At 42.1% G+C, this 288,358-nt stretch overlaps 3 protein-coding genes and 1 pseudogene across 3 annotated transcripts; 2 read left to right on the top strand and 2 right to left on the bottom strand.

Annotated features, from left to right (window-relative positions):
* Window positions 1–1,069: 1,069 nt before the first annotated feature.
* Window positions 1,070–79,773, top strand: LOC126354779 (kelch-like protein 12). The gene is made up of 12 exons (XM_050004676.1): window positions 1,070–1,551; window positions 1,637–1,759; window positions 7,090–7,391; window positions 19,020–19,191; window positions 35,212–35,409; window positions 36,069–36,181; window positions 39,851–40,005; window positions 43,959–44,135; window positions 46,989–47,135; window positions 61,280–61,387; window positions 67,105–67,265; window positions 79,052–79,773. Exons 1-12 carry the CDS (start codon window positions 1,366–1,368, stop codon window positions 79,085–79,087), a joined length of 1,878 nt encoding a protein of 625 aa, XP_049860633.1. The 5' UTR covers window positions 1,070–1,365; the 3' UTR covers window positions 79,088–79,773.
* Window positions 79,774–93,895: 14,122 nt separating this feature from the next.
* On the bottom strand, window positions 93,896–132,748 carry LOC126354784 (palmitoyl-protein thioesterase 1). The gene is made up of 6 exons (XM_050004691.1): window positions 132,286–132,748; window positions 132,087–132,196; window positions 131,874–132,001; window positions 117,981–118,139; window positions 100,028–100,304; window positions 93,896–94,801 (listed from the first exon to the last, which is right to left on the bottom strand). Exons 1-6 carry the CDS (start codon window positions 132,413–132,415, stop codon window positions 94,676–94,678), a joined length of 930 nt encoding a protein of 309 aa, XP_049860648.1. The 5' UTR covers window positions 132,416–132,748; the 3' UTR covers window positions 93,896–94,675.
* On the top strand, window positions 128,997–129,114 carry LOC126356708 (5S ribosomal RNA; annotated as a pseudogene).
* A 17,938-nt stretch (window positions 132,749–150,686) lies between the features above and the next one.
* Window positions 150,687–266,199, bottom strand: LOC126355789 (galactoside alpha-(1,2)-fucosyltransferase 2-like). The gene is made up of 7 exons (XM_050006197.1): window positions 266,121–266,199; window positions 227,594–227,744; window positions 227,085–227,183; window positions 223,416–223,744; window positions 207,369–207,522; window positions 188,463–188,687; window positions 150,687–152,407 (listed from the first exon to the last, which is right to left on the bottom strand). Exons 2-7 carry the CDS (start codon window positions 227,741–227,743, stop codon window positions 152,171–152,173), a joined length of 1,194 nt encoding a protein of 397 aa, XP_049862154.1. The 5' UTR covers window position 227,744; window positions 266,121–266,199; the 3' UTR covers window positions 150,687–152,170.
* Between the last annotated feature and the right edge of the window lie 22,159 nt (window positions 266,200–288,358).

Raw genomic sequence — 288,358 nt, forward strand, 5'->3', positions numbered from 1 at the left:
ATAGAGGGAGGGGTGGACTAGATGGACAGAGAGTGGGAGGGATGGAGGAGGCAGATAGAGGAAAATGGAGAGAAGGGGGTGGACAGAGAGGGGCTGGAGAAGTTGGACAGAGAGTGGAAACGAAGAGATGGACTAATAAAATTGAAATAAATACATACCAGGGGAACATCAGGTATTACCTAAGTCGAAAAAAGGACCACCATTATTGTGATTCAATTTTTCTTTGGTCTACGAGCGATAATTACCATGTATAATTGTTTCTCCAGCTTCCCCGTTTTGTGAAGTACTTGGTAGAAATTACTTTATTATTACTTTCCAGAGAAAATTTTTCTTCTCCCAACTTCTTCTGTTATTGACTAATTTCAACTTGGTAACTTGTAGCACTTATTTATAACAAACGAATATACGCACTCACATATAAAAACGAATTATCCCATTACCATAATAGCATGATCATCGACTCGACGATAATGTCTCACATACATGAGTTAGGTACTTCAGTAGATAGTTACAGTATTTTTCCTATGTGGACAACAGGAGAAGAAAAACTGCGTGGACGAATATATACAAGGTTACAACTAAATTGTTGGACGTAGTTACCGAAAGCAGACATATAGACAACCTATTGTTCACAAAAGAAACCCAGGAACAGTATAACAGTCTATGCTGTTGCTTAAAGAACTGCTGAGATTACTCTTACAGTGTAAAATTTTGCACACTACCATTTTTATTTACTTAATGGCTGTAGAATATCTAGACATTTTCTACAATTTGCTATTTATGATTGATACAATATAGAAAATAATCTTTTTTAATGTATTTTACCGGTACTTGCAAAGTATAGACTGTATTTGCTGTAATTAGGACCTTCTTGTGTGACGCTTTATTGTGGTTTCTGCGCTATCGTAATTATGCACGAGAGCTGGATGTTTAAGTATAATAAATTCTGCTCATTCCTCTGATTTGGATATTCGATATAACATACTGTGAGTCACAGAATGTGATTTTCCCTTATCATTGAGCCACGGTCGCCTGTAATAGAGGTGGCCATGATTGAACGCAGAGAGATAGTTGATGTAAAGTCTCTGAGAAGTCCGTGTTTTCACCGTTTTGTTGTAACCCGTATACCTTATATCTTTGAGCGTAAGTGGAGGGTGGGACATGCATTGAATAAAATGGGAGGAGTTGTGTTGATGTAATTTTTTTTTTAATGCTGCAGGGTGCTTTCTGCCAGACACAAGTGATGAATTAAGCTCACATTCTTAATCGATATCAACAATCTATATTTGATGTCACTTTTATATAAAGACAATGGTTACAGTGACAGCAGTAGGACTCAGACAACGAATGTAGGCGTTCCACAGCATGTTATTAGTACCAATAGGCCAACCAGCCGTAGGAGGCGACGGTACTATTCCGACAAATCGTTTGCCTTATAATAATAGACAAAGGAAGCCTAGTTCTGACAGTGACAGTACGTCAACAGCTGACAATTCTGACGGACCAGGAGCAGACGAATATAAGTTCGTGGAAACCTCTCATTCTCAAGAGGTATAACCATTTGATTATACTTATTTATGGAAAGCATGCAGCGATTTTGTTTCTGTGCTGGAGTGACGTTTGTAATTGTGTCTAGGTCCTCCTTGGTTTAAATGATTTGAGGAATGAGGGATATTTCTGCGACGTTAGCCTTTCAGTTGATGGTGTAAAGTTCCCAGCGCACAGAAATGTTTTGGCGTCGTTCAGTCCATACTTTAAGGTAAGCCGGCATAACTTGTTTGTATAAATAAGGTTCGAAAATTTTATAATAACCTACAGTAGTGTCTGTACATGTTGTTTGTTACTAGTTTGCAGTCGTATTGCAAGCTTCTTGTTCCTGAGATGACAACGCCTTCCTTCTTTTCTCCCTTTAAACTTGCGCAGTTGTTTAATGGGCGGAATTGGCAGCCACTGATAACTATTATCAATGGATTCGATGTTAAGAAAATAAAAATCGTTTTCCATAGATTAGATTAATTTTAATGGTGAAGGTAATTGCGTAGTACCCAAATGGTACATTGTGATACAGGGTAAGTAAGTGTATAATAAAATTCAACGTTGCGCTAGGTAGTTGTACATAGAGTTTACATTGCACATCAGGAAAGAGAATATATTGCAAAAGCAGAAAGAGCATAAAGGCTTATGCACAAGTGGATTGATATTTATATGACAGTAACATTTACGTGGTAAATCATTTAAGCTACCTAAGAGCCAGTAATGTTTATATAGCATGTCACCAAGGTACAGATACAAATAGCTAGTGTACTTTCTGAAGGAACTTATGCATGCTATAAAAGCAGTGGAGAGTCAAATATCCCTCAGAAGATGGCTTGAGGCTTGGCAAGTCATTTATTGATTTAATTTCTAGGAGAGCTTAATATAAATAATGTTCTCGTAATCTAGGGTCCCTTTCTTTTTAAATTTAGGTTAGAGTTCAGTGCCTATGTATGAAAATATTATTTTTGCTTGTTGTTGTCGTTTTAGTAGTTTACACAGAAGGATATGTCTCAACCCAGACCTCAAAAGCTTTCTTTTTCTCTCATTGATTACAAGACCCATAATATAGCCTACATGTTTTGACATGTAGTTGGAATGTAATCGTAAAACCTTTTTAGTAGCACTAGAGTGACTGTTTGCCAGGGTTTATTCATTACTAAGTGTTTGGCACAAGATTAAGCTATATGGCTCAGATTTATATGTGCCAAAAAAGGTCAAAATACTTAATTGCTTATGTGCATAACTGGGCAGTTCATGCACAAGAAAGAAAAGCTGAGGGACTGGATCACTAGTTGTGTATTGTTCAATTTTTTAAAATTCCTTTATTGTGCACGCTTTTCTTATTCAGGAGCTGTTAATATGAAGTAGGAAAATTTGGATTTCAGCTATTTACAGGATCTTCTGAAAATGTTCTGTAAATTTAGTTATCCCCTGAGCATCTGTTGCACTGCAGTGTGTTTGTGCTGTTTTTATGTTATCTAAATCAACTGGTACATTTAATAACAACTGTGTCTAAGAACCAGTGTTTTGGAACATGGGAGCTAAAATCCTTTGTTATCAATTTGAACATCCCATGGCTCAGATTTATATGTGCCAAAAAAGGTCAAAATACTTAATTGCTTATGTGCATAACTGGGCAGTTCATGCACAAGAAAGAAAAGCTGAGGGACTGGATCACTAGTTGTGTATTGTTCAATTTTTTAAAATTCCTTTATTGTGCACGCTTTTCTTATTCAGGAGCTGTTAATATGAAGTAGGAAAATTTGGATTTCAGCTATTTACAGGATCTTCTGAAAATGTTCTGTAAATTTAGTTATCCCCTGAGCATCTGTTGCACTGCAGTGTGTTTGTGCTGTTTTTATGTTATCTAAATCAACTGGTACATTTAATAACAACTGTGTCTAAGAACCAGTGTTTTGGAACATGGGAGCTAAAATCCTTTGTTATCAATTTGAACATCCCATTTATTGAGTATCAACTTTGAAGCCCCCGATAAGCGAGACTGTGAATCAGCAAGTTTCAATTTACAGGGGAGATACATTGTATTGTATTGTATTGATATAATGGTAAGACAGAGATTTAGGAACCAGGTTTTAAATTGTAAGACATTTCCAGGAACAGATGTGGACTCCCACCACAATCTGTTGGTTATGACCTGTAGATTAAAACTGAAGAAACTGCAAAAAGGTGGGAATTTAAGGAGATGGAACATGGATAAACTGAAAGAATCAGAGGTTGTACAGAGTTTCAGGGAGAGCATAAGGGAACAATTCGCAGGAATGGGGGACAGAAATACAGTAGAAGAAGAATGGGTAGGTTTGAGGGGTGAAGTAGTGAAGGCAGCAGAGGATTAAGTAGGTAAAAAGACGAGGGCTAGTAGAAATCCTTGGGTAACAGAAGAAATATTGAATTTAATTGATGAAAGGGGAAAATATAAAAATGAAGCAAATGGAGCAGCCAAAAAGAAAACAAACATCTCAAAAATGAGATCGACAGTAAGTGCAAAATGGCTAAGCAGGGATGGCTAGAGGACAAATGTAAGGATTTAGAGGCACACATCACTAGGGGTAAGATAGATGCTGCCTACAGGAAAATTAGAGAGACCTTTGGAGGTAAGAGAACCGTATGAACATGAAGAGCTCAGATGGAAACCCAGTTCTAAGCAAAGAAGGGAAAGCAGAAAGGGGAAGGAATATATAGAGGGTCTCTACAAGGGTGATGTACTTGAGGACAATATTATGGAAATGGAAGAGGATGTAGATGAAGATGAAATGGGAGACACAATACTGCGTGAAGAGTTCGACAGAGCACTGAAAGACCTGAGTCGATACAAGGCCCCCGGAGTAGACAACATTCCATTGTAACTACTGACGGCCTTGGGAGAGCCAGTCCTGAGAAAACTCTACCATCTGGTGAGCAAGATGTATGAAACAGGCGAAATACCCTCAGACTTCAAGAAGAATATAATAATTCCAATCCCAAAGACAGCAGGTGTTGACAGATGTGAAAATTACCGAACAATCAGTTTAATAAGCCACAGCTACAGAATATTAACACGAATTCTTTACAGACGAATGGAAAAACTAGTAGAAGCCGACTTATCTTAGAAGAAAGATTAAGGAAAGGCAAACCTATGTTTCTAGCATTTGTAGACTTAGAGAAAGCTTTTGACAATGTTGACTGGAATACTCTTTTTCAAATTCTAAAGGTGGCAGGGGTAAAATACAGGGAGCGAAAGGCTATTTACAATTTGTACCGAAACCAGGTGGCAGTTATAAGAGTCGAGGGACATGAAAGGGATGCAGTTGTTGGGAAGGGAGTAAGACAGGGTTGTAGCCTCTCCCAGATGTTATTCAATCTGTATATTGAGCAAGCAGTAAAGGAAACAAAAGAAAAATTCAGAGTAGGTTTTAAAATCCATGGAGAAGAGATAAAAACTTTGAGGTTTGTCGATGATATTGTAGTTCTGTTAGAGACAGCAAAGGACTTCGAAGAGCAGTTGAATGGAATGGACAGTGTCTTGAAAGGAGGATATAAGATGAACATCAACAAAAGCAAAAAGAGGATAATGGAATGTAGTCAAATTAAATCGGGTGATGCTGAGGGAATTAGATTAGGAAGTGAGACACTTAAAGTAGTAAAGGAGTTTTGCTATTTGGGGAGCAAAATAACTGATGATGGTCGAAGTAGAGAGTATATAAAATGTAGACTGGCAATGGCAAGGAAAGCGTTTCTGAAGAAGAGAAATTTGTTAACATCGAGTATAGATTTAAGTGTCAGGAAGTCATTTCTGAAAGTATTTGTATGGAGTGAAGCCATGTATGGAAGTGGAACATGGACGATAAATAGTTTGGACAAGAAGGGAATAGAAGCTTTCGAAATGTGGTACTACAGAAGAATGCTGAAGATTAGATGGGTAGATCACATAACTAATGAGGAAGTATTGAATAGGATTGGGGAGAAGAGAAGTTTGTGGTACAACTTGACCAGAAGAAGGAATCGGTTGGTAGGACATGTTCTGAGGCATCAAGGGATCACCAATTTAGTATTGGAGGGCAGCGTGGAGGGTAAAAATTGTAGAGGGAGACTAAGAGTTGAATACACTTAGCAGATTCAGAAGGATGTAGGTTGCAGTAGGTACTGGGAGATGTAGCAGCTTGCACAGGATAGAGTAGCATGGGGAGCTGCATCAAACCAGTCTCAGGACTGAAGACAACAACAACAACAACCTATCCTTCAAAGGAGTGGTAGTTAGGTTGTAGGGTGGAGTTAGCTAGGTATATGAGATAGTGGGTTTAGAGTTTGAAAGATTATGTCAGGGGCAGTGGTGTTTGATAGCACAAAGATCATAGACGTGAGGAATGTTGCTATATGGGAAAGTGGTGTCAACAGTGATGAGTAGGGATCCAGGAGGTGAAAGAATGAGGATGGTGGAGAGTCAGTGAAGGATGTGGTTGGTATATTTGATGTGGAAGGCTAGATTTTGAGCAACTGCTTGGAAGTGATGGCCAGAGTGCATTTTTTTGTGTGGTCTGCAGTGGAGTATCCAGGATTGTTGGGAGGATGTAGAAGGTTGGTGAGCAGAGTGTCATAGGGGTGAGGAGGAAGCAGATTCAGGGGGGGGGGGGGGGCACTAGGGTTTTCAGCTGGGAGTGGAGGCTATGTTGGACTTCTGGGATGGGATCACTCTGGCAAAGTTTGTAGGTGGAGTCAAACAATTGGCAGAGGCCTTTCTCCAGGTAGTCACTGAGATTCAGCACAACATTTGGGGAACCTTTGTCTGCAGGTTCGATCATTAGGTCACGATCCGTTTTGAGGCTGTGTGTGGCTGTCCTTTCTTCTAGTGAAAGGTTGGTGTTCTTGGAAGGGATCTGAGGAAGGATGGTGAGACCAATTTGAAGGCATGGAATTCCTGGAAGGTGACCAGGGTTTGGTTAGGTGGACACTCTCCCCCCTTCCCCCCCTTCCCCCCCTTCCCCCCTTCCCCCCCCTTCCCCCCACTCCCCCTCCCCAACTACACACACACACACACACACACACACACACACACACACACACACACACACACACACACACACACACACACACACACACACACACACACACAATGTGCTAGAGATCATTACGTGTCTTGCTGCTAATGTATTGGAGTTTGACTAAATTAGAAACTTTGTTGAGCAACTCTTACTCCGTTAAGAGTATCTTCACAAAAACTCTTAAAATTGTTTAGGATTATTTTACAATTAATATTAGTACTGTGACATAATAATATTTCTTAATTTTAAGCCATTTCGTTGTATTGTGCTAAAGTAATCCTAAGTTTTCTTTCCACATCCCGGAAACTACTCTGTGCCGGACCCATGGAACACGATTCATGTTGTGTAATGCTAAGGTAGACCCATTGCAATAGATGGTATTGATTCCATTTTAATAAGTGGAAGATGAACTAGTTTGGTGAATAAATTAAGTTTTGCATTTAGTCCACATACAATGTGTGATTATATTTTTCCTTCTTGGATTGTTGATGTACTATTGAGAGATTTATTTATGTAGGCTATGTTTACCACAACACTGGCAGAGTCAAAGCAGTCTGTTGTGGTGGTGAATGGTGTGGAGCCATCCACAATGGCACTCCTGCTGGACTACGCATACACTAGCTCTGTCACAGTCACACGCAACAACGTCCAGTCTCTGCTTGCCGCTGCCAACTTGCTCCAGGTTCTCCCAGTCCGTGACGCTGCATGTCAGTATCTTGAAAGCCATATGGACACCACAAACTGTGTAGGAATACACTGCTTTGCAGAAACTCACGCATGCACAGAGCTGCAGGAAAAAGCTTACAACTATACGCTCAAGTAAGTGCTGTGGATTCCCTCAAAGCCAGTTTCACGTTTCAGGGGGAAACGTGAAAATTAAATTGCATGTCAGAGATATTAAATTATATGCTGCCATTTGTTCTACTGCTCTCCTCCACGAATTGCTGTGAAGTGTGCAGTGGATTCTTTTTTTATTGTACCATGTATTAAATTGTTTTTCTGATTTTGTTCATGGATGGAGTTGGGGGCAGACTGACTGCTTTTGTGATTCTACAAACTGGATTAAGTCCAATTCAGATGGTATATAGCATCCCCTTTCGATGCAGTCCCAAAATGATTTCCATGGCAGTAGTGTTTATTGTAATTAAATTGCATATTATTAATTCATATCCTATTTTGCTGGTGCTAATAAGCTCTCTCTCTCTCTCTCTCTCTCTCTCTCTCTCTCTCTCTCTCTCTCTCTCTCTGCCCCTCCCCTCCATCCCTTTTCTTTCTCTTTATTTTAACTTTAACAAGTTCCCAGGCAGAACAGTACATAAAATAAGGGAAAGGCAACAACTTGCCTACAGAAGATCAATGCATGTTGCACGTTAACATGTAACAGAAAACAGCATTCACACTAGCTCTTTTTCCATCACACACACACACACACACACACACACACACACACACACACACACAGTGGCCTTGCTGTGTTTGCTGTTACATGTTACCATGCAGCAGGCATTGATATGCTTTAGGTATGTGTTACCTTTCCCTTATTTTATGTAATCTTTTTCACTTTGTGATACAGCTATGTTCACTGTGCTTCATTTGTCACTATTTATTTTGTATTCATTTTCACTATTGGTTTAGTATTTCAGAGGAATGACAGCTCATCCTTCTTACTGGACTTCATTACCTTCATTAATATTTCATAGTTTCTAACGAATAACTTTCTATTCTTTCATGTATGAGCCTCTTCACAAAACTACTCCCATTGTTTGTGCTTATGACTCATTATTTTTCAGCTATTTTGAGAGGAATAGTTGTGATGTAGTATTCATTGTAATTTTGTGTATGCCAATATACTTATCCTGTCATGTTATTTGTGAGAAATCAGTTGGTTACAAATTAACTGTTGTACACAAGCCAACAATAAAAGATATAAAAATAAATTTCTTTGTTAATGAACTGCTGTATTTCCGTTGTTAATGGTGAAAAGTTCATAGACAGGGATTGTTTTTGTAGTACTTATTTAGTTATAAACTGATTTTACTCATAAGAAATAACTGTCAGGCACATCTAACATACTTTTGCAAATATCGTAGTATGTAAGTGGTGGTGTTTTCATTTCTCTTTATCCAGCTTTTCAATAAAGAGGGAGGAGGTTGTGGAATAATATGTGGACACTATAATTCTTTCCTCCTCCACTCCTTGATTCGGTATTTTTGTGTATTTACACCATTCCACTATAATTCAATTATGAGCTGCTAATAAGTAAGTAAAAATTTAGTTGCAATGTACTTTGAAACATAATGCTAATTGATACGCTGAAGAGCTGTCAGTGTGACACTGCTTGACAACTGTTGGGCTCTGTGCAGTTTGTTTTGGGTTTTTTAGGTTTGATGATTTCATAAGCCAAAAACTGACTTTCAACAAAATATGCATTGGTGGAATAATGAAAGTCTATATTTTCTACCTTAACTCTTTTGCTGTTTCATGTATTGCACGCCAATTATTACCAGATTCTTTTTCTTTTATCACTGTCATTTGCCAGCATGAGATGCAGGGCAGCATTCCCACAGGCTTTATTGTTTCAAGGGAGTATTATTTTTCATAAAGTGACTACTTGGCGATAAGTGTGCCCTTATTATTGATTTTGTGTGAAATATTTGAAATCGAGAAGAAACTTGAATAGTAATGCCATAGTCTTTTATATTCCCATAGAGAATTTTGTTATCAAAGTTTATGGAATGGCATTGGAGGTTTCCGCAATCTTTAGAGAGATCATCTTCTTTGCTTGTGTGGTCACCACCACTCTAGATTAACTTTAACTAACTTCAGTTTCAGTTGGAAATTGGTTCTGGGAATTTTGTTGCCAAAAGTTGATCTATAAAATAATTATTTCTTCAGGGGCAGATAGATCCATCTCTTCTTGTTATTCTTCCATGAAGTCCTATGTAGTGCCATGGATTGCATTTTCTTCTACTACCAAAACCCCTTGTTATCCTTTCTACTCCTCCCCCCCCCCCTCCCGCCTCTCCCTCTTTGCCTATATCTTTTCTGTTGTTAAGTAACCTATTTCTTGGTGTCTACTTGCTTCTCGTTTTCCATCCCTTGCGCACTGATAGCTAATTCTGATGAATCCTCCATGAGTTCAACGTTTTTAGTTCGTGTGTTTCCTCTTGATCTACCCATTGTTTACCACACACTTTCAGTTACTCCATCCATATTCAGCCCCATAACAAATCCTACATATCTTTCCCTGTTCAGTCTGATTTCTCCTAGTGTTGTCCTCGTGCTCCTGTACAGTTCTTCCATAGGTCTTTGCATCCATCTGTCACTACCTGTTGCAGGGCACAGTATTTTTCTCAGAATTTTCGTAGGTGTTCTGCAACATGTCATCCTATTGTTGTAGGCCCGGCCACACACAACACTATGTTCCTCACCTTTGGCTTGCAATATTGAATATCTGTGTGAGTAGATACTGTATATTCATTTTACTTTATAAATCACTGTTGACTTGATTTTGGTCCTTTGTATTAATCACTAATTGTCTTTTTACCGGTTATTTATTCTCACAGGCATTCAAATTTATCTACTTTTGCAGTGTGCCATGTGGTGCTTATCAATCCACAGTAGTATTCTGTCTTTGCCTTCTGTAGGCAATCCTCGGTCTCACCCTTTTGGCAATCTTTCTTAGGTTGTAGAGTTGTTTGTTTGTGTCTTGTGCTGTCTCACTGTTATTTTGTCCACTAAGGTTAGGCAGCCCACTTTGGAGCCCTGTTGTCCATATTTTGTCCCCACATCTCTCTTTTTGGTATTCTCATTCCCTCGTTTGTTGCTCTCCACCCTCGGGCAGTTTTTATGAATTACCCTTGTCTTTATATCTGTCAAGATTTTTGTTATTAGTTTTCAAGTAGTGCTGTGTAGCCTTGTGTCATTCAGGGTCATCCCAAGAGCGTCTTGACAGTGATGTATGCCGTCATGTAGTGCGTGAAGCTTACTATTTGTTGTCTTTCCTGTCTTAAAGCCTGTGTGTTTCGAGTTGTTTCGGGGTAAAGCTCCATTCTATGCATCTTCTTCTATTCCTAAAGTTGGCTTGATAGTCTCTAACTGTACTTTGATTGTTCTTCTTCTCTTTGTCAGGAGGAGATGTCACAGCACCTTGTAGCTGGTCTCTAGTAGCGATATTCTTCTGTAGTTGTTGTCCCTCTTGAAACCTCCTGGCAGATTAAAACTGTGTGCCCGACCGAGACTCGAACCGGACGTGAGTCGTGCTTCGGTAGCTCAGTTGGTAGAGCACTTGCCCGCGAAAGGCAAAGGTCCCGAGTTCGAGTCTCGGTCGGGCACACAGTTTTAATCTGCCAGGAGGTTTCATATCAGCGCACACTCCGCTGCAGAGTGAAAATCTCATTCTGGAAACATCCCCCAGGCTGTGGCTAAGCCATGTCTCCGCAGTATCCTTTCTTTCAGGAGTGCTAGTTCTGCTAGGTTCGCAGAAGAGCTTCTGTAAAGTTTGGAAGGTAGGAGACGGATACTGGCAGAAGTAAAGCTGTGAGTACCGGACGTGAGTCGTGCTTCGGTAGCTCAGTTGGTAGAGCACTTGCCCGCGAAAGGCAAAGGTCCCGAGTTCGAGTCTCGGTCGGGCACACAGTTTTAATCTGCCAGGAGGTTTCATATCAGCGCACACTCCGCTGCAGAGTGAAAATCTCATTCTGGTTGTCCCTCTTGTCCACCTTGAATGCACTTGCACTGTCGTTGCTTCTTTGGATCATGCTACCAACTTTGTCCTCCAAATTGGACAAATAACCTCATCTCGGATGTCATTCCGTGGCCTTATTACTCTTTAGGTCTATTATGGCCTATACGACTTCATCCCAGATTAGATGATATATCTCTCTCTCTCTCTCTCTCTCTCTCTCTCTCTCTCTCTCTCTCTCTCTCTCTCTCTCTCTCTCTCTCTCTCTTCCCCCCCCCCCTCTCCCCCACCCCCTGTATCTAGCTCCAGTTCCAGTAGTCTCTAGGTGGTTCACAGTTCAACAGTACGTGAAAGTGTGCTGCAAGTCTACAGTTCTCCTATTCACATTTCGTACAAATAGTTCTCTGTCCTGTATCCTGTCTTTTTTTTTTTTTTTTTTTTTTAAGATTCCTCCCAAAAATTGTTACTTTTTAAAAGTTTTCTTCAATCTTGTCCATTTCCTGCTTCATCCACTTTATTCTGGTCCATCTTATTGTTGTCACTGCATCCTTCCTCACTCCTAGGAAAATGCCTATTTTTTCCAGACTTTCCTGTTATTTGCACATGTTTCCTTGCAATCCTTGTTAAGTTTTTCTTTGGCTATTGAATTTAAAATTTTAAGAGGTTTGTCACTTAATTTCAAGAATTTGTTGTATTTGGTGCCGCAATTTGGTTTCTAATATAACTTTATATCTAAATTTATGTATACACTCTGCAAACAACTGTGAAGTGTATGTCTGAGGGTATGTTCCATTGTCACACTGAGGTGACAAAAGTCATGGGACACCTTTTCGTGTGGCATAATGCAGCAGTTCGACGTGGTGTCAACTCGACAAGTTGTTGGAAGTCCCCTTCAGAAATATTGAGCCATGCTGCCTCTATTGCCATCTGTAATTGCGAATACGTTGCCGGTGCAGAATGTTGTGCATGAACTGACCTCAGTGGTGTCCCATAAATATTTGATACGATTCTTGTTGTGCGATCTGGGTGGCCAGATCATTTGCTCAAATTGTTCAGAATGTTCTTCAAACCAATCGCAAACAATTGTGTTCTCATAAAAATTCGAGTATTGTGCGAGAACATGAAGTCCATGAATGGCTGAAAATGGTCTCCATGTAGCCAAACATAATGATTTCCAGTCAGTTGGACCAGGAGACCCAGTCCATCCCATACAAACACAGCCTCCATCATTATGAAGCCACCACCAGCATGCACAGTGCCTTGTTGACAACTTAATAGGGTTCAAATGTGGCAAGGGCCCATCAGCTGTTACCAACTGAAAATGGGACTCATCTGACCAGGCTACAGTTTCCCAATCATCTAATGTCCAACTGATATGGTCACAAACTCGGGAGAGGCACTGCAGGCAATCTCGTGCTGTTAGCAGAGGCAGTTGTGTTGGTCGTCATGTTACCACAGCCGAGTGATGCCAAATTTCACTGCACTGTCTTAACAGATATGTTAGTGTGTCCCACATTGATTTCTGTGGTTGGTTCACACTGTGTTGGTTGTCTGTCAGCATTGAGAGCTCTCTGCAAATGCCACTGCTTTGGTCTTTGTCAGCCACTGCATTGTCCGTAGTGAGTGGTAATGCCTGAAATTTGTTATTCTGGGCACACACTTAACTATGTGAATCATGAAATATTGAATTCCCTAATGATTTTTGAAACAGAATGTCGCAAGTTTCTAGCCCCAACTACAATTCTGTGTTCAGAATCTGTTAATTCTCATCATGTGTCCATGATCATGTTGAACACCTTTTGATATGAATCTCCTGAGTACAAATGACAGCTTCGCCAATGCACTGCTCTTTTATACCTGTGGTACATGTACTACCACCGTTTGTGTATGTGCATATCACTATCCCATGATTTTTGCCACGTCCGTTCAGATTCATAGACTAATCACTTAAAAATATATGTAGTTCCAACATTTTGATGGGAAAGCACCATCAACTTAGATTTCATAATATCTTACTTAAAATTTTTGTTAAAGTTGCGTGGTGACTAGTTTATAATGTAGCCGTTCATTTTCAAATCAGATCTGCACTGAAGTGCCTGTCAAAGTAAAACCTTGCTAACATACTTGGGTAACATAACACAGTCTTATGACAGATAATGTGGTAATCACACTGCAGCTCGATACTTTGTGCACTGTTTCATCTGTTGAAAGTATCATGTTGTAATATGTTTACCACAATATCTGTTGTAAGACTGCGTTGTTACTAAAGTATGACAGTGAGGTTTTACTTAGATAAGAATTTCAGTGCAGGTCTTATTTAAAAAGGAATGGCTACATTCAAAACTAATTACCAGTATAAAGTAGTACACACAACTGCGACAGAAATTTTAAATAAAGAGTTACCATCACTTAAAGTTGGTTCTAGAAACTTTCGTAGTAGGTTTTCACAGGATAGTTTATGTGGTGTCACTGCCAGACACCACACTTGCTAGGTGGTAGCCTTTAAATCGCCCGCGGTCCGTTAGTTTACGTCGGACCTGCGTGTCACCACTATCAGTGATTGCAGACCGAGTGCCACCACACAGCAGGTGTAGTCTAGAGATTCCCTAGCACTCGCACCATTTGTACAGCCGACTTTGCTAGCGATGGTTCACTGCCTACATATGCTCTCATTTGTAGAGACGATAGTCTAGCATAGCCTTCAGCTACGTCATTTGCCACGACGTAGCAAGGCGCCATATTCAGTAATTAGAATGAATTCTGAACAGACAATATTGTGAATCGTGTACCATCAAGAGCGACGTTCATCATTAATGGATTAAAGTTAAGTATCAAACTAATTACGTCCGCTTTCTGTATTCTAATTCCTTGTCATGTTCCAGACCTCACGTCAGTATAGTTCTTCCCTCCTCAAGCCAGCCTGCGTGAGCTAAAACGCGTGCATTTCGGCCTCTACTAGTAAAACGGTGTTGGCTCTTCTGCCAACACAATAGTTTACATCTATCTTCAAGTTTCTGCCAGTTCAGTTCTTTTAGCAGCTTCATGATACACTCTCACAAGTCAAACCAACCTATGACCATTTGTGCCACTGCTCTTTGTATATGCTCAATATCCCCTGTTAGTCCTATTTGGTATAGGTCCCTGGATCTAGGATGGGTCGCACAAGTTCTTTGTGTGCAGTCTGCTTTGTAGATTCATTGCATTTTCCTAGCATTCTACCAATAAACCAGTCTGCCACCTTCCTTACCTATGTCTGAGGCTATATGATCGTCCCATTTCATAACCCCCCAAATTGTTACACACAGGTATTTATATCAGTTAACCGATTCAAACAGTAATTCTTTGATGATATAGGATACGACATTCTTTTTTCATTTTGTGAACTGTACAGTTTTACATTTCCGAACATTTAAAGTAAGTTGTCTGTCTTGGCATCACTTTGAGAAGCCACAGAAATATTCAGTCAGATCATAAGATTTCACAGACAATACTCAGTTGTAGATAACTGAATTATATGTGAAAAGTCTGAGGTTACTGTTAATATTGCAAGTGAGGTCATAAATATACAACACTGCCAGGAAGGGTCCCCACGCAGTTCCCTGGGGTGCACCTAAAATTGCTTCAACACCTGCAAATTTTTCTCCATTCAAGATGACATGCTGAATCCTCTGCACCAAAAATGATCATGTGTACAGTCCCGAATCTGAGTTGATACCCCCATATGAACTCGTACCCAGTAATACTGAGTCAAATGTACTATGGAAATCAAGCACTGCGTCTGTCTGACTGCCTTGATCCAGTATGTCATGCGAAAAAAGTACAAGTTGGGTTTATATGATCTGTGTTCCCAGAATCCATGCTGGTTAGTGTAGAGGAGATAACTTTGTCCAAGATTATACAACAGATGAAAATCAGTGAGATAGGCATGTAGTTTTGTGGATCACTTCTGCTACCCTTCTTGTAGACGGGTGTGACCTGTGCTTTTTCCAACTGGGTGCAGTCCTTTGTTTGAAGGATCTGTGAAAGGTTATAATTAGAGTGGCTAATTCAGCTGCAGATTTATAGAATCTGAAAAGGATCCCATCAGACCATGAAGCTTCATTCAATTTTAACGATTTCAGCTGTTTCCCAATGCCCACTGTCGCTAATATCTATTTCACTCATTTCTTCTGAGGTATGAGAATTAAATTGGAACAGTTCTCTTGGGTTTTCCTTTGTAAAGAACCATTTAAAAACAGAGTTAAGCATATTTGCTTTTGCTTTGCTCCCACAATTTCAGTTCCTATCTACTCTGTGACTGCGCACTAACTTTGATACCATAACAGCCTTTACAAATGACCGGAATTTCTTTAGGCTGTAACTGAATTATCTGTCTTTGTGTTTTGTGAGAGATCCTTAGATAATATCTTACTATGGTAGTCACTGAAAGCTTCATGCATTGCTCTATTGGTAGCTAAACTTGTTTCATTCAACATATCTCTTTCTACAGTCTTCTGCTATGCATAGCTAAAAGCACTTCTCATGGATTTGGTACTTTAGGAAGGAGACTGAGAAAGGAGAAGGAATATTTTATATTTAGTTAATATTGATGAACAAGTTTTCAAGGGACTGACACACAGTTTCTATGCGACATGGCCTTTATTTTACATTGTCAGTGTCATAATAAAGGATGTTGTTTGCTATGCTACCTTTTTACTATTTTTTTTCTACTCATAGTTGGGCTAGTTTTGCTTTGGTTGAGCCTTTGTGTATGTGATTTTTTACTCTGGTAAGAAACAAGGTAATTGAAACATCTATATTCATTGAATAGTAGATTGCACAGACATAACCTGTTAATGTAGTCATTTACAGACTCTAGCTGTAGCTTAAGTTATATAAGATGAGTTTATGCATAGGCTTCAGCTGCAACCTGGGCCTCCCCTACTGTGTGGTGGCTGTTCTCAGAGACATCCCCCACCATTACCATTGTTCCTTCTCCTGCTGCATTGTCTGTGCAAGAATGCACCAAGTTATTCTGTGCACATTCTAACAGAAGTAACTGATATGATCCAGTGACAAGTTATCTCGACTTTAGCACCAGTGGCACATTTTGGTTGAGACAGATGGTCTCACACATAGCAGCAAAAGAGTTCAATAAATTTCTGTACAGATTCTGCATATATATATATATCTAGCATAAAAAATTGAATTGTTTGTTACATGGCAGAGATGCTGACTCTGTGTGGCCTAGGCAGCTAGAGACTGTGTGTGTGTGTGTGTGTGTGTGTGTGTGTGTGTGTGTGTGTGTGTGTTTCACTAAATTTCCATCAATTGAATTTTGAGTGTGGCATACATTCCATGGGATGGTATTCCTTGTCTTGTTTTGTAATAAGAAGAGAAGTAATTGTGTGTCATAGATTCAGCATCTAGGGCTCAGTTGTTCTCTTCCTTTTTGTCCATTTCTGATGAAAAAATATTTGTGCTGTGTTGTTGAAAAACTCAACATTTAAAAATAGAAGTTAGGAAGTAGCAGAGAGTTACTAGCAGACTGGAACTTTTAGCTGTACAATCAAATGGGTATGACCCCCAGTTATTTTCATGGGAAAAGTAGGAGGAGTCTGTGTACAAGTCTACCTCTACAAAAATATTCTGCTAATCACTGTGAAGTCAGGTCATAATCAGGTGGTAAGTTTTAATCTCTGTGCCAAGTATCATATATTATCTCGATGTACTCCACTAGTAGTGTGCTCACAGATCTCTACAAAATTTTGTGTATCTGTACGGGTGATGCTGCATAACAGAAAACTGAAAGAGAGGCAGTATTACCTCTAATCAATGTTGATGCTGATCTCTGCTTACTCTTGACTATCAATGCAGTGGCAAAAGATTGTAACAACAGTCACGTCCCCTATTACTCAGGAAAGCCAACAGAGGTGGTACGAGGAGGGGAGGAATATTGTGGACGTTGGTATTCTACGTAAACATTCATTTATTTGGCATGAATAATCTTTTCTGAAAAATACTTGATACAGTCTTCTTAGTTGGACTTTTAAGAATGGTAGAGTACTTGATCTCATTAAAATGGGGTATGGGCTATATCTTACCAGTACGAATATTGTTTGAAAAAGTACTTGTGCCACTTTTTCATGAGAGGAATCCCTTATGCCATCTTAGCGTATCATTCAGTGTGGAAATTGTGATTTATAAGGGTCACGACTACAAAACAGTTTCATATCTGTTAGTAGCATGTTCAGATCGTGCCCTACGTGAATGGTGAACTGTGGGGAGTTGACAGTGGAGTTCGGTATTGTGGCGTGGCAGACTTCATTTGTAAATGATTGGCTCTGTTCTTTCCCCGTGGTGCATGGCTCTAGTACTAACAAGGGAACCTCCCCATCACCCCCCCCCCCCCCCCTCAGATTTAGTTATAAGTTGTCACAGTGTATAGGCCTTGAAAAACTGAACACAGATCAATCAAGAAAACCGGAAGAAGTTGTGTTGAACTATGAAAAAAATAAGCAAAATATACAAACTGAGTAGTCCTCTCATTCCGCAGCTGCTCACGCTAACCATGGGACCATGGCACTCCTCAGCTTACACTATCCTTGATGTTGCCTATATTGCACATGGACTACTCAGTTTGTATATTTTGCTTATTTTTTCATAGTTCCATACAACTTCTTCCTGTTTTCTCGAGTGATCTGTGTTCAGTTTTTCAAGGCCTATCCACTGTGCCAACTTATAACTAAATCTGAGAGGGGTGCAATGGAGAGGTTCCCTTGTAAGTAAACTTTTCAGCCCTTTGTTGATTTTACATTCCTTTGTGTATTATATTTTCCTGTGTTTGATCATAAGTCCAAAATCTCTTCCTAGTGGAGGAAATGGTTTACAGCAATACTTTGTTGTACATCATGATCATACTGGTACAGAAGAGAAATAGGTACAGGTGGACTCATCCTTCCTATAGGTGTCTAGGCAGAGCAACTACATGTTATCTTTGTCTCCAGTGTTTATCATTTCACAAGGGTCCGGCAGAAAAAGGTCCAATATGCCAAGCTCTCCTCCAGATTGCCACATTGTCCCTTTGTTCAATAAGTCCATCCTTCCAAATTGGACAATGAAAGTTTGTCAATGGGTTTTATCCATCAACATGGTTATTTTTGTGAGGATCTCAATTAACCTTTCATGTGAGCTTCATATTTTAATCACTCGTCTTTTAACGTATAGGGCTCCAAGGTTAACTACATAAGTGTTCGACTAAACATAGAGATTTGATGCTCAGTCAATCCTAGTAATTTTTTCTGGCTTGTATCATTCAACTGTGGCAGTGATTTGTTAATGTGATAAAGGCCAAATAGCATCAGGGTTTAGAATCCGTGCTGAACAGTATGTAAACTTAGAATGGGCTGTGTCAGTCAATTCAAAGTTCAGCTGAAGACAAAAGTATACCACCTCCTCCAAAAGGATCATGCTTAGCAAAGGACCATAATGTTCAAACCAACCTCTGGATTGAGGACAGCATTATTTTGTATAGGTTAAAGGTAATCACAGTTTGAGTTTAAATATGGATGTTAGATAGGTTTGATGCACACTACAGAGTGTATGATTAATTCTGAGTGTAACAACACAGCTATATTTGAGAAAAGTTGTCTGAATGTTTTTACTCCTGTAGAATGAATATGTGACTTTGCTGGGCTTCATGGTAAAACATTGTCGAGTTTGGTGTTAAGACTTCAAGAAAATGTGAATACTGTAGTAATAATTTAATATGTTCTTCCTGACAGAAATTTTCGTGAGGTCAGTCGTAGTGAAGAATTTCTAAACCTCTCTGCAGCAAAGCTGGTGGAATTTGTGAGCAGTGACAACCTTGAAGTGGAGGGAGAAGACACTGTGTTCCAGGCGATCATGCGGTGGTTCAACCATAGTCCAGAGCTCAGGAGGCAGGAGTTTCATAAGGTCTGTAGTGCTCTGAAATATTTATCCAGAAATTATATAATTCTGTTTGCAAAACAAATAACTCTGCGACATAGCACTTGCGTGTGATCCATGAAACTTGTGCTATTTACTTTCACAGAACATTTGTAATATGCTTTGGGTCTTCATAAAGCTGTAATGGCTTTTATTGGCAATTGGTAGACAGTGGAGTTAAAGGTCTGTCTTGTAACTTGTGCTGTACAGTTTTAAGAGTGCAGCTCCATTTGGTTCTATGATAATTTATTAGACAAGAGCATGCATACCCACCCACACCCACACCCACCCTTTGTTAAATGTAATATGTGAGTCTTCCTTTCCTGTGCCAAACTCCTTGTTTCAGAGAAGCCCTTACATCCAGTGCCATCATTTATTTGTTGGAGATATTCCAGTCTCTGTTACACTCTGCAGCTTATTTGATAACTGTGGAACATACCTCGATGTAAGACATGTCTCATTATTCCATCCCTTCTTGTCAATGTTATTGACACGCTTCTCCTCTTGTCGATCTGCAGAGAACCACCTCATGCTTATCAGCCCACCTAATTTTGAATATCCTTCTGTAACACCATATCTCAATCACTTAGATTCTCTTTTCCAGTGTCCTGTACATAAACATGTTAAGACAGTTACTAAGATGTTCTGTTTGCCAAGTGATCCAAGGATAAAACAAACTGTTCTGTCCTGTTTCAGCATGTCAGCTTGAACAGTAAATTATTGGCCCTATTACCATATACAGTATGTCCCAAACCCGTAGAGTCAAAATTATCTAGATTATAGAGGATCCTAAACAGAGTGCTTTGAGATAAGAGGCTAATGGTCAAAAATGAATATTTAGTTTCTTAGTGACATAAACAGCAGCTCATACCCATTGTTAGCAGTGATGACAATCAGTTTTAAGTATGTATTACTACATAGTCCATCAGCGGGACTGGACACTGGATTTAAAATGATTTGGTTCCATTGCTAGTAAATATTGTACATGAGAAGGTTGTAATTGCTACTCCACCAGCAATCTCTGTACTGCACCCTAGAAAGTGTGTATTTCAAGGACAAGTTGACAGTTGTGTATTGATGAATATTGCCCCACACAGTACTATACTACTTCTCAAATTTTACTGTTTGAATAGCTCCGTGTTGACAACTTTCTCATAAGTCTCTAATTTCGATGATAAATTTCTTACAATTTGGATAACTCTTGTTACAAAACATTTCTCTGTTAAAAATTGATTAGATGCCTGTGTGCTGCATACACTGCACAACACATTGTGTGTCTAAAAGTCCCTGTGCCAAATAACACCCTATCTTTGATAAGCAGTCACGAAATATAAACAATGGTAAACTCTATTGTGGACACATTAGATGGACATGTAATTTGTTTTAAATGGCACTTGCTTTTTAATAAGCATTTGATAAACACACAACTTAATCACTAAAGATGTTGTAGTACCTCCAGCATTAAGCTGAGCATATTACATTGCATGTGTCTTCTGTGATGTATGTTGAAGTAAAGGAATGGTATCTGTATAGACATTGATGCTTACTGTTTATTCACCATATGGTGGAAATGTTGACTTGCAGACACACAACAAAAGGACTGCTGCACAAGTAAACTTTTGGCCAGAAGGTCTTCTTCTGAATTAGATACACACACACACACACACACACACACACACACACACACACACACACACACACACACGAGATGGCTGCTGAGGCCAGACTGGGAGCAGCTGCGCGTAATGGGAGAAGCAATCTGGATGGGGGACAGTAAGTGCTGCTTGTGGGGAAAATACAGGTACAAGGTGGTGAGAGGGTGGGGCAGCTAGGTGCAGTCGGGAAGATATATGGATGGCAGAGGGAAGTGGGGAGGGGGGGGGGGGGGAGTGGAAAAGGAGATAAGTAAAAAAGACTTACCTCCATCATCATGATTGCTTCTTCCACCCTGCACAGGTGTTTGCAATCTGGCCTTGGTAGCCAGATATAGTGGTTTTTGTGTTTTGTGTGTGTGGTTTTTTTCTCCCTAAAGCCTTTTGGCTTAAAGCTACTAATTCAGCAGTCTTGTCGTCGCACCTGTCTGCGAACTCGACTTCTCCACTTGGTGGCGAGTAGCATTCTACCCTTTTCATAATTTGTCCTTATTCCATCGTATTTGTTTACATTGTTTGGTGCTTACTGGAATATTTGAAATTGATAATCACTTTTCATTTGGCAGTGTAGTGGACCAAGGAACAGCTGCTGAAAATCCAGAGTGAAACACAAGCAGTTATTGCTTGTTAGGAGGGGTTAGTCTTCCTGTGGATATGGTAACGTCTGTAGATGTTTTGGGAGACGGGAGGGTCATGGAGAAGTAGCAATCTGACCAGTAGAGAACATATACACAGTCCTTTATTCGATTGTTCTACTTAATTTCTCCATGAAAATGAAAAAGTCTTTAATTATCCCATCCATCTACACTCCTGGAAATTGAAATAAGAACACCGTGAATTCATTGTCCCAGGAAGGGGAAACTTTATTGACACATTCCTGGGGTCAGATACATCACATGATCACACTGACAGAACCACAGGCACATAGACAATGTCGGCACTAGTACAGTGTATACCCACCTTTCGCAGCAATGCAGGCTGCTATTCTCCCATGGAGACGATCGTAGAGATGCTGGATGTAGTCCTGTGGAACGGCTTGCCATGCCATTTCCACCTGGCGCCTTAGTTGGACCAGTGTTCGTGCTGGACGTGCAGACCGCGTGAGACGACGTTTCATCCAGTCCCAAACATGCTCAATGGGGGACAGATCCGGAGATCTTGCTGGCCAGGGTAGTTGACTTATACCTTCTAGAGCACGTTGGGTGGCACGGGATACATGCGGACGTGCATTATCCTGTTGGAACAGCAAGTTCCCTTGCCGGTCTAGGAATGGTAGAACAATGGGTTCGATGACGGTTTGGATGTACCGTGCACTATTCAGTGTCCCCTCGACGATCACCAGAGGTGTACGGCCAGTGTAGGAGATCGCTCCCCACACCATGATGCCGGGTGTTGGCCCTGTGTGCCTCGGTCATATGCAGTCCTGGTTGTGGCGCTCGCCTGCACGGCGCCAAACACGCATACGACCATCATTGGCACCAAGGCAGAAGCGACTCTCATCGCTGAAGACGACACGTCTCCATTCGTCCCTCCATTCACGCCTGTCGCGACACCACTGGAGGCGGGCTGCACGATGTTGGGGCGTGAGCGGAAGATGGCCTAATGGTGTGCGGGACCGTAGCCCAGCTTCATGGAGACGGTTGCGAATGGTCCTCGCCGATACCCCAGGAGCAACAGTGTCCCTAATTTGCTGGGAAATGGCGGTGCGGTCCCCTACGGCACTGCGTAGGATCCTACGGTCTTGGCGTGCATCCGTGCGTCGCTGCGGTCCGGTCCCAGGTCGACGGGCACGTGCACCTTCCGCCGACCACTGGCGACAACATCGATGTACTGTGGAGACCTCACGCCCCACGTGTTGAGCAATTCGGCAGTACGTCCACCCGGCCTCCCGCATGCCCACTATACGCCCTCGCTCAAAGTCCGTCAACTGCACATACGGTTCACGTCCACACTGTCGCGGCATGCTACCAGTGTTAAAGACTGCGATGGAGCTCCGTATGCCACGGCAAACTGGCTGAGACTGACGGCGGCGGTGCACAAATGCTGCGCAGCTAGCGCCATTCGACGGCCAACACCGCGGTTCCTGTTGTGTCTGCTGTGCCGTGCGTGTGATCATTGCTTGTACAGCCCTCTCGCAAGATTGCCCCCTCTGGAGCAAGTATGGTAGGTCTGACACACCGGTGTCAATGTGTTCTTTTTTCCATTTCCAGGAGTGTAGTACAGTCATTCATTGCTTGAGCCACAGTGTGGTTGTAGCGTGGAGCGAGGCCAGGCAGCCGTCTTCGGCTTCGGCTTCTACGGCTGGCTGCAGCATTCCCAGTGGCATGGAGATGGCATTGCCTGGATTCAAAGTGTGGATTGACACTGAAGAGCAAGGGCTGGGGGCCAATCCGGTGTTGGGTATCGAGGCTGAGTAGACAGGCAGAGATCCTTTTTTCATTATCTGGTGGTGGCAGAGTTCACTATGGAGACTCCCAACCAACGAACAGCAAGTGTTATGCGTGGTCCTGCCGTGCCAAATGTGGTGTAGTCACCTGGGCCGGCGTTTAAATGCTGATGCTCTGCACTGAATTTGCAAAGGGGCTGCATTTGTGGGCCACTGTGAACCATCTGGATCAGAGTAATGCCCATGGTCTGCCCGCTGAGGACGCATAAGTCAGTTGAGCCGAAGTGGCTTCTCAAAAGCTGGTCCCAAGGCACTGGCACCTGCTCAATCTTCTGTTCAAAATTCATCTATAGTTTTGTCCCATTATAACAGTATAGCATTTAAATAGTTTAATGTTGCAGACATTGAAGCAGTTGTCATTGTTAGGCTATATACATTTACTATCACATCATCTAATAAACTACATACCATCAAGTGACTTACAAATACAATGAAATTAAATATTCTTTCCTCAAATATCAGTGCTGACAATTTACAGGAGGAGGCAGCCTTTCACAGCAGGTATTTGCAATACGTGTACTGGGTAGTGCAGTGCGCACTGTATATATCTCAGGATGCTGAAACATCATGGATGTGTTTATTAATCAGTGCACTCAGAGTAGCCTTCAGTTTCTGCCACCAGGTGAAAATATGATGCTGTAACCAGTCAAAATGTAATGTGTTTCCTGTTTTGATGTCCATATGCTGTTCGTCACTTGACTTCTTTTGTGAAGTGACTATTGGTGTAAAGGGTTAAGAAGGTTGAGGTGTTTTGTATGAAATGCAGTAGCTATTGAGAAGGCAGTGCACTGCTGGTAAAGTTCTTTTATCAGAATGTCAGCAATAGCAGTCAGAATTGGAGCAATAGTAGCACTGAATTGCAGGAATATTGCATATTGCCAACAGGAACAGCTGTGGACAAGACCCATGTCAATAAATGAGCAACAGAATAGGAAGAAGAAAGTTGAAGAAACAGGTGAATTACATGGTGCAGTAGAGAGGAACTTTAGCACATTTTCCATGGCAGTTATTGATGAAGCTGCTGTAGCTATAGTCACTGAGCAGCAGACGTTTGAAATCCTGCAGTCGGTGCTAGAGATGTCATGAGAATTCTCTCTTTTTCAGTTAACAGTTAAAAAGATATTGTGACACATTTTACACTGTTATCTCTACACAAGATTCAAAATGTCCACTAAATGAAGCCCCAAATAGGCTGTCATGCTGTGACTTTGCTTTTCATTTTTTGACATGCATGTAAATGGAGAACATGAGGCTGAGGAATATTCGGTGGGCAGAAGAGTCACATTTTACTCTCGATGAGGCTGTGAAAGGGGTTCCACTCTGCCCCATGTTGTGCAGGAACATCCACTGCACTCAGCTTATGTGAATATGTGGTATGTTTTCACAAGCGCTCTCATTCTCGGAGATGACACATCACTGGTCTGTTAGGAGTACAGTGACATCTGCATGATATAAGGACTGTCTTGTCCAGCATACAATTCCAGCTTTGCAAGAATGCAACTGTGTCTACACCACTATTTTCATGCAAGATTGGGTGACGCCACATGTCGCTTGCGAGGTGAAAGATTTGCTTCTAGAAAGCTTTCGTAATGTTTGTGTCATATCTAGGCAATTTGAAGATGTGTGACCTTCCAGATCCTGTGACCTAAATTAAAGTAACTTATGGTTGTGGGGGTACCTGACAGATTGTGTCTACCAGGGATGTATCCCACTTCTTGTTCTGAAGGCTATCGTACGACAACATATCACTCTGATGACAGTGGATATGCTGTGCACAACTGTCAACAATGCCGTGTTGTGGGCACAGCATGTTGGTGAGACAGGAGACACGTAACTTGTGACCAAAAAAATGCCGTAACCACCATTATCAAGTGCTTGATTGTTCCTCCCCTTTTCCTGCACCCACACCACCTGTCTGCTTACCGTGCCATATCCTCACCTGGTGGCAGAAAGTAGAATCTTGTTTTTCCCATCCCAGGATATCATTGAGCGCACCGATTAATGGACCTAACAACAATGTTTCAGTACCCCGCACTGCAGCACTCTGAATACTATTGTTGTTGTTGTGGTCTTCAGTCCTGAGACTGGTTTGATGCAGCTCTCCATGCTACTCTATCCTGTGCAAGCTTCTTTATCTCCCAGTATCTACTGCAACCTACATCCTTCTGAATCTGCTTAGTGTATTCATCTCTTGGTCTCCCTCTACGATTTTTACCCTTCACGCTGCCCTCCAATAGTAAATTGGTGATCCCTTAGAACATGTCCTACAACCGATCCCTTCTTCTTGGCAAGCTGGCCACAAACTTCTCTTCTTCCCAATCCTATTCAATACTTCCTCATTAGTTATGTGATCTACCCATCTAATCTTCAGCATTCTTCTGTAGCACCACATTTCGAAAGCTTCTATTCTCTTCTTGTCCGAACTAGTTATCGTCCATGTTTCACTTCCATACATGGCTACACTCCATACAAATACTTTCAGAAAAGACTTCCTGACACTTAAATCTATACACTATGTTAACAAATTTCTCTTCTTCAGAAACGCTTTCCTTGCCATTGCCAGTCTACATTTTATATCATCTCTACTTCGACCATCATCAGTTATTTTGCTACCTAAATAGCAAAACTCCTTAACCTAACTCGACTACATTCCATTATCCTCGTTTTGCTTTTCTTGATGTTCATCTTATACCCTCCTTTCAAGACACTGTCCATTCCGTTCAACTGCTCTTCCAAGTCCTTTGCCGTCTCTGACAGAATTACAATGTCATCGGCTAACCTCAAAGTTTTTATTTCTTCTCCATGAATTTTAATACCTACTCCAAATTTTTCTTTTGTTTCCTTTACTGCTTGCTCAATACTCCGATTGAATAACATCGGGGAGAGGCTACAACCCTGCCTCACTCCCTTCCCAACCACTGCCTCCCTTTCATGCCCCTCAACTCTTATAACTGCCACCTGGTTTCTGTACAAATTGTAAATAGCCTTTTGCTCCCTTTTTTTTTACCCCTGCCACCTTTAGAATTTGAAAGAGAGTATTCCAGTCAACATTGTCAAAAGCTTTCTCTAAGTCTACAAATGCTAGAAATGTAGGATTGCCTTTCCTTAATCTTTCTTCTTAGAAATCTGAATACTGTCAGTTTAAATATAACCACCAGTATTATTAGCATTTGGCCATGGTCCAAAGCATAGCTTTATGCTTAATGTTTCATCCTCCAATGCCAGAGGCGTCATCAGAGGCTTGAACAACTCAGAAAGCAAAGTCAAACTGTAAATGTCCACACAACGGTCAGTTCGTGATATCAACTGCTGCCTAAGACCACAGAGTTGTCCTGACGTACTTTGAAGCTTGTTGTGGGGGAGAGTCAGTGCTGTTTGTTTTCTTTGGCACTAAGGCCCACAACTAGTCTAATTTCAGTCCTCCTTCTTTGCTGTTGAAATTGTTTTTAAGGTTCATGTTTCTGTGGCCCCTCTGTACATCTTAGTGTAGTGATTATTCGATCTCGCTGAAACCAGTGTGTGTGAGAAACGAATTTGACAGTTTTCCATGCTAGTGCGTGATCTGCTACTGCTGATTTATCCATCTTGCCCAAGCAACTATTGCTCTCATGTTTCTAAAGGCAGCTGTTAACAGTTCTTTTAGTCCATCTGTATACTTGGCCACAAGTGCAAAGGACTCTGTATACTGCTAATGTGGCAAGCAACGGGTTTAGGTCCTTTGCAGTGTTCAAATGTTCGTGGACCTTTCTTACTGGTTTAAGCATTGTATCAATACTTTGTGTTCTTGATTCTTTGCTGATGCTATCTGTGACAGTTTTTACAAATTGAAGAAAATTTTTTCTTTAGTTGGTTCCTTTTTGTTAGAAGCTCTAGACCCTTTAGGGTGTAGTGCCTTATTTAATCTTTGTCAGACTTTTCATTTTTTTGGAATGCTGTTTGTAAGTGATCGAGCTCATCTTCCAAGTACCATGGTTCACAGATTCATTTGGCCCAGTCTATCATTGTTTTGGTGACTCCTGTTCTCTGCTTGGTATGTTAATTGGAATTTCTGTGAAGGGATCTCTGTGTATGAGTGATCTTCCTGTAAACATTATGTCCTGAAGTTGCAGCACATTTTCTAGGTATCTGTATATCAAAACACCAAATTGCCCTATTTTCTCTCTTTCTCTGCCGAACTTAATTTTAATATAAATATTATATAGAATGGTCCCATGGAAGGAAAAACACTCTAAATTTCTAAATCTCATACAAACAGTTCTGCTTGCTGAGCTTGTTTGAATCTGTAACTGCTTTCTGTGTCATTAAAGCATCCAGTGATATCTCCAGGACTGGAATATGAAATGTTTGGTAGAGAACTATGTCTTGGACAACAGCCTAATGTCCATAATACAAATGTCTGAAATTTACAGGACTTCTCTTTCATATGATCCCCTCTCTGTTTTAGTCTTCCTCCCATATACAGCATCAGTTGAATTATCTGCACCAGTAACCTGCAGTGTGCAGAGCCAGCTTGTCTCGCCCTGGACTGCCATGCAAGGTACACTCCACTTTCATGTTTTAAATAGCTTGCTACTAATTAGTAAGTAGTACTTGAATGAACACTGTGTTGGACATTGCCTGGCTCAGCCACTGCATACCTCCAGAATTGGAGATACTGCATGGGGTGACACAAACACTGGTTAGGTGGCAGTATGCTGCCCCCTTTTGATGCCTAAAGGAGACCCTGTGGTTTGAAGTTTGAATATTGTTATTGATTTTTTTTTTCTATTCCCTATACTAGGAGCCATGCCTCCTGAAGGTAAATCATAACCTGTTTGTCTCTCTCTTTGTGAATTTCTCAGTTTACACCACTTTAGCAGCTACTGTCCCTCTCTTTGAATGTTTCGTGTTGAAGTAGTTGAAGATAAACACATGCATTTACATTGAGATTCTCTGCAGAAAGTAAGTTAAATGTCCATTTACAGGTTCCTTTGAACATACAATAAATGGCTGTGTAATTGCATGAATTGTCTAAAATTTATATCTCCACTCTGGCTCTGCCTGTTGCACGAAACCGAAGGTGATTCTGTACCTCATAAGGAAATGCATCCAATAATACATGAATGTTGTTGAAGAAACTAAAATATTCAGTCACATCCACATCTACATACATACATACATACATACTCCGCAAACCTCCGTTTAGTTCATGGCAGAGGGTACCCTGTACCTCTACTAGTCATCTCCTTTCCTTTTCCACTTGCAAAGAAGCCAAAATTTCTCTTATGTTGGTGGTGGTAGTTATTTTGCAGTTAGCTGCAAATATCTGTTCTCCAAATATTTTCAATAGTGTTTCACAAAAAGATCGTCTTCCCTCCAGGGATTCTCATTTGAAGTTGTGAAGCATCTGTGTAACACTTGCTTGTCAATTAAACCCACTAGTAACAAATCTAGTGGCATGCCTCTTAATTGCTTCAACATATTTCATTAATCTGACTTGGTGTGGATTCTAAACACTTAAGCAGTACTCAACTAGGGGTTTTGGGTGTATTCTTTACGTGGTATTCTTTACAGATGAGCTAGAAATTCTAAAAATCTCCCAATAAACTGTAGCCAACCATTTGCCTTCCCTACTCCTATCTTCGCATGCCCATTCCATTTGATATTGGTTTGCAACATCATGGGTAGATATCTAACTGATCAGACTGTCGAGCAGCATACCACTAATATTGTATTCTAACATACAGGGTTGTTTTCCCTACTCACCTGCATTAACTGGTATTATTATTATTATTATTATTTATTTATTTATTTATTTATTTTTACATTGAGAGCAAGCTGCCATTCATCACACCAATTATAAATCTTTCATCCAGTACCCTATAGTCACTCAATGATGAGGCTTTCCTGTCATCGGCAACCACTTGCTGGTTGTTACTTGCCCCATCCATCAAAGTGATTACGTTCATAGAAAACAACAGCAGTTCTGTCACACATTGCTGGGGCACTTGTGACAATACCCTTGTCTTTGACAGACACTTGCCATTCAGGAAAATGTATTGTGTTCTATTACGTAATAAGTCTTTGAGCCATTCGAGTACCTGGGAACCTATTCTGTATGCCCAGATTTTCATTAAGTAAGCAGTGGGGTACCATGTCAGATGCTTTCCAGAAATCTAGAAATATGGAATCTGCCTGTTGCCCTTCACTCATGTTTCCCAGGATATGGTATGCTTCCAAGCAGAATGGTAAGTTAGGACAGTTTGCATTTATTTCACAGCTTCTCTGCTGTGCTAATCAAGTGATTTTGTGAAAAACAAAGATAGAATATGACAACTTGATACAAAGACCATGTGAGTGTCTTAATTGAACTTGTATGAACAGAACTTCTCTCTCTTTGAAAACAGTAGCAAATATAAACTAGAACTAAATGTACATTGTATAAAGAGTATAGGCCATAAAATACGTGTGTGTGTGTGTGTGTGTGTGTGTGTGTGTGTACTAGCCATGCCTTTTAAATAAATGTGTCGTACTTCATGGGGAATAGCTGTTGTAGACAAATACGGGACTCCAATACTGCTGCCCTGGACAAGGTCCTTGTAGAACTGGTTTGACATTGCTGTCCTCCAATCTGTTCTGAAGTGTGGATGACTGGCATGCTTCGCTTGCCATGCATGAGGTGAACAGAGAGAGTGAATTTCAGCTCCCTTACTGCCTGCTCTTCTCGAATAGCACAAAGGTGTTGCCGGGCTTAACGTCACACTACAATAGATGGATTGGGGTCACATTCTCTCATATTGTAAGGCACATGAGAGGATTGGAAATTAATCAGAGAAATGGCTCAAAGTGGGGCCATTGGGAACTTTCTCTTGCTGGTCATCTTCCAGTATCAGTACTTCATCTGGCTTTCCTCAGTCAAATGCCAATGACCCAATGTGTGAAAGCAACTTTGGCTATGAATATTTGTTTTACATCATGTATCAGTAAACATTTGCCGTCTTAAGTTACACAAAACGTGACTTGATTTATATAAAAAGGGAATAGTTTGAATCAGAGTAGTTGGCACTTGATGTTTCTCAGGCTGAACTACTGCCGTTACTGTCCCCCACTGTACTGCCACTTCCATCATGCAGAAGGTGGTACCTGCCAGTTCACAAGTAGCATTCTCAGATGTGAAAATTTCACATGTATAAGGAAAGTGTGTACCTCCATTTTTAATTAAAACTAAGAAGAGATTTTTGATGTGCCTAGAAAAACTCGAGATCTATGCTACACATGAATTTCAAATGATAGGAACTCCTGGTTGGAAGATCAACAATATTAGGAAAATAATAGACAGTTGTGAAGCAGCCATTGAAATTAAGCATGTTATTTTCAGCTGCATGTTGTGCCACGTGTGGGCTACTTTGCTCTTGGTCACAGTTTGGCAGTGGTCGTCCATCTCATTGGATGGTTGGTTGGTAGTTACACTGTGCCTAAACCATTCAATCTCTCCCAATGGCCGAACCATAAAAATTTCTTTCTCTAGTTCCCACCCTTCCCCTCATAATGACCTTCACCTTTTTTGATTCCACCAGTCCCTGTCCCTCTTAAACCTGACATTGCAGAAACACATTTTCATAGCACAAGCATCTCAGAACCATATCTCCCTCCACGAGATACTACTACTCTGCAATCTGTACTACCTACATCACATCTACGAAATTGAATCCTTCACTCTCCAGCACTTGGAAGAGTATCTCAGTCACCATCTCTGTAAGTTATTGAAACTGCTGACATTCTGCTGCTGCCTTGGGGCACAACTATCCATCCCCTGTCCTACCCAGTGTGTTCCTCCTCGTGAATGTGAACCTTTCCACCAAAATCCTCAACACCACAGAAGTTTCAGTCCTATCCACAAGGCACACCTTTAGCCCTACACTCAAACTTAACAATATTTGAGTTGTCAAAGACCTACTCTCCTCCTGAACTCTGAAATGGAAATACTTCTTTGTCACCAGTCCCTCCAGCTCAAGCCAATCTATTTCCGACATTGAATCCTGCCTATCCCAGTTCATAGTACCATCCAGCTGTGGTCTGAGGTCCTCCCCTTCCTCCCACATAACCACCCCAGTGTCACCTTCCATGATTTCCTTACCTCCAACTTGGCCTCACCATCATTACCCAGGTTCTTTCCTAAGAACGCTAACTTTCATCAGAGGGAAGGACAGCGATACAGTCTCAAAACCAATCCTCACATAATCATCCTCCCTGCAGACAAAGGCTCCACAACTGTTGTGATGAATCACAGTGACTACCTGGCAAAAGCTGTCTGCCAATTCTGTGACCTGTCCACATCTAAACTGTACCAGTTATCCCATCCCAGAGGTCCAACACAACCTCCAATCCGTGCGTAAAAGCCTTAGGCCCTGCCCAGAACCTCTCCCCTGAATCAGTTTCCCTCCTCACCTTTACAACACCCTTCCTACCCACCTTCTACATGTTCCCCAAAACTCACACAACAGTCCTGGACACCCCATTGTGTTGGTTATTGTGTACTCACTGAAAAACACCTCCAACATACACCCGCGCACCCGCACACCCGCACCTCAGACTGGCAGACTGGAACATTTGAACCACATCCTTAATCAGAGATTTGATTATCTATCATGATGCCCTGAAATGAGGGACATCCTACCAGGATCCTTTCAATACCTCCTAAAGTGATGTTCTGTCACCTACCCAAACTCCACATCATCTTAGTCCATTTGTATGTTATCCCCAATCCCAACCACTTGCTACAGGGATCATATCCCTGTGGATGACAGGTGCAAAACTTGCCCAATCCACCCACCCAGCATTTCCTATCCCAGTTCTGTCACAGGCTTATCTTACCTCCATTGAAGGCTGGGCCACCTGTGAAAGGAGCCATGTTGTGTACCAGCCCTGATGATGCAACCATTGCAAGACACAAAATGCAGCTGGATATAACATGCTTGATTTCAATGGCCACTTCAAAACTCTGACACTCTGACCCTCTAGATTCTCCCCCCCCCCCCCCTCCTCCACCACCAGTTTTTCCTTACGCTGCAGATGGGAGCTATCCTTAAAACACATTCTCCACTCCTGAAATTATCATGGCCTTGGCCTACAGCAACTTACCCATCCCACACCCTCCACACAGCAATTTCCATCCCTTTGTCCAATCGCCTCCTCCCTTTTCACATTCCATCACACTCTTTGTGTGCCACTCTCTGCCAGTGTACCCACCTGTCCTGTCTCCTTCCCTTCTCCACCTTCCCCTTCCCCCCTCCATCCCCCCCAACTCCTTCAAGTACTGCAATTGGTGGTAATCTCTAGTCCCTGCATACCTCCCTATACAGCACTCTTCTCTCCTGCCATCTGTACCCTACTTTCCCTCCCCCTTCCCTGCCCCATTCCAGACTGTTATCTACGTGACAGTCGCAATCTGGTCAGAGCTGGTGGTGGTAGCAGTAGTGCGTATATGTGCTGCATGAAATTTCATTTATTTTTTTTCGTTTGCTGGAAAAGGCTTTGGTGACAGACCTATTAATGTGCAGCAGTCTTTTCATTGTGCTTTTCTGCAACTCAGTACTGAGTGGCAATCAGTCCTCTTCATAGTACATGAATTTGAGCTTTTTGTGTGACTCTTCTGCCCATCAAACCACAGGTTAGGTAGGTTAGAAAATAAAAAGTAAAATCAATAAGTTGCATATTGTGAGGGTTAGTGAAGCTTGGTGAAAGGATGAATAAGATTTCTGGTCAGGTGAATACAGGGTTACAAATACAAAATCATATAGAGGTAATGCAGGGGTTGGTCTAATAATGAATAAGAAAATAAGTGGGTAAGATACTATAGGAAGTGTAGTGAATGAAGCCAGCACCCACAATAGTAGTAAAAGATTACATGCCAACTAGCTCCATTAATGATGAAGAGATTGAAAGAATGTATGATGAGATAAAATTAATTATTCAGATTGTTAAGGGAGAGCAAAATGTAACTGTGATGGGGGACTGGGATTTGGTTGTAGGAAGAGGAAGAGAAGGAAAAATGATTGGAGAATATGGAATTGGGAGGGAAGGAATGGAAGAGGAAGCTGCCTGGTAGAATTTTGCACAGAGCATAATTTGATTATCACTGACTCTTGGTTTAAACATCCTGAAGAAGACAGTAGACCTGGAGAGACTAGAAGGTTTCAGTTTTATTATATGAAGGTATGGTAAAGATTACGGAAACAGATATTAATTTTTAAGACATTTCCAAAGACAGATGCGGTCTCTGACAATTTGTTGGTTATTAACTCAAGAATAAAACTGAAGAAATTGTGGAGAGGTAGCAAATTAAGGAGATGGGACCTGGATAAACTGACCATTTGAGAGGAATCATTAGGGAACAATTGACAAGAGGAGGGGGAACAAATACAGTACAAGAAGAATGCGTAGCTTTGAGAGATGAAATAGTGAATGTGGCAGAGTATCAAGTAAGTAAAAAGACAAGGTCTGTAGAAATCCTTGGATGTCACAGGAAACATTGAATTTAATTCGTGAAAGGAGAAAATATAAAAATGCAGCAAATGAGGCAGGTGAAAGGAAATACAAACTTCCAAAAAATAAGATTAACTGGAAGTGCAAAATGCTTAAGCAAGAAGCTGTATGAATGTCAAGAGCTTACATGGAAAATCACTACTAAGCAAAGCAGGGGAAAAGTGAAAGGAATGTATAGAGGGACTATACAAGGGAGATGAAGTGAAGGCAGATTTATTGATATGGAAGAGAAAGTAAATGAAGATGAGATTGGAAATGTAATACTAGAGTAGAATTTGGCAGAGCACTGAAAGACCTAAGTCGAAACAAGGCCCCTGGAGTTCATAACATTCTCTGAGAACTCCTGGTATCCTTGTGAGTGTAAACCATGGGCAAAACTATTTCATTTGATGTACTAGATGTATGAGACGGAAATGCCTGCAGACTTCAGAATGAATGTAATAATTCTAATTCCAAAGAAAGCAGATGTGATATTACTGAACTATTAGTTTAACAGATCATGGTTGTAAAATACTGGCATGAATTATGTTGATAAGAATGGAAAAACTGGAAGAAGGAGGAAGATCAGTTAAAATTCCAGGGAAATGGTGGAACATGAGCGGCAATTATGACCCTATGACTTACCTTAGAATGGATGTTAAATTATGGCTTTTGACAGTGTTGACTAGGACGCTATTTGAAATTGTGAAGGAAACAGGAGTAAAATACTGTGAGTGAAAGGCAATTTACAACTTGTGCAGAAATCATATGGCTGTAATAAGAGTCGAGGGGCATGAAAGTGAACCAGTAGTTGAGAAGGGAGTGAGACAGGGTTGTAGCCTATCCTGATACTGTTCAATCTGTGCGTTAAGAAGGCAGTACAGGAAATCAAGGAGAAATTTGGAAGGGGAATTAGAGCTCAGAGAGAACAAGTAAAACCTTTGAGGTTTGCTGATTACTCTGTAATTCTGTCAGAGACAGCAAAGGACTTGGAAGTGGTGTTGATCAGAATAGTTTGTGTATTGAAAGGATGTTATAAGATTAATGTAAACAAAAACAAAACAATGATAATGGAATGTAGCTAAATTAAATCTGGCAATGCTGAGGGAATTAAATTAGGAAACAAGACACTAAAAGTGGTAAATGAGTTTTGCTATTTTGACAGTAAAATAACTTGTGGCTGAAGTGGCAAGGAAAGTGTTTCTTAGAAAGAGAAATTTGGTAACATTTAATACAAGTTTCAATTAATATAAAAAGTATAAATTAATATATGTTTAAGTGCTATGAAATCTTTTCTGAAGGCATAATTGTGTGACATGATTAATAATTATTTCGTAGATATAATAAGCTGTAAGACTGAAGTTCAGTGGACACTAAGACTGTAGGTTTTCGCTATTCCTCTTATAGGTTCTGGAACACGTTAGACTACCCCTCTTGAGCCCCTACTTCCTACATGACTGTGTGGAAAGCCAGCCAGTGGTGCGGCAGTCTCCAGAGTGCAGAGCACTGGTCGAAGAAGCCAAAATGTTCCATCTCTTACCTGACCGCCGCTCCGAGCTGCAGACACCTCGCACACGACACCGCTCTTGTGCCGGCACAGTACAGGTAGGAGGTGTAACGTGTTCAGCAGATGCAGTTTTGGTACTGTGGAAGGACTAAAATTGTAAATGAATGCAACTCGGGCTCTCTTATTCCTCAGATTTGAAAGATCTGCTTAATGGAGAAGTTGAGTCACTGATCTTACAGAACTAGATGTATAAAATAAAATGATTTTTGTGACATTTACAAGAAGAATGTTGTACAAAATCTAAATGACCTTCTTTTATAAGAATCTGTTGTATATATGGTAATAAATTAATCGAGAAGTTTATTGTCATAGCAACTTGGTTAGTGCGAGTCATAATTTTTTGTTAGTGTACTCTTCAGAAGTTGCCAGAAGTAGCTACTTGTGCATATTTATTAATAATTTGACCTTGTCCACATAGCTAAAGTCTTTTTTTTTCATAATTGGGTTTGTGGAATATGATGTGTAAATGAATAAATATGCTGAAAGGTCTATTTTAATTTCTCTCTCTCTCTCTCTCTCTCTCTCTCTCTCTCTCTCTCTGTGTGTGTGTGTGTGTGTGTGTGTGTGTGTGTGTGTGTGTGTGTGTGTGTTACTAGCACATTTTCCTCTGTTTCCCATCTTTACCTTACCTAATTTTGCTGTAGAATATTCAAGAAGTGGCATGCTGCTGCCCTACATTGTCAAATATTTGCTTCAGGTGATTGTCGCAGTTGGTGGTGAGGACGACAAGGTTGTCCTGAGGTCAGTGGAATGCTACAACCCGGCATCACACGAGTGGCGCACACTGGCGTGCTTGCCTTTTGCTGTCAGGTATATTCCTCCCACTGCTGTCATTCCTCCTAGTGAAAACAAAAGTGGATACCCACTGTCAATTTCTAAAACAGGATTTCTAGAGACATTCTAAAGCCAACAAATAAAAAATACAATTTCATTTCTAGTTTGCACTAATTTTATAAAATTACTTCATCAGCATAAAAATGAAGCTGCGCAAAAATGAAATGGTGTGTGCACAGTTGTTGAAGGAAAGGAAAAGCATTCCCAAGCCCTGTATGGCAATAGACACGAACCATAGCAAGCTGTTTGGAAATATCAATTGATCAACAACAGAGGTCATTACCTTACATTTCAGAATATGGGCATTTGACAAGCAACCCAATAGCATAAAGTTTTTTCTTGTGGTCTTGAGATCAAAAGAGTGGTTTGATGCCACTCACCATGCTAGTCTGTCCTGTAAAAGTCTTGATCATCTTCGTCTGACTGCTGCAACCTACGTCTTACTGTAGACAAGCAGTCAGCCATTTCTTGAATTAAAATGAAATGCACGTACTCTCAGTATGTCAATACTGGTGGTGAAGTTTATTAGAATGGGTCAGATGAACTTAATTTTTTTTTTAATGCAGTTTAATGGGTGTAAATTTTCTGCCATTGTATATTTATTTTTATGTATATTGTCTGGAGATGATTTGTCACCAAACATTTTGTGAATAGTGATATATTCATCACATAGCATACATTTTCCTGTAATTTGATTAGGGTACAGGAGATTAAAAAAAATTTTGGTATAACTTCATAGACATAAAAATAAAATTTATAACAGATGGAAGTTCTATCATTGATAAGAATTTTTACTTTGCTAATGATAAACAACACTGTTTCTTATCAGTTTTACACTTCATGAAGTCTTGTAAAGAGCAATAACATTACTATAGTGAAGTATCACATGGCCCTAATCTAGTTACAGATCCACTTCATATCAGTGAACATGAATATTGAGTACTGTTTGAAAATTAAATGCACATCTCTCATGGATATTAATTTAGAATGTTTGTCTCTATTTGCAGAGTGATGGTAGATTGAAACACGTCAAATACATCAAAATGTTTATTGTTATTTGTTTGAACTCTTTACTCATGAGTGAGTGAAAGAGATCAGTTTGTCCAGTGATGTTTCATTAGATTTTTCAATGTTTAAGTGAGTTGTGTTGGGAAAACATTAAATGCATATGTAGTTGTGAATATGGACAACCATCAGTTGTATGCTTTAATAATGGCAATGAAAATTTGTACCACACCGGGACTCGAACCTGGATTTACCATTAGGCTATCTGAGCACACCTAATGGCCAGAGCCAAACCTTCATATGTCATCAACCATGTGTGTACAGCCTGCACTTTGTTTACCATTAGGCTATCTGAGCACACCTAATGGCCAGAGCCAAACCTTCATATGATATCAACCATGTGTCTACAGCCTGCACTTTGTACATTCTTGCATGCATCTCCAAAGGTGCATTTCATCGTAATTCTGAACAGAGGCTCTGCAATACCATATTCTTTTGGCAGGTTTGTGGTTTAATGACTTACATACACTTTCCATAGTAAATTTTTCCATTTACAATTAGCACCTTTTTTGCCCAAAATGCTGCACCATTTTAGTGACATTTTACATCTAAAAATCTAGACCTACTAAGGAATGAATTAAAAAACAGAGACCTTTGGAGAAAAGAGAACCTCCTGTATGACTATTAAGAGCTCAGATGGAAAACCAGTCCTAAGCAAAGAAGGGAAAGCAGAAAGCTGGAAGGAGAATATAGAGGGTCTATACAAGGGCATTGTACTTGAGGGCAATATTATGGAAATGGAAGAGGACACAGATGAAGATGAAAAGTAAGATATGTTACTGCGTGAAGAATTTGACAAAGAACTGGAAGACCTAAGTCGAAACATGGCTCCGGGAGTAGACAACATGCCGTTAGAGCTACTGATAGCCTTGGGAGAGCCAGCCGTGACAAAACTCTACCATCTGGTGAGCAAGATGTATGAGACAGGCACAGGCGAGATACCCTTAGACTTAAAGAAGAATATAATAATTCCAATTCCAAAGAAAGCAGGTTCTGACAGGTGTGAAACTTACCAGACTATCAGTGTAATGAGCTACAGCAGCATAATACAAACACACATCCTTTACAGAAGAATGAAGAAACTGGCAGAAGCCGATCTTTGGGTGGATGAGTTTGGGTTCAGGAGAAATAAAGGGACATGCGAGGTAATAGTAACCCTCTGACTTCTCATAAAAGATAGGTTAAGGAAAGACAAACCTACATTTCTAGCATTTGTAGACTTAAGAGAAAGCTTTTGACAATGTTGACTGAAGTCTTTGAAGAGAATACTCTTTCAAATTCTGAAGGTGGCAGGGATAAAATACAGCGAGCAAAAGGCTATATATAATTTGTACAGAAATCAGATGGCACAGGGAGTTAGTTGAGAAGGGAGTGAGACAGAGTTGTAACCTATCCCTGGAGTTATTTAATCTGTGTATTGAGCAAGCAGTACAGGAAGTGAAAGAAAAATGTGGAGTGGGGATTAAAATTCAGGGAAAAGCAATAAAAACTTTGAGGTTTGCTGATGACGTTGCAATTCTGTCAGATTTACAAGGACTTGGAAGAGCAGGTGAATGGACTGGACAGTGCCTTGAAAAGAGGATATAAGATGACCACCAACAAAAGCAAATTGAGGATAATGGAATATAGTCAAATTAAATCAGGTTATGCTGAGGGAATTAGATGAGTTTTGCTATTTGGGAAGCAAAATAACTGATGACAACTGATGACACTCAAAGTAGGGAGGATATAGAATGTAGACTGGCAATGGTAAGAAAAACTTTCCTGAAGAAGAGAAATTTGTTAACATAGAGTATTGATTAAGTGTCAGGAAGACCTTTCTGAAAGTGTCTGTATGGAGTGTAGTCGTGTATGGACGTGAAACATTGACAATAAACAGTTTAGAAAATAAGAGAATAGACGCTTTTGAAATGTGGTGGTGCAGAAGAATGCTCAAGATAAGATGTGTAGATATGTAACTAACAAGGAGGCACTGATTATAATTGGAGAGAAGAGAAATTTGTGGCACAGCCTAAGTAGAAGAAGGGATTGGTTGGTAGGACACATGCTGAGGCATCAAGCAATCACCAATTTAGTACTGGAGGGAAGTTTGTGTGTGTGTGTGTGTGGGGGGGGGGGGGGGGGTTAAAAATTGTAGGGGAAGACCAAGTGATGAATGCAATAAGAATATAGGTTGCAGTAGTTATTTGGAGATGGTGGCTTGCACAGAACAGAGTAGGTAGCATGGAGAGCTGCATCAGTAGAATCTTTGGAAAGAAGAAGAAGAAGAAAATGACGATGCCACAGCAGAAGCAGAAACAACAACATTAATCTACATTTATACTGTAAACCTGATTCAATGTCAGTGAGGATGTTCAGTTGTTATGAAGATTACTGTAAAGATTCTGAGTTCGTTGTTTCTTCATCTATGTTCTGCATGGTTTTGCATTTACTGAGTTACAACATTTTCCCCCTTCATCTTATGCCAGTGTGAGTTGACAATTCCTCATAATTTAATAGAACTGTTCATCTAATTAAACAGACTTAACTACCAAATTTATATTGTTATCTATGGTGTGTGTGTTATTGAATGTGTTTCAGTAAGCATGGTTTGGTAGCATCTGGCAAGAACACTCTCTACCTGGCTGGTGGAGAATTCCCTGATGGCAATGCCTCTCGTTCTGTGTGGAGATATGACCCAATTCTCGACCACTGGCAAGAAATGGCACCGATGCTCGTGCCACGTTCAGAGTTAGGTATGTCATAAACTAAAATAATGATGACAGTTAGCAGAACAAATTTGTTACATGTGGGCACATTTTTAATGGTGATCAGTGAGCATGCTGATGATTGTTGACATGAACGTGGAATTACGTGAGATAGTGTGTGTGTGTGTGTGTGTGTGTGTGTGTGTGTGTGTGTGTGTGTGTGTAAAAATTAAACGTGTGCAGAGCTACTGAGTAACACAGGGGTTCCTAACACACAGAGCGTCGTAGGGTGCCCCAAGGAGCTATACCACGAAGAAGCATTGCTTCTTGGCTTTTGGCAAGATCATATTTTATTATTATTATTTCTTTCTTATCTCAGACGTTATGTCTGGTCAAAAGTAGAAAGTGACGCGGACCTTGATTAAGCGTGACTTCCTTTTAACTGTACGGTATATGTTGCATTGCATTTAGGAACTTTCGGGTAATTGAACATTTCTGTAGTTGTATATATAAGTTTGGATGTAGCTGTATTGCATTGATGTACTGGTGGATATTATGTGGTATGACTCCTGTAGTTGATAGTATAATTGGTATAATGTCAACTTTATCCTGATGCCACATATCCTTGACTTCCTCAGCCAGTTGGATGTATTTTTTCAATTTTTTCTCCTGTTTTCTTTTGTATATTTGCTGTATTGGGTATGGATATTTTGATTAGTTGTGTTAATTTCTTCTTTTTAATGGTGAGTGTGATGTCAGGTTTGTTGTGTGGTGTTGTTTTATCTGTTATAATGGTTCTGCTCCAGTATAATTTTCATTCATCATTCTCCAGTACATTTTGTGGTGCATACTTGTATGTGGGAACGTGTTGTTTTATAAGTTTATGTTGTAAGGCAAGCTGTTGGTGTATTATTTTTGCTACATTGTCATGTCTTCTGGGGTATTCTGTATTTGCTAGTATTGTACATCGGCTTGTGATGTGATCTACTGTTTCTATTTGTTGTTTGCAAAGTCTGCATTTATCTGTTGTGGTATTGGGATCTTTAATAATATGGTTGCTGTAATATCTGGTGTTTATTGTTTGATCCTGTATTGCAATCATGAATCCTTCCGTCTCACTGTATATATTGCCTTTTCTTAGCCACGTGTTGGATGCGTCTTGATCGATGTGTGACTGTGTTAGATGATAAGGGTGCTTGCCATGTAGTGTTTTCTTTTTACAATTTACTTTCTTCGTATCTGTTGATGTTACGTGATCTAAAGGGTTGTAGAAGTGGTTATGAAATTTCAATGGTGTAGCCAATGTATTTATATGAGTAATTGCTTTGTGTATTTTGCTAGTTTCTGCTCCTTCTAGAAAGAATTTTCTTAAATTGTCTACCTGTCCATAATGTAGGTTTTTATGTCGATAAATTCCCTTCCTCCTTCCTTTCTGCTTAATGTGAATCTTTCTGTTTGCTGAATGTATGTGATGTATTCTATATTTGTGGCATTGTGATCGTGTAAGTGTATTGAGTGCTTCTAGGTCTGTGTTACTCCATTTCACTACTCCAAATGAGTAGGTCAATATTGGTATAGCATAAGTATTTATAGCTTTTGTTTTGTTTCTTGCTGTCAATTCTGTTTTCAGTATTTGTATTAGTCTTTGTCTATATTTTTCTTTTAGTTCTTCTTTAATATTTGTATTATCTATTCCTATTTTTTGTCTGTATCCTAGATATTTATAGGCATCTGTTTTTTCCATCGCTTCTATGCAGTCGCTGTGGGTATCCAATATGTAATCTTCTTGTTTAGTGTGTTTTCCCTTGACTATGCTATTTTTCTTACATTTGTCTGTTCCAAAAGCCATATTTATATCATTGCTGAATACTTCTATTATCTTTAGTAATTGGTTGAGTTGTTGTTTTGTTGCTGCTAGTAGTTTTAGATCATCCATGTATAGCAAATGTGTGATTTTATGTGGGTATGTTCCAGTAATATTGTATCCATAATTTGTATTATTCAGCATGTTGGATAGTGGGTTCAGAGCAAGGCAGAACCAGAAAGGACTTAATGCGTCTCCTTGGTATATTCCACACTTAATCTGTATTGGCTGTGATGTGATATTATTTGAATTTGTTTGGATATTGTGGTTTTCCAATTTTTCATTACTATGTTTAGGAACTGTATCAATTTAGGATCTACTTTGTATATTTCCAATATTTGTAGTAACCATGAGTGGGGTACACTATCAAAAACTTTTCGGTAATCAATGTATGCATAGTGTAGCGACCTTTGTTTAGTTGTAGCTTGATATGTCACCTCTGCATCTATTATCAGTTGCTCTTTACATCCTCATGCTCCTTTGCAACAGCCTTTTTGTTCCTCATTTATAATTTTGTTCTGTGTTGTATGTGTCATTAATTTCTGTGTAATGACTGAAGTTACAATTTTGTATATTGTTGGTAGGCACGTTATGAGGTGGTATTTAGCTGGGTTTGCTGTGTCTGCTTGATCTTTACGTTTCATGTATGTTACTCCATGTGTAAGTGTATCAGGGAATGTGTATGGGTCTGCAATGTAACTGTTAAATAATTTAGTTAGATGTGAATGTGTTGAGGTGAACTTCTTTAACAAGAAATTTGCTATTTTATCTTTTCCAGGGGCTTTCCAATTGTGAGTAGAATTAATTGCTTTGGTGACTTCATGTTGCAAAATTATAACTTCAGGCATTTGTGGTATCATCTTGTATGTGTCTGATTCTGCTTCTATCCACTGTGCATGCCTGTTATGTTGTACCGGGTTTGACCATATGTTGCTCCAGAAGTGTTCCATGTCTGTTATCCACTGGACTCGCATTCGGGAGGACGATGGTTCAATCCCGTCTCCGGCCATCCCGATTTAGGTTTTCCATGATTTCCCTAAATCGCTTCAGGCAAATGCCGGGATGGTTCCTTTTAAAGGGCACGGCCGATTTCCTTCCCCATCTTTCCCTCACCCGAGCTTGCGCTCTGTCTCTAATGACCTCGTTGTCAACGGGATGTTAAACACTAATCTCCTCCTCCATGTCTGTTATGTTTGGTGGATTGTCTATTTTAATGTGTGTGTTATCTATTGTCTGGTAAAATTTCTTTTGGTTTGTGTTGAATGTTAGGTTTTGTTTCCTTCTATTTTCACTTTTTTTTGTATCTTCTAAGTAGTTTGGCCAATGCTTGTAATTTCTGCTTCTTTTCATCTAATTGCTCTATTGCTTCTTGTTGTGAGATTTTACCTAACCTTTTTCGTTTTTTGTCCGATATTTCTTTTCTTATAAATTGTGTTAGCTGTCCAATGTCTTTTCTCAGTTTTTCTATTCTGATCTGTAGCCTGTGTTGCCATGCTGGTTTTGTGGGTTTCTTCTGTGTGTTGGTTGGTTCTGATCTCTGCCTAGTGTGTATATTTAGTGTAGTGAGTGCTCCTATATTATTATTATTATTATTATTATTATTATTATTATTATTATTATTATTATTTAAATTGTGGGATACCGTAAGGTTTCGGAATCATCTGATACAATAAAATTTTCACATCCACACCCCTTAAACCACAGATTAAAACATGAATTACCCTCCAATCTATGTTTATTATGCGCACTATAGATTATGGTTATTGCACTGAAAATTGTTATATTTTTCAACAAACTTAGATATAAATATTTAATACAAGTGCTAAATAAAAAGATGGCAAGTGCCCATAAAATCATGTCTACAGGTTAATGATCTTTACTTTTCATGTCGACCTCTTCGTATGTGGAGGACATTGTTTATTTATATACTTACTGTCATGTTGAGGACAGCAGTAAACTGGTAGCAGTATGTAAATTGTGTCCTCAAAAGATTAGTTGTCGCCATTCAGCAAACATAATGTAATCAATGTGATCACTTGTCAGTTATGATGAACTGGTTTGAACTAATATATCCCATATTGTTGATGTGGTCAAGGTGTTGACAAGAGAATGTATCAGTACTTTAAATGCATTACAGGGTTAGCTATGCTTGATGGATGTGTGTATGCTGTTGGTGGATGGGAGGGTTCCTTCCGCCTCGATTCCGTAGAACGGTATGATCCGGAAAGCAATTCCTGGCAGATGATAGCGCCTATGAAGATGGCTGCTACAAGTCCAGCTGTTGTAGCGCACGAAGGCATGCTGTATGTCACAGGTAAATGTATTATTTTATTTGACACGGGCTCTGTTTCATTCACTTTTTGGGGCAGTGTGGGCTGTTGTGGCATGACTTTTTACTTGGCAGTAGAAAACCTGTGGATGGGTTAGCAGGAAATGTTGTAAGAGGGTGATGCAAGAATTGTCAGAGTTGGTGCAGATGGAATCCAGCAAGGCATACTTCTATAAAAAGCTACGGGCAGATTCTGATGATGCCGCCAGAATTGGGGTGGGGTGAAGAAGAAGAAGAAGAAGAAGAAGAAAACTGCTAGATCCAAGCATCCTGTGCAGACATTGTATCATATGCCATGTGATTGACAGCTGTTGTGAGTAGTACTAGAATTGTATTATATTGGATTCTCATTTTTTTTAGTAGCCCATTAAAAGGACATAGCTGCATTAGTGACAGATACTGTGCTGTGGTGACAGGGTATTACAGTCAGAGTGTGTGATGATGATGATACTTCATCAACTGTTGAATTAGAACCATGTAATAAATTTGATTATTTATCGTTGAATAGTTTGGGATACTGTCAGTTTGGAATCTAGTCAACAAGGAATTTAAGTGTTAATGAAATCATGATAGAAAGTAAAAACAGTGAAGTCAGTAGTTGTTGCTGATGCTTAAACCAGCATCATAATGGAACTCCCTAAACATAATTGTTTCAAATTACAGTTGATTCCAGTTTCATGTTAAAATATACAGTTCTGTTTATAAGCATAATCATAAGCATTTGAATTGGAGAAAGCTGATTTGTTAGACAGAGAGGAGAGGTTTGTTGCCACAGATATTGGATATATATCTGTGTGTGTGTGTGTGTGTGTGTGTGTGTGTGTGTGTGTGTGTGTGTGTGTGTGTGTGTGTGTGAGAGAGAGAGAGAGAGAGAGAGAGAGAGAGAGAGAGAGAGAGAGAGAGAGAGAGAGAGAGAGACTGACTTGGGATGCCACCAGATCTTGTACTGGCCATTGTACAATGTGACAGAGCAAAAGAGTGGGAAGTTGCTTGATGAAAGTGCATTTGATCACAGTAATATCATTAATAGCTGGCACATGGGATACTCCATGTCATTGATCATGCTAGCTCTGTTTTTCACTGCACCCATGTCAAGGATATAAGTGTCTCAGCTGGAAGAAAACCACCACTGTCAGTCACCTGCTGAGGTTGATGCATTGATGACAGTGGTTATTGGTAGGTGTCGTGGAATTTAAGACCAAATTCACCAGCCACACAAAGTGCAGCAGAGTACTTTTTGATTCAAAGCTGAATGAAAATAATTGCTGAATAGATGTACTATCCGGTACCACCACCCTGCTAAAGCATACAAAGGCCACCACCCACATGCATCATCCCTCTGTGCATTACGCATCATGAGGCAAATATTAGGATAGGTGTAGACATCACAATGCAGTACTTGCAGTGTGGGAAAACTCTCTTGAATGAATGGTTGAGTCATGTCACATGTTGGTATCTTGACAATATCACCAATTTGGAAAAACAAACTCATACCTTGAGCTTTCAAAAAGTACATTTGCTTTGTTGACAGACAGTGGCTGTTAGAGGGAAAAAAATGTGAATAGGAAAATGCAAAAAAAAGCATTACTTAGTTCAGGATTGTATGACTGGTAGTGCTGAGCTTTTTATGTATTTGCACGGTTGATGGTTATCACCTCTCACTGTGATGGGGAATATGTCAACATGTTTACAGTAGTAACACTTTCTCAACAAAAAATTATCTTAAGTTATCTTTTTTTCTTTAAAAATTCTGCTAAGATCTTCAAAGCAAAAACATGATTATAGTAGTGGAGCCTTTGTCTGTAGGGAGGTTAAAAATTTCTGGGTTAGTTTTCAGAGTATGGATAACTGTGTGTTCCATAGGCCTGATGTTGGACTCTCTGGAGAAGGGTTTAGGGAAGGAATGTGAGGCCAGGTTAGAAGTGAGGAATTCTTGAAAGATTATCAGGGGATGATTTGGTGGAAAGGGAGGAAGATCACAGTTTGTGGGGAGCTTGGAAGTGTTTTAAACGAGGTTTGATGTGAGATTTTGGTTGGCTGTTTTCAGTGGGGTGTGTGTCAAAGAAATGTCTCCACTGATGAGAATGAACAAAGAAAATCCTTTACGAGTCGAGCATGGCTGGACTTGAGTTTTGGGCTAAAGGTGAGGCTTCTACAGCGCTTAAAGTTTTGGCAGAAAGGTTGGCAACTCTGTTACAGGATGGGTGTTCATGAGCAGCGTGTTTCACAGAGGGTGAGGTAGGTTTTTGGAACCTGGAAGACGGACTAAGTCATAAAAACATGCTCGGGGAGTTATGAGGGGTTGGATCAGAGTGGTAGGCTCATGTTCCACTCTGTGTATCTATGTGCAACCCATAAGTCTGTTAAAAGTGAGTTAATAGCTGTGTTTGATAGTTGCAGACTTCATTTGGCAAGCGTACGCTCTTCGTCCGTGCTGATGTTATTTAATGTCCTCCTCGCATTTGCCAGTAATTTACTATTTGCCTTCTAAGGCAGCAGAAATCTTTCACTTTATTTACTAGTAGCCCCCAATAATTTGTTGCTAATTTCATTTTTGCTACTTCTCAATACTTCAATCTTTTTTTTTATTTTTCAGATCTTTTTTTACTTCCTTAATTACTTTGTGATCAACCGATTTAACAGTAGAGATAAAAGATTGTGTAGGTTGCTTACAGAGAGTGAAACCTGGTAACATTCGTGCTTCTGTGACAATTTGGTCAGTGATGGTGTTGAAAATTAATTAGTTGCATTGTGAGAAACAGAATAGATTTATACTTTTGTTACACTTTTAGGTGTATTCCTGTTGCTCTAGACCTTGTTTATATTTTACTTTGCTAGGTGGAGCTGTATTGGAAGATGGTGATGGAATTGAGTTAGTCCAGAGATACGACCCAAGGACAAACACCTGGACAGAGCTTGCACCTATGTTAATTCCTCGCAGTGGGTCGGCTGCTTGTGTTCTCGATGGTCACATATATGTTGTTGGTATGTCAAATTTATTCTTTTTCTTTTCTCCTTAATAATAATTAACATATTTTCATATAATTTTGCAGTGTGTGATTCCTGTATATCTTTAAGGTTTCCTAGATCATTGAAATTCCATTTAAATAATCCATTTAAGAATTGTTACCAGATAATGTTGACTGTGTGTCTTGATATATTTGCTGATAACCAGGCAGCCATCTTCAGTTGAATTTAAAGAAGGGTGGGCGATGGGGGACAATATGCAGTGGCAAGGAGCAGTGTACCATGGAATATTTCAGCCAATAGCATCTCTTAGCTGTGTCTGATTTTAGCTGGTTCTCCGTGGTGCACATGGAGAATTTAGCATTGGTTTTCATGGTAGTTTAAGCATGCTGAGGTTACATAGCCCGTAGATTGTTAATTATGTGTGGTGTAATACACACAAAACATTAAGAAGTGACAGTAATAGTTTTCTGGGCTTATAAATTCCACTAGAGGGAGAGAGAGAAGCAGAAACAGTGGCCCATCGTAGTGCTTACCCCGGCATGGCCACTTGCAGGGTAGAGAGCGGCTGGAGCTTTAGACATGGGACAGGTGCAGAGGACACTTGTGCTGCTACCAAGTAGTCTCTCTCTCTCTCTCTCTCTCTCTCTCTCTCTCTCTCTCTCTCTCTCTCTCTCTCGGCAGTGTGTACCATGTTGCCTTATTCTTTCTTGCACACCACTATAGTGTGCATCGCAGAGTTTATATAAAAAAACAAAACTTGTGGTTTCAGTGAGATCCTGTTGGGATCAGTGGAAATATATTTGGCAGACCACCACCTTAAACCAGATGGCAGCTTTCAGCTATATAACTTCATCACTCTTTAATTTTTCAACAAAGGCAAAATTATGTGCCTAGTGTTCCATCCAGCTACAGTATCTGGGAATAACTGCCCCGAGAGATCAAATTGGAATAACCTCGTAAAACTAGCAAATGGCAAGTCTTCTGTGGAAGAATCTTAAGGAAATGTGATTTTTCCACAAAATAAGTGACTTGCAAAACCCACAATTGATCAATTGAGAGAGAGAGAGAGAGGGGGAGAGAAATCCAAACAATAGCACTATGTTGTATCATGGGTTCATTTAATAAGCAGTAGAGTCCCTCAGGGGGCTCAGCATTCGTTTTATGGGTACGGGCTTGGCGAACCCGGGGCCCTCGAGCTGTGGACTGGTGTGCGCCGCCAGTCTGCTGATACCATAAGCTCTGGGCATGCTTCAGCGACCACCGTGTGGCGCAACAGCGGAACATTGTGTGTCTTAGGGACCGGGGATCTTGGCTTGGTTGCCTGGGTCGCGAGGACGGTACATACCTCTATAAAAAAAACCTTCAATCTTAAGGTGTGCTGCGCGCCGATAAGATGCATGGCTGTTGAGGTGGAACAGTCGCTAGCGGGCAACCTCTGGGGAACCTGCCGCACCTCAGTTGTACAAGGCTTATCCAGGCATGTGGGGCTCTGTCTGGATGGACGTAAGTTTCCCTAGCTGCTCGTGGGACGACCATGAATACCACGAATTCTTCCTCTTTTCCTCATTCTAATTTTTCACTGGCCAGTGGGATGGGTGGACCGCTGGTAGGCACTACCGCCCAATCCAACAAGAGGGCTAGGTTAGCCAGTCCTCCTGACTCCGGCGTCAGCAAACATACAGCAGTTCAGAGTAACAGAGCACATACTAAAAACCAGAATGTGTTTTTAATTATAAAAAGGAAAGAGGGTTCCTTTGAAAAGGTTTCGCCATTCTATATCCAAAAGGGTCTAGAAGGAATAGCTGGAACTTTAAAATCAGTGAAGTGTTTACGGAATGGGACACTACTTGTTGAAACATCAACTGCTCAGCAAGCAGTTAGCCTTCAAACAGCTAAAAGCTTGGGGGAATACACTATCGATACAGAGCTTCACAGCACCCTGAACTCCAGTAAGGGTGTTGTTACCTGTAGGGATCTCGTTGACATTTCTGTAGAAGAATTCGAGTGAGTGGGCTCAGGAGGGAATTGTTGACGTTCAGAACATCATGAAAAGGGTGGATGGGAACCTGGTGAAATCAGACTCCTTCATTCTTACTTTCAATACCCCCAAACTCCCAGAACATGTCAAGGCAGGATTTCTTCGACTAAACGTCCAGTCGTATGTCCCAAACCCAATGGGCTGTTTTAAGTGCCAGCGTTTTGGGCATACAACTCTAGGGTGTAAGGGAGAAGCGATGTGTGGCAACTGTAGTAAGGCTGCCCATGACGGAATTGACTGTACGTCGCCTGTCAGATGTATAAACTGTTCTGAAAGCCACCGTGTTTGGAGTAGGGACTGTAGAATCTTCCTAGAGGAACGTAAAATACAAGAAATAAAAACAACTAAGCGTATCCCCTACAGTGAAGCCAAAAAGATCTTTAAGGCCATGCAGCCCCCCACATTCGTTATGTCTTTTGCTTCCATTGTTCAGAAGCCACCTCCGAAGGTCGATGCATCTACACAGACTGAGATTGTTAGTGTTGGCACTAACACGTGCACATGTCAGTGCACTTGCAACTGTATCAGAGCCTGTAGCCCCTCCTAGAACAGCAAAGAAAGGTACAGTAGCTAACATTGAAGAGCCCCAGGCATCTCCGATTGCTGAGGCTGTTCCAAAGCCCAGCATGGTCATAAACAACCCAGCTCTGGTTCCAGCAAAGCCCTCTAAACAAAGGAAAGCACATGTGAAGCAGCACCAACAGATTAAATCAGCTGGTAAACCCTCGGATCATGTTAATGTGGTCCCGCTAGATGCTTCATCAGACTCTTCCCCAGAGCTGATGGAGTCTGAGAATATGGGGCAATCATCTCGCCCCAAGACTGAGCCTCCAGCCGCTGCAGTCTCCCCACCTCGGGGGAAAGAGAGGCAGAAAATACAACCACCGTGATGGCTCCCATACTACAATGGAACTTGCAAGGGTTCAGGACACATGTGGAGGAACTACGTTCATTGATTCAGAATAGACCTATGTGTGTATGTCTGCAAGAGACAAATTTCAGTGAAACATACACCCCAGAGCTACGTGGTTATGTCCTCCACAAAAAGGACGACCTGAGTGGACAGAGAGCTCGAGGAGGAGTAGGTATCTTCGTCAGTACGTTCGCTTTACCTACCCCCACATGATGTGCTTGGCGAAGAGGCTCTCAGTGATCTTCTTACACAGATCCCCCACCCCTTCATCCTCTGTGGTGACTTTAATGCACACAATATGCTTTGGGGCTCTGTGAGTACTTGCCCCCAGGGGCTCAGCATTCATTTGCTGGGTACGGGCTTGGCGACCCCGGGGTTCCTGAGCTGGGGACTGGTAAGCACCGCCAGTCCCCTGTCACCGTAAGCTCTGGGCATGCTTAAACGACCACTGTGCGGCGCGGCGGTGGAATGTTGTGTGTCTCAGGGAGTGGGGAGCTTGGCTTGGCCGCCCGGATCGCGAGGATGGAATAAACCTCTATAAACAACCCCTCAATCTCAAGGTGTGCTGCGTGCCGATGAGATGCATGGCTGTTGAGGTGGAACAGTCATTAGCGGGCAACCTCTGGGGAACCTGCCGCACCTCAGTTGTATAAGGCTTACCTAGGCATGTGGGGCTCTGTCTAGGTGGACTTCTAGTTCCCTAGCTGCTCGTGGGACCGAGATGGATCCTTCGAAATCCTCTTTTCCCCTTCCGAGCGGAAAGGGTGGGCCGCTGGAGGGTTCTAACACCCAGTCTCTGAAGAGGGCTTGTGCAGTCAGTCCCCCTGACTGCAGCACATCTTTGACAAGTGAAGTCTTTAATAACAGGATGCATTCTGATGCTCAGAATCCGTTTCTCATTGTGAAACAGGAGGAGGGTAGTTTCAAGAAGGTTTCGCCCTTCTATATACAAAAGGGATTGGAGGGCATCTGTGGCTCCTTGAAATCGGTGAAGCGCTTACGTAATGGGACCTTGCTAGTGGAAACTTCCACTTCCCAGCAAGCAACTAACCCCCAATCTGCTAAATGTCTTGGAGAGTATGCCATAGACACTGTATTGCACAGCACCTTGAACTACAGCAAAGGTGTTGTGACATGCCGGGATCTAGTTGACATTCCCAAGTATGAACTGCAACGTGAGTGGGCTCCGGAAGGTATCGCTGATGTCCAACACATCATGAAGAGGGTTGATGGCAATCTTGTCAAATCCGACTCCTTTATTCTGACCTTCAGTAGCACAAAACTTCCTGAACATGTTAAAGCTGGCTTCCTTCGCCTTAGTGTGAGGCCTTATTTCCCGACCCCAATGCGCTGTTTTAAATGCCAGCGTTTTGGGCATACCACCTTAGGGTGTAAAGGCGAAGCGACTTGTGGCAACAGTGGTAAGGCTGCTCATGAAGGAGTTGGTTGCTCGTCTCCGGCTAAATGTATTAATTGCTCTGGGAACCACCCTGTTTGGAGTAGGGACTGCCGAATATTTTTAGAGGAACGCAAAGTCCAGGAAATCAAAACAACCAAGCGAATCCCCTATGGTGAGGCCAAGAAGATCTATAGGTTGATGCAACCTCCCACATTTGCTACATCTTTCGCATCCCTGGTTCAGAAGCCTACTCCAAAAGTCGATGCCTCAATGCAGACCGAGGTGGTGAGTGTTGGCACTAACACCTGCAGTTATCAGTGCACTTGCAACACAGCCAGTGTTTCAGACCCGGTAGCCCCTACTCGAACGGCAGACAAGGGTACAGTGGCGAACTTGGGCCAGCCCCTGTCGCCTCCAACAGCTGAGGCTGTTCCCAAGCCCAGTGCGCCAATTACCACTCCCACATCAGCTCCCCCAAAACGCCCACCAAACCACAGAAAGCTCCTGTACCGCAGCAACACCGGGTCAAATCCTGTGGTAAACCGTCTGACCATGCGGCTGTTGTTTTACGTGAGGCTTCATCTGACTCTTCCCCAGAGTTGATGGAATACGACATATGTGTGGGGCAATCAGCTCACCCCACACCTGCCCCTCCACCTGCTGCGGTCTCCCCGCCCCGTCGGAGAGACAGGATGAAGGTGCTATCCCCAACATAGATGCCTCCCATACTTCAGTGGAACTTGCAAGGGTTCAGGACGCATGTGGAGGAACTTCGTCTACTCTCTCAGGGTCGACCACTGTGTCTCTGTCTCCAGGAGACTTATTTCCATCCCTCATACTCCCCTGAGCTGCGAGGCTATACACTCCACAAAAAGGACGACCTGCGTGGAGAGAGAGCTAGAGGAGGTGTAGGTATTTTCGTCAGGACGGACTACCACTCCTCACCTCTCTCGCTTATGACGACTTTACAGGCTGTCGCTGTGTCTGTGCAAGTACGTCATCCATTGACTGTCTGTTCACTTTACTTGCCCCCACATGAGGCACTTGATGAAGTGGCCCTCACCGACCTTCTTACACAGCTCCCCCAACCATTCATTATTTGTGGTGATTTTAATGCCCACAATGTGCTTTGGGGCTCTGCAATTACCTGCCCCAGGGGTAGAGCAATTGAGAGGCTTCTCCTGTCATCCTGTGCCTACTTGCTCAATGGAGGACAGAGTACTCATTTCTGCACAGCGACTGGGTCGTTCTCACCACTGGGAAGTGGTCGCTGACTTGCATGGCAGTGATCATTTCCCCATCTGGATTCACCTGCCAGATGGCGTGGGCCCCGAAAGGAGACCACCACTATGGGTGCTCAGTGCAGCTGACTGGACACTTTATAGCCAGTTGGCCCAATTCGAACACTGTGCGACTGTTGAGGTGTGGGTGGATCATATTACAGAAACGGTCCACCACGCCGCTGCAGCATCCATTCCACAGTCCATGGGCCCCCGGAAGAGGCCACCTGTGCCTTGGTGGAGTGCCGACTGCCGCTCTGCCATCAGTACCAGGCGTGCGGCTCTGCGTCGGTTCAAGTCTCAGCCGACTGCTGAGAATCTTGCAGTATTTCGGGTGGCGAGGGCAAGGTGTCGCCGCATTATTCGTGAGAGCAAGAAGAGGTCATGGCAACAGTTCCTGAACACCATTAATCGTTCCACCAAAAGTTCCATTGTGTGGGAGACCATCAGGAGAATTTCTGGCAGAGGAGGGAGGTGTCCCATAGCTGCTGTAATGAATAACGGCACTCTCCACACGGATCCGCGAAACATTGCCCAGACTATGGCAGCGTATTTTGCCACAGTTACTGCAACAACCAGTCGGGATCCAGATTTCCAGCGCCATAGGGCCGTTGCTGAGGGATGTAGTCTGAACTTCCAGTCCACATCTCATGAAGTTTAAAACTGCCCATTTTCTATGTGGGAGCTGGATTCTGCATTGTCTGGAGCTCGTGACACCTCCCCTGGTCACAACAGGGTCCATTACAGTATGCTATGGCACCTCACAATGCGCAACAAAGAAATCCTCCTCGCACTTTTTAATGGAATTTGGGCATCGGGTCACTTTGCTGATGCGTGGCGTGAGGCAGTTTTAATCCCTTTTTAAAACCTGGGAAAGACTGCACGAGCCCGAGTAGCTACCGTAGTGTTGCCCTCACTAGTTGCATAGGGAAGACCTTGGAGCGGATGGTCAACCGCCGCCTTGTCTGGATGTTAGAATCCCGGCAACTCCTTAGTCGCTTTCAGTGTGGGTTCAGGAGGTTTCGTTCCACCTTCGATAACCTGGCCCATCTGGAGGCGGCTATACAACAAGCTTTCCTACGCCATCGTCACCTCCTAGGTGTATTTTTTGACATTGAGAAGGCCTACGATAAGACTTGGAGGCATCTCATCGTGGAGCAACTTCACGAATGGGGTTTTCGGGGTTGTCTCCCTTTTTTTATTCAGTCTTTCCTCTCACCACGATATTTTAGACACCGAATTGGTGACGTCCTGTCTGATCGCTTTGAGCAGGAGAACGGTGTCCCTCAGGGTAGCGTTTTAAGTGTGACACTCTTTGCCATCGCTATTAATAGCATTACGTCCATAGTGAAAAGTCCTGTCCAGTGTTCTTTGTTTGTGGATGATTTCTCTTTGTTTTGCTCTTCTTCAAGCCTTGCAACGACAACTCGTCAGTTGCAACTTACAATTAGACATTTGGCTGACTGGGCACGGAAGAGTGGTTTTAAGTTTTCCACTGAGAAGTCTGTATGTGTTATTTTTAACCGTACTCATTCGATTTTAGCCTTTCCTGAGTTGCGGATGAGGGACACTATTCTCACTTTTAAAGACACGGTGAGGTTTCTGGGGCTCATTTTTTACTCGAAGCTCACGTGGTTACCTCATCTTAAAGACCTGAAATGGCGGCCGCTTAAGGCTTTAAGCATTTTAAAATGTCTTAGCCACAGTACATGGGGAGCTGACAGGACTTGTCTGCTCCAGTTTTACAGGGCGTTTGTGCGATCTCGGCTCGATTATGGGTGCACAGTGTATGGGTCTGCGAGGCCTTGTTACTTGAAGATGTTGGACATTGTGCAACCTGAAGGGCTTCGGTTGGCCACTGGGGCATTCTGAACTAGCCCCATACCAAGCCTCTGTGCAGAGGCTGGTGAACCGCCACTTCCTATGCGGCGACAGCTACTTACAGTGCACCAGGCGTATAAAACTTTGTCCACACCATACACCCCTGCATACCCTGCCATTGCTCAGCCTCCTGTGGCACAGTTATTTCATAACCGGCAATGTGCGACGCAGCCCTATGGGATTCGCGCACAGGATTGCCTCGCTGCAATGTCTATGGCTGGTCTTCGTGTTTTGCGTCGCGGATCAGATCCCTCCTTGGCTCCTCCGGAGACCCAAACTTATTTTAGATTTGACTAATTTTAAGAAAGATCGCACACCAGATTTTACATTCCAATGTCTGTTTTTTAACATTGTAGATGTGCATCACGGTTTCACTGTCGTGTACACTGATGGCTCCAATCATGAGAATTTCCTTGGCTGTTCTGTAGTGTTCCCTGATAAAGTTACCCGGATTTGCCTCCCTGCTGAATATACCGTTTTCGCAGCGGGGCTCCACGCTATCCTGAAGGCACTGGAGCAGATGAATCGTGTTCGGGGCGATCGATTTCTTCTCTGCTCCGATTCTCTTAGTGCCTTACAATCACTGCAGAACCTGTATCCGACTGAGGCGATGGTCCAGCTGATACATGACCAATTGTACTTGCTCCAACGGCGGGGTACAGAAGTATCCTTCTGCTGGGTGCCTGGTCATGTTGGCATCTGGGGCAATGAACAGGCCGATCGGGCTGCCAAGGAGGCCTGCAGAGAGCAGGATGTGGTCCAGTGTCCTATTCCCTTGCATTCAGTCATCGCTGCACTCCACAGGAAGTGCATGGAGTTGTGGGAGGACGAATGGCTGGCGGTGACGGCCAATAAACTGCGGTTGATAAAGTCGACCACTCGGCCGTGGCGTTCCTCCTGCCAGTTGCTCAGGCGGGAGGAGGTGGCCCTCACACGTCTTCGGATCGGGCACTGTCCTCTCACACATAGCTTTTTATTACGGCGGGAGGATCCACCGTTTTGTGATGCTTCTGGTGTGCACATCTCTGTCCGGCACATTTTAACAGACTGCATTTTATACCGTGATACACGGGCAGAAGCACAAGTTGCTGGGGATCTGCCTTCTGTTTTAGCTAATGATGAGACGTGTGTGTCTAGGGTTTTTAAGTTTTGTGATGTGTCTGGACTCTGGCCTCAAATTTTAGGCTGGAGGTTTTAGTGTATTGCAGAGTGGCTGACTCCTCCCCTTTTTTCCTTGCGGTCAGCCAGCCACTTCCATCTGCTACATTGTTTTAGCTTCTTCTATCATTTTCTTCCTGTGGTGTCCATGTTTTACTGCTGACGCTATGCTTCATCCCACGCTTTGGTGTGGGTGAGCACATGTTTTTTGACGATTATTACCCATGTTTTCTGTTCCGTTTTATATTCCTGTTCTGGGATTTTTCTTGACACACGTCTCACTAAGTTACTGAATGGGCGCTGAAGACCTTGCTGTCGTGTGCCCAAAACCCCTCTACTACTACTACTACTACTACTACTACTGTCTGTGAGTACTTGCCCCAGGGGTAGAGCAATTGAGAGGCTTCTTCTGTCTACCAGTGCCTATTTGCTAAATTCAGGTCAAAGCACACATTTTTGCATTGCAACTGGGTCGTTCTCTGCCATTGATCTATCGCTTTGCTCTCCAGCCATCGCCCACACTGCTGCATGGGAAGTGGTTGATGACTTACATGGCAGCGATCACTTCCCCATCCGGATTCACCTGCCACATGCAGTGGAACTGGAAAGGAAACCGCCTCGATGGGTGCTCGGTAGAGCCAACTGGGCACTGTATAGTCAACTTGCCCAGTTTGAACATCGGGTCAGTGTGCAGGAATGGGTGGATCATATTACTGAAGTGATGCACCGTGCCAGTGAAGCGCCCATCCTACAGTCCACGGGACAACCGAAGCGGCAGCCTGTCCCTTGGTGGAGCGACGAATGCTGCTGTGCAATCAGGGCTAGGCGGGCAGCTCTGCGTAGGTTCAAATGCCGGCCAACTGTAGAGAACCTTGCAGCTTTTCGGGTGGCGAGGGCAAAGTGTCATCGGATTATATGAGAGAGCAAGAAGAGGTCATGGCAGCAGTTCCTTAACACCATTGATCGTTCTACACGAAGTTCCATTGTATGGGAGACAATCAGGAGGATTTCTGGGAGAGGTGGGAGGTGCCCTATGGCTGCTATAATGTGGAATGGTACTCTCCACATGACCCCAAAAGATATTGCACAGGCTATGGCAGCTCATTTTGCAGCTATTACTGCAACTGCCAGTCAGAATCCAGCTTTCAAGCCCCACAGAGTGGCTGCTGAGAGCAGTTTTGACTTCCGCTCACCCAATACAGAAGAGTACAACTGCCTGTTTTCCATGTGGGAACTGGATTCTGCATTGTGTGGGGCTCGTGATACATCCCCTGGTCAGGATAGAATCCACTATAGCATGCTGCGGCACCTCACAGGGAGAAATAAAGAAATCCTCCTCAGACTTTTTAATCTAGTTTGGATGTCCGGTCACTTCTCCGACTCGTGGCATGAAGCAATTTTAATTCCTCTTTTAAAACCTGAGAAAGATCGCATGTGCCCGGGTAGTTAACGTAGTGTTGCCCTCACTAGCTGCGTGGGAAAGACCTTGTAGCGGATGGTCAACTGCCGCCTTGTCTGGATGTTAGAATCCAGACAACTCCTTAGTTGCTTTCAGTGTGGGTTCAGGAGGTATCGCTCCACCTTTGATGACCTGGCTCTCCTGGAGGCGGCCATACAACAGGCTTTCCTGTGCCAGCATCACCTGTTGGGAATATTTTTTGACATTGAAAAGACATACGACACTACTTGGAGGCATCTTATCATCAGGCAGCTCCACGAATGGGGTTTTCGTGGATGTCTTCCGAATTTTATTTGGTCCTTCCTGTCGCCACATTATTTTCGGTACCGTGTCGGAGACGTACTGTCTAGTCGCTTTGAACAAGAGAACAGTGTCCCTCAAGGTAGTGTTTTAAGTGTGATGGTCTTTGCTATTGCTATTAATAGTATTACGTCTGTTGTGAAAAGTCCTGTGCAGTGTTCCTTGTTTGTGGACGATTTCTCCGTATTTTGCTCTTCTTCAAGCCTTGTAACGACAACTCGTCAGTTGCAACTCACTCTCCGACGTTTGGATGAATGGGCACAGAAGAGTGGTTTTCAGTTTTCAACTGATAAGTCGGTGTGTGTTCTTTTTAACCGTTCTCGTTCCATTTTTGACTTGCCTGAGCTGAGGATGAGGGAGACCATTCTGAATTTTAAAGACACGGTGAAGTTTCTGGGCCTCACTTTTGATTCTAAGCTTACATGGCTGCCACACATTAAGGAACTGAAAAAACGGTCTCTTAAGGCGCTGTCTATTTTAAAATGTCTTAGTCACGTCACATGGGGTTCAGACAGGACTTGTCTGCTCCGGTTTTACAGAGCCTTCGTGCGGTCCCAGCTTGATTTTGGATGCACGGTGTATGACCCACTTATTTGAAGCTGTTGGATGTGGTGCATCATGAGGGGATTCGGTTGGCCACTGGGGCGTTCAGAACGAGCCCCATACCGAGCCTGTGTGCAGAGGCAAGTGAACCGCCACTTCACCTCCGGTGGCGTCTACTAATGGTGTGCCAGGCCTATCAAACATTATCCACACCATACACGCCTGCATACCACACTGTTGCTCGGCCTCCACTGGCTTTTTCGCAACCGACAACGAGCAACAAGGCCCTATGGGATTTGTGCAAAGGATTGCATTTTAGAAATGGGTGTGGCCGGTTTTAATGTTTCACGTCAAGGTTGGAGCAGATACCCACCTTGGCTCCTCCAGAGGCCCAGACTAATTTTAGATTTGGTAAATTTTAAGAAAGACGGTTCATCAGATTTTGCTTTCAAATCTTTATTTTTTAACATTTTAGATAGGCATCATGATTTTACAGTAATACACACTGATGGATCCCAACAGGGAGATTTTCTTGGCTGCTCAGTAGTGTTCCCCGAACGTGTCATCAGGATTTGCCTTCCCCAGGAATACACTGTTTTTTCTGCAGAACTTCACGTGATCCTGAAGGCATTGGAGCAGATACGGTGTACTCAGGGCAAAAACTTCCTAATTTGCTCTGACTCAATGAGCGCATTAGTCACTGCAGAACCTGTACCCAGCGGAGAAGTTGAAAGAGCTGATTTACGACAAACTGTACATCCTCCAACGACAGGGCAAGCAAGTGTCCTTTTGCTGGGTGCCAGGGCATGTGGGCATACGGGGAAATGAACAAGCTGATAGAGCTGCTAAGGACGCCTGCAGATTACCGGAGGTGACACAATGTTCTATTCCTTTGCAAGGTGTTGTTTCTGTGCTGCGGTGGAAGTATATGCAATTGTGGGAGGAGGAATGGCTGGCGGTGAGGGAAAATAAGCTGCGGTTGGTGAAACCCACCATCCAGCAGTGGTGTTCCTCCTGCCGGTCACCTAGGCGTGACGAAGTGACCCTTACATGTCTTCACATAGGGCACTGTCCTCTTACGCATGCCTTCTTACTACGGCGAGAGGAACCCCCGCTGTGTGATGCCTGTGGCGTACGAATCACTGTACGCCACATTTTAGTTGAGTGTGATTTATATCGTTCTGTCAGGGCGGAAGTTAATATTAGTGGGGATCTGCCCTCGATTTTAGCCGATGACGAGGCGAGTGTCAAGAAAGTTTTAAGCTACTGTGATGTTTCTGGGCTTCAGCCTAAAATTTTAGGTTGGAATTTTTAGTGTGTTGCCGAGTGGATTACCACTCCTTTTTATACTTGTAATAGGCCAGTTCCAAACATGTGCTATGTGTTTAATTTTAACCCCTTCCCCTACGTTCTCTTGCAGTTATCCTCTTTATGTGCTGCATTCCACTTTGCAACTGTTGACGTGCAAATTGCCTGTGTAGCCTTTCACCTTTAATTTTAGTCCTATTTTTGCACTTGCTGCATTTTAGTGACACTCGTCCATTGTTGTTCCGTTCGGGCGCTAAAAACTACACTATTGAGCGCCCATAACACCATATCCACCACAGTACAGCATTACAGAGATGTTTGTCAAATTCCAGTGGCAGATGCTTCAAGAGGGGGAAGAAACAAACAAACAAATAAATAATAATTCCTTGAAACCTCCAGCAGATTAAAACAGTGTGGTGGACAAGACTTGAACTCGGGACCTTTTCCTTTTGTGGTCAAATGCTCTATCACCGAGCTACCCAAGCATGACTCGCAGCATGACTAGCAGCCTTACTTCTTCCAGTACCTTGTCTCCTACCTTCCAAACTCCACAGAAGTTCTCCTGTCAAGTTTGAAAGGTAGGAGACGAGGCACTGGCGGAAGTAAAGCTGTGAAGATGGGTTGTGAGTCATACACGGGTAGCTCGTTGATAGAGCACTTGCTCACGAAAGGCAAAGGTCCCAAGTTCGAGTCTCAGTCTGGCACATAGTTTTAATCTGCCAGGAAGTTTCATATCAGTGCTCACTCTGCTGCAGAGTTAAAATTTCATTCTGAAAGCATATTCCTTCTTGCCACACAGGTTTTGTGAAGTGATCACAATAGGAAAATTGGAATTACATGTTCTTCCCCACTTTCATGTTCCATTAATGGATGGTGTTGGGAATTATAGTGCTACAGAGAACACCCTTTGCCACTGAGCAGGCTTGTGGAGTATGTATGTAGTTACAGAATTCCTGTCCTCTTACTCACTGAATAAAACCTGTATGTGATATCCATTGCATTATAATTTTTGTGTGTTCCAGATTTCAAGATGATTTATTAAACTTCACATTTCAGCAATCCACAGTGTGTCAATCTGAAATCTTAATCCATTTTCAGTTGACGTTGAAACTACATGATTGGAGACTAAATCATATTAACTTCCATTGAGAGATGTACTTTGACAATAATTAAAGCATCCCTAGTTAAACACTGTGTGACATCCAAAAATAGAATGGGAAGGAGATACACTTTGCCGTACATTGTGGGTTGCTTCTGCAGTAGGAATGTAGAGAAGTGTAACTTGGATACTTTTTGAGAGGTGCTCTGGTATTTCAGTAATAAACTTAGATTTCAAAATGTGTTGGAGTACAGCTACCCAACCATGTTTCAGATTTTTTGTGTTGGTAATGAACCATAATCAAATAAAGTTGTGTAAATTTTAACTCTCTTAATATGCTCAGATTTTTATTTAATATGAGCAGATGGCATTTATTATAATAAATGGGCAAAGCTTGTACTTCATACAGTAACTGCTCCAGTAACAAATTTTCATTGATAAAATACTACACAATTTTCAAGAAGAAATTCCGATTGTAGACTGGAATAGAACTCTGAGTACACAAAATTACAAATTCTATTACTGTAGTGTAGAGTGTAAACTACACATTTGTACATTGTTAACAAAGTGAATTGGTTTCTATTTCTGGTATGTGGAGGACGTTGTGTCACCTGTAACTCAGTATACCCTGTTTCTGTGGTGATGGTAACAGGAAACGTTTGTCCACAATAATGAGTGTGTGTGTGTGTGTGTGTGTGTGTGTGTGTGTGTGTGTGTGTGTGACTTACTTTGTAGTGTTTATATTGTGATTGCCAATATATAGTCACGTTGATCTATACAGGAGGGTGGCATGCATCTACAGAGAACACCAACAAGGTCGAGCGGTATGATGTTCAAGCAAACTGCTGGGAATTTAAGGCATCGATGATTGAAAAAAGATATAGACCAGGTAAGTGCTCAGCTTGTTTTATTTTTCTTTGCTTTTTGCATGCTTTTTGTTATATTATTTTATGAAAATGTTACGAAACAACTCAACCATGCAATGAATCACTCTGCAGCAGAATATGTGCTGTCTTGAAACTGACTGATGAATCGAAACTTTGTACTGGACTAGGACTCAAACCCAGAACCTCGCTTTTTAGAGACATTGCCTTACTTACTGAGTTCATCTATATCTACATCTACATGATTACTCTGCAATTCACATTTAAGTGCTTAGAAGAGGGTTCATCGAACCACAATCATACTCTCTCTGTACCATTCTCTCCCGAACAGCGCGCGGGAAAAAAGAACACCTAAACCTTTCTGTTCGAGCTCTGATTTCTCCTATTTTATTTTGATGATCATTCCTACCTATGTAGTTTGGGCTCAACAAAATATTTTCGAATTCCGAAGGAAAAGTTGGTGACTGAAATTTCGTAAATAGATCTCGCCGCGACGAAAAAGGTCTTTGCTTTAATGACTTCCATCCCAACTCGCATATCATATCTGCCACACTCTCTCCACTATTACGTGATAATACAAAACGAGCTGCCCTTTTTTGCACCCTTTCGATGTCCTCCGTCAATCCCACCTGGTAAGGATCCCACACTGTGCAGGAATATTCTAACAGAGGACGAACGAGTGTAGTGTAAGCTGTCTCTTTAGTGGACTTGTTGCATCTTCTAAGTGTCCTGCCAATGAAACGCAACTGTTGGCTCGCCTTCCCCACAATATTATCTATGTGGTATTTCCAACTGAAGTTGTTCGTAATTTCAACACCCAGGTACTTAGTTGAATTGACAGCTTTGAGAATTGTACTATTTATCGAGTAATTGAATTCCAACGGATTTCTTTTGGAGCTCATGTGGATCACCTCACACTTTACGTTATTTAGCGTCAATTGCCACCTGCCACACCATACAGCAATCTTTTCTAAATCACTTTGCAACTGATACTGGTCTTCGGATTACCTTACTAGATGGTAAATTACAACATCTTCTGCGAACAACCTAAGAGAACTGCTCCGATTGTCACCCAGGTCATTTATATAGAACAGGAACAGCAGAGGTCCCAGGACGCTTCTCTGGGGAACACCTGATATCACTTCAGTTTTACTCGATGATTTGCCGTCTATTACTACAAACTGCGACCTTCCTGACAGGAAATCACGAATCCAGTCGCACAACTGAGACGATACCCCATAGGCCCGCAGCTTGATTAGAAGTCGCTTGTGAGGAACGGTGTCGAAAGCTTTCTGGAAATCTAGAAATACGGAATCAACTTGAGATCCCCTGTCGATAGCGGCCATTACTTCGTGCAAATAAAGAGCTAGCTGCGTTGCACAAGAACAATATTTTCTGAAACCATGCTGATTACGTATCAATAGATCGTTCCCTTCAGGTGATTCATAATGTTTGAATACAATATATGCTCCAAAACCTACTGCAAACAGACATCAATGATATAGGTCTGTAGTTCGATGGATTACTCCTACTACCCTTCTTAAACACTGGTGCAAACTGCGCAATTTTCCAATCTGTAGGTACCGATCTATCGGTGAGTGAACGGTTGTGTATGATTGCTAAGTAGGGAGATCTATACACCACACATATTCCTTTAGGATGACCACAGCAGCACTTTTTATTCATTAAGGTAGACAAAGACTATAGCAATGACCATCAACAGGAAATGAACAAGTCTGAACTTATATTTGAAAGAAACAAAATTAGAATCAGTTTCCCATTTCAAATGCCTCAGATGCACAACATCCAAAGATACCACTGTTAATCAGGAAATACTCAGCAGGACAGAGAAAGCATTCAGGCAGTGCTTACAAAGTATTTGGTTGATCATTATGGGCGACATACATTGGAATGCCAGCCAATATTTCCTTTGATAGTGCAGATGAAATGAGAGGTAAAGTGCTTTAAAAGTCTAGCTAGCGACTTACGTTGAGAATGTGAGAATGATAAAAGGTTGTTAGCCAAAATATTAATTAATAACATCTTGGAGCATTCCTGAAAAAAGACGGAATATTTGATCTCTCATGAAAACTTAAGAAACAGTAGCAGTAACCATTTTTTGCCTCCTGATACCTACCAATTACAGATGTGGCCGTTGTGGCTATTGAAACGGTGTTTCTGCCTCAAGTAATTTGTAAACCAAGCAGCATTTACTCCTCTTCCTTCTCCTCTTTATCACCATCATCATCATCATCATATCCTCCTCCAGTAACATTATCAGTGATGTGGAGAAATCAACTGTGGGACTTTAATAAAAATTGTGGTATATTTAGAAACAAAACAATACACTAGAATGTTGACCAAATTCAGAACATGGAGCAAAAAGTGCTTCTTAGAAATTAATGTTATTGTTAACATATTAGCAGATTGGGTATAACCTTTTAGTCTTTTGGTGCTTCTGGCTGCTTCTTCTTACCTGCTCACATGGAAAAAGTTGGTAACTGCTAAAATTAAGGATTCATATTATGCTATCAAATATGTATTTCTTTCTCATTAATTTATACATGCAGTAATGTACAATAACCAGTATTTCCGTACTGCTGTTAGCAAATAATGGTGTAGCAGCATAACATATCAGAACTTACATAAGGAGAGGGAGTATTGCTCCCACCAAATTTGGTAAGATTTAGTTGGCCATTGTAAGGAGAACAGTGAAATGTTTGATCAGCATGCAAGTATTAAAGTAACTATGGACTCAAATGGAAATTCCTGGAGGGAAGATGACTTTTTTGCGTAATGTTATTGCAAAGTTTAGAGAACCACTATTTGCAATTGACCTCAGTAAGATTCTACTGCCGACAGTGTTCGTCTCTTGTAAAGAACACGAAGATGAGAGAGGTTAGGGATTGTATGGAGACATGTAGACAGTTGCTCTCTTCCCTCCCCCCCCCCCCCCCCCCCCCTCCCTCCTTTTGCTAGTGGTACAGCGAAGTGAAAGGCAGGCAGTGGTAGAAGGTACCTCCCTCCATGCACTGTATGATAGCTTGCAGAGTGTGTATATAGATCTACATCTGCAGGACTACTCTGCAATTCACAATTAAGTGTTTGCATCTTCTAAATGTTCTGCCAATAAAATGCATTCTAAGGTTTGTCTTCCCCATAAAAGTGTATGTGTGATTGTTCCAGTGTAAGTTTATTGTAATTGTAATCCATACATATTTAGTTGAATTGACAGCTTTATATTGGTGTGATTTCTCATGTAATCAAAATTAAGATTCCTTTTAGTACTTGTGTGGATGTCCTCACGCATTTCGTCAGTTGCCACTTTTCACAACATACAGGTAACTTGCCTAAATTGTTTTGCAGTTGATTTAGATCATCTGATGGTTTTATTAAAAGATAAACAACATAATTTGCAAATGTTATAAGAGGGTTGCTCAGAGAGTCTCCTGAATCGTTGCTATAATTTATAGCAATGTTGTTGTTGTTGTTGTTGTGGTCTTCAGTCCTGAGACTGGTTTGATGCAGCTCTCCATGCTACTCTATCCTGTGCAAGCTGCTTCATGTCCTAGTACCCACTGCAACCCACATCCTTCTGAATCTGCTAAGTGTAGTCATCTCTTGGTCTCCCTCTGCGCTGCCCTCCAATACTAAATTGGTGATCCCTTGATGCCTCAGAACATGTCCTACCAACCGATCCCTTCTTCTGGTCAAGTTGTGCCACAAACTCCTCTTCTCCCATATCCTATTCAACACTTTCTCATTAGTTATGTGATCTACCCATCTAATCTTCAGCATTCTTCTGTAGCACCACATTTCGAAAGCTTCTGTTCTCTTCTTGTCCAAACTATTTATCGTCCATGTTTCACTTCCATACATGGCTTCACTCCATACAAATACTTTCAGAAATGACTTCCTGACACTTAAATCTATACTCGATGTTAACAAATTTCTCTTCTTCAGAAACGCTTTCCTTGCCATTGCCAGTCTACATTTTATATCCTCTCTACTTCGACCATCATCAGTTATTTTGTTCCCCAAATAGCAAAACTCCTTTACTCATTTCCTAATCTAATTCCCTCAGCATCACCCAACTTAATTCGACTACATTCCATTATCCTCGTATTGCTGTTGTTGATGTTCATCTTATACCCTCCTTTCAAGACACTGTCCATTCCGTTCAGTTGCTCTCCCAAGTCCTTTGCAGTCTTGGCAGAATTACAACGTCATCGGCAAACCTCAACATTTTTATTTCTTCTCCATGGAATTTAATATCTACTCCAAATTTTTCTTTTGTTTCCTTTACTGCTTGCTCAATATACAGATTGAATAACATTGGGGATAGGCTACAACCCTGTCTCACTCCCTTCCCAACCACTGCTTCCCTTTCATGTCCCTCGACTCTTATAACTGCTATCTGGTTTCTGTACAAATTATAAATAGCCTTTTGCTCCCTGTATTTTACCCCTGCCACCTTCAGAATTTGAAAGAGAGTATTCCAGTCAACATTGTCAAAAGCTTTCTCTAAGTCTACAAATGCTAGAAACGTAGGTTTGCCCTTCCTTAATCTAGCTTCTAAGATAAGTCGTAGGGACAGTATTGCCTCACGTGTTCCAATATTTCTACGGAATCCAAACTGATCTTCCCCGAGGTCGGCTTCTACTAGTTTTTCCATTTGTCTGTAAAGAATTCGTAATGATGATAATCAATTTTTGAAAATATAAATTGGATGGACAAAAAAAATCTACTCACCATGCGGTGGTAGGATACACACATACACTGATCAGTCAGAACATTAGGACCAACAACTTACTGTCAATATAACCCTGTCCAGGCGATTGCAGCATTACCTGATGAGGAATGGCTGCTGGTCAGATACACACACGATGCATGTAGTATCAGTGAGTATGCTGTCCATGTGTAGACAGGGGAAGACGCATGATCTATCAGAGTTAGACAGAGGGCAGATTGTGATGGCCTGGAAGCTCGGCATGAGCATATCAGAAACTGCATGACCTGTTGGGTGTTAGTGCTATGGTGAGTGTCTTCAACAGGTGATGAAACCACATCCAGACATCGTTGGGTTGGGCAGCCACCCCTCATTACAGGTGTTGGATGTTGTAGGCTGGGCATACTGGTAAAACAGGACAGGCGGTGAACTGTGGCAGAACTAACATCAGACTTCAATACTGGGCAGAATAAAAGTGTATCTGAGCACACAGTGCACCAAACACTTGAACTTGTAACAAGCGGACGACCGATACATGTTCCAACATTAACACCGCGATATTGGCATTATCCTTATTACTCATTTCTGTAAATTGTATAAGAAATTGAGGAGGCTCCAGCACATAAGTTTATCAAAAAGCTCATTTCTGTGTAGTTTGCCCTAGGTAACGTCCCTTGCTTAAGTCGGGTACAATGCTACTTAGCTTAAAAAAAAAAAAAAGAAAAAAAGGCAACTCCAAAGTCTGCTATTAATTTCAGTGCACAAGCTGCAGAGTTTAAACATGTAAGACGATCTGTAACACGTGACTTCAAGTTCAGATTTTAATAAATATAAACATCTAAGAACTTACAGCTTTGTATCATTTGTGGATTTACCTAGTGATGTGTCATTTGTTGATTTACCTAGTGCTTTATTTCTGATGGTGCGACCAGGCATTGTGCAGTGCAGAATTGCATGTGTTGTGTTTTATCTAATGTCACAATTTTGTCAAAGGTATTGCTGTAATTGATGAGCACATATACGTCCTGGGTGGCGAAGAGGGCTGGGACCGCTACCATGACACGATAGAATGCTACTCAGCTGTGACTGACACGTGGCAGCTGACTGGTGACATGCCAACCTCTCGCTCCTGGCTCAGCTGTGTGTCTCTGCAGGTTAGTGCCAGATACCGTGTGTCGTGCAAGCTGTTAGCCACATGCCTTGATGTAGCTGGGTGTTCTCATTCATATTGGAAGGAAAAATTGTCACACTACCTTATATGTAACAGTGAGACTCAAATGTTAATCAGTGACTTTTTCCCACTTTCCAAAGAGTAAAATACAGTTTGTTGATCTACCTTGTTTTATTTATTATCACTTTCAATGCATTGTTTTCTTGGTAGTTGATGGGTAGAAAAGTTCTTTTAGTGTCATGCTACTTGAAGGCCATTTATGATTTTATCTGTGGGAAGCAGTTATATGATCAAATAAGAACACCTACTTATTAACATGAACTTGGCAGTGAGAACATTGCACTTGATGCCATCTTGGCAGCCAGAGATGGTAGGTAGGGGTGTGTGTGTGTGTGTGTGTGTGTGTGTGTGTGTGTGTGTGTGTGTGTGTCCTGATGAAGGCCTCTTTGGCTGACAGCTTTGTTTGATGGTCTTTGTTGTGACTACGTTCAACTCCATATTTCTGCTATATGGTGAGTAACAATTATCCTTTTTCATAATATTGTCGGAGATGAACATGTCATTTTTTGTGCAGAACACGTGACAGGATGAAAGTACAACACCAACTGGAAGAATAAGATTGGGTATTTGATGAAAAGTGCGGATACTGGAAAATGTTGTAATGTGACAGGATGACAAACTTTCTGGGGATCATATAACATCAATAATTAATAAGAAAGTAAAATTGACATGTATATTACTTATACATTTCCACAGAATCAAAATTTTAATCTTTCCACATTGCGGAGGTCATCCTTCAGAGTTGGCAGATCTAAACCACATAGTGGCGAGGTCCTTCTGATGTCAGATAGCCAGTCAAACTCAATAAAACCATCGTCACATTGGTCTACCCAAAAGAGTCATAAACATTAGTTTGACAGCTGAAAGTCTATGTCCACAGAGCAAGATATTTTCAAGAAATTAACACTAGTCCATAACTTCCAAGAAAGGAAGACACTGAGCCACAACAGTTGCATTATGATTAATTATTTTAATGGCTCCAAAATAAGTGCTTGTCAGGCAACTAATAAAATATCTGCAGTAACTTACTCATTATATGATTATTTATGTTAGTGTTAATCTTTCATTTCAGAATAAAACTCAGTTGTCAGTTTGCAAATATATTCTTTTTTTTCTTTGGTTTATCAATTTCGATGAATTAATTTGTCATCTTCATAAGCCTAAAAAATTAGGTATATTTTACATATTTAGACCTTGGCTATACATTTATGTGAAGCATAAGTAGTATATTACAGAAACTTATGACCGAATTTTACTCTGATATATATACTGCAGTTGCTGAAAATTAAAACTATGAATAAAGTAATTAATCTTTGTCTTTCTTATTTATTTCCAATGATGAACCCAATAATACTTATGAGTCATACATGATTGTCAGTTATCAACAGTTTCAGAACATCATTCATTTTTCATCGTGCTGTTTTTAAGAACGAGAAAACATTGTATTGAAAACTTGATGTAACCAGTGAAAATAACTATCCAGTGTTAGAACGTATTAAGCTACAATTTCTGCAAATCCTGAGTGAAACAATGGTGGAGAAAATGGCTGCTAACACTTAGTATTCAGATTGAGTATTCACTGTTCACAGTAATCATATTTTGCAAAATTTGTAGTTAAAACTGAAAATAAAATCAATTTGTAGATAGAAACTGAAAGTAAACAAAGAAAATCTGTTTTTATTAAACTTGCTGAAACTAGTCTAGCCTTGTGTATTAATGGAAATATTGTTAGTGTGACAGTCTGCTGGTTCTTTACTGTGATATTGGGTGGCGGAGTAAAGTATGTTAGAGAGCCAAGACTTCATATTATTTAATTTTGCTCACTTTATTATTTGAGCACACTCTCCAACCTCTTCTGCTCGAACTTCTTTTCTTGAAGTGCTACAGTTACTGCTGGAAGTTAATAGCACAAATCCATCATGCAGCTCTTAAAATAAATCAGAGATTTCGCATTAACGGCCTCTCATATATTGTACTCTTGTTTACAATAACTGTGCTTTACAAAGTTGTTGCATTATGCTGAACATCACAAAAACATTGATACGAACAGTCCAAAAATATTTCTGTGTTATAGGTATTTTCTTGAACCTGAGAAGTCACAGGCATTGCCACGACCAATCTTCTTCTGTGGCATGCACCATATCTCCAAGGCAGGAACTCACGACATGAAATAATTGCCTGACCAGCAGATATTGTGAACATTATACAATGTTCATCGTCGCCTCAGCATACAGATAGGCTGTGTTCATCTATCTCACGATACATGTGCACAAATAAAACATACATCCAAACAATATATTATCTAATACATTATGAAAATCAACTTTTTATAGTGGCGGCATCATTCATTGGTTCGAGAAATGTGTGTGCAACACATCATGTCATCAAAGTGGTAAATTGCACTACGAAATCCCCCCCTATATGGATGATGTCATCACTACATTGACCCATTAACCAAACAATAAATAATTAGTTACAACTTCACTACAAATGTTAAAAATTATTATAGTTGTAATTATATCTCATTTACAATTAATTTATTTATTCATGTTTATTAACTATGCAACACTCCACAGTAGTGTGGAACTACTAATCGTAGGTACATGGTTCACTTTGACTAAGTTCCGTAACTTTTCTACCGGATAATCAGGTTGTTGTTGTTGTTATTGTTGTTGTTGTTGTTGTCTTCAGTCTTGAGACTGGTTTGATGCAGCTCTCCATGCTACTCCATCCTGTGCAAGCTTCATCTCCCAGTACCTACTACAACCTACATCCTTCTGAATCTGCTTAGTGTAGTCATCTCTTGGTCTCCCTCTACGATTTTTACCCTCCACGCTGCCCTCCAATGCTAAATTTGTGATCCCTTGATGCCTCAGAACATGTCCTACCAATCGGTCCCTTCTTCTTGTCAAGTTGTGCCACAAACTCCTCTTCTCTCCAATGCCGCCTCATTAGTTATGTGATCTCCCCAGCTAATCTTCAGCATTCTTCTGTAGCACCACATTTTGAAAGCTTCTATTCTCTTCTTGTCCAAACTATTTATCATCCATGTTTCACTTCCATACATGGCTACACTCCATACAAATACTTTCAGAAATGACTTCCTGACACTTAAATCTATACTCGATGTTAACAAATTTCTCGTCTTTAGAAACGCTTTCCTTGCCATTGCCAGTCTACATTTTATACACTCTCTACTTCGACCATCATCAGTTATTTTTCTCCCCAAATAGCAAAACTCCTTTACTACCTTAAGTGTCTCATTTCCTTATCTAATTCCCTCAGCATCACCCAACTTAATTCGACTACATTCCATTATCCTCGTTTTGCTTTTGTTGATGTTCATCTTATACCTTCCTTTCAAGACACTGTCCATTCCGTTCAACTGCTCTTCCAAGTCCTTTGCTGTCTCTGACAGAATTACAATGTCATTGGCGAACCTCAAAGTTTTTATTTCTTCTCCATGGATTTTAATACTTACTCCAAATTTTTCTTTTGTTTTCTTTACTGCTTGCTCAATATACAGATTGAATAACATCGGGGACAAGCTACAACCCTGTCTCACTCCCTTCCCAACCGCTACTTCCCTTTCATGCCCCTCGACTCTTATAACTGCCATCTGGTTTCTGTGCAAATTGTAAATAGCCTTTTGCTCCCTGTATTTTACCCCTGCCACCTTCAGAATTTGAAAGAGAGTATTCCAGTCAACATTGTCAAAAGCTTTCTCTAAGTCTACAAATGCTAGAACTGTAGGTTTGCCTCTCCTTAATCTATTTTCTGAGAAAAGTCGTAGGGTCAGTATTGTCTCACGTGTTCCATCATTTCTGCGGAATCCAATCTGATCTTCGTCGAGGTCGACTTCTACCGGTTTTTCCATTCATCTGTAAAGAATACGTGTTAGTATTTTGCAGCTGTGACTTATTAAACTAATAGTTCGGTAATTTTCACATCTGTCAACACCTGCTTTCTTTGGGATTGGAATTATTCTATTCTTCTTGAAGTCTGAGGGAATTTTGCCTGTCTCATACATCTTGCTCACCAGATGGTAGAGTTTTGTCAGGACTGTCTCTCCCAAGGCCGTCAGTAGTTCCAATGGAATGTTGTCTACTCCAGGGGCCTTGTATCGACTCAGGTCTTTCAGTGCTCTGTCAAACTCTTCATGCAGTATATCTCCCATTTCATCTACATCCTCTTCCATTTCCATTTCCATAATATTGTCCTCAAGTACATCGCCCTTGTATAGACCCTCTATATACTCCTTCCACCTTTATGCTTTCCCTTCTTTGCTTAGAACTGGGTTTTCATCTGAGCTCTTGATACTCATACAAGTGGCTCTCTTTTCTCCAAAATAATTGGGTAACAAATATTTATTACCCATAAGGGTCAATAACAGGTTTTTTTTTCTACAACGTGTTGTGGTTTCTGCTCTTGCACCACTCATTACTAGGATGTACAGTCCAGAAGCCGTTTAGTCGAATTGTTCATTTTTCATGTGATTGAGTATGTTTATTCCAGAATCCAGGCTTTTCTAGCCCAGCTTATAAAACTATTGGAAATCATTGGGTATGTACTATCTAAACAGAGATAAGAAGGGTTCCATAGCAGAGACTATTGGATATGGTAAAGAGGAGAACCGCAAAGATTGATACCCACCCAAGGATTCCTTTCCTGGCAGGTTCTGTGCCAGGGAGCAAGATGATGATGATCATCATAATATCCTACAGAACAGACTTCCCAGGTTTCACCATAATGGGACCTGAAATGTGGTCCTAAGACATCACTGTTGACGCCAAGTGGAGAAGTTAACATAACAGAATAATAACCTTTGTGTGTTGCAAATTCCTCCCACAGAAAATTCTTATAAACCCAACCATATTACTTACCTCCCACAAAAATTTTAAAAAATAAAGGTCCCTCCAGAACCATTTACACCCTTTATAAACTGCCACCGAATCAGAACAGTTACATGTCTTGAACAGTTAAAGATTTGTCAGCAGATATTCTGTAGTTGGTTTCCTATTTATCCGAACATGGCGAATAGCATACAAAACTGGGACATTTGTCTCTTTATTATGTCATCTTTAAATTCGCTTGTGGAACAGACCAATTCTGGTAAATTCACCTATTTTGCTACTTTGGAAAAACTTTGAAACTGATGCTACCAGCATGTGCAGCAAGTGTGAAGATACACCTCTTTCCACAGATACTACTCTCATGTAAATATCCACAGTGATACTGTCCCTTTTATGCATCTTTCTTTTCTCTCAGGAAAAGGTCATCGTTTTCATAGTTCTACCTATCTTTCGATCACACCATAAATACAGATTAGGGTACAATATCGTGTTAATAACATTTATAACTCTACCTCCTCCTTTTATACATGTGTGTTCAGGTAACACACTCATGTCATAACCCTTATTCACACCAGTTTATTAATAGTCTTTTGGTGCTATATTTGTCTTATACCTCTTTACATACTCACTACTGTAACTCTTGAATGTCCTCATGTGCTAGAATGAATGTACTCCTACTAGATGGTGCAACAATCACTATCTGAATGTTTGCCTGTTGTGTCTACACTTCATATTTAAGGGCATATCCTCCTTCATTTCCTCTATTCAGAAGTGGTGGATCTAAAATCCAGCTCGATGTAGAAAAAGAAAGAACTCCTCTAGGCTCTGCAGTCTCTTTGCTGTTTAAAGTTTGTTAATTTTGTTGTACTAGATGTTTCTTAAGACACATTCTTTAATCATATCTATATTATGGAAGCCTTTTTCTTTACCATTCACTGGGTCTACTAGGAAAGCAGCTTTCTGATGTGGAAACCCTATAATTTTGTATGGACCCTCATAACAATGGAAAAACTTGCTCGTTTCTTTTCTTTAATTCTGAACTGTGATGACGACCTTTACTAGCCTCATATCGTAGTTTAAAATTAGGGGCACTTGCTTTTAAATTATATTGTACTTGACATTGGGTGTGTCTACTTAATCTCATTTTTATATTAAAAACAAAGATTCCAAGACTTACCAAGCGGGAAAATGCTGATAGACAGGCACAATAAAAAAAAAACCACTCAAACACACACACAAAATTTTGAGCTTTCGCAACCAGCAGTTGCTTCATCAGGAAAGAGGGAAGGAGAAGATGAAAGGATGTGGGTTTTAAGGGAGAGGGTAAGGAGTCATTCCAATCCCGGGAGCAGAAAGACTTACCTGAGGGGGAAAAAAGGATAGGTATATTACACGCGCATCGCGCACACGTCTGCTTGTGTCTGTATATGTATGGATGGAGGTGTGCGCGTGTGTGCGCGAGTATATACCTATCCTTTTTTACCCCTAAGGTAAGTCTTTCAGCTCCCGGGATTGGAATGACTCCTTACCCTCTCCCTTAAAACCCACATCCTTTCATCTTTCCGTCTCCATCCCTCTTTCCTGACAAAGCAACCGCCGGTTGCAAAAGCTCAAAATTTTGTGTGTGTGTTTGTGTGTTTTTTTTATTGTGCCTGTCTACCGGCGCTTTCCCGCTTGGTAAGTCTAGGAATCTTTGTTTTTAATATATTTTTCCCATGTGGAAGTTTCTTTCTATTTTATTTACATCATTAATCTCATTTTTATCTGTCCTTGTATCTTGATAGTTGGTATTCTTCTGTTCGAGGCCAAGAAAAAAGTTTTAGCAATGGTTCTCTTATGAACTTTGTATTCAGAATTTCTACCAGGTAAAGTCCAATTGACATGTAGCATAATTCATTAAGGATAACATGAAACGCCGAAATCATCTATGCCCAAGTTTGTATTTCTTGGAACACACAGATCATGCGCAATTCTTTTAGAGGGATTGGATTTCACATGATATTTTGAAATGATTACATGTTTTACTTTTTCCATGCCAAAAACCCTTCAAAATTGCTACTTACAAATTGAGTTCCATTATCTGTAAGTAAGAGATTTGGTTTGCTTACATCCACAAAATAATCTCAAATAATCTCATAAGCAACTGGTTACCGTTGTCATCTTCAGTCCAGAGACTGGTTTGTTGCAGCTCTCCATGCTACTCTATCCTGTGCAAGCTTCTTTATCTCCCAGTAACTACTGCAACCTACATCCTTCTGAATCTGTTTAGTGTACTCATCCCTTGGTCTCCCTCTATGATTTTTACCCTCCACACTGCCCTCCAATACTAAATTGGTGATTCCTTGGTGCCTCAGAACATGTCCTACCAACCAATCCCTTCTTCTAGTCAAGTTGTGGCACAAATTCCTCTTCTCTCCAGTTCTGTTAAGTATCTCCTCATTAGTTACATTATCTAGCTATCTAATCTTAAGCATTCTTCTGTAGCACCACATTTTGAAAGGTCTCTTGGGGAATGGCAGCCCATTCTTCATGGAGTGCTGCGCTGAGGAGGGGTATCGATGTCGGTGGGGGAGGCGTGGCACGAAGTTGGTGTTCAAAAACTTCCCAAGATGTTCTTTAGGATTCAGGTCAGGACTCTGTGTAGGCAGTCCATTACAGGGATGTTATTGTCCTGTAACCACTCTGCCACAGGCTGTGCGTTGTGAGCAGGCACTTGATCTCCACCCACAAATTGCTCTTCAACAGTGGGAAACAGGAAGGTGCTTAAGGTATCAACGTAGACCTGTGCTGTGATAATGCCATGCAAAACAAAAAGGGGTGCAAGCCCCCTCCATGAGAAATAAGAGCGCACCATAACACGACCACCTCCGAATTATACTGTTGTCACTACACCCACTGGCAGATGATGTCACCGGGCATTCACCCTCCTATTGGGTCTCCACATTGTGTACCGTGATTCTTCACTCCATGCAACATTTTTGCATTGTTCAATCATCTAATGTTTATGCTTCTTAAACCAAGCGAGGCATTGTTTGGCATTTACCGGCATGATGTGTGGCTTCTGAGCAGCTGCTCGACCATGAAATCCAAGTTTTCTCACCTCCAGAGCCTAACTGCCATAGTACTTGCAGTGGATCCTGGTGCAATTTGGAATTCCTGTGTGATGGTCTAGATAGATGTCTGCCTATTACACAACAAGACCCTCTTCAACTGTCGGCAGTCTCTGTCAGTCAACAGACAGAGGTCGGCCTGTACGCTTTTGTGCTGTGTGTGTCCCTTCACATTTCCATTCACATTGAAAACAATGGACCTAGGGATGATTAGGAGTGTGAAAATCTTGTGTACAAACGTACGACACAAGCGTCACCCAGTCACCTGACCATGTTCGAAGTTTCCGAGTTCTTCGGAGCACCCCATTCTGCTCTCTCACGATGTCTAATGACCACTGAGGTTACTGATACTGAGTACCTGGCGGCATAATATACCTAATATGAAAAACATAATTTATAGGGGTGTCCGGAAACTTTTGATCACATAGTGTACTTTCAGAAACAACTTCCTGACACTTAAATCTATACTCGATGTCAACAAATTTCTCTTCTTCAGAAATGCTTTCCTTGCCATTGTCAGTCTACATTTTATACCCTCTTTACTTTGACCGTCATCAGTAATTTTGTTCCCCAAGTAGAAAAACTCATCTACTACTATAAATGTCTCATTTCGTAATCTAATGCCCTCAGCATCGCCTGATTTAATTTAACTGCATTCCATTATTCTCGTTTTGCTTTTGTTGGTTTTCTTCTTGTATCCTCCTTTCAATACAATGTCTGTTCTGTTCAGCTGCTCTTCCAAGTCCTTTGCTGTCTCTGACAGAATTACAAGGACATCGGCAAACCTCAAGGTTTTTATTTCTTCTCCATGGATTTATATTGGATAGTTTAATGGGATATAGCTTTATATATTTAGGCCAGCATGCTATCAAAACAAAAATATAAGAAAAATCACCTCTGCCCTTTGGCAGAGAACTGAAAAAAGTCATATGAATATCTTATTTGTCCATTATTTTCTTTAACTTTCTGATTAAGATCACAACCACAGATCATCCTTTTTATTTCTCTGCTACTCAAATATGTTGGACACACTTTCGTAGACCAAAATATCCATATCCCTTGTGTATGAACCAAATAAAATCCTAGACTAGTAGTTTAGGTATACACAACTTCCAATTCTATGATTACGTTATTTTGAAGACAACATACATACCACTGTTGAAAAACGTTTCATTCTACTCCCTGCCCCTCTTAAAATATCCATCTTCAGCTCATTTTGTATTTTCTTAGCTGATATCCTTAGTTGATATCCTTAGTTGGTTGTTCATGTAACTTATAGCTAACAATTTACTCTAAATATAATCCCAGGGCCTCCCGTATTCATCCCCACAGGTAGTCATTACAGCATATTGGCCACTACAGTTTACGAACCCTTCACATAATTCAACTTAAATTTTAAATGAGACAGGCAAAATTCCTTCAGACTTCAAGAATAATATTATTCCAATCCCAAAGAAAGCAGGTGTTGACAGATGTTAAAATTACCGAACTATCAGTTTAATAAGCCACTGCTGCAAAATACTAACACTAATTCTTTACAAACAAATGGAAAAGCCGACCTCGGGGATGATCAATTTGGATTTCCTTAGAAATGTTGGAACACGTGAGGCAATACTGACCCTACGACCTACCTTAGAAGAACGATTAAGGAAAGGCAAACCTACTTTTCTAGTATTTGTAGACTAAGAGAGAGCTTTTGACAATGTTGACTGGAATACTCTCTTTCAAATTCTGAAGGTGGCAGGGGTAAAATACAGGGAGCGAAAGGCTATTTACAATTTGTACAGAAACCAGATGGCAGGTATAAGAGTCTAGGGGTATGAAATGGAAGCAGTGGTCGGGAAGGGAGTGAGACAGGGTTGTAGCCTATCCTCAATGCTATTCAATCTGTATATTGCGCAAGTCGTGAAGGAAACAAAAGGAAAAATTCGGGGTAGGTATTAAAATCCATGGAGAAGAAATAAACTTTCAGGCTCGCTGATGGCATTGTAATTCTGTCGGAGACAGCAAAGGACCTGGAAGAGCAGCTGGACAGTGTCTTGAAAGGAGGATATAAGATGAACATCAACAAAAGCAAACAAAACGAGGATAATGGAATGTAGTCTAATTAAGTCGGGTGATGGTGAGGAATTAGATTAGGAAATGAGACACTTAAAGTAGTAAAGGAGTTTTGCTATTTGGGGAGCAAAATAACTGATGATGGTCGAAGTAGAGAGGATATAAAATGTAGACTGGCAATGGCAAGGGAAGCGTTTGTAAAGAAGAGAAATTTGTTAACATCGAGTATAGATTTAAGTGTCAGGAAGTCGTTTCTGAAAGTATTTGTATGGAGTGTAGCCATGTATGGAAGTGAAACATGGACGATAAATAGTTTGGACAAGAAGAGAATAGAAGCTTTTGAAATGTGGTGCTACAGAAGAATGCTGAAGATTAGATGGGTAGATCACTATAACTAATGAGGAAGTATTGAATAGAATTGGAGAGAAGAGAAATTTGTGGCACAACTTGTCTATAAGAAGGGATTAGTTGGTAGGGCATATTCTGAGGCATCAAGGGATCACCAGTTTAGTACTGGAGGGCAGCGTGGAGGCTAAAAATCATAGAGGGAGACCAAGAGATGAATACAGTAAAAAGATTCAGAAGGATGTATGTTGCGGTAGGTACTTGGAGATGAAGGAGCTTGCATGGGATAGAGTAGCACGGAGAGCTACATCAAACCAGTCTCTGGACTGAAGACCACAACAACAATTTTGTTTAACACTTCCATTGACCCATCATCCCAGATCCATTGAGATTGCTTCAAAAGTCATTGGTTGTTCATAGTTGAATTCATTTCTAGGATTAGCTGGCTTCTATAACCACTTTACAAAAGATCAATGTGGTTTCTATTTTGAGGAACTGGACAACCTTTTATTGCCTGAATTCATTCTGGCTCAGGTTGTGCGTCTTTTATTTCTACAAAACTTTAATTCCTCTCTTCTAAAAATGAGAGTTACTTAGTCTTATTGTTAGCCCACTCTCCAGCAATCTTTTTAATGTTTAATAGGCTGAGTGCAGTGTTCTTTCTGTGTTCTAGAAACTGGGAGTATATTGTCCACTTACATGATTATCAAATAAGTCATTGCCCATAGCTTTATCTGAGCCCCATTTGAAAACTTCTGCAGATATATTTAAACCAAAGGGAAGTAATCTGCACTGGTAAGACTTTCCATCAAACAGGAATGTTGTGAGGCCCTAGAACCCTTGTGGAGGGGCACCTGCCTTGTATCTAGCTGTAAAATCCACTGAACTAAAAAACTTTGCTTATTCAAACTTGGACAGTACTTCTTATGTACTGACAGGTCTATCCCATCTCAGATTGTTTATTCAAAATCATAGTGTCTAAAACCAAATGAGTGTCTCCATTCTGTTTTCTAACTACTAATAAGGAGCCATTATATGCATTTAGGCTACATTCTATAATACAGTTTTCTGTATTGCTTCTTGTACCGCTATGTGTAGACTCACAAGAATAACATATTGTTTGGAAAAAAAGAAAAAAATCGAGAGGCCTTATTTTCTATTAGCCAGTCAAAGCAATAATCAGTTAAAAAGTATTGTTAAGGAAAGCAAAATTGGGACAGCCTAATTGTTTGACATTGTAGACAGCATCTTCTGGGCAATCAATGAGCAAGCTTAAGAACATTAGTCATGTTGACACAGATCTGTTACATTACTTGATGACTGTGCATTATTATTGTTTGCAGGTGAAGAAGTATAATCCGGTTAAAGATGGATCCTGACAGGTGTTGAAGAGGAAGACTAGTATAAGACTGAAGAGTGAATGAAGGTCCTTGGGTCTTGTCTCCCAAGTGCTTGTACTCTGCTGCCTAAGTACAGGTGTAAAATTGACCGTGATGACTTGAAATGCTTTCAATACAGTATTGCTGAATTTATTTCATTGTAATCTGTATACAATCTACTAACGTTTTTCATCATATTGATTGAATATTAGTTACCAAAGTGAAATCGAGTATGTATCCACAGTAGAATAAATGAATCTGTAATGGTAAGAATGGAAAAAGTGCATGCGCACATTGCTCTATTTATTCTTTCTATATTTGTTATGTGTTCTTGTCTGTTGTGGAAAATTGTATTAATAAATGCAAAAGCTACAATGTGTTGTTTGCAATGTGCAAGCAATCAGGTTGTTACATACTTTTTTATGTAAACATTTGTACCATGTGGTATACATAATTGATGTTACTTTTCACATGGCTCTCTCTCTCAGGAAATAAATTGTTGGAGCCAAAATATGAAATCTGTACTGGAAATTTTGCCCATCTTTTACAAATTAAAAATTGAAGAGATGGCAGTGGTTTGGTCCTGGAAGGTTGTAATGCTGAATGAGTCAAGCGAGATATTTAGATCTATTTACCTCAATCATTTTTTATGGAGATAAATATTATGCAGAATTTTTAACATCAAAGATTTCCACTTTTGTATATATCAAATGCAGCCCCCCCCCCCCCCCCCCCCCCATGTTTGTTCCTTCCCATTGTACAGAGAAATTACGAGATTGGATTTTGATATTATCTGCACGTGAACAAAGGGCTTACTGCACGTTCTCTCCACAAAGACTTGGTGTGGAGGGGCTAATGGAAACAGCAGAAGCACCAGAACAGTGTAGAACTCTGCACTGATTTTCCCTTGTTTCTTGTTGCTACAAACCTTAGCTTAACACACACAACTTTGTACGCTGGCCTACTTGTCACCATTTGAACTTTCGTTTCATATTTTGTGGTTGTTTGTGTACCTTTTTTGAGTCATTCAAAAATAAGTAATGCCATATTCTGCACACTCCCACAGGTAGCACTTTCCCCACACGTATCCTGCTGTCCCTCCCACCTTGCCTCAACTATCCACCCCCAACTGAGATCACTACTCACTGCGGTCATGCCTCAGTGCACAAAGAAGACAGAGGTTCTCTCTCTCTCTCTCTCTCTCTCTCTCTCTCTCTCTCTCTCTCTCTCTGTGTGTGTGTGTGTGTGTGTGTGTGTGTGTGTGTGTGTGTGTGTGTGTGTTTTCTAAATCTGAAGGAAAACTTAGCCTACTTTTAAAAATGCCTGTCTGTTGTTCAATCTCTCATCTGTGTGGTGAGTAGCCATCTATCCTAATCCATATTGCTTTGCTTTAAATGTGTTACCTCAAATTCTCTTCCACAGCAGTCATTAGATTTTGGTAGAACCCTTCATTCTTCTGAAGCACAAGGAAGGAGCCTCCACACGTGCACTACCTGAGATAAGAGACCGAGAATCATCTGTCAGATAATGCCGGCATCCCCCAGAAACGTTGCAATAAAAGACAATGGCCAATCCTTTCAACACCGGAAAAGCAAAAAGAATGGGCCCTTCTCAGAGTCAACTCTGATGATTGCAAGCCTAAACGTACAGGGTATCACCAAAAACAAACAACAAATCATATCACAACTTTGCCGCACACACAAATGGGACATACTGTGTATACAAGAAAGAAGGGGCAATACGACCAGAAATAGAAGGGATGAAATTAGCCATAGAAAATCCACATCCTAAGTATGGCAGCACTGTCTTCACCGTAACGTAAGTATACAAGCCGCCTGGAGAGAAGTTCAACTTGACTTTGCCACCAAACTTCAACAACCAGAAAAACACAGTGCATCTTACGAGACTTTAACTGCCACAGCACATCATGAGGCTACAAGCATACAGACAACAACGGACATAAAGTAGAGCAGGGGGCGGAAATAAACGACTTATCCATGATCCCAAGCTACCATGCTCGTTCAGCAGCAAAATCTGGAAGCGCGAATAAAACCCTGATATTTGTTTTGTAAGCGCAAATGTGGAAGACCGATGCTTAAAAACTGCATACGCACCTCTTCCTAAAACACAACACCAACCTATCGGAATCCAAATATACGCTGCTTTGAGAACAACAAAAATACCATTCCGCAGAGGCTTCAACTTTAAAAAAGCTAAATGGACAGAATATGCTGTGGAACTGGATGCAGAAATAAAAAATCTACACCCAATTCCAGAAAATTATCAAACTTACGTAGAGACCCTCCAAAAGATTTCTCGAAGACACATACCCCGAGGCTGCAGAGAGCATTTCAGCCCAGGTCTCTCTGACGGATCAAAGAACATCCTGAGGGAGTACAAAATGCTTTACAAACAGGACTCCTTTAGTGAAGTAGTAATCCGATGTGGAGAAACACTAATGGAAATGATTAGTGAATCAAGATGAAGGAAATGGGTCGAAACTCTGGAAAGAATGCATATGAGCCACAGTAGCAAAGTAGCTTGGAACTTAATAAAAAAAACTTAATTGTGACTTTGGGACAGTTAAACAATGCTCTTCAGTAACACCCAATCAAATTGCCCATCACCCCCTACTAAATGGAAAACCCAACAAGAAATGTCAGAAAATAAAAATCATCAGAATTCAGAGTCAAGCACGTTCGAAATACCATTTACTGTGAAAGATCTTCATCGTGGAATGAACTCAATGAAAAACGGGAAAGCAGCGGGAGTCGACGATATATGCGTGGAACAGATCAAACAGCTCGGACCTAGTGCCAAGCAATGGATCCTGCAGCTTTTTAATCATTGCTTAAAAACATGTAAGATCCCAAAGATGTGGAGGAAATCAAAGGTAGTGGCGCTACTAAAACCGAAGAAGTACTGCCCAATAGCACTCCTGTGCCATCTGTATGAACGAATAATCCTAAACCGCATAGCAAATATCGCAGACCAAAAGCTCATTCCCCAAACAGGCTGGATTCAGACCTGGGAAATCAGGCACCAGTCAAATACTAGAACACACAGAGAAAGGGTTTGAAAACAAATAAATAACAGGTGTAGCATTGGTGCACTTAAGTTCTGCATACGACACTGTCAACCACATGGAAAAACTGTACTGTACATTTAAAGATCATCAGCTCACAAAAATCATTGAATCTCTGCTGCAAAACAGACAGTTCTATGTAATGCTGGACAGAAAAAAAAGCCGATGGCGTCGACAAAAGAACGGTCTCGCCCAGGGCAGTGTGCTGGCCCCCCCTACTATTTAACCTATACACCAATGATCAACCAACACCGGAACGTACTACCCATTTCCTGTATGCCGATGATCTGGCCATTACAGCACAAGGAAATAGCTTCGAGGAAGTAGAAGGGAAATTAGAAAGCTCATTACACGTAATGTCTGAATACTACAGGGTTACTACAAATGATTGAAGCGATTTCACAGCTCTACAATAACTTTATTATTTGAGATATTTTCACAATGCTTTGCACACACATACAAAAACTCAAAGTTTTTTTAGGCGTTCACAAATGTTCGATGTGTGTCCCTTTAGTGATCTGGCAGACATAAAGCAGATAATCAAGTTCCTCCCACACTCGGTGCAGCATGTCCCCATCAATGAGTTCGAAAGCATTGTTGATGCGAGCTCGCAGTTCTGGCACATTTCTTGGTAGAGGAGGTTTAAACACTGAATCTTTCACATAACCCCACAGAAAGAAATCGCATGGGGTTAAGTCGGGAGAGTGTGGAGGCCATGACACGAATTGCTGATCATTATCTCCACCATGACCAATCCATCGGTTTTCCAATCTCCTGTTTAAGAAATGCCAAACATCATGATGGAAGTGGAGCACCATCCTGTTGAAAGATGAAGTCGGCGCTGTCGGTCTCCAGTTGTGGCATGAGCCAATTTTCCAGCATGTCCAGATACACGTGTCCTGTAATGTTTTTTTCGCAGAAGAAAAAGGGGCCGTAAACTTTAAACTGTGAGATTGCACAAAACACGTTAACTTTTGGTGAATTGCAAATTTGCTGCACAAATGCGTGAGGATTCTCTATCGCCCAGATTCGCATATTGTGTCTGTTCACTTCACCATTAAGAAAAAATGTTGCTTCATCACTGAAAACAAGTTTCGCACTGAACGCATCCTCTTCCATGAGCTGTTGCAACCGCGCTAAAAGTTCAAAGCGTTTGACTTTGTCATCGGGTGTCAGGGCTTGTAGCAATTGTAAACGGTAAGGCTTCTGCTTTAGCCTTTTCCGCAAGATTTTCCAAACCGTCGGCTGTGGTACGTTTAGCTCCCTGCTTGCTTTATTCGTCGACTTCCGCGGGCTACGCGTGAAACTTGCCCGCACGCGTTCAACTGATTCTTCGCTCACTGCAGACCGACCCGCTGATTTCCACTTACACAGGCATCCAGAAGCTTTAAACTGCGCATACTATCGCCGAATGGAGTTAGCAGTTGGTGGATCTCTGTTGAACTTCGTCCTGAAGTGTCGTTGCACTGTTATGCCTGACTGATGTGAGTGCATTTCAAGCACGACATACGCTTTCTCGGCTCCTGTCGCCATTTTGTCTCACTGCGCTCTTGATCCCTCTGGCGGTAGAAACCTGAAGTGCGGCTTCATCCGAACAAAACTTTCGAGTTTTTCTACGTATCTGTAGTGTGTTGTGACCCTATGTCAATGAATGGAGCTACAGTGAATTTATGAAATCACTTCAATCGTTTGTAATAGCCCTGTATAAAGAGAACTCTCTGTAACCAAATGCATCTAAGACACAGGTTAGTGCTTTCCACCTCCGCACAAAACAGGCAAACAGGAAGCTGAACGTCATCTGGAATGGCAACAAACTGGGCCATACGGACAAACCAACACACCTTGGTGTCGTGCTGGATAGAGCACTGACATACAGATATCACGGTGAAAAAATCTGCCAAATAGTTGCTGCCAGGAACAATATTTTAAGAAAACTGACGAACAGTAAATGGGGAGCTAGTCCGACTGTATTAAGAACAACTGCTCAAGCACTTTGCTTCTCCATGGCAGAATATGCATGGGCAGTGAATGGATACACATGATGATCTGCTATAGGGTCAGTTACTCACCAGAATAATTTTAACAGATAACAGGAATTTACTTCATATCACAGACGAGGGTAAGAGTCCAGGTCAGAGGCAGTGCCATTGGTCCAGAAAAAATGTACACACTCTTTTGTAGTTAATATCTTTGGAACAAATTGACATTGTTGCAATTTTGCACAGTAGCATAGTCCAATGTTTTCTCAACAGATCTTGGCGCGCATTTTCCAGTGGATGACAATGCAGCAATGAATTAAGTGTAAGTGTTGTTTGAGCAACACAAGGCCATATTGGAGTGATACTGGAGGTATGAAAACATGATGGAGGTACTACGGCAGTGATGTAATTTGTATGGAACTAACCCACCAACATGTACAACAATTAATCATATTTGGGATAAATTTGAAGCTGGCTGTACTGTTCAGGAGGTGCATAAGGAGAGGTCTGGCCAACCAAAAATCTCAATAAGTTCAGCTTCCAATGCTGCTGTGTTGCAACATTTTATTAGGCCACTTCAAAAATCTGTGATGCAGGGTACATATAAAGCATGGTAAGCTGATCAAGGGTATGACAAATTCTGAAGGCCGCAAAGTATGAAGTTTACATTCAAAGACTGCTGCACACTATGAATGAAGATGACCTGGATCGAAGGATGGAATACTGGGAGTTGTTTGAAGACATTCTTCACAAGGATGTATGGTTTGCAGGGATGGTTATCCGGTCTGACGATATGCAATTCAAACTAAACGGTACTGTAAACATCCACACCTGCATATACTGGGCTTCTGAAAATCCTCACATTCACATGGACAAACATGTAAATATACCAGTTGTTAATGTGTTGAGTGGTCTGTCATATGCTACAAACATAGATTTTACCTGCCACTTGATTAAAATGAAAGATTTTACTTACAAGATGATGGCACTTCTCACTACCACAGAGATGTCAGAGCTTGCTTGGATGGATGATGGACAGGTCGAGGAGGAGCTGTTGGGTACCTACCACAGTCTCCAGACCTTACACCTCTTGACTTCTACCCATGGAGGATCTTGAAAAATAGTTTATCAACAGAAGCCAGCTACGCTGAACAAGCTACGAGAAACCACAAAGGCGCCTTGTGCTGCTATTGCACCAGCCACACTGACAATTGTAGCTTGGTCAGCAGTTCAGCTGCATCAACATTGTTTAGCTGCTGATGGGGGGTGACTTTGAACACACAAAATAATCTTCTGTCCATGCAAGAATTGTAATGGTATGTCACTTTGTTCCATCAATATTGACTATCAAAGAGTTTCCATATTTTGTGTACTCCTCTGTATATTTTGCCGAGGCAATAAAAATAATGATAATCAGCCAAAATCACTACTTGAACTGTTCAGTAACAATAGCAGATTTTTCCCGTGGAATAACTAACAGCTGAACTTTTTCATATGACACCACATCTATTGGCTTCCTCAACTCGCAACTCTCATCATCTGACCTAGCGTTGACCTTGTGCAGATCAGTGTTTTACCTCAAACTTCATTTACATAAATTAGAAGAATCATGGAAGCTGTGGCAGTGGAAAGTTGAGCCAAACTTTCATGCTCCAGGATTGTTAACAAAAACAGTGAAAGATAATCTCTCTTTTGTACAAACATTTTACTGTTTCTCAAAATATTTGTGTCTCAAATTTATGCACATTTGCATGTGTTAGAGACAATTTTGGAAACTTTTTCCTCTTCAATGTTAGTATCTCAAAAACATAGATTTGGTAGGGTTCGACAGGTCCTTTATGTGACGAAAATCACTCAAGGGAACAGAAAAGTTATTCGGCAATAGATACATATATTCATTGTTTTCTGTGTCAATTAATCAATTGTTCAACGTGTTTAGACAACTTGCATTGTGAAAATAAAGAACGGTATGATTTTTGGTTACCTTTTCCTGACTTCACTAATGACTTGGGCAAACAGGTTGCTTTAGTTCACAAAAGCACATGGTTGGAGTACCAAAGAAACAAGCCACTGTCTTCTTGGAAGTGCTTTGGGAATGAAACATTTTTGATGGTTTTGCTTCTTCTTGTAACATTCAAAACAGAGTTACCTCTCAGTTTCCAGCTTGTATCTTTCTCCATTGAAATTTTTTTTAGTATCTCCATAGACCAGGGGTGCTCAACCCATGATCGTGGTCAACTGGTCGATTGCCAAGGCTTTGAGTCAATCTTTCAAAACTTATTCCCAAAATCTGTTTAAATGAACTGTTTTCGGACATACCAGTTTGTTGACAATGAGTGATTCGCATGGTATTTGTAGGTGGTAAATCTGACAACACATTCAGCTAATAGTCCCACTCAAACAAACTTAAGGAGTCCACTCACCAAGTTACAGTTCTCACTCAGTGTTTGTGAAATGTGAATGTAGCTAAACACAGGAAAACATGCCACTTCTGTGGTGAGTGGGAAGAACAGTTTTATATACACTGCATACAGACAGGTGTATGTGTTTGATATGTAATATCTGAAAAGGGAAATAATGAATGTCAATTTCAAACAGTTCACAAAGACTTCAAATTGAAAGCAGCTGCTGGTAGTTAGCTGAGAAGGTAGACACTTTCTAACCTTAAAAGTAAATTACAATTTCAGCCCTATTTTTGTAAAGCCTGTATATAAAAAGTCTCTCATCAAACATAGGATCATTTCGTGTATCAGAAGTACTGATGAAAATGTTCAAAACCATTTGACAATGGCACAGCTGAAAAACAAATTGGAGATAGTATTGGCAAACAGAGACCTGTCTGTCAAGACCTACTGTGACAATAAAAGTAGAATTAATGGCAGAAAATAAAATAAAGTCAACTGATATAAGATTTTCCGCTCTGCTTGTGTTTCAGATTGTAGTTAGATAAATCAGTAGATAGTCAATTCACCTGAAGTTATGATTTCTGTAAGGTTGATTTTTTGGTTTTCAGTGTAAAAGACGTGCTTACAGTTTGACCTCCAAAGATGCTACACGAGGAGGGAATGTTTACAATGCATTCAAATCCTTCATTTATAAATATGATTTGTCTATTCAGAAACTTGCATCTATTACTACTGATGGCAAACACGAAGGATTTGTCACATTGTGTGCGAATGACGTACCTTTATTGCCTTTAAGTTTCATTGTATCATGCATAAGCAAATACTTTGTGGACATATTCTGTAACACAGCTTATGAGTATTGTTACAAAAATTGTGAATTCAAAATTCTTGCAATCACTACAGAGAAGAAAGTTTAGAGTGCTATTAGAAGAAATGGATAGCCAGTCTGGAGACCTGCAATTGCACACCGCAGTTCAATGGCACACACACGGAGGTGTTGGTTGTGACAGCGGGGGAGGCAGTGTTCCGCCTTGGCCCCCGATAGCTGAAAGGGGCGCCCACAGCAGAGGAAACAATTGTGAAAGTGGCAGCAGAAAAGGCGAGGGCGCCAGTCACGATGTAGGGAGACTGTCAGGTGGACAGAGGATGCCAGGACAGTGCGAATGACACAGAGGCATCACCAATGGTGACTCTCAGTGACCGCAGGAATTCAGTCTTCCAGTTGGGTGTCAGAACTGTGAGCCCACAAAGCTGTCCTAGGACAGAAGTGTTGCGATACCAGTATAGGCGGATATTTTGGCATTGGTTGAAGCAGATGTAGTAGAGTACGGGGCTAATGGCTACGCAACAACCCTGCTGGATTCTTTATCTCCAACAGGAGTAAACTGAGGAACTGGTCAAGAGCCATTTCCGGTGACACACACGAAACATATTTTTTCATCTGAGTCTTCAATGTTTGTACTAGTCATTCTGCTTCCCCAGTCGATTGGGGGTGGAAAGGAGGAGCTGTGACATGGTGAACAGCACTTTTTTTTTTTTTTTACACAAATCTGTGAATTTCTGAGGTATAAACTGGGGGCTGTTGCCTGTAACTATAATATACAAAAGACCTTCCATTTCAAAGATTGTTGACACAGCTGAAATTGTTGTCACCACAGAAGTAGGCATAAAATGCACCGCATACAGGAACCTAGAATATGCATCAATCGCAGGGAGCCCGGTTATATTCAAAAAAGTCCTGTAAAGTTTACATGAATTATTTCCCAAACCGATGGGGAGCTGGCCATGGCTACAAAGATGCACGTTGTGGACAGGCTGGAACTACTCTCACTATTTCCCCAACAATGTCTGGCAAAAGAAAAGGGTGTGGCAATGCTGCCGTAGATTCAGTATGCTGGTGTATGGGTTTAATGGCAGCACACAACACTTCAAATCCCAAATAAATAATAGACGGTTGGAAAAAGTTGTGTCTCGTCCAAATTGCACTTTAACCTTGCAGACTGTGAAACAGAGCATGGAGTTTCTGCTAATATTTTTCTGTAAAGGCACCAGAAACGACTATGTCATCCAAATAATTGATGCAGCCTGGAACTGATGCAATAAGTTGTTCTAAAAAGCGTTGAAAAATAGCTGGTGTGATTGCTACACCAAAAGACAGATGCTAGCATTGATAAAGCCCAAATGGTGTATTGATAACTAGAAGGCATTTAATTTCTCGTCTAGTGGCAGTTGTAAATGTGCGTTTGCTAATGTCAGTCTGAAAAATAATGGTCCCCCAATAATTTTTATAACATCCCATAAGGGTGTGGTAGAGAATTGGTATCAATGATTGTGCATGAATTGCTTTTTTAAAATCATTGCAGAGGCAGAATTGACCTTTATGTTTTTTTACTATCAAAAGTGGTGATGACCATTCTTTGGAAGAAATAGGTCGAATGAGATCAACGGATTAAAGATATCTAATTCTGCTTTTACTTGATCCTGTAAAGTTACTAGTACTGGGCAGGCCCAGAAAAAAATAGGGACAGGCAGATTGTTTTAATGATAATATGGGCATTAAATTCTGCTGCACAACTCAGTCCTGGAGAAGATAAAAGAGGAAAATTCAGCAGAGAGAGCATCTAACTGTTGATATGGACCTTGATCAGAAACGAAATGCACTTCTTCATAGATAGAGACCACAAAAAGATTAAAAGCATCCAAACCAAATGGATTTTCAGTGTAAGTATTGTCCACAACTCTGCATGTTAATGAACAAACCACAGCCTTGTAAAGTCACAGGTGCAAAAAACTGTGCAAGAATGGGAATCTGTTATTTGTTATAACTTACCAGCCTCCCTGGCACTGGGGAGAGGGGGAGACCCAAACCCACACAAGTCTGAGAATTCACCAATGTTGCTGCTGCACCTGGTCCACCTGCATTCTCAATGGTTTGCTAAATACACATGCTTCAGTGTATAATTTGTTCTGAAAACTGTCACTGCTGACATAGTGTTGACATCCATGTTTGTTTCATCCCCACTGTTTCAGAAGAGTGTTACACAGAGAAAAGATGTCTTTTTTTATGACACCTATTGCACATTGGAGCACACGTCCATTCATGCTGAATTAAGCAGTATGGGCATGAAGGTAGTGCGGATCCCAAGGCTCTTCCTGTTGTCATGTGGACTTGTTGTCGTGAACGACGATTATCTGTATGACGCTGAGATGCCTGTTGGACTGATGCATCTTCTCCATTCCCTTGTGAACTGACTGAAGGCTGGGAGGGGTGAGAGGAATGATGTATGAAACTTTGGATCAGGATTCTATCGGACTACCTGCAGTCCGTGAAGCTTCAAATGACTGAGCTATGTTTAATACTTCTGTAAGCATAGGATTTTCATACTTGTAGAGCTTCCCTATCAGGAGTGACACATATAATTGAATCTCAAACCATTTGATCTACTTAGCGAAAGACTTGAAGGTTCATGTAAGGGGCAAGCTGACACAATTGATACTCACAAGGTGAGATCCATGATGAAAAAGAGCCTCACACAAGTTTACCACTGTTACTCCAAATTCCTGGAAATGATGTTGCAGGCATTTTTCTCAGCCATCCCAGTCTTCTGCTTCATCATCATACGCAGGGAACGGCGGCAAGTATGTCGTCGCTGAGGTTGCATGTTCTGCTAATGTGGTCATTAAGAGGGAAATAGTAATTGTCAGTGCCTGCTGTTGCTTAAGAGATTTAAGCAGTGCCTCCATGGAAATTAAACTCAAAGGACCAATGACTGAAGTGGAGCACATGAAACCAAATACCATACTTATTGCCAAAGTGTTCTACTCCAAGAACACTGTAATTTTTACATGAAGTAAGCATTTATAGATGAGGAAGAAAGTACATACAACAAACAACACACAAGTGGCCAGCAGAGCCTTGCGCTCCGTCCCGTATAGTAATTGGTTCTAACAGGGGACACAGGCAGCAGGCTGCACAAGCAACTGTTATTGTACTAGCCGGCCGATTGGCCTCTAGTTGCTGAATCGAGTACAAATTTCACACACGAAGTATGAAACGGCACACACACCAATTTGGTAGTTACAGCACCTACTTCTTCTATAACATGTTTCACGCAAAACTTGACCTTTGACTAGCAAAGTTACAGAAATTAAATTTGGAACAGTTTCCTTGAATACAGTCTGATCAAAAAACAGCAATGGGTCAAGAAGCTGCAAAGGAGTAAGCGGTCAGCTTTACAACAATCAAGACAGTTTGAAAATGGATTTTCAAATTTCAGGGCAATGGAACCTATTCTAGGTTTCATATCACCATCTTTCCAAAAAGTGGATGTGGAAACTATTTCAAGTAAAATGAGTAGTACTCTTTTTTTGTGTGGTGAGAATGAACCTGACGAGGAAATAAATTGATTTAAAAATGACATTTCCCAGCCCTAAAAGTGTAAAAGTGGTGTCATATGTTGAATCTTTTTTTAAAATCAACTTATCGGTATGTGTGTGTTTTCAATGATGAACTTAGCATAAAAATAAATAAATTGATTGATCCTCATCTTTGAACATTATACAAAGCTATCTCATTAGAATTTTTCAGTATTTATTATGGTGTATTCTTTACATCTACATCATACTCTGCAAGCCACCTAATGGTGTGTGGTGGGGAGTACTTTCAATACCACTATCTGATCCCTCCAACCCTGTTCCACTTGCGAATAGTCCGTGGGAAGAATGATTGTTGATAAGCCTCCGTATTGGCTCTAATTTCTCAAATTTTGCAGCCCAAATTGCAAAACTCATTTACTCCTTTTAGTGTCATGTCCTAATCTAATTCCCTTGATATTGCCTGATGTAATTGGACTACATTCCATTGGCACTGTTTTGCTTTCGTTGATGTTCATCTTATATCCTCCTTTCAAGACACTGTCCATTCCTTTCAACTGCTCTTTCAATTCCTTCGTTGTCTCAGACAGTATTATAATGTCATCTGCAAACATCAAAGTTTTTATTGCTTCTTCCTGAACTTCAATTCCTTCTCAAAATTATTCTTTGGTTTCTTTACACTGTGTATAGATTTAACAACACTGAGGATTGGCTTTGGCCATATCTAACACTCTTCTCAACCATTGCTTCCCTTTCATGCCCATAGAGTCTTATAATTGCTGTCTGGGTTGTGTACAAGTCATGTACAGCCTTTTGCTCCCTGTATTTTACCCCTGCTACCTTCAGAATTGCAACATTGTCGAAAGCTTTCTCTAAATGTACAAAAGCTGTAAACTCATATTTCCCTTTCTTTGAGCAATCTTCAAAGTTAAGCCATAGAGTCAGTATTGTTTCAAGTGTTCCAACATTTCTCCATAATCCAAACTGATCATCCCTGAGGCCGGCCTCTAACAGTTCTTTTATTTTTCTGTAAATAATTCATATCTGTATCTTGTAATCATGACTCAGATGGAAGAGTTTTGTCATGGCTGGCTCTCACAAGAACATCAGCAGTTCTGAGGGAATGTCAATCTACTCTAGGGACAGTAATACGGCTTAGGTCTTTCAGTGCCCTATCAAATTCTTCTTACAGATCTTATTTCTTATCTCATCTTTACTTCCTCTTCCATCTGCCTTCAAGTTCATTTCACTTGTACAGTCCATTTATAAATTCCTTCTATCTTTCAGCTTTCTATTTATTGCCTATTTTAGCTCTGAGATGGGGTAGCAATATGTATAAATAGGGATGGTGGCAGTATCACCTAGACAAGATATAAGAGGGCAGTGCATTGGTCGAGCTGTCACTTGTACTCAGGTGATTTATGTGAAAAGCGCACGATGGGAATTAGCAGACTTTAAACGCAGAATGGTAGTTGGAGCTAGAAACATGGGATATTTCATTTAGGAAATTCAATATTCCGAGGTCCACAGCATCAAGAGTGTGCCGAGGATACCAAATTTAAGGCATTAGCTCTCACGGCAGACGATACAGTGGCTGATCTCCTAAATTTAACAATTGAGAGCAGAGGTGTTAGTGTAGTTATCAGTGCTAACAGACAAGCAGCACTGCATGAAATAACTGCAAAAATCAATGTGAGATGTATGATGAACATATCCATTTGGACAGTGTAGCAAAATTTGACGTTTTTGGGATATGGCTGCAAATGACTGATGTGAGTGGCTCTGTACCCTTGACAACTGGAAAACAGTTGGTAAGAGCTGACAATAGGGTAAGAGTGTGGCGCAGGCACCATGTAGCCATGGATCCAAATTGTGATTTTCAAACTACAGCTCTTTAGTCAGTGAATAATAATGTAAAATGTACGAAGGCTGGCCTAAGACATGGGTTACTTTATGCCCCGACTGTTCAAAAGTACATTATAAATGCCAGGCTCCTAAATTGTTTTGCAAGTACAGAAGCGAATAATTTGAGGAAGCTATCAGAGTTCGACATTTCTGTTTCCACGTGATCTCATATACATCAGGAAATTATGCTTGTCTTGGAAAAAGCACACTACGAAGTGGAGTATGAAGATGTACAGTAAAATAGTGTAAGAACTGCTATAAAAATGTGTATCCAGGAATAGTGAACTAAGACATTACACCTAAATGTTTGCATGCAAATGTAAGATAGACTGGCAGTACCAAAAATGAGAAAAAAATACTTGAAAAATAAGTAGCAAAAGTTATTTCTCAAATAAGATCACTCTTAAATCATATCTTTACACAATGACTGAGAATACACAAATCCTCCTATGTCTCTCTCAATAGATGTCACAAATTAGGGAAATTAAGATGGTCTAGAAAGACGTTTTTAAGTCTAGTTATCTCACATTACTTTGTAACATGCACAGAAAAATTCAGAATGGAAGTTCAGTTGTGCTTCTAGGACCAGCAGATAGTATGTATGGCCTATTTTACAATAGAAAAAAATAATGCAGTAAATCACCTGCTGTACATCCTTAAATAATCACTTTATGTATGTAATTTGTAGTTACTAAAGAGTAATAATTATTATCTACACTTTTATTACAAGCAAAAACACAGGTTTCAAAGCCTTTTACAGCTTCTTAGATAGTGGTTTGCAATTGTTAATAAATGAATAAAATAAATAATACATAAATAAACCAATAAATAGTAATTTCTATACCAGCCTGTTACATCATATGTATAGAATATTCAACCATGTATATACTCATCAGTGACATGAAACTTATCTAAAGATGTTAATTTTTTTTTCTGCTGCCATATTACAAAATTACAAAGCAGAAACAGTTCAGTCTGTGGCTACTCTGTCACTAATTAGTCTTCATTTCTTCCATTTCACTCAGGCTTTAATGTCCGAAACAAAGGCATAAAACAGTGCTTTTTCATATTTGCCATTACATTATTTTTATTTTCACCAAATTACAAAAAGAGTATTGACACAGAAGTACAAAAAAATCTGATATCAGAACAACATATATCACAGCCACTAAGGAATCCAGAAGGGCCAATAATAAAATTACAGAGGATTACAAAAATCTTGAGATTAGACCTCATAATGTCTACACTGAATTAAGATGCATACAAAGTGAGCATTTAGCTGCCAAGATTAACGCACAAAAATTGTCCAGGATTCAGAAAACAAGTCTTATAAATAATGGGGATTGATGTGTTCCCAAAAACAGTGAGGGTGATTCTCTGGATTGAAGCAGACAGTATTTGGGCATAGTTAAATATGATAATAAATACAGACAACATTCAATATGCTTATCAGAAGTGAAAAGTGAGAATAAGAAGTTAAGGTACTTTGGAGCACTAGAACAAACACACACACACACACACACACACACACACACACACACACACACACACACACACACGCTATCCAAGATTGCACAATTATTCCTGTTTTTAAAATAAAGTATACCAAACAGTTAACTAGTTTGTTAGAAAATGATATGCATATGTGTTGAGTTTTTTGTCTGCTATTTCTCACATTCATCATTCTAGCACTCATTGGCAGTTAAAAATAATTATACTTTTTCCTGCTGGAAACAATGTTGGTAACCAAAAACAAATATTTTTAGTCTACTGTACTTTTTCAGAAACTTGCAGGAAATATATCCTATGCTCAGCAATATTTCCCAGTAATGATAAAGTATCATTCCAGAAAACCATGAAGAATTGTATTAACAAACCATTCTTCACTAAACTGCAGATGATTACCATCAATTGCAATCAGTTTTAGGCGGCCCTCTTTATCCATCTGTTTTAGGCCTATACGGTCCTGTAACAATTTAAAAACAAGTGATTACATCCCACACACTACCCCAAGTAAATGTTATCAATCAGGGAAAGTTCTTAGTGGAATATACATAATGAAACGAGTAAAGGCGACAGCTCACTGTATAGTTAGAATAGCTACATTGTCCCACATGACTATATTGTACCAGCCGCGAAGCTTGAATAGGATGAGGGCTTTTATCAGGCGAACTGGCTCAGGGGATAAAGGGGGTGGAGAGAGGTACAAAAAGATTGGAGGGAGGAGTGGCTAACGTCTGGGAGGATAAGGCAAGTGCACAGGACTGGACTCCAGCACTGGAGAGTTTGCTCATGTGTAGGCTGTGGAAGTTCCATGTGATGTAAAATGGATGGAGGAGTGGACAAGGAGGGTGAAATGGCAAACAAAGCAGTAGTTTCTTTAGAGGAAAAAGTGAGCTGAGCAGAGTGGGGTATTGTTCATGGGGATGGGAGTGGAATTGGATGTGGGACAGGAGCTAACAGGGATCAAGACCAGGAGGATTCTGGGATCAAAAGATGTGTTGTAAAGGCAATTCCCATACACACTGTTCAGAGACACTAGTATGAAGGGTGAGGATGCAAATGTTAAAGGTTTTGAAGCAGGCATTGTCAAGCATGCTGCGCACAACAGTATTTTCTATCACTGAGTGGTTAACACTAGTCTTGGCCGCAGCACATCATATTAGAGTTCTATCACATGAATATCCTATTCCAGGCGTGGCTCATTGTTTTCATACTGGGGAAGGTTGCAACGTTTATCGACTGGAGCTAACATAGATGTTGGGCTATGCTACAAATCAGTCTGTCACCACAACCAAAAGTACAGGAGGTATGGGAGCAACATCATACTCTAGCCAAGCATTTACATACTGTATGTATTTTCCATTTCATAACGAACTACTAAATAACATGAAAAACTAAATGAAAGATAAAATATATAGAAAGCTAACTTATCCCCCAACTTTACATTTCCCAACAAATCAAACTACAAGACGCGTTTTGGAGAGATCTTTAATGCAGTGTATATTAGCTTTGCTGCATGCTTGATGTTTCTTGTATTTTCATTTCTAAACTTCAATACTTTGTGTGGTCAAATCGTGGTGTTTTGATTTCGTATGATGAAACAGGGATGTTGCTATGACATCGCAGATCTTGTGCTGTGACTGGCTGACATGAGCTACTGGAGCATTTGCCATTGTAATTTACACACCGTATTTGTCGTATTTATACTTGTGTATTACAAAAACATTCATTTTAAGTGGCATAGCACATGCAACACTGCATTGTACACTGCTGTGTTAAAATTGAATGTATACCGTAGCCCGGATTTACACTAGTTTGGTCCTTGGTTCATGTTTACATTAGGTCTGGGCAAACCAAGTTTCTTCACTTTCTTCCTAATTACAAGTTTCAAAATTTTACCTGATACCTTGCACAATGGATTCATATCGGATTGTTTCCGAACTCATGGTATGCTGCTGTTATTAGCAAGAAAGTAAAACTGACTAAAATCGTGTATAATACACTCTCAAAAAGAATCTTGCTAATAATGCATATTACCTGCCTAACGAAACCTGTGTAACCAGTCATATCATATACCATACAGCAATTCAGCTGTAACTTGTGCTTTTTGCACAATCAGATGTTCATCTGAATTAAGGACGAGATCCAAATTATGGCCAAGACCAGAGTTGATCACTCAGTGGTAGAATACGCTGCTAAGCACAGCACATGATACGAAGATTACAGCATTGCATTGATACCAATGGTCATCACTTCAAACACCTTCTGTAAATGGATGTTCATGCCACCTTTTTTACCTTTGTTGACCTTCAAATACCTTACTGTTACACATCATTGGAGTCTTCTCAATAGCCGCTATCAGAAAATAAGTACCAAACTGTAGCATCCCATTAAAAAAAAAAACTAAAACAAAGTTGACCTTCATATCTCTGAAGTGAACCCACCTAGCAACAAAAAAAACCAATGTCATATTATGGCCCCCGTTGTTCCATGCAACTTCTGTCCCACAAACTTTTCAGCTCCTATCATATGTTTGGAGTTATTTTTTGTGACAATAGTTAGTGACTCACCTTGTATATTAAAATGAAGGCAGATTCTTGGTCTCAGATATTTTACATATTTTTCCTGGTTTTTTAAAGTATGTAAACAACAAAAATGTATGATGCACAGGGTGCTGTCAGTATGTTTATAACTTTTTTTAAATGTATTAAAGTATGATGCATAGCTTATGCTGAAATGTACTAAATTAATGTCTCCTGTAAGTCTGAATTTTTATTAATTTTTTTATTTAATTATACATGAAGATATAGTTTTATACTGTTTTACATGCTCCTGTACGACTTATGTCATGTAACTATAAAAAAAATTTTTCACAGTGACATTTTTTTAATGTTAGTTTCAAACAGCTGTTGACAAAACTGCACTTTGTGGTGCCACTTGTGTGTGAGTTCATAATATTTTGGTGTTATTTCTACTATCTATGAGACAAGTGTTCATAATATTGCACTTCTGTAAAATCATTGAAACTTCCTTTTTGTTCCAACCGAGGCCTGAAGATGATCTGCAGCACAGATTGATACCGGTAGTCAGTAAATAAAGTTGTTATCCAGATGGTATGTGTGTATTTATTATAACAAAAGGGCCACTGTTCCTAAGACATTGTGCCAACTATGAGGTACCCCGTATCACATGGATGAACACAGCAAGCCAGGTTTCACAAGATCGCTCTCTATAGAATCGATGTTGATATCTATAGAGTTGACTTACATTCTCTAACAAGACCACAACACATAAACAAAAAATGTGGTGTGCAATTCTACAACAGACAGATGTCAGTGATATAGGCCTATAATTGTGTGTACCTGTCCTACGATCATTCCTGAAAATGGGAATGAATCACCTTTCTAATTGCTTAGTATTGTTTGTTGCTCCAGCAACCTAAAATAAACTGTTGCTATAACATTAGAAAGTTCTTATGCATAATTTGTGTAGAATATCACAGGTGTACAATCAGGTCCAGCTGCCTTTCCATTGCTAAGGAATAACAGTTGATTTTCCAACACACAGATAACTGCTTCTAATCGCCAGAGATTTGTGAAACTTGCAACAACAGATTAAAATGAAATGCAACACCAGTTTTCTTTAATGCAAGTACACCAATGGACCAGAACAGTGTCATTCTTTCAAAATGACCCATGACTTCCCGATATTCTAGTGAAGTTAGTTGGTTCTATAAACCTATATATGGCACAAATAATAACTTTACAACATATCACAGTGGTGTAGGGGATACTGAGATGAACAATTAAATATAAGACACTTGTGGTCTAATAAGTTGGAGAAACATCCTTAAATTGAACAGAAAAAAAAACACCTAAGGGAGAAATTTTACACAGTCTTCTCACCCTTTTATGTCTCTGGCTTGGTTGTGCATTTAAAATTGTAAAACTGGTGTTCGTGTAACTTTGTATCTCGCAATTTTGTGAATTTTAAGCACATAAAATTAATAGTTACATCTTTTGTTTCTCTTGCTTCTTACTATGAGACTACTGTGCTTGTAAGGGTTAAGTTTAGATGGAATTTGAAACCTAATTAGTTTTTGCATAACATGTTCAAAAGTATTCTACTTTTATTACCCTCACAGGAAAGATTAACTTATTTACGTTAACAAAAGCTGGCAGCTGGTAGGGTGAGAAGTTGATTTTGATTTTTGGGACACTCAACAGTGTGGTTATCGGTGCCCTTACAAATTTCCAATCTTTTCGCTGCCCAGCCTCACCATTTTTCTGAATGATGAGGACAGCACAAACATCCAGTTCCCAGGTAGAGAAAATCCCTGACCTGGCCGGGAATCAAACCTGAGACCCCTGATCCAGAGGCTGCAATGCTAACCACTAGACCATGAGCTGCAGAAAAGAGGGTAAGATGATATTAACAACATTGAGTGGCATATGGGCACTGTAAATTAGGTAGCTTTCTACGTCTGAAGCTGTTTCCCAGCTTGACAGACCACAGATGCCTTACATCAAATTGTTCATCTCCGCTTCTCCTAACACCTCTGTGGTACATTGTAAACAGTTACTGTTTACAACCTCTAGGTGTGTAGCTCTCTCTCTCTCTCTCTCTCTATCTCTGTGTGTGTGTGTGTGTGTGTGTGTGTGTGTGTGTGTGTGTGTGTGTGAGTTTTCGTCTACACTGAATACTTCTCTGATCTACATTGAAATGGTTGTAGTATTGCTCACCAATAATTTCTTTTTATTCTAGGATTATTAGTCTGTCATGGTTTACATCACAAGAAATCCTTGCCAAACATATTATGTCAACCTGGTGGGAATGTCTTCACCGTCTCTGGAGCAGATTCACCATACACAATCCATTGACTTGATTGCTGGTTGGTTTGTGGGGTATAATGATGAATTCAGGTATCATAAACAGTGACAACTTGACACAAAAAGTCCTTTGCATTGAAAGCCATATCTGTTGTTCAGTCAACAACAGTAGTACATATCGGGCTCATAATTTTTTCTAGACCAACTACCATGTAAATTATTAACTGACATTCCTGGCAACAAATCTGTGACTTTCGCTACTTTGTGCACCCTTGTTCAATAATTACGAAAAATCATGTAATGGACTACATCAATTATTTCTCAGTTCATATGTTCAACATTCTGTGTGATTCTCATCAAAAGCTGATGTTCGATTCTGTTTAAATTTGTTGAACCATTATGTAACCGTTGTCACTGATGATAAAGTATCACCATGAACAGCCTCCAATTTTCCCTTCATCTTGTCATGTTTTCCCATGCAAAAACAAAACACAAATCATTTAATGATACTGCTCTTCTTTTGTCTCAGCAAAAATCATGATAAACGTTTTGCTAAAATGGCTGCCAAATCCAAACTCACTTATGAATTTTGTAATTTTTATTTTAGCGCTATATTCCAGATGGTGGCACACAGTAACAACACCAAGTTGGTTTAGCAATAACTTCTGTCTTTAAACACTTGAGTTTTATGAACCGCTCTCATATGCTTCAGGGGAAGGGCTTAATAAGAACTACAGCATGTAAGACCTAAAGTATTATGAAATTCAGAAACTATTTAGTTGAAACTGTGTACCTGTTACAAGTGAAATTAAATTCTTACTCTTTGTAATATCCTGCAACAGTGCATGTATCAGGCTTACCTCAATGTACAGTGGGCTCTCCCTCAACGGGTACACTTCTTTGGCCTGTCCTGGACGATAGAAGCCAAACCATTCTGTCTCTCGGGGTTCCACAATTGTGTCATTGTTAAAGCGCACCAGGATAAGGTTCTTTAGCTTCAGTAAATTAGTTCTGTAGGTCTCATTCAGTTGCCGTTCATTGTTTATGTCAGCCAGGAAGATACTTCTCTGGCGATACTCTTCTTCGTTCAGTGGATCATGCCAGTATTCTGCCTGTACTAATTCACGCTGCACCCAACTGTGAAAACATTTAATTTTTCAGTAACTCATCAACATTGTAAATATTTCTGACAACAATAATTATTAACAACATAAAAAATGTAAGACATTATGAAAGTGCTGACCTAATGCATAATTACCAAAACATTCTCTGAAAACACAAGTTTTGCAATATTAACATTTGTAATACCAATTTACTGTTCGAATACAATGATATTCAAAAGATGGTCTTTGCAACACTCCATTGTGACAAACATCTGGTGCCCATCTCTTACAATGAAAATGTCAGTGGTCCATAACATCAATGGATCTAATTAGCCACTCTGCTGCCTATAAAAAATAATTAAAATATATTTGTACTCTGTGATGAAACACATTAATGCCTAATTAGGATACCTGTTATATTTGAGTACTAGAATACCCAGTAATCTATTGTTTACCAGAAAATTACAAGTCGGCAACATTTTTTGCTCTGAATGCATGCAAATGATTACTGAAAAGACTGATAGTGCATAAGACACTCCAAATCTGCACAGTATTGTCATCCTGCTCTACATGGCATTTTACTCCATCATCAATGCCAAATTTTTAATTAGCCCAACCAACAGTTCAATTCCCTAACATTAATGATAATGGTTAATACTTTGTAACCACTAATTGTCTGGATGGAAATATGTTTAACCAGTGCCAGAAGGAAAAAGACACTACAAACATCCTGAACTAATTAACAAAAGCATTGAGCGCCAAATGGAATGATCCAATGTAGACACATACATACCATCAGCAGATATATGGATAATTAGAGATGGATTGATCTATGACAACTATAACAGCCACCAGAGTGCACCGTTGTTGTACCATGTCATCACCCCAACAGGGTATATAATGGGCATTCACTGCATCAGACACATAGTAAGTAATACTAAGAATCATTGAGGATACCACATGGGCCAGTGAGTCAATCTTACAAGAACTGGACAGGAAATGGAAAGGACATCATAGTGTGTGTGCATACAGTCAGTCGATCAAATTAAACAAAATCCAGGAGTGTGGCACATGCAGAGGTCTCATATTGGACTGAATGGAGTTGTGGTGAATATCGCAGGCATTGTCATGACTAGTTGATCCAAGTCTGACCCCGTCAAAGGAGGATTGCTGTATTGTTTGTACCCCACAGCCCCTTCATATCTGCACCGGCCATCCAGGTACGTGTAATCGAATTTCTATAACAATTCCATGACATCCTGCAGCAGGAGCCAAGGGGTCATTTAAAGTGATGCTTTATCTGGGAAACATGAAAAGCTGAAAAGTGGTGTCACACCATTTCCCATGATGATATTTGGTTTGGTACTGAACTACACTGGATAACCGTCATCTACAAGTATTGGTGACCTGATGTGAGGGGACACATTCTGCCAATGTTTTGCAGACCAGTGTGTTAACCCTAGTGTCATCATAATGTGAGGAGCCATCATGTATAAGTTCAGGTCATGGCTGACAATTGTTTGGGAAACTATGGTTGCACAACTGTACATGACACATACTGTATTCTCATGAGACATTATCTTGATGCTATCTTTCCACAGTATAACACTCACTGACACATGACTTGTCTTTATGCTACACAATGTGGGGGTATTCCACTGGCCATCAAGATCCCACAATTTGTCCTCAACAGAACACATGCAGAGCAAAACTGGTGATCAACCGCATTCCAGAGCCAATATCCATTGTACTGAAGACCAGTTACAACAGCTCTGGGCCAACTCATGGTAGCAGAGGATACAACACACTTCCTAACAGAATCAGTGATTGCATCTAGGCCCATGGGGGGAGCTACATCCTACTGTCAAAGGATCAGCCAAGCACCAGTTTTGTGAATAGTTTTTCAGGTCTATTGTGTTCTCAGTACTCTGTTGCATGTCCCTAGACTTGATCCAGGTGCCAAACCATTGGGCAAGTATTTCAAACATTTGTCGGTAGATGGTGCACAGTCTTTGTGCCAAGCTACATTTTCCTCTGGAGTTCCAAAAGTTAAAAGATAGGAGAAGTGGTTTTTGTCAGCTAGAGTTGTACCAGTAAAAAACTTAATGCTGTATTTATGTACTTGTATTATCAAAACTAAAAAAAATATGTTAAAAAACAGACATTTTTGAGACTGTGCACAAAATACAAGTTCATTAATGTGAAGAAGAATGCAGCAAACAGCCATTGTAAATAATACTGTTTATTTACACAAACAGTGTCGGCACCGGTTTCCAACCGACAGGTTCACCTTCTGATGGCTGTTGACATTTATATTACATTTACTGTTGTTTACATTAGTTGTTGGGGAGAAAAACAGCCAACAACTAATGTAAACAACACCAGAAATAACATAATATTATTATACTAATTATATGGTATAACAAACTGAAATCTGATGTGGAATAAAGAAGAAGAAGCAGAAGAAGAAGAAAGTGTGTAATATTAAGCAGTGTTGCTCACATTGCTATCTGCTTTGTCACTGGACTGTGCTGTCACTATCCATATTTTGTTGCACTATTTCCATTGTTTTTTGTTATTAAATATGTCAAACAAACAGTGACCTCAATTTCTATATCACAAAGCATCCCCCCCCCCCCCTCCCCCAACACTCCACCTCTTTCTGCATCAAACTTGTGTACTCTTCCCACTTCCTCCACTCAACAGATGCTAAGTTATACCTTGCAAGTACTACTAATGTGGGGTGGGAAATGTTTGGTTAGCAGGAGATCAATTTTACTCAGATCGTACCTAACACCTTTAAAATAAGATTATTTACAAAAGTTTTATAAGGGCGTGTCTGACCACCCGTTAATTTTCATTACTTTTTTATGACTTTGATGACCTGTTGACATCCTGTAATAAAAATGTGACATGCCATCTGAAGATGAACATGGTGGTTAGAAAGTGATAAAAGTGCTATCTGTGTAAATACAGAATTATTAACAGTGGTTGGTCACTGCTTTCTTCTTTGCAAGAATCAACTTGTAAAAACTTCCTTATTGTATAGGCATCAGTTTCCTGGTATGGGACTTAGAATGTTCTTGATAAAGTATTTACTTTTTTTTAATGTGTCTGATTATTTTTTGCAGTGATGTGGTGAGCAGCGTAATCCTATGGTATCAGAACACCTTCTCAATTTTTGGTTCAAATGGCTCTGAGCACTATGGGACTTAACTTCTATGGTCATCAGTCCCCTAGAACTTAGAACTACTTAAACCTAACTAACATAAGGACATCACACACATCCATGCCCGAAGCAGGATTCGAACCTGCGACCGTAGCAGTCGCATGGTTCCGGACTGCGCGCCTAGAACCGCGAGACCACCGCGGCTGGCCCTCAATTTTTGGATACAAATCGGTTATATACAGTTTTCATTCTCCTGTCAAATGTTAGGTTTAGCACTCAGAACATTTTCCAATTCCACTCTTCAGTTACTGCACTTAATTTTGATTCACTTTATGTTAACTGACACTATGTTCACTGAATGAATGTTGCAGTTTCTTTTGTATGAGTCAGTATTGTGAATAACAAATCCCATCATGGAATATATTTACAAGGAGAGCAGAGTTAGAATCTTGAGATACTTACCTGAACAACAACCTACACAAAGTGCACAAAATGATATTGCAGGTCAGTCTCGCCACCCTAATTTGGCATGAGTGTACTTTTGGTGAAAGACAGTTGCCTCAGAATGTAACACTGTACAAGATAACAGGAAGGAAGTAAGCAAAGTAAACAAGCGGAGATCATTCTAACAGTGAAGATAACAGCATCCAGTTAATGCACAAGATCTTCAATGTCGTACTACAAAGAAACCCTTCTGCCTAACCTCGGTCCTAAGAATTGAAAATGTTTGACTTCAACTGTTTGACCACCATGGGATAAAAAAATTTCACTTTTATGACTGTTCCACATCAAAAACTGAAAGCATTAAGTTTTGTTGCAGCTAAACATTAATCTTTTCTCTGAAAACCCACAAAAAAAATCATCCACAACAAAGGAATTATGCGAATGGGATGGAAATTGGTAGATGTACATGTAAAGACAAACAAATGCTTATAATTTCAGAAAAATTGGACAACTCATTGAACAAAAAGAGCTTCATACTGTGCAAGTCAATAACAAGTTGGTCCACATTTGGCCTTTATGCAAGCAGTTTTATGCTTGGTATTGATCGATATGATTTCTTAGATGTTATTCCGAAGGATATCGTGCCAAATTCTGTCCAATTGACACATTAGATCGTCAAAACCTGAGCTGGTTTGAGGGCTATAATGCTCCATATACATCCTCAACTGGGAAGAGATCCAACGATGTTGTTGACCAAGGTAGGGTATGCAAGCGAGAAGACAAGCAGCAGAAGCTCTTGCTATGTACGAGTAGTCATTATCTTACAGAAATGTGAGCCCAGGATGGCTTGCCATGAAGGGCAATAAAATCTGTTGTAGAATATTGTCGAGATACCGCTGTAGTGTAAGGAAGCCGCAGATGACAACCAAAGGGGTCCTGCTACGGAAAGAAACGCTACCTCAGACCATCCATTTCTGGATATCAGGCAGTGGGGGAGGTGACTGTCAGGTTGGTATCCCACTGTTGTCCAGAGTATCCCCAAATACGTCTTCGGGCTGGAATCTCATTGACTCGAAAAGAGTTATCTTCAGTGATGAGTCCCACTTCAAACTGAGCTCTGATGGCAGTGAAGATTTGTCTTGGGATGCCTCTGACAGCAATGGGATACCATCCTGATTGTTGTCAGCATATGGTCTGACAACCAGGAGTGTTGGTCTGGGGTGCTACTTCTTTTCATAGCAAGAGCTCTTTGGTAGTCACCTGTGGCAGCCTTTACAGCACAGCAGTATGTCAATGATATTCTACATCCCATTTTGTTATCCTTCATAGCAACCCATCCTGGGCTTACATTTTCAGCAAAATAATGCTTGCCCGCACATAGTGAATGTTTCCATTGGTTGTCAAACCCTATCTTGGCCAGTAAGGGTGCTGGGTCTCTCCCCAACTGAGAACGTTTGGAAAGTTATGGGCTGGGCCCTCCAACCAGTTCAGCAAAAGTATTGTGTGGTACACACACAATCAAATGTTATTGTTAAATCAGAGAACATACCTACTGTACTCAACACATCACTCAGCCCTCCTAGTGCCTCACATACAAAAGAATAAATTACAATCTCTGTGTATACTCCCTGAAGCTAAACTCTGAGTCTAGCAGCAAATTATGAGATCTGCCACAACAATTTTATACAATTCTTTCTCAAAAACTTTTGAAAACACTGGCAACAAAGAAATTGGCCAATAGTCCACATTATTTCTTTCACTTGTTTTATAAATGACTGTTTCAATCCATCAGGAAACTGACCACATGTGAAAGACTCACCGTACACACGGCTGAGTACAGAAGTAATATAAGACACACTGATCTTCATAACCCAACTTGAAAATTTTATCATACTCATGAGAATGTTGTCTTAAAAGATTTAATAATTGATTCAATTTTCATCTCTGCACGTTTCCTGCGCATGTGCTGTATAGCCTCCAAACACCAGATTTCAAGAGTTTTGCATATTTAGCTCTACAAAGATAATTTTGATTTAAACTGCTGACTACTTACCGTATTTACTCGAATCTAAGCCGCACTCGAATCTAAGCCACACCTGAAATATGAGACTCGAAAACAAGGACAAAAAAATTTCCCTAATCTAAGCTGTACCTGAAATTTGGGACTTGAATTTCAAGGGGAGAGAAAAGTTTTAGGCCGCACCTCCAAATCGAAATGAAGTTGGTCCATTGTAATATGAGACACAATTTAGGCCGAATGAATGACTATACAGCTATAGTAGTTTGGTTTGAGTCATAAGCTTAGCAATTAAGCTTTACCAGGTAGCCATTGCTATGCGTCAGGCGCTCCGTCCGTATTGATATGGGTACCCTTCCTTTTTCACGTGCTTTGTCTCGTTTGAATTGAGTGCTTATTTTTCTTTGATATGATAAGTGCCATTCTCTTTGTTATAGGTGTTTACGTTACTCTAAGCTGAAAATGCATTACTGTACTGTGTCATGCATTATTTGTTGCATTCTGATAATGAATGATTACAGCCTGTCGCCGCTCGTGGCATGGCTTGCTTTTGTGCACACTACCGCCGCTTACAATTAAAAAAAAAAAAAATCGCCTCATTAGTGAAACAATGGCAAGAGACTGCTATTTGTTGTTACTTAGACTGCTGCTTTCTTTGATAATGATCAACAAGAACCAAATAATAGACTGCGTATGATAGATGATGTTCTGAACGAGAGTTTAGCAAAAATTTTTCTCCGTTTGAAAATCTTTGCAGACGCCTCTTTAGTACATTACATTCTGCACAGAAATAAGAGTCATCCTAGATTTAAAAATCTAGTCAATTGCCGTGCTTCATTTCTGACTGGATCACTATTAGGCACAAGAATAATACGAATATGAACATGACATGATATGTATATTCTTCTGCGTTTGCTGTTGTCTCACTCTAGTTTCGTAGTTTATTAGGCAGACGGGATTTAAATGAGATAGCAGCAGATACAAAAGAATACATGGCAAAATGTTTATATTCGTATTATACTTATAGTGAAGAGAATACTGCATGTGATTCACAATTCATGAAAGTTCATATTAGCAACCATCTCTTCTCATAGGTAGGAAAAAATTCAGAACCTAGATTTGGCCATATTGACAAACATCCCAAACAGTCTTTCCAGTTGAATTTTTGTAGTACATTGAAATGCTGCTACATTGGAAGATTAACAATGCGGAATTTGTATTTAGTTCATTGGATAATGTATGAAAATACAGTGGTCAAAAATTGAGGCGGAGGAAAAAGCTCATCTTCCACCTTTTTTTTTAATTTACTTACTGACGCAGAGGTTTTGGCGCCAGTATTTATCTTTGTGCCTGCAAAGCATGCCTGTGTAGCGCTACATATATTCGACGGCAGAAGTTAGTTGTGGCGGCACCTACCAGCATTTTTCAGAACTTCCGCTTACTTTGCACTCGATTCTAAGTCGCAGTCTGTTTTTTTGGATTACAAAAACCGGAAAAAAAGTATGGCTTAGATTCAAGTAAATACGGTACATAAAGTTATTATTAAATATTTTGCACAATGATGGTCGATCAGTAAAAGTTTAATTCTCACACAAATGTCGAGCACCCACATTCTGCCCCGATATCTCTTTCACAACTGACCACATATTTTTGTCCCAAGAGTTTTCTACTTTCATAGTTTAGTGTAATGCATTGTTTTAGTCTGTCTCAAGACTCTCTTCAGTATTCTGCAATATTGCCTCAACTGAAATTCTGTTACCGGCTCTGACTGTCCTTTGTATTATGGTGCAGTTCTTGTTTCCTCCTGTACAATAGTCTACTGCTGTTATTTATCAAAATCAATTGCTAATGTTATCACTGTATACCTGACTGCATTTTTAAAATGGGAATGAGACAGCAAAGAAAGTGGTACAAGTTTGAAGGAATGTATTATATTTGTCATAATTTTCGTGTATGTAGACTACTTCTTCAAGACTGGCTTCAAATGTCTGCAGTGCAAGAGGACTCACCTCTCTAAATATTTTGTTTATGACTTTGGGATATGGATCTGCCTTGATTCCTTTCAATATTACTAGGTGTACATCATCATATGGCAAGCCATTACTAATTATCTCACACTGTGCCCATCAACTAGAGAATAATCTATGAAGATGTTGTCTATGATCATGCAGCTGTTTCTTTGAATTACAATTGTTAAGTATATTGTCTGTACTAGGCAGTAAGATATAAGCAAATCCAGTCACATTTTTTCCCTGGGGAATCGATCACAAATGTTACATTGAAATCATACATAAAAACCACCTCACGCCTTTATTAAGAACAGAGCCTAGCACAGCATCAAGTCTGAAGGGGAAATCTGTGGTCTGAACTGGGGGAGCTGTAGAGACCACCAAGACTAATTTTCTTCCTGAAAATCCAGACTCTCCGCCCAACATTCAAATATTTGCTCTTTACAGTATTTTGGTAAGTCTACACTTTTGAATGAAACATTACACTTGGTATAAATGGGCACACCTCTCTTCTGCAACAATAACCTTACATAGCACACAAAGGAAACCTTAGCATTTCTTCACTATGTAAATTATGCTCTGAGATAAAAGTAATACTAGTGTCAATAATTATTAGCAATTCATCTACTCTACCTTCAAGTCCCCTAGTATTTTTATTAAATAAGTTTACTGCTCCTTCCGATCTGCATCCCTCACTTTTTTAACTAACTTCTAGCATTAAAGGAATCTCCCTCAAGCAAAGATATCTCCAACCTGACTACATTTTAATAAATAATAATTCTTTTTATGTGTTATCACCGCAATTTGGCCCTCACTGACCCCAGATCCACCTACCATACTGCCACTTATAAGCTTCACCAATGATCCCTTCCCAGTCCCATTCAGGTGCAGGCTTTGTCTACTACAGACTAACCTACAGATACTCTCAACTGAGTCCAGGTTTGAGTACCAATCCAGTCCAACTCACCACCTACATCAGAAGTCCAGTCCCTCCCAAGACTACTCTCAAACTCTCACACTGTCAGTACCTGATTCGCTTAAGTAAAATCCTTACACAAAGCCTGTAAGTATTCTGTCATCTTATTGAGTCTACCACTTGCTTTTAAATACTGCTGACTTGGTACTCTGTACCTAGTGTCTCCTGCAACTGTGGGCCTACACCACATCTATGACTGCTACCCTAAAGCAGAATCCTCGTCTTCTTACTGTTCCCATTTAACTTAGGTTTTCTAACAACTTGAATTGTCTCCTTCATTTTACTTGCCCCAACAGTTACTGAAAGCTCCTCTCCACATGACTGACAACTGGCTAAATCTGCTATCAATATTCAATGGCAAACTATCAGCGTACATTCTCTCCCTAAGGTCTCATTGCTGAATGTCAGTTCCCATTTTGCCACCCTCTCTTCTGTAGCCTGTCTAATTATTGTCTAGCATCCTCTAACTACACCTGAATAGCATAATATTCTCAATTCCTGAACTGCTAGTGATCTATTTCTACCACATGTCCTGCAGATACAGGAGAGTAATTGCTAGATTTCACATTAGCTTCTCACTACATTCAACCCACTGAAATGAGTTGATTCACTATTCACAACCTACCCCACAACTCACTAACCTATAACAGTTTGTGCACTTCTCATTCACATCAAATTTTACAATACCTTCAAAAAAACACAATGAAATAACACACACACAAAAATCATGCTATAAATGACCGGTATGCCATCTACCTTATCATATTAAAACACAAAAACTGGTAAAAGTGCACTTATGTTGTCAACGGCTGTTGCATTGCTGGTGGAAACTGGTAAAAACTCACATGATGGACAATGGGAACTGAAAATCATGAATCGTGAGTCAGTTATTGGTAGCCAATCAGAATGTTCTTTTACAATTTCAATCATTTGTAAATAAAGGTAGTTGGCATTTTGTTCTAGTATTTAGGTTATAATTTAACCACGCTGTCAAAATCTTTGGAAAATCAGAGTAAGACAGACAAGTAGGTTATTGCAATGACAAATGTATATCTCAGGCTATGTTACACATCAATCTATTATGGCAATTTTATTTTTGTGCTGAAATTTGTTGGTTTTGCCACCTCACAACCAAACAGACACATTCCAACTTAACCTAGGCCTCAGGCTTCCCTATGGATCAGTCTACCAGCACATCTAGTTTTCTCCCATTTACATCCAATGGCTGCGCCGACTCACAACCAAACTGTCACTTTTCAAACTAACCAAGGCCTTGGGCTACACTATGGGTCTGTCTGCTAGAACATCTAATTTCCTTTCTGCTCTCCGTATGAAAAACAAACGTAATCAATGTAACATCTGCTGGAAGAAATCATTAGAATCAGCATGCAGCTCAAGAGCTGTGGACACCATAAGTGTACTTTAGTTCAAAAGTTTATTATTATTATTATTTTTAAGAATATGTAGCTTAGCCTTTCTTCCTAGAGGTCTTTCATCTCACACCAACTGTTCCAGTTTTGGTAGAAGCAATCTACACACACTGCTTCTGTATCTGTACCACTGAAAATGAGTAAAATAATAATAATAATAATAATAATAATAATTAGTAAGAGGAGGAGTAGAAGAACCTCCAAATCTATTACAGGTCTTGTGCTACTGCTTTCTAATTATTTCATGCACCTAATGTGTCTCCATATACATATACAGGAATAACTATGACTTCCTATGAGCACCTTTCTTTTCTCTGCTTCCACATGCACACTAGTCCATTTTTCAAAAATAGTGAAGCTATAAATTCAAATACATTTTTTAAATTTCTGTGACTGTTCCTTTTCAATGTCTACAATCATTTAACTGTAGTTTCATTGTGTAATGGCTTCTCACTCTACAGCTGAGCCAGGGACCTACACACAAACCATTGATCTGGCCAATAATTGCTACTAAATCCATTCTGTCCAAGACTTCCTTTCTCAAATGGACATTCTGAACTACCAGGACAACAGCCTTTTGTTGGGTTCATATTCAGCAACATTAACTGATCTCCAAATAAAGAACTGTATTTATCTTCGACAGTTAATTCAAATTCAGAAGATGTCTTACTTTCTAGATCTCAGTCTTCTTTCCTGATGTTAATACAGCTATTTTCAAGTTCCACAGATCACAAACACAACAAATATTATGATGTCAAGCACATCAAATTGATGAAGGAAAAGACTGTATTGACAAGTTAAGAAATATAAATTTATGTGGCTACATGCTGGCCATTTACTGATTTATAATAGTCTACTCATTTATACTAAAGAATTTGTCTATGGCGCAGAAGGAACTGTTATGGAGAAACAACTTTAATCCATATTTGAAAACATTTTTACTATCTCTCAAGCACATTATTATCTTGACAATGTCTGCCCCTGTAGCTGAGTAATCAGCGTGACAGAATGTCATGCCAAGGGGTTCGGGTTCGATTCTCGGCTGGGTCAGAGATTTCCTCCGCTTAGGGACTGGGTATTATGTTGTCCTAATCATCATCATCATCATCATCATCATCATCATCATCTCATCCTCATCAACAAGCAAGTCGCCAAAGTGGCGTTAACTCAAAAGACTTGCATCAGGCGAATGGTCTACCTGATGGGAGGCCCTAGCCACATGACATTTCATTTCATTTCATTTCACCTCATCAATATAATAATTGATTATTTTTGACATCATTACCTTGGACAGATTATCAAATTACAGCTGTGTATATTATTCAAAAGTGAATGAATGAAAGTCTGTGGTGAACATTTCTAAATGCTTATCTCGATTTCCAAAAAGCACTTGACTCAGTGCCACATCTACGCTTATTTTCAAAAACATAATCATATGGAGTACCAAGTGAAATTTGTTACTGGATTGAGAATTTTATGGTAGAGAGGATGCAGTATGTTACCTTGGACAGAAAATCATTGACACAGGTAGAAGCAAATCTGAGTGGGTCCACAGAAGAATACTGGGATCTACATCTACATCTAGAGAGATGCTCCACAAGCCCCATACAGTGCAGACAGGAGGGTACCCTGTACCACTTCTTGTCATTTCCCCTCCTGTTCCACTAGCAAATAAAGCGATAGAAAAACGACTGTATACACCTCCATATGACTCCTAATTTCTTGTATCTTATCTTCATGGTCCTTATGCACAATGTTATGTTGGTGGAAGTACAATCTACATCTACATTTATACTCCGCAAGCCACCCAACGGCATGTGGCGGAGGGCTCTTTATGTGCCACTGTCATTACCTCCCTTTTCTGTTCCAGTCATGTATGGTTCGCGGGAAGAATGACTGTCTGAAAGCCTCCGTGTGCACTTGACTCTTTCTAATTTTACATTCATGACCTCCTCGGGAGGTATAAGTAGGGGGAAGGAATATATTCGATACCTCATCCAGAAATGCACCCTCTTGAAACCTGGCGAGCAAGCTACACCGTGATGCAGAGCACCTCTCTTGCAGAGTCTGCCACTTGAGTTTGCTAAACATCTCCGTAACGCTAACATGGTTACCAAATAACCCTGTGACGAAATGCGCCGCTCTTCTTTGGATCTTCTCTATCGTTCAGTAGACTGCTCCAAATGCTGGTTCTCTAAATTTTCTCAAGAGGGTTTCTCATAAAGAACTTCTCCCCTCCAGGGATTCCCATTTGAGTTTCTGGAGCATCCCGGTAACATTTGTTGCTCGAACATACTGGTAACAAACCAAGTCGCCCGCCTATGAATTGCTTCAATTCAATTCAATCTGGTACAGATCCCAAACACTCAAGCACTACTCAAGAATAGGTAGCACCAATTTCCTATATGCAGTATCCTTTAGAAGTGAATCACTCTCTTTCCTAAAATTCTCCCAGTAAACCAAAGGTGATCATTTGTTTCACCTCACTTTGCCTTGCAATGTTACGCCCAAATATTTAAATAACTTGACTGTGTCAAGCAGGAGACAAGTAATACTGTATCTGAACATTACAGGTTTTTCCTTCCTACTCATCTGTATTACCATACATTTTTCCACACTTAGGGCAAGCTGCCACTCATCACACCAACAGAAAATTTTGTCTAAGTTGCCCTTGTATCTTTCTACAGTCACTCAGCTCCATATTACTGGAATCATTTATGTACAGAGACAACAGCAGCAGCCCTGTCACACTTCCCTGGGACACTCCCGATGAAGTCCTTGTCTCTGAGGAACACTTACCATCAAGAACAACATACTGGGTTCTATTATTTAGAAGTCTTCAAAGCAACTCACATATCTGTAACTTATTCCATGTGCCCATACCTTTGTTAACAGCTTGCAGTGAGCACCATGTCAAATGATTTCAGGAAATCCAGAAATGTTCAAATTTTTGTACCTTTGTGCATGTGTTCTCCTACCATTGCTTGGTAAGTAGAATTTTTATACATCCAATTAAACTGCACAAATATGAAGTCATATCTTGATAAGATTTCCCAGTAGTGTAAGATTGGCAGCTTGCCTTAAATATTCAAAAATGTAAAATTGTGAGCTTCACAAAATGAAAAATTGTAGTGTCCTGTGACCACAGTATCAATGAGTCACAGCTGGGATAGGTCAACTCATACAAATACCTGGGTGTAAAAATTTGTAGGGATACTCTTCTGGTGGACAAGTGTTATTACTCTGTCGAAGAATTCACTGAAGACAGCTACACAGTCTGAACACAGGGTTTGTTTTACATGTATTGTTTTATGTACTTGTGTAGCTGTAACTTAGAAATGTAAAATATAATGTAAACTTTTGTATTTCTTTAAAAAAGAGAAAAAAAGTTTCTTTTTGTAAACCTTGACATTATGATTTGAAAATTGTACGTAATGAGATGAATAAATCACATATCACTATCACATAGGCTCAGTAGTAGGTTAAGTCAGCTGGCAGAATTCAGTTTAATGGTAGAATATGAGGGAAATGCAATCAATTTAAAAAGGAAATTGCTTACAAACAATTCAAGTCACTTATGCTAGAACTTGTGTGTGGTCCCTGTACGAAATACAACTGACATGGTATACAGAACATGCACAGAAGTAGGTAGGATAAATGGTTACATGTTTGTTTGACCCCTGGGAGAGAATCCCACAGATACTGAAGAAACTGAACTTGCAAACACTTGAACATAGATGCAAACTAGCCAGAGTAAGCCTGCTTACAAAGTTTCACAACCAGCTGTAAATGTCACTCTAGGAATACACTGCAACCACCTACGTAACGTTCTCATAGGGATCACGATGGTAAGTTTAGATTACTTACAGCATGAACCATGGACCTTAACATTGGTGGGGAGGCTTGCGTGCCTCTGCGATACATATAGCTGTACCGTAAGTGCAACCACAACGGAGGGGTATCTGTGGAGAGGCCAGACAAACGTGTGGTTCCTGAAGAGGGGCAGCAGCCTTTTCAGTAGTTGCAAGGGCAATAGTCTGGATGATTGACTGATCTGGCCTTGTAACAATAACCAAAAGGCCTGGCTGTGCTGGTACTGTGAACGGCTGAAAGCAAGGGGAAACTACAGCTGTAATTTTTCCCGAGGGCATGATTAAATGATGATGGCGTCCTCTTGGGTAAAATATTCCGGAGGTAAAATAGTCCCCCATTCGGATCTCCGGGAGGGGACTACTCAGGAGGACACTGTTATCAGGAGAAAGAAAACTGGCATTCTATGGGTCAGAGTGTGGAATGTCAGATCCCTTAATTGGGCAGGAAGGTTAGAAAATTTAAAAACACAAATGGATAGGTTAAAGTTAGATATAGTGGGAATTAGTGAAGTTCGGTGGCAGGAGGGACAAGACTTTTGGTCAGGTGAATACAGGGTTATAAATACAAAATCAAATAGGGGTAATGCAGGAGTAGGTTTAATAATGAATAGGAAAATAGGAATGCGGGTAAGCTACTACAAACAGCATAGTGAACGCATTATTGTGGCCAAGATAGATACAAAGCCCACACCTACTACAGTAGTACAAGTTTATATGCCAACTAGCTTTGCAGATGACGAAGAAATTGAAGAAATGTATGATGAAATAAAAGAAATTATTCAGATAGTGAAGGGTGACGAAAATTTAATAGTCATGAGTGACTAGAATTCGGTAGTAGGAAAAGGGAGAGAAGGAAACATGGCGGTGAATATGGATTGGGGCTAATAAATGAAAGAGGAAGCCGCCTGGTAGAATTTTGCACAGAGCACAACTTAATCATAGCTAACACTTGGTTCAAGAATCATAAAAGAAGGCTGTATACATGGAAAAAGCCTGGAGATACTGACAGGTTTCATATAGATTGTATAATGGTGAGACAGAGATTTAGGAACCAGGTTTTAATTTGTAAAACATTTCCAGGGGCAGATGTGGACTCTGACCACAATCTATTGGTTATGACCTGTAGGTTAAAACTGAAGAAACTGCAAAAAGGTGGGAATTTAAGGAGATGGGACCTGGATAAACTGAAAGAACCAGAGGTTGTACAGAGTTTCAGGGAGAGCATAAGCGAACAATTGGCAGGAATGGGGGCCAGAAATACAGTGAAGGCTGCAGAGGATTAAGTAGGTAAAAATACGAGGGCTAGTAGAAATCCTTGGGTAACAGAAGAAATATTGAATTTAATTGATGAAAGGAGAAAATATAAAAATGCAGTAAATGAAGGCAAAAAGGAATACAAACGTCTCAAAAATGAGATCGACAGGAAGTGCAAATTGGCTAAGCAGGGATGGCTAGAGTACAAATGTAAGGATGTAGAGGCTTATCTCACTAGGGGTAAGATAGATACTGCCTACAGGAAAATTAAAGAGACCTTTGGAGAAAAGAGAACCACTTGTATGAACATCAAGAGCTCAGATGGAAACCCAGTTCTAAGCAAAGAAGGGAAAGAAGAAAGGTTGAAGGAATATATAGTGGGTCTATACAAGGGTGATGTACTTGAGGGCAATATTATGGAAATGGAAGAGGATGTAGCTGAAGATGAAATGGGAGATACAATAATGCATGAAGAGTTTGACAGAGCACTGAAAGACCTGAGTCGAAACAAGGCCCCCGGAGTAGACAACATTCCATTGGAACTAATTACGGCCTTGGGAGAGCCAGTCCTGACAAAACTCTACCATCTTGTAAGCAAGATGTACGAAACAGGCGAAATACCCTCAGACTTCAAGAAGAATATAATAATTCCAATCCCAAATAAAGCAGGCGTTGACAGGTGTGAAAATTACAGAGCTATCAGTTTAATAAGTCACAGCTGCAAAACACTAATGTAAATTATTTACAGACGAATGGAAAAACTAGTAGAAGTTGACCTCGGGGAAGATCAGTTTGGATTCCTTAGAAATATTGGAACACGTGAGGCAATACTGTCCCTACGACTTATCTTAGAAGCTAGATTAAGGAAGGGCAAAACCTACGTTTCTAGCATTTGTAGACTTAGGGAAAGCTTTTGACAATGTTGACTGGAATACTCTCTTTCAAATTCTGAAGGTGGCAGGGGTAAAATACAGGGAGCGAAAGGCTATTTACAATTTGTACAGAAACCAGATGGCAGGTATAATAGTCGAGGGACATGAAAGGGAAGCAGTGGCTGGGAAGGGAGTGAGACAGGGTTGTATTCTCTCCCCGATGTTATTCAACCTGTATATTGAGCAAGCAGTGAAGGAAACGAAAGAAAAATTCGAAGAAGGTATTAAAATCCATGGAGAAGAAATAAAAACTTTGAGGTTCGCCGATGACATTGTAATTCTGTCAGAGACAGCAAAGGACTTGGAAGAGCAGTTGAACGGAATGGATAGGGTTTTGAAAGGAGGATACAAGATGAACAACAACAAAAGCAAAACGAGGATAATGGAATGTAGATGAATTAAGTCGGGTGATGCTGAGGCAATTAGATTAGGTAATGAGACACTTAAAGTAGTAAAGGAGTTTTGCTACTTGGGGAGCAAAATAACTGATTATGGTCAAAGTAGAGAGGATATAAAATGTAGACTGGCAATGGCAAGGAAAGCGTTTCTGAAGAAGAGAAATTTGTTAACATAGAGTACAGATTTAAGTGTCAGGAAGTCTTTTCTGAAAGTATTTGTATGGAGTATAGCCATGTATGGAAGTGAAACATGGACGATAAATAGTTTGGAAAAGAAGAGAATAGAAGCTTTCGAAATGTGGTTGTACAGAAGAATGCTGAAGATTAGATGGGTAGATCACATAACTAATGAGAAAGTGTTGAATAGGATTGGAGAGAAGAGGAGTTTGTGGCACAACTTGACCAGAAGAAGGGATCGGTTGGTAGGACATGTTCTGAGGCATCAAGGGATCACCAATTTAATATTGGAGAGCAGCATGGAGGGTAAAAATCGTCGAGGGAGACCAAGAGATGAATACACTAAACAGATTCAGAAGGTTGTAGGTTGCAGTAGATACTGGGAGATAAAGAAGCTTGCACAGGATAGAGTAGCATGGAGAGCTGCATCAAACCAGTCTCAGGACTGAAGACAACAACAACAACAACATGCACAAAGGCATTTAACCAACCATTCTTCCTGCATTCCATGTGTGAATGGAATGGGAAGAAGCCCTAATAACTGGTATAGTGGGAATTACCCTCTGCCATGCACTTCAGAGCAGTCCGGAAATTACGAATGTAGATATCTGCACGATATTTGTGTGTGTAAACCAGTACATAATCGTCACTGCTTTTCTTGTGCAATGGAAATGTTTTGTCTAAGTGAGCTGCTGCCCCAGAATGTTATCCTGGAGGACTTCAGTGAACAAAAATACGCAAAATTGTTATCACACTGGTTTCTATGTTCCCAAAGTTGGCACTACTTCTTATGGCAGTAATAGCCAAGCCGAAACCTCTCTGAAAGAGCTCCACAAACCCTTTATATATAAACCCTTAAAGAGCAGAACTTGAGAGATTCCAGAGTCCTCATCTTTTTATTTGAAACATCCCTTATTTTGAAATCTGTCTCCAAAAGGGAAAACTTCAACTGCATCAAATCACTTAACAACAAAGGTAACACCACCTTCACCTTTATCAATTCTTATAAATACCACAAAAAACTGAATTTACCTCCAGTATGCCCCTACGTTCAATATTTTCCTTATGTAATCACACCATTTATGTGCTGGGAATCCACAGTTTGGAAGACCATATACTCCTTGATGTTGCCCTCCCAGTGACACAAGATTGATCATAGGAGGAGATGGGCAGCGTTGAGCAACAGCTCTCCTGTTGGCACGGAACATAAAAAGAAAGATTATTCGTAGCTATTGAGGGACTGGTATTTGATGCAAGTCATGTTATAAAAAAGGAACAACAATTAACAGATATCCTGACAAAAAATTTTAAATGACATCTTTCTTTATTACATTCAGCTCTCATGACAGATATGTATGTAAATGAATGCAGTAACAGAAAGTCCTTAGCAGACTATACATAATGGAAGGAGTAACAACTCACCATAGTGTTGAGCTATCAAGAGGCATATACAAAAGAGTGAGACCTTTGCTGAGCTTCTGGATGAATCTTCCTTCAGAGCAAACAGAGTAATCATACACCTCCACACCTACACATCCCAGCCAACAACACTGAACTGGCATTGCAGCTGGACTATACGGTAAGACATTACATTTACTCATTCCATTATATTCACGTCAATGACCTTTTAACTGAATACATAAGAGGTAAACATTTTGCACAAACTTTTAAACAGTCCTAACAGACATACAACAACAGAGAAAGATACATATTTTTAAAATATGTCCTCCAAAGAAATCCTGCTCTAAGATCAAATAGAATATATTAGTGCATCAGGAACCAGGCGGAAAGGCATTCAAGACTTCACTTTTGATGAAATCAGTATTACTTTTGCTGTAAAAGAAAAATCAGAATCTAATCAACAGATTATCTATTTCTCTACGAGGAAATAGAAGTACAAACAAAAATTTATACCTGCCATATCAATGATTATTGATGATAAAACTGATGGTGTCTCTGGTAGCTCTATGCATAACACAAGCTTACTTTCCAACAAACAATAACAACAGTTAAAAATACACAGATAGGAGCGATCTAAAATAGGAACTGTTTAGAATGACAAAGGAGACATTACAACATGATGCTTTAATGCCTGGGCAGACAACCAGCAAAATCCAAAATGGGCTACTAAACTTGTATTAGGGAACATGAATAAGAGAGATGGAATTTAGTGAACATTGTGAAATTATCTTAAACATACAGATTAAAGTTTCCAATAGAAAAGCACCATATGTTGTTATACAGGGTGAAGAAAAATTCGTGCATTCGAGCTTCACAGAGCCATTCCACACATACTAGCAATACAACAACGTCTGTCACAAAATGTCATCTGGCACATATTTTGGGCAGTAAATGGATGTCAAAGATTAGCAATCTGGCACCGCTATAACCACATGTACGGTAACCGTCTCTCTCACCAAACACAGCAGTGTTGTGCACTTGGTGCAGTGTATAGTGTTTTGGGTTAGCATGCAGGAGGTCAAGGATTCAATTGTGGGTTGAGGCTTATTTGTTTTTATTTGCTGAAAGTAGTCTGTGTGGTATGGTATCTGGTGTCTTAATCGTCATACAGTGATTACAGTGGGTCTTCAACAAAACATTTGCAGTTACTTAGTATGTCACAGGAATGGAAGTACAATCGTTTTCACTGGTCATCTTTTAAAGAAGCCTTTTGCGCATCATGCACGAGACCTGTTTCATGCCACGAAGCTGTTATCTGTGCGCCCTACCCTAATAATCCCATCAAAATTATTTGGAAAGCATGTTGCTAGCCCTACTGGTGACATAAGACCCTAACAAAATTTAATGGGCCTGAACGTGGAAATAATAACAGTTAGTAGTAATCATTAATTGATGGGACTATTGGGGAACTGTACACACAAAATAAGTTGGAATCTAGTAGATGCAGTGGTGCGAAAGAATCCACATCCATGAGGTACAAAAGTTTTCATTAAAACCTGACCAACGAAAACGATTGTATTTCCATTTCTGTGTTCGAAGTATGCAACTGCAAATGTTTTGTAGAAGATCTACAGTAATTGCTGTATGATGATTAAGATGCCAGATACTGTACCATGCAGATTATTTTAGCAAATAAAAATAACTAATCCCTATCCCAGAATTGAATCCTTGACCTCCTGCATACTAACCCAAAATGCTATCCACTGCACCAACTGCACAGCAATACTGCTGTATCCTAGCAAAGGAAGTTACCATATATGTAATTACACTGTTGCCTGATTGCCAATCTTTTACTGCCTGAAATAAGCGCAGGACAAAATTTTATGAGAGACATTTTTGTACTGCTATTATGTGAGGAATCATGCTGCAAAGTCCGAATTTTTCTTCAGCCTGTATATGACGTGGATTATATGATCACAAGCGAGTGAATCAGACGTACGGGCATATCACTTCCAATAGGACCACAGAGCCGTCCGTATCTCTCTCTGTCAGTCTTGTGGGAGAGTAACTGTGGAGTAGAAATGAATGAAAGGCAAGCTGACACTCGGAGTCTTCCACTAGGCATGGACAAACAGCATTATGGGTAGTGCAATACTCACAACAGGCACGTTCTAGTCCTGGCCTGGCACTCACTTTTAACTTGTCACAAAAAACGTGAATTGTTAAAATGCAGTCATGAAATTTTCTGGCAGATCAAAAATGTGTGCTGGACTGACACTTGAACCCGGAGCCTCACACTTCATGGACTATGCTCTTACCGGCTAAGCTATCCAGCCATGACTTGAGACCCACCCTTACTGTTTCGCTTCTGCTAGTACATCTTCTTCGGTCTTCCAAACTTCAGAGAATTTCTCCTGTATACCTTGCAGGAATAGTACTCTAACAAGAAAGCATATTATGGAGATATGGCTTTGGCACAGGATAGGAACTAGTTTCCAGAATTAATCTTTCATCCTACAGAAGGGTGTGCACCATTTCGAAACAGCAACAGAGCTTCTTGTGAAGTTTTGAGAGTATGTGGTAAATACTGGCGCAAGTGAAGCTGAGAGAGCATTCATGAGTGTGCTTGGATAGCTTCATCAGCCAAAAAACTTTTTCCGAAGGCAAGGTCCTTACATCAAGTTCTGGTCAGGCATACAGTTATAAACTGCCAGGAACTTTCAAAACTGCACACACTGTTGCACAGAGTGCAAGATCTTTATTAAAAAAATTGTTATATCAAGAGACAAACAAACTTTGAACTAATCAGCTGTTCTGAAGCATCATGTGTGTCATAAACTAATATTTCAGAACACAAATAAAGTACACAAAAGAGAAAATTTGTTTACAGGTAAGAAGCAGTTGAACAAACATTTTGTGCATAAGATCTGTTGAGAGGGGTTTCAAAAAATAAGTTACACATCGTTATAGCAGGCAAAGTAAATTTTATTGAACTCTGCACTACAGCTCCAAGTGACACAGATACATGACATTATTTTTCAACATAGCCAACAGTCTCTCTAAACAACATTTAGAACATCTTACCAATCACTCAATTCCTCAATGCTAGAATCCGCTCCTTGCTAATGCAGTCATTCCACAACCACTGTGAGAACGTCGCCACTGTTGGAAAATCTCATTCCTATCCAGATGTTCTTTCACCTTTCTGAAAAGGACAACATGGCACAAGAATTGGACTCTATGGCAATGCTATACGCATTACGGGGGGTGTTGCATTGTCCTGCACGAGAACATTACCTTTGCTCAATTTTCCAAGTCCGTTATTCTTTCAGGTGCTGCGCTGCAATACCAAAGTTGCTGTTGTGACCCGCCGATCATTCAAAGTGATGCCGCGCAATTACACACGTCCTCTACATGCGGTGCTGTCTGCCAGCCACGCAGCAGCTGCGCCACCTAGACGGCCAGCCAGCCAGCGGCCGCTAGACCTGGACTCAGTGCTCATTCGAATGTTATCGTGTTCACATGTCTTGCTTTGCCAAGAAGTGCTGTCGAAGACGTTTTTCGTAATCAGACCAGTCTTTCGGCGTCTTTCATCATAAGGAGGAAAAAGAGGTATAGACAATGACGAGAAACGCCCTGTATTTGATGCCGCGACGAAATCGCGAATCGCCAATGTTAGAAGCATTTGCTGTTCAATGAGACCCTGCAACAGTTGCTCGACAGTAGCCATGGAAACCTGTGGGTCAACGATGAAAAGGAAAAATCCCATCCTCGTTACCAATTGTTATAACATCAAGTTGAACACAAATATTTCAAAACGACACAACACATATAAGTCACTGAGCAAGTTGACAAAGCAAGACATGTGAACACGGTAACATTCGAATGAGCACTGAGTCCAAGTCTAGCGGCCGCTTAGGTGGCGCGGCTGCTGCATGGATGGCAGACAGCGCCGCACGTACAGGACACGCGTAATTGTGCAGCAGCACTTTGAATGATCGGCGAGTCACAACAGTTGCGTAGCACAAATTGGAAGTAATGGTTATTTTCTTTGGCATAAACTCTGTGTACACAACTCCTTCATTGTTGAAGAAAATGGAGGCCATGACCTTCCAAGTAGGTCGCACAACTTTGATTTCTTCTGTGGAAGCAAAGAGGTGTTCCAATCCACAGGTAACACACTTTGTTGCAAGCACAAAATGATGGACACATGTCTCATTGCCCATAATGATGTGGCTTAGGAAATCATTGCCTCCCACAGACAGTAAATCTCTCAGTGTCCAGGTGGCAGTAATCATGGAACCCAGCATCAGCATAAAATCCGATACTGCAGATTATCTCAAACAGTACAATGAACAATGCCTATTGAGATGCTCATCTGTTGAGCAATGTCTGTGACAGTCACATTTGGATGGCTGCAGATCAGTTCCTCGATTGTTTAGGCATTGTTATCTGTGGTCAATATCAATGGTCTCCCTACTCAATTAGCATCATCAATATCTGTTTGGGCTTGGTCAAACTGTTGGCAGCATTTCACTACAGCTAGACATTTCATTGCATTTGGTCCATATACCACCAGAATTTCACAGTGAATCTGCATGCAGGTTAGACGTTTTGCACCTGCACTTCAACTCTGAAGGACATTTCCAGTTGTCATGTCATTTCATTCACTCACTGTGATGCATGTGTTTTCTGTATCGCAGCAGAACTGTTTCTGCATGAAACACAAAACATGTACCCTCTTTTGATAATACACCACCCTTGCTACGCAATGGTCTTAGCACAGGATGACACATGTAACTTCCTCTCCAAAGTCCATGCATACATGTGTACTCAAAACACTGCCTTATGTCGTGCAGTAGAGATAACTTCTGCAAAACTGTATTTTACTGTTCCCTTTCTACTCATGAATGGTGCATTAAAAGAATGACTGTTGGCAAACATCTGTATGAGTTTTATTTTCTCTCATGTTCCCGTCATGGTCATTTGGTGAGGATTTTTTTTTGTTTAGTGTGTGTGTGTGGAGGGGGGGGGGGGGGGGGGACCTGCATGCATGTGCAACGTAAGCAATAGGGTACCCTAATAATCTTGGAATGCACACTTTCAGAATTTCAACAGTAAATGTCTCTGTGATGCATGACACTTCCCTTGTAGCACTGCCACTGGCGTTTAGTGAGAATCTTCCTAATACTGTCATTCTTAGTGGCAAAATTCAATTGCAATCATGTCAGGTGAATTAACAAATGGAGAAGTTCTTTTGAAGAATACAGTGTTATGTCAAATATTATCTTGCTGGAACAAGCTATGTGACTGTTTTGAAGAATTAGTATCATGTTGGACATCAAATCTTTCCTGTTGGTAGCACTCAAACATTAATAGACATGACCACCCACAATCACTAGAAACTTATAGCAGACATAGATTTCAAATTACACTATGTAATGAACAGTTGGAGATGATTCTCACTTATACAGTGGTTCGTATATAATAAGCAATCACTGTTAACAAAATTAGACAGCCCCACCAGTAAAGATAATTGCTATCAATCAACACACCTTCTGCTGCCCTCATGAATCCATTTAATTGAAGTTATCTTTGATTTGTTATCAGGTGCATCCTGTCCCAAGAAATCTCTAGATGATATCTTTTGTGCAGCAGACACTAACAGAATAAAAGCTCATTCAGTGGTATGATACCTGTAGCAAAGCTATGGAGTTGTGGCAACAGTCAAGATGATGTCCTAGACCTGCCAATGGTATGAGGGTGCCATGTTCCATAGTCCACTGCTGGGTTTGCAACTTGAAGTTCTCTTTGTTCCATATCTTCCACATGTCCATTACTGTAACAGCATTTTGCCCCAGATGGACTGCAATTTCACAATACAACAGATTATATTGATAAAGGTTAGTCATCTGCCCATTCACAAGCCTTACTCAACTCTGAATGTAATATACATATATTATCATGGCGTATGGTGAAGTCTACACTACTGCTATAGTCCTTTGATCACTGACGGTACAGTTTTTTATTGGAGGTTTCTGCAATCAACCGATGTGTAGTGTAGCATAACATCTCAGTTGGATTCATTAGATAGTTTGCTTGTGAGAAGGTAAAGCTAATGAATATGTCATGGCAATAACTTTTTTTTCATCCACTGTGCATTCCATAGTTGGATTTATGTACCAGCTAAAACCTGTATTTTCCAAAGTTAACAATGTATTGGCTGGTTTGGGGAAGGGGACTAAACGGTGAGGTCATAGGCCCCATCAGATGAAGGAAGAATGGGGGAGGAAGTTGGCCATGCCCTTTCAAAGGAATTAGCCTGGCATTTGCCTGAAGTGATTTAGGTCAATCACAGAAAACCTAAAACAAGATGGCCAGATGCAAGTTTGAACTGTCATCCTCCCAAATGCGAATCCAGTGTACAAACCACTGCGCCACCTTGCTCGGTCTTTCAATATGTCTGAAGATGTTAATTACAAGAATGTCCCTGTCCAAACCACCACATTCTTGCAGGAGTCCCAATGCTTCAATGTGTGATTGTATCATGCGACAGTCACCATAGTGTTTACATATTACCAATAGTCACCTTGTTGATAGCATCACAGGTTAAAACTGAAAGCTCGAATTTACTACTACTACTACTACTACTACTACTACTACTACAAGCTTCCACCATGGAGTAATGATTTTCACAAACAGCGGTGAAGTTTGAGATCTGGGTAATGTCTATCAGCCCTAGATTTATTACAATGAGGATGGGTTCTTTCTTTCAATTATAACCTCTGCAACAAGTATTAAACAAGGCAGAGTGTACTACCGCATGAGGAAAGAGCACTTCCATCCTTTGGGTCTGCTGCAGCATAGGACTGTTCTACGTCTATGTCTACATCTGTACTCCACAAGCTGTTGTATGGTAAAGGGCAGTGGGTACAAAGTGTTGCAGTATAATCTTTCTCCCTTCCTATTCCACTGAATGGGTGGTGTATGGGAAGAAAGATTCGCAGTACACCTCTGTATCACACCAAATTTCTCTAATTTCACATTTGTGATCACTAAGCAAGACTTATGTTAGAGGAAGTAATATGTTTCTTTACTATTTTTGGAATGAGAGCTTCCAGAATTTTGTAAGTAAGGCATGATGTGATGCAGAGGGTCTTTCTTGTAATGTCTCCCACTTGCGTAGGCTGACCATTTCTGTGACATAGGAGTTGATTAGACAAACCCGCAATGAACTGTTAAGATCTTTCTGGAATCTTTTCTATCTCTCCCATTAATCCAGCTCATTAAGGGTCTCTGACTCAGGAACAGTAGTCAAGAATTGGTTGAATGAGCATTTTGTAAGCAACATCTATCGTAATTGCAATTACACTTCCAGCCGAAGTTTGTGATAGTTCCCCCTTGTAGCTAAAGCAAACTTAGGGTGTTTGTGCCTCTTACATTGCTTGCGGATGTTGGTAATTCATTGACAATGGTCATAGTCAAAAGAGCATAGTACATAATAGGCAATAAAAAATTGCTGAATCTTTTGGCATAAGATCCCAATTGATTGTTTTTGACATGGAGAGCACCACAATAACTTTTGCTGATCTGGTTATACTGAATTTTGTAGCTAGTTACGGATTTTTGTATTATTTGGTGAATGGAAACAACTAGATGTGCTTGTAGACTGATCTGTAGTGAAGCCCAAGGTCTAGGTCAGTTTGGGAATGTAACAGTGTAGTCATGAGCTGGAGAAGCCAATAAATGTGAATGAAAAACAGACAGACTGACCTACAGTTAGCTTGAGACCTAGGTTATGTAGGAATGTGACAATCTGCTTGTGGGCTGGCAAAGCCAACAAATCTGAACATGACAATACAATTGTTGTAACAGATTGCTATGTAGTGCAGCCTAAGATAAATATTGAAAAAATGAAATGTTGTGTGACGAGGGCCTCCTGTCGGGTAGACCGTTCGCCTGGTGCAAGTCTTTTGATTTGACGCCACTTCGGCGACTTGCGCGTCGATGGGGATGAAATGATGATGATTAGGACAATAGAACACCCAGTCCCTGAGTGGAAAAAATCTCCGACCCAGCCGGAAATCGATCCCGGGCCCTTTGGATTGACAGTCTGTTGCGCTGACCACTCAGCTACCGGGGCGGACTAAGATAAATATTCATCATTGCTGTAGCATACAAGTCAGTCTTATATTCAATTTTTGCGAAAATTGTGATAATGTCATTAAATTTTAACCTAACAGTACAAAATAATAGCTACCTTTATTTATCGACCACAGAAAATTATGGCTGAGCATTCTGATTCACTATTGACAACCGACTCACTATTTGTTGCATTCAGTTCCCACTGTTCACCACGTGAGTTGTTACCAACATCAGCACAACAACAGTTGCCAACACCATAAGTGCACTTTTCCTGATTACAGTGACTGATCGCCAGCAGTATAGTGAATGATATTAAATCTTTTATTTAATTTTATGTGTATTAGAAATAACCTCCTTGCACACTATTGCATCATCTGCAATAACCTCATAAGACTACAGGTGTTATGCACCAGGCCCTCTCCCTGTATTTATGCATTACATGCCATGAACAGTAGTCACACTATTAAACTACCTAAAAGTGCACCAGACATCACCTTTGATTCTCACAGTGCCTGGGTTCTGTTCACCAGAAGTCCTCAATCGAATGGCATTTCTGTGCAGATATTTCACATGTATGCATTTTGTTGACTACACAACAGTGTGCAACTGTGTCAAAGGTTTTCTAGATGTCAAGAAACACAGTACGAACACGAGCTCCACAACCTAAGGTTTCTGGATTTCATCAACGAACAGCACAACTTGGGTTTCACAATTTTGTTGATGGTGGGAACAGTGACTATGTGGTATTTATTTGTCCTCGAATTTGGAATTTGAGCTGCACTGTGAGGTTGAAATAAAGAAGTCATTTTGCTACATTGTAAGAATGTTGTTAGGTATGTCACTTACTGATAAAAAGATTGGAAAGATGACATGTTAAGTTGTAAAAGGGCACAACGAAAAGACACTTACACATTACCTTACAGCCACAGTCTTCATCAGAAATGCACACACATTCATTCAAACAATCAAGCACACCTTATGCACCTCTGACATGGGTCCGAGTTGACAGAGATGGCTAATGTGTAAATGTCTTTTCATTGTGCCTGTCTGTAACTTAATGTGTCATCTTTAAAGTAAGAAGCAATCTATCTTATCCTTACATTGATGATCTTCCAACCTTGACTTTCCATTATCTGAATTCACATATTCATTATATAAACCACTTTAGTATGTTTCTCAAGTTTTCACTGATGCAGTATAACAATTTTTAGATGTCTAAAAGCCACAACTTTAATCTTCTTTGATAGAACCTATCTGTCTTTCACTGAAACTGAGCCAGTAGGCCTCATTTCACCTATTTTGGGGAAACCTGTTTTGTACGATGTCAGCAGGAGGCAAACACAAAAGGCTAGGGGTCTATTAAACATAAGCAGTTCAAATGTACAGTGAACACTGGCACCCTTGGCGAAATGGCAGCAAGGGGCAGGAAATGACACAAGGTGCACCCTGTGTATGCCTGGAGGCCTCATTCAACATATTGAAGAGGCTATTCCGGCACACACTGATGGAACAGGGTGCAACCAACGGCAGATTGTGGCACACAATGGAACAAATGATGCCTGTCGTCTGGGCTACAAGGTCATTCTAGAGTCATTCCAGCGACTGGCAGAGTCAGCTGTGAAGGCCAACCTAGTATGAGGAGTTTCAACAAATCTCACAATTAGCAGCATTGTACCCTGAATGGATTGTACCCTTTGGTTCTGCATCGAGTGGAAGGACTGAACCAGATACTTCAAAGGTTCTGGGATAAGCTAGGCTGCGACTTCCTCGACTTGCAACACAGGGTTGAGAAATACAGAGTCCCCCTAAATAGGTTAGGTGTGCACTACACATAAGAGGCAGCTAGTCAGGTAATTGAGTATGCATGGGGTGCACACAAGAGTTTTTTAGATTAGGCAACTCTGCATACAATCCAGATGATGATGATGATACTAATGGTAAACTGCTGAACTACTGGCAACAAAGGGCCAGGGTTTGAAGGGCTCATGAAAAGCAGTGAAGCTCACGTACTACTAGCTTAGGAAGCTGGTTGAAATCGGAAATTGACAGCAGTGAGATTTTTGGAAAAAATTGGGTGTGTATCGAAAGGAAGTGGAGGTAATGTATTTGTTGCAGTAGGTAAGAAACTCAAATCCATCAAGAAAGAAATTGAAGCTGCATGTGAGACTGTTCGAGCAACACTCAGTATGAGGGGTAGGCACAAAATTATAACTGGATCCTTCGATCACCCATCAGACTCATCTCCTGACGTTAACCAAAAACTTTAGAGGAAACCTCGGTTCACTTGTACGTAAGTTCCCCACTCGTGCTATAATCATTGTTGGAGACTTTAACCATCCAAGAATTAATTGAGAGAATCACAGTTTTGTTAGTGGTGGGCTGGTGGGCATGATGAGACATCCTGTGGAACATTACTAAATGCCATCTCTGAAAACTACCTAGAACAGATAGTTAGGAACCCCACTCACAATGGAAATATATTGGATCTAATGGCAACAAATAGGCAACGGCCTTGCCGCAGTGGATACACCGGTTCCCGTCAGATCACTGAAGTTAAGCGCTGTCGGTCGTGGTCGGCACTTGGATGGGTGACCATCCAGATCTCCATGTGCTGCTGCCATTCTTCGGGGTGCACTCAGCCTCATGATGCCAACTGAGGAGCTACTCGACCGAATAGTGGCGGCCCTGGTCAAAGAAAACCATCATAACGACCGAGAGCGGTGTGCTGACCACACACACCTCCTATCCGCATCCTCATCTGTGGGGTCAGATGGTCTCAATGGGACACTTGTGGCCTAAAGACAGAGTGCTTTTTTTGCTTTTAATGGCAACAAATAGACCTGACCTTTCTGAGGGTGTCCACGCAAACTAGTATCAGTGACCAAGACATGGTTGCGGCAACAATGATTATCAAAGTACAACAGACAACTAAACTAAGCAGAAAGATATATATGTTCAGTAAACTAGATAAAACATCAGTAGTGTCAAATCTCGAGTGAGGAACTTGAAGCTTTCAACAAAAGGTAGAAGCATGGACACGAAATTTAAAAGAATAGTTGACCATGCACTGGACAGATACGCACCAATGTATTTTTCTTTTTTTTTTTTTTTAACATGTCAAGTTCCGTAGGACCAAATTGAGGAGCAACTCTCCAAGTTCATGGAACATGACAGTACATGAAATTACAACATAAAAGTAATAACTGATAAAAATGAAATGTTTATGAACTCAAATAAAGTCAATCCATAAGTTTAAGTAAACGCAATCAACAATACAACAAGAATCTGCTTAATTTTTCAAGTAACTCCTTGACAGAATAGAGGGAGTGGCCCATGAGGAAACGCATCAGTTATTGTGTTGAACAATCATTCACTTCAGATGCCATTTGAATAGTAAAAATGGCAACATTAAGTCTTTGAACAAGATCCTAAATGTGGGCTTTCCATGACACTTTACAATCTATCTGAACACCTAGAAATTTGAAAAGTTCAGTTTCACTTATCATATTCCCATTCTGTGAAATTAAAACATCGTGTTTTGTTGAACTGTGTGTTACAAACTGTATAAACTGAGTCTTACTATGGTTTAGTGTTAGTTTATTTTCTACAAGCCATGAAGTTATGACATGAACTGCACTATTTGAAATCGAGCAAATGTTGCACGCAACATCCCTTACTACCAAGCTAGTGTCATCAGCAAACACAAATATTTTAGAGTTAACCGTAATACTAGAGGACAAATCATTTATATAAATAAGGAACAGGAGTGGCGCCAACACTGATCCCTGAGGCACCTTCCACTTGGCTACACCCCACTCAGACCCCACATCACAGCCATTCTCAACATTGTGAATATCGACATTTTGCTGCCTGTTGCTAAAGTAAGAGATGAACCAATTGTGAGCTACTCCCCGTATTTTGTAATGGTCCAACTTCTGGAGCAATATTTTGGGATCAACACAATCAAACGCATTAGTTAAATCAAAAAATATGCATAGCGTTTGAAACCTTTTGTTTAACCCATCCAGTAGCTCACAGAAAAAAACAGAATATAGCATTTTCAGTTGTTAAACAACTTCTAAAGCCGAAATGTACATTTGATAGCAAATTGTGTGATATAAAATGATCAATTATCCTTACATACACAGCCTTTTCAATAACTTTAGAAAACACTGATAGCATAGAAGTAGGTCTAAAATTGTCTACATTATCTGTTTCTCCCTTTTTATACAATGGCTTTATTACTGAGTACTTTAATCGTTCAGGAAACTGACCATTCCTAAAGGAAAAATGTGCAGTGCTGTATTTTAACATTCTGCTAGGCACTCAATCATATCCATGAGAGTCCTTAGTTTTCAGTGATTTAATTATTGATTCAATCTCCTCCTTGTGTCTATCACAGAGGAGTATTTCAGACATCAATCTCAGAAAGGCATTTGCCAAGAGAGTTATATGATACCCTGTAGAAACTAAATTTTTATTTAAATTTCCTGGAATGCTCAGAAAGTGCCTGTGTATCTTGGTTGTTCATCATATAATCATGTATTATACAGCAGTGATGTACCACATAAAAAATTACCTCTTTGTATTCCCCAATGCTCACCATGAAAAGCATATCCAGAAGCATTTACACTTACGTTCTGAGGCAGTTCCAAGATATATTTAAGAAACAAGAGTTATAGGATGAATATTTAGCTCATGTCATAGCTTTGACGTTTTCCTGTGGAATCAAATACTCCATTTTTTGGGCATTCATCCACGATATTCTTAATTCTTCTTCCGATATTTTGAACGACAATCTTTCAACTACTCTCAAGGTGAGTCACTTACAAGATTTATACATCACTTTACACTTTGAAATGGCTGAAAGGTTGTCAACTGATATATTGGAACAAGAATTAAGAATATCCTGGGTGCAGGCCAGAAAAATGACAGCATACAGGCCATAGTTGTTAAGCACCAGTAATGTTGTAAACTATTCTACTTTATATTCCAGCTAGGTAACGTGGTTATTTGACTGTAGTAAATTGGGTTTTATTTTGAACTTATTTACTCAAGCACAGCACATTTAAAGATCAAGAATTAGGAATCCCTAAGCACCAATGAGCTATCATTTATGATGAGTCATACCGTAATAACTTGTGGGAATCTTTTATTTGTCTTCATTTGAATAATGATCCAATTCAATTTGAATTTTCTCGTTTATCCTGTAAAGTTAAGAGTATGTGAACAATATTACAGTACATATTGCAATGCGGAAGTGACTCATACAGAAATATTTCCGAATCGTTCAAAGAGTGTTACGTACTAAAACATTATTTAAACGATTTTTTTGCCATCAAAATTGTATAACTTAGCTCTTGGTGGGATATAACTTACAAAAACTGCGCTCCTTGGGAAAAACCTATCGCATTGTATCCGTCTGCTAGCTTACTGTCATTTGCAAGCTGACTGCACACTTCTTCAACTTGCACATTTGCATTTAAAAAGAATCCGTTTTCCGTGTCCTAGAGATAAAGCGTTCATTTTAATAATGGCGTGAAGTACCATCTGCTTACAAAAATGGGGTCACATATATAAGCCGTAACATACCTCAATTATATTGGCACCAATTTTGATACTCTTCACATAGACACCTGGAAACGTGTCTTCGATTATTAATTTTATCCTCCCTAAGCTAATCGGATTACAGCAGCTGTCACCTGGAAAAAAATTGCGAAAGAAGTCAAACGTCAATTTATACAAACATCTTAATTTTGCTCCATAATAATAGCTAAAAATATATTCTCACCCATTCCATGCCACATTACAATTGGTTTTATTGTTGTGCCAGACACAATGTTGCAAGACGCTACTATTACTAGTATTAGCAACATATTTAAAATTCGCGTCACTGTGGCTTTCAAAAACAAAACAAACATTTACCGCAGGTTGCTTCACACCAATGATGTAACAAAATTACATACACTAGCAAAGATGTTGACACTATACTACAGTCGTATGAAAAGTGCTTTATTTTAATGATCTGTCCTCATGCAACGATTTATTTGGCCAAGTATCTCATCACATACTATCTGCGCAGAAACGTTGCAGCGTTTAGACTGTGCTGTGCGCCGCTTTGATACACGGCAAACATTGAGATTTGAGAGAAATTGCTCAAGTCCCTAGATGCAAACCATATCTGCGCTGGCATTTTGTGTTGCGAGGAGATCGCCGTATATCTGCTGCGGGTAATATCTGAGGCAGCTGTTGCTCGATTAAGAGTTGATCCTGTACCTTGTTATGTGTGTCAGTACATTTATTTGTGGTGGTTAAAAAGTATGCTAGAAGCCAATAAAAAAAAAGTTGATCCTCTTCGTATGCACGCTGAATTTTAAAATGGTTGATACACGTCAAAGAAACCTTGAGCCAGGCGATATGTCCAAGTTTTTGCGCTTTAGTAAAGATATGCTATTTCGATTGTAATAACAGTTACTGGACTACAAATTACTCAGGTATTAGTGCATTTTTTAAGTTTACTATTAAAGGTATCACTTTCCTTTGTGTATTAGTCCAGAAAACTCCAAAAGATCGTATGTTCGAATTGTAGTCGTGCGTTCTGGCACAGTTAACCTAGAGAATCGCGTTTGAGTGTTTGTTTTTCTTTCTAACAATTTAATTTGAGTTTGTCCATTCACTATTAAGTTCATATTTCCGGAAAGTAGGGTAAATCTTAAGTTGTTTGATTTAGAAACTTTCGCAATAGTCGTTGGTTTACGTACAGTTTGCGTACGGTAAAATTTTATTCTGTTGTGATTAATTAGTGGATACTGCTGTAAACTGAGTGCCAAGTTCTTATTGGAAGAGACAGTAAATAACTTTTTAGTCATATCATACACATTAAGCGGTAACATGTAGGCCTCATTTTTGATGCTCGTAAATAACGAAAATTCGTGTAATGTAAAGAGTGTTAAGAAATTTAATTTTATTTTAATTGTGTAATCTGTGTTACAATGCTTGATAAGTGTTGATGTTGCCAAAGGATAGTGAAAGACAGGGAGTGGTATGTGTAAACTGGGGGATACTGTAGAATGAGATACAACTGTTTTGAACAATGACATCACAAGTTACCACAGATGATGCATTTGCAAATATTGAAAAGCATAGACGAATGTTGAGAAACTAATGATTGTAGTATAGAGAAAGTAGCTTGCGGACATGCAACATATGCTGTGTAAATCCACATTTCGAACATAATGTAACGTATATCGCTTTTTCACAGTATACAACTCTAGTCTAAAGCGATATACGTTACAATGGCGTGGAGTACCGAAGTTGACACTTAACATATTTTATGTTTGTCTACTTTTCGCTAGTACTAGTATCAACTGAAGAATAGGATTTTAGTAGTAGAGAAGGCGAAAAAAGCGACAAACTTAAAGTTTGTACCACACATTTCAGCTGACATATATGGATCAGCTGAAGAATAGGATACTAGTTCTAGTGAAGGTGGCAAAAGCGACAAACGTTTTTAAATTTGTATTCTGTATTACAGCTGACATTTACAGGTCAACTGAAGAATAGAATACAACTTTCATAGTTCAACTGAGGTACAGGATGGCACTGCTGCTTATGTCGCTTTTTTTTCTTTCGCTAGTACTAGTATCCTATTCTTTGCTTTGACATGCACAATCGTAAGTCTCGGTGCAATAGTTCTGTTGTGCCGGCCTGAAGTTAGAGTTAATGAAGCTAAGTGTTCTAACTGTGAGTTATCGTCTCTGGTGTAGGGTAAACACTGAATAGCGATGTAAGTCACTGTACTGTTAAGTGGCTCCGTTGGTGTCGATGTGGACTACACTGGCTAGTAACTGGAACTGTCGCTGCAGACGGCGCCTCTATAAGCGGTTGAGTTTCAAGATCTGGTGGCACCCCATTGTAGTAGCGTTTGTGGACAGCCGCTGCACTTGTGCTGCCAATTTCGGAGTCTTCGAGGATGATGGTACCTCGTGTGATATCGATTGTGTAACAATACCCCACCTATTATGATGCCCTCTCGACCGAGGTGGAGCTACTACGCGCGCTGGTTAGCACATTATTGTCACAGAACAGTTCTGAGGACGATCGTAGGCGCTATCACAGACTTTCTAGGAGTCGGTCTGCCAGCAGTACCACGTCAACTCATAGAGAACGGCTGGTGTGCTGGTACCATCGTCATTTCAGAGAGAAAGCAAGGAAACGTATCCCCACCCCCTGCAGTTATGCTAAATGCCCAAAACTGGCGATTCCATAAGTACCTGGCAGCTTGTCATCGAAGTGACTGTTTATTAATGACCACGATTCTAGTTTGAAGTTTTTTGTTAATACTGGATCTGACTTGAGCATTCTTGCAAGATTTTGGAGGTATCGCTGCAGGCCATCCACTGTACTCTGCCTAACGACACACAGTAACTCCAGCATTGCTACACTACTGGCCATTAAAATTGCTACACCAAGAAGAAATGCAGATGATGAACGGGTATTCATTGGACAAATATATTATACTAGAACTGACATGTGATTACATTTTCACGCAATTTGGGTGCATAGATCCTGAGAAATCAGTACCCAGAACCACCATCTCTGGACGTAATAACGGCCTTGATACGCCTGGGCATTGAGTCAAACAGAGCTTGGATGGCGTGTACAGGTACAGCTGCCCATGAAGCTTCAACATGATACCACAGTTCATCAAGATTAGTGACTGGTGTATTGTGACGAGCCAGTTGCTCGGCCATCATTGACGAGATGTTTTCAATTGGTGAGAGATCTGGAGAATGTGCTGGCCAGGGCAGCAGTCGAACATTTTCTGTATGCAGAAAGGCCCGTGCAGGACTTGCAACATGCGGTTGTGCATTATCCTGCTGAAATGTAGGGTTTCGCAGGGATCGAATGAAGGGTAGAGGCACGGATCGTAACACATCTGAAATGTAACGTCCACTGTTCATAGTGCCGTCAATGCGAACAAGAGGTGACCGAAACATGTAACCAGTGGCACCCCATACCATCACGCCAGGTGATACGCCAGTATGGCGATGACGAATACATGCTTCCAATGTGCGTTTACCCCGATGTCACCAAACATGGACGTGACCATCGTGATGCTGTAAAAAGAACCTGGATGCATCCGAAAAAATGACGTTTTGCCATTCGTGCACCCAGGTTCGTCATTGAGTACACCATCACAGGCGCTCCTGTCTGTGATGCAGCGTCAAGGGAAACCGTAGCCATGGTCTCTGAGCTGATTGTCCATGCTGCTGCAAACGTCGTCGAACTGTTCGTACAGATGGTTATTGGGTTATTGTCCTGCAAACGTCCCCATCTGTTGACTCAGAGATCGAGACGTGTCTGCACAATCCGTTACAGCCATGTGGATAAGAAGCCTGTCATCTCGACTGCTAGTGATACGAGGCCTTTGGGATCCAGCACGGCGTTCCGTACTACCCTCCTGAACCCACCGATTCCATATTCTGCTAACAGTCATTGGATCTCAACCAACGCGAGCAGCAGTGTCGCGATACGATAAACCGCAATCGCGATAGGCTACAGTCCGACCTTTATCAAAGTCGGAAACGTGATGCTACTCATTTCTCCTCCTCACACGAGGCATCACAACAACGTTTTACCAGGCAACACTGGTCAACTGCTGTTTGTGTATGAGAATTCGATTGGAAAGTTTCCTCATGTCAGGACATTGTAAGTGTCGCCACTGGAGCCAACGTTGTGTGAATGTTCTGAGAAGCTAATCATTTGCATATCACAGCATCTTCTTCCTCTCGGTTAAATTTCGCGTCTGTCGCACGTCATCTTCGTGGTGTAGTAATTTTAATGGCCAGTCGTGTATGTATGGTATGAAAAATTTGGAACTAGATCTAGGACTACATCGCCAAGTCAGCTGGAACTTCACCATCGCAGACGTCCCAGAGGCGATCATTGGCGCTGATCTTTTGTCTCACATAACCTCTCGCCAGATGCGACAAACGCTCGGCTAGTTGACAGCGTCACCAGGCTTGCTGCCACTGGGTTCTACTGCAGAAGCACCTGCCACAGTACGAAGCTAGTCCAGACAGAAGATGGCGTGTACACTGCCCTGCAATTACTCGAATCCAACCAGGCTGCCAAGCGCTTCAAAACATATGTTTCTTAATATGGAACCCAATATGGAACACCATATAGAGACAACAGATGCCTTCCCATTTCGTGCAAACCAGGTCATCTGGTACCTGATCGACTCGCCATACTGAAAGCAAAGTTTAATACCATTTTGCGCGAATACATTTTCAGACTGCCCAGCAGTCCATGGTCCACATTTTGTACGTTGTGACTAAAAAGAATGGGGTTGTGCGTATTTGAGAGATTACCATGCACTAAATGCGAGAACAGTACCTTATAGATAGCCCACATCATTGTTGTGAGTTTACAACCACGTTCTGAAAGGCAAAATCATCTTTAGCGCCCTGGATTGTACTAAAGCGTATGCACAAATACGACTGGAAGAGGTGGACATTTCGAAAACAACTACAATAACAACTTTTGGAATTTTTGAGAGTATATTCATGACATTCAGCTTGAGGAATGTGGGGCAGACTTGGCAGAGATTTGTAGATTCAATCCTTCAATGCCTTCCATTCTGCTACGCGTATCTAGATGTTTTACTAGTGTTCGTGGCTGAAAAATAACCACACCGCCAGCACCTGCAAGACCTATTTAGTCGCCTTCAACATTATGGAATTGTTCTTAACACATCAAAGTGTGTTTTCAGACTGCCGGCAGTCACTTTTTTGTGGACTAGATCCCTTCACCTGGTTGTCTGCTTCTGACGGAACTAGTAAATACAATAATACACATGCCTAAGCTCTCTTCAGTCAAAGAATTATGCAGATTCTTAGGTATGTTAAATTTTTACCACTATCACTTCCTGCACAGGACCAAAGAGGAAGGGCAGCTATCCGATACAATGGAAAGGGGAAATGACACTGCTTTTGACGCAAAACTGCTCACACATTCGAAACTTGACGTGCCCTAAGCTTTGATGATCAACGCGAATCAGACAGCTATTGGCATAGCACTTCAACAGTACATAGAAGGCACTGGGCAGCTACTAGTGTCTTTTCAAGGAAACTATCACTATTGCAAACAAAATGGAGTGTTTATGACTGAGAGTTATTAGCAGTGTATGGACCCATTAAGTACTTCTGCCCACAGATCGAGATTCGTGTTTTCTCTATTTCTTGATAATAATTCCTCGATCCGTGTATTCAAACAGGACAGCACAGACTGCTCGCCACACCACTTCAGCCACCTCGAGTTCATGCATCAGTTCTGCACAGATATTCGGCACATATCTGGTATACATAATATTGTAGCAAACTGCCTTTCATGTATCAGCAGTGTGACAAGCGATATAGATTTTATGGCATTGGTGTAGGTGCAGCAGACTGATGATGAACTTCACACTCTCATAGAAGACGCCAGTTCATCACTCCAGTTGTAGTTGGCCGACATCTCTGGGACAGAGATGAAACTATATTGCGATGTCTCCAAATGAAGACCTTGTCCATTCCTTCAGTAAGTTCTCAGACATGACAACACGCTTTGCCCACATATATCTGGACATTGTGTGACCACTGCCACCCTCAAACTGGAACAGATATCTGTTCAAGATGATTGATCCGTATGCACACTCGCCAGAAGCAGTTCTTCTAGACAATAACACGGCTGAGAGTTTAGCATTTGCCTCTACATGGTTAAAGAGATTCGGTTGTCCCCACTGACTGGGAACGACAATTCGAGCAGCAATCATGTATCACAACATGTCTTGGACAACTGCCTTGCCATTAGTTCTGTAAGGCCTGAGGACAACATACAAACCGAACACTGATTCCTCAACCAGAGAGCTGATACATGGAGAAACATTGCGTCTCCCCAGCGAATCTGTTGATACAAACACGCTAAATATCAATGAGGACCAACTGAAATTCTTGCTCCAGCTTTATGAACATGTTGCACAAGTCCATCCATCGCAAGTTTCTCGACTTGACACGCCTTTTTGTATGTACCCCATGATATGGAGATGTGCATGCACATCATGCTATGCATTGAAAGAGTGAAACGACCGTTACAGCCACCTGACACTGGTCCACATTGTGGAATACGTCGAGGTCCACACACCTTGGATATTTTATGAAATGGCAAAGAGTCTACAGTCTTAGTAGGGTGATGCCAACAATTCTCCACGAGGCACCACTGACCACAGACAATCATGGACAGCTGCTAGATTGTGCATTCGTCAGTACTGCTCGGTAGTCGTCTCAAGGCTTTTATGCCATGTCCTTGACACGATCAGTCATTGCTTAAGCTTCAGTGTAGATGCGATCAGTAGCAAATTGTAGCATGTGTTATCAAAAGTGTTAATTTTTACTGAGTGTTAGAATTAATTATAATTCTTAACCCCTTAACAATTGATGTTATCACTTGAAACAGTCATCATAGTATCCCTGGAGGAATTCTTTAATGAGATTAGCTGTATGGAAAGTTTCTTGGAAAAGTAAGGAGAGACTGTGACCTAATGTAGCAGGCCAGGAGTAATACAGGGTCGTTATACCCTATACCCGATAGAGTTTGTTGAGAACTTGAAAGAGTGGTTTAAAACTACGCCATTACCCAATCAACAGAAAACCTGCAGGTGCGAACAACACCTTATGGGAGAAACAAAACTATGGTGTGGTGGGACATTACAGGAAAACCTGAGTCTTACCCAGTGCTTGAGCAGATATTTTTGGCACAGTACTGTAGATATAGCCAGCAACAATGTGCCAACTGCCAGAGGACAGGGCCTGACTGCAACGCTAATTATGGGGCTTGCAGTCTCATTAGTATGTCTCCTAGATCCCCTGTTTGAGCCAGAGGCACTTATAGCTGTGATATGCCATAGAGTACCTGACTGGTTGCATAGACAAATAATTACAGTCTTGATCTGGATGCAGCACCTCCATTCTAAAAGCTGTGCTAGGGTAGCTGATTGTAACAACTTGTCAACACAATGACGCCTGCGGTTGGATGCATGCATCTTCAGGCATACACCACAGGATTCTAACTGGTCACCTTGTGTCTCCTAAAGTTGATGTCCTTTCAGAAGATCATGCATGGCCATGGTTACATTTATGAAATAGTGGCTCAAATTATCTGGGAAGATGCTGGTTTGCTTCCCAGTAAAGACCACATAAATTCGTTTTAAGGATGACATTAATTTGTTCAACATTGCAATTCTTGCCATAGCTCTGTCGAAAATACAATCACGTTACGTTACACTATATTCAAAAAATTGGCTCTGAGCACTATGGGACTAAACATCTGAGGTCATCAGTCCCTTAGAACTTAGAACTACATAAACCTAACTAACCTAAGGACATCACACATATCCATGCCCGAGGCAGGATTCGAACCTGCGACTGTAGCAGCAGTGCGGTTCCGGACTGAAGCACCTAGAACTGCTCTGCCACACCGGCCGCCTACACTATATTCCCCATGACTAACTGCTTAGTAAGTCACAAACTTAAATCGCTAATTACTATGTCAGCCACAGTAGTTCTCAATACAATTACTTCTTAATAACACCTTTAGCATATTTTGAATAGTGAATCAACTACAGCTCATGCTATTAATAATCATCTGGGACCTCACACACACAATAGTTCACATTGAGAGACAACACTTAACTCTGTCATATGCAACAGTGTAGTAGCTGTCTCGTTTGTTTTGACCAACAAGCGACTTGGAAAATCAACACTACCACATTAGGTCATGTTAAGCTCAGCTGCCAATGGACTTTGTGCAGTGGTTACACCACTTCCCACCAGATCACCGAAGTTAAGAGCAGTTGAGCTTGGACAGCACTCGGATGGGTCTGCTGAGCACTGTTGGCTAGCGGTATGTACTCAGCCTTTGTGAGGCCAGTTGAGGAGCTACCTGACTGAGAAGCAGCGGCTCTGGCCACGAAAACTGACAATGGCTGGAGAGCAGTTTGCTGACTACATACCCTTCCATTCCACATACAGTGATGCCTGAGGATGATCAGGTGGTCGGTCGGTACCGTTGGGCCTTCCGAGGTCTGTTCATGTGGAATGTGTGTGTATACACTCAGCCAGTGAGAAGTCAAGATGGTGTCTCCAAGTGAATTGGCTACTTAGCAGGTGATCAATAATGATGTAATATGCTATCCACAGTAGGGCTTCAGGCATATTACACAACATTTCGATTTGTCCTGTGTCTATTTGCTACAAGCGTTACACAGTGTGTAGAACAGTCACTCGACCTTCTGTTGGCCTTGGACGAATTCGAAATTGATAGAGATCACCGGAACACATGGCATAATAATGGAGCTGTTTGCCCTGTTAGGAGAAATGACGTGGCAAGAAGCGATGAGCAACTAACTACTCCACGATACAGAGCAGTTAGCATATTCAATATGAGTGGTGGAGTGAGGCTACACTTGTGACACTGTTCTAATCCTGCATACGTGACAACAAGGGATGGTCCAGCGAGATACAAATTTGTGTAACGCTCCATTCTTATGGGTGGGGAATGGCAGGTAAGAGATATTCCTCTCCTATGCAGTGGTTTTGTTCCTAGGGAAATTACCCACGGGGAACACTGCTTGCAGAGGTCACTGTTCGAGCACATACCCCACGAAAGGTACTTGAGCTCGGAACAACAGATGCAATGTGCCCATAAACATATGACATATGGACTGAATTCATCCCGCAATTCAGAAGTTACAAGAGGTTTTGAATACGCTAGTCCATTTATCTATTGGTTACCCTGGCAAGAGCTGATGTCCAATAATATTATACACATTCCATTACCAACAGTGATTTAACCACTCCACCTATGATTAGCAGGCGAGAAAACATTTTGATATCATAGCAGAGACTTAGACGAAAAGAGATGAAAAAAAAAGATATGATCAGCAAAGGAAAGATATAATTTTTGGACCTGATAATTTAGTCTTGATACAGTGTCATGTTAAGTCCGACTTGGTAGAAAAGAAAATCACCAAGTTACATTTTCTGTACACGCACCTTACACAGATGCTGTGCGACTAGACGTCCATACCTATTTACTTGTGCAGCCAGCAGCCACAGAGGAAAAGGGGGCTATATGAAAATTACGTCCAGTGAAATTTTCGACCATCCCAACAGTCCTCAACGACTGTGAATGCTTCCTATCAGTCATAGCCTATTTGCGCTTTGGAAGACCGCGTCCACTCCAGTATAGCTGCACAGCTCATCCATGTGCTGGGGTTCACGTCTGCATCCATGTGCTGGGGTTCACGTCTGCTGGAGTTGGGTGGTTTGGTGTATGCTCTCAGTTTCTGTGCTGCCTCGTCCAAGTCGCGTTAATGCCGCATTGCAATTGATCAAATACAGGATATCCCACATAAAAACCAATATGCCACACTTACCGGTTAATCGCATCTAGTAAAACCGCTTGTGAAGTAGCAACACTGTCTAGAAATTTGACTATACTGCATTTTATTGGAAAGTTAATTGCAGGAGCGTGTTCGTGCGTCAGTTGTGCGAAGCTCATTTTGTTGATTTGTTACAGAAATGTGGTAGTCTGCATTATAACAGCAAATTGATCTTGTGGATTGTTACATAAAGACAAGCTCCATCAAGGAATGTAAACAAATGTTTCAAGACCAGGCCTATTCAAGATATGTCTGAGAAATGGAGTAGCTAAGAGACCTTTCAGAAAGTGCAGAGGAATACGCGACTGACAGTGGGGATCCCTCAAATTATAAAGAGATTTCACATGGACATTATGAGCAGTCAGTAAGGAGGTTACTGGAGCAAGTTGATGTATTTAGTACATAGTGTCATCGTGTAAAGAAATATACGAAACTACAAGCCTATCATACGAGTGTGGTGCAAGAGTTGAAATTTGAGGATCACGAAGAAAGAGAACATTATTGTAACTAGCTGTTAACATCAGTTGCTAACCTCTTGCTTTACTTCATGTCAGATAAGGCCTGGCTTCATTTGTCAGGTTATGTAAACTCCCAGGATTGCAAATATTGTTCGCAGGACAACCTATATATTGTGCACAAAGAATCTATCCACTCACAGAAGACAGACATTTGGTGTGCGTCAACGATGCCTAGATGCCAATGGCCACCACGTCCAGCATCTCTTATAAACAGGTAACTACATGTTTTTAATGTTGCTTTTGTGTACTCTGTTTCAGTTAGCTGATTGCTACTTGAATCCCGCGTGCGAGACGTACTGGTTTTATATACAGCACCCTGTAGTAAAGCCGGCCGCGGTGGCCGTGCGGTTCTTGGCGCTGCAGTCCGGAACCGCGGGACTGCTACGGTCGCAGGTTCGAATCCTGCCTCGGGCATGGATGTGTGTGATGTCCTTAGGTTAGTTAGGTATAAGTAGTTCTAAGTTCTAGGGGACTGATGACCTCAGAAGTTAAGTCCCATAGTGATCAGAGTCATTTTTAGCCCTGTAGTAAACATCCTGGTGCCAGGACAGTGATCGATATGATGTTCTACGATATGCCCTCTTACATATGAATATTACGCTGATTCTAGTTGTTTTAACATTTAAAGCACGCAGTTCCTTCTTTTATGATGTGTACTGTGTCCTAATCCGAAAAATCCTGATATAAATTATCAGCGTTAAGAATTATATTTTGTCATTATATAACTTATTTTATGACAACCATCTGTAGTTTCAAAGTACATCTCTCTTAATATACATCTTTATAATGGTCATATACCTTCCACTTGCCAGTACTGGAAATGATATGCACAATTCGAATTACAATGAAAATTGTTTTCTGTTTTTGAATTCACAAATAGAGAACGCGACCATGCAGAGCTAGAAGTGAATGGAGATGCTGAGTATAGATTATGTGATCTAGTTAGTATGACAGCGTATGTTATGTACGATATATGCACCATATGATGACTCTCAGGTGTGGGCCTGTTTTATACTTATTTTAAGGTACGCTTTGCCACGTAAAAGAGACATGATTTTTAAAATTCGTATTTCTAATTTGGTTTATATTTCCTGTGTACATCCACTAATGAATAAAAAAATATTGCGACTGCGCAGACAGAAATAAAATAAATGTTGATCACTTCCAATTGAAAAAAATTGGGCATTATTGCTCTCGTTCTAGCATCTCTAGCCCTCTTCATCAGTACGCCACATAAGAGCCCTCGGTTTTTTTACCTGCCAGCCAAGTTCGGACAGGTGGATTACTAAACCTTTTGTCGACCGTTTCTGGGCACACTTTACGGGTCACCAGTGAAGCGGCTACATCAGCTATTTTTTAAAAAAATCAGTAATACGAAGGAACTCTTGTATTATACTTTTGCCAAGTTTCCAACACACTGAGATGCGCTTCAATTCACGTCATTGCGTGTCATCAATAGGAAATCCGATTGGTCGGATGGATTTGTGGATGGTTTGCTGTAACTTGTGTTTCGTGTAATGGGTATGAGTGCAGATATTTTTGTATGAGGTAGCTTAATGTGTACCACATCAGTGTGCTGGTTGTTTTTTCTCTGCATCAAACAATCTTCCTGCAAAGACATACACTCCTGGAAATGGAAAAAAGAACACATTGACACCGGTGTGTCAGACCCACCATACTTGCTCCGGACACTGCGAGAGGGCTGTACAAGCAATGATCACACGCACGGCACAGCGGACACACCAGGAAGCGCGGTGTTGGCCGTCGAATGGCGCTAGCTGCGCAGCATTTGTGCACCGCCGCCGTCAGTGTCAGCCAGTTTGCCGTGGCATACGGAGCTCCATCGCAGTCTTTAACACTGGTAGCATGCCGCGACAGCGTGGACGTGAACCGTTTGTGCAGTTGACGGACTTTGAGCGAGAGCGTATAGTGGGGATGCGGGAGGCCGGGTGGACGTACCGCCGAATTGCTCAACACGTGGGGCGTGAGGTCTCCACAGTACATCGATGTTGTCGCCAGTGGTCGGCGGAAGGTGCACGTGCCCGTCGACCTGGGACCGGACCGCAGCGACGCACGGATGCACGCCAAGACCGTAGGATCCTACGCAGTGCCGTAGGGGACCGCACCGCCACTTCCCAGCAAATTAGGGACACTGTTGCTCCTGAGGTATCGGCGAGGACCATTCGCAACCGTCTCCATGAAGCTGGGTTACGATCCCGCACACCGTTAGGCCGTCTTCCGCTCACGCCCCAACATCGTGCAGCCCGCCTCCAGTGGTGTCGCGACAGGCGTGAATGGAGGGACGAATGGAGACGTGTCGTCTTCAGCGATGAGAGTCGCTTCTGCCTTGGTGCCAATGATGGTCGTATGCGTGTTTGGCGCCGTGCAGGTGAGCGCCACAATCAGGACTGCATACGACCGAGGCACACAGGACCAACACCCGGCATCATGATGTGGGGAGCGATCTCCTACACTGGCCGTACACCTCTGGTGATCGTCGAGGGGACACTGAATAGTGCATGGTACATCCAAACCGTCATCGAACCCATCGTTCTACCATTCCTAGACCGGCAAGGGAACTTGCTGTTCCAACAGGACAATGCACGTCCGCATGTATCCCGTGCCACCCAACGTGCTCTAGAAGGTGTAAGTCAACTACCGTGGCCAGCAAGATCTCCGGATCTGTCCCCCATTGAGCATGTTTGGGACTGGATGAGGCGTCGTCTCACGCGGTCTGCACGTCCAGCACGAACGCTGGTCCAACTGAGGCGCCAGGTGGAAATGGCATGGCAAGCCGTTCCACAGGACTACATCCAGCATCTCTACGATTGTCTCCATGGGAAAATAGCAGCCTGCATTGCTGCGAAAGGTGGATATACGCTGTACTAGTGCCGACATTGTGCATGCTCTGTTGCCTGTGTCTATGTGCCTGTGGTTCTGTCAGTGTGATCATGTGATGTATCTGACCCCAGGAATGTGTCAATAAAGTTTCCCCTTCCTGGGACAATGAATTCACCGTGTTCTTATTTCAATTTCCAGGAGTGTAACATACGAGGGTCGTTCAGTATGTAACGCCCCATATTTTTTTAAAAAAATATACATAGCCAAAGGTCCTTGTTGCTGCTTCACATTTGATATTTGTTCTGTGCGCCAGTAAAGTTTCGAACCGTTCTAGAAGATCGCAGAGCCACAGCGTCAAAATCGCGCCTACATACGACTCACTTTACAAGCTGAGAGCTGTTATTGAATTCTTGTCTACAGAAAAAGAAACCGTGGTGAACATCCATAAACGTTTGTGTGCAGTGTATGGCGATGCTGCAGTTGATAGGAGTACAGTTGGGCGATGGGTAAAGAAAGTTACAGCCTCGGGAAATGCAGAAACAGAGCTCTGTGGTCAGCCACGCTCTGGACGTACTGGCACAGTTACTGCTCCAGACATGCTGAATCGTGCGGATGCCATCATTCGCGCCGACCGGCGCATCACCACTCGACAATTTGCTCTACAGTTGTCGGTCAGCGTTGGAAGTGCGTCTGCAATAATCGAGACTCTAGGATATTCTAAGATGTGCTCACGATGGGTTCCACGAACGCTCACAGCGGACCACAAGATTCAGAGGAAGGCCATTTCATCTGAATTGTTGGAGCGTTTTGAAACCGACGGAGGGGCCTTTCTGTCATGGATCGTCACGGGGGACGAAAGCTGGGTGCACCACTTTGCACCAGAAACCAAAAAGCAGTCCATGGAGTGGCATCATCCTCATTCACCACAAAAGAAGAAATTTAAAACAACACCCTCCACCGGAAAAGTCATGGTGACTGTCTTCTGGGATTTTGATGGCGTCATTCTCGTGGATGTGATGCCAAGAGGGTCAACCGTCAATGCAGAGTCATACGTGAAGACTTTGAATAAAATCGAGAACCGTTTCCGACGTGTTAGATCGGGTAAGAATCCAGCAGAAATCTTGCTCCAACACGATAATGCACGCCCACACACAAGTCTGGGAACCCGCAAACACATCGCCATATTGGGTGAACATCATTGCCTCATCGACCCTACAGTCCAGACCTGGCACCCTCGGACTTCGATCTCTTTGGGCTGCTCAAAGATTCTCTACGGGGAAAACAGTTTGAAGAGGACGAGAGCGTCAGTCAGGGAGTGAAAAATAGGACGTGGACATGGTGATGTATATTGTCACCAAATTCTTAGTCGTAACAATAAATACGAGGGTTGGAACTTAAATAGTAGCATCTATTTATTCACTACCGATACAAAATAGTTACATGTTTGCGCCTGTTACTGTCCTTCAAAGTAATCACCAACATTGTGTAGAACCCGTTACCAGCGATGTGGAAGGCGTAGTATACCGTCAGCAGAGCCTGTTCTGTTGATTGCACGAATGGAGCGAATGGTGATTCTCGTGTACTGTGATGGTGTTATTCTAACGCATTACGTTACTCCACGGCAGACGGTCGATTCACAGTATTACTGTTCGTTTTTGGAGCATCACCTGCCACCAGCTTAGCGAAATAAGTGGCGACACTTTCTGTGCAATTCACCCACCATTTTGCACGGCAATGCGCGGGCGCATACAGCGCAATCTGTGGCTGCTCTGTTCGGTCGATGGGAATGGGAAGTACTGTGCCATCCAACATACTCCCCAGACTTAAGTCCTTGTGAATTTTATTTGATTCCGTAGATGAAGAAACCACTTCGTGGCATTCGCTTCAGAACTGTTCCAGAAATTCGACAGGCAGTAGACCACTCCATTCGCACCATCAACAGAACAGGTTCTGCTAACTGTATACTACGCCTTCCACATCGCTGGCAACGGGTTCTACACAACGCTGGTGAATACTTTGAAGAACAGTAACAGTTGCAAACATGTAACTCTTTAGTATCGGTTGTGAATAAATCTTGCCACTATTTAAGTTCCAACCCTCGTATGTTCTGAGAAAAAAAAGTGGGACATTACTTATTGAACGACCCTCGTAATTGTACTGATGTTTTCTGCACATTCATAACTGAACTACGCCTGCAGTATAGACCTCGAGCACACTTCAACATCTAACATGCTGCCCAGAGTAAAATAAGCATTTGAGTTCTGGGCTGGACTATGTATGAAAACCCCAGTGATATGTCAGCCGAGATACAAGTTTACATTACCAGTAAGATTTTTGAAAAAGGTCACGTAGTTGGAGGAAGGATTGAATTGGGTTGTTTGGGGGAAGAGACAATAAAGCGAGGTCATCGGTCTCATCGGTTAGGGAAGGACGAGAAAGGAAGTCGGCCGTGCCCTTTCAAAGGAACCATACCTGCATTTGCCTGGAGCGATTTAGGGAAATCACAGAAAACCTAAATCAGGATTGCTGGACGAGGGATTGAACCGTCGTCCTCCCGAATGCGAGCCCAGTGTGGTCATCACTGCGCCACCTCGCTCGGTTTTGGAGGGAGGATGTGCATTCCCTTCCACTTCGGTTATTAGTCAGAGGCAAGTGTAGAGTAATTTTTTTTGTTGTGATTCTAAGGAAAACTTCGAAATGAAAACGGAGAATTTCTTTCAGGTATCTCTGTGCATGGCCTGAACGAACTCCTACCTGAGTTACGTCTTTACAAAAGCCTCAGTGACAAGTTAATTGAGCTGCAAGTTTGTGTAACCGACAAGATTCAGTCATATTACCAAAAGTCACGTAGTTTGAGGAACGATGGTTTTTTTTGTGGTGGATCTCATGAAATTGAGAATTCGAAACGGAGAATCTCCTTCAGAGAGCTCTGTGCATCGTCTGAACTAAGTCACCTGTGTGCATAGAGTAAGGACAGACCACCGAAAGAGTCTAAAGTAGCGGCGTCGCAATTCTAGCTAATTTGTGAACAAAAATTTTAGGCAGTCTGGGACCGTTGTTTTTGCGTTGAATTCGCGGTACACAAATACAGGTTTGATTATATATATATGCTTACACAGTTTCGATTCTTGGCATGTTCGTACTTCCTTTTATATGTTTGGGAATGTTTCTCAACGATTCAGGTTATGACATGCTTATAACTGAAGCATAACTCTTTGCTCGGAAGTTCTCAATACGATTCTTAGCTCTATCACATTCTATAGGTGAAAGTGCGATGATTGTCGAGTTTATTCGTTAATTCTGTTCCAATGACTGCAAGCTGCTGCTAGCTGAGAGTCTCTGGGACTGAGTCTCACAAAGAAAAACGTCGCAAACGTTGCATGTTCGAAATATGTCATCTGTAAAGGAATAAAATATTTTGGAGCGAGTCGACTAAGCATTTGTGCGCAGGTAGAAAGGAACGAGGTAAATGCCATTGTGGTTCCTTTACCAGCGACCCGTGGATTGCAGTTCTCTGTAAGAATTGCGAATTTGTTGTTGTTGACTACCTAGTCCGGTCACAAATGTGAACTTTCCATTGAAACTTCTCTCCCTACGTCTGTTTGTCAGAGAGTGTTTGTGTAAGAAAAAATAGTTGTGGGAACAAATTTAAAAGTGTATTAAGTACAGTAACGCTGTACTACCATTTTTATGATTGTTTTGGAAGCAAGTACAGGCCAGTCGCACTGATTCAGAAGAGAGAAATAAATTTCCCGTTTGATGAAAGCTCGTTATGGTCTGTCTGTTCAAGACAGTGACGCAGATAAAGGTATCCCATGAAGTATAAACGAAATGACGTGAAATTACAGAAACGAAAAGCTGAAATGGTCTGCCATTTATTTGAAGTGAGAAATACTGTGAAAGAAACATTTATGGAAGATGCTGAAAGTGATCCCCTGTAAAATCAAGCTGTGCACATCTAAGCATATTCAGATACACCCAGCGTACAGTTCGGAAATCGATGGTGGCAACTTCACAACTGATGTTCGTCTTTCTGTTCCTGTGTTGTGTATGGACTTGTTTCATAGACCTTGTTCTTCACGTGCCCCACAGGAAAAAATCACGTGTTGTTAGATCCGACGAAGTTAGTGGCCATAAATGGTTGCTGACAGCTTGTTCCTCAGTGAAGACATCATGGATTCGTTCCAGGGATACCTTAGATGTGTGGCATGTTGCTTAGACATGTCGCACGTTACCCCATCTTGCTAGAAGAAGCTGTATTGTCTTTCATATTCAGTGAGTTGAGTACAAAAATTAGCAAAAATTTCCATATTTGCAATCGTGTTGAGGGTAGTGTAAAAAAATATCGGTTCAAAGATGCGTATGTCTGTTACGCCGCATCAAACGCCGATTTTTTCATAGTGTAGTGGTTGCTGACAGTGTTAGGATTCTCCGTTACCCAGCATTTCGTGTTCTGTGAATTCACATGAGCGAAAGCTGAAACCATGTATTATCACACATGATGTAATTGAAAGGGTCTAACAAACCATCTTTGGCGTTATTTAAAAGCCACGTGCAGTCATCTACACGTTCCTGACTGTCATCTTTCCATAATTGCTATACAATCATCACACGCTATGGCTTCAGATTACGATATTTCAATATCCGCTGGAAACTTCTCGTACTTACCTGTACATTCGCCTGTTGCGCCAATTTACTTGAGACTTCTTTGGACTCTGAATAATTTTTAGGTGAATGTCTGCAGTAACTTCTGGTGTGCGAACGGGAAGAATTTTTTGTCGTTTTACATTTTGCACTGTTTCGTAGGTGCGCAAATGTTTTTACAGACTTTGTATTGCTCTCTTTGTTTGTAGTCTTTTATCCGTATACTTGACACCGAAAATTTCGCGAGTTTCCTCACTCGAACACGTTTTCACACTTGCTTCCACAATTTCAGTTCTTCCTTCTACCGAGAAAGTCATTTTGCAGACAGCAGAGAGGAACGTCGAACTTCAGCAATGAAATAAACTGACATGTTGACAGAAGACTGCCAACAATCGATTATTCCGCAAAACTGTCTACTGTTGTGGCTGTTTACTTCAGAAGAGAAATACTGCATTCGCATTCAAGTGCTATTTTTAACTGCGTCGGTCTGTACTTTGGGATGGACAACAATTCGGCAGGAGTACGTGCAGCAATGGAGCGGATTTGTCATTAAACACAGATAACACACTCGTGATCTTGCGTTTCATTCATCTCAGTCAAAGTCACCAAATATTTGAGGTGCATATATGGAACTGGCATCAATGTGTTGTGAAAGTACTGCACTATGTTTTGTTTTAGTTTCATTTGGGGAAATAAATTATGAAATCGACACATAAAAATCTATTTATTACTAATTTAACATGACCAGATTAAGACTCCCAGCCCCTCTCTTTGATCGGACCAGGAATAAAACACACATATACATAATGATAATAACAAGAATAAATGTCATTATGATTAACAAGAATACTGATGTCATTATGATTAACAAGAATACTGATTGGTTTAGCAATATCGAGCAACTTCATGTAACAGGCACAATATAGTTCCTTCACACAGTTCTGGGAATGAATTGTAAAGGTTGTCGAAAAAGTCTACTGAATAGAGTTTATGTAAATGGTAACGTGTTAAACTCATGTGTGTGCACACAGAGAAATGGGTTAGATGCGCCGTGTAATATGAAACTTGCAAATTTGCGTGCACTCTGCACACTTCACATGAAGTTTTAAGCTGTATTTACATATTATTAATGAAATATTGACATAAATTAACGAAACACACAAGCACACAAACTCCAGAATGTGTTATTTGTTCAAAAACTGTTGCAGCCAATAGCAACGATTGTGGAGGAGAAACGATTTTTTAAGAAAAATGAAATGAAATGATCGTATGGCATTGTTGGCCGGGACGCCCCATGCGGGGAAGTTCGCCCGCCGTATTGCAAGTCCTTTTGAATTGACGCCACTTCGGCGATTTGCGTGTCAATGATGACGAAATGATGATAGAGAACACACAACACCCAGTCATCGCGAGGTAGATAAAATCCCTGACCCCGCCGGGAATCGAACCCGGGACCCCGTGCACGGGAAGCGAGAACACTACCGCAACACCACCAGCTGCAGACATTTTTAAGTAAAGTGGCTTCTATGAAGTTGGATTATTTCTGTTTCAGTTTACCTGCAAATGTTGGTTTACATCTAATAGCTTCTGATCTAAATTTCATGGCATTAGTCTCGATGTTCAACTATTATTCTAGTGCTATTTTATCGAAACCTGCATTTTCTAACCGTGGCTGTGTGAAAATACAGGTTCTTACAATAAGGTAATCTTTGTATAAAATATCCCTTGGCTGAAATATTAAGTGTGTGTGTGTGCTCGACACTATCTGTGTTTTCAAAGTTTAGATATTGTGAAAAGTTTCCTGGCATCTGCAGCAATGTGTACCTCGCCGAAGGGACTCAACAGTCCAATACGAGGACACTGGATGATGCAAATAACACAAAAAACTGATTTAGTTATTATCTTAGGAAGTTGTTTACGTTATAATAAAACACTGGTAGTTTTATTTACTATAAAATAGTCCATCGTTTTTTGCTGTAGGGCACCACTGAAACAGTTACTGTCAGTGGTGAGGCTGTAATGCCTGGCCATGAACCATGCCTCAACAGCTCAGTCAGTATGAACGTTGCCCTTGAAACACAAGGTTTCAAACTTTAGAAAAACTTGGGCATAATGTCCCAGATAGGCGGTAGGTACAACACCAGTCAGCTAGAGGGCTTTACTTTCAGCAGTAGGCTGCAGCAGCAGTGTTACGCGACGAGTCGCCATCCCGGCACCATGGCCGCCATCTTGTGGGCTGAGGGCCCATCCTTTGCACCGTGGCTGGGCGCATCATACACTATGGTTCTTCCGCCACACAAGATGGCGGCTGACAGTCCAAAGGTGCCGTAGGTCATGATGAGGTGCTGGCAGGAGGACAGCAGGCACAGGTCATCTGCCGGAGAGTCCGAAGACATCAGGAACCCCACACTGGCTGGCGAGTCCTTCTGAAAAGAGATGGGTCTCAGCTTGGTTTCTTAACATCGCTCTGCTCTAAAATGTGTGTGTGAGTGTGTACCTGGGGCACGATTCAAAATCTATAGAAGCAAAACAATATATTTTGTGCAGGTAGTGCTACACAGCTCATATTTGAAAATTTCAAAACTGTCACGAGCTTCTGATAAAATAAGTCTCCATTAACTACCAGTTTCGAGCATCTGATCATCTTCAGCTGTCATAAAAGTATTTACAATAGGCTACATGGCAATGATCTTACAAATGAAATGAAAGCCGTTCTGGGTCACCACCATCCAAAGGAAAATATACCATACAGTCTCAGAGTTAAGTGATCTTCATATACACTCCTGGAAATTGAAATAAGAACACGGTGAATTCATTGTCCCAGGAAGGGGAAACTTTATTGACACATTCCTGGGGTCAGATACATCACATGATCACACTGACATAACCACAGGCACATAGACACAGGCAACAGAGCATGCACAATGTCGGCACTAGTACAGTGTATATCCACCTTTCGCAGCAATGCAGGCTGCTATTTTCCCATGGAGACAATCGTAGAGATGCTGGATGTAGTCCTGTGGAACGGCTTGCCATGCCATTTCCACCTGGCGCCTCAGTTGGACCAGCGTTCGTGCTGGACGTGCAGACCGCGTGAGACGACGCTTCATCCAGTCCCAAACATGCTCAATGGGGGACAGATCCGGAGATCTTGCTGGCCAGGGTAGTTGACTTACACCTTCTAGAGCACGTTGGGTGGCACGGGATACATGCGGACGTGCATTGTCCTGTTGGAATAGCAAGTTCCCTTGCCGGTCTAGGAATGGTAGAACGATGAGTTCGATGACGGTTTGGATGTACCGTGCACTATTCAGTGTCCCCTCGACGATCACCAGAGGTGTACGGCCAGTGTAGGAGATCGCTCCCCACACCATGATGCCGGGTGTTGGCCCTGTGTGCCTCGGTCGTATGCAGTCCTGATTGTGGCGCTCACCTGCACGGGGCCAAACACGCATACGACCATCATTGGCACCAAGGCAGAAGCGACTCTCATCACTGAAGACGACACGTCTCCATTCGTCCCTCCATTCACGCCTGTCGCGACACCACTGAAGGCGGGCTGCACGATGTTGGGGCGTGAGCGGAAGACGGCCTAACGGTGTGCGGGACCGTAGCCCAGCTTCATGGAGACGGTTGCGAATGGTCCTCGCCGATACCCCAGGAGCAACAGTGTCCCTAATTTGCTGGGAAGTGGCGGTGCGGTCCCCTACGGCACTGCGTAGGATCCTACGGTCTTGGCGTGCATCCGTGCGTCGCTGCGGTCCGGTCCCAGGTCGACGGGCACGTGCACCTTCCGCCGACCACTGGCGACAACATCGATGTACTGTGGAGACCTCACGCCCCACGTGTTGAGCAATTCGGCGGTACGTCCACCCGGCCTCCCGCATGCCCACTATATGCCCTCGCTCAAAGTCCGTCAACTGCACATACGGTTCACGTCCACGCTATCGCGGCATGCTACCAGTGTTAAAGACTGCGATGGAGCTCCGTATGCCACGGCAAACTGGTTGACACTGACGGCGGCGATGCACAAATGCTGCGCAGCTAGCGCCGTTCGACGGCCAACACCGCGGTTCCCGGTGTGTCCGCTGTGCCGTGCGTGTGATCACTGCTTGTACAGCCCTCTCGCAGTGTCCGGAGCAAGTATGGTGGGTCTGACACACCGGTGTCAATGTGTTCTTTTTTCTATTTCCAGGAGTGTATTATCATAATCAGGTTCTATCCTTTTGTGTGGAGTGCATTCAACATACTTAGTACTAAAGCTCCATTAGAACATTTCACTATTGAGTGTACTGAGGTCAGTCACATAGAATGGCTTTTATTTAATTTGACGCCACAATAAGAATGTTGCTATATAGGCTGATGTAAATAACTTTGTGATGCCTGAAGATGATTTGAGCTGTTAGTAGATAAAGAATTACTTTATCAGCAGCTTACGGCAGTATTGAAACATGACTTTTAAAAAATAATACAAATGAAAGAAATAGCAAGATACAAAACAGAATGTGACTCAAATGGAAACAGCAGAGAATGGAAATGGAAACACACCCAAAAAACTTCTTCTCCTATCAGCCGTTTTGATGACTGATGAGGGCCAGATTGTTGATAGTAGACTAACAATGAACAAATTTATGGAGTTGGTACATCTATACCCTGCAAATGACTGTGAAGTCCATGGCAGAGGGAGCGTCCCACTGTACCAGTTATTAGAGATTTTTCCCATTCCTCTCGTGTATGGAGCACGAGAAGAATGACTGTTTAAATACGTCTGTGGTCAATGTGCTGATGCGCAGGAAAAACAATTGCTGTTGATAGCAATAATTTTTGTTTAAGAAAGAATACAGGATGTGTTTAAAGTACAGGTAACAGATTAAAATGAAATAAATTAATAAATACTTCCACGCACACTGTAACTGATCTAATATTGTCCTCATGATCCATATGGGAGTGATACGTAGGGGGTTGTAGTATATTCCTAGATTCATAATTTATAGTGTTTTATGGAACTTTGTAAGTAGGGTTTCTCGGAAAACCCTGTCTATCTTGAAGAGCCTGCCCGTACGATTCTTCCAGCATATCTCTGACACTCTCCCGTATGTCAAACAAACCTGTTAGCATTCGTACCACTCTTCTCCATATGATTATACTTGACATCCCCTGTTATTCCTATCTGGTACATGTCCCATCCACTTGAGCAGTATTCTAGAACAGGTTGCACGAATGAAGCTGTTTGCATTTCTCTAGTATTTTTTTTTCTTTTATTAAAATGTTACAAGTTCCACAGGACCAAAGTGAGGAGTAAACCTCCGGGGGCGTGAAACAAGGCAGTACACGAAATTAACACCAGCAAAGTTAGTAATAAATAAAATACATTTACCTAAATCCTATGTAGACGACAGTATAATTGTCATAATCAACAATATAACACAGGAATTAGCTCAATTTTTACCAGGAACTGTTCGAAAGAATAGGAGGCGTGAGCTTTGAGGAAATTCTTCAATTTAGGCTTGAAAGTGCGAGAATTACTGACAAGATTTTTTTTTAATTCTTGACGTAGCCTACTGAAAATTGTTGCAGCAGAATACTGCACACCTTTCTGCCCATTAATCAAGTAAGTGCGATCCAAATGCATATCTAATTTCTGCCTGGTATTAACTGACTGAAGGCCGCTAGTTCTTGGGAATAAGTTCACGTTGTAAACAATAAATAACATTAGAGCAAATATATACAGGGAGGCCAGTGTCAGGATTCTCAGTGCCCTGAGCAGTGATGGACAAAAGGTTCGAAAAATTATGCCACTTATTGTTCAAACTGTCCGTTTCTGAGCCAAAAGTATGCTTTGTGAAAGGAAAGAGTTACCCTAGAACATAACGCTGTATGTCATAAGGGAATGAAAAGATTATAGCAACAAACCGAAGTGTGCATCTGATTTGCCTACAAGAGAGCCAATGTCATCGTTCCAATGCATATCTCTACATGGTGTTACAACTATATACATACATATATATATATATATATATATATATATATATATATATATATATATATATATATATATATACACTCCTGGAAATGGAAAAAAGAACACATTGACACCGGTGTGTCAGACCCACCATACTTGCTCCGGACACTGCGAGAGGGCTGTACAAGCAATGATCACACGCACAGCACTGCGGACACACCAGGAACCGCGGTGTTGGCCGTCGAATGGCGCTAACTGCGCAGCATTTATGGACCGCTGCCGTCAGTGTCAGCCAGTTTGCCGTGCCATACGGAGCTCCATCGCAGTCTTTAACACTGGTAGCATGCCGCGACAGCGTGGACGTGAACCGTATGTGCAGTTGACGGACATTGAGCGAGGGCGTATAGTGGGGATGCGGGAGGCCGGGTGGACGTACCGCCGAATTGCTCAACACGTGGGGCGTGAGGTCTCCACAGTACATCGATGTTGTCGCCAGTGGTCGGCGGAAGGTGCACGTGCCCGTCGACCTGGGACCGGACCGCAGCGACGCACGGATGCACGCCAAGACCGTAGGATCCTACGCAGTGCCGTAGGGGACCGCACCGCCACTTCCCAGCAAATTAGGGACACTGTTGCTCCTGAGGTATCGGCGAGGACCATTCGCAACCGTCTCCATGAAGCTGGGCTACGATCCCGCACACCGTTAGGCCGTCTTCCGCTCACGCCCCAACATCGTGCAGCCCGCCTCCAGTGGTGTCGCGACAGGCGTGAATGGAGGGACGAATGGAGACGTGTCGTCTTCAGCGATGAGAGTCGCTTCTGCCTTGGTGCCAATGATGGTCGTATGCGTGTTTGGCGCCGTGCAGGTGAGCGCCACAATCAGGACTGCATACGACCGAGGCACACAGGGCCAACACCCGGCATCATGATGTGGGGAGCGATCTCCTACACTGGCCGTACACCTCTGGTGATCGTCGAGGGGACACTGAATAGTGCATGGTACATCCAAACCGTCATCGAACCCATCGTTCTACCATTCCTAGACCGGCAAGGGAACTTGCTGTTCCAACAGGACCATGCACGTCCGCATGTATCCCGTGCCACCCAACGTGCTCTAGAAGGTGTAAGTCAACTACCCTGGCCAGCAAGATCTCCGGATCTGTCCCCCATTGAGCATGTTTGGGACTGGATGAAGCGTCGTCTCACGCGGTCTGCACGTCCAGCACGAACGCTGGTCCAACTGAGGCGCCAGGTGGAAATGGCATGGCAAGCCGTTCCACAGGACTACATCCAGCATCTCTACGATCGTCTCCATGGGAAAATAGCAGCCTGCATTGCTGCGAAAGGTGGATATACACTGTACTAGTGCCGACATTGTGCATGCTCTGTTGCCTGTGTCTATGTGCCTGTGGTTATGTCAGTGTGATCATGTGATGTATCTGACCCCAGGAATGTGTCAATAAAGTTTCCCCTTCCTGGGACAATGAATTCACCGTGTTCTTATTTTAATTTCCAACTATGAAACCTTAAGAAGATCCGAGTGACTATTACTCTAGCTTTTTTCAGACAATACTTTGTTATAAATAACTATATCATTCGCAAAAAGTCTGAGGTTACTATTAACGTTGTCTGCAAAGTCATTAGTACACAACATGAACAACAAACACCCTACCACACTTCCCTGTGGCACACTAGAAGTTACTTCTTCATCTGCCAATAACTTTCCATCCAAGATAACATGCTATGTCCTCTCTATCAAGATATCTTCAATCCAATACAAATTTTGCTTGATACCGTCGTAAGATCGTATTTTTGATAATAAGCATAGATGTGGCACTGTGTGAAATACTTTAGGAAATCGTGAAATACTGCGTCTACCTAATTGCCTTGATCAAGACTTTCAGTATGTCATATGGAAAAAAGCGAGTTGGGTTTCACGTGGGTGATGTTTTCTGAATCCATGCTGGATGGCGTGGAGGAGGCCGTTCTGTTCGAGATCTCTCATTGCGTCTGAGCTCAGAGTATGTTCCAAAATTCTACAACAAATATTTGTCAAGGATACTGAACTGTCGTTTTGTGGATTACTTCTACTACCCTTCTTGTAAATGGTTGTGATATGTGCTTTCTTCTAACTACTGTGCACGGTTTCTTGTTCAAGGAATCTACGATAAATTGGAGAGGATACCAGAGCCGCGAATTCGATACAGAATCTGGTAGTGATTCCATCGACCCCTGGAGTTTTGTTCTCTTTTAGCGATTTCAGCTGCCTCCCAACACGGCTGACACTAACATTTATATCACTCATCTTTCCAACAGTGTGAGGATTAACTTGGGTAAATGCCCTCAGATTTTCAATTGTAAACGAACATTTGAAACCAGAGTTTAACGTTTCTGCTTCTACTTTGCTACTGTCGATATTAGTTCCTTTCTGGTCCATGAGTGACTGGACACTAACTTTGGTACCACTGACAGCCTTTACACACCACCAGAATTTCTATGGGTTCTGTGGGAGAAAGTTCTATAACAGCCTACTACGGTAGTATTGGAACAACAGTGCTATGAGCCCAAAGTACTATCCAAGATGACGGCGATGACGTCTTCCAAGATGGCAGCCGTGACGTCAATCAAGATGGCGGATTTTGGTGGGAAAGTGCTACGCCACCCTCGCCCAGAAAAATGGCGCAAAGTTCAAATTCCAACATGATAATGCATTACATCACGCTTACCTCTACTAAGCAAAGAAAACTGTCAGAAAAAAGTACTTGTCTTTATTATTTAACCAATTTCAAGCAGGTGTGTTCTCCACTGGGCCTGGCCTCCAACTGGCTTAGTTCATATTGGTGCCACCAGAGGGCACTCTCCTGAAATCAGGTGCTGACACAAGTACCGTTATTCCAGATGGCTGCACGCAGTCTGTTCACCACAAGCTTCAGAGCCCAACTGGCTTAGTTCATATCGGTGTCACCAGAGGGCGCTCTCCTGCTGTCAGATCCTGACGCAAGTACCGGTATTCAAGATGACGACACCCAGTGTGTTCACCGCAAGGTCCAGAGCCAAACTGACTTAGTTCATATCGTGGGCACCAGAGGACGCTACTGTGAAGTCGGGTGATGACACAAGATCGCCGGCCGCGGTGGTCTAGCGGTTCTAGGCGCTTAGTCCGGAACCGCGCAACTGCTACGTCGCCGATCTGAATCCTGCCTCGGGCATGGATGTGTGTGATGTCCTTAGGTTAGTTAGGTTTAAGTAGTTCTAAGTTCTAGGGGACTCATGACCACAGATGTTAAGTCCCATAGTGATCAGAGCCATTTGAACCATTTGAACACAAGATCGTCTGTTCTCTCTCTCTCTCACGTGCGTTTTAACCGCACACACACCGTGTCAGTGGCCCGCGAGTGAGCGACCGCTTACATCACAGCCTCAAGCCCGCACCTTTATACTCACACCGAACATAGTCTTCTGTAAATATGCTAACGAATTTAACTGAACACAAGTGACACCAGCATCGCTCATCTAACCTATCAATTACCTATGTACTTAACTCCATTTCAATTTTAGTCATATTCAATAAGTCAATTTAAAATTTCAATATTCAATTATCAAATGAGAAGTTCTGCATTTTTCCACTATGAGCACCACGCCCCCTTACTGACCTATGTTGGCAGGCTAATGTGTACTAACGTGCACTAACCTATACTACTGTGTACTAATGTGCACAGTGATTGACGTCGTTCAAGATGGTGGAGCGAAATGGCGGGAAAACAGATCCAAACACAAGTCTTTATTTTACAGGGGGGTGTCTCCACCACGAGATTTACTGTCCAGCTGACATAGTACACATTACTGCCATCTGATCGTACTGTCATCCCCCCTAACCTAATCCCAGATTGTGGTCTGTAGGGGCTAGAATTGTGCTGAAATTACTCAGGCTGCGCTATGTTGTTGGGGAGAGTAAGGAAGGAGTCCATTCTGTTTACTTTCGAACATTTTATTTGGAGATCGAATATATTTATCACACTGAACCAAAACACTCCCCACATTATCGTTGCACTCACAATATACTCTCTGCAGACAGCAAACAACTCCTAGTTTACGAAAATAATTTAATTACAAACACTCACATTCATCCTAAATAATTTAGCAAACGTATGTCTAGACGCGCTCAGTACTCGTAAACTGTCCAAATAACTCATAGCACAGCCTACACACCTGCTCGCAAGATAATTCAATCAACGCCTGCAAGCACCCTCCGCCAACCCCTATCCAGTAGAGCACACCGACAGCCCCAACGAGGTGGCGCAGCCGTCAACTGTCAAACCACGCACAGGCCTCCGCTTGCGTCTCGCAAGCGCGACATCTCATTCATACTTCATTTCTGAGAAATTCTTATCCAAATACTTGTTCACCTAGACACACGTGCTGACGTGATCGGGCGGGAGCGCAGCCGCGAGCTGCCCCCGACCGTAGGTGAAAGTTGCGTCTATACAGTTTCCCTTATCCCCACGTCACAGAACTCCAAGGAGCAGCCCCATACTCGAGACACCTCAGGCCAGCATTTTCTTTACCGCGGATGGCGGTGTCGCCGTAACTGCCGTCTGATTCACATCTGCTGTGCGCAAGCTACGTAAATTTAATTATTAACTGCGTTTTTCTTACTTGTCACTTCTTTTTCCGTGTGTTTTTGCTTTTAGGAAGCTTTAATTTTCGAGTACCAATAATAGTGTTCCACAGATTTGATGTTTGTTTTGAATACAGTCCAGAGATAGTTAATGCTTCATTTCATTGTTTTCAACAAGAAGTGTCTAGTTACCACTGTTTGGTCAGCTATGAGCTGCCTTTAGTGAATTAGCAGTCTTGTTAAAAGTTGATTACTTAACTCTCTACAGTAAATCGTTGCTATCTTGATGTGTGACTGCTGTGTACGGACGCAGGAGGAGCTGGCCACTGTTTGCAAACAGCTGAACGTGCTGATGGCCACGGTCAGCCGTCTTCTGGCTGCTGCCTCGAAGTGTAGCGGCAGTGGGGAGTCTGGTGCACTGCAAGGTACAGCCCAGGTGTTACATGCTTCACGCACGGTCCCTGCTGTCGATGCATCTTCGCGGGTACCGGGCGCGATTGGGCCACCCTCGCCCCGAGGGGAGTGGCGGGTTGAGCGGCGTTCGCGGCGCACGAGGCGGAGGGTCAATGTGGAGGTTGGCCGTGTGCCGTTGCCCGCTCTGCCTGTGAGTGGACATGTGGCCGCTCCTCCAGCAAGGTCCGAGCAGGCATACGGGGCGGGAGGTTTATTAGTGATTGGGAGCTCCAACGTTAGGCGGGTGATGGAGCCCCTTAGGGAAATAGCGGAAAGGTCGGGGAAGAAGGCCAGTGTTCACTCTGTCTCCTCGCCGGGGGGTCTCATCCGATATGTGGAGGAGGCCCTGCCGGCGGCGATAGAGAGCAGTGGGTGCACCCGACTGAAAATTGTTGCTCATGTCGGCACCAAACATTCCTGCCGTCTGGGTTCAGAGGTCATCCTCAGTTCATACAGGTGGCTGGCGGAGTTGGTGAAGGCAGAAAGTCTCGCTCGCGGGGTGGAATCTGAGCTAACTATTAGTAGTGTCGTTCCCAGAACCGATCGCAGTCCTCTGGTTTGGAACCGAGTGGACGGCTTAAAGGCCTGGCCAGACAGAATGCGGCCTGGCCGTCCGGCCTGTGGCCTCGAACCGCAGCCGACACGCCGCAGTGTTGAATCGCTCATTACTGTACTGCGGCGGTCACACAGAGTGCGGCTCTGACGCACCGGCAACCGGCCTGCCGCACCGGCCTCCGCCGGGTTGTCGCAGATTACAGATTCGCCGCAAGCCGGAGCGGCTGCTTGCCTCTGTTGGCGCCCTCAACTGCTCTGTTATCACGCTGGAAGCGGCGGCGTGAGGCAGTTTTTGGTTTGCAACTCGTAGGGCAGGCATCATGGACACAGAAAGACTTACAGAGGAGGTGAGAGAATACAACTTTTTGTATGATACACGCGATCCTGATTTGGAGGTAGAATACTTTTGTCCTGGATATACTCTTGATAGAAAGCTGAATAGTGTTGTCACTGTGACGTTCATAACTTCCAATATCAACTACTGTAAACTCGGTAGTATGGATCAACGATCGCCAGGAGAACTAGCGAAAAGAACTGTTTGTAACAGAAGAACTGGGATCCACTATCCTTCGGGCATTTTAACCTAATAGTCTTTCCGTCTATGCTTCCAAGGCAGTTCGGAAACCCCTAGTTCTATAAACCCTTCTTCAGATTTCTTCCACATCTCTGTTGCAGGAGTAGGAAAATACTTGGGCTGTAGAACAGTCTTTATTGCCTGGCACACTTCTTTTACAATATCCGAGACTGTTTGAACGTCCTAACCGAAAAGAAAAAGCTATGGTCTGGTGACTGCCGCCTGTAGTCAAGTATCTGGAAAAGATTAAAATAAATTATGCCTATAGAACGAATAGATAAGTTAACGACGAAAGATATGTTTGTTTAAATTCAATGACAATGTCACGAATACAATGAAACAGAACAATCTGTTAAGTAGAAAGTTCTCTCTAGCGGGACATATGGAACAAGATGTTACTATCGAGCCGGCCGCGGTGGTCTCGCGGTTAAGGCGATCAGTCCGGTATAGCGCGTCTGCTACGGTCGCAGGTTCGAATCCTGCCTCGGGCATGGATGTATGTGATGTCCTTAGGTTAGTTAGGTTTAAGTAGTTCTAAGTTCTAGGGGACTGATGACCACAGATGTTAAGTCCCATAGTGCTCAGAGACATTTGAAACATTTTGTTTTTTTGTTACTATCGTTTGCTGTATTCGTAAACACTGCAGATAAATTTATCACTCCACTCGTAATTACGTTGTGGAATACCACTTTCTTCCGCTGAACCTTTCATATGATACTGCAAAACTGAAATGGAACAATTTATATGTCTTCTGTTTGAAGCACAAAGAGGCCACAAACGGTAAAACTTACCTCAGACAAACGGCTTGTCTGTGCCTTGTATTAATTGGCTTTCTCCAGTTCTTTGTGCACTTCTCGGTGCTACCTATTTATCAGGCGATGCATTTCCTTGAAACATTCTCGCGACCTACGAAAATATTTGAAGAGCCTATCTTCGTCAGAGTCTAGATCAATACACAGACGATGGTATTTTCCTAAGCTTTCTCTCTTGTTATCAATGTCGTGCACCCAACATCTCCTCTTCTTGGTGTCATTTCGTATCGCTAGTGCAAGCTACTCATTTCTGCAAATAAAAAAAAGGAAGAACTCGCGCGAAGATAATGTGGCCCGCTTGAAGATTCCAAATCGTCTAACGCCAAGACAAACGCGCTACGCATGCAAGCTTATTAATGGGTTTCGGCCCCTTCCACAACCCTAGAGTAGCTGCGGCCGGCCGGACAACCGCTGCCTGTGTGGCGTCCCTGGCCGCCGTTCGTCGCAGCGGCAGGCCGGATTCTGTCTGGCCAGGCCTTAAACCAGAGGCTCAGACGATTCTGCGGAGATGTGGAGTGGAAATTTCTCGACCTCCGCTATCGGGTGGAGAAATGTAGGGTCCCCCTGAATAGGTCAGGCGTGCAGTACACGCAGGAAGCGGCTACAAGGGTAGCAGAGTACACGTGGAGTGCACATGTGGGTTTTTTAGGTTAGAGAATTCCCTCCCTAGGCCCGAAAAGATGCCTCCTGAGATGCGACAAGGTAGCAGTAGGAAAAAGGCAACAGGGAATGACGATATTAATGTGGTAATAGTAAACAGCAGGAGCGTCTATACAGAGCGTTACAAAAAGGTACGGCCAAACTTTCAGGAAACATTTCTCACACACAAATAAAGAAAAGATGTTATGTTGACATGTGTCCGCAAACGCTTAATTTCCATGTTAGAGCTCATTTTAGTTTCGTCAGTATGTTCTTCCACCTACGCTCAATGGAGCACGTTATTATGATTTCATACGGGTACTCTACCTATGCTGCTAGAACATGTGCCTTTACAAGTACGACGCAACATGTGGTTCATGCACGATGGAGCTCCTGCACATTTCAGTCGAAGTATTCGTACGCTTCTCAACAACAGATTCGGTGACCGATGGATTGGTAGAGGCGGACCAATTCCGTGGCCTCAGATTGGAATGTATACCGCAGAGACAGGCTGGACAGTGAAAGGGGGAGGCGTGTTTACAGCGATAAAAAGTGCAACAGTATCGAAGGAAATTGACGGAGATCCGAAATGTGAAATTTTGGGTGAAGGTCACGGTTAAAGCAGGCTCAAACATGGTAACTGGATGTCTCTATAGGCCCCCTGGCTCAGCAGCTTTTGTGGTAGAACACCTGAAGGAAAATATGGAAAATATTTTGAACAGATTTCCCGACCATGTTATAGTTTTGGGTGGAGATTTTAATTTACCAGATATAGACTGGGAGACTCAAAAGTTTATAACTGGTGGGAGTGACAGACAATCCAGTGAAATTTTTTTAAGTGCATTATCTGAAAACTACCTTGAGCAGTTAAACAGAGAACAGACTCGTTGCGATAACATATTAGACCTTCTGGTGACAACCAGACCCGAACTATTTGAAACAGTTAACGCATAACGGGGGATCAGTGATCATCAAGCAGTTACAGCATCGGTACAGCATCGGTGATTTCAGCCATAAATAGAAATATTAAAAAAAGTAGGAAGATTTTTCTGTTTAGCAAAAGTGACAAAAAGCAGATTTCAGAGTACTTGACGGCGCAATACAAAAGTTTTATCTCAAGTACAGCTAGTATTGAGGATCAGTGGACAAAGTTCAAAGCCATCGTACAATATGCATTAGATGAGTATGTGCCAAACAAGATCGTAAGAGATGGAAAAGAGCCACCGTGGTATAACAACCGAGTTAGAAAACTGCTAGGGAAGCAAAGGGAACTTCACAGCAAACATAAACATAGCCAAAGCATTGCAGACAAACAAAAATTACGCGAAGCGAAATGTAGTGTGAGGAGGGCTATGCGAGAGGCGTTCAATGAATTCGAAAGTAAATTTCTATGTACTGACTTGGCAGATAATCCTAAGAAATTTTGGTCTTATGTCAACGCGGTAGACAGATCAAAACGAAATGTCCAGACGCTCTGTCACCAAAATGGTACTGAAACAGAGGATGACAGACTAAAGGCCGAAATACTGAATGTCTTTTTCCAAAGCTGTTTCACAGAGGAAACTCTGCACTGTAGTTCCTTCTCTAGATTGTCACTCAGGTGACAAAATGGTAGATATCGAAATAGATGACAGACAGATAGAAAAACAATTAAAATCGCTCAAAAGAGGAAAGGCCGCTGTGACCTCTTAGCCACAAACAATCCAGAGCTAATAGAGAGCATCATGACTGATACAGGGATTAGTGATCACAAGGTCGTTGTAGCTAGGCTCAATACCGTTTCTTCCAAATCCACTAGAAACAAACGCAAAATAATTTTATTTAAAAAAGCGGATGAAGTGTCACTATAAGGTTTCCTAAGAGACAATCTCCATTCCTTCCGAACTGACTATGCAAATGTAGACGTGATGTGGCTCAAATTCAAAGATATAGTAGCAACAGCAATTGAGAGATTCATACCTCATAAATTGGTAAGAGATGGAACTGATCCCCCATGGTACACAGAACAGGTCCGAACGCTGTTGCAGAGGCAACGGAAAAAGCATGCGAAGTTCAGAAGAACGCGAAATCCCGACGATTGGCTAAAATTTACAGACGCGCGAAATTTGGTACGGACTTCAATGCGAGATGCCTTTAATAGGTTCCACAACGAAGCACTGTCTCGAAATTTGGCAGAAAATCTGAAGAAATTCTGGTCGTATGTAAAGCACACAAGCGGCAATACGCAGTCAATACCTTCGCTGCGCAGTGCCGATGGTACTGTTACCGACGACTGTGCAGCTAAAACGGAGCTATTGAACGCAGTTTTCCGAAATTCCTTCACCAGGGAAGACAAATGGGATATTCCAGAATTTGAAACACGAACAGCTGCTAGCATGAGTTTCGTAGAAGTAGATACCTTAGGGGTTGCGAAGCAACTCAAATCGCTTGATACGGGCAAGTTTTCAGGTCCAGATTGTATACCGATTAGGTACCTTTCAGATTGCGCTAATACAATAGCTCCCTACTTAGCAGTCATATACAACCGCTCGCTCACCGATAGATCTGTACCTGCAGATTGGAAAATTTCGCAGGTCGCACCAGTGTTTAAGAAGGGTAGTAGGAGTAATCCATCGAACTACAGACCTATATCATTGACGTCGGTTTGCAGTAGGGTTTTGGAGCATATACTGTATTCAAACATTATGAATCACCTCGAAGGGAACGATCTATTGATACGTAATTAGCATGGTTTTTGGAAAACATCGTTCTTGTGCAACGCACAACTAATGGCCGCTATCGACAGGGGATCTCAAGTTGATTCCGTATTTCTAGATTTCCGGAAGGCTGTTGACACCGTTCCTCACAAGCGACTTCTAATCAAGCTGCGGGCCTATGGGGTATCGTCTCAGTTGTGCGACTGGATTCGTGATTTCCTGTCAGGAAGGTCGCAGTTCGTAGTAATAGACGGCAAAACATCGAGTAAAACTGAAGTGATATCAGTTGTTCCCCAGGGAAGCGTCCTGGGACCTCTGCTGTTCCTGATCTATATAAATGACCTGGGTGACAATCTGACCAGTTCTCTTAGGTTGTTCGCAGATGATGCTGTAATTTACCGTTTGGTAAGGTCATCTGAAGACCAGTATTAGTTGCAAAGCGATTTAGAAAAGATTGCTGTATGGTGTGGCAGGTGGCAATTGACGCTAAATAACGTAAAGTGTGAGGTGATCCACATGAGTTCCAACAGAAATCCGCTGGAATTCGATTACTCTATAAATAGTACAATTCTCAGGGCTGTCAATTCAACTAAGTACCTGGGTGTTGAAATTACGAACAACTTCAGTTGGAAAGACCACATAGGTAATATTGTGGGGAAGGCGAGCCAAAGGTTGCGTTTCATTGGCAGGACACTTAGAAGATGCAACAAGTCCACTAAAGAGACAGCTTACACTACACTCGTACATCCTCTGTTAGAATATTGGTGCGCGGTGTGGGATTGTGTGCGTGTGTGAAATCTTATGGGACTTAACTGCTAAGGTCATCAGTCCCTAAGCTTACACACTATTTAACCTAAATTATCGTAAGGACAAACACATACACGCATGCCCGAGGGAGGACTAGAACCTCCGCCGGGAGCAGCCGCACAGTCCATGACTGCAGCGCTCCAGACAGGTGTGGGATTCTTACCAGGTTGGATTGACGGAGGACATCGAAAGGGTACAAAAAAGGGCAGCTCGTTTTGTATTATCATGTAATAGGGGAGAGGGTGTGGCAGATATGATACGCGATTTGGGATGGAAGTCATTAAAGCAAAGACGTTTTTCGTCGCGGCGAGATCTATTTACGAAATTTCAGTCACCAACTTTCTCTTCCGAATGCGAAAATATTTTGTTGAGCCCAACCTACATAGGTAGGAATGATCATCAAAATAAAATAAGAGAAATCAGAGCTCGAACAGAAAGGTTTAGGTGTTCGTTTTTCCCGCGCGCTGTTAGGGAGTGGAATGGTAGAGAGATAGTATGATTGTGGTTCGATGAACCCTCTGCCAAGCACTTAAATGTGAATTGCAGAGTAATCATGTAGATGTAGATGGGATACCAGTTCGATTTTACACAGAGTACGCGAATAAACTTGCCCCCCCCCCCCCCCCTACTTGCAGCGGTGTACCGTAGGTCTCTAGAAGAGCGTAGTCTTCCAAAAGTTTGGAAAAGGGCACAGGTCTCCCCCGTTTTCAAGAAGGGACGTCGAACAGATGTGCAGAACTATAGATCTACATCTCTAACGCCGATCAGTTGTAGAATTTTGGAACATGTAATATGTTCGAGTATAATGTCTTTTCTGGAAACTAGAAATCTACTCTGTAGGAATCAGCATAGGTTTCGAAAAAGACGATCTTGTGAAACTCAGTTCGCGCTATTCGTCCACGAGACTCAGAGGGCCATAGACACGGGTTCTCAGATAGATGCCGTGTTTCTTGACTTTCGCAAGGCGTGTCATACGGTTCCCCACAGTCGTTTAATGAACAAAGTAAGAGCATATGGACTAACAGACCAATTGTGTGATTGGATTGAAGAATTCCTAGATAACAGAACGCAGCATGTCATTCTCAATGAAGCGAAGTCTTCCGAAGTAAGTGTGATTACAGGTGTGCCGCAGGGGAGTGTCGTAGGACCGTTGCTATTCACAATATAGATAAATGACCTTGTGGATAACATCGGAAGTTCACTGAGGCTATTTGCGGATGATGCTGTAGTATATCGAGAGGTTGTAACGATGGAAAATTGTACTGAAATGCAGAAGGACTGCAACCAATTGACGCATGATGCAGGGAATAGCAACTGAATCTCAATGTAGACAAGTGCAATGTGCTGCGACTACATAGAAAGAAAGATCCTCTATCATTTAGGTACAATATAGCAGGTCAGCAACTGGAAGCTATTAATTCCATAAATTATCTGGGAGTACGCATTAGTAGTGATTTAAAATGGAATGACCATACAAATTAATTATCGATAAAGCAGATGCCAGACTGATATTCATTGGAAGAATCCTGAGGAAATGCAATCCGAAAACAAAGGAAGTAGGTTACAGTACGCTTGTTCGCCCACTGCTTGAATACTGCTCAGCAGTGTGAGATCTGTACTAGATAGGGTTGATATAAGAGATAGGGAAGATCCAACGGAGAGCAACACGCTTCATTACAGGATCATTTAGTAAGCGTTACGGAGGTGATAGATAAACTCCAGAGGAAGACTCTGCAAGAGAGACGTTCAGTAGCTCGGAACGGGCTTTTGTTGATGTTTCGAGAACATGCCTTCACCGAGGAGTCAAGCAGTATATTGCTCCCTCCTACGTATATCTCGCGAAGAGTCCATGAGGATAAAACCAGAGAGATTAGAGCCCACACAGCCATACTGACAATCTTTCTTTTCACGAACAATACGAGACTGGAATAGAAGGGGAACCCGATTGAGTATTCAAGGTACCCTCCGCCACACACCGTCAGGTGGCTTGCGGAGTATGGATGTGGATGTAGATGTAGATGTCAGGATGGCAGAATAGCGCAGCATGCTTCCATCCAACGGAACATACGTCACGTGTTCAGCTGTGCTTACCCGCCACAGCATTTCTCACGCCGCGTCTCCTGGTGCAAAACAGCGTCGCGGCTCGTCATTTAACAACGCTCCCAATCTTATTCTTACGTCACATTGCATTGAAAAAAAAAAAAAAACCAGCCAGCTCGACCTCTAATGAATTGCATATTCTCCCAGAAACAGTTAACGCTCGCATTCTATATGTCCCAGCTTGTATGCACGGAAATTCCTACTGTAACAGAACCTCCTTACGAAATGCACTCATCCCAGCGCTCCTAATATCCTTCCCCTCCAGATGTCATCATACGCAAACGTTCCCTCCGCTATGTACAGACCCCAATACCCCAGCACAAACGATGGAGCATTCTGATTTGGCCTTACCGAACTTACACGCCGAATTACTTATGCTTCCGGTATCGAATTACCATCCACTTATTCTTTCTGGTGCTTTCAGCCGTTATATTACACAGATTGCTAAATTGCATTCACAGTTAAACCCGCAAAATTGTCTCCCCATTGTTGTTGTGGTCTTCAGTCCTGAGACTGGTTTGATGCAGCTCTCCATGCTACTCTATCCTGTGCAAGCTTGTTCATCTCCCAGTAACTACTGCAACCAACATCCTTCTGAATCTGCTTATTGTATTCATCTCTTGGTCTCCCTCTACGATTTTTACCCTCCACGCTGCCCTCCAATACTAAACTGGTGATCCCTTGATGCCTCAGAACATGTCCTACCAACCGATCCCTTCTTCTAGTCAAGTTATGCCACAAATTTCGCTTCTCCCCAATCCTATTCAATACCTCCTCATTAGTTATGTGATCTACCCATCTAATCTTCAGCATTCTTCTGTAGCACCACATTTCGAAAGCTTCTATTCTCTTCTTGTCCAAACTATTTATCGTCCATGTTTCACTCCCATACATGGCTACACTCCATACAAATACTTTCAGAAACGTTTTCCTGACACTTAAATCTATACTCGATGTTAACAAATTTCTCTCCTTCAGAAACGCTTTCGTTGCCATTGCCAATCTACATTTTATTTCCTCTCTACTTCGACCATCATCAGTTATTTTGCTCCCCAAATAGCAAAACTCCTTTACTTTCCTAATCTAATTCCCTCAGCATCACCCGAATTAATTCGACTAAATTCCATTATCCTCGTTTTGCTTTTGTTGATGTTCATCTTATATCCTCCTTTCAAGACACTATCCATTCCGTTCAATTGCTCTTCCAAGTCCTTTCTGTCTCTGACAGAATTACAATGTCATCGGCAAACCTCAAAGTTTTTATTTCTTCTCCATGGATTTTAATACCTACTCCGAATTTTTCTTTCGTTTACTTCACTGCTTGCTCAATATACAGATTGAATAAAATCGGGGAGAGGCTGCAATCCTGTCTCACTCCCTTCCCAACCACTGCTTCCCTTTCATGTCCCTCGACTCTTACAACTGCCATCTGGTTTCTGTACAAATTGTAAATAGCCTCTCGCTCCCTGTATTTTACCTCTGCCACCTTCAGAATTTGAAAGAGAGTATTCCAGTCAACATTGTCAAAAGCTTTCTCCAAGTCTACAAATGCTAGAAACGTAGGTTTGCCTTTCCTTAATCTTTCTTCTAAGATAAGTCGTAGGGCCAGTATTGCCTCACGTGTTCCAATATTTCTACGGAATTATTATATTCTTCTTGAAGTCTGAGGGTATTTCGCCTGTTTCGTACATCTTGCTCACCAGATGGTAGAGTTTTGTCAGGACTGGCTCTCCCAAGGCTGTCAGTAGTTCCAATGGAATGTTGTCTACTCCCGGGGCCTTGTTTCGACTCACGTCAAATACATACCAGACTCACAAAAATATGCAAGCCAGGAACATATTTACCACTGTAATTACAATTAAATATTACTATTCCTGCTACAGTTTGACACCAATCAATGTACACGTAATCTTTCCTCTTGACGACTGTACTTTAATATTTATAGCGAATATAATTTTCCACTTAAAAATTCTCACACCTACCCTCATCGTTGTCAACCTGCTCAATCTATACATCCCTCACGATATTACGCGCAGTCATCCTCTCTAGTCATGCCATAACATAAACCATATTAGCTTTACAATGCAATATTTACACAGTTTACAACGTGTAAGCCACAGTAACCTTACCAATATATACACATTTTATACAAACAGTGCAGTTACCTTTTACATCTGTACTGCATCCGAAAAAATTTTGTCTACAGATCATCAAATACATACCAGACAAGAATATTGGAGTGTGAAACCGATCACCATCCCAGAAAAATATCACCGAGTACCTTGTCAATCTAGTAAACATAAAATTCACATCCCCCATCATACAAAACCACCCCTTTTTCATCAGCGAACCGAAGTCCCTCTCAGAACTGTTCTATAAATTTGCGATCGTTTCCCCTCGACACAAACACGTTACTGTCTCTACTTCGTTGTCTTCTCGCTTTTCTATGCACATCTCCAGCCTCGGCGATTACAAGAACACACGTATCTTCGCCATAATATTATACCATTTTCGCTATACTTCTCGATATCAAGTATACAGCAGTAGCCTCCCGAAAGCTGAGACAACATATTTCCCGACATATAGACTCGAAAACATTTCTCTACAAACACGAAACTTTATATATGTGGAGAGTCCTCTAGAGTAACTAGAAAGAAACATATGAAAAATCATATTTCCAACCGCGAATACCGGTCTCGTCGATCTAACATACTCCAAAACATCCATATAATTTATAACCCCACTAAGGTCTTTCCCATGTCTAGAGAACAGGCAAACGTATTTTCCACACACCACATTAGATCTTCTATCAACTAAATAAAGACCCAAAATGTGCACAAACAGTCAACCGAACAATCTACATGGGCGGGAATAACACTCCATTGCAATCATACCATCTTCGCAAAGATCCACTAGATCACGAAAGCCGCTCAACACATACTAAGTATTAGTTCACTATCTGGCCGTCTAGACAAGGGCAAAGTTAACTCATATACATTCCTACAATCCAACAGGCTTCCACATTTGCACAGATGCTGCTGTTAACAGGAAACCTGAATCATTACCACCATGTACTTTTCAGACACGGATTCATTCCGGAAAACCAGTCACATATATGTTTATCATTATACTTACAATTAAATGTTATGATCGCGGTCTCAATTGAACAGCATTCGAGAATGAGTGAAGCATCGGAAATACACTCTCTTGTCAGTGGCTCTGGAAATAGCTGTACCTTCCTTACAACTGGACATACTCCCCCATTAGTATCACAGTACTCCAAGTCAAATCCTTACTTTCCGTTCAACGATACATAGTCATCTCCTTTCCACAAACACACATACTGTATAAACCTGATGCTCAAATGCGAACATATCACACACCCATAAATACTACTAAGTATATTACTTCGTCAATAACAGATTGCCTACCGTACCAAATAATACAGATCCACATCCATTCAATTCAATCAGCCCAACAGATAAAAATTACGAACTATAAAAGCTCATACGAATTGAAGACATCAAGGCACCTATGCGGGTGCAATGACGCATAGCTGTGGTAGGCCTCCAGTGTGGGGAAACTGATTTCACAGTACTTCCCAAATGCAAACATCCAACCATTCCTAGCCGTATAGCCCCTTCCTCACCGGCTCTCACCTCAAACTGCTACTGCTACTGATGCTGTATTTATGACACGATTCTATTCAATATACAGACTCAGCCGAGGCCACTTTGAAGTTTAATCACCTATACTCAAGGTGATTTATCGCATAACATGCTTCCTCTGGTCCTGTTTAGTTGTAACTCAAACACTGTTTTCTAACACGCTTTTGTACAACGCCAAACATTCGTTTTTCTGCTACGAGTTCGATGCCTGTCTCATGTTCTAAACCATCATTAAGACACCCTGATACACGGCCTCTCACAGAAAGCTAGACATAGCATGGTGTAAATAATTTTGTTACTGCAACTACCATAACACCGCCACACGTCTGCTTATTTTAAATAAAAACAACATAACGAAAGTAGAAGACTTTTACGGCGTTGGTGTAGGCCTCCAAACTGGTGTCCGAAAGCGAATGACGACCTATACCAAGTATAGGGCAACAGGAGGAATCCGGGAAAACGTGGACATCGAAACGAAGGGAATAAGGGAGGCAATCAATTTTTTCCCATTGAGGCAGCATTATACTGTATGTCTACCAGTGATACACATGATTTGACTACTGTATTTGATTCTTTTTAGGATGACAGAGAACGATTCATTTATAAACTTTCTTCCATCTTCGTTAAAGGGTAACAGGGAGTGGACTGGGTGATCGATTGAGATGAAGTTATAACGAGGTACGAATTAATGGCTGAGTCTGGTATGTATTTGATAATGGGGAGACAATTTTGCGGGTTTAGCTGTGAAAGCAATTTAGCGATCCGTGTAATATAATGGCTAAAAGCAACAGAAAGAATAAGTGGATGGTGCTTCAATACGGGCAGCATAAGTAATTCGGCGCGAAAATTCGATAAGAGGAAATCAGATTGCTCCATCGTTTGTGCTGGGATATATGGCTCTGTACATAGCGGAGGGACCGTTTGCAAGATATGCAGAAATCTGGAGTGGAGTGGGAAAGACGTTAGGAGCGCTGGGATGAGTGCATTCGATTTTTTTTTGATTTTTTTTTTTCGTAAGGACGTTCTGTTAGAGTAGGAATTTTCGTGCATACAAGCTAGGACATATAGAAAGCTAGCTTTGACTATTTCTAGAAGAATATAGAATTCAGGAGAGGTCGAGTTGGCTATTATTATTGTTATTATTTTTTTTATCAAAGCAATGTGACCTATGAATAAGATTGGGAACGTTGGGCTAGCTGCGCTCGGACGTTTCACCAGGAGACGCAGCGTGTTCCATGCTGTGGTGGGTAAGCACATCTGAACACGTGACGTATGTTCCACTGCCGCGGTGCATGTCCCATTAGAACGCACACACGCGCGAGAGAGAGAGAGAGAGAGAGAGAGAGAGAGCAGACGATCTTGTGTCATCACCTGACTGCACTGTAGCGCACTCTGGTGGTCACGATATGAACTAAGTCAGTTTGGCTCTGGAGCTGGTGGTGAACAGACTGGGTGCAGCCATCTTGAATAACGGTACTTGTGTCATCACCTGAGTCATGAGAACGCCCTCTGGTGGCTCCGATATGAACTAAGCCAGCTGGGGTCCAGACCCAGTGGAGAACACACCTGCTTGTAATTGGTTAAATAATAGAGACAAGTACTTTTTTGGCAACTTTCTTTTTTGCTTAGTAGAGATAAGCTTGGTGTGATGCTTTATCATGTTGGAATTTGAACTTCGCGCCTTTTTTCTGGGCGACGGTGGCATGGGACTTTCCCACCAAAATTCAAACTTTCCACCAAAATACGCCTACTTGATTGACGTCACGACCGCCATCTTGGATGACGTTATCGCCGTTATCTTTGTTAACGGTACTTTGGGCTCATAGCGGTGTTGATCCAATTCTTACGGTATCATTCAAGACTCCACACCTTGTCCTCTCGAGAGCCAAGTTTGTTTCAGTCAGCATCTCCCTATCTATAGCCCCATGCCTTGCTTCACGCCTGTTATACAGTAGTCTTGTTTCCTTAGAAGCTTATTATAGTGACTGTATATCATTGAGGACCCCCCTCCCATCATGAACTCTGCTATTATTTACATACAGGATGACAATTATTGAACTATGCAAAAAATGTAAATTAATTACAGAAATATTTCTAGTTCTGTCCGCTAATATCCTGATAACAGCCCGCTTCTGTTGTGGGCGGTGGTTCGAATCTCGGTGCAAATAACGGTCCTTGTTCGTGGGTTTGTTGTATACTGAGTGGCCCAAACTGCTATTTTCGTTTCTAAAAACAAGCACATCGAGGAAATGTAATTTGCCATCTACCTCCTCCTCCATTGTAAACTGAATTATCGAGTTTATACTATTCAGATATTCGTGGAACTGGCTTAGTTCCTCCCTGCCATGTCTCCACAGTACAAACGTGTCATACACGTATCGGAACCATACATTTGGTTTTTTGCTGGCAGTACCTAAGGCCTGTTCTTCGAATTTCTCCATAAAGAAGTTTGCAATTACGGGGAAACGGGAAAACATACATAAAGGAACCTGGGTATCACCAGATGGGAGAACTGTAAATCAAATAGACCATGTTGACGTTGATCTCAGAGCCAAGAGATGGGTGTTAGACATTAAGACAGCGCGGGGTGCCGAAGGTGGAAGTGATCATATCTCGGTCAGAGGCCGTTTCAACATACAGTGTAAAGGAAGAACGGGGCCTAAGTTAAAAAGAGTGGAAAGGTACCATGTGGAGAAACTGAAAGATGAGGCAACGAAGACCAGATATCAGTTGCAACTTAGTAACCGCTTTGAAGCACTCAGTGAAGTGGACGCGAATCAGGACCTCGAACTAACGTGGGGAAACATCCAGAGCTCAGTTAGGGATACAGCAAAGAAAACACTCATGGGAAACCCAGTGGGCAAGAAGATCTGGTTTGGAAAGGAATGTGCAGATGCCCTGGAAAGGAGAAAGGAAGCCAGGAACAAATGGCCGAAGGGGACAAATCTGGCACAGGCCAAAGCACAATTTGAGGAGGTCCGAAAGACTACACAAGCAATTCTGAGAAGAGCAAAGAGGAAATACATAAGGAATATCATCACTGAAGCAGAAACAGACTTCAGAGGACAAAAGACGAGGGAAATGTTTCTGAGGGTGAAGTACCTCTGCAAAGGTCACCAGGCCAAGCAGAAATTTGTCAAAGATTCCCGTGATAAGATCCTGACGAACGATAGGGACATAGCTGAGAGATGGAAAGAGTACTTTCGACAGCTGCTAAATTGTGATGAACCCGAACTGCAGTTTGATTTCCAGTACCCAATTACAGTCGATGCAGACTATCCCCCACCTACCCTGGATGAGATAAAAACCAGAATCAGACACCTTAAACAGAATAAGAGTCCAGGTGAAGATGGAATACAGGCTGAAATGATCCTGGCAGGAGGGGAGAAACATGCAGAAAAAATACACCGACTGATTCAGGCAATATGGACCAAAGAAGAACTACCAGGAGAATGGAAAACAGCTCTGATTTGTCCAATACATAAGAAGGGCGACAAACTGAAATGTGACAACTATCAAGGAATCGCCCTGCTTAACGTTTGCTATAAGATTCTGTCCAATTGCCTCATACACAGAATTCAGCCAGTGGCAGAATCGGTGATTGGGGAGTACCAGGGAGGCTTCCGGCCAGGACGGTCAACAGTAGATCACATCTTCAGTCTCCGGCAGCTCACTGAGAAACTGGGTGAATATGGTAAAGATTTGCATATTTTATTCGTTGATTTTAAGAAGGCCTATGATTGCATACATCGCAAGAGCCTGCTCAACTGTTTAAGGGAGTTTGGCATAGCAGAGAAACTCATCAATCTGATAAAGATCTGTCTGAACGAAACACATGCAAAGGTGAAAATGGGAAATCGCGTAACTGAGGAATTTGAAATTGTGACAGGACTCAGGCAAGGAGATGGGTTGTCCCCTATCCTGTTCAATTTTGCCCTCGAGAAAATCGTACGCGAGACCTTCCAAGAGAACGAAGGGATTTAAATCTAAGGAAAGAGACTGGCATACTTAGCCTATGCAGATGACATCTGTTTACTTTCTAGGTCGGAAGAGGAGTTGGAGCAAATGACCAAAGCACTAAAGGAAGCTGCCAGCAAATTTGGGCTAAACATAAACGAAGCTAAGACAGAGTACCTCGTTACGACGCGTGGTCATTGTTAGACTGCTGATCATCTACAATCACTGCAGACTGGGGACCATTCCTACAACAGAGTGCAAGAATTCAAATACCTAGGGACACTTTTCACTGAGAACTCGTCATGTGAAGCAGAGATCAATGCCAGAATACAAGAAAGAAACCGATCTTACCACAGCCTAGCACAACTGCTTCGGTCGAAATCTCTCTTCAGACAGTTCAAGATTCGACTGTACAAAACCCTGATTCAGCCTGTTGTTCTATATGGCTGTGAGACATGGAGTATCCGGAAACAGGACTTCCATAAGCTCCTTGTCTTTGAGAGAAAAGTGCTTCGGAAGATCTTCGATCCGGTTCTGTATGCAGATACAGGGGAATGGAGGATCAGATACAACCAAGAGCTTGAAGAACTATACCAGCAGCCCAACATAGTAGGAGCTGTAAAAGCCAAACGAATGCGGTGGGCCGGCCATGTAGCCCGGATGGAGGATCACAGATGGCCTCGGAAGCTCCTGGATTTCACACCTACAGGAAAGAGACCGTCAGGGAGACCCAAGAAGCGTTGGAGGGATGGACTCCAATGTCAATAGATGTGGACGAATGGCGGATAGCAGCAATGGACAGAATACAGTGGAGGAGGAAACTTGTAGATGCGTGCGGTCCACCGGGCCTGATCACGTAGTAGTAGTAGTAGTAGTAGTAGAAAGCTGTGTAATGATGGGGGGCGTGTGCAGTTGGAGTAATATGGGACCCCTGATACGTCTAGATACGACTATGACAGGTGATATGTGTGTAAGCATCTTGTCTGGTCACCTGCCTCCATCCATGTCCATTGTGTATTTCAACGGAGTTGGCATTTCCAGAAAGACAATGCGACACCCCACACGTCCAGAACCGCTACAGAGCTCTTCCAGGAACACTCTTCTGAGTTTAAACACTTCCAATGGCCACCAAAATCCCCAGACACGAACATTATTGAGCATATCTGAGACGCCTTGAACGTGCTGTTCAGAAGAGATTTCCACCCTGTTGTACTCTTACGGATGTGTAGACAGTCCTGTAGGATTCATGATGTTAGTTTCCTCCAGCACTACTTCAGACATTAGTCGAGTCCATACAACGTCGTGTTGCGGCACTTCTACATGCCCGCGGGGGTCCTACACGATATTAGGCCGTGTACCATTTTCTTTGGCTCTTCAGTGTATCACTTTACTACAATGGAAGTGGTTCGTATTCCGCCGGTCGACGTCGCGGCCAATGGGAGAGTTGTAGCGCTTGGATGGAAACGCGCGCCGAAATTAAGAGTAAATACATACATGGCATAATTCACCATTGCAGAATCGTTCATAAAGTAAGTTATAATCCTCCTAGTATATCTTAGGTTTGACTTGTTACTGTGTTACATTTATGAGTGAGACTAAAGTACCCAATGTATAATGCTTCTGTTTCAGATATCTGACACGGTCTAACGCCAAAATTGTACAGTCATACATCAAATAGAGGGGATGGCAACTGAAGACATCACAAAACAATAAAAAATAACATAGTGAGGTTTCCTAAACTTTAGGTAGAGTCCATTTTCAGAGAAGCGTTTAATAATTCTTTAAAAAATATCATTAACAGCTCTTCTATGGCTTTCTCTTTAATGGAATTTATTATGGGACTTGTATTATCTGTAAAAAGAACCAATTCTGTTTAAGTGGAAGGTAATACTTACAGATAAGGAATAGAAGTAGACCCAAAATTGAACTGTGTGGCCCTGAAATTTTCTGGCCGTTCAATATTGTATGAATTTTTCAGCACATTTTTTTGCATTCTGGTTCATATACATTAGTTTCTATTAAGTTCTAGCAGATGTGATCACCATTACTCTCTTCCATTGGTTCCTGCATAGTCAAAGACAGCAAACAGAGAGCAGCAATGAATATTGGAGTGGTGGTAATATTGCAATATTGGAATCCAGTGCACATCATCAGTCTCACAGGAAAGATATTTTCATAGGAGTGAATGTGCATACTTTGTTTTAAGTTATGAAACCTCTGAAATCTGAAGTGTGCTTTCTTGGTTATGTCAGAGATACTAACAAACTTTTTGAATGAAAGGCTTTTTTTAGAGAGACACACGCTATTATGTTAACAAAAATGATGTATCACTACCATTGTTATAATTAACAGACAGCATTTTTTTTAAAAAAGTCGTCTTTGGCGAAATAGTGATATACAGTTTGTAATGTAATAGGCATGTAGGTGATTTATTTGACCAGATAGGATTGGTATGAATGGAGGTGAATTCATTTGTGCAGTAGAACGCTGGGTGGAGTGGCCTGGTGGATAGTCCAGCAGAGTGACTGGTATGGTCCGGCTTAGGTGCAGAGACGTGAAGCGAGTAACAGGAAGCAGGTGAAAGCTGAGAACCTGGGCAGCAGTCGCTCCCCTAAGAGGGCCACTGGCGCACCAGCAATAGCAAACAGCCTGAGATACAGCTACTTACAGTTCTTATAAATTCCGTAGTAAATCACAGTTAAATAATAGAGCAAAACAAAACACATCAGGAATCTCAGGAAAATAAGATGTACCCAATGACACAAGAAATATTTTCAGTACCTTTTAGACTACAGACGTTAATATTTTACAGTGACTAAACATTTTCACAATGAATCTTACCATTAATAACCTTTAAATATTTCATGCGATATCTACAAATAATAGCTCAGATGATAGCATTGCACTATATCTATCACCCCTGAATGCTATGTATCTGTATCTATTTTATTTATTGACATATTATGGCTTTTACATCTTTTTTACTGTGCAAATATTTGTCAGTGCATCGTATTCTCCACAATAACACACAAAATTAATGAAGCATGAACACTTCATATCTTGTTATACTGTCATATTTGCTTAATGAATATGTTTCTAATTTTGCCAGATATTTGTTTAAAGAAGGTTACAATTGCTAATATAAAATCATGGTAATGTAAAAAAGCACTCAACCACATGTGTTAGCTGACACTACTATTATAAAGAGTGCCAGAAGACGATACTAACAAGCACATGTAAGTAATTGTTTAAAAAATATTTAAGGACAGTTTGTTGTCATTTAATGGGAGTGCACTTATGCAAGAACGTTGACTTATTTATTTACGAACAACCCTTTATTTATATTTCTCTTGCATAGTCTGAGTATGACATGTTTATAACATTTCTATATCTACATATTGGTGTAATGTAATAGTTTACCCTGGGAAGTAGTCAAGTTGAATCAAATCACGTCTGTAGAACTTAAAGAACAATGAATTTTGGTGACAACAGCCTTCAGGCAGTGGAGAAGAGAGAAAGGCGCATCATTACTGAAGTCAACAAGAGGCGCACACTTTTCGAGTGAAGAGCTCAAGCGAGCGATGCTGGACAATTTTACGTTTGTTCTTGAAGAAGGCAGACCTGCCGGTGAGATAGTGCGTTTTTTGGATGAGTGGGTGACGGACGTTGGGCGGTGAATTTCCAGTACAAGGTTTTGGAGTGAATTAGTGTATGCAACATCTGAATGTGCTCCAGTACAGAACTCAAACTTTTTCCAGTTGCAATACGGAACTGAGAACAGAAAGACTTTGTATTTTTGCTCGTTGTCTCTCATATGTTATAGTGTAAATTATACCGAATTCAGAATTATTTTGAGCTTGCGTATATTTCGTGCATTGTCATCACGAAGTGGATTTAATTTTCGAGCATCTTGGATGACTATTTAGTTGGGGGTTCTGCTACCATTCTCACCATGTTCTTTTCGCCACACTTACTTAATTTGATAAGGTTATTTTCTGTCTGTATTGTAATTAGATATCGTAGGACCTTATTCTGTTTATTTGAGATGTACTGTCTTCAACAAACATTATTGAATATATTTCCCTGTCATGTACTTCAAGTACAGACATTAGAATATAACCCTTTTTAAAATTATTCACTTATTTAATGTGTCTGTTTATTTTACTGATTTGCAATTCCAGCTGATGCATAGACTATTTGACCGCAGAATCACAGCTACAAGTTATTATTTGCAACAAACTAGATGTTGGGAATGAAAAAAATGTGTGCATCGCCACCTTAAGACACTATCGATCTATTTTTTTCCTTGGTAAACAGAGCTGTTTGTAGCCCAATTACCTAAGGTAAGAGCAACACCAGGAAAAGTTGCAATTGATTTGCCCGTATGGAATGCAGATTAGAGAGCAATTATTTAGCAGAAAATTTTTAGGTAATGTCACAAGAACGTACACTATTTCATTATAATTTAATGGAGCGCAGCATTGTTGTTGTATTGAGATGTTTTAGACACAATCATTTTGTTCCCATTGCGATGTCTGTTGCAGGTGCAAGATTATATTCATTTATCTGAATATATTTTGCTAGCACCTATGGACATTAAATTGATATAATGAAACAGTCTGTGGGAGCCTTATCCAGAAATTAAAATATTTGAAGTATTTCTGCAAGACGTTTCTTGATGTATCTCCATCAAAATGGAAAGAGGGTTTGATTGCAGTACCTTGCGACGCTACATGGCGGTTTTCTCTTGCTGAGTACTTGCTCTCTAACCAGCACTACATACGCCTTTACCTCATGCTGCTCCCTCATTATATAATTGGCCAACGCACAACTCCGTTTAAAAAGAATAGCAGGTCTGCCTTCTTCAAGTACGAATGTAGAAGTGTTCAGTATCGCGCCATTGAGCTCTTTACTTGAAAAAGTGTCTCTCTTCACTTGACTCAGTGGAGTTCCCCTACTGTCTGCTTTTCAGTTGGCTGAATGCCGTCCCCACCAAACAGACGTCTTACTTAAGTTCTACAATATGATTTGACCTTACTTGAACACTTCTTGCGCTAAAATAATATATTATAACAGTATTTAAATTAAGAAATGTTACAGACATTCAGTTACGCTCAGACCACGCACAATAAATATAAATGAAAGTATTTTCACAAATAAATAAATCAGCATTTTTTGCGGAGGTGTGCATGTTAAATGAGAGCGAGCTGTTACTGAATATTGCTGAAACAATTGTGGCGACTTTCTAGTATGCCTGAACTATAGAATAATACGCAGTTGTTGAGAATAACTTTTATTACTTTAACATTCGAAAAACAACGAAAAACATAAACAACTCTAAGTCACTATGCCAACAGCGGCAAAAATTGTGCTCTAATACGTCAGCGATACGATCGCGCTAAGCTCACGTGGCAAAGAATGTCAAAGTGTTGCCACATCACCCCCCCCCCCCCCTTTTTTTTTTAAACCGGGTGTTCCCGGTATGTTAGCGAATTTACACTTCACTTGTCTACCTGCTCTTGTAAGCACTGTTGGAACCCGACCCTGTTCCTATGTGTGTGTTTCTGGGTTTTCGTCCATGTTCTCTGGCATCACCATGATGTGTTCCTTGTTGGGTGAACTTGACACCATGGGTTGAGTGCTGGGAGTGTCCGCGCCGATGTAGGCGGGTTTGAGGCGCTCAATAGACACTGTTTCTTGATTGCCGTTCTTCTCGATTCTGAACCAGTGTTCACCTCTCTCTATTACTCGGTTGCGACCACAGTATGGAGAAACGAGTGGTGGGCGTACTGCACCGTCTCTGAGCCACGCATGAGATGTTTGCATCAAGTCTTTATGCACAAACACCTGTCGTTCACCGTGTCGGACAGGGTCGGTAGACTGGAGTTTTCGCATTCTACTGCTAAGTTGTTGTGCAAACTGCGTATAGAGCTCTGAAGTGGCCAATCGAGAGGATTGTGGCGGGATTAATCCCCCTGAGATTCTCAACTCTTCGCCATAAACTAACTGGACGGGCGAGCACTGTAAATCATCTTTCACGATTGTTCGTAATCCGAGGAGGCCCAGAGTCAGTGCTTCGGGTCAGTCGGACGTACTACACCGTAGAGCAGTTTTGAGAGTGCGGTGAAACCGCTCCACCATCCAGAGGCAGTGCTCCGGGTCAGTCGGACGTACTACACCGTAGAGCAGTTTTGAGAGTGCGGTGAAACCGCTCCACCATCCAGTTGCTAGCTGGATGGTAACTAGTTGTACGAAAATGGCTGCAGCCGCATAACCGCAAAAGTTCCTTAAAAAGTTGGCTCTCGAACCGATCCGTGGTAATGTCGTGTGGTACACCGAACCGAGAGAACCTGGAGCATATCAGTGCATTTGCTACTGTCTCGGCTGAGATGTCTCTTAAATGATGTAGGCCTCTGGCCATCTAGTGAAACGGTCGATGACCGTATGTAAATACTGGTGGCCTCCAGCATGTGGAAGTGGTCCCACAACGTCGACACGCATGTGCATAAACCCTTCTGACGGTACTGGAAATTGAGCTACTGGTGCAAAAAACATGCCTGCCGATTTTATTGTGCTGACACGTTAAGCGTGCTCGTGCCCAGTCGCAACAGTCCTTCTGTATCCCTGGCCACACTACTTTCGGGGTGCTGTTGCTCGGATTCCAGGTTGAGAAAGATCTCTCTGCGGTATTCTTCTGGTATGTAAGGTCTTTCTCTTCCTTTCTTCGCCGGCCGCGGTGGTCTCGCGGTTCTAGGCGCGCAGTCCCGAGCCGTGGGACTGCTACGGTCGCAGGTTGGAATCCTGCCTCGGGCATGGATGTGTGTGATGTCCTTAGGTTAGTTAGGTTTAAGTAGTTCTAAGTTCTAGGGGACTGATGACCACAGCAGTTGAGTCCCATAGTGCTCAGAGACATTTCCTTTCTTCACATCACACCAAATTCCTGCTGGCGCATTCGGAATCGAAATGCGTTTAAGCTGCAATGCCGTTGACTGGCCCTGTAGGAGACGGCACAGGAAAGGATCATGTTGTGCTGTTGCTATATCTGATCATTGTACGGCGTTCAGACTAGCACAGTTGCGTGATAAGCAGTCTGCTACCAGGTTGTTCTTCCCTGCTATGTGACGTATATCCGATGTGAACTGCGTGATGTATTCTACCTGTCGACATTGCCGTGGTGAAGTGGGGTCTGTGTCACGCTCGAAGATGGCCACTAGCCGTTTATGGTCTGCGAAAATTGTGAAATTTTGCCCCTCTATCGATGAACGGAAGTGCCTGACTGCAAGGTAAATGGCTAACAGTTCGCGGTCGATAGCGCTCCACTTTTGCTGTCTTCGGTCCAAGTTTTTTGAGAAAAAGGCGAGTGGCTGCCATTCAGCACGAAGTTCCTGTTGCAGTACTGCTCCTACTGCTGTCTGGCTTGCATCGGCCATAATCGCCCAGGATGAGTGTACTATTGAGTGAGACAGCAAGGCCGCTTGCTTGTGACAAATCTATGGAACAGTGATTCAGCCTCTGATGTCCATGGTATTACACGGTTTCCTGTAGTATTTTTTTCCTATGAGTAGAGCCGTGAGTGGTTCTTGGTCTGTCTGTAGGTGAGGTAAATGTCGGCGGTAGTAGTTGAACATGCCGAGGAATCGGCGAAGTCCTTTTAATGTTATTGGGAGGGGCATCCGTTGAACTGCCTCCACACATTCAAGCAGCGGAGGCAGACCTGCTACCGAGACCACATATCCGAGAAATTTGACTGCCTGTTTGCCCAATGCACACTTTGCCTCGTTAACTAAGATGCCATAGCGTTCAAAACGCTGTAAAAGCAGCTGCAGGTATTCTTTGTGTTCTTCCGTCGAAGAGAAGAAAACTAAAACATCGTCCATGTAGCAAAAAACGAATGGCAACTCTCGTAGCACTTCATGCATAAACCGCTGCCAAGTTCGGTCGCGTTTCTAAGATCAAATGGCATAAAGCTGTATTCAAACAGGCCAAGCGGTGTGATCACTGCAGTTTTTTGAACGTCTGCTGGTGCCATTGGAATTTGTAAGTACGCTTTCGCACAGTCTATCAATCTGAAGCTGGCAGCATTGCCGATATTATAATTGAAATCCATCACATTGGGAACCGGACACCGATCCGGAAGTTTTCGAGTATTGAGTGTCCTATAATCACCACATATCCTCCAAGAATTGTCTTTTTTGCGAACCATGTGGATGGGTGAAGCCCAAGCACTGTCTGACCTAGTTACTATAACTATCGCCAAAAGACGATCAAACTCCGCCTGCGCCGCAAGTAGATTATCTGGAGACAGACGTCTTGGACGGAATGCAACTGGTTGGCCGGGCTTCGTGCGAATGTGATGCTGTGTCTCGTGAAAGCACTGCCTTGTGGCGTTCGCCCGGCGAGTGATTGCTAAAAAGCGTTGAAGTATGCTGCGAAAAGATGCGTCCTCCTTTGATGTTGTCATATTGCCTACAACAAACGACTCGTTGCATTTGAGAAACTTCTTCTTGCGTGGCTCACTCATGTGCGTCCCGTATTGTTGTAAGCACGAATTCGTAGCGACGCGTTCTGGCACGGAGGATGTGTTAGAATGACCGTGCACTTCGCACTGCATTTGCCCCGATGCGGAAGTGAGGGGAGACAATGTCTTTTCCTTGCGTATTGGAACCAGCCGTCGATTGACAAGGTCTGGCATAACGTGATGTTTGCACAAGAAATCTGCAACAATAATAGGGTCCGGTACATGTGCTATTATGAAAGTCCATACCAGTTTGTAATCAGGTTCGAGATGTAACGCCAATCGTTTCTCACCATAAGTGGGGATTGCAGAGTTGTTGGCGGCAGTGAGCACGTGATGTGACGTAATTCTTTGGATATCACTATTACTTCTAGGATTCACACTAACCTCGGAACCTGTATCAATCAGAAACTTCTCTACGGATGTAAAGCATTGGATGAATAGTCTGTCCGATTTGCTAACCATAGATATCGTTTTCTTAGCACCGTTTCGTTTTCCTTCTGTCTCCGGGATCCTAAAAGATTGATGACGAACATTCGCACCCATTAATGTCCGTCTCCGAAGTTCGGGAAGCTGCAGGGTTGGGCACATTGACGAGGAGAATCGCCGAAGCGTTTGTGATACCAGCACCAATGTTCTGACTGGCTCTGAGGAATGTTATTCCTGCGTCTTTTCCGGCGACGGCTTTGTAATTTTTGTTGGTGCTTGGAGACTTAGATGTTAAGTTTTGGCACTTGTGCTACCAACTGTTCTATACGGATTCTTACGATGTGTGCTGGTGATGAGAGGAAGTAATGCCTGAAACGGAACCCACGGTGTCTGACTCTATATTGCTGTATACTCCTGTGCTTCTATTGTGGTTTGTATTGACCGTTGCATAAGCAGAAGATTCTCTTAAATTATTTGCCATGGTGTCTGCCTTCTTTGTCAATGTCGTTAACGGTACATCTGTTTGTGCGGCGATGATGGCGCGGATGTTGGCTGGCAGTTCATGTAGCCACAGTACCCGTAAAGATTGTTCTGGCAGCATATCTGCCCGCCAATGTGCCTAATGACCTGAGGACTTGCGACGGAAGCTTGTGTTCCGCATATTGTTCAGTGAAGATTTTTTGAAGACGTAGGTCAGTCGGTAAAGTGTAGCGTTGTATTAGAGCCTCTTTTGACGCTGCGTAACTGCGTTGTGACAAGGTATCTTCCACTTCTTCTTTCACTTCCAAGTCTAGACGTGAAAGCAGAATGTTGAGATTATCACTATCACAGGCTATCTTGCGTTGTTGAAATATACATTCCGCCTGTGTGAACCACAGCTGTGGCCTCGTTGTTCAGAAAGCAGGGAGTTTGACATTTTCTTGGCCTATAGCGGTACTTCTATGTTCTCCTGTGGAAGAACTTGCGGCAGGCGACGTACTTTGTTCCTCCTCGAAACTGTTTTCCGCTGCTGATGTCGGTGTAGACATTATTTCGACTTGGTGTGTGTGTTGTTGCGTCTTCTTCGCAGGGTCACCACTGTATCGACTTTCTAGTATGCACGAACTATAGAATAATACGCAGTTGTTCAGAATAACTTTTATTACTTTAACACTCGAAAAAAAAATGATAAACATAAACAACTCTAAGTCACTAAGCCAACAGCGGCAAAGATTGTGCTCTAATACGTCAGCGATACGATCACGCTAAACTCACGTGGCAAAGAATGTCAAAGTGTTGCCGCACAATTATTTATGGCTGCTCGAAAGTCATCGTTCGGCACTGTTTTCAAGAGTGGTGTCAGTTAACATAAGCGATAGGCCACTTCTTAAATTACCATGATTTTACATTATCAGTTATAATTATATTTAAATAAAGTTAACAGCAAAGTAGTGAACTATTCATTAAGTAATACACAAGTATGACCAAATATGAGGTATTCATGATGTATTCATTTGCTGAGTTATTGTAGAAAGTATGGTATTCTGACAGACATTTGGGCATTAAAAAGGTATAAAAAATGTCATAAGTCAATAATTAAAACAGGCACAGGCATGCATCCTTCGGGGATGATGGCTATAGTGCGATGCTATCATCAGAGATATTGATTGTTGAAACTGTATGAAGTTGTTAATTCAGAGGTTCATTGCGAAAATATTTAGTCACTGAGAAATATTAACGTTTGTAGTTTTTAAGCTATTGAAAAATATTGTTGTGTCATTTGATGCACCACATTTATCTAAGATCACAGATGTTTTTAGATTTAATTTAATATTAGACAATGTTTTATTGCCGAATTTCAAAGAGATCGAAGAAGAAGCCATCTTTCATCTTGTCTGATACTTCACTATTGCTGGAGCATAGCTGGCCCTGTTAAGCAATAGACATGTCCAAAGTTCCCCGTAATGGGGTTCTCCCAGTTTGCACAGACAGATTCACCACACGTCGTACCAATTCTAGGCAGCCAATTGGCTCACCTACATAAGCATAACGTTCCAACCTGACGTTCGAAAACTGATGTCTGATTGCAATCAAAAATGACTGCGAGTGGGATGGAGCGAAGAGGACAGTACAAAGTGGTTGTTGCTAATTTCTTAGGCAATGAGAACTACCCATAATTCTGTTATGGCCAAAATGGAGGATAATTTCAAGAATCTATGCTGTATGATGAGTTTCACAACGTTTTTTTTTTGAAGGGTAATTTTGATTTATCTCGGAAAATTTGGGCTACATCACTGATGAAGAAGGTGAGTACTTTCATCAGGATTCCAAAGTGATGGAAAGACAGTACTGGGTGCACTGGAGTGCCAACGTAATGGTTAACTAGAGTTAGTTACTTCAGTGGGACACGAGCCAATGGATACAAAATTCCTTTCTATTAAGGAGGTCTTAAATAAGATCTTTGTCTATATTGAAAAGTTAAATTACTTCTCATTTCAGTAACAAGTGTTTAGCAAGTTTCTTGGTTTAAAGCGAAGACTCATTTTGACAAGACTGTGCGCTTTAGAAAAGAAAAAAACGAGATTAGATGTGGAATCAATGTCCAGAAAACCATAAGACCAACTTATCACCCGAAAGAAGGCAGTAAAGAGTATTTTTCGTTCACAGGTGTTTGTACTGTCAAGGTATCCTAATAATGAAACGTGCAGAAAACTCACAGACGCATTCCTGGTGAGAGTGGGCAGCAAGTTCTGTTGGCACCACTGGTTGTCGTCGCTGGTTACGGCGAAAGCGACGGCAGCGCACTCGTGGCGCAGATCTGTCAACATGGCGTCCGCCGCTGCCTTGTAGTATGAGAGGCCAGCCGGTTGCTTCAGTTGGAATATGTTCTGCATGAACTCTTTGTAGTCCGTCCTGCGCACATGCACCCCCACCGTGCACACCTGCCAACAGGGCCACGCTCTGACTGCCACGAACTGACGTCACTTACGCCCACTTGTGTGTAACAACAGAAATCTGGGTGGAAGAGCAGTGTTTTCATTTGAAAATAAAATGTTCCCTTTGTTTCTTTGTGTGTTCATTCGTGCATTTTTATTTTGTTACTCTAATATCTTCCGCTCTCCCTCCCAATAACAGCGTTTAACACTGTGACATAATTTCATAATCAATTATCGAAGCAAGGTCAATTGCGACACTTAAAAACAATATATTTTTAACTTAGAAAAAAAATCTCTTTTAACTTAGAAAAATGATATATCATGTGAATTCTACGCTTTTACATGAAGAGGTTGAAAAATCAGCCAACCAGTTGCAAATAAGGGTTTATTAGCCCTTGACCTAGGTTTCAATATTTGTAAAAATATCTTCTTAACAAGTAGTGGGCCTTGTTACATCACATGGCGGTTCATTAGATTAGATAAAGCCGAGCGTCTCTTGTCATAAATAAAATTGCCAAAACGAGAATTATTGGAAGCCATGACTTTAGATAGCAGCCAGACTACATATATCGTACTTCAGAATAAATTTTCAATAGTAAATGCCCACAGGTAGAGGCTCTTGTCAATATAAAATTGTAATAGACATTACAGGATAAAATATTTGCATACGTTACGTCTACCTTATGCCAGAGGCTGAGTTTTCTTATATGTCCGAGATATTATGACATATTAGAAATTGCTTCCTGATTCCATTGATACAATGCAATTCTTCCAAAATTTGTGTTTTAGGATTCCTGTAAGAAGTCCATAGTTTGTATATTGAACTGACTTTAATACATTACTCCACATTTTATTACCATGAACTGTGGATCGTTTGTAACTAGAGACCATAGTAGGATAACAGGTTTATGAAGAGTCAACTCATTTGGCTAATTCAAAAATGGAAGTTGTTGCGTAATATTCACATTCAATTAATCGAATTTTGAAAAGGAATATTCAGTCAGCAGATACCAGAGGATAAAACATCATGATTTACATGTACAACTGTAATCTATACACGTCAACTGAACCAATATAACCAAAATATAAATCAAAATGTTACATCACCCATAATATTGAAAATATTACAATCTCACAAAATCTAAGAACAGTTGTGGAACCATTAACAAAATTGCTTTGAGATGAGACACTTTATATATATTGTCATTCTTTTTAATTTTGTAAAAAATTACTTGTTTTGGAAATATGGCAGACAGGTTCAGGATATAATAGTGGACTCAGGTATGATTGCTACCACATTAACTTATATTCATGCACATGTAATATGGGGCAGAAAAACTCTGTTATGTTTATTCATACATAAAATAAGAAAGAGATAGCCTTCAGATATTGTATTTCTACTATTACAAATATTTTTACGCTTCGTTTCGCGACATCACTTTCCATAAACTGGTAGGGAAAGTGAGATATTTAAATACTCTGATTTGCTAAACTTGAGGACAAAAGTAACTTTTTCATGATGCCATCAAGTAACATAGCTTGACGAAACTTGGATCGTACATAGAAACAACTACTACAGCATAGTACAGAAGGTAAGTGAAAGAAATATGATGATCACACTAAAGTCACCGTGATTTATGATGGTCCCCAGGGCAATACATAAGACCACATATGGCTCGTAATAGTATGAGTGATCACCATGGATGACAATGCATGCTTTGCAACTTGCTTCCATGCAGAACACAAGCTTAATAAGCAGTCTTGTGGTAGGGCTTTACATTCTCTGTCAGTGCAGCTGACATCTACTGGATGGCCGTTGGAGCATATGGACGTGCTGCAATACATCTCCCCAATGCCAGCCACACGTCTTCAATGGGATTTAATTGGGGAAACGGGCAGGCCAGTCCATTCGCTAAGTACCCTCTCATTCCAAGAGTTGCTCATCTGCCCTGACCATGCAGTTGCACAAAATCATCCATAAAAAGTTAGGGCTGAATGCACCCCTGAAAAGACGCTCATGAGGAAGGAGTGGAGTGTCACAATAACTTTGACTTACGAGAGTACTATATTCAAAAATCTGGAGGTCAGTATGCCCATACAACGTTATACCTCCCCACGCCACAACACCTGCACTGCCAAAGCCATTTGTTTGACAAAGTTCCTGAGGGAAATACTTGTCCTCATCTCTCGTCATAAGAAGGTACTTCCAGAATCACTACTCAGACTGAACCTACTCTCATCCAAAAACAGCACACAACCTCACTCTTCATTGGTGCTCGTGGCATCATCAGATGCCATGCTGGTAATATCCGGGTGTCAATGGAAAACAAAGCACTTGTAGTCGGGCAAAGAGACCCCCCTCATGCAGTCGCCGTGTCACTGTGGAGCATGAGATTGCAGGTCTTCCAATACTGTTAAATGTGGTTGAAACCGCACCTGCAGTTTGACGTGGGTCCTTCTTCATTGCTAGGCAATGTAGCGGCCATCTTCTGCGGTGGATGTCTGTGGTCGACAACTGTATCGCCTTTAGGCAGCAGTGCCTGTGGTTGAGAATGCTCCCCACACAAATGAAAGAATAAGTTTCCTTTAATTTACGTCTATGATCACAAACTTTTTGTTAACAGATTACCAGTTTCGGTCTTTAATGACCATCAGATCTGCAGCAAAAATGGGAAAAACCTAAATACACTCGCAAACTGTATACAGCTTAAGAACAATACATAGACCATACTGAAAAGGAGTACTGACAAAATTTACATATGTGCGCTTTAAATATGAAGAGGCATACCCGTTTCATATTTAAAGCGCACATATGTAAATTTTGTCAGTACTCCTTTTCATTATGGTCTATGTATTGATCTTAAGCTGTACACTGTTTGCGAGTATTTTTAGGTTTTTCCCATTTTTGCTGCAGATCTGATGATGATTATTAAAGACCGAAACCGGTAATCTGTTAACACAAAGTTTGTGACCATAGACGTAAATTAAAGCAAACTTATTACACATATGAGTCACTGTTTTTTCGCAACGATGTCGCAGTCTGTCAAATGAAAGATTGGAGTGTGCAATATAAAACTGCAGGGCTACACTCCTCACACTTCGTCCTTGCTATAGTTTGCCGATGATTCTCCCCTATGTGAAGTCATCCAAACGTTTGGTTGGTCATGTTGTAATGAACAACACCATCATTGTTGAGCTATTCAACTCTTTATGTCACTTCTAGTACCATCTAGTGGCATCTTGCAAACTGGACAGATCAGCTTGTCTAGTATAATCTGCTACCTGTCAAGCTACTCACATGTACAGTCATAATGGCACTACATTTGGAGGTATGCACAAAGAACTTCAACATTTTTGTCTAATGATGCTGTAGAAGGAGGTGTGGTGAACTTTTCGAACTGAGAGGTTATCAATTGAGATTTTACTACACCCCATGCCCATAAGTATGGTGGACTGTGGGAAGCAGGACTCTAATATAAGATGTCACAGCTCAGATGTGTAATTCATCACAAAACTTTCATATCTGCTATACACTGATAAGGGGTGCTAACCTCCTCGACATGCGCACATCTGGAGAAATCTCGTGCACTTGGATGGGTGCCTTGAGTAAGATTGGTGTGGAACAGCAGTTACAGACTCGGATCGGTCTGTTTCTTCCTGAGACATGGAATGCAGCCTCCTAATTCTAGTCAGCGGCAAATTAAATCTGTGACAGTGTTGCAGGAAGAGTTGGTCAAGGATAATGTGGGGGGATTTTTCATCCTCTAGCTTTATCCTAAGAATGCGAGAATGTGAGGGAGCGATGGGCAATCGTAATCGTAAATTACGCACTACGATCGAAGTGCTAGATATATGTATCAGACGACAACACAGGGACCCTCTATTGCAATTAATAGTTTGTGGAATATGATCCTCCTACAGTACTACCGAGCGAGGTGGCGCAGTGGTTAGCACACTGAACTCGCATTCAGGAGGGCGACGGTTCAATCCACCGTCTGACCCTCATCCTGATTTAGATTTTCTGTTCAAATGGTTTTAAGCACTATGCGACTTAACATTTGAGGTCATCAGTCCCCTAGGCTTAGAACTAAAAACTAACCAACCTAAGAACATCACACGTCCATGCCCGAGGCAGGATTCGAACCTGTGACCGTAGCAGCAGCGCGGTTCCGGACTGAAGCACCTAGAACCGTTCGGCCACAACGGGCGGCAGCTTTTCTCTGGTTTCCATAAATCGCTCCAGGCAAATGCCGGGATGGTTCCTTCGTAAAGGCACGGCCGACTTCCTTCCCTAATCCGATGAGACCAATGACCTCGCTGTTTGGTCTCCTCCCCCAAACAACCCAACCCCCAACATACAGTACTGGTGACAAAACTTTACACTGTTCTGTGGAACGACTTCGGCCACTGGTCATCTGCTCCCGCCACATATGTTTGACATCTGCATGCAGACGGTACGTATTTCCGATATTTTTGAAGAGAGGGATGTGGTAGCATGTTATCGAGTTCTCTATCGGATGCAATAGCTAAAGTTTTATAGTTCATAGCTTATGTCTGTTGGACGGTAGAGCTTCGACAACATGTTCCTATCTCCATCGAGTGGTCAAAACACAATCCTGTTGCACTAACTCAGCTCGTCCTGTTTCCTCACGCGTTGCAGAAGGTGATGGATATAGCACTTTCCGACTTCTGCTCAGTTCCGACTTAAATTCGAACCATCACGTGGACAAAAGTGCAGAGACTGAGGAACAGTTAAAAGATCCAGAGGGGCTGTCTAAAAAAACAGTGCTGTCGTTTTGGTGCAGCAGATAGTTCGAAAAAAAAAGAAAAGGTAACACGTTTCGAGATATGAGCATGTCACGAATATGATTCATCGGTGGCTGTAATCATTAAAATAGATCTCCGTAGGATCCAACCCAAGTATGTGGTTGAATGGATAGACTTGATTCCGAAACAGAGATAGCATTTCTACGAGAAAGAATAACACTATCAGCGACTCTTGTGTGTGCCTGTAGAACCAAGACCGCTTCTTATCCAGGGTAACATAATCGTTGTATTCGTGTTTTAATAGCGTATGTACGTATTACCCATCAGAGTCGTATCTAGACGTATCAGGGGTCCCATATCACTACAACTACACACGACCCACACAATTACAGAACGTCCTCCAGCTTGAAAATTGGAAATTTGTGGTAAGGACTATTGGGACCAAACTGCTGAGGTCATCGGTCCCTAGGCTTACACACTACTGAATCGAACTTAAACTAAGTTACGCTAAGGACAACACACACACCCATGCCCGAGGGAGGACTCCAACCTCCGACAGGTGGAGGAAGGGGGGGGGGGGGGGGTAGGAGCCGCGCCCACCAGCTTGAATGCCCGAGGGAGGACTCTAACCTCCGACGGGTGGGAGGGGAGTGAGTCGCGCCCACCAGCTTAAATGCCCGAGGGAAGACTCAAACATCCGACAGGTGAGGGGGAGCTGCGTTCACCAGCTTGAATGCCCAAGGGAGGACTCGAACCTCCAACGGATGGGTGAAGGAGCAGCGCCCACCAGCTTGAATGCCCAAGGGAGGACTGAAGCCTCCGACAGGTGGGGGAGGGAGCCGCACCCACTTGCTTGAATGCCCGAGGGAGGACTGAAACCTCCGACGGGTGGAGGAGGGAGCCGCACCCAGTAGCTAGAATGCCCGAGGGAGGACTCGAACATCGTAAGGGTGGGGGGTGCCACGCCCACAAGCTTGATTGCCCGAGGGAGGACTCAAACCACTGACGGGTGGGGGGGGTTGGGGGGGAGCCACAGCTACCAGCTTGAATGCCTGAGGGAGGACTCGAACCTCCAACTGGTGGGGAGGGGAGTCGCGCCCACCAGCTTAAATGCCCGAAGGAGGACTCGAACCTTAGACGGTTGGGGTGAGGTGGGGGGGGGGAGCCGTGCCCACCAGCTTGAATGCCCGAGGGAGGACTCGAACTTCCGACGGGTGGGGGGGGGGGGGGGAGCCACGGCCACCAGCTTGAATGCCCGAGGGAGGACTCGAACCTCCGACGGGTGGAGGAGGGAGCCGCACCCAGTAGCTAGAATGCCCGAGGGAGGACTCGAACATCGTAAGGGTGGGGGGTGCCACGCCCACAAGCTTGATTGCCCGAGGGAGGACTCAAACCACTGACGGGTGGGGGGGGGGGGGTTGGGGGGGGAGCCACAGCTACCAGCTTGAATGCCTGAGGGAGGACTCGAACCTCCAACTGGTGGGGAGGGGAGTCGCGCCCACCAGCTTAAATGCCCGAAGGAGGACTCGAACCTTAGACGGTTGGGGTGGGGTGGGGGGGGGAGCCGTGCCCACCAGCTTGAATGCCCGAGGGAGGACTCGAACTTCCGACGGGTGGGGGGGGGGGGGGGGGGGGAGCCACGGCCACCAGCTTGAACGGTTCCCTGCTCTGACATACAGGGTCCATGGGTTCATGAGGTTGTCTCCATACCCGTACACGTCTATCCATTAAATACAATTTGAAACGAGACTCGACCTGCGGGGCAACCTTTTTCCAGTCATCAACAGTCCAATGTCATGACGGGCGAAGCCGAGGCGTAAAGCTTTGTGTCGGCACTCATCAAGGGTACACGAGTAGGCCTTCGGCTTCGAAAGCCCACATCGATTACGTTTCGTTGAATAATTCGCGCGCTGACACTTATTAATGGCCCAGCGTTGAAATCTGCAGCAATTTGCGGAAGGCTTGCACTAGTGTCCCGGTCTCGTCCTTGCAGGATCTTTTTCCGGCCGCAGCGATGTCGGAGATTTGATGTTTTACAGGCTTCCTGATATTCACGGTATACTCGTGAAGTAGTCGTACGGGTAAATCCCCACTTCATGGCTACCTCGGAGATGGTGTGTCCCATCGCTCCTGCGCCGACTATAACATTGTAGCAGCAGTAACCGATCTAACAACTACGCCAGATGCTTGTTGTCTTATATAGGCGTTCCCGACCGCAGCGCCATGCTCTTCCTGTTTACATACCCCTGTATATGCATACATATACCAGTTTCTCTGGCGTTTCAGTGTATATGGTACTTAAGTTTTGCAGATCAGTCTACTTTCCTAGCCCCGTAACGTTCAGCACCGCCACATCTGCTCTCATATGTTTACAATGACAGCACTACTCGTCAACTTTAGGGAGTTACTGTTAGATATCTGCTTGCAGTATATTTCAAAGTTTTTTTTAAAAATTTCCGATGTGGCTAACTTTGGAACACGACAGATGTTCCAGTTTCCTGTCAGATGCCACGGAGCAAGTCTTGACCTATAGCAGAAACGGCTTGTGTTATCCCCTGTCGCAGGTCTTCGACGTTTCCCCGAAACGGAGAAACAAACCCCCCTGTCTTAATATAACCCCATACACAGAAATCCACTGGGGTTAAATCAGCTAATCATCGTTGCCAGGATATTATTCCATCACGTCCAATCCAAGTCGGCACATTCAGGCGGAGATACGTGTCAGTTTTATGATGGTAATGTGGTGGCGCGCCACCTTGCTGGAAAATAAATTCTGTGCCCCTATACTGTTGTAATCGAGGCATTAGATAATGTTCAGCCATATCAACGTACGACAGGCCAGTTACAGCTGATTCGATAAACAGAAAGGACGGTAAACCTTGTTACGGCTAACAGCGCAAAACACATTAACCTAAAGCGACTCCGTACATGTTGCATTACGTGACGTAGTTTCTATTAAGTTCATATCCGAACATTACGCTGATTCACTTTGCCGCAGGCATGGAAGGTGACTTCATCACTGAACACAATTGTATTAAGAAACATCTTCAGTCTGCATTCTGTTAACCATTTCTACTCAAAACTGAGCTCGTTTTTCGTTGTCGCTTTTTCTTAAAGTTTGCAACTGTTCCGATTTGTAGGGTTTGAAAGATAGGCGTTTCCGTAATGCCTTCCACACTGTAACACTAGGCGTAATTAATTGTAAGCTGGCACGTCTCGATGGCTTACCCGGATTACGAATGTAAAACTTGCTCAACCGCTGAGTCAGAGAATGCTGCCGACCCTGGCCAAGTGTCATAGATTAGATTAGATTACACGTTGTAATGGTACTTTGACTACAGCACCTCCGCCAATACAAAGACATAATTTACGATCGCGCATGCGGAAGAGCGCTGCGCCAAGACTGATTTTTATAAATAATTTTGATCTTTTTTTTCTTTTACGTAGGTGGTTGTTTTTAACAACTAATTGATCACTCTCTCTCTCTTGTCTTCATACGAAAGACGTGTGTTTTTCGGCGCTGTGTTGATTGTGCTTTTGGATGGAAATTAAAACTGTATTACAAAGCGAGGTTGTTTCAATAGTGATTCGAGGTGGTTATCGCCAAATTTGTGAATTGATCCTAACAGTGACAACGGAAGGAAATTTTCAACAGACGGAGAACAATGAGAATGGTTCATACTACAAGAAAATTGGGAACACAGCCACGAAGACTATATTATAATTAATACTACGTTTCTAACAAGATTATAAGATAAATTTCAACTAATTTCTGATGCTATTTCCGTACAGTCGCTTTTTGTAGTGTTGCCGACCCGGTCTGCCATGCACGGTCAAATTACAGCACTATCTCAATCAGTAATACTAAGTCCACCTTATCCGTAACTTATTCCATCAAAGTTCAAAACCCAACAAGATTTTCTATTTTATATTTTCACGGCAGAACCCCGAGGAAAGGAAACACTACAACGTGTTCCAGAGATCATGATTACGACACTTCGTAATGATGTGGAACGTGTCAGGTTAATAAAAGGTGTCTATACAAGATATTACATTACACAAAATATTACATGACACTTAATATTTTTAATTTTTAAATTTTTTTGCGGGGGGGGGGGGGGGGGGTGGGGGTTGGGGTATTACCCACTTACTATATCCAAAAATTCATCTAATGATTAGAAGGAGTTGCCATTGAGGAATTCTTTTAATTTCCTTTTAAATGCTATGTGGCTATCTGTCAGACTTTTGATGCTATTAGGTAAGTGACCAAGGACTTTTGTGGCAGCATAATTTACCCCTTTCTGTGCCAAAGTTATTTAACCTTGAGTAGTGAAGATCATCCTTTCTCCTAGTGTTGTAGCCATGTACACTGCTATTTGCTATTATATATATTCACTTATGAAATTTGTTATTAACAATCCGAACGAATTCAAAAGTAATAGCAAATAGCAGTGTACATGGCTACAACACTAGGAGAAATATATATATATATATATATATATATATATATATATATATATATATATATATATATATATATATATATATATATAAAAGTGTCTGCAGGATGATCATGGATGAGCTCCAGCAATTACTCTGATTACACGCTTTTGTGCAATGAACACTCTTGTACTCAATGATGAGTTACTCCAGAATATGATGCCATACGAAAGCAGAGAATGAAAATAGGCGTGGTAAGCTAATTTACTGAGATGTATATCGCCAAAATTTGCAATGGCCGTAGCATTCAGGGTGTTTTTTCCAGTTCAACCCCTCATCATTGCATACACCTAGAAATTTTGAATATTCTACCTTAGCTACCGATTTCTGATCGAAGCCTATATTTATTAATGGTGTCATTATATTTACTGTGTGGAACTTATGTACTGTGTTTTGTCAAAGTTTAATGAGAGCCAATATGCAGAGAACCACTGAATGATTTTCTGAAAAACATGGTTTACAATTTCACCAGTTAATTCTTGTCTGTTGGGTGTGATAGCTATAATTGTATCATCGGTAAAAAGTACCTGCTCTGCATCTTCGTGAATACAGAATGGCAAGTCATTAATATATTAAGAGCAGCAGAGGACCCAGGACCGAACCTTGTGGCACCCCATTCTTGATTGTTCCCCAGTTTGAGAAATCACCAGTTTTTTGCATATAATGTGAACTGCTTATTTCAACTTTCTGCACTCTTCCAGTTAGGTACGATTTAAACCATCTGAGCGCTGTCTCATTCATACGTGAGCTTATCTAGAAGTAGTCCATGATTTACACAATCAAAAGCCTTGAGCCACACTGTTTGAGTGAAACAACTGTACCTGTTGATAACAATTTGAGTTGGTGGTTTGCTACATTTAATCGTGAATAGTCCCTGAACTGTAGTAGTGGATTTACAGTCATGAAACCGTAAACAACACTGCATAGTCTCTGCACCATTATACGTCATTAGACTCTCGAAATGACTCATTCGCGCATGGTACCCAGCGGGAAAGTCGGGAACGAACAGTTATATGAATACGTGGTGTCTATTATTTTGGACATGCCCGAAAGAACAGACACCTCGCGGAATCCGTAGCTGTGATACGTTATATGAAAATTGAAGGCGGTGTAGGAAGGTAGGGAAGGAAACGGAAGAGATCACCGCTGTCAACTGCATCGGGTCATTAGGCAGAATGGCAGTTGGTGGGAATGTGGGTCAGCCAGGAGGCGTGCCGAGATAATCCGCGCAGTATCAGTAACACTGTGTCCCAGATGGCGCTATGGTTACCGCACCTGCCTAGTAAGCAGGAGATCCCGGTTTCGAATCCTGGTCCAGTACACATTTTAACTCGTCGCCTCCGATTCTACGCAATGTCCCGATGCAGTTGACAGTAGTGATCCCTTCCGTTTCCTTGCCTATCTCCCCTACTCCACCTTCAATTTACATGTAAGGGATCTAGCAGTGTTAGGTGGGAATACAACTTGCAGATATACCGCATTCAGTGCTGTATCATACATTTCTATACATAATTTACCATTTTCAAAACTGGAGATTACTTTAGTATAACGAATTTTCAAACGCGCTTTACATGAGCGAGGACGGCTGTGTGTACCTTCAGTGTGGATGCTCCATGTCTTCCGAACCCCTGTGGGACTCAGTGAACGCTACGAGCAGTAGGGCTAATGGATGGGAAAGTGGGGGGGAGGGGGGGGGGCGCTGCTTGGCGTGTGACAGGTTGAGAATTTGGGGGAGACAGAACTTGTGTCCGGATAGTCAAGGTGGTCCAGGCAACCTTTCTGGAGAAGCACAGCATCTGGGTTCGAGTCCCGGTTCGGCACAGGTTTTCAGTCTTCGCCAATTTCAATGCCTGCAGGTGGCTGAAATCCTGGTTTCTAGTAATACAGTTTCTTTATGGCTGCTGTATCACTAGTGGTTTCAGGTCTGTCGTACATGTCAGGCACAATAGACACCACATATCAGTATTTTCGTAACACTCCCAGCAGTGACTGGAAACTAATGTGATACTTGTCATCAGAGGAGCTGAAGGAGAATCGACAGCGTTTAAAATCCATTATGCAGCAATAAATATTTTGTGGCCAGAGGCTGACCGGCCAGAGTGGCCGAGCAGTTCTAGGCGCTATAGTCTGGAACCGCGCGACCGCTACGATCGCAGGTTCGAATCCTGCCTCGGTTAGTTAGGTATAAAGTAGTTCTAAGTTCAAGGGGACTGATGACCTCAGAAGTTAAGTCCCATAGTGCTCAGAGCCATTTTTGAGCACGAGGCTGTTTTTGGTTGCTTGGATGTTTGTTCGGTTTGCAGAGGGGACCGAACAGCGAGGTTATCGGTCCCATCGGATTAGGGAAGGATGAAGAAGGAAGTCGGCCGTGGCCTTTCTAAAGAACCATCCCGGTATCCGTCGGAAGCGATGTAGGGAAATCACGGAGAACCTAAATCAGGCCGGCCGCTGTGGCCGAGCGGTTCTAGGTGCTTCATGCCGGAACCGCGCTACTGCTATGGTCGCAGGTTCGAATCCTGCCTCGGGCATGGATGTGTGTGATGTCGTTAGGCAGAATTCTAAGTCTACGGCACTGATGACCTCAGATGTCAAGTCCCATAGTGCTCAGAGCCATTTGAACCATTTGAACCTCAGATGTTAAGTCCCATAGTGCTTGGAGCCATTTGAACCATTTGAAACTAAATCAGGCTGGCCAGTCGTAGGTATGATCCCTCGTCCTCCCGAATGTGAGTCCAGTGTGCTAAACACTGCGCCAACTCGCTCGATGAGGTTGTTTTTATTCAGCTTTGGAGTATCAACTACAGTCCTACTCGTAAACGTTCCAATCACATAAACAGACTACCGCATGGATATGAGCACCATCTGTGTGCCAGATTGAAAGCGGTTTGCCGTTGGATACTGTTTTAGCTAGTTGTTTGCACTGCTTTGTTTGCCGCTGATCGGCCTAATAAGTGGAAACGGGGAACGCCGGCAGGCACAGAACAGTTACATCTTTCTCAGCATGAATTTTCACTCCCTAGCGCAGTGTGTGCTGATTCCAAACTGTCTGACGGATTAGATCTGTGTGCTGTGCCAGGACCCTAACCTGTGACCTCTGTCTTCCGCGGGCAGTTGCTCTGTCGACTGAGCTATCAACGCACGAATCGCTTCCCGCCCTCACAGCTCTCCTTCCTATTGTATTTCTTCTCTTAGGATCGCGGGTCACGTGTCGTACTTGGATACCTCAGTGCGTAGATCACATACCGGCGATAAGCATAACTCCAGGCCTCCACACAGTTTTAATTTGTCAGCGAGTTTGAAATCAGCGCAAGTTACAGTACAGAGTGAAAATTTATTCTGCAAATAATCATCTAAGCTATGACTAAGTCATTCCTCCAGCGTATCCTTTTTTCCAGGAGAGGTACTCCCTCAAGGCATGCAGAAGAACTGTGGAGTCTTTAAGGCAGGAGAAGAGGCGGAAGTAGAACTCTTAGGGGTGGTATGGGGGGGAGGGGGGGGGAGTGTTCGTGAGTCCTGCTTGGATAACTTGATCGGCACAGCTCTTGCCCACGAAAGGCACAGGTCACAGGTTCGGGTCCCTGCTCGAAACAGTTTTAATGTGCGAAGAAGTGTCAATTACAGATAACAGAAATATTCAAATTAAAAAAAAACCTCTTAAAATCTTCTAAAAAATCTTCTGCTAGCTGTATCAGCTGCTAACAGCTCCTTTATTATAGGGTCATACACGACCGATTTCGCCAAGATTTAATTGCTTCCTCTGATATGGCAAATATGATCAGAATTAGGAAGTATAATAATGGGGAAAAATAAGGCAATTAATTTAAAAAAGGAGGAAAAAATACTGACATGAAAGTTCCTGGCAGATTAAAACTGTGTGCTGGACCGACATTCGTACTCGACACCTGTGCCTTTCGCCGACAAGTGCTCTAGCAACTCAGCTACCCAAGTATGACTCACGACCTGTCGCCACCGCTTCACTTCCACCAGTATCTCGTCGTAAAGCTTCCAAACTTCACATAAGTTCTCCTGTGAACCTTTCGAGACTAGCACTCCTGGCAGAAAGAATAAGGGAAACTAGGCGACGAGGTACTGGCGGAAGTAAAGCTGTGAGGACAGGTCGTGAATCGTGCATGGGTAGCTTAGTCGGTAGAACACATCAGCGCACACTACGGCGCAGAGTGAAAATTTCATTCCAAACTTTCACTGACCTAACAACGGGTTATACACTGAAGAACGAGAGAAACTGGTACACTTGCCTGATATCGTGTAGGGCCGCCGCGAGCACGCAGAAGTGCCGCAACATGACGTGGCATTAATGTCTGAAGTATAGCTGCAGGGAATTGACACCATGAATCCTGCAGGGCTGTCCGTAAATCCATAAGAGTACTAAGGAGTGGAGATCTCGTCTGAACACCACGTTCCAAGGCATACCATATATGCACTATAATATTCATATCTGAGGAGTCTGGTGGCCAGCGGAAATATTTAAACTAAAAAGAGTATTCCTGGAGCCTCTCTGTAGTATTTATGGATGTGTGGGGTGTCGCATTGTCTTCCTGGAATTGCCCAAGTCTGTCGAAATGCACAATGGACATGCACGAGTGGATGCAGGCGATGAGACAGGATGCTCCGTGTCATCTGTCAGAGTTCGTATCTAGACGTATCATGGGTCCCATATCACCCCAACTGCTCACGCCCCACACCATTACGGAGCCTCTACCAGCTCGAACACACCCCTGCTGACATGCAGGGTCCATGGATTCATAAGGTTGTCCCCATACACGTACACATCCATACGCTCGATACAATTTGAAACGAGACTCGTTCGATCAGGCAACATGTTTCCAATCAACAGTCCAATGTCGGTGTTGACGGGCCCAGTCGAGGCGTAAAGCTTTGTGTCGTGCAGTCATCAAGGGTGGACGGGTGGGCCTTCGCCTCTGCAAGCCCATATCGATGATGTTTCGTTGAATGGTTCGCACGGTGACACTTGCTGATGACCCAGCGTTGAAATCTGCAGCAATTTGCGGAAGGGTTGCACTTCTGTCACACTGAAAGATTCTCTTCAGTCGTCGTTGGTCCCGTTTTTGCAGGAGCTTTCTACAGCCCCAGTGATGTCGGAGGTTCAACGTTTACCGGATTTCTGATATTCACGATACACTTATGAAATGGTTGTACAGGAAAATCCCTACTTCATCGCCACCGCGTAGATGCTGTGTCCCATCGCTCGTGCGCCGACTATAACACCACGTTCAAACTCACTTAAATCTTGATAACCTGCCATTGTTGCAGCAGCAACCAATCTAACAACTGCGCCAGGCACTTGTCTTATATAGGCGGTGCCGACGGCAGCGCCATATTCTGGCTGTTTACTTATCTCTGTATTTGAATACGCATGCCAATACCAGTTTCTTTGACTTTTCAGTGTAAGACAAACGGTCTCCCAACGTTTGGATGAGGTTCGAATTGTCAGAGCCGCTTAAATTGGGTGGTTACAAAATTAAAAATCCAAAATTTCGGTGGGTAGCAGGTACATGAGCACTGTAAGCAGTGGGCAGTGACCTACAAAGAAGTCAGAATAAAGTCCCCGGAAGAAAACTATACGGAATGCACATACGTTGGATAGAAAAATATGAAGACTCAGCAGTGACGAAAAATCAACAGATGACCGCAAAAGGCACTTGGTGGAGAGGTGACTTTGCGTGAAGCAGGAAGGCCGGGCCACCAAACAGCACACTTCACGTGGTGTTATCGAAACTACCAGAGCGTGGCATCTTCCCCAGAGAGGTGGCCAACAAGAAGGGTGGTTCAAAATGGTTCAAATGGCTCTGAGCACTATGGGACTTAACATCTGAGGTCATCAGTCACCTAGAACTTAGAACTACTTAAAACCAACCAACCTAAGGGCATCACACACATCCATGCCCGAGGCAGGATTCGAACCTGCGACCGTTTCGCGCGGTTCCAGACTGAAGCGCCTAGAACCGCTCGGCCACAGCGGCCGGCTAAGAAGTGTGGGAATATGCCGCTAGAGGGTGCAAAGATGGAGACAGAAGAATCACGATTACGTACCAACAGAAGGCTGCAGACCGTTAAAAAATAAATTAAAGAAGAGAAAGACGGTGAATAGTATAACAGGTACGTAGAGGGAAATTACAGGGCTCGTGCTAAGAGCCGTTAAGATAAAATTAAAAATACAATATAAAAACTTCCTGCGATCAAACATTAGGTGACCTAATATAAAAAGATTAGCAGGGTGACCTATAAAATGGTTAAAATTGCAACAAAACCCATCCCCTATCCAAAACAGGTTCATTCCAAACAGTTTTCTTCCGGGATTTTATTTGAACTTCATTTTAGACCCGTAATCCCATCTCCCAGTAATCATGTACACTGCTACAAACTGGAATGTTAGATGTCCTACTCTAGCATTTTTTCCTCAACAGTAGTTGTCGATACCAGTATTATTTTTTGAATTTTCGACAGGTCAGTATTACCTCAGCTCCTTTCCTGAAAACTTTCATATAATTTTATACACAACATGTTATATTTCAACCTAAAATTTAAGAAAAGGAATTACTTTATTTTCGAGATTACAATGGATTAGTACTAGCTCTGAAGGTACAGTTAAATTTATGAAATAATAATCGAAATTGATAGAAATTCATTTGTCAAGAAAAATTGTAGGCCCTCTGGAATATGGTGAGACAGTACTAAGCATGACTCTGATGTGATCGGAAATATATTTGTATTTTGGGCGAATAATGTAATTTCGCCTTCGTTAATGTGAAAGTTCAAAATACTGTGTGATATACTAAAATGTGACAAAATATATTAACGTAACAACACTAATTCTGCAACAACAATCTCCAAATTTATTTAGATCAATTGCCGGCCGCTGTGACCGTGCTGTTCCAGGAACCGCGCGACCGCTACAGTCACAGGTTCGGATCCTGCCTCGGGCATGGATGTGTGTGATGTCCTTAGGTTAGTTAGGTTTAAGTATTACTAAGTTTAGGAGACTGATGACCTCAGATGTTAAGTCCCATAGTGCTTAGAGCCATTTGAACCATTTTTTATTTAGATCAATTCAACCATGACGACCTAAAATGTGAGGTTTTTGCTTTTAGAATCAGACCCCTAGACAAGACGAACTGGAGCCATCTCTAACCGATAAGCTAACTAAACTAGAAAGTTTATTATAATCTCCAATCCTCTCAAATTATTCATAAAAGGATTTGCTTATTGTGGGCAATAACTGAAATCAGGAATAAGGGGGGAGATCACGAACACCATCCAAACGTTAGGAGACCGTACATCTTCAGTGAACCATAGTTAAATTAGTTATGTGAGCATTTGCTCCCCTGTTTTTCTGCTTTAATTGCATTATTTTTTCGCATTATTATACAGGGTGTTCAGAAAAGGGCTCCCTGATTTCAAAATTAAATATCTCGAAAACAAAGATCGATAGAGGAATGCAGTAAACGGTATGTTTATTGTGAAAGCTGTAAGAAGTTTATACAGAAGTTTGAAATAATAGTTACAAAAGCTGCTAATAGATGGCGCTGTACGCTGTACAGCTCATATCAGGATACATAAGTGAAATAATCGTATGAAAACAATCTTTGCAAACAATCACATCACAATGTTTCCAAATATTCAACATTGGCACTACAGAGGTGGCTCAAACGAAGAATGAAATTCGCCATCACATTTCATAGTGTCTCAACCGAAATGGATTCACATGCCACAGAGATCGCTGATTCAAGCTCGTCCAGCGTGGCGGGATGCTTGGGGTAGACCATGTCTTTCACTGTGCCCCACAAAAAAAAGTCACAGGGAGTCAAATCCGGCGAATATGGAGGCCAATCCATGCCTGCACCAGTAAATTTGGGATATTCCAAAGCATTGACTCGATTCCCGAAGTATTCCTCAAGAAAGCGAAACATTTGTTCGGTCCGATGTGGTCGGGCTCCATCTTGCATAAACCATTCAGTACCTGGTCGATCCTCTAACGCTTGCTGTGTGGCGACAAATTGTTCCAAAATTGCAACTTAAAGTGCACCAGTGACAGTTTCTCGAATGAAAAACGGGCTAATAATGCCTCTGCTGCATACTGCAGCTCACACAGTAACTTTAGGAGAATACAGGGGTTTCGCTTTCGGAACCCCAAAATCGCCAGTTCTGCTTATTCACGTATCCATTCAGGTGGAAGTGTGCTTCATCTGTAAACCAGATGCAGCCAACATTAAATCCTTCACTATCAATCATTGTGAGCATCTGATTAGCAAAGGCAACCCTTTGTTGCACAGCTCGTACGCGTGCGTTTGAATTTTGAATGGAAACGTGTGTAGGCTCTTTCTCAGTATCTTCTGCGTGCTGGAACGCTTCAAAACAGTCTCAGATGTAATTCTACGGAGGGATGACATTGGATTTCGCTGAATAATTCCAGAAACTATGCCGATATTTTCAGGCGTAACTGCGGTTTGCTTGCGGCCAACATGCTCCATAAGATCATCAGTTACGCTGCCTGTTCGTTGAAATTTTGCGAACAGCGTACGAATGGTTTTCGCATCGAGTCCTTTTGGAACATTAAATCGTGCTTAAAAACTTCGCCTTGTTGCCATAGGACTCTCTTCTAACGTGTGGTACTGTAGCACCAGAAAAACGCGTTGTTCAATGGAGTACATGGTTTTCATCTCTTCCTTCGGTACGTTAACCTCCTTTCACGTTTCAATAGTGGAACTGATCGCTCTGGGCTTCGGATCACTATTAATACTAGGCATTTCGTATGACGATTACAGCGCCATCTGTTAGCAGCTTTTTCAACTATTATTTCAAACTGCTATAAACTTCTTACAGCTTTCACAATAAATGTACCGTTTACTGCATTCCTCTATCGATCTTTGTTTTCGAGATATTTAATTTTGAAATCAGGGAGTCCTTTTCTGGACACCCTGTTCTTTCTAATTCTCATTATATTTTTCATAAATGTACACACCTGAGGATACGATTAAATCATCAGGAAATGAGTCGTGTATGATCGTATAATAAAGGAACTATTAACAGCTAATACAGCTACTAGCAGTTTTTTTTAGAAGATTTAAGCCGGCCGATGTGGCCGTGCGGTTCTAGGCGCTGCAGTCTGGAACCGCGAGACCGGTGCGGTCGCAGGTTCGAATCCTGCCCCGGGCATGGATGTGTGTGATGTCCTTAGGTTAGTTAGGTTTAACTAGTTCTAAGTTCTTGGGGGCTAATGACCTCAGAAGTTGAGTCCCATAGTGCTCAGAGCCATTTGAACCACTTTTTTTTAGAAGATTTAAGATTAGAAAAATTAAAAAAAAATGTATTATGTATCTAAAGTATGGACGCCCAAATTGTAAAATCATATGTATGTTCCCTTTAGAAACACTTAGTTACCTGGGTGTAGCTCGTGCCAGTGGCGCTCGCTGTCTCCAGTCTAATCTTGTGCAACTTTTCGCTTGCGACACTCTGTAATTCCGGCCTGAAACGGAATTCTTGTCCCAGAAATTCGAAGGAAGGTGCGAGATACTCTGGTAGAATCATGTACCTCCTGACAAAACACAACATAAGAAGATTCGTATTAGTAGTAGCATACATATTTCATATTTTTTTCTTTATTGTAATTTTAAAACCTGTACAACAGGCAGGCTGTCAGCAGCTTTCTATGCTGCTCTTCAGTCTTAGGATACACAATGAGAAAAAAAACAGAAAGATTACACATAGGTTATAGAACGGTAGGCAAGAAAACAGTCGACACAGAAAGACAAACACGGAGCCGTTCACACTCGACGATAATCCGCACTTGAAACTGTTGACACGATGCACAAACACTGAAGACGGCGATGGCACAGGTGAACTACGGAGTGTGATGGTGAACACTGAGCACTAAACACGACGGCGCACACGAGACACTGATGGCAATGATCTCCGGCACGCGAAAGTCCACGTAGCGTGTGTGAGTCCGGGGACCTGCCAAGAGAGGGAGAAGGGCGGGGAGGGGAGAGGGGAGAACAAAGACGCCAATGGCTGAGGAGATGGGAGGAGGAGGAGAGGGACAGGGGAGGGGAAGCCCGGGGGAGGAGTGGGGAGAAAGGGAGGAGGGAGGTAGGGTGCCCAAAGGGACAGACACAGGAAGAGGGAAGGAGGATCAAAGTTGGTAGGAGGGGTATATGGAGGGGACGAGAACATCATCAGGGAGGGGGAGCTGGCGGAACCCACCTTGGGAGAAGGTTAGGAGGGTGGAGAGATGGAGACGAGGTGGGACGTGGGAATACAGGCGCGGCAGTGGGCGTGGGTGGGAGAGGATGGGCGAGACAAGCGGGTGGGGAGGGTCGAGTTTGCGGGAGGTGTACAGGATCCGTATCCTTTCAAGAAAAAAGAGGAGGTGAGGGAAAGGAATGAGATCGTACAGGATCAGCGTGGGGGAGGGGAGACGGATGCGATAGGCGAGTCGGAGAGCATGGCATTCAAGGATTTGAAGGGATTAATAAAAGGTAGGGGGGCGGAGATCCAGGCCGGATGGGCATAGCAAAGGATAGAGCGGATAAGGGATTTATAGGATGGTAGAGGGGTCCAGACCCATGTACGGCTCGAAAGGAGCTTGAGGAGACGGAGTCGGGAGTGTGCCTTGGCTTGGATTGTCTGGAGATGGGGGGTCCAGGAGAGGCGACGGTCGAGGGTGACGCCAAGGTACTTGAGGGTGGGAGTGAGGGGGATAGGACAGCCATAGATGGTGAGATAGAAATCAAGGAGGCGGAAGGAAGGGGTGGTTTTGCCTACAATGATCGCCTGGGTTTTATAGGGATTGACCTTGAGCAACCACTGGTTGCACCAAGCGGTGAAACGGTCAAGATGGGATTGGAGAAGGTGTTGGGAGCGCTGCAGGGTGGGGGCAAGGGCAAGGAAGGCGGTGTCATCGGCAAACTGGAGAAGGTGGACGGGGGGTGACGGCGGCGGCATGTCCGCCGTATACAAAAGGTACAGAAGGGGGGAGAGGACGGAGCCTTGGGGCACACCGGCGGAAGGAAAAAAAGGTGTAGGAATCCGTGTTATGGATGGTGACATCTTTCATAAAAGGACCGATAACAAAATGCAGCGTGATTACAAATGATTCATCAGATTTTGGCGTCCTACAGCTTCAAGTATATAATGCCCACTTATTTGTACAAACAAGCAATCGAAAGAGAATATTTTTATGTTTTGACATCTTATAGTTTCAAACATACAGGATGGTCCATTGATAGTGACCGGGATTAATATCTCACGAAATAAGCATCAAACGAAAAAACTGCAAAGAACGAAACTCGTCTAGCTTCAAGGGGGAAAATAGATGGCGCTATGGTTGGCCCGCTAGATGGCGTTGCCACAGCTCAAACGAATATCAACTGCGTTATTTAAAATAGGAATCCACATTTTTATTACATTTTCGTGTAGTACGTAAAGAAATATGAATGTTAACATATTAACAGAACCTTCCGTCCGTTCTTGGTAGAACAACATTATAATAATTAATGAAAAGCACCAGTTTGCTTTTGTTCTACAATATGGTGAAGACACTTCATCGCTAAATAGAGCGCGTGCAAAAAATCTGTCATCGCACCGTAATTTCTCTTGTGCTCACTGGCAGAACTATACACGACGTTCAAAGTCGTCGCCATTCAATTCCTGGTGCATAGAAATATGGTACGGGTGCAATCAATGTGATGCAGCATTCTCAACACCGACGTTTTTGAGATTCCCGATTCTCGCCGCAATTTGTCTGATACTGAAGTGCGGATTAACCGCGACTGCAGCTAAAACACCTACTTGGGCATCATCGTTTGTCGCAGGTCGTGGTTGACGTTTCACATGTGGCTGAACACTTTCTGTTTCCTTAAATAACGTAACTATCCGGCGACCGGTCTGGACACTTGGATGATGTACAGGATACCGAGCAGCATACATACCACACGCCCGTTGGGCATTTTGATCACAATAGCCATATAACATCATGATGTCGACCTCTTCTGCAATTGGTAAACGGTCCATTTTAACACGGGTAATGTATCACGAAGCAAATACCGTCCGCACTCGCAAAATCGGAATGTTACGTGATACCACGTACTTGTACGTTTGTGCCATCTATCGCAAAGCGAAAAAAGTGGTCCAACTAAAACATTCATATTTAATAATAAATGAAAAGCACCAGTTTCCTTTTTTTCTACAATATTGCATATGCGAACATTACCGAAGGCGAACTACTCGCTGTTGAGAGGAATGTCATTACTCGTATTGCCAAATGCATTGAGGTTGACGGACATCATTTTGAGCATTTATTGCATTAATGTGGTATTGACAGGTAATCATGCTGTAACAGCATGCGTTCTCAGAAATGATAAGTTCACAAAGGTACATGTATCACATTATAACAATCGAAATAAAATGTTCAAACGTACCTACGTTATGTATTTTAATTTAAAAAACCTACCTGTTACCAACTGTTCGTCTAAAATTGTCAGCCATATGTTTGTGACTATTACAGCGCCATCTATCACAAAGCGAAAAAAGTTATCCAACTGAAACATTCATATTTCTTTACGTACTACACGAATATGTAATAAAAAATAGGGGTTCCTATTTTTTTAAAAAATGCAGTAAATATCCGCCATCTAGCGGGCCAACCATAGCGCCATCTGGTTTCCCCCTTCAAGCTAGACGAGTTTCGTTCTTTGTAGTTTTTTCGTTTGACTCTTATTTCGTAAGATATTTGGCCCGGTCACGATCAATGGACCACCCTGTATAATGCCCAATAACTAATAACCAATCGAAAGAGCATATTTTATAGTTTTGTTTATGTCATTGCAGGTTTCATTTTGACTCACCAGATGGCAGGGCGATAATAGCTTGCAAAATGGTGACCAATCAACAGAAAGCAATTTTTGTGTTTCAGTACATAAGAACAGACTCCGTCACTACCTCGCAGCGTGCGTTCCGAAGACATGACAACATGCAGCCATCGGCCCACCAAAGTATTCTGCGATAGCATCAACAGTTCAAGGACACAAACTCCCTCCGTAAAAGGAAAAACTCCGAGCTACCACCTGCCACAGAGTAAACAGTGGAGAGGACACGAGATGTATTACGTCGTGGCCCAAACGAATCCACGTGTCGAGCAAGTCGCGAAATGGGCATTCCTGCGACAACTGTGTGCAAGATTCTGTGGAAGCGATTACGTCAGACCGTATCGCGTACAGCTGCTGGAACGTTTGCGGTCGAACGACCGCACCATTAGACTCGAATTTTATCGACATTTCCAGGAAGCAATGGAAGTTGACGACTTTCCTCGCCGAGATGTGTTCAGTGGTGAGGTGACGTTCTACCTAAACGGTAAAGTGAATCGTCATGGCGTCCTCACAGGGAGTACGGAAAATCCCAGTGTTACGGTGGAGATTGAAAGAGGTCCTCCAAAGGCGAATGTCTTCTGTACTGTGTCATGTAGCAACGTTTAAGAACACTACTTCTTCCCTGGAAAAACTTTCATGGATATGATGCATCTACATGTGTTACAAGAGTGGTTGCAATGCACACTTCATATTCCAACAAGACGGAGCTCTGCCTCATTGGCATAGAGAACTACGTCGCCATATGAGCAATGAACTTCCGAACAGGTGGCTTGAACGATGTACCCAGGATGATTTGGCACCCTTCAGGTAGTCCGCAAGGTCTCCCAACCTCACAGTTTGTTTTCTTCATTGGGGATAAGTGAAAGGCAATGTGTACGTTCCACCTTTTCCGACACTATTGCCTGAACTCCAAGATCGTATCACTGTTGCGCTGGGGAACATTGACAGGTATGTATTCGAAAGCATATGGACTGACCTTAGTAGTAGAACAAACAGAGCACCACCCCACATTATCAGATTTATGCAAAATGGCGTATTCGAGATGGCTGCGATACTGTGGCAATGTCGCAATGACGTCATGGTGGGAAGTTCAAATTTTGGCAGGAACATAGGTCAACTGGGCTACCTCCACTAAAATTACCCGCTCCCCTCCCCTAGAAAATGACGGGAAGTTCCCATTCCAGTATAACCATGCAACACATCAAGGCTACCTCGACTAACCAAAGAAAATGGTGAGAAAATAGGTCACTTGGGCTAACCCCACTAAACTAAGTCATCCGACTGCCACCTCTTCCTAGGAATTGGCGGAAAAAGGACTCAGCCTGCGCTGGACAGGACGGACATAAGTCTTTATTTTCAGTTTAGAGGCAGTACCACCATCAAGAGTGTTCACCACGAGGTCTGGAGTCCAACTGACCTAGTACACAGTACCACCACCAGAGGGCACCGTCGTCCCTGCCGGGATGTAATCCAAGATGGTGGTCTGGAGGGGAAAATGGTGGGAAGACGACTCAGCCTGCACTGGGCTGCTGGAGAGAGGAAGAAGTGTACTTTATTTATTTTTGGAACCATTTGATTTGGGACAGATTTGGCATAGTATATTTATTACACTGATACAAAACACTCACTCTGAGAGAGCAAGTGTTCAAAGACAAGTTGAAGCAGACCACCCATCTCTGGTTGGGAAGACGTCAGTCATCCACCACAGAGGCATTAGGACATCTCCAGACCAGTAGCTGTAGGATACCGAAAAATCTCGCCAGTTTTCTCTTCTGCAAGACAGTGCTTCGAATTCTGTTTGCGTAATTGTTCTGATTTCCCACTGTCTGTGCTTAGAAGAATGATTCTATGACTAATGGTGTTTTTACGAGTGTCCACAGACATGATGAAAGCTTTTAGTGGTGAGAACGATTAACGTTTCTGAGATGTATGTTAACCATGAACCATGGACCTTGCCGTTGGTGGGGAGGCTTGCATGCCTCAGCAATACAGATGGCCGTACCTCAGGTGCATCCACAATGGAGGGGTATCTGTTGAGAGGCCAGACAAACGTGCAGTTCCTGAAGAGGGGCAGCAGCCTTTTCAGTAGTTGCAGGGGCAACAGTCTGGATGATTGACTGATCTGGCCTTGTAACACTAACCAAAACGGCCTTGCTGTGCTGGTGCTGCGAACGGCTGAAAGCAAGGGGAAACTACAGCCGTAATTTTTCCCGAGGACATGCACCTTTACTGTATGGTTAAATGATGATGGCGTCCTCTTGGGTAAACTATTCCGGAGGTAAAATAGTCCCCATTCGGATCTCCGGGTGGGGACTACTCAAGAGGACATCGTTATCAGGAGAAAGGAAACTGCCATTCTGCGGATCGGAATGTGGAATGTCAGGTCCCTTAATTGAGCAGGTAAGTTAGAAAACTTAAAAAGGGAGATGGATACGTTAAAGTTAGATATAGTGAAGTTAGGTGGCAGGAGGAACAAGACTTTTGGTCAGGTGAATACAGGGTTATAAATACAAAATCAAATAGGGGCAATGCAGGAGTAGGTTTAATAATGAATAAAAATAAGAGTGCAGGTAAGATACTACAAACAGCATAGTCAACGCATTATTGGTTGGTTGAAATGGCTCTGAGCGCTATGCGACTTAACTTTAGAGGTCATCAGTCGCCTAGAACTTAGAACTAATTAAACCTAACTAACCTAATGACATGACACACATACATGCCTGAGGCAGGATTCGAACCTGCGGCCGGCTGAACGCATTATTCTAGCCAAGATAGACACAAAGCCCACGCCTACTACAGTAGTACAAGTTTATATGCCAACTAGCTTTGCAGGTGATGAAGAACTGATGAAATGTATGATGAGATAAAAGAAATTATTCAGGTAGTGAAGGAAGACGAAAATTTAATGGTAATAGGTGACTGGAATTCGAGAGTAGGAAAAGGGAGAGAAGGAAACATAGTAGGTGAAAATGGATTGGGGGAAAGAAATGAAAGAGGAAGCCGTCTGGTAGAATTTTGCACAGAGCACAACTTAATCATAGCTAACACTTGGTTTCAGAATCATGAAAGGAGGTTGTATACATGGTAGAACCCTGGAGATACTATAAGGTATCAGATAGATTATATAATGGTAAGACAGATTTAGGAACCAGGTTTTAAATTGTAAGACATTTCCAGGGGCAGATGTGGACTCTGACTACAATCTATTGGTTATGACCTGTAGATTAAAACTAAAGAAACTACAAAACGGTGGGGATTTAAGGAGATGGGACCTGGACAAACAGATTAAACCAGAGGTTGTACAGAGTTTCAGGGAGAGCATAAGGAACAATTGTCACAAATGGGTGAAAGAAATACAGTAGAAGAAGAATGGTTAGCTCTAATGGATGAAGTAGTGAAGGCAGCAGAGTATCAAGTACGTAAAAAGACGAGGGCTAGTAGAAATCCTTGGGGAACAGAAGAAATGTTGAATTTTATTGATGAAAGGAGAAAATATAAAAATGCAGTAAATGAAGGAGGTAAAAAGGAATATAAACGTCTCAAAAATGAGATCGACAGGAAGTGCAAAATGGCTAAGCAGAGATGGCTAGAGGACAAATGTAATGATGTAGAGGCTTATCTCTAGAGGAGAATGTAGATGAAGACGAAATGCGAGATACGACACTGCGTGAAGAGTTTGACAGAGCACTGAAAGACCTGAGTCGAAACAAGGCCCCCGGAGTAGACAACATTCCATTAGAACTACTGACAGCCTTGGGAGAGCCAGTCCTGACAAAACTCTACCATCTGCTGAGCAAGATGCATGAGACAGGTGAAATACCCTCTGACGTCAAGAAAAATATAATAATTCCAAAGAAAGCAGGTTTGACAGACGTGAAAATTACCGAACTATCAGTTTAATAAGCCACATCTGCAAAATACTAATGCGAATTCTTTACAGACGAATGGAATAACTGATAAAGCCGACCTCGGGGAAGATCAGTTTAGATTACGTAGAAATGTTGGAACACGTGAGGCAATACTAACCCTATGACTTATCTTAGAAGAAAGATTAAGGAAACGCAAACCTACGTTTCTAGGATTTGTAGACTTAGAGAAAGCTTTTGATAATGTTGATTGGAATACTCTCTTTCAAATTCTGAAGGTGGCAGGGGTAAAATACAGGGAGCGAAAGGCTATTTACAATTTGTACAGAAACCAGATGGCAGTTATAAGTGTCGAGGGACATGAAAGGGAATCAGTGGTTGGGAAGGGAGTAAGACAGGGTTGTAGCCTCTCCCCGATGTTATTCAATCTGTATATTGAGCAAGCAGTGAAGGAAACAAAATAAAAATTTGGAGTAGGTATTAAAATCCATGGAGAAGAAATAAAACCTTTGAGGTTCGCCGATGACATTGTAATTCTGTCAGAGACAGCAAAGGACTTGGACGAGCTGTTGAATGGAATGGATAGCGTCTTAAAAGGAGGATATAAGATGAACATCAACAAAAGCAAAACGAGGATAATGGAATGTAGTCGAATTAAGTCGGGTGATGCTGAAGGAATTAGATTAGGAAATGAGACACTTAAAGTAGTAAAGGAGTTTTCTATTTGGGGAGCAAAATAAGTGTTGATGGTCGAAGTAGAGAGGATATAAAGTGTAGACTGGCAATGGCAAGGAAAGCGTTTCTGAAGAAGAGAAATTTGTTAACATCGAGTATAGATTTAAGTGTCAGGAAGTCATTTCTGAAAGTATTAGTATGGAGTGTAGCCATGTATGGAAGTGAATCATGGACGATAAATAGTTTGGACAAGAAGAGAATAGAAGCTTTCGAAATGTGGTGCTACAGAAGAATGCTGAAGATTAAATGGGTAGATCACATAACTAATGACGAAGTATTGAATAGAGTTAGGGAGAAGAGGAGTATGTGGCACAACTTGACCAGAAGAAGGGATCGGTTGGTAGGACATGTTCTGAGGCATCAAGGGATGAAGAAGCTTGCACAGGATAGGGTAGGATGGAGAGCTGCATCAAACCAGTCTCAGGACTGAAGACAACAACTACAACATCATGCTGACAGCAGGACGATCATTTTGCGGCGATGCATCAGCCACGCTGGGCAGGTAAGCATGCGCGCAGGGCAAGACGCAGCTTGCATGTCGGTTAGGATTGCTAGGAACAATGCACTCTGTGCTATTCTAGGAAGCATTGGAACAGATTTCTATAGCACAACCTGTGATGTCAGTAACCACAGGTCGAGGGGTATTGCCCCAGCACCCAGAGGGTGACTTGGTTCTTATTTACATAGAGATGTGATGTCAGTACAACACTCGAAGAATTCTAACTGTATATCCGAAAATAGGCGATAGTGGCGTGAGGGCTCGCACTCCAGCGTTCACCACATTGCAGCAACCGTGGTGCCTCCCGCCTCCTGGCAGCGTGTGCGGCGTTGTCGGCGTCGACGTCGTGTGTCGGGTGTGGGGATGTGTTGTTTAGCAGCGATCTTTTGTTTAAACTATATTCCATCGATTTTCCCAACAAGTATCATGCCGGGAGTTAAAAAACTACCCCATACATGTGAAGGATATCGATTTAATTAATTTGCATAAATTTTTTATATCAACATGGTGTTAGCGGTACATAATGGGAGGGTGTGTGTGGTTGTGTGACATGGAGCAGAGGAGCAGGTTAGGTGCGGACCACTAGGTTAATTTGCATAATTTTTATGTAAAATGCGGTACAATAGTTTAAGAGGGTGGGGGTGGGTGGTAGAGAAGAGTGCGCCAGAAATGGAGTTCAAAAGCGTGTGAAATTCGAAAAGTGTACAAGAAAATGGTGGGAGGACATAACTAATAATTTAATATGGTATCAAAGGGGGTAGTATAGTTTAAGGTTTTGGAGGTGACATGGAAATCCAGTTAACAGAATAATAGGATAAGTGCTGACAAAGGGCCAAGCATCTGGTTAAGGCACCCAGAGTGCCAGGCACGAGAAACAACTCCTGGATTTCTGTGCCAGTATGGGCTTAGTAATCACAAACTTCTCTTTTAAACATAAGAACATTCACCGGTATACTTGGGAAGGCAGGGGAACCAGATCTGTCATTGACTATATAATAACAGATCAGGAATTCAGGAAGGCTGTGAGGGACACACGTGTATTCAGGGGATTCTTTGAGGACAGTGATCATTATTTAATCTGCAGTGAAATTGGGATTGTGAGACCGAAAGTGCAGGAGGTCAGGTCCATATGTAGGAGGATAAGAGTGGAGAAACTTCAGGATAAGGAAATCAGGCACAAGTACATGACAGCGATCTCAGAAAGGTACCAGTTAGTTGCATGTAGTCAATTACAGTCAGTGGAAAAGGAATGGACAAGGTACAGGGACACAGTGCTAGAAGTGGCTAAAGAATGTCTTGCAACAGTAGTGTGTAAAAGTAGGATGAAGCAAACAGCATGGTGGAATGACACAGTCAAGGAAGCCTGTAAAAGGAAAAAGAATGGCTACATACTAGAACTCAGGTAGATAGAGAAAGTTATGTTGAAGAAAGAAACAAAGCCAAATAGATAATTGCAGCATCCAAGAAGAAATCTTGGGAAGACTTTGGAAACAGGTTGGAGACTATGGGTCAAGTTGCTGACAAACCATTTTGGAGTGTAATTATCAGTCTTCGAAAGGGAGGTAAGAAGGAAATGACAAGTATTTTGGACAGGTCAGGAAAACCACTGGTGAATCCTGTGGATGCCTTGGGCAGATGGAGGAAATATTTTGAAGAGTTGCTCAATGTAGGTGAAAATACGCTCAGTAATGTTTCAGATTTCGAGGTAGAATGGGATAGGAATGATGATGGAAATAGGATCACGTTTGAGGAAGTGGAGAAAATGGTCAATAGACTGCAGTGCAATAAAGCAGCTGGGGTGGATGAAATTAAGTCAGAACTCATCAAATACAGTGGAATGGCAGGTCTTAAATGGTTACACAGGATAATTGAAATGGCCTGGGAGTCGGGACAGGTTCCATCAGACTGGACAAAAGCAGTAATCACACCAATCTTTAAACATGGAAACAGAAAAGATTGTAACAACCACAGAGGTATTTCTTTAATCAGCGTTGTGGGTAAAATCTTCTCAGGTATTGTTGAAAGGAAAGTGCCAGTATTAGTTGAGGACCAATTTGATGAAAATCAGTGTGGGTTTAGGCCTCTTAGAGGTTGTCAGGACCAGATCTTTAGCTTACGGCAAATAATGGAGAAGTGTTATGAGTGGAACATGGAATTGTATCTATGCTTTATAGATCTAGGAAAGGCATATGACCGGGTTCCTTGAAGGAAGTTATTGTCTGTTCTAGGAGATTATGGAATAGGAGGCAAACTTATGCAAGCAATTAAAGGTCTTTACATGGATAGTCAGGCAGCAGTTAGAGTTGACAGTAAACTGAGTTCATGGTTCAGAGTAGTTTCAGGAGTAAGACAAGGCTGCAGCCTGTCTCCACTATTGTTCATATTATTTATGGATCATATGTTGAAAGGAATAGACTAGCTGGGTGAGATTAAGATATGTGAACACAAAATAAGCAGTCTTGCATATGCGGATGACTTAGTTGTGATGGCAGATTCGGTTGAAAGTTTGCAAAGTAATATTTCAGAGCAGGATCAGAAATGTAAGGACTATGGTATGAAGATTAGCATCTCCAAAAAACCAAAGTAATGTCAGTGGGAAAGAAATATAAACGGATTGAGTGCCAAATAGGAGGAACAAAGTTAGAACAGGTGGACAGTTTCAAGTACTTAGGATGCATATTCTCACATGATGGCAACATAGTGAAAGAACTGGAAGCAAGGTGTAGCAAAGCCAATGCAATGAGCGCTCAGCTACGATCTACTCTCTTCTGCAAGAAGGAAGTCAGTACCAAGACTAAGTTATCTGTGCACCGTTCAATCTTTCGACCAACTTTGTTGTATGGGAGCGAAAGCTGGGTGGATTCAGGTTACCTTATCAACAAGGTTGAGGTTACAGATATGAAAGTAGCTAGGATGATTGCAGGTACTAGTAGATGGGAACAATGGCAGGAGGGTGTCCACAATGAGGAAATCAAAGAAAAACTGGGAATGAGCTCTATACATCTAGCAGTCAGGGCGAACAGGCTTAGATGGCGGGGTCATGCTACATGCATGGGAGAAGCAAGGTTACCCAAGAGACTCATGGGTTCAGCAGTAGAGGGTAGGAGGAGTCGGGGCAGATCAAGGAAAAGGTACCTGGATTCGGTTAAGAATGATTTTGAAGTAATAGGTTTAACATCAGAAGAGGCACCAATGTTAGCACTGAATAGGGGATCATGGAGGAATTTTATAAGGGGGCTGTGCCCCTAGACTGAAAGCTGAAAGGCACAATCAGTCTTAAATGATGATGATGATGATGATGATGACCCAGAGTGCAGTGCAAACATTAGGTTATGCAACGTGTTTGCCCCATGAAATTACTTCTTACAAGACCTACATCTTTCCAAATAGCTGAGAATGAAGAGCAATAGATTTCCAACCTCTGCAGACTGAATTGTTTATAGATAAACAATGTATGCTTGAATTTCCTTCCTCTCTACTACAGGGCCACCATTTTCGATATACGTCTTACTTTGCTTTGAATCCCATAAATTGTTTAAATGAAAATATTCGATACTGTGTTTAGATTATTTAAATAATATTCCATACACTACAATTCCCTCCAAATGACCAATCAAATGAGTCTTTTTCACACCAACTTCTGGGAGGGAGGGTGGGTGGTGAGGTAGTTTACCAGAAGGGGAGAGGTTAATTAACTGATCAATTTAATTAAATAGTCCATCAGATTGATAAGAGTGAGAAGGGCTATTCCAATAACTCAGACCCTAAAGTGTACCTGTAGCAGCGAGAGGGGAGGTTTCTTGAGGGGGGAGGGGAGTGGAGGGGGTGCAGAAACAATAGGATAGATGCCTGTCAATCAAAAGAAAGGATCCTTTTAGTTAGGAGCTTCTCAATCAAAGGAGAACAATAGGTTATGTACCTGTCAATTAAAGGAGATTGATAGGTTAAGTACCTGTGAATCAAAGGAGAACAATAGGTTTGCCCCTGAGGGCATACCTGCCTGTGATGTAGGCAACCTACACTAACAAAATGCACCAGAGCAGACATTGTCCCCCTATTGACAACAGTCCCATGCATGTCCGCAGGGGACTGTTGAAGCTGGCCAGCCAGAGTGGCCGAGCGATTCTAGGCGCTACAGTCTGGAGCAGCGTGACTGCTATGGTCGCAGGTTCGAATCCTGCCTCGGGCATGGATGTGTGTGATGTCCTGACGTTAGTTAGGTTTAAGTAGTTCTAAGATCTAGGGGACTGATGGCTTCTGAAGTTAGGTCCCATAGTGCTCAAAGCCATTTGAGCTGGTGGAGGCTCTGTAATGGTGTGGGGCATGTGCAGTTGGAGTAATATGGGACCCCTGATATATCTAGATACGACTTTGGCAGATGACACATAGGTAAGCATCCCATCTAGTCACCTGCATCCATTCATGTCAATTGCGCATTCTGACAGACTTGAGCAATTCCAGTAGGACAATGCGACACCCCACACGTCCAGAGTTGCCACAGAGTAGCTCCAGGAACGCTCTTCTAAGTTTATACACTTACAGAGATAAATATTATTCGCATATCTGGGATGCCTCGCAATGTGCTGTTCAGAAGAGACCTCTACCGCCTCATACTCTTACAGATTGACAGCCCTGCAGGATTCATGGTGTCAGTTCCCTCCAGCACTACTTCAGGCATTAGTCGAGTCCATACTACGTCGTGTTGCGGCACTTCAGTGTGCTCCCGGGGGCGCTACACGATATTATGCAGACATACCTGTTTTTGAGTGTAAAATACTGTGTTGATGTGGGCAGCTTTATGTCGGACATACTGCGAGTTCTATTGGACAGCGTTGCCTAGAACGAGAGAGATATTTTCCCCTTGAGTACCATGAGAAATCAGTGGGTAGCAGAGTACTCTCTAGAAAATGGAAATCGTATTATATTCGGCGAAACGCCTGTAATTACACGGACAAATACGAGTAGTTTCTGGGGTTGAGTAATAATAGAAGCGATCGAGATAAGAATTTATGACAACATCCTCAGTAAAGGTGGCTTCCTGCAGCTAAGCACGGCGGAAGGTTGAAGCGGGCGCAGCAAGCGACAACGGATACATTATATGGCGCTGGATCGAGCATCAGTGACGTCACAGAAGGCAGTGCAGCTGTATAGAAACCAAAAGACAGTCACCAATCGACAACAGCCGAGGAGTACTCGGCTAGAAACTCGTGGATTTTGAACCACTTGACACCGCTGGCAGCTCGAGAGTATTTTATCAAAATAATATTCAATTGTAATAGTCGAGAAGTAATTGTTCTTACTGAGAAAGTAAACAAAAGTAATTATTGAGGAAGGATGCTTGCATTTTTACAGACATAACAAAAGGAAAAGGAACAGGCCATGAATAGGGTATACTTTCATAGACCTTACAACTCCCAGTCGATGAGTGTGGAGGACTATGAGTAATGTGAGTGTTCTCTATACTCTTCTCACTCTGGCCAGGCAGCTCAAGGTCATTTGTCCCGCTCTCCCCACCTCACGCGACCCTCCCACCACAGTAGCTTTTGCACTCTCTCCCAGTGCAGTAACCATGCCTTCTGCAGTTGTACAACAAAAGTGCGTGAGTGAATCTATGCTTTTACATTCAAACTGTGCGTGATGTCGAGCCTGAGAGGTATTAGGCGCCAGTCTAAGGACACTGGGAATAAGGTGTTTAATTTCTTCAAAGTGCTGGAAAAGTGCCAAGGAATAGGTTTGTGGTTTTTTAAGAGATTGCATGTCAGGTCTCGGTAAGAATAGTGCAACGTATCTGTGAGGAATCCAATAAAAGTGTAATCGAAAATGAAGATGGCCTAGGGCAAAGTAAAAAACATTTCACACCAAAAACCTGTCATAGGGTTGGATTATTTCCAGAAAGACGTAATCCATTGTTCAGATCACGAATTTTATGATAATAGTGAATACCCAACACTTAAAAAACTATTATCTGGCAGGATTCTAACAGAAACTGTGGTCTAGAAGTCCTTTTAGGTAAAGGACCATGTCTGATAATCTGCCATGCCCGATCGGCCAAATACTTTTTCATAGAGGGGCGGAATTGGTGTTTCAGTCTAAAAGCAGTGCTAATTATCATCAAGAGATGAATAATGCAGTATTTGGGGAATGGTTTACCGATCTCCTTCAAAGCCTGGAAGAAGGATGTGTGATAGTCATGAACAATGCAAGCTATCGTTCCATGCTTAACGAAAAAATTCCCAACACAAATTCCAATAAAGCTGAGATTTTGGAATGTCTGCAGAGCAAAAGCATACCCCAAGATCCCACACACATAATGGCCGAATTGATTTCCTTGTTAGGCATCGCAGCTGCATTTGTAGGCGATATGAGCTTGATGAGCCATTGGCCTTGTCGCTTTGGTAACACCGGTTCCCGTCAGAACACTGAAGTTAAGTGCTGTTGGGCTTGGCTAGCACTTGGATGGGTGACCATCCAGTCTGCCGAGTGCTGTTGGCAAGCGGGCACTCAGCCCTTGTGAAGCAAACTGTGGAGCTACTTGACTGAGAAGTAGCGGCTCCGGTCTCGGAAACTGACATATGGCCGGGAGAGCGGACTGCTGGCCACATGCCCCTCCATATCCACATCCTGTGGACTGGGGATGACACGACGGCCGGTCTGTACCGTTGGGCCTTCATGGCCTGTTCGGGAGAAGTTATGAGTCTGATGATCTAGCTGCAGAATTGGGACATGAAGTAATATGGCTTCCTTCATATCACTGTCAGTATAATCTCATTGAACTGATATGGGCTAAGACACAGTGAGAAGTAGTAGACAAGAATTGTGCATTTAAATATGGAGAAGAGAGAAAATTATTGAAGGACGCCACTAAACACGAAACAACAGAAGATTGGCGGAAATGTATTGTCCGTGTGGAGCGACTGCAGGAAGAAGAATTCGTGAAGGAAGAACTTCGAGGTGAATGCATTCAGAAGATTGTAATAAGTCTACGTGAAGACAGCGACCACAGTTGCAGTGACTACACAGTGAAGATGATGTCCGCCTGCTATGATTTCTGTTGATAGCTTAAATATAAACTTTTTCTTTTCTTTCCCTGTATTAATATGCGAAACAAAGTTCATGAAAATATAATGAATTAATTCTACAAACAGATGATGCTTATTCTAGTTGGTACCTGGCTTAAGCAGCAAAAGCTGTTGACTGTACGGTGCAGTTGCAATGAAGTAGATGGGAGCGTGTGGAATGGGCATAAAGCGACGTGACCTTGAGCTGCATGGCCAGAGTGAAAAGAGTATAGTTTACTGAAGAGGTGAACTCACGAGGGATACATTGTTTGCACTGCACTCTGGGTCATCATCATCATCATCATTTAAGACTGATTATGCCTTTCAGCGTTCAGTCTGGAGCATAGCCCCCTTATAAAATTCTGCGAACCATACTGTATCGGAAGGCACTTTATTTAACGTACTTGAAAATGAGCGGCAAGTGTTTGCTCCTCAGGTGGCTCAGTGTCTTCTCTACGGATCCCCACGTCAGGAGCTGGTGCTTTGGGTCATCCAGGAATTCCTCCTCTGTGAGGTTTCCTTCACATGGCGGCTGCTGCAAAACTCGGCCCAGCGGTTCTGCACTGAGGTTGTGGAAGATGGCAGACAGTGGCTCGAGGATCCTGGCAGGCATGGCCAGCCGCAGGTGGTGCCGGTTCGCCAAAATGGCGGAGCACGCATACTCCATCAGCAGGTTCCCCAGTCTGCCACCAGGCTGCGCTGTCACCACACCGTCCATGCAGGCTCCTGTTACCTATAGTACATAAAGCATAAGATGTTAAACCTGACATATGACTGCAGTTATGGTTCCGGTAAATGGTGATGGCACTGGCCATATGTACACTGATCAGCAAGAACAGTAAGACCACCTACATAATAGTGAGTATGTCCGCATCATGGGCACGAATAGTAGCAGCGACGAATTGTGGCACGCAAGCAATGATGCCTTGGTAGGTCACTGAAGGGAGTTGTCACCGTATCTGCACACACTAGCTGCCCAATTTCCATAAATATGGGAGAGGGAGGCGATCAGCTCTTGAATCCACATTCAGCCACAACCCAGATCTGGCGAGTTGTGGGGCCAGCATATCAACTGTAACTCACCACTGTGACATGACACATTATCTTGTCGAAACATACCATTGACATCAGGTCTGCAACCTCCGTACAATACTCGTCGATCGTCGTGGCCCCTTACGCGAGGCCTTCTGGACCCATGGATGCCCACGTGAATGTTCCCCAGAGCGTAATGGAGCCGCCGCCAGCTTGTCTTCGTCCTGCTGTACAGATGTTGAGGAACTGTCACCCTGGAAGACGATGAATTGGCGTCCTCTTATTGGCGTCATGAAAAAGCATCGGGATTCATCTGACCAAGCAACGTCCTTCCACTGCGCCACCATCCGGTGTCAATGATCACGTGCCCATTTCAGTCGTAGTTGCCGATGTTTTGGTGTGGCACATGCATGGGTCGTCAGATATGAAAATTAAGAAGTATGTAAACTGTTAAACTACAGAGTTATTAATTAATACATTTCCGAGAAAGGGGCCATTTAGATACTTCTACTTACACCTAGGGCGGTTGATAGGAGATGTTCCATTTGGCGGTCCGCTGCGCCCCTATATAAATACAGCTAGAGACGCAACAGGAGGTGACGCTCTGCGCCACGATATCAAATTGTCCACGTCAGTCAAATGCCTACGTATGTTGTGCCTCGGATGACGTCGCAGCTGGGTAGTGTTGAATGCGTTTTCGGTAAAAGTAGGAAGTGAACTCGCAAGCACTGTGCACCATCTTTGATTTCACGGGAGCACCTTTTAGTGTGCCGCCCGTTATGTTGACAAAATCACGTGGCAAGTGGCGAGATTATTTTCCACTTTTAAGGCGAGCAATTAACTTTTGGTGGTTAGAAGTCAGGGCGATAGACCAATTTATTTGGAACTTCCCATAGAGATCACCTCTGAACCGTTAATAGTGCTGTTTTCGATAGGGATATTAGTTACAATACTAAGACTTATATTTTGTGCATGTGAACGTTTACAGAATACGTCAATCAGGTAAAAACTCTAAACTTTTATTTATAGTCATAGTTGACGATCCCGCTGAGAAAATAGCAATATTGTATTTCAGTAAACACAAAGAGTAATTGGGACTTGCAGACTGGAAATTATGGTCAGTCTCCATCGCATTTTGGCTGACAGCGAAAGTAAGTTTCAGGCACTTGTAGATGGCGAAGGTACGTGGAAAGCACGCACAGACTCTTAGTCTTTTCATAATGACTTAACAAAGTAACGATCATTTTATTGTTACCCGCCGCCCGATAGTGTGTTATTAGGGAATAACTTCCGTGGCGCTAGAATGAGTTCGAGAAGGGTAAAGAACGTACGGGAGAAAAGCGTTTGGAGTACACCCAACAAATAATTGAGGATGTTCGGCGTAGGTGCTGCTCTGATTGACGAGATTGGCGTAGGACAGGTAGCCGTTGTGAGACACTTCAAATCAGTCACAGGACTGGTGAAAAAAGGTTTAAAGACAAATAAAGGGTACTCAACCTTTTGAACACAAATAGATTCGAGAAGGAACTGAATTTATACTATGGAGAATAAGGACTGCTTGTCATCTTCCTTTTTTGTCTGCTTGCTACCGATTTAGACGCTCAAAGAGTTCCTCTTTGGTTGCTTTAGGTTATTAATCGATGACTAGCGCCACAAGTATATCCGGCATCTTTAATGCAGCATCCACGACTCACTGAGTCGTGTGGTGACTACGCCATACGATTCTGGATTACATTAATCGGATCTACAGGGGATAGGCAAAATAATGTGAACACCTGTACTTACTTGGGAATGGTTTATTAACAAAGGGTTGGACCTCCATTTTCCCGTAATACAGCTGCAATTCTTCTTGGAATACTAGCATATAATGCCAATAGAATGTTAGGCCACTCTTCGATCAGAACCTTTTCTGACTCCTGTAGCGAAAAGGGAGGTGGATATCTGTTCCGGAGTCTACGCTCCGATACCGATCGCAAGGGTTGGATAATTTTCGAGTCTGTGGACTATGCTGGCCAGGGAAGTCGCTGCAGTTCAGTTGCATGCTCCTCATACCGCGATTGTACTGTCCTGACTATGTGAATGGGAGCATTATCGTCCTGAAATATGGGATTATTGTTAGGAAACAACATTTCAATCATAGGGTGCGCCTGATCATCTAAAATGTTTACATAAACTTTGGCAGTAATGATGTGACTAGCAGTATACCATCATACGGCTGCCCACACTATCACACATCCACCCCCACGCTTAACAGCTGGAATGAAGCAATCAGGATTGTAGGCTTCGTTTAGCTTTCTCCAGGGGTAAACCCGCCCCGATGTTGGAAACGTTGACTCGTCGGACCATATGACATGTTTCCACCGATCATCCGTCCAGGATTTACGCTCCTGACACCATGTCTTACGCTTCTTTGCCTTGGTTGTCGTCACTTACCGTTTCGTTGTAGCAGGCCGTCCATCAACATTCGCTTTATGGAGTTCTCGGCGAACAGTGTCGACAGATACAGGGTCTCGAAGATGGATATTGAGCTCTGAAGTCACTTTAGCCGCCATGGTTTTGTGTTGTTTTGGCACAGTTCGTGTCAGCATAGGACTATCTCTGTCATTATTACTATTACCTTTACACTATGGTGTCTTTCCATGTTTTGTGTAGGCTGCCACGACTGTTGAAACAGTTGCTCTTGAAACGTTCAATAAGTTGGCCGTCTTGATTACTGATGCTGCAGCTAATGGGGTCCCCACAATCTGCCCTCTTTGGAACTCTGTTAGGTCTTTCATCGCACGTCGATCTTGGCTTCTAAATGCAGGTACGAAGTGTGCACTACTCGTAAACAACCAGCACTGATGCCTAGTCCGTACTGAACAAGCACAGTCGAGCACGACACGTGCCTTGCCTGCGTTGTTGGTCGGTAAACACAACCATCCCACTACTAACACTGTTCACATTATTTTGCCCGTCCCCTTTCAAACGCCTCTAAGCACTATGTTTAACAGCTGACGCTAATATTTGCAGAAGTATGGAAGAAACATGAAGGAACTGACCTTTATTTGGGGCGACCTGTCGAACGCAGTGATGGTATCAACACGGCTGGCACGCGCCACCAAACTCGGCGAATATACGACGTGGTGGGTGACGGCATCCTGCAAGGAGACAAGGAACGTACGAGGTCATCAGTCCCCTAGAGCTTAGAACCACTTAAACCTAACCAACCTGAGGGCATCACACACATCGATGCCCGAGGCAGGATTCGAACCTGCGACCGTAGCAGCAGCGCGGTTCCAGACTGGAGCGCCTAGAACCGCTCGGCCACTGCCGCCGGCCCCCTATCCCCTTTACTTACGGTGGCACACAACATTGATTACTAACCTAAAGCCCCTGATGATCAAGTCTCAAAACTTCGCAATTGATAGTGAAGAGACAAAAGACGGTAAACATAGGTGACTGGTGACAAAACAGTAAGAGGATAAATAGCTTTAACTCTTTACAATAAAATATTTAACAGCTGACGCTAATATTTGCAGACGTATGGAAGCAACATGAAGGAACTGACCTTCATTTGGGGCGACGTGTCGAACGCAGTGATCGTCTGTGTGGTGACTCCTAAATTGTAGCTGACGATCAACAGTAGCAATAGAGGTATCAACACGGCTGGCACGCGCCACCAACCTCGGCGAATATATGACGTGATCGGGGGTGACATCCTGCAAGGAGACAAGGAAAATCCTTCATCGCTGGTCTGCCAAGCTCCAAGTGGATGGATACCTCTCTACAAATTGTTATGAAGCACCAGGTGTTCAGATGTGCGTACAATGTTGACTGGTGTGATGAACATTGCTAGTTGTTAAAATTTCAACACCATAACTGAAAGCGAATAACGAAACTACTTATTGGACGTGCGCAGAACAGTAGCAAGAATACGTGGTTAGATTTGTACGGAATTTCTGGGATATACACTACTGGCCATTAAAATTGCTACACCACGAAGATGACGTGCTAAAGACGAGAAATTTAACTGACAGGAAGAAGATGCTGTGATATGCAAATGATTAGCTTTTCAGAGCATTCACACAAGGTTGGCGCCGGTGGCGACATCTACAACGTGCTGACATGAGGAAAGTTTCCGACCGATTTCTCATACACAAACAGCAATTGGCCGGCGGTGCCTGGTGAAACGTTGTCGTGATGCCTCGTGTAAGGAGGAGTAATGAATACCACCACGTTTCCGACTCTGATAAAGGTCGGATGGTAGCCTATCGCGATTGCGGTTTATCGTATCGCGACATTGCTGCTCGCGTTGGTCGAGATCCAATGACTGTTAGCAGAATATGGAATCGGTGGGTTCACGACGGTAATACGGAACGCTGTGCTGAATGGGTCTGAGCACTATGGGACTTAACATATATGGTCATCAGTCCCCTAGAACTTAAAACTACTTAAACCTAACTAACCTAAGGACATCACACAACACCCAGTCATCACGAGGCAGAGAAAATCCCGCCGTGCTGGATCCCAACGGCCTCGTATCACTAGCAGTCGAGATGGCAGGCATCTTATCCGTATGGCTGTAACGGATCGTGGGACATTTGCAAGACAAGAACCATCTGCACGAACAGTTCGACGACGTTTGCAGCAGCATGGACTATCAGTTCGGAGACCATCACTGCGGTTACCATTTGCGCTGCATCACAGACAGGAGGGCCTGCGATAGTGTACTCAACGACGAACCTGGGTGCACGATAGGCAAAACGTCATTTTTTCGGATAAATCCAGGTTATGTTTACAGCATCATGATGGTCGCATCCGTGTTTGGCGACATCGCAGTGAACGCACATTGGAAGCGTGTATTCGTCATCGCCATACTGGTGTATCACCCGGTATGATGGTATGGGGTGCCATTGGTTACACGTCTCTGAACATTTTGTTCTCATTGACAGCACTTTGAACAGTGGACGTTACATCTCAGATGTTTTACGAACCGTGGGTGTACCCTTCATTCGATCCCTGCGAAACCCTACATTTCAGCAGGATAATGCACAACCGCATATTTCAGGTCCTGTACGGGCCTTTCTGGATACACAAAATGTTCGAGTGCTGTCCTGGCCAGCACATTCTCCAGATGTCTCACCAACTGAAAACGTCTCGTCAATGGTGGCTCAGCAATTGGCTCGTCACAATACGCTAGTCACTACTCTTGATGAACTGTGGTATCATGTTGAAGCTGCATAGGGAGCTGTACCTGTACACGTCATCCAAGCTCTGTTTGACTCAATGCCCAGGCGTGTCAAGGCCGTTATTACGGCCAGAGGTGGTTGTTCTGGGTACTGATTTCTCAGGATCTATGCACCCAAATTGCGTGAAAATGTAATAACGTGTCAGTTCTAGTATAATATATTTGCTCAATGAATACCCGTTTATCATCTGCATTTCTTCTTGGTGTAGGAATTTTAATGGCCAGTAGTGTATACAGTTCTGTACATAAAACTGTCACCTGTAGCAGCAAGAATGACTGTAGCTCGGTTAGGCATCGAGTCCAACTGTGCCTTGATGAGAGATACGAGTACGTCATTCCGTGAAGTTTCAACACTATGCCAGAGTTCAGCAATCATAATGGCTGACGTAATGTGAGTGTTAGTCTCTGCACAACCCGTGACCAGATGTTTTTAGTGGACGAAAGATCTGCAGAATATGCTGGCGAGGCCAGATGTCGGTCACACTCTAGAACGAGATACGTCGGGACAGCTCGGGCAGCATGCGGTCTTACATAATCTCGCTGAAACATATAATAGTTCACCTAGGCCGACCATTCATACTCCTTTTTTAATCCCTCTGATGAATCAATTATTTAAAATGACAGTCACAATCGGATTATTTATTTTGCCGCCAACCCCGTTTCAACCCGCGATGGGGTCATCTTCAGGGCAATTTACACTGTAAAGTTATAATATTAGTAAGTAATCATGTACGTAATCTACAAGCAATTAGTCAAAGTTACATAAGTGAACAGATTTTTATACACATTTGGTGGCTCGCTGGAGTCGTCACCCTGCCTGTGCACCGTTGGTAACTATGCATGGTTGGCTCTCTGCATGAGCTTAAATAACGGCCAACAACACGTTGGCAGACAGTAAACACCCTCCACGGTGACCAACGAGCAAAAAATCGTAAATTTTAAAGTTTGTTCCAGTTGTAATATAAAACATAATAAATAATAATAATAAATATACCTAATTATACTTCGAGAAATTTACAATTATTAAAAATTCAGATAACTGTTGTCCCATTCATTTTCCACATCATTTGTGGATAGAGCAGAGCCTTCTATCATTTGTGGTAGGGACGCCGTTGCCATGGGCGATGGTAAATATCAAGCGCCCCCTAGCCTGTGTGGTTGGGTCGCTGTCGTCATGGTAGCCACTTCGTATGAGTCGTCTGCTGTAATACCATTTTTGCGTGGAGTTCGTAGTTATGGTAACGGCGTACCATAACCATTCTTCCGCCATGTTGTTGTCAATCCATGTGGTCTTCTGTTGCTGCTATATTTATTATTTTTATTTATTATGTTTTATATTACAACTGGAACAAACTTTAAAATTTACAATTTTTTTCTTAAGCATGTACCTACCGTTGGCCACCGTGGAGGGCGTTTACTGTCTGCCCACGTGTTGTTGGCCGTTATTTAAGTTCATGCAGAGAACCAACCATGCATACATCTACATCTACACCTACATGATTACTCTGCAATTCACATTTAAGTGCTTGGCAGAGGATTCATCGAACCACAATCATACTATCTCCCTACCATTCCACTCCCGAACAGCACGCGGGAAAAACGAACACCTAAACCTTTCTGTTCGAGCTCTGATTTCTCTTATTTTATTTTGATGATCATTCCTACCTATGTAGGTTGGGCTCAACAAAATATTTGCGCATTCGGAAGAGAAAGTCGGTGACTGAAATTTCGTAAAAAGGTCTCGCCGCGACGAAAAACGTCTTTGCTTTAATGACTTCCATTCCAACTCGCGTATCATATCTGCCACACTCTCTCCCCTACTACGTGATAATGCAAAACGAGCTGCCCTTTTTTGCACCCTTTCGATGTACTCCGTCAATCCCACCTGGTAAGGATCCCACACCGCCCAGCAGTATTCTAACAGGACGAACGAGTGTAGTGTAAGCTGTCTCTTTAGTGGACTTGTTGCATCTTCTAAGTGTCCTGCCAATGAAACGCAACCTTTGGCTCGCCTTCCCGACAATATTATCTATGTGGTCCTTCCAACTGAAGTTGTTCGTAATTTTAACACCCAGGTACTTAGTTGAATCGACAGCCTTGAAAATTGTACTATTTATCGAGTAATCGAATTCCAACGGATATCTTTTGGAACTCATGTGGATCACCTCGCACTTTTCGCTATTTAGCGTCAACTGCCACCTGCCACACCATACAGCAATCTTTTCTAAATCGCTTTGCAATTGATATTGGTCTTCGGATGACCTTACTGGACGGTAAACTACAGCATCATCCGCGAACAATCTAAGAGAACTGCTCAGATTATCACCCCGGTCATTTATATAGATCAGTCGACGTGAGTCCTGTGTTCAGAGCTGTCGTTATTGGACCACTGTCGCCACACCTCTGTCTTCCACTAAGCAGCAGTGGAAGCTGTGATGCACCAGACATCTTCGTACTGTCATCTCTCTGTATCAAAGTCTTGCCGCAAACAAGCCCATTCCTGTATCGTCCTCTATGGCCAAAAAAGACATTTCACTGTCCTCTCGGGCGATAGTCGCGTGGGATCGTTGATATTCTGCGTGTGGTTGTGTACGGGTCTCCTGAACCTATCGATTCCATATTCGCATGGTAGTTGAAGGACCCTGACCAATACGAGCAGCTCGAGTTATAAAACGACCTTCTCACTAACTAACAACGTTCAAACGCGATTTCCGAATGAGAAAGCCGCCGCACAATCCGCCAGACAAGTGAAAGGCACAAAATACTACCGAGCGAGTTGGCGCAGCAGTTAGTACAGTGGGCTCGCATTCGGGAAGACGACGATTCAAACCAGCGTCCGGCCATCCTGATTTGGGTTTTCCGTGATCTCCCTAAATCGCTTCAGGCAAATGCCGGGATGGTTCCTTTGAAAGGGCACGGCCGACTTCCTTATGCATCCTTTCCCAATCCGATGGGACCGATGACCTCGCTGTTTGGTCCCCTCCCTCTAATAAGCCAACCTACCACAAAATACTAATTTGAATGTATGAACAGTCTCTGTTCCAGCTATGTAACTGCTTGTTAATTCCAGCTAGGCGTTGAATGCGGTTAGCGCGTCATCAGAGTGGAACAAAAAGGAAATAATTACAGCTCAAATACGTGAACGTAGCGGGGGTAATATCGCTAACAGGTGAGTAAACTTTAAACTTACTTGGTTGAACTGTGAAAGCGTCTAGCTTGGGCCCAGTTGTCGTGTAAAACACTTGTCAAAGATATGAAGGTACTATCTTTACAGATACCATTGGTGATCTTGCAGCTCTCGAAGAGGTCTGGAGTTCATTGTAATTTCACTTGCCGACGATGTATTCTCTTCATTCCCACAGTTCACATACATTACTAGACTGGCAAAGGCGCATCTTTTAGCTACTGAGGTATGATGTTTGATGAGGTAAGATAGAGGCATCAGAAAGTATGTGTATGGCACTGCTACGATTTTCTGAAACGAAATGAGCCTCACTAGGTAGTCCAAAGAGGTTCTGGAGTTAATCAAATATTTGTGCACTAGTAAGTTCAATACATACATAGTAGAATCGTGTCATGCGGAGAATATCAAGTTACATATACACACATTTGAAACAGACTGTAGCTTTCGTGAGAATACTCAGATGAATAAGGACACTTGTTATCAACAACAAATACCACGTTCTGCTCGTAGGAGCACTTTTACAACAAGCATACTAGTCGGAGAAAAGCTCAAGTTGATCAAAACTGGTTAGAAACACACCATTAAGCTACGTCTTTTCTGGATTTATTAAATACCATAAAATAACTATCTAAATACTGCCGGTATTGGAGATGAGACAATCTTTAATGATTATTATTTAGGCTTACGTACAGTACGAGAGTCCGCCGCTAATGATTTTGCGGTAGCGTCATCGGTTCCCGACGACAGGGCTCCCGGTTTCGATTCCCGGTGGGATCAGGGATTTTCACCTGCCCCGAGATGACTGGGTGTTACAGTGTCGTCTTCATAATCATCATTCATATTCATTACGGTCGGGAGAAGGCAACGGCAAACCACCTCTAAAAAAATGGTTCAAATGGCTCTGAGCACTATGGGACTTAACATCTCAGGTCATCAGTCCCCTAGAACTTAGAACTACTTAGACCTAACTAACCTAAGGACATCACACACATCCATGCCCGAGGCAGGATTCGAAACTGCGACTGTAGCGGTCGCGCGGTTCCAGACTGAAGCGCCTAGAACCGCTCGGCCACCACCAGCCGGCAAACCACCTCCGCTAGGACGTTGCCTAGTACGGCGGTGGGGGTCTCCCGCATCGTCACCCTACGCTCTGTCAAGAAGCATGGGACTTCATTTCAGTTCAAATGTGTGTGGAATCTTATGGGACTTAACTGCTAAGGTCATCAGTCCCTAAGCTTATACACTACTTAACCTAAATTATCCTGAGGGCAAACACACACACACACACACACATGCACGAGGGAGAACTCCAACCTCCGCCGGGACCAGCCACAAAGTCCATGACTGCAGCGCCCAAGACCGCTCGGCTAATCCCGCGCGGCTTTCATTTCAGTCACAGTACGGGAGCAAAAGTACATAGGATGTTTCTTGTTATGCTTACATTGAGACGTGTTTCTTTATTACGATTCTAGAGTGTTGGCTTCATTGACACCAATTATACTGTATACGGTACTGCCAGTGTGGTAATGTATGACTGTACCACGACTACCTCTATCATACTTCCTCCAAACACTATCAGTATTTTACACGGTAAAAGTGACAAAGTTTCGCACGGGTCCCTTGGTCCTTAATACTTTACCCGAAGAGTCTAACTTGACCTTACAGTATGTTAAAAAATCTCTACCGATCAACCCATCGTATGGAATATTTCATCGCGACCCTTACACAAGAAACTTGTGCCCTGCTTTCCCGGCCCCTTCCACACTTAGGTATGTGTTCACTGCACGTGTAGAACTTACTGCTTAGTTCATGACGACTTCCAGACGAAGCACTTCTTCTTCATTTAGTGTTACATTACTATTTACAGGAATACTCGTCTTCCTTAAAAGGCATATCTGTGCCAATTTCTCTTGTTAATAGCTTTCGTTGCTTCCTTGTTTCTATATAGTACATTATTAATATATTCCTGTGGCATTGTCTATTACCCTATCTTACGTGAGCTTATTTAACGCGAAAATGCCCGACTGCACAGTTATGTCACCTGCCCCTGATTCTTTCCATTTCTGATTGGCACTGGTACCTTCGTTTTTCTCAGTACCATCGTTGCAGTCTTTGGCTTGGTGCCCTGTTCGCTTACACTTAAAGCATGTCACACGTGTTATTCTCATTCCACTATAAGCTTGCAGATTGCACTGGGAGAATCTTACCATCCGTTATCCGTCGCTTTGCCTACAGTTCCCTTTGAAAGTGCTGAGATCAATACCAGTCGCTTCCGTTAATCCCACTTTACGCTCTGCGCCCGTGTGCCCTGTCTTGGTCCACGATGATAAAAATCTGAGAACTTTCTGGCTGTGAGTACGTGGACTCTGTCTTCCAGCTTATTCCTTCGGCACTTTCTGACGACAGAGGGTGTATCAACGAGAATCATTCGGTTTAAAAAAAATCATAACTACACTCCTGGAAATGGAAAAAAGAACACATTGACACCGGTGTGTCAGACCCACCATACTTGCTCCGGACGCTGCGAGAGGGCTGTACAAGCAATGATCACACGCACGGCAAGCAGACACACCAGGAACCGCGGTGTTGGCCGTCGAATGGCGCTAGCTGCGCAGCATTTGTGCACCGCCGCCGTCAGTGACAGCCGGTTTGCCGTGGCATACGGCGCTCCATCGCAGTCTTTAACACTGGTAGCATGCCGCGACAGCGTGGACGTGAACCGTATGTGCAGTTGACGGACTTTGAGCGAGGGCGTATAGTGGGCATGCGGGAGGCCGGGTGGACGTACCGCCGAATTGCTCAACACGTGGGGCGTGAGGTCTCCACAGTACATCGATGTTGTCGCCAGTGGTCGGCGGAAGGTGCACGTGCCCGTCGACCTGGGACCGGACCGCAGCGACGCACGGATGCACGCCAAGACCGTAGGATCCTACGCAGTGGCGTAGGGGACCGCACCGCCACTTCCCAGCAAATTAGGGACACTGTTGCTCCTGGGGTATCGGCGAGGACCATTCGCAACCGTCTCCATGAAGCTGGGCTACGGTCCCGCACACCGTTAGGCCGTCTTCCGCTCACGCCCCAACATCGTGCAGCCCGCCTCCAGTGGTGTCGCGACAGGCGTGAATGGAGGGACGAATGGAGACGTGTCGTCTTCAGCGATGAGAGACGCTTCTTCCTTGGTGCCAATGATGGTCGTATGCGTGTTTGGCGCCGTGCAGGTGAGCGCCGCAATCAGGACTGCATACGACCGAGGCACACAGGGCCAACACCCGGCGTCATGGTGTGGGGAGCGATCTCCTACACTGGCCGTACACCTCTGGTGATCGTCGAGGGGACATCCAAACCGTCATCGAACCCATCGTTCTACCATTCCTATACCGGCAAGGGAACTTGCTGTTCCGACAGGACAATGCACGTCCGCATGTATCCCGTGCCACCCCACGTGCTCTAGAAGGTGTAAGTCAACTACCCTGGCCAGCAAGATCTCCGGATCTGTCCCCCATTGAGCATGATTGGGACTGGATGAAGCGTCGTCTCACGCGGTCTGCACGTCCAGCACGAACGCTGGTCCAACTGAGGCGCCAGGTGGAAATGGCATGGCAAGCCGTTCCACAGGACTACATCCAGCATCTCTACGATCGTCTCCATGGGAGAATAGCAGCCTGCATTGCTGCGAAAGGTGGATATACACTGTACTAGTGTCGACATTGTGCATGCTCTGTTGCCTGTGTCTATGTGCCTGTGGTTCTGTCAGTGTGATCATGTGATGTATCTGACCCCAGGAATGTGTCAATAAAGTTTCCCCTTCCTGGGACAATGAATTCACGGTGTTCTTATTTCAATTTCCAGGAGTGTATTATGATATTTGAGATACGTACGTGAACCACGTTCTGTTGGAAAGAGCAAACTCTCGAGTTTTATGTGGTTCCCGCTAGGTAGCAACAGTGTGCGCCAACTCCAGTTCTAGTAAAAATGACGTCGGAATAACAGAAAGCGTTTTGTGTTTTATATTTTGGGTACTGCTGGTCTGTAACAACTGTTCAGTGTGACTTTCGTACTGGGTATGGTGCGGATCCGCCTACACCACAGACCTTTATACGATGGCATGAACAATTCCGAGAAACAGGTTGTTTGTGCAAAGGTAAATCGCCGGCCCGTCCCCAAGTCTCTGACACAGACCTCGAACGCATCCGCCATAGTTTTACAGGGAGTCCGCAGAGATCCTTTTGCGGTGCAGCTCGACAGCTCAGCATGCCCCCTGATGTCCGTCTGGCGTGTACTGCGTCGACATTTACACGTGAAACGGTACAAAGCTCAGCTACTGCAGGCTCTTCGCGAAGGTGACAAACAACAACGTGTTTCTTTCTTTGCAAGATGGAGCATGACAGTTTTCTTCCACACTTAGTGTTTAGTGACGAGGCAACATTTCATTTAAATGGAAAGGTGAACTGTTATAAGGCGAGAATATGGAGTGTGGAACAACCACATGAAGTTGTACAACATGAGAGGGACTCTCCAAAATTTAATGTGTTTTGTGCAGTTTCACGGGAAATGATATATGACCCATTTATCGTTGCCAAGAACACTGTTATAGGAAGCACATATCTCGATATGCTTGAGAACTTTCTTTTCCCACAGTTGGAGACTGAATCGAACGACTTCATTTACAAACAGGATGGAGCACGGCTAAACTGGCATCCGGAAACGTGGGATTTTTTTAAATCAAAGGATTACTGAACGATGGACCGGTCGCACTGGACCAAATGATTCATCCTTACATTACTGGCCTCCAAGGTCACCGGACCTGACTATGTGTGATTATTTCATGTGGTGTCCACCCCGATAGCTGAGTGGTCAGCGTGATGGATTGACGTCCTACGGGCCCGGGTTCGATTCCCGGCTGGGTCGGACATTTCCTGCGCTCAGGGACTGAGTGTTGTCCTGTCTTCATCATCATTTCATCCCCATCCGGAGCGCAGGTCGCCCAATGTGGCGTCGAATGACATAAGACCTGCCCCAAGGCGGCCGGACCTGACCCCCAAGGGGCCTCACGGCCAATGACGATAACGCTCATTTCCATTTACATTTCTCGTGGAGATTTATAAAAGACTCCCTGTTTATGTGCCCCCGTTAACAACAACAATTAATGGACTGAGACATCTCATAACAGCAGCTGTGGAAGCTGTAACTCGAGACATGCTCGCTACAGTGTGGGAACAATTTGAATACCACATTGACATATGCTCTGCATCTCAAGGGTGCCATATTGAACACCTATGAAAAGATATAAAAAAAAATTGAGTTTTCCATAAATCAAAAAACAAAATTCATTGTATATGTCCATTAGTTTCAGAGATGCAGACCTGCGAAATCAGATTATTCTTTTTGAATTCCCTCGTACGCCACATGTAAAATACTTGCATCTTAGCGTTCTCACGCCCAAATTTTATTGGGAGGACTTGTAGTTGTTGTTCCACTGCAGCCGACGACTCAATCATGTCCTAAATATCTCACGACTGTTTGGACACCATCGTTACTTAACCCCTGTACGAAACAAGCTCGGTCTAGAGAGTCAACTATCTCATTGCCCATTTAGACCCTCCTTGCTTGTCATCGAGAGAGGTGGCGCAGTAGTTGGCACACTGGACTCGCATTCGGGAGGACGACGGTTCAAACCCGTCTCCGGCCATCCTGATTTAGGTTTTCCGTGATTTCCCTAAATCGTTTCAGGCAAACGCTGGGATGGTTCCTTTGAAAGGGCACGGCCAGTTTCCTTTCCCATCCTTCCTAATCCGAGCTGGTACTCCGTCTCTAATGACCTCATTGTCGAAGGGACGTTAAACACTGATCTCTTCCTTCTCCTTGCTCCCCAGTCTGCGGACAGCTTCTTTGATTTCTCTTTACAAATGACTCTGAGCACTATGGGACTTAACATCTATGGTCATCAGTCCCCCAGAACTTAGAACTATTTAAACCTAACTAACCTAAGGGCAACACACAACACCCAGCCATCACGAGGCAGAGAAAATCCCTGACCCCGCCGGGAATCGAACGCGGGAACCCGGGCGCGGGAAGCGAGAACGCTACCGCACGACCACGAGATGCGGGCGATTTCTCTTTACATTTCGACAGTGTTGTTTGTCCACACTATAATCTGTTTCGCTCCAATCCAAGCACCCGTACATTACAGTACTTTCAACCCTTACTGTTGTATAGTCCAAAGATCGCGGCGCCACGCCAAAGTCGGCAATGCACGTCGGTACCACAGAAATCAGCGATGTCTCGCTGCAATCTGCAACGACGAATGTCAATGGCTGAAGAATGCATACCCTCTCTGAACACTACAGCACCCTCACGTGGAGGTCAATATAGAGCTGAGCTTGGAAGTGCCCCTCCAAGTTCATGAACTCAACTGAAGCAGTCAACATCATCGAGTAGGAGTAAAGAGTTACTCAAAACTTTGATGGACATGTACCTTTGTAAATGTTGAGTAATGTACTTCAAGAGAACAACTTGTTAATTAGTGCATCAAGTGATGGCAGTTGTAAACTATCAAGAACTCATCTGGCAAAGGATTGTACCAAGTTAAGTAAATTATTTTATTATTCTTGTAATAAAGTGAACTAGTATTTCGTATTTAATATAGCCACCGCACACGATCCAACAACACACAGGATTGTGTTGTTAGCTGCTACGATTATTTTTATGTTGGTAACAAACACACATAAGGGTGTCGGCATTCGGGCCCAGTACTTTCCTGGATAACATTTACGAGGTACATTCTCTGTAGCTTGAAAAAGGCTGACAAAAAACCTATGTTAATCGGTAAAGCGATGTCAGTTGGTGATTTTAACACAGACTGGACATTTGTCATTGATGGTGGTTTTCATCAATTGAGGAAGGCTGAGAACTTTGCCTAGCCACGCCACATGTTACTCTGTGGCATTCTGTAACAACTCTTTATACCATATGACATAGCATTTATATATATCAGAAGATGCAACTGAAAATTTGCAAAACGGGTCTAAATCAACTTCAATAAATACAGCTGCAGCAGATTATTGGACTTTTCATTCAGTTTTATATTTTAATAGTTTTAATTCCTGTATTTAAACACCTTATGTACTGTATTAATTGTCAATCAATTATACATAATATTTCATATGTTGTAATTCCGATGAGTCGTCTCCCAGAGCGAGTAAAGAACCTACAGTTATGTCCATATAATTGTAGTTTCATCTGGTCGTAATACTTCCCTCCCCTCTGAGACAATTTTTGCCTTTATGAATTTGAACAAAATTTTGTTTTCCTCCGGCTTCACTAGTCAAGTGCGGAATCAACATTCTCTAAAGTTCCTCTTATTGCCATCAAAATATTTAGCTATGATACACAATACATTATCAATACTAATTCCATCGTCTGTTGTTGACGAGCTTACTTCTCTAGTAGGAGCCATTTCGATCAGACGAAATAGTGTTCCGACAAATTACTATTTTTTTATGTCACCTCCTTACTGTGTCGCCTTCAGACGAGTCACGCTGAGCAGCTTTCACCTACGTGTTCATACATACTCCGCGAGGGATCCTACAGTTCTTGGTGGAGGATACGACATACTACTACCATTCGTTGCCTTTGATGTTCCACATGCAAACAAAGTGAGGAAAAAATGACTATATATAAGCTTCCGTAAGAAACTTAATTTCTCCTCTCTTGTCTTAATGTCCTTACGCAAAACGCTCGTTGGCGGCAGTTGAATTGTTCTGCAGTCGGTCTCAAATGCCAGTTCTCCAAATTTCCTTGCCACTGCCTCGCGAAAAGAACGTCGTCTTTAGGGATTCCCATTCGATTTCATGAAGCATCTCCGTAATACTGCATGCTGATTAAACCCTCCAATAACAAATCTGGCAGCGCGCTTATGGTCTTTTTCAATGTCTTCGTTTAATCCAACCTGATGGAGATCCCAAACACTTGAACAGTTTCAAGAGTGGTCGAACTAGTGTTCTGTATTCCGTCTCATTTATAGATGAACTACACTTTCCTAAATTCCCCCAATAAAAGTCGACCATTTGCTTTCCCTACAACCATCTGTGACGATGTCAAGCAGCACATTACTAATGCTGTATTCGAACATCACAAAACTGTTCTACCTACTCATATGCATTAATTTATATTTTTCTGCATTCAAAGCAAGCTGTACTCGTCACACTAACCAGAAATTCTACTGCACTGAGCTGTGTCGCTGCACATTGTAATGCGTTGATCTCTGCACCTCTTGAACTGCGACAACCCTGTAGCTTGCTGCTGCTGCTGCGAAATCCGAGGTCCCTGGCCTCGAACCTGGTACGCCTGGCTCACAACAGCGATGGTCACTGCGAGCAACGCACATTTTTTTATGGCTATGGGCCGGCCTCGATGGTCTAGCGGTTCTAGGCGCTCAGTCCGGAACCGCGTGACTGCTCCGGTCGCAGGTTCGAATCCTGCCTCGAGCATGGATGTGTGTGATGTCATTAGGTTAGTTAGGTTTAATTAGTTCTAAGTTCCAGGGGACGGATGACCACAGATGTTAAGTCCCATAGTGCTCAGAGCCAATTGAACCATTTTGATGGCTATGGGGTGGGCGGCAAGTAGGATGGGTGCTGGAACTGAGGTGGTAGCGTCGGAAATCAGTAACTCACCACTCTGTGCGGGGTAACAGTGGAGCGGTGTGCAGAAACCTGGTAGCTGTCTGACATATCAACTTGAAAACATCGTTGATCAAAAATACATTTTATTAGTCAACACACTACAACTATCGTTAACGATTCCCTATGGTGGCACTGCCCTCCGGGTGTATGTTAAGGACAGTAGGTGTGGAAGCACTGAGCTAAATTGTCTGCCCATGGTATCCAGAAATTATCTATGTCACTCCTCGCGAGAGTGGTGACACCAGCGACTCAGTGGGGCCGCTCGGGATTAGCCGAGCGGTCTATTGCGCTGCTGTCATGGACTGTGCGGCTAGTCCCGGCGGAGGTTCGAGTCCTCCCTCGGGCATGGGTGTATGTGTTTGTCCTTAGGATTATTTATGTTGAGTAGTGTGTAAGCTTAGGGACTGATGACCTTAGCAGTTAAGTCCCATAAGATTTCACACACATTTGAACATTTTTTTTTTTTTTTTTTGACTCAATGAGAATCCTCACGTGAGGTACCTATATTCGAGATGGCGTAAGCAGATCTCCGACAGCTAGGGATGATGTTGCCAGCTTTCAGTTATGAAGTGCAAACGGCTCCAGGCGAGACAACAACATTCTGTAAACCTGTGACAACGCTGCGGCGCTACCAAAGACACTTTTACAGAATAGTGTTACGTGAGTGGTTGAGATAGGCGTGTGGTTGAGGTAGGCGTGCGAATCTGCCACAACTAGTCCGCAACAACTGCCAGGAATCTTCTTACTCTGTCTCGACTGTAGTTGTCATGGGCGCTTCACAGGTTAGGGCAGGACACATCAGAAAGTGTGGAACCCTACTGTGGACGCTTTAGTGGAAAATGGCTCTCAGCAGTAGTGCCCATCATTGCAGGCAGATAGTCGGGCAGTGACAATATGCCCACAGAGGTAAAGGTAGCTGGGTGGGTAGACCGTCCTGGCCTCGATCATCCAGCCTCCATGTTAGGAGGCTGGCGGTGACTGCAAACAGACCTGCAGGTAGTCCACTCGTTGGGCAGTACTAAGTCCACAACATGGGACTCATAGCCAGCAATAGGCCCGCATTTAGTGGAGGCTAAGTCTGATTGGTGCACCTTGTTGATTTGTGTCGACTTGTAGACTGGTGTGGGCTTCTCCTCGGAGCTTGCATCTACTGGACTGCATGTATCCATCTAAAAATGAGCGGTATACTTGTCAAATATCCCCAAGGAGAGCGTGAATCTCTGGAGTGAATTTATCAGACAACTGTGTCACATTGGCCCTGTCTTTCTGCTGTGTCATTATTGCTAGGGCCCAGATTTGAATGACCTGAAGAACAACGAATTATCAAGCATTTATGACCTAAAACTTATGCAAATATTACCTTAAAAATTGAATATTACTTTATACACTGAAGCTCGAAAGAATCTGGTGTAGGCCTACAGAGATATGTAAACAGGCAGAAGACGGCTGCGGTCGGCAACGCCTACACAAGACCATATATGTCTGGCGCAGTTGTTACATCAGTTGCTACTGCTACAATGGCAGTTGATCAAGATTTTAGTGAGTTTCAACGTGGTGTTATAGTCGGCGCACGAGCGATGGGACACAGCATCTACGAGATAGCGGTGAAGTGGGGATTTTCCTGTACGAGTATTTCACGAGTGTACCGTGAATATCAGGAATCCGGTAAAACATCAAATGTCCGACATCGCTGCGGCCGGAAGAAGATCCTGCAAGAGTGGAACCAACTAAGACCGAAGAGAATCGTTCAACGTGACAGAAGTGCAACCCTTCGCAAATTGCTGCAGACTTCATTTGCTGGGCCAAGTGTCAGCGTGGGAATCTTTCAATAAACATAATCGATATGGGCTTTCGGAGCCGAAAGCACGCTCGTGTACCCTTGATGACTGCACGACAGAAAGCTTTACTCCTCGCCTGGGCCCGTCAACACCGACATTGGCCTGTTGTGACAGGAAACATGTTGGCTGGTCGCATGAGTCAAATTGTGTCGAGTGGATGGGCGTGTACGGGTATGGAGACAACCTCATGAATCCATGGACCCTGCATGTCAGCAAGGGACTGTTCGAGCTGGTGGAGGCCCTGTAATGGCGTAGGGCATGTGAGGTTTGAGTGACATGGGACCCCTGATACGGCTAGATACGACTCTGATAGGTGACACGTATGTGAGCATCCTGTCTGATCACCTGCATTTCTTCATGTCCATTGTGCATTCAGACGGATTTGGGCAATTCTAGCAGGACAATGGGACACCCCACACGGCTAGAATCGCTACAGGATGGCTCCAGGGACAGTCCTCTATGCTTACACACTTCCACTGGCCATCAAATTCCCCATACATGAACATTATTGAGCATATCTGGGACGTTTTGCAACGTGCTGTGCAGAAGAGATCTCCACGGCCTCGTGCTCTTACGGCTTTGTGACAGCCCTGCAGGATCCATGATGTCAATTCCCTCCAGTACTACTTCAGACATTATGCGAGTCCATGCTCCGTCGTGCTGCGGAACTTCTGCGTACTCGTGGGGGCCCTATATGATATTAGGTAGGTGTACCAGTTTCTTTGGCTCTTCAGTGTATAAGTTTATTTAATAACACACCTGTTGATATTTTTATATACGATGTAATAAAAAATTCTCTTCTGAACAAAATGTGAGTGTAGTACTCACTTTTTGCAGTGTTTATAATGTCTGCTTGTGTCTAAAAAAAAACACAAGTTATAGTGATAAGAATAACACATACCAAAACAATAAAACCATTTTCACCTACTTTATACCGCTTGTTTAAAGTATTCCAGATTATTTAACATGTACTGTCAATCTTCAGTTGCCGGCCGCGGTAGCCGAGCGGTTCTAGGCGCTTTAGTCTGGAACCGAGCGACTGCTACGGTCGCAGGTTCGAATCCTGCCTCGGGCATGGATGTGTGTGACGTCCTTAGGTTAGTTAGGTTTAAGTAGTTCTGAGTTCTAGGGGACTGATGACCTCAGATGTTAAGTCCCATAGTGCTCAGAGTCAGTCTTCAGTTTCTGCAGAGTTGCACTAAATCACAAGGTGCGTTTTATGTTTCCTATTTTCAAAGATCTATAGTTGTCGCTGAGAATAGTTTCGTACCTGGAAAAGTTCCTCTCCACATCACAGGAGCAAATTCGAAAGTGGAGAGGTCTATGCAAACCCGCTTTGGTTCATTATCTTCAAATATTGTGACATCACCAGAAAAACTGTCACTAATTTTGCACATTGTAGCTGGAAAAGACTTCGCAATTTGTTGTTCGCTTAGCTGCATGACCATGAGACCGACCCAACTCACTATACACATGGTAGACAGTATCAAGGGCGTCACACAATTGAGTACCAGCAGTTTCCAGCCGTATGATGGCTCCTGATACCACTGAAAAGTTGGCGTTGTACTCTTACGCCAAGTTTCCAGACTAGTTGCCTGTAAAGATCTTAATCGTTATTAACATCACAAAAGATGGTCTTTATATTGGTGTTGATGGTGCAGTAATACTCAGTAGCATTAAGCCAAGGGCCTACGGTGTAAGTATAAGCTAAGTGGGGAGAGGCAGTGAAGGTGCTTGTTCCTTGAATTTCTGCCCCTGTAGTGGAGCTTTCACGTATAGATTTTCTTGCCATAGGAAATTAATTTGTCTACATCAGAATAATATAGCTGCACCTCTTTTGCAAATCTGTGTAACGCATGCGCAAGATAACCATACTGGGATAGAGAATCTCAAGTCCTTGTCTGCTTTAGCCATGTATGAACCACCATCTGTTACTAGCAGTGAAACATTATCTCTGTTCACACCATCCAACCACCGCAGCTTCATAGAGTTGTCCAACAAAACGGCAGATGTCGAGTTCTTCACTCTCTCGAGTGTTTCATAGGTTAGGAGGACCATTTCTCTAGGGCCATCAGCGTTTAGAACACCAACAACGACATTTCCAACGTAACATCCACCGACACCGGAGTTTTCACCTATGGCCACCCAGAACCTTTCGTCAGCTACACTAACTTGTATTTTTCTTGAGCTCCTCCTTGTAGCAGGCGGATATTCAGTTCTTTTTCACTGCAGATTCATCTGGAACTGGGGATGTTGTGTATTTCTCCACGGACTGCCTGAAGCATGGATTCTTCAGCTCCTCCCATGGGATGTTGTAAAACAGCATCATCTCAACCAAGTCCTTGAAGAATGACTGCACTGTTGAAGAAGGACCTGTCTGCTCAAATAACAGCATTTGTCTGCTGTCATTTTCGGCACTTCTCTCAGCTGCTGTGTTTGGCAGTACTACAGTGTTGTTGCACATAAAGAGCTTTTCTGCACTAACTTTAACTTCACGTAGTTTACAAAATAATACATCCTCCTCAGTACTGAAAAAACATCTCTACAAAATCACGTACAAAACCTAGCAACTTCAAGCATTACTTTATTTTCGGCATGTTGAACCAGACTGAATTTGTATTCAAACTGAGCGTGCGATGTTTATTACGTCGAAAGCCCCCTTTGTTGGCTGACATCTAAATAAGTGTGTAAGGAATAGAAAAGCAACTGGAATCACTCATCAGAGGAAAGTCCACTGGACCTGACGGGATACCAATTCGTTTCTACATAGAGTACGCGAAAAAACTTGCCCTCCTTCTAACAGCCGTGTACCGCAAGTCTCTAGAGGAACGGAAGGTTCCAAATGATTGGAAAAGAGCACAGGTAGTCCCAGTCTTCAAGAAGGGTCGTCGAGTAGATGCGCAAAACTATAGACCTATATCTCTGACGTCGATCTGTTGTAGAATTTTAGAACATGTTTTTTGTTCGAGTATCATGTCGTTTTTGGAAACCCAGAATCTACTCTGTAGGAATCAACATGGGTTCCGGAAACAGCAATCGTGTGAGACCCAACTCGCTTTATTTGTTCATGAGACCCAGAAAATATTAGATACAGGCTCCCAGGTAGATGCTATTTTTCTTGACTTTCGGAAGGCGTTCGATACAGTTCCTCACTGTCGCCTGATAAACAAAGTAAGAGCCTACGGAATATCAGACGAGCTGTGTGGCTGGATTGAAGAGTTTTTAGCAAACAGAACACAGCATGTTGTTCCCAATGGAGAGACGGCTACATACGTTAAAGTAACCTCTGGCGTGCCACAGGGGAGTGTTATGGGACCATTGCTTTTCACAATATATATAAATGGCCTAGTAGATAGTGTCGGAAGTTCCATGTGGCTTTTCGCCGATGATGCTGTAGTATACAGAGAAGTTGCAGCATTAGAAATTGTAGCGAAATGCAGGAAGATCTGCAGCGGATAGGCACTTGGTGCAGGGAGTGGCAACTGACCCTTAACATAGAAAAATGTAATGTATTGCGAATACATAGAAAGAAGGATCCTTTATTGTATGATTATATGATAGCGGAACAAACACTGGTAGCAGTTACTTCTGTAAAATATCTGGGAGTATGCGTGCGGAACGATTTGAAGTGGAATGATCATATAAAATTAATTGTGGTAAGGCGGGTACCAGGTTGAGATTCATTGGGAGAGTCCTTAGAAAATGTATTCCATCAACAAAGGAGGTGGCTTACAAAACACTCGTTCGGCCTATACTTGAGTATTGCTCATCAGTGTGGGATCCGTACCAGATCGGGTTGACGGAGGACATAGAGAAGATACAAAGAAGAGCGGCGCGTTTCGTCACAGGGTTATTTGGTAACAGTGATAGCGTTACGGAGATGTTTAATAAACTCAAGTGGCAAACTCTGCAAGAGAGGCGCTCTGCATCGCGGTTTAGCTTGCTCGCCAGGTTTCGAGAGGGTGCGTTTCTGGATGAGGTATCGAATATATTGCTTCCCCCTACTTATACCTCCCGAGGAGATCACGAATGTAAAATTAGAGAGATTAGAGCGCGCACGGAGGCTTTCAGACAGTAGTTCTTCCCGCGAACCATACGAGACTGGAACAGGAAAGAGAGGTAATGACAGTGGCACGTAAAGTGGCCTCCGCCACACACCGTTGGGTGGCTTGCGGAGTATAAATGTAGATGTAGATGTAGATACCTCCACGCTCACTTGACGAAACTGTGACGAATCGCGCTGGTGTTCTTTGGATCCATGTCAGTTATCAATCTTAGCTGATAAACTCTCCACTCTGAAGATCGGTGTCAAGTATCATTGGAACGAGGTTTTCGGAAGTTATCCCCTCTGTGCATAGGCAACACGTACTGAAGACTTTTCTGGTTAAATGTAAATGTCGTGCAACTTGGGCCGCCCGTCGGGTGCAAGTCTTTCGATTTGACACCACTTCGGCGACTTTCGCGTCGGTGGGGTTGAAATGATGATGATTAGGACAACCCAACATCCAGTCCCTGAGCGGAGAAAATCTCCGACACAGATGGGAATCCAACCCGGGCCCTTAGGATTGACATTCTGTCGCGCTGACCACTCAGTTACCGGGGGCGGATACTATTCTGCTTAATCTGTTTGACATCATACTCTCGATATGACCGTCCCATTTTAAGCACTCCATATGTGTACTCCCACATATTCCATGGAAGCTATTCTTTCCAGTCTCTGTTTACCAATCGTATAATAAATTGTAACGAATATCTGCATCTATTTGTGCGCAATGTGTCAAGACTAGTTCTATAGTATAGAAGCAGTTGTCAGGGACAAGCAACTTTAACCTATGCTTGAAATCCCTTCTCCTGTCAGACATTTTATTTCCGTGGGCGTTTTGTGAAAGCACTTTATTACCTTTTCCTTGTTAAAGTTAGCTTCACTGAAGGTAAGTGCAGAACGTTTTTCTTTGTTGACGGAAAAGAATCGTGACACCAAAAACTAATTGATGTAGAGTAGCGAAATTTCGGGAATACATTTGTCCGGGTAACATCTGTAAGTGATTGACACTCAAAAACACATGTTAATGTAAGCGCGAGATAAGCCATTGCAGATGTAAAATGCTGTGATGTGTGATGTCCGGAATTTAAAAAAAAAGGAGGGTGGTAATTTTTTGTTTTCTTGTTTGTTGAAAGGAAAGAAAGAAAAAAGGGTGAATAAAGGTGAAGGGAAGTGGTTCTATTTTTACTGGAATGAACTTATTGATGGACATCACAAAAATTTATTTTACGTATATTTTTTTTTTTACTCATCGAAGAAGACAACACAACACATATAAAAGAAATCATCACACTAATATTATCCACAGAATGATCGTTTCACAAGACACTTTCTAGCTCGACTGACTCTTAAGTCTGAACAAGACTCGACTGACTCTACTCTCTCTCTGGACCACAGCCTCTTCACGTCCCTCTGGACCAGAGATTTCAACTGTGATTAGCACGCCGATTATTTAATTTATCGTACAGCCGCTGGGCGCGCGCTTGGCGCGTCATTTAAATGGGGTTAAACGCACACCGCGAGAGGCGTGGGCTAGCGGTGTCTTACAGGTATCGCTACACGGCCCCCTCTACTGGTGCGTAAGTTTTTCAAACTTCGCGGCAGTACCAGATTTGAGTTGACGAACAAGGTTGTGCAGTGTTTGCACCAGCATTATACAACATTTTCAAACAAATGACAAGTACATACATATATAAAGAATTATAGCCTAAAGTACAAAGTTTAAGTAAATATACATAAATTGTTGCACATTACAAAATAGCCACTTTGAAATTGATTAATGAATGATTCATTTTTTTTAGAGAGATCCCTGCACCGTTGGCAGTCCTGTTATTAAAACAATAGCTGCTACCCTGTATTCACAGTTCTTATTGTGTCGACCAGTGAGCACTATGCTTTGCCTCAGTTCAGTGTGGTGCGTCGTGCGAAGCACAGTAAAAGTCACAGCACCACAACTTTGTTTACTTTACAGTTTGCACATCAGGACAATAGGTAATGAATCTGCTTACGACAAAAGAACACAAAAGGTCATACAATTTGGTTTTAAGTTGTCGATGACAGCAAAGTTCATGTCAGTATTGTTGGTGTTTAAGAGTGGCTGTGCGTGCACGAGTGCAATAATTTTGATAAAGTGGTCCATCCACCACGCACCGCGGCACAGCGTACAGCCTCGCGCTCGGGTCCGCTGTTGAGGTATAATAGGCGGTGACACGTCTGGCGGCGCCACCCCTTACGACGGACGCGACAGTACTGGTAGCCGCATCCGAAGACCGTACAACGCAGACTTCCAAGCACTTTCCAAGGTAGGGATCACTGTGATACGCATCATTGCACTTTATCGTAGAATTTGAGATTAAACTTATCACTTTGTACGGAAAACACTTTTCTATCATATTTTTACTCTTGACTGGTTGATTTCTCTTTATCAACACTATTTGATTTTTTTTTTACACTGTTCAGAAGGGAGGTTCGACGTCCTGTTCCTTCTGAGAACACATTTTCACAGACACTTCACTTTTGAGCAAAATTACACTTTGCATCTTTTCTCCTTTTATATTAGGTGCACATAGTAAGACTGTTTTGTGTGTAGCCTTCACAAGAGGACATTTAAGTTTTGAATAGGCAAGTTCAAAATTACATAGAAAAAATGGACATGTACATATACATAAAATGATTACCTACTATAGACATGAAATTCAATATACATAATACAAATGAACTTCTTCGTAGCTAAGTTGCTACATAGCCATTGAAATACTTTGCTAGTCGTGACCTGTGAAACTCTCCCAAAATTCATATTTATATAGAGAATACTAGTTGTTTACATCTTCAAAAACTTACAATTAGACATGTTTTGCTAGTCGTGTCCTGTGAAACTTTACAAAATTCAGATTTATATTGAGATTGCTAGTTGTTTACATTTACAAAATTTTACAATTAGACATGACATGACATATTGATGTACACGAAATTCAGGTTGTGCCATCTATTTCTTGCTGTGCATGTGCACTAACGGAGTACTATCTCCTTCTTTACAGAATATTGAAATCTATGGCATCTGCCATCAAGAATTCTGCAAAACTCGACGAGAGACCCTAAGTGCTGCAAATTATGAATGGATAAAATATACAAAAGAATAGTGCAAAAACCTCACTACCCCACTATCCATCGTCCAGCAGTGGGCAAGGAGGTGGGAGTAGGATCAAGATAGAAGGATTGGGTTATATTCATATTTACAAAATCTTCATCAATACAGTAGTGTTTTCACACATGTGTGCGACGAATAGTGTATCTGTTTGCGTAACGTATGCATCATAAACTTTGCCATTGCGCAAGTGTCACTGACTTTAAGCCAATTCATGTTGTATTCAGTTTCATCCTTTAAAGTTGATCCGAATTGCTGTTTAAGCAAAAAGAAATTCAATGATCATTGTCAATCACTTCCTGTAAATCAGTCAAAGATTTTTGCAAGAATCAATGTGAGTACCGTATATGGTTTAATTCACTCGTTGAATCAGTCATGTTTAGGTAAATACGCGCTTAATGACACGGTAGTTTATATTCCTGAAAAAAATTCGGTCAGTAAACGTACTAATAAATGACTATAGGATCCTTCCATAAGAGGTGTACTTTAGTGAATATCACGTAGTAAAATAAATATATGAATTTCCTGTAGGTAAAGGAAAATGAATGCGCTTTAGTTTCCATAAAGACAAGAAAATCGCTGTGTCCACGAAGACAGCTGCGTCGTACTGCTTTACACACAAATCTTCAAAAACTTATCCACTTTGCTGAAAGAGAAAGAAAAATCCCATACACTAAAGTATGTTTTCTTGTAATCGTGAATTGTACGTCGTACCGGTAGTCGTGTAGTTTTTGTTTCCTGGTCGAGAACATGAGCAGAGAGCGGGAGACTTCGTATCCTAGCAATTGTCTTATGAGAGTCGTATTTTCTTAACTCTGGTCCAGACAGAACGACATAAAATTGCATAACTTATATACTATCCCACTTACACAAATACATATGTCCATGTCCTCACAGTATCAAGTAATGAGTGCTAGATTTCACCTAAATTACTTCACAGGATAAAAACATTTTTTTAAATAGTGTTAATGTTAGTGAGTTCATAAGTTCGTAACCATTAAACACGACCTTCGTAAATGTAGAATACGAATCTTACGAAGGCAGCCTGCATGCATGGTACTACACAATTAGCCTGTGTAAAGAATGAGATTCTATAACGACAGCAATTTTTATTCGCTACGTAAGCAGATTATTTATTTCGCTGTGGCTGATAAACATTTTTCCTCCACAATGACCTATGTACGAAATTTACGTTTGTTACGATGGAGAGCACACAAACTCTTTATGCCAAGCGTGAGATAATGGTTTTTTAAATAGGGCACATACCAAATAAGTTTTTCTTTCTCCTTTTTTATTGCCTACACGGCGAATCATTTCTCATTAACGTCTATCAGTATTCATACACACGTATCGTTTTCATTCATACAGCTTCATATAATTAATATTCACCTTTCTTCTCATAGAACAGCTTCAATATAAATCGCAAATCATCAAATAATACTACGTGGTGGCATCATTGGCTCACACACAACGAAATCCTCATCATCATCATAAAAACTACCTTATAAACTAAAATTCACATTCATTCTTTCACACTCATTTCAGCACAATCATTCACTCATGCTGGCGTATAGTATAGCATTCTGGTGGCTCTCAAATTCATCACAGTTATTAACATAATAAAATCTTTTCTCTTGTACATAGTTTCCTGTTCTAGAAAATGCCTGTTTAAGGAGTAAGTTTGGTCGCTAACTTGTTGTCCTTGGCTAGTAGTCAAATTATTCGTAGCATAGTAAATATAACGTAGATTAAATAGTTCTTGGATTGCATGTAATGTTTAACGTAGATTTGCTATAGTTTAATGCGTTATGATTCTTTGCATTGACTAACAATTAACACTAACATTTTAGCTGTAACTAGCACATCCTTTCTCTTTCTCTTACTTTACATACTGCTTTAAGTGGTGGTGGGCGTAAAGTCCTTTAACTTTCTGTGTTGTAGGGTATGCTAATAAATAACATCCAGGGTGAGGAATATCGACGATCCGGTATTTGGGATGGGTTGTGAGCAATACCAAATCATCAATTTCGAACACACGTGTCGGTCTGACCCGTTTATCAAATTTTTTCTTCCGGAGCTCCGCAGTGTGTGCCAGGGTAATGGCAGCTTGCCTTACCTTTTCCTGCAAAGAAATATCGTTCGAAGACAACTTAGGCAGGGGACTTGACCATGAGTTTTTTTCTGGTTCGTCTGATAATAACTCGGCAGGTGAGAATCCGGTTGAACTATGTGGCAAATTGTTCACAATGTACTCGAACGGAGCGAGGTATTCTATCCATTTGGAATGTTTTGTAGAAGAATGGATGCGCATAAATTGATTAAATTCTTTAAAAATTCGCTCAACGGGGTTACCCTGTGGGTGAAATCGGGAAGTAAGAACATGTTTAATATCGGAATCTTGCAGAAATGATTTCCACTTTGCACTCGTAAAGTACGATGCATTGTCCGTTAGGACAGCGACAGGTTTTCCGACGCGGGCTAGGTAGTCGGCCGAAAAGCGTCGAATGATAGCCGCAACAGTGGCTGTGCGCAAGGCGTACAGTTTCACATACTTAGTAAAAACGTCCAATATAGCCAAAATGTATTTAGCACCACCGCGGGATTGTGGATAGGGTCCGCCAATGTCTACGGAAATCAAATCAAGCGGTTGCTTTGGAAGAATGGGATGCAATTCAATTGATGCATGTTTGTTCAAATATTTTGCCTTCTGGCAAATGATACATTTGCGAATGACCTGCAGGACTCTACGTCGCATGTTAGGAAAATAGCAGAAGCGTAGGATCTTGGTGGCACATTTATTAATGCCATAATGTCCCCAGGTTTTGTGGGTGAACAAAATGAAGTCGTCAACATAAGCTTCCGGTAAACATACCAACCAACGCTCTGACACGAGATGGGAACTATGAAACAGTACACCATTGTTGATCTTGTAGTAATTTTGAAGATTATAATTTGAATTCTGACATAATTTTGTTTTTACTGTAGACCACCTAGGATCGGCATCTTGTAACTGTGCAAAATCCCTGCAGATTCGGTGATAGTAGCGGTTGTAGGATTCGTCATACATTAACATGACCTGAAAGTCGGAAGTTTGCTCATGCAAATCTGAAAGATTTTTCGCATCGTGCGGAAAACGAGAAAGAGCGTCCGCAACAATATTGGTTTCGCCGGAGATGTAAATAATTTCGAAATCGTATTCTTGTAACGACAAACACCAACGAGTGAGCCGGGAATGAAGTAATTTGCAAGACAGTAAAAATGATAAAGCTTGGTGGTCTGTATAGATGCGTGTATGTTTTCCCCAGAGAAAATATTGAAATTTTAGCATAGACCAAATAATTGCAAGGGTCTCGCGTTCCGTAACTGAATACGATCTCTCGCATTCAGTTAAGGTGCGACTGGCAAAACTGATAGGTTTTACTATTGTTCGATCATGTTCAACAGACAGTTGAAACAAAAAGGCCCCAAGTCCATAAGATGACGCATCGGTCGATAGGCAGAAGTCTTTTGACATGTCCGGATGACAGAGGAGTGGTGCGTGGATTAATGATTGTTTAATTTTTTCAAAATCGGCTTGACATTCTGTAGTCCATCGCCAAAGGGAATTTTTCTTTAGAAGATTTAGAAGATGTGGGCTGTTAAGAGCTTGCTGTGTCACGAACTTTCTGAAAAATGACGAAAGACCCAAAAATGCTTCAAGTTGTTTTTTGGTTCGGGGTGCAGGAAAGTTGCGAATTGCTTCAGTCTTTTTAGAGTCCGGCCTGATGCCTTCCGGCGTGATGATGTGGCCAAGGAACTTAATCTGTTGTCGGGCGAACCTTGATTTTTCCAAATTGATTGTCACGCCTGCATCGGCGAATTTACAAAATTTGTCTTAGAAGATCGACATGTTCTTCCCAGGTGGCAGTCGCCACAACTAAATCATCCACATAGGGAGTGATTTGTGAAAGTAAATCTGGCCCGAGGACGTCGTCAAGCGCCTCGATAAAGATTCCTGCACTTATTCGTAACCCGAATGGCAAAACACGGAATTGGTATGATCGTCCTTCGCACAAAAATGCGGTATATTTACGTGATTCAGGATGTAGAAGAACCTGGTAGTAGGACGATCGTAGGTCGATATTAGTCAGAAATTTGGCGTTGTGAAATTTCAGGAGTTGTTCGTCCAGATTTACAGGGCGAGTATTTACCGGTATAATAATTTTGTTGATTTCGCGTGCATCGAGAACAAGACGCACGCTTCCATCGGGTTTCGAAACTGACAACAAAGGGTTGCAATACGGCGAGTGCGAATTTTCCATGATTTTCCAACGTAGCATTCTTTTAATTTCCTGCATAACCGCTGGTTTTTTAGACCACGGTATATTGTAGTGTGTACGACAAAATGTTAGGTGGGGTTTGACATCCATCTTGTACACATACCCACGTATGATACCAGGTTTATCTTGAAAGACTACTGAAAATTGTTGAAGAAGGTGAAACAGATTCTGTTTTTGCAAATCAGTTAGATGGTAGGCTTCGGCACACTTTTCCCACAGAGTTTTACTATCAGCATTGTAAGAATAATTGCAATTGTTTGTCATAGAAAAATTAGTGATGGGCACAGATTGTACTTTCAAGTGACGTACGTGCCGATAAGAATTGCTTTTATTAATTGTTTTAGATAAAGGTATCAAAATTCTTTGCTTTTCAACCGTCAATTGACAGATACCATTCCCTAAGTCAATCACTGCTCGATACTGATTTAAGAAATCGATGCCGAAAAGACATGGAACTGTTAAATTATCCACAACAAGGAAATGATAACGAACATGCACGTTGGAAACAACAAAAGTTAGAAGAGCTTGTAATTTGACATTTTTTGATTTGTTTCCAGTGGCACCGATGATTCGGCAGTTCTGCACTGGAAACGTCGGAAGTTTAGAACCTTTATCTAGATCCAAGTACAGGGAACTAGAAATCACGCTTGCTGACGCTCCAGTGTCGAATAACACTTCTACAATGGATTTCTCTAACGATAAAACAGCAATAAATAAAATTTAAATAGTTAGACGGTAATAACTATTACTTGATAGAATTTCCAAAAATGTCTGAATTATTATTGTGGTTGTAACCGTATTCGCGTAGCTAATCTGAAAGTGGTGACATGACGTAACAAACAGGATTGACTCATAACAATGACTTCTGCATATCTTACTGTTGAATTTCAATGTTACAATAATAGAAATTCCATTGACAAAGGGTATGATTCTTGTTTAGGGAAAGGCATGGGAAATGGGAATAAAAGTTAGCATAGGCGGGAGGCGCACGCTGGACAATGGCATAGCAGAACAAATGCTTTTGCACTACTCACCGCGCTGCGTTGCAGCTTGCAGAAATCTTGTTAATCTTGAAACAACGTTAGCTCTCGTTTTCATATTGGGCATGAAAGAGAAAATTACAGTTTTTTAGCCACTGTACAAGACAATAAATATTACTACACGTATGATTTTACTTTAATTTGCCCTTGTTAAGTTCATTCCAGTAAAATCCGAAGATTGGCGTCCTGTAAACGGTCGCCAGTGTGATGTCCGGAATTTAAAAAAAAAAGGGGGGTGGTAATTTTTTGTTTTCTTGTTTGTTGAAAGGAAAGAAAGAAAAAAGGGTGAATAAAGGTGAAGGGAAGTGGTTCTATTTTTACTGGAATGAACTTATTGATGGACATCACAAAAATTTATTTTACCTATTTTTTTTTTTACTCATCGAAGAAGACAACACAACACATATAAAAGAAATCATCACACTAATATTATCCACAGAATGATCGTTTCACAAGACACTTTCTAGCTCGACTGACTCTTAAGTCTGAACAAGACTCGACTGACTCTACTCTCTCTCTGGACCACAGCCTCTTCACGTCCCTCTGGACCAGAGATTTCAACTGTGATTAGCACGCCGATTATTTAATTTATCGTACAGCCGCTGGGCGCGCGCTTGGCGCGTCATTTAAATGGGGTTAAACGCACACCGCGAGAGGCGTGGGCTAGCGGTGTCTTACAGGTATCGCCACACACTCAAAAACACATGTTAATGTAAGCGCGAGATAAGCCATTGCAGATGTAAAATGCTGGTACACTAATAACCGATGTAACCGCGAGAATGTTGAATGCAAATCATGCAAACGTGCGTCCATTGAGTCGTACAGGTACCGAACGTTAGTTTTTGGGATGGAGTTCCATGCCTGTTGCGCTTGGTCGGTCAGTACAGGGACATTCGATGCTGTTTGTGGATGATGCTGGAGTTGTCATCCAATGAAGTCCCCAAGTGTGCTCGTTTGGAGGCAGGTATGGTGATCGAGTAGCCTAAGGCAACGTGTCGACCCTGCAGAGCATGTTGGGTTAAAACAGCGGCACGTGGGTGAGCATTATTCTGTTGCAAAACACCACGTGGAGTGCTGTCCTTGAATGGCAGCACAACAGGCCGAATCACCAGACTGACGTCCAAATTTGCAATCAGGGTGCTTAGGATAACCTCGACAATGCTTCTGCTGTCTGATGAAATCTCACCCCAGACCATAACCTAAGCCGTAGGTCTAGTGTGTCCAGAACGCAAATAGGCCGACTGTAGCCCCCAAGCAACACACTTGTCATCACTGCCATCAAGATAGAACCAGCTTTCATCAGGAAACACTATAGACCACATCCAAGGAGCTCTCGGTTGACACCACGGAAGTGGCAAATGGCGGTCGTTTGAGGTCAGTGGAACACATACCACAGGGCGTCTGGCTCGGAGCTGTCTTTGAAGTAACCAATTTGTAACAGTTCGTTGTGTCAGTGTGGTGCCATGCGCCGTTCAAATTGCTGCTGCAGATGCAGTACGACCCGCCAGAGCCATACGCCAAACACAATTGTCTTCCCTCTCGGTAGTGTCACGTGACCTTACGGAAGCTGGTCTTGCTAATTCTCGTGACCACGGCTGCCAGAAATCATGTAAAGTGGGTACATTCCCGCCAAGCCTTTCAGTAATATCGTGGAAGCTTCTTGTAGTGCCCTTACAAGGCCTCGTTCAAACTCAGTGAGGTGTTGACAATGGCGTTTTGTCGCCTGAAAGGTATTCGTGACTAACATTAACTCACGACGCCCTGTCTCAAAGGTAACCTTCGCTCACGACTGTTACAGCGTGTATTTAAAGCAGTCCTGATATTCAACTGGCGCGAAATTTGTATAATCATCATATTTCAGATGAAGAAGCAAGCCTACCATCTTTCGCTTATGAGGCACAACTCCTTCTTGGTGTTTCGATTTTTTTTTCCGGTCAGTGTACACTTTCAGATATATACTTTTGTAAACGATACGCAATAATTCTAAGCGGTTCCTTTCGTACAATCAGTATTTTTTCCCGAAGTGAGAAATTATGCCAGAATATTTTCACATAGTAAATTAGCGAACCGCAATATGCAAAGTAACTTACGAACTTGAAAGTGTGCGTGGCTGGCAACATTATTCTTGTGGCAAAAGTAACCGAATACAAATGTAATGACGTGCCTGCTATCCGTTTTTTCTCAGTTCAAGTTTTCATCAATGGCACATCCAAGAACTTTTAACTTTCTGCGGCTTTTATTTTTCAAGATTTATAGGAGATGTACTTTTGACTCCACAAAACTGTATGAACAGTGGATTTAAAATTTAAAGCTAGTTCATTCATGCAACATCGGTTAATAAATTTCGAAAACAAGAACGGCATTTACTATTTTCCTTATTAATGCTCCTTTGCTGTGCTTGATAATAACACTTCTATTCTCAGCACGAAGGACAAATACTGTGACCGGATTCAAGTAAACGTGTGTATCATTAACACAGAGCGAGGACGGAAACATTCCACAGAATATCCAGGGAAAGACTTAACTAGTGGCCTAGAAACATGGCTTGCGACTTGTGAAGTGCTGCTACACGGACTATTACAACATGCTGGTTACGGACAGTAGCGCAAAGAAAAACTGGAATGATAAACGTAAGCACGAAAGGTCTACTAAATGGCTGCAGAATGCATTGCGAACACTTAAATTCAGAGACGCAAAGTGTGCGGTTCATCTGCAACAATTGAAACAGCTGTACAAACCAGGACACGTGATAAGCGACGAAGGACGTAGCTGCGCGGAGAGGGAGACAGCGATGTGTGAACGAAGGCACATCAGTCTGACACTGCCGTAACCAATAATCCCGCGCCGTTTCGTAACAACACTAGCGTTGCCTGGTTACTTCTCCCCTAAGTAATGAGTAATGGATCAATGGAAAGATGTCGCCTTGCCGGATGCTTTACGTTTCTCGTTACATGTCGATAGTCGCTTTCGGATGCGCCGTCATATGACGCTCACCTGGATCTCCGTGAGGTTTCTCGTAAGTCCATTGTGCTTAATGACCATCAATTAGTACTGACGATGAAACAATCCGTCAGCGACAAGAATTGGAGAAATTTTCAGCAAAGTGAGCCATTATTAGTTTATTACGCCCTTAGTCGATAGGTATTACAGAATTATAGCAACAAAATCAAGCCACGAGATCGGAATAGTAGTTCAATTTTCATGTATGTTCCAATATTGGGCGGCATTCCCTACTTGCGAATTATTGTTCAATATTCTTCCGACCCGCGAACGTAAAATTCAGTGCTCCACTTCAACCGCGCACGCTGGAAACCAGACAAACATGAAATCCATTGTTGAGTGCAAAGAGGCTTAACCACGCATTGTAGCTCACCGCACAGTAGAGATGGGTAAACTGAAACACTTAACTGTTTCGAAACAAATGAAACAGTACAATGTAACGTTTCGATACGCTGTTTCGAAACAGTGCAACAGTTTGTGTTTTGTAATCTAATAAACGTACACATTTTATCATCTTGAATGTCTACTGTATAAGTATGTCCATATAAACACAAATGAGGTGCGAAAGCGCTAATCATTTCGCAGAAAGTATGAAACTATCACTTGGGAGTCTTGGCAGTTTCGTATTTCCTGCAGCAAATGCGCTGCTTTCGTGTTGTGTGACTTAAATACTTTTCAATTGGCTGAGGACAGCCATAACTGAAGACAGAAGAACCACCACGAACGGAACTGGAGATGGGAGCAAACTGCAGAAACAACGAATATGCTACTGGGATTCCCACATTCCGTTAGTATGGGTAATATACCCATCCTGCTAATTTCCATGCACACAAAGGGAATCATTGTGGATAATAGACACAGTGAGTATAAACTCACAGATAACACCAAATAATTCGAATAAATAACAAAATTTTGCCTTTCAAGGTGTTTCGAACCGTTACTATAAAGTCACCATGTTTCCCAGCCCTTCCCGTTCACCACTACACTATCAGTGATATGTCAAACAGATTGCTTGCAATTATACCTAGATCAAATTTATGTATATATCTAATAACTGTCACTCTACGCCTTTTCTTATTCAAAATGTTGTAGGCTTACTTGCGTTCTTAATACGATTACTGCACATGAAAAGAGAAGCGTATGTTATTAAAAAAGTATAATTTAATCGAATGATTTTCACATATTTATTATTTTGAATGTGAATAGTATGCGTTGTTTCATTGTTTGGTTAGTGTTTATAAAGCAGATGTTACGCTATTTCGTAATAGGACAGTCAGCTAGAAACGAAGCTTTATTTTCGGATATCTCAAGCTTCATTCTATTGCTTGTCAAAAATATTTCGCCACTCTTGAAAGTGTTTCATTAAGTGGTATGTTGTGTTTCAGTATCTGTGCCGAGCCCGAATCTCGTGAGACACAGAGCGGAATGAAACATCACTGTTTCGATACAATTAGTCCGTTCCAAGCGCAGGTGGACTGAAACAGACTTATTTTGAAACAACGATACAGTTTCTGTGTCTGGCTCGAGATCGAATCTGGTGCGGTTTCCGAGACAGGGGCGGAATGAAACACCACTGTTTCGAAACAGTGAACCGCAGCCGTTCCGAAACACTGAAACAGTTCCACGTATCGATAACTGTATCGAAACATAGAAACAGTGGCCAAGTCTACCGCACAGTTGTATTTGTTCTCGTATCGATCGAGATGCATCAACAGTCACGGCACAAAAGAGGGGCACTTGAACCCACCCGCAGGAATCTGAAGTGCAAAGTTTTTATTCCTTACTAGCTGTTCACGGACACGTGTTGCTGTGCCTGATTCTGGTAAATAGAAAAGAAAAAGAAAAAAAGAAAAACACGCGTTTCTAATATGTACGGAAATTGGATGTACATCCTAATCTTCTCCTCCCCCCCCCCCCCCCCCCCCCATCTCTCTCGATCTCCTCCTACCTCTCTCTCTCTCACTGTCGATCTCCTCCTTTCCGGTTGTATGTCCATTTACTCCCACCGTTAGCCGTTTCCTGCTCTCTCATCTCTCTGACTTTGAGCTTTTTTATTGCTACTGCAACTTCACATCTAATCATAATCCGATAAGCCTTAAATACAACGTCCCATTTGCAAACAACGTTTTACTATTATATACACTTTAAGACGAACAAAAAACGACGCACCACGAAGGTATGGGAGGGAAACCTGTCAATGTCATGTACATGGACAGACAAACAAATGATTGCATTTCTAGAAAAGTCTGATAATTTATTATTCAAGAGAATGACGTCACAAATCCAGCAAGTCAATAATGCGCCGGTCCACTTCTGGTCCTTAGCCAAGCAGTTATTTGGCTTGCCATTGAACGATAGAGTGGTTCGATGTCCTCGTGGGAGATATGTCACATTCTGCACAACTGGTCCGTTAGATTGACATAGGACCCTGTCCACAATGCTCCAAACGTTCTCAATTTGGGAGAGATCCGGCGACCTTGCGTACCGAAGTAGGGCTTGATGAGCACTTGCGGGCGGGCTTTATCTTGCTGAAACACAAGCCCAGGGTTGTTTGCCATGAAGGGCAACAAAACAGGGCGTAGGATAACGTCGACGTCCCACCGGGCTGTACAGATGCCGGGAATGACGACCAAAGACGTCCTGCTATGGAAAGAAACGGCGCCCCAGACCATCACTCCGGTAATCGGGTTGCATGGTCAGCGGCAGTCAGGTTGGTATCCAGTGCTGTCCGGAGCATCTCCAGACACGGCTTTGATGGCCATCGGGCCTCAGTTCGAAGCATGACTTATTCTGAAGAGTCCTCCTCCTAAGGCCGGTATTACACTATCAAATATTTTTGTCCAATATCTTTGTCAAATATCTTTGTCAAAGGAAGTAGATGGTGTAATAGGGAATTTGTCAAATGTCGTCAAATATTTGATCAAATCTAGGGCCTCGCTGTAGATTTGGTCAAAGAAGTCACTTGTCTTCTGTTCACTGCACTGTGACATGTTACCATGTGGAGCGCTAGCATCGCTGCAGCGTTCTGTCATTTGTAGTGTTTTCATAAATATTGCTGGTACATACAATTGGTGTGTACTGACAACTACAAAATTAAGAGAGATGTTGAAGCTGATGAGGCGCTTTACAACGTGAGGCACCCTGAATACAATAATAGATTAAGAAGATTGGAGACCTAACCTAACCTGACATAATCTAACCTGACCTAACCTAACCTAACCCTCTTCTGTAGCAAGGAATCGGAGTGTTACAATGAGCCTGTCTTCTGCAGATATTCACTGAGCACATGCAGAAATATATGCTCATCCATTCTTAAGTAATTGATGTACGATTTGACGTCCTCCACTGTAATCTCACGAAACAAGTTTTGTTGAATGCTTTTATCGTGTCCTCAAAAAACCTCGGCTTCACTCAGGTACATTTCCTTTTTTTTTCTCCGTTTCTCTTCCGCATGTGCACACATTGCAATTGTGGTACATGCAACTGTTGGGTTTAATAACAAGTTGTTCTTGTCAGCTATCTTGAGCTTTGACGAAAAATATGATGACAGTGTAATACCCCTTTTTAGCGCCACATCAAAGACCTTTGTCAAATATATTTAACGAATATTTGATCACATCTCTGATCAAATCTTTGACAAAGAAATTTGATAGTGCAATACTGGCCTAATTGTCCTAATTGAACCCTGACGACCAGCGACCCAGGAACATGTCACTAAGGAGTCCTGCTTCAAACAGCACCAGTGACCTATGAAGACAGGTCTGGAGACAATCCGGAGAGTGGTGGGATGCTAACCTCATTGTCACCCACCACACTGTCTGACAGCCAGGGGTGATGGATGGTCTGGGGTGCCATTTATTTTCGTAGCAGGACCGCTTTGGTTGTCATCCGCAGCACCGTTACAGCAGAGTGGTATGTCGGAGAGAGTCTACTTGCCATTTTGTTGTCTTTCACGGCCAACGATCCTGGGCCCACATTTCAGCAAGATAATGTCTGTCTGCACACGGCGAGAGGTTTCTACTGTTCATGCTTGTCAAATCCAACCGTGGCCAGGGAGATCAACGGATCTCTCTCCAATTGAGAAGGTTTGGAACGTTATGAACTGAGCCCTCCAACTTGCTCGAGATTTTGACAATCTAACGCACCAGTTGTGCAGAATGTGGCATGACATCCCTTTGGGGGACATCCAGCAACTCTGAAAATCAACTGAATTTTACGAGAGCACTGAAGGGCGATCTGTTTTAATTGTCAAAAACCATTTAAAAGAGACAACCATTTCCACCATCTTAGCTATCATCTTCAGGTCTTAAACATGCTCTTGCAGTAAAATTGTAAGTGGGCTGCCTCTGTGTTGGCAGCGCTGTGTAGCGCTTTGTATTGGATCTCTGACTGCGCTTTTTTTGTAAGAGACTCTGTGGCTGGTTGGACTCGTTGTTGGAAGTTAATCGCTGGTAGTGTGTTGGGCTGTTGGAAGTTAGTCGGCAACAATAAGGGAAGTACTGTTGGGCAGTTGGAGGTGAACAGCCAGCAGTGATGGATGTTAAATGCAAGAAGTTATCATTGATGGAGGGTAGAGGCCAGAAGTGTTAGCGTAGGCTAACGATCTGGAAGTATCCAGAGATTGAAAATTATTAACCATTATATATCTTTGTACTGGATGACAATGACGATTTATATTCGTGTTTGAAATGGATGTCACATTATTAGGTAAAAAAATACATTATTTGGTTTACAACAAAACCTATCCTTTGCTAACTACATGCCTTTTAGTTGTTAGTAGCTTTAGTAGTTTGAATCTTTTATTTAGCTGGCAGTATCAACACTCGCTCTACTGCAGTAGTTCCCGTAATGAAGATTTTTGTGAGGTAGGTGCTTAATGAAATGTATAGGATATTGTAAGGCTTTCTTCTTATTCAGGGTCATTCTTCTGTATTAATTATTTGAAGTTAGGTGGTATTTTTTTTTTTTTTTTGAGCAGTCAGATTGCATTGCGCTAGAATATTGTGGGTCAGTCTTGAGATGCTAAGGAAAAGTAAAGAGAAAATAGGCCCAATACATTCAGTTTTACTCAACTGCTACAGAATCAAATAACGTAGAAGTTTCATCTTCTCAGTTATTCAGTAATTTAAGTACAGACACACACATTTAAATAAAGTGTAAGATGGCAAGAACTATGCCCCTTACATGAAGTCATTTAATATCACCGAACTCACGTTGAGTGAACAGTAGGGCTCAACAAAAAGGACTGACAAGGCACAATGCATCTTGTAGAGGGTATAGTATGGATGTATTGGAATAATTAATGTTGGGTGATGGTTTTAAAGTAATTCACGTGACATGAAAACTTTGTGGAAATGCGTCGATTGACTGGAGGCTAGTTTATCCCAAGGATGTATTCAGAGTTGACTGCGGCCAGGCTGGGGTGCGGCGAAGGGAAGCGACAGTAGGCAGCTTAGGACGGCTCAAACTCTGAGAAAGCGGTAACGGGGTGCGGTCTCCAGCTGCCTTAAGATGAGTGACAGTGAGGGAAGGTGGTTGGCCCCACGCTGGTGTACCGGAAAGCAGACGGAGAACTTGTACGCCTGTTGATAAATGTCCGTCGTTCCATTTTCAGTGAAACATGCGAGAAAGCCGCGCAAAGCTATGGTGGAGTGGTCAACAGTGGCCAAAACATGCGTGTTCGTGACTATAGCAACTTCACATTGAATTCACGGTCTGCAGAGTCTGAAGTAAATCAGGTGAAGAGCGACAGAATGAAATACGCTGGCCTCTGATGGGAACATGCGACCAAGGAATTTGGAGTACTCTCCTGGGAGTCAGAATTCCGGAAAAATTGGTGTTTTGTGCAGATGCTTACCTTGATGGGTGGCCTGGGAGGAGCTAAATAGCAGAAGTTGAGAGGAAGGGGAATTTTGTGGGAATTTGTTCACTTCCCAGAGCAGGCATTGGTCAGTGCTGGGAAGCGACGCATAATTTACGCGACTTGCACTGCAATTGGCGTAAGTGATTTTGCTGGAGGGGAAACCGAGGCGAAGAGCGGACAACGTCCGCACAACGACGACGCCCTGCCACACTGAATTCGGTGATATTGCGGCCGCTTCGGCTTGAATTAGGCCACTGATTAATTTGTTGGATCACGTCGGCAAAGTTTCCACGATGGTCTCATGGGCCGTGTATTGTAGAATTCTTCTCGCACTTCACATTACGTCTGGGTCAGTCGATAGGAATTACTTTTGATTTATCGTGCTTTACTCCACGCAAACGCAATTTATTACCACTGCCTGTTAGGGGAGTCATGTAATGTGATGATTGAAGGTCGTGAGTTAAAATAAATTTGTGCTAATCGACTGCATCCAGTTTCAATCAAGTAGTTGAAATCCCAAGTCACTTTCTTAATTAATTTTATGTTCAACATTTGCATCTGGTGTTCAATAGCTGAATATAACATCAATGTGCGCCCATTTTTAATTACAAGGGATAAATTCTGAATCAATTAATGTGAACACTGCCACTGCAGTTCAGGCAGGAGTCACAGGGCCTTATTACTTTCTTTGCCTTATCCGATATTGCGGCAGTTTTGCACTCTCCGTTGATCTGTTAGTCAATTACCTGGGGCGAACACACGCCAAAACCAGATAAGTGACAGGTGGAGTGTTACAAAAGAAGTTTCAAAATGTGTTGATTTTACGTTGACCTCGTGCACAAGATGTCAAGTGGATAAAACTCAACACATTATAAACGATTGTTAGCGTTAAACTATTTAAAAACACACAGCATCCTGTCCAAAAGGCCATGTCCGTAGACATATTGCTAACAGATGCTTCTTACATGCTGCAGATACGGAACACAATAGCATATCTGTTTACATACGCTTTAGTATGTGTCTAGTATATGTAAACAGATGTGCTGTTGTGTACTGTATTAGTATTATGCAACAAATGGAATTATGTAACGATTCTCTTCAGTCGCCATTGCTCCCGTTCTTGCAGGATCTTTTTTCTGACGCGGCGATATCGGGGATTTGATGATTTATGGATTCCTGATATTCACGATACACTTGTGAAATGGTCGTACTTGAAAATCCCCATTTCATCGCTATCTCTGAGATGCTGTGTCCCATCGCTCGTGCGTCGACTATAACGCCACTTTCAAACTCACTTAAATCTTGATAACCTTGTAATTGTAGCAGCAGTAACCGATCTAACAAATGCGCCACACACATGTTGTCTTATATAGGAGTTGACGACCGCAGCGCCGTATTCTGCCCGTTTACATATCTCTGTATTTGAATACGCATGTATGTATCCGTTTCCTTGGCGTTTCAGTGTAGCACATACAGTTGGCCAAGTGGTTGTCAGATCGCTGACTAATAATTCACTACCGGCAGCTCCAATTATTCGTGCTGATCAGGGGCTACTAACACCAATGCACCGCCGCAATTGTCAAGAAAATTCATTTAACTGTGCTTTATTTCCATTGTGGCAGAGCATGACTGAAACTAATGTATTGCCTAACTGGTGACGACTGCGCGACATTACTACCACTTACTTCTGCCTGCTCGTGTGACTGCACGCTGTGCCAACAATTTTTCTTACCTTACTTGGTTTTTCTTTTCCTTTTCCTGGAATCCCCGCTTACTTCTGCGCTGCTTCACTCTCGCTGCGTCGCCTCCCAGCCGTACTGTTAACACTGCCGGCTCATATCCGGCTGCCACCCGCCCCCAATTACGCTATCTCCTTCCTTGCAGCTGACGGACGCCTCTGGCCCGTTTGTCGAGTAATGCCGCCGCACTCTCTGGTACGGCATTCTCCCTTGCCTGCTGCTAACGTACCCCGTCTCGCGCCGTAACGGACCTCCCTGACTTCCCAGAATTGTCTTCTTCTTTCTTCTCCGACTTAAGACGCCTACTACATCTCGTCTTGGCTCTGTTCCACAAAGCCGACAGTCGTTTCCTGACATTGGGCTAAATACCGCCAGAGGTTGACAACTGCTTTCATCTCTTCGGGCATGCGTCCGCTCTGAACAACGTTTACCACACTAGCATTACGTCCGTAAAAGAGTTTCCCACCTACAGAAAAAAAATCACAAGACGAAGGGTCAGATGCCAAGCATGGCAATATATGATCGGCCGCGGCTGTAAGCGACTGCGAGTCAGAGACGCTGGTCCGCAGCAGAGAAATACGCATACACAAGCGCCGCCTGTGGCGAACGCGTACAGACATTCGATTTGCTTATCGATATGCGCCTTCCCCATGAACCATGGACCTTGCTGTTGGTGGGGTGGCTTGCGTGCACTCAGCGATACAGATGGCCGTACCGTAGGTGCATCCACAACGGAAGGGTATGTGTTGAGAGGCCAGAGAAACGTGTGGTTCCGGAAGACGGGCAGCAGCGTTTTAAGTAGTTGCAGGGGCAACAGTCCGGATGATTGACTGACCTGGCCTTGCAACATTAACCAAAACGGCCTTGCTGTGCTGGTGCTGCGAATGGCTGAAAGCAAGGGGAAACCACGGCCGTAATATTTCCCGAGGGACTGTAGCTTTACTGTAGGGATAAATGATGATGGCTTCCTCTTGGGTAAAATATTCCGGAGGTAAAATAGTCCCCCATTCGGATCTCCGGGCGGGGACTACTCAAGAGGATGTCGTTATCAGGAGAAAGAAAACTGGCGTTCTACGGATCGGAGCGTGGAATGTCAGATCGCTTAACCGGGCAGGTAGATTAGAAAATTTAAAAAGGGAAATGGATAGGTTAAAGTTAGATATAGTGGGAATTAGTGAAGTTCGGTGGCAGGAAGAACAAGACTTTTGGTCAGGTGAATACAGGGTTATAAACACAAAATCAAATAGGGCTAATGTAGGAGTAGGTTTAATAATGAATAAAAAATAGGAGTGCGGGTAAGCTACTACAAACAGCATAGTGAACGCATTATTGTGGCCAAGATAGACACGAACCCAACGCCTACTACAGTAGTACAAGTTTATATGTCAACTAGCTCTGCAGATGATGAAGAAATTGAAGAAATGTATAATGAGATAAAAGAAATTATTCAGGTAGTGAAGGGAGACGAAAATTTAATAGTCATGGGTGACTGGAATTCGAGAGTAGGAAAAGGGGGAGAAGGAAACATAGTAGGTGAATATGGATTGGGGCTAAGAAATGAAAGAGGAAGCCGCCTGGTAGAGTTTTGTAAACTTAAACATACAAATCTATATCTACACGACAGTAGCTGCCATCACCCTTCACAGACCGTAGCTATCCTTAAGACCTCAGTGCATAGGGCGCTCTGTATATCCGATAAAGATAATTTGCAAGAAGAGCTGACACACCTCGAGAGCATTTCTAAATCGACTGGAGTTTCTCCGCAACAAACTCGTAGAGCATTCAGTGTAAAAACCTACAATGCTTGTATGTGGTGGGGAGCAAGATATCAACTTCTTCAGTTCAAACGAGTTTTTGCCCTATGTGGGTGTTCTTTCCTCGAAGATAAGCCATGTTCTCGAGAAACTGTGTTAAGGTGGTCTTTCGGCATCCCACGAAGATTGCAGCTTTACTCGGCTCTGTAAAGGACGATCTATTGCTTCGTAAGACGGGTGTGTATTAGATTCCTTGCGGAAATTGTGAGAAGTCATACATAGGTCAAACAACACGCACTGTTTATGATAGATATGTGGAACGTCGTAGATACACACGCTTATCACAGCCAGACAAGATAGCTATGGCTGAACATTGTATTGATTCAAGGAATTCCATTCCCCCCCCCCCCCTCCCCAAAAAAATAATCGAGTGGTGTCAGGTCTGGGGAACTTGGGGGCCATACAATTGGCGCATTACGGCCAATCCATTGACATGGAAAGCGGTCTCTGAGAATATACCTGACGTCAACCAGGTAGTGGCGTGGTGCTCCATCCTACATGAAGTAAACATTTCGTTCTTGGCCAACCTCATCCACCTGTGGTATCAAAAATTCTTGTGTCATATCCAGGCACACTAATCCGTTGATGGCTCTCTCACGAAAAAAAAGGGGCTATCATGAAAATTTGGCAACGTTTAATGTCGATTTTCACTGCCCCAAATCTTACAGTTATGCGTTTACCTTAAGTGAAAAGTCGATTTTGTCCCAGATATGTTCATCCTCATATAATCGATGTAACATACCCACACAGATTTTCTTGCTAGCAATTTTATCAGTGTCTTTTATTGCTTGTACGATCCTCGGTTTCAAATGCAAACACAGACTGACCTGCTCACCGGACCTCGACCCAAGTCCGCCGAGCATATTCGTGCCGGGGACCAGGCGCTCCTTCCCGCCCCGAAAAAGCCGTGCGTTAGACCACACGGCCAACCGGGCGGGCTTAGAAACAATTATACTGTACGCAACAACATTCTGTTTCGCCGCTCTCACCCTGACAGCAACAACTGGTTATTATGTATTCCTGACGAGCTTGTTAACAAATTAATTTGGTATACTCATTTAAGTTACGCACATTATAGAGCCAGAAAATGTTTTCTTATACTGAGACAGAACTGTTATTTTGCCAACATGGAGAAACATATTCGACGAGTTTCAGCGTCATGTAAAATCTGCCAGAAAGCTAAATCACACACGACTTCACGTATTCCTCCGTTACATCCCACTGTACCCAATAAATTTAGACATGTGGCCGCTGTAGATATTTTTGGACTGATTTCCAGATCTAATAGAAGTGTTTGTACATTTTTGTCGCTGTTGAACTCACTTCCAAATTTCTTACCTTCACTCCGTTACGGAAAGCTACTGCTAAATCTGTTCCAAATGCATTTGTAAAACATTTTTTACTTCATGTAGGGCATGTATTGAAAGTAATTTCCGACAATGGACCACAATTTCGATCTGCGATATGGACACATATGTTACGAGCTCGAAACATTTCTCCGATCTATATATCCAGCTACCACGCTTCTTCGAACCCTTCTGAACTATTGATGAAAGAAATTGGTAAACTGTATAGAATATACCATCATAAAAGACATATTGATTGGGACACACATGTACTTTCATTCCAGGATGTAATTAACCCCATACCAAATGAATCTACTATGCTATCTCTGACTGTTATATTGACAGCAAAAACAGGTTTGTACACGCCGTGAATTTCACATAGGACAGAAGATATTAGCACGCACACACTATTTATCCAACAGAGGAAAGAGTAGATGCAGTAAATTTGAGCTTCTATACGCTGGTCCATATAGAATTCGCAGCATTCCTTACCCCAATGAACCAGAAAAACCAATGGCAATCACCATATTTCCAATATTAAACCCTTTATTGAATGAGCATACTTTATGATTTATCACACTGTAATGCCGTTTCCTGATATTTATATGACCATTTATGCATTTACGTCTATGTGACTACTTATTGATGATGATCATATTTTTTTCTTGGCAAGTGCCCGGCAAGGTAAGGTTAGCAGCTCGCTTTTCTTATCGTTATATATCATACCGTGCACATTTTCTATTTTTTATTTTATATATGATGGTTTTGCTATCGAAAGTAGAATTTTCTCTGTATGCATTATGAAATCTTTATAACAAACACCAGTTGAATTTAACATTTTGCCTTATATCCTAATATCTTGACTATTTTACATTTTTTGCTACTGCTACTGACATTGTGTGTACAGTTTTGTACTTGAAAATTGTCTATGGTTTTGACCTAATATGTTTTCTTTCGTGCTATGCTGTATGCTTAGTTATATCACTAGAAACAAGTTTTCATGTAATGGGTATATGATTTAAATGCAAGATATTATTCCATATTCATAATTTTCAGAAAGCAATAATGTGTAAAACAAATAAATTAAACAACCACAGTGGTTTACTATGACATGGAAATTTCACCATCAGTATGAACGAAGTAAAATGCAATACCTTGTCATGAAGCATAAATGGATCAGAATTAACAAAGATTACTAAAATATAGATTATGCACCATATTATAGCAACCTTGACTAATTACATTTCTTTCAGATTATGAAGCAATTGCAGCAGAGTTGTGTATGTTAATTTTAGTGAGGAAGTATGCTAGAAGTAAGAAACTTAGTAATATATGAACTGATGACACTGATGAATGATGCTGATAAAGAAGATAATGAATAATGAATTATTTTTGAAGAGCATAATAAATGATAGTGTTTAGTTATTATGAAGAAAATGGTAATGAATAATGAAGTATTGTTTCTTTTTTTCAGATGAAGCTAATGATGAAGTTTCTGTAGTTATTTAAGTATTTGACAGTTTGCTGTATATCGTAGTATAATGATTGAATGTTTTCTAAAGGGACAGATAGAGTACATGCATATTAAGCAGATGTCTCATTATCTGTTAATTAGAAGTTTACTACTTTTCAACATAATATATATTTCTTCTTTCAGCTTAATAATCCAGTTTCTATTTTTTCCAGGAGAAGCTTTACATGACATTAAAATGATTTCTGAAATATGCTACAAGCACTTACTTATTAAACCTGTTCTAGTACCTGCATTTATTTTTTACCCAGTTGTCTCTATCGTTCATGAATATGATCACATATACTGTACTTGTTTGATAACCTTGATACAGCTGACTCGTGACTAATGGCATTGATGATCCTTATTTCCAGCAATAAGTCAAAAGCAAATATTTTCATGCCCCAGCAATTGACTACTGATTCCTACGCAATGCATTGCTGGCACAAAGAAAATTATTACTAGCCCTAACTATTGCCAGCATACAACTAAATAATGCTACCAGTTTAAGATATATTGATAGTCCTAAATATAATGCAGATTTTTCTGATGTATTGATTCCATTATGTCTATGTATTATTGGACTGAACACCTTGAGTACTAGTTGCAATGTCTTACATTTTAAATATATATGATATCAAATATAGTCAATAGTAGGTTGTTGTTACACGCAATAACTCCTGTTCTGAATGATGCCTTCTGAATAATGCATACTACATAAATGCTTTGTAACTAACCAATAAGCGCCAATAATTACTGAAATGAGATGACATATGAATAATGTATTGTAGAACTACAAAAATGCTTTGTAACTGGCCAATGACTGCCAATAATTAATCAAATGAGATGATACATTAGTGTAGTTCTGAATGATGACTAGCATAAGGCTTAATGTATCCTTCAACTTCTGACGTAATTGCCACCAATTACTGCGATATCCTTATTTCCTGTCCATCCTCATGATGATGGAGCACTCTATTTGGTTTTTGCACTAATTCTATGTTGATATAGGATTATGGATTCTACAATAATGTGATGTTGACATATCAAGCTGTCCACCAGCTCGAACGACAGAGACGTTATTGTGGTCCTACTGTTTGGTGCACCTAATGTACTACCAAAATGATAATGTACAATATTTATTCATTTCGGTGTCTTAGCTACACTGATAAATACTTCAGGGAAGAGAACTTTAGATTGTCTCGCTTGGTGTTGTGCTTCTATAGAAAGATATGGACTTTTAGTGCAGCTGTGTGCAACCCACTGTGCTACAACCATGATGCTATCCTTCCCATTCCTTTCTCAGTTCTTGTAAAACGCTAAAGACTTTTATAGTGGGTGTGCACTTTATTTCACTACTCAATGTGTTCAGTTCTTGTAAAAATGCTAAAGACTTTTATAGTGCATGTGCACTTCATTTCATTTCTTAATACGATCAGTTCTTTTAACATGCTAAAGACTTATACAGTGCATGTGCACTTCATTTCATTTGTTAATATGATCAGTTCTCCTAAACATGCTAAAGACTTTTGCAGTGCTTGTGCACATTATTTCATTTTTTCATTTCTTAATATGTTCTGTACTTATTGCGTGTACACTCTATTTCATTTCTTAATATTTTCTGTACTTATATTATTTATCAATTATATATATATATATATATATATATATATATATATATATATATATATATATATATATATTCTGTGGCTGTAGACTTAGTAAACTAAAGAGGTTATAGAAAAATTTGTTGCTCATGGAAGTCCAATTGACTCACCATCGGTGCCAATTTTTTACCCCCCAGTGGAGGGTTATGTAAGAGGTCCACGTATAAGGAATTTATTGCTGGCGCACTTGAGCAGATGAAACTTCGGTGGATTGCTCACGCGCTGCCTGAGATATGTAAGCTACAATAGAATCGCAGACCAGAGAGCAGTGTCGGCAGTAGTAGTAGTAGTAATAGCTTGCAGTCGGACGGTTGGGTCAGGTCACTCTTAGAGAGCAGTTTTCGAGTTATATAGCTCACAGAGAGCACTTGCGTCCTGTATGGAGTTGCGGGGGCTGGTCGTGGAGAGCAACGGCGTGCCTGAGCGATATAGTATAAGGAAAAAACAGCTGTGTGCATATGTAATTTGTATCAACTGATTTTGTATTATTGTTATATCAGGTCCAATGTAAAGGTCTTTAAAAATCTTTTAATAATAATCTTTCTTATAAAAATAACTTTTGACAATCATTCATCTGAATTTAAAGATTTTACTAATTTCTCCTGTCCATGGTCATCCCGATTATCGTAAAGAAAAATCAGTTGTTTCTTTTATACATTACAAATCTAGCGGCCACCACTGCACTGGGCCTGTGCCAGAAAAATTTCTTATAGGTGCAGATATATACACATTATCCAGCGACGTCATTGAGGTAAGAATTTTCAATTTATTCAGAATGATTTTTCAGGGCCATGACGCAGCATTGCTAACCACCAGATTTACCAGTTTAGGTTCACAGTCAGTTAATTATTGAAAGGATATATATGAGTCACATTTTCATTGGGAGGTTGGTCACAATTTTATTGCGAGGTTACGGAAGTAAACTTTTAGGAGGTTACAACCCGACGTATGACGTCGTCAGATGTGCTTGGACGACGTGATGATTTCCCATGTCTTACCGAGCACCCTGTTTCTACAAAACATTTATGCCACACATAAATTTGTATGCGTACCAGGAGCATCTTTAGCATACTTGGTACGGAAATTACGCTCAACTGCTGTGGCCGACTTCGATTTTTCAAACCAAAACACACAGCAATCACGAAAGGGTCCAATGAAGGCAGCCATGTTTAATGCAGCTGCCGCTAGCGCTATTTACGGTGCGATTCGGCACTAGCGAACTACGCGAGACACAACTTGATGTATTTACCTGCGAATGACACCGCAATCACCTCTGTAGGTACAATGAATTATTTTATATGAATTTTCAAAGTTGCAAAGTCCTTTTTGAAACACCCTGTATTTCTCAAATCTCTGGCCTGGCTAAACCCCGGACTGTGCAGGAACACAGTAAGTCAGTGGCTATTTGCAACCACAACCTGAGAGAAAGGGTGCCTAATGTATGCCAACAAGCACAGAATAGGAATGCCTATTTTTGCCAACCCCACACCAGGCACCAAAATTGAATTTGTTTTAGTATGTAGTGTCCTGCGGTATCAGGATGGGAGCTGATGCTATCTGCGGTTGTGAAGTGGTTCGTTCATCTTGTAGACTTCATGCCACAGCATACGAGCTAGAATATTTTCAGATGATGGAACTCGGTGGGAATAATGACGCACGCATCTCGTGGTCGTGCGGTAGCGTTCTCACTTTCCACGCCCGGGTTCCCGGGTTCGATTCCCGGCGGGGTCAGGGATTTTCTCTGCCTCGTGATGGCTGGGTGTTGTGTGATGTCCTTAGGTTAGTTAGGTTTAAGTAGTTCTAAGTTCTAGGGGACTGATGACCATAGATGTTAAGTCCCATAGTGCTCAGAGCCATTTGAACCATTTTTTGAATAATGACGAGGAACTCTGAATAATAAGTGACACTGAAGAACAAAGTATGATTGGAAACTACTGTCGAATCCTATGAGGCACTAACACATTGACTATGCCGTGCAATCCTGCATGTACCCTGTGCAGGTAAGTACCGCGAGAAATTTATGCCCCCTTCCGGAGGCAGAGTAACTCAAGTCCAGTGTCTGAGGCAGACAGAGGTCACGTGCCTCCCACACGATCACGCGCTGTTTTCCTGACCTTGTCTCCTTCCAGAAGCTTCTATGCAGCTGGTCATGTAGCCCACAGTACCATAACCACAAAAACGCTCCTGCTTCCAAGCGTCCCAGCTAACTTTCGGTTACTCCTTTACCGGCTCTCCTTGTGCAGCATTACGCCCTTAGCTATACATTCGCTACTCGTTCGCGACACATACGCTATAAGGTCAAATGTCAAAGCCGTGCTGATAGTTTTCACCGACTCTGAAGGATTAGCTCATCAAGAAGTCGTGTCACAGGCATAAACTGTTAAGCGATGGCACTATCGGGACGTGTTGCGACGCCTGCGAGAAAATGTGATAAGGAAACGGCCTGAAATGTGGCGAGACAGTGCATGGCTGTTGCATCACGGCAAGGCACGCGCGCATTCATCCCGGTTAGTGCGTGGTTATTGCACAAAAAACGAAATCACTGTGCTGCCTGCCTCGTTCTCCGCCTTCTCCAGACCTGGCCTCTGTGGAGTTTTTCTCCTAAGTTGAAAACCTCATTGAAAGGACGAAAATTTGCAACGATAGACGAGATAAAAAAATCGCAGACCCAGTGTGAGTTGTAACAAGATCGCTCCCGGATATGGAAACGGTGTAGGGAGAGGTGTATCAATTGTGGAGGAGAGTATTTCGAAGGAGACTATGCACAGTAAGTGAAAGGTAAGTGTAGAAATATTTTGTGGACAGATTGCCGGAGTTTTTTGAAAAGGCCTAGTATATGCACTGAAGCGCCAAAGAAACTGGTATAGGCATACGTAAACTGGCAGAATACTCGTTTCGAGCGGATAGACTTTTACGAGCATGGAGACAACATCGTGAATCCAAGGACCCTGCATGTCATCAAGGGACTGTTCAAGCTGGTGGGGGCTCTGCAATGGTGTGGGGCGTGTGAAGTTGGAGTAATACTGGACCCCTGACATGTGTAAATACGACTCTTACGTGTGATACGTACGTAAGCATCCTGTATTATCATCTGCATCTATTCATGTCCATTGTGCATTCTCACGGACTTTGGCAATTCTAGCAGGACAATGCGACACGCTACACGTCCAGAATTGCTACAGAGCGCCTCGAGGAACACACTTCTGAGTTTAAACACTTCCGCTGGCCACCAGACTCCCCAGACATGAGCATTATTGATCGTATCTGGAATGCCGTGCAAGCTGCTGTTCAGAAGAGATCTCCACCACCTCATACTCTTACGGAATGTAAGTAGGCTGTTTAGGTTTTTATGTTGGTAACGCCAAGTGGCGCTCTGTATAAAAATCACTGACTGTGCTAAGTGCAGTCTGTGGCTGGTTGGACTCATTGTTGGCATATTCGCTTGTATAGTGTTGGGCAGTTGGATGGGAACAGCGCATAGCGTTACGCAATTGGAGGTGAGCCGCCATCAGTGGTGGATGTGGAGAGAGAGATGCCAGAGTTTTGAGGTGTCACTATAAGCGGACGATCTGGACGTGCGTCCAACAGGAAAAGGAAATTTGTAAAGAAGGATGTCATAAATTGATATATATATATCTGATGACTTTTGAACATCTTTAAGGTAAATACATTGTTTGTGCCCGCCCATGAACCACGGACCTTGCTGTTGGTGGGGAGGCTTGCGTGTCTCTGTGATACAGATACCCGTACCGTAGGTGCAAACCCAACGGAGGGGTATCTGTTGAGACGCCAGACAAACGTGTGGTTCCTGAAGAGGGGCAGCAGCCTTTTCAGTAGTTGCAAGGGCAACAGTCTGGATGATTAACTGATCTGGCCTTGTAACAATAACCAAAACAGCCTTGCTGTGCTGGTACTGCGAACGGCTGAAAGTAAGGGGAAACTACGGCCGTAATTTTTCACGAGGGCATGCAGCTTTACCGTATGATTAAATGATGATGATGTCCTCTTGAGTAAAATATTCCGGAGGTAAAATAGTCCTACATTCGGATCTCCAGGCGGGGACTACTCAAGAGGATGTCGTTATCAGGAGAAAGAAAACTGGTGTTCCATGGATCGGAGCGTGGAATGTCTGATCCCTTAATCGTGCACGTAGGTTAGAAAATTTAAAAAGGGAAATGGATAGGTTAAAGTTAGATATAGTTGGAATTAGTGAAGTTCGGTGGTAGGAGGAAAAAGACTTATGGTCAGGTGACGGCAGGGTTATAAACACAAAATCAAATAGGGGTAATGTAGGAGTAGGTTTAATAATGAATAGGAAAATAGGAATGCGGGTAAGCTACTACAAACAGCATAGTGAACGCATTATTGTGGCCAAGATAGATACGAAGCCCATACCTAGTGCAGTAGTACAAGTTTGTATGCCAACTAGCTCTGCAGATGACGAAGAAATTGAAGAAATGTATGATCAAATAAAAGAAATTATTCAGATAGTGAAGGGAGATGAAAATTTAATAGCCATGGGTGAATGGAATTCGAGTGTAGGAAAAGGGAGAGAAGGAAACGTAGTAGGTGGATATAGATTGGAGCAAAGAAATGAAAGAGGAAGCCGCTTGTTAGAATTTTGCTCAGAGCACAACTTAATCATAGCTAACACTTGGTTTAAGAATCATGAAAGAAGGTTGTATACATGGAAGAACCCTGGAGATACTAAAAGGTATCAGATAGATTATATAATGGTAACACAGAGATTTAGGAACCAGGTTTTAAATTGTAAGACATTTCCAGGGGCAGATGTGGACTCTGACCACAATCTATTGGTTATGACTTGTAGATTAAAACTGAAGAAACTGCAAAAAGGTGGGAATTTAAGGAGATGGGACCTGGATAAACAAAAGAACCAGAGGTTGTACAGAGTTTCAGGGAGAGCATAAGGGAACAATAGACAGGAATGGTGGAAAGAAATACAGTAGAAGAAGAATGGGTAGCTTTGAGGGATGAAGTAGTGAAGCCAGCAGAGGATCAAGTAGGTAAAAAGACGAGGGCTAGTAGAAATCCTTGGGTAACAGAAGAAATATTGAATTTAATTGATGAAAGGAGAAAATACACTCCTGGAAATGGAAAAAAGAACACATTGACACCGGTGTGTCAGACCCCCCATACTTGCTCCGGACACTGCGAGAGGGCTGTACAAGCAATGATCACACGCACGGCACAGCGGACACACCAGGAACCGCGGTGTTGGCCGTCGAATGGCGCTAGCTGCGCAGCATTTGTGTACCACCGCCGTCAGTGTCAGCCAGTTTGCCATGGCATACGGAGCTCCATCGCAGTCTTTAACACTGGTAGCATGCCGCGACAGCGTGGACGTGAACCGTACGTGCAGTTGACGGACTTTGAGCGAGGGCGCATAGTGGGCATGCGGGAGGCCGGGTGGACGTACCGCCGAATTGCTCAACACGTGGGGCGTGAGGTCTCCACAGTACATCGATGTTGTCGCCAGTAGTCGGCGGAAGGTGCACGTGCCCGTCGACCTGGGACCGGACCGCAGCGACGCACGGATGCAAGCCAAGACCGCAGGATCCTACGCAGTGCCGTAGGGGACCGCACCGCCACTTCCCAGCAAATTAGGGACACTGTTGCTCCTGGGGTATCGGCGAGGACCATTCGCAACCGTCTCCATGAAGCTGGGCTACGGTCCCGCACACTATTAGGCCGTCTTCCGCTCACGCCCCAACATCGTGCAGCCTGCCTCCAGTGGTGTCGCGACAGGCGTGAATGGAGGGACGAATGGAGACATGTCGTCTTCAGCGATGAGAGTCGCTTCTGCCTTGGTGCCAATGATGGTCGTATGCGTGTTTGGCGCCGTGCAGGTGAGCACCACAATCAGGACTGCATACGACCGAGGCACACAGGGCCAACACCCGGCAGCATGGTGGGGGGAGCGATCTCCTACACTGGCCGTACACCTCTGGTGATCGTCGAGGGGACATCCAAACCGTCATCGAACCCATCGTTCTACCGTTCCTAGACGGGCAAGGGAACTTGGTGTTCCAACAGGACAATGCACGGCCGCATGTATCCCGTGCCACCCAACATGATCTAGAAGGTGTAAGTCAACTACCCTGGCCAGCAAGATCTCCGGATCTGTCCCCCATTGACCATGATTGGGACTGGATGAAGCATCGTCTCACGCGGTCTGCACGTCCAGCACGAACGCTGGTCCAACTGAAGCGCCAGGTGGAAATGGCATGGCAAGCCGTTCCACAGGCCTACATCCAGCATCTCTACGATCGTCTCCATGGGAGAATAGCAGCCTGCATTGCTGCGAAAGGTGGATGTACACTGTACTAGTGCCGACATTGTGCATGCTCTGTTACCTGTGTCTATGTGCCTGTGGTTCTGTCAGTGTGATCATGTGATGTATCTGACCCCAGGAATGTGTCAATAAAGTTTCCCCTTAGTGGGACAATGAATTCACGGTGTTCTTATTTCAATTTCCAGGAGTGTATAAAAATGCAATAAATGAAGCAGGCAAAAAGGAATACAAACGTCTCAAAAATGAGATAGATAGGAAGTGCAAAATGGCTAAGCAGGGATGGCTAGAGGACAAATGTAAGGATGTAGAGGCTTATCTCACTAGGGGTAAGATAGATAATGCCTACAGGAAAATTAAAGAGACCTTTGGAGATAAGTGAACCATTTGTTTGAACATCAAGAGCTCAGATGGAAACCCAGTTCTAAGCAAAAAAGGGAAAGCAGAAAGGTGGTAGGAGTATATGGAGGGTCTATACAAGGGCGATGTACTTGAGGACAATCTTATGGAAATGGAAGAGGATGTAGATGAAGATGAAATGGCAGATACGATACTGCGTGAAGAGTTTGACAGAGCACTGAAAGACCTGAGTCGAAACAAGGCCCCCGGAGTAGACAACATTCCATTGGAACTACTGACGTCCTTGGGAGAGCCAGTCCCGACAAAACTCTACGATCTGGCGTGGAAAATGTATGAAACAGGCGAAATACCCTCAGACTTCAAGAAGAATATAATAATTCCAATCCCAAAGAAAGCAGGTGTTGACAGATGTGAAAATTACCGAACTATCAGCTTAATAATTCACGGCTGCAAAATATTAACGCGAATTCTTTACAGACGAATGGAAAAACTAGTAGAAACCGAACTCGGGGAAGATCAGTTTTGATTCCGTAGAAATATTGGAACACAAGTTAGATTAAGAAAAGGCAAACCTACGTTTTTAGCATTTGTAGACATAGAGAAAGCTTTTGACAATGTTGACTAAAATACTGTCTTTCAAATTCTAAAGGTGGCAGGGGTAAAATACAGGGAGCGAAAGGCTATTTACAATTTGTACAGAATCCCGATGGCAGTTATAAGAGTGGAGGGACATGAAAGGGAAGCAGTGGTTGGGAAGGGAGTGAGACAGGGTTGTGGCCTCTCACCGATTTTATTCAATCTGTACATTGAGCAATTAGTAAAGGAAACAAAAGAAAAATTCTGAGTAGGTATTAAAATCCATGGAGAAGAAATAAAAACTTTGAGGTTCGACGATGACATTGTAATTCTGTCAGAGATACCAAAGGTCTTGGAAGAGCAATTGAATGGAATGGACAGTGTCTTGAGAGGAGTATATAAGATGAACATCAGCAAAAGCAAAACGAGGATAATGGAATGTAGTCGAATTAGGTTAACGAGTTTTGCCATTTAGGTAGCAAAATAACTGATGATGGTCGAAGTAGAGAGGATATAAAACGTAGACTGGCAATGGCAAGGAAATCGTTTCTGAAGAAGAGAAATTTGTTTACATCGAGTATAGATTTAAGTGTCAAGAAGTCTTTTCTGAAAGTATTTGTATGGAGTGTAGCCATTTATGGAAGTGAAACATGGGCGATAAATAGTTTGGACAAGAAGAGAATAGAATCTTTCGAAATGTGGTGCTACAGAAGAATGCTGAAGATTAGATGGGTAGATCGCATAACTAATGAGGAAGTATTGAATAGGATTGGGGAGAAGAGAAGTTTGTGGCACAACTTGACCAGAAGAAAGGATCGGTTGGTAGGACATGTTCTGAGGCATCAAGGGATCACCAATTTAGTATTGGAGGCCAGCGTGGAGGGTAAAAATCGTAGAGGGAGACCAAGAGATGAATACACTAAGCAGATTCAGAACGATGTAGGTTGCAGTAGGTACTGGGAGATGAGGAAGCTTGCACAGAATAGAGTAGCATGGAGAGCTGCATCAAACCAGTCTCAGGACTGAAGACCATAACAACAACAACAACATTGTTTCTGCTCTATCAAAATCTTTCATTTGCTAACTATGCCTATCAGTAGTTAGCGCCTTCAGTAGTTAAAATCATTTATTTAGCTGGCAGTATTGGCGCTCGCAGTATTGCAGTAGTTCGAGTAACGAAGATTTTTCTGATGTAAGTGATTCATGAAACGTATAGGTTATTGTTAGTCAGGGCCATTCTTTTGTAGGGATTATTGAAAGTCAGATTTCGTTGCGCTAATGATATTGTGTTTCAGTTTAGTAATGTTCAGAATACGTAAAGAGAAATTGTTTGAGGACGTTGAGTTTTGCTCAGCTGTTTGTAAATCAAATAGCGTAAGAGGTTTATCAGCATAGCCATTTATAATTTTTCTAAGGGGACGTTTCATATGTCGACGCTTAGCCGAGGACACCTCACTAAAAGCTTCTGATTTCTTCTTGTAGTTTGTGTAATCAGTGTACTTATTGTTTATTGCTAGCGCGTAATTGTAGAAAGAATCTCTTTTGTAGTTGTAGTTTTTCATTGGTGCACAGTAAAACAGTTGTGGCATGCAAGTAGATTTGCACCAGTCATCTCGCAGCTGTGCTTGCAATTAATGAGATATTATTTTCAGTGCTATGTTAATGTGTTTTCTTATTTTACTCTTCAAATTGTGCTTTTCTTTGTTGTTGTATGAAATATTGTGACAATTATGATGTGCGAAATAGTAATACTAGGCTCCAAAGTAAACTCAGAAATGACAGTGAAGAAGAGAGTAGTGTGTTCGCGCCACTGTGTAATGAATTAACTAATGTTCAACATAGTAATTTGGTAATTGTGCATAGGGAAATGGACCAAGCTCTAAATAATGGTGAAGATAGTGAAACAGACAGTGAACAGGGTAGTCTTGTCGATCGGCAGCAGCTTGCCTCAGTAATCCTAAATGACACGACAAAATTTTCCAAATTCTGTAGATTCAGGTTTTGCATCCTCACCTTTTTCTCAATTACTTCAAGACACATTTTCTGCTTTTCAGAATACGAATTCTGCCAGTGCAAATGCACTGCCAATAGGCACAAGGAACAAGTTCCAGACACCAGTGCATTGTTATTACAATTAATGCAACAAATGGGACAACAGTTTCAAAAGTTGGATGCAGTGGAACAAAATGAAAAACAGTCACAACAACAAATGCAAAAAAATCAGAAACAAAGAAACACTTCAACAAACACATGAAAATTTAACTACTGAGTAACATAACATTGAATCTAAATGTCAAAAAGTCTGTAATGAATGTAAAAACACAAATTTGTGAGCATTTTCAACCTATAAAAATTCATTACAGAATCACGAAGCAGCCATAAAAGAACTTCGAACCATTTTGCATGAAAATCACGACACCTTGCGGGCTAAAATTGACTCAGTCGCATCTACCGATTCGGTTACGAAATTTGCAAAAACTCAGGAAAACATTAAGGACGCAGTTGATACTCTGGAACTTGGTTCAGAAAGATACATGGAAGAAATTAGTTCATTATCAGAGAAAGATGTCGAACTTTCGGATCAGCTAAATAATTTATCTACGAAGGTAGATGACAATCTGAATGACGCAAGACCGGTAGTCTTCACTGACACAGAAGAGTACGAACAAAATTAGGAAATTCAAACAAAATCAGAATCAAATTAATACGTAACACAAAAGAGAAATCCGGGAAGTACAAGATTAGTTGGCACAAGTAATACGACAATTACATATTTCAGAGGATACTCGCGCTCCAATAAGAGAAGAGGGACATAGAAATACGTAAAAGCCACAAATTAATAACACAGGGCATTTCGTAAATTATGAAAGAAATTGGCAAGGTGCACAGAATTTTGAGATGGAACCGCAGACACGTCGTAACAATGACCGATATCTGACTTGCCGTCGTGATAATTTGACTATAAGCTGGTCACTACTACATGGAAATTCAAAACATTTAAGAATTCCGGCAACGACATTCATCCACAAGTATGGCTTCATCAATTCTCTCATTGTTTTCCTCCCAACTGGTCATTAGAACACAGATTAGAATTTACGTGTGGCTAGTTAGAGAATGGACCAGCTGTAAGAATGCGATCAGTCATTCATGACCGGCACAGTGAAGGAGAATTTTATCATCCCTTACTCTCAGCATATTGGTCTCAAGCAACTCAAGACTGAGTAAAACATAGCATCATAATGATGAAACACTTTGAACAATATGACTTCTTGTCAAATATTTTGAAGACATGTTGCTCAAGAATCAGTATCTGGCAAACCCATACAGCCCTCAGAACTCATCTGCATTTGCTTAACCAAATTAGCTGTACATTTACAACATATTATTTTGGCAGGACGTTGCAAAGACGACATTGAAGCTTTTCCGGGACTTTTACAAGAATTAGAAATTGACGCTGACAATCGTGGGTCGCAAAACCAGGAGAACAACAATTACAGGTCACATCTGTCACAACACTATGACGACAGGATTTTCTTACAACGCAAATCGTGACCAAAACGGACATCACACATAAGACAACCGTTGGCAGAGTAATAATAATTACAGGGAAAGATCACCTCTCCGTGGTAATGACTATGACAGAGACAATCGGAGAAACAGACAATATGGCAACCAAAATAATTATTATCAAGGGAGACAGAATAATTTCAGAAGCAACGGTCCACCGTGCAGTTACAATTCAGGGAGAAATTCTCCACCACTTAACCGACAAGAAAGAAACTACAGAAACTACCGACATGACGACAGACGATATAATCATAACTACATACCTGAATTGCATCAGAACTGGCGGGATTCAAACAGGGCAGGGCCCTCTTGGCAAGGTTAATTTGTAGAAGTTAGGTCTCCTAATCCCAATAACGACGCGCGCCAACAAAGAAGCAGTAAACAATGACTCGCACCGCAGGCAGGCATTTGCGCTGGCTGGACTTGAGAAAAATAACGTAATCTTACCTCAAGAAAAATTCCAGTATTCTTTACCGACGTATACCACATGATAATTGCGTTCAAGCTGAAACTCTGCGTACTAGGAAGAGTAAAGGTTTACACTACATTTCACATGTAAAACCGTTTATTGAGAGATAATCTGCTTTTTAACTTAGTCTTTGCCATAAAATTTTTCACTACACATTACTAGTACACTTTGTCACTCTTAGAAACTGTTTACACGCAACGATGTTTTGAAGTCAACTATCCAGTCAAGAACCAAGGGAATTTATTTAAACAGTAATTACGAATACATCTTTGTAGAGTACAGACGACACAGTGTTATTGTGTGTACATTCTTGCTTGTTTGTTGTATTGTTACGTAACGACTATTAGGCTTACATAATTAGAACATATACTGCTAATGAGACTTAAATGCAACATTTTGGTTTACTTTCTGAAAGATACCGGATGACACAGTGGTTAATTTGACAGCTACAAGATTATATCACGATGCTATTAATGAGTAACAGAATTTACCCTTGTTGCTTTTGCGCTGTATCTGTTTTATATCTGCACAGTTTTTCTGTATTCTTCTGGAAAGTAAAACATGTTTTACTTCTGTGGTATAGCTTAGGGTGAGCAAACGTCCCGGAAAACCGGGATTGTCCCGGTTTTCATCCCTGTGTTCCGGTGTCCCGAAAATTTGTTTCGGGACGCTCAAAAATCCCGGAATTCAGTTTATAAATACATTTCATGAAACTTTCTCAAATTTTTGGGATTTCACTATATTAAAGGAAATACAACACAAGAAATTAATATATTTTAGCTTATTTGTCTAAAACCTCCATTGTCACATACTAGTAATCACAGTATCAGTATTGATATACTCAGGCAATAATTTACTTTGAGCCGTATTTTTGGCCAACAAGTAGTAAGTTGTATTATTGTAACAGAGCTGTGAAACCGTCCGATTGTAGCGCCACTTACTCACACACTCATTGTAAGAACAGTGTAGTAGTTGATGTTTTGTCAGACAAACTGCAATAGTTTTTTTCTCATATTAGTGGTCTTATTGCTGCAGTACTGTGAAACGCAATGCCGAAACGTGCCTGCAAGTTCAGTGACTGTTATTCCAAGGAATGGAAATTCATTAAGAAAGGTCGTTTTGATTACGAAGCAGAGTGTTCCGTATGTAACTGTTTTATTAATATAAGTCATGGTGGACGTTCTGACATAGTTGATCATATCAGGTCAAAGAAACACATTAACAGACACAGTGCACCGAGCTGCAGTAAAACACTACAAAATTATTTTGTGAAACATCAGTCAAGTGAGGACACGAAAGTTCGAGCAGCCGAGCTTACACTAGTCTACCACACGGTAAGACATCACCAAACTTATAGATCTAGTGATTGTACTAATAAGCTTAACAGCATTATGTTTGATGATTCTTCCATTGCAAAAAAGTATAGTTCACCAAGAACTAGAGTGTCAGCCTTAGTGAAAGGAGTTATTGCTCTCCAGAGTGTAAATGAAAGTCTTGGATACATCAGAAAGTCTTCTTTCTACGGGATATCCACTGATGCCAGCAATCATAAGGCCACTAAAATATTTCCGTTTGTTGTTCAGTTTTTCGATATTAATCAGGGAATTGAGACCAAACTTTTGAAGGTGAGTTCCCTACCTAATGAAACATCTGACGAAATTTCAAGATTTTGTATGAATACTATCGAAATGTTTGCTCTTGAGAAAAATAAATGTGCGGCATTTTGTGGAGACAACACCAACACAAACTTTTGTGGTTTAAAAAGACAAGGCAAATGCAACGGATTTACCAAATTAAGGGCAACATTGCATGAAAACATTGAAGGCATAGGGTGCCCTGCACATGTTTTACACAATAGCGTGCAGAGACATCTGCTGACAGTTTAAGCTGTGATGTTGAAACTATCGTCATGAAAGTATACTCACACTTTTACATACATACTGTTAGAACAGAGAGGATTAAGGAGTTCTGTGATCATGTGGGAACTGAATATATGAATGTAATGTGTAACTCGAAAACTCGCTGGTTATCACTGTTTCCAGCAGTTGAAAGAGTATTCCGCCTGTTTGAACCGTTAAAAGATTTTTTCCTAAATGAAGACAAAGCCCCCGAAATATTGGTTCAGTTTTTCAGTAACCCTTTAAGTGAAGCCTACTTATGGTTCATTCACAGTCAGCTTATCACTTCGCAGCATGGGATAAAGGAAATTGAGAGAAGCACGAAAAGTGTAATAGAGTTAAATGATGTTTTGAAAAATACTCTGGAAACAGTTACTATGAGGAGAGAACAACAGTTCATTTCTTTTAATGTTAAAGCTGTCCTTAAAGGACAAAAGTATCAGAAGCAGCGGAAAGAAGTTTTAGAGAGTAAGTTAAGAAGTTTTATGACACTTGAGTAGAATATCTCAGCAAGTGGAGCGCCTCATGTTTACCCTCATCACCGGATGTTACTGAAGAGAGTGCCAAAATGGGGAAGTGTTGAAGAGACTGTTTCTTATTTGAAGAGTAAAGAGATTGAAATTGATGATTCCATTCTCTCTGATCAGTTATGCTAACTGACAAATTTTGTTGAAAAAAGTCTTCACAAGTGGAATGATGAAAAAAAAACACTATTTGAATGTCATGAGGAGTGGGTGAGTTTTTTTAAAAGCTGTGACTGTCTCCAGCATTACTCTGAGTTCGTAATAATTGCAAGGTATTTATTTGCAACCCCAGCCCATAATGCCAATGTGGAAAGAATATTTTCGTTCATGAATATCCAGTGGACTTATGAAAGAAACAGAATGGAGGTGGTCTCTCTTGAAGCAATCCTGCAGATCCTGTACAACTACAAAATTGATTGCGCCGAGTTGAATCAGTGTGTCTCAAAGAACAAAGACATGATCAGGAAAGCTGGAGGCAGTGAAAAATACCCTTTTCTCCAAGGACAGTCAATTCCAACTACAAGTGCTCAGTAATATTAAAGCTCATGTTAATATTAATCGATTAAAAGTTGAATGGCTGTACAATTTTGTAAAATCGTAATACATTACTTTATTACTGTATACATTTATTAAATGTCATTAATTATACAGATACTCTAGATTATATCAATCTTTTGTATCCTCTTATTAGTTATAATAATCAGGTTAACAATGTGTATCAACAAAACACTAATATTTAAAATTAAGAAACCTGGGTACATGTGGAATGAGGTGTCCATTGGCACCCGGGTGAATGTGTCCCGGTTTTCACCGAAAATAATTTGGTCACCCTAGTACAGCTACAATGAGACAGCCTTTTCCATAACACAATAATACGTTACAGTATAGTACTTTCTTGGTCACGGTAATGTACGTAATAACTACGATATCTATATGCGTAGCATTTCACTTTTGTATATGACAAGGTAAGTACACTGACTTCTGCAGAACTTCGATTACAGACGACGATAATTACGACACTTGGCACAGTTTTACCGTTAAGTAATGAAACATTATCTTACAGCAAGACACACAGTTCAGCGCTACTGGACACGCATTTGAATGATTAATTTTTGTACTTAAAACATTTATTTTTAAAGATTTTTGAATTCCAAAGATACAAAGAAGGTTTTTGATGATACATTTCGTTCCATTGCTGTAATCTGTAATACCTGAGGGTATAATTACATTAATCCTCAGGGGGTACACGCCTACTTTGTGTACTAAGCGTGTGGTAGGCGCTAGGAGCCCTAGCTGATATGGTATTTGCTTATATAACTTTACACATCGGTACCATATTTCTCTAATACAGAATTACACAGCTATCTGATCATTTAACAGAGATACAATTTTTTTTTACTGTGACTGTGACAGATGTTTACGCAGTTACACAGTTGGATAACTTCACACTTATGTATTTTGTCTGTACTTTGTGAACTCCTCCTATTTTTTTGGAACCATTGTGATACAATGAGAGCTTTGAATGATGTATTTGGTATGGAATCATGATTTTCAAAGTATGTTTAAGGTAGATGACACTATTGAAATGAGCACACAATTTGCTCCCCAAATAGCACAACTCCTTTACTACTTTAAGTGTCTCATTTCCTAATCTAATTCCCTCAACATCACACGAGTTAACTCGAGTACATTCCATTATCCTCGGTTTGCTGTTGTTGATGTTCATCTAATATTCTCCTTTCAAGACACTGTCCATTCCGTTCAACTGCTCTTCCAAGTCCTTTGCTGTCTCTTTCAGAATTACAATGTCATCGGCGAACCTCAACGTTTTCATTTCTTCTCCATGGACTTTAAAACCCACTCCGAATTTTTCTATTGTTTCCTTTACTGCTTGCTCAATATACAGATTGAATAACATTGGGGACAGGCTACAACCCTGTCTCACTCCCTTCCCAATCGCTGCTTCCCTTTCATGTCCCTCGACTCTTATAACTGCCATCTGGTTTCTGTACAAATTGTAAATAGCCTTTCGCTCCCTGTATTTTACCCCTGCCACCTTTAGAATTTGGAAGAGAGTATTTTAGTCAACATTGTCAAAAGCTTTCTCTAAGTCTACAAAGGCTAGAAACGTAGGTTTGCCTTTTCTTAATCCAACTCGTGTTCCAATATTTTTACGGAATCCAAACT

Source organism: Schistocerca gregaria, chromosome 3 (assembly GCF_023897955.1).
Source record: "Schistocerca gregaria isolate iqSchGreg1 chromosome 3, iqSchGreg1.2, whole genome shotgun sequence".
Classification (NCBI taxonomy): Eukaryota; Metazoa; Arthropoda; class Insecta; order Orthoptera; family Acrididae; genus Schistocerca; species Schistocerca gregaria.

Coding starts and splice junctions, on each gene's coding strand:
- LOC126354779 (XM_050004676.1), top strand. CDS start 1,366: ATGTTATTAGTACCAATAGGCCAACCAGCCGTAGGAGGCGACGGTACT. Junction 1,552..1,636: donor AAACCTCTCATTCTCAAGAG/GTATAACCATTT, acceptor AATTGTGTCTAG/GTCCTCCTTGGTTTAAATGA. Junction 47,136..61,279: donor TGGTCACATATATGTTGTTG/GTATGTCAAATT, acceptor TGATCTATACAG/GAGGGTGGCATGCATCTACA.
- LOC126354784 (XM_050004691.1), bottom strand. CDS start 132,415: ATGTTTGTTTTGTTTTTGAAAGCCACAGTGACGCGAATTTTAAATATG. Junction 132,197..132,285: donor TGTAATGTGGCATGGAATGG/GTGAGAATATAT, acceptor ATTTTTTTCCAG/GTGACAGCTGCTGTAATCCG. Junction 100,305..117,980: donor AACGTAGGGGCATACTGGAG/GTAAATTCAGTT, acceptor ATGTTTTCACAG/TTGGGTGCAGCGTGAATTAG.
- LOC126355789 (XM_050006197.1), bottom strand. CDS start 227,743: ATGTCACCCCCGATCACGTCATATATTCGCCGAGGTTGGTGGCGCGTG. Junction 227,184..227,593: donor ACACGTCGCCCCAAATGAAG/GTCAGTTCCTTC, acceptor GTCTCCTTGCAG/GATGCCGTCACCCACCACGT. Junction 152,408..188,462: donor CTCTCACCAGGAATGCGTCT/GTGAGTTTTCTG, acceptor ATCTCTTTTCAG/AAGGACTCGCCAGCCAGTGT.